Consider the following 287,693-nt stretch of genomic DNA (forward strand, 5'->3'; position numbering starts at 1 on the left):
TGTTCACAGAGGAAAAATCTTAACACCATCAAACTTCATGGGGACAGAAAGAAAACTCAGTCACGATGGTACCGATGTTTTCCTCGCAGTGATGAATTTAATCCTAGAAGGGTATCCTCTTTCCTAAGAAATAACTTTTTTGCATATTATGCAAATGTGAATTAATTAATTGTCAAAAGGCTGGCACTTATCGGCTGTTCTAGTCAGGGTTACTATTGCTGTGGTGAAGCACACCAACAGAGAGAAGACTCTCTTCACAGTGCCAAGCCTCAACTTCTCCCCTTGACCTCTTCAAACCTGGGCCTTCAACTGTGCTGAGTCTGCACTTTCTCCAGTGGCCTCTCTCTGTGCCAAGCCTCAGCTGCTTTTTATGAGCCCTTCGCGCCTTCAAACCAGTACTGTCAAGTCCAGCTGCCAGCATGAGGTCCAAGCTTGACCACCTCTGGAACACAGCTTCTGACTGTGGACTTTGAGAAAACACTTTCCAGATGTCACCTCAGCGATCTGCTCTTTGCTTAGCTCCGGCTGACCAGTTATCCATTGTCCCAGTAAGCAAAGGTCTCATTTGATTGGTTCCAGTCTCTTGTTAATCACAGCGGATTCTTCAGCCCCAGCTGACTAGAATCACAGAGTCTCAACACAAAATACGCGGAACAGCTGTGATAGAGTCTTTACTACCCAAACTTCCCTTTGGATATTCACAAACTAGGCCTCTGTCGCCCACATTTCTCTCACCACTCTTAGTTTTCCAAGCTCCCATAGAGTGGCTCACTAAGCTTTGAACAGCCAATGGCTTTTCCAGCCCAAAGTTCCAAAAGTCCTTCCACGATCCTCTCCAAAACATGGTCAGGTCTGCCGCAGCAATACCCCACAATCCTGTCCCAGTCAGTGTTACTGTTGCTGTGATGAAAGACAATGACCAGAAGGAAGTTCAGGAGGAAAGGGTTTACTTGGCTCACACTTCCACACCATGGTGCATCTCTGAAGGAAGTCGGGATAGGAGCTCAAACAGAGCAGGAACTGAAGAAGGGCACTTACCTGCAGGTAGGAGCTTCACACAGAGGCCTTGAAGGGTTGATGCTGGCTAGCTCATCATGGCTTGCTCAACCTGCATTCTTATAGAACCCAGGACCACCAGCCCAGTGATAGCACTACCCACAATGGGCTGGACCTTCCCCCGATCAATCACTAATTAAGAAAATGTTCTACAGGTGGATCTCATAGGGGTATTTTTTTCAATTGAGGTACCCTCCTTTCGGATGACTCTAGCTTGTGTCAAGTTGACCAAAACCAAACCAAACCAAACAAACCAAACCAAACTAGCCAGCACATTGGCCAAGCATTGGGCTCCGTTACATACATAATAGGCAACAGATTTCCCCAGAGAAAGTTGTTATTCTGGTGAAGGAAAATAGCTTATTAATAACAAGACATAATTGCAACTTCTAAGGGAACAGTGGACGTGAAAGGAGCTTTCCTAGGAAAGCTGAGAAAGGCCTGGAGTGGAGAGTGCACAGGGTCACGCAGAACACTCGCGTGGATCTACGGAAAGGTTGTGGCTAGGATAGAGGAGCGTTTTCTGCCTGTGACTTAGCACATTCAAAGATGTCAGTTCTGGTGAGGAGGGATCTCAGTGCCATCGCCCTTAGCAGCCCGAGGAGTTCTCTTCATCTTTTAGGGACCTCGACTCAAACCAGATCCTTGAATTTGATATAGAAGGGAATTTCAGGACCAGCCAGGATGAAGCAAAGTTAGAGTTTATGGGATGATTTTTTTTTGTATAGATTTTGGGAGGTTTTATTTTTATTTCATGTCTATGGGTGTTAGGCTTTCATTTATATCTATGTACCACATGTGTGTTGGGACATGAGAACACCAACTGGGGGCATCAGATCCCCTGGGATTGGTTGTGAGTCATCGTGTGAGGGCTTGGACTACAACCTACAACCTCTGATAGAGCAGAAAGTGCTCTTGAACAATGTTCTCCAGCCTAATATAGATTTTTAAAATATGAGGGTTAAGAAAGACATACCCTAGTACATGAGTATGGGCATCTCAAAAAGCAAGCCCTACTTTATTGTCTTAAAATTGCCTTAGAAGCAATTTCCATTGGGTTTTAAAGCTATTATCCTTAAAGGCTTACTAAGGAAACTTACATGAAATTACAGTGTGGGTCCCAAGGGCACCAAACGGGATTACAACGGATAAGGTTAATGTCTGGATGCCAAGGATGCAGGCATTAGGATGTCCTTACTGTAAACAAAGCTAACAGTCTTGCCTGAGGTTCCCAGAAATTATCTTGAAGAGGAATAAGGTCATATGTATTCAGGCCTAAAGCTCGGTCCAGGGCTATTCTAATAGAAAACATCTCTGAATGAAAGAGATATTATCAGCGTTTTGGCAACCCTTAGAGCAAATGATGTTAACTGTGCTGGATGTGTGAACACCCATGTCCACATCTGAAGGATCTAGGGCTAGACAGGGAGAGGATTCAAGTACATGTATTCTCATGAACCTCAGAGACAGCACTCAATTTTCACCCAAGTTCTTGTGGTGACAATTTCCTTTCGTTTGATTCAGCCCACAAACAAGAGCCTTGGGCAGAGTTTCTAGGTGTATTTAATAACCCGTCTGTTCTCTGAACTGGATGGAATGTGCTGGAGGCATTAAATACCGCACAGTCAGAAGGACTTCAGTGAAACACTACGTAGCCAGAAAGGTCAGTAGCTGATGGGGGATTTGAATGCTGTATGATGTGGTAGATTAATCCCTAATAGCTATGGAGCTGTTAGTGGGCGCCTACTCCTTCCCAGCCTCAAGCCTAATGTTCTCTTACAGACTTAGCCATTCATGTGCCGCGGCACATGCAACCTGCTGGCTCCAACCACAGTCTTAGCCCCAGGAGCTCCCCTTGCCTTTGAAGGGCAGGACTTCCCCACTTGGAGAGCCAGACTCCTCCCAGACCTGAATTCCATCTGTGAGGTTAGGGTTCCAAATCCAGAGGCATTTTCTGTAAGTGTCTGAAGAGACTCTGGACTAGCCTGAGCATGGTCAGTCTGGCTCCAACGGGCTTCACCCTTCCCCATTCCCTTGCTAAACACTGTTAGATTATATTCCTAAGGCTAGCCATCTGGGTCTAGTCCCTTATTGGACCACTTCCTCCTCCTGAGGGTGACTGCTGAGGTCCAGCTATAGAAGTATTGAAGTCTAGCAATCAAAAGACCCCTTTGGCTCACCTAATTAACATGCCCAATTAAAATTAAACACCTCATCCTAACATGGAATTTCCTCTTTACCTATATAAACCTCCATTTGCCTGTGTGCCATGTCTGTCTCCTCTTTATCCAGAGGTAGTCCTTTGTCCCTCTGGGGCAAATATCTTTCCCGCTTCCCCTTTGCCCCCTTCCCTTTCTTCCTCATCCCCCATCTCCTGTCTTTCTCTCTTATTCCCTGCCTTCTGTCCTTTTGGAGCAAATAAATCTCCTTCATGCTGAGAACTTGGTCTTGGGGGTCCTGATCCCATACCGTTCCTTACATCTTTTCCGCCAACATCTTCACTATAACTTCAGAGAATGATCTGAGTCAGAAACGCCTAAAGTGGTTCTAAAGTTTAGTCGGCTCTAAAGTTCCCGACTCAAAGAACATGGGAAGAAATGTGTGCTGGATAAATCTTAACTATTATAAACATAAGTTCCCAGGAAAAAGGAGAGGCTGAACATTTGTTGAAGAGTCTACAAGGCCAGGGGTCTAAACTCTGTGCTTCCAAAGAGTCAAATGTCATAGATCAGAGACACGTTATCATGGGCTATCTTTAGCCTCCTTGAAAGCCATCTCTTGCCCACTTCCATGTCCAGCCAATTATTAACTATCATGGTGTCATTTCTTTATTTACAGCTGAGAATTTATGGTGCAATGCCCAGGGGTATTCCAAGACATCATGTTAATCCTCTAAGCATGTGTTCCATGAGATAAGCATGCCCCAAAATGTCTGCAGTCTTTTAAACGAACCTTAAACTAAGCATACTCAGAAACAGGATGAAAGCTGTTTGAACAGCTATAGCCTCCCTTGAGGGATCTCTCCAACCTGCCTTTGTTCCAGAAAGGCAGAACTTAGATATACCCTCTGTGTTTCTTGCCTGCTGCTGGTAACAAACCTTTCTCCACTCTGTGATGTCTTGGCTGGGCTTGGTTTGGCTTTGCACTCACTGAAATGTGACCAATTGAGTCCAGGTCTGGGAGGACGTCTTTAAAAGGAAGAACTAAGAACTAAGAACCCTGAGGAAGAGTTATGGAGACTAATCCTTCACCATGAGCCCCAGTCCATTTCTAACATTCCCCGATTGGACTGCAAAGCTGTAACGCTTGCCAGTTGGAACTCAACGTTGCTAAGGACCAGCTTCTTGTTTTCCTGCTTTGGGAACAGAAACAACTAATTTGGCTAGCCCATGCCTGTCTCGCTGTGTGTGTTGGGGGAGGGAAGAAGACAGCTTTTACTCTAGTTGATGGATGTTTAAGTAGATGTGTATTTAAGGAGCTACCACAAAATACCCCATGGTCACCTGGTCTTCATGCAGATGGCCATTTTGTAAGATAAGATGACATGTCATAGGGTGTCCCTTGCAGGAACCTGGAGAAAGGGGATTGCATACATTTATATATTTATTACATATTCAAATGGTAAGGGATGGGTTGTTTGTGTGTGGTAATTTTTTTGGTGTTTTGTTTGTTTGTTTTTGTAGCATGCGATGGCTTAGACATATCTACTTTTTATTTTTATTTTTTATTGTATAACTCTTTTAGTTTTGTTGGGCTTTATGAGGTAGAAACAGAATCACCTTGCCTTGAATGTGGGTTGACCTAGTACCTTACTTCTAGTAAACAGAAAGAAGAAAGAACAGGGGTGGGTACTGTAAAACACTACGGCTATCCCCATGTTTCTACAAAGCAGAGCTTTCTTTCTGAGCAGTGGGAACTGACACACTCTCTAAAGACCGCGTATCAGTCTCTGATGCAGCTGAGTCAGCAGAGGGCTGTTCTTGAATGCATGAAGCTCTGGGTCTAATCCCAGCCCTGCATCAGACTGGGCATTTTAGTGGGAGCCTGTGATCCCAGCACTTTGGAAATAGGGGCAGGAGGATCAGACTTTCAGTATAGAAAATAATTTGTTCCTCAAATCCCATAGAGCTTTAAACACCCCTTAGGGGAGACATTGATTTCTTTTTTGTTGTTGTTGTTTGGTTGTATTTTGTTTTTGTTTTTTTGAGACAGGGTTTCTCTGTATAGCCTTGGTTGTCCTAGAACTCGCTCTGTAGACCAGGCTGGCCTCAGACTCATAGATCCACTTGCCTCTGCCTTCTGAGTGCTGAGATTAAAGTTGTGCACAGTCACCTGCCCAGCTAGTGCAATTGACATCTATTATAAAATCTATCTTACCTTCCCCAAGGCCATATACTCATAACCCTGGACAGAGTACTTCCTATTTCCCCCTAGAGACTATTACTTTACGTTGTAGGTCCTGTCTCCTTTCTGTGATAGGTACTGGAATAAATGTTCCAGATGTAAGATAATCCCCATCTTGTAGAACAGACTCTTCTGCCTGCACAAGATCAACCTGTCTTGGCCCATGTCCTTCCTAGGCATCAATGAGACACAAGGAACAGCTACTGAAATAGTCTCTAACCAAATAATCATTGTGGCTCTGGTCCAGAGACCGTATACTTACTATAAACTAAATATAAAAAGTAAGGTATATGTTAATTCAATGGTAGAGTACCTTCTTAACATTCATGAGACTATGAGTTCAATCCTCAACACTGGAAAAAGAAATAATGAAAGTGTGTGTGTGTGTGTGTGTGTGTGTGTGTGTGTGTGTGAGAGAGAGAGAGAGAGAGAGAGAGAGAGAGAGAGAGAGAGGGAGGGAGAGAGGGAGAAAGCCTTATTACCGAGTTCAGAGATTAAGTCATACAAGGACTGCCTTGCCTGTCCTTCTTATAGCCTGTACCAGGCCAGTTGCTGTGTTGGAGATATACCAAAGTGAAAAAGAAGGATGGCTCTGGCCAATGGCTGAAAAGACAATGAGACCTACTGCCATTAGTGATGGTAGAGAGCTCAGAAGGGGAGCCACACTCTCAGTCAATGCTTCAGATGACTGTAGCAGGACATTTTTGGCTGAAACCTTATGAGACACCCTGGCCCAGAATCACCTAGTAAGTTGCTTCTGGATTTCTGGCCCAGACCATCTGTGAGGCAATGAGCATTTCTTTGAGGCACCAAGTTTTGGAGTAGTTCTTATTTGGACAAAGAAAGCTGAGATAGTTAGCCAGAGTTGCTTCCTATTACTTACAACTACAAGAACCCCGACTAAGTATAAGTCAGTCAGTAGAGACCCCAACATACAAGAGCAGTTAGTATGGTCTTCTAAGAAATCAACCCTTAACTTGTATTGCTCCCAACAGCACACCTAGAACTAATGGGAAGAAAGCAGAGTTCAATTGAATAACTCTAGCAATTAGAACTTGAAACAAGAGAACAGTTGGCTCAGCCAACTAATGATCTCTGCTTGGAAGGATTCTAGCAGAGGAGAGGGACTGTGAATATTCAAGAACAAATTCTTGTGTGGGGAGGGATCTAGGACTAACCAATATCCAGGTACCCACCCAGCCTTGAGATTCGGTTACTTTAGAACTCGCCATGCCTTAAGGATGCTTGCTTAGTGCTGTCATACCCAATCTCTCCCGTTTCTCAAGGCAACCAGCCCAAAGGTGATGTCAGCTGAGAAGGTCATTGAGACAAAGGGAAATAGATCAGGGGGATTTATGAGGGAAAGACTACAGTACCAAGCCTGAAACTTCTCTATCAAATGAGAAGCCCTAAAAGCTTCCAGTAAGACACAGCTTTAGAAACGACCATCATCGGGTTAAAGAGGGTCAATGAGATGGACCACATAATAGATTAACAATAAGCTTAGAGAAATTGAAAAAAGAATCCCTAAAATGCCACAGAGTTTTGGCAGTCAATCTTTATAGATGAATGGGAAGGGCAGCCAGGGGTCTCCAAAGGGGACAGTCAGAGAGTAACTAAAGTGAAAGCCAGAACCTTGGCTGTGGCTAGAGTTGAACAATATCTGAATTCTGCAGAAGTTAAATAAACTCTTATGGCAATTCCAGCTGAGTACAGAACAACCCATATTTGAGGAGCACTAAATGATCACACTTGACTTCCATTGGAAAAATATGAACATACTGACTGCCAGCATATCTCTATCAAAAAATCAAAAGATTACAGCAAAAAAGCAGTGCCAACAGCCAGAACAAGGAAGGACTCTATTCCCCATTCAAGTAGCTGAGATAGGATGTGTCTATTATGTAATCCACTAGTAAGAGTAACTGCAAAATGTTTTGTAGTCTCCAGCTGTGGTTGAGCTGTGATATCAAGAGGTCAGCCAGCATGGTTCAGGTTTATATAATTTGGGGGATGGGTTGATAGTGAAGACCAAACGTCCTTGAAGCCAAGAAAGACATCTGGAGCCTCAGGATGCACCACCCAAGAGGCTGGGGAAACTCAGAAAGGTAAAATTACCTCGCCCTACCCCCGGAAACGGAGGCAGAAGTAGCATTTTGAGCATTCTTTAGGTCATCTACTGATGATGGATGCTCACTACGAGTTGTGAATTTTTAAGGTCCCAAATTGAGGGAGAAAACCATGAGAAGGTATGTAAGTGTAGACAGCAGGCTTAATCTATAAATGTATGAGTTTATGTCTTCCAGTTTATGACATCATGTAGTCTACAGTAATGTGGGTCTTAAGTTCTGCATCCTACCCAAATCCCACAATTTGCAAGGCCTCCAGTAAAACTATTATGCAGACTCACTCTTCTCAATTTCATGGCAGAAGGACCGTGTTTCAAAAGGGAGAAAGCCCTTAGTGGTATTAATAAAAATATGCATGATTAAAGTCATCAAGCCTAAACAAGATATTAATACTGCTCCCCTCTCCATGAGGCTCAGGGATCATTGAGGAAGGGTTGGGTGGAGAGACTGTAAGAGCCAGAGACAGTTGGTGACTGCAGTGAAACAGAATTTGGGAAACAGGAGAGGTCAGTTATGCACATGGGCTCCCAGCAGCTATGACAGCATGCATGCATGAGACCCATTCAAATCAAGCCAGACAAGATCACAGTACAAATGGTGGAGAAAGTCACCAAATTCCACCCTTAGGTGAGGAGCTATGGGAATCCATGACTGCTGGAGGCAGGAGAGTCAGTTTGCTTCAGAGATGTGGCCTCTGAGCAACTATCCATGCTCCAGTAGATGGCCCCACACTCATGCTCATAAAACACAGAAGACATAAAACACAGTAGATTTGGTGGTTGAAAAAAAAAAAGCAAATTGAGAGGAAATATTGGGGGGATGGGGTGGATTTAATCATTTACTCTTAAGAATATGTTTTTATTATTTTAGATTGTGTGATGTATGTACATGTAGGCATATGGACATGAATTTGGATGCCTGAGGAGGACAGAGATGTCAGATCCTTTGGAGCTGGAGTCATAAGCAGTTGTGAGCTGCCCTGACTTGGGTGCTGGGAACCAGACTCAGATCTTCTAGAAAAGTAATAAGTGGTCTCAATTCATGAGCCATCTCTCCAACCCCCTATTTTTTTTCATTTTGTATAACATAAAAATTAAATAAAATTTAAAAGAAAGCAAAAAACTAAAGTTATCCAAGACATAGAGTACTTTCAAGAAATTTAAAATGAGAAGCAATTGCCTTATATGTCAGAAAAGAAATGCTCTCATGAGGCCCATGGGTTGAAGAGTCCCAGAGGAGAGGTTTAGGGTAGAGTCCTGCTTGAATCATGTTCAGTATGTGACTCATAAGCAAGTAACTTAACCCTGATCCCAGGTTTTCCATCCCATGAGAGAGAGGAATATCAGGGTACTTTAAAGGCTGCAGTGAGGAGTAAATGAATTGAAAGCCAAGAACTTACCATAGTACTTAGCAAACAGTGGAGGTCTTTTAAGCAACGGTGATTACTTTTGCAACATTACAGGTGCATACAAAGGCACAAACTCTGAAGGGCCAGCTTCCCTTTCTTATTCCCCACAAGAAGACAGACTCACTCCTGTGGGCCATTGACTTCTGGGAAGGCAGGGTTGAGAAGTAGATCTCAAACATTTGAAAGGTAATATTTGCATTAATTCCTTTGATTGTTGCTGGGCTAGAATGCCAGATGAAAGCCAACGACCAAAGGAAGAAAAAGTTGATTCTGGCTCACTGTTTAAGTAGGAGCTTTGTGTCAGCTGGTCACACTGCATCTAAAATCAGAGAGTAGAAACTTTAGTCTCTCCTCTTTTTAAAAAGGATTTTACTTTTAATTGAGAACCCCCCCCCCCACCGTGTTTATGTGTGTGTATGAGAGAGAGAGGGGAGGGGGAAGAAGGAGGGAGAGGGAGGGGGAGGGGGAGAGGGATCAGAGGATTTGGATTCCTTGCAGCTGGACTCACAGGTGGTTGTGAGCAGCCCAATTCTAATTTTAGGACCTACAAGAGCAGTATGTCTTCTTAGCCACCAAGCCAGGTCCACAGCCCAGTGGAGACACTCTCCCTTTCTTACTCAATTCAGGACCCTTAGCTCTGGAGTGGTGCCATCCAAGTTTAGGGTGGTTCTTCTTACTCCAATTAACTCCATCTAGATGCTTCCACACAGACAGACCTAGCAGCTATTCCTGCGGTTGTTGCACACAGGAATGTACACAGATGAGGCAGGTGTTCCTGTGGTTACTCCGCATCCCCTCAAGTTGACAGTCAACATCAGCCATTACGACATCAAAGGAAACTTTGCTCCTGCCCGCCATTCCTTTTCTGGAAATTTTTATAATGTGTAGCACCCCAGCCAGGAAGAAAGATAAATTAAATGCCATTTGGTTTATAATTACATGTAGAATAATAGTTTTCAATCTCTAGGAGATTCCATGTTTACGGTCTCTGGAAGGGAGCTATTACTTAAGGCCAACTTTGTGTATCCATTCTGCAGAATGCAAAACACAGTGGTTTTGACTTTAATTTCCTAATGTACAAAATCATTTAGCTTATTCATTCATTCATTCATTCATTCATGTATAAGAGATATTGATGAGCACTTTCTACAGTAGTATATATAGTAGTATATATACTATATATATATATATATGTCCATATATATATACACACATACACACACAGTAGTATATATACTACTCAACAACAACAACAATAATGAATTGTTGTTCAATAATGTAACAATAATGAATAATTAACATAGTTATGACAGGGTGCTAGATAAACGTTTGTATCTGGACGCAGGCACTGCTAACTCCTCACATTTAGTCCTATAGAATCTCTGCTCATTGCCATGCATTGAGGTTTTATTTGTTTGTTTTAGGTAAGATCTTTGTGTTCTGTCAGAACTGAAATGTTTCTAGACTCATGGTTCATCTCACTCCAGCAGTCACCACGTGAGATCTCTGGGCATCTTGCCCTAACATATGTATTTTAGGTCCCAGCCAGTTACTCAAGGAGACCTCAACTCATAATTTGGCGTCTTCTTCCTTTCAGGGATCCAATCCTGAAGATTCCAGGCAACCTCAGCATTTTTGAATTGGGATCTTCTCTTTCCCTGCCTATAAAACCACTGCATTCTCTTATGTGTTGGTGTCTTTGTGCCTCTATTTGCTACGTGCCCAATGCAAATTTTCTTCAATAATGAAGCTGTCCATGGGGCTCACTGTGACACTCGTGTATCGTCTCCTTCCTTACTATTGCCTATTGATGAATGTCTGTGAGACTTTCTTTTACAGAGCTTGGGAACTGAATTTCCAATCCTCTTTGGATGCTCTCCTCCAAGCAAATAGTCAAGTGAGGCTTGTTTTGTCTTCTGCTGTGGCCATTTACCTTTGGGAGGCCGGCCATTTACCTACATAGCTCTGATCACCTTTAGACAGGTAAAGGAATCACTTTAACTACATTTGCCTAAGCAAAACTCCCTTGGTAGCGCTTGAAAACGACATTGGTGGGCTGGAGAGATGGCTTGGCAGTTAGGAGAATGGGCTGAATGCTCTTCCAGAGGTCCTGAGTTCAATTCCCAGCAACCACATGGTGGCTCACAACCATCTGTAATGGGATCTGATGCCCTCTTCTGGTGTGTTGAAAGACAGATACAGTGTACTCATAGAAATGAAATAAATACATTTTGAAAGAAAGAAAGAAAGAAAGAAAGAAAGAGAGAGAGAGAGAGAGAGAAAGAAAATGACATTGGTGATGATTAAGAGGAGAGGTCCTTTTCCCCATGTACAGTCCTGAAACATGATAAGCTCTAAAGGAATCCTGCTATGCCTAGCACTTAGAGCAATAAAGAGGCGAACCCTGAGAGTAACCGCCCTTTACTCCATAGTCACCCATCATCACGGCCATCCAGCTGATGATCTCAACAAGATACATTTCAAACATGATTAGCCAACTATCTTCATAATTTATAAAAAGGGAATGGATGGTTTTTCCCCCATCTTTAAAAAAAAGAACAGAATCCTGTTTGAAGCCCCTCACAGTCCTAATGCTGAGTCTTTGAAGACAAAGAAATCCACTCTGGCTCATTCTGCAATGAAAGGGCCATATTTAAAGAAGAACGAACCATGAAAGGGCTCTGAGGCAGGAAGAGATGAAGGCCGGAGGCAGGCAGGGAGGGACAATACCCCCCCATACACACACCGCACACACCCACATGCTGCCCAGCTGCCAGTGGAGAGATGCTAGCCCCCAGGGGGGACAAGCCATCAAGGCTGAGCACCATGGGCGAAAAAAGCTGAGGCCTAGACACACAGCAAAATAAATTCCTTAACTTTAAGTGGTTTTCCAGGCAAAGCCTTCAGGCCTTTTGCTAGTGGTGTGGATAGTTTGGGACCAGATGTTTTTTAGGAATAGATATGAGAAATCAGGTGGTGTGTGGTTAATGATTTTATATGTTCAAAAGTCCCAGGTGCAGAGCTCAGCTTCATACACCCTTCCAGAAAGGATAGGCTGCAAGCTTGTCATTCATCCAACAAGCATTGTTACCTCTTTTTACCTCTGGCAAATTTCACCCCCCACCCCCACACAGATTGTGGATGCAGATCTGAGTCTGCAGCCTGTTGCCAGCAGGCTGTAGAAATTAAACCTTTTCTTTTTGCAAAACCCCGGGCAGAGAACACCAGTTTCTATGCACAGCAGGCAGCAAGCCCTTCTCAGTGATGTCAGCCCTGTTCCAACTAGCTGAGCACCTCAATTATTGTTCTGCTGGGACAGACCCTATGCAGGGCTTGCCTCTGACCATGATTGGTGGAGTGTGTTAGCTCTCCATTCCTGTAGAGAAAGTTACACACACACACACACACACACACACTGCTAAAAGGACAGAGGGGTTCTTTTGAATGCTAAGCCAGATCTGTCAGTCAGTAGTTACCAAGTAGCTTTAGGCCTTCGGAAAGGCTTAATGAGCTTCAAGCTGAGTCATGTCATAGAGCAAATCCCCTCTCCTCTTAGCCGTAGGAATAGAAGAGAATGATATAAATGGCTTAGGTCCCTATTTCCAGCAAGGACATACTCCTGATGACCTAACTTTCCTCCCACCAGGCCACACCTCTACCATCTATTTCCCAGTAGTGGATGAGGAACAAGCCTTAAACTCATGGTCTTTGGGGGGACATTTAAGATCCAAACTACAAGAGAGTGGAGAAAAAGTAAAATTCTCTTACATTTTCTTCTTCCTAGAAGGGATAGGAATGCAAAATCCTGTAATAAAAAAGTTGTGTTAGCAAGAAAAAAAAAATGAATGAAGCACACCTCTTCCATAGGTGGGATGATAGGAAATAATGTTAAGACTCTGAGTAAATGTCAAAACAGCCGCTTTGACTTTAGACTTAAATGCCATGTTCCTTAAAACAAAGATAGGAGAGAGGCCCACTTAGGGGACTCTGAATAGGGAGAAGTTTTGTACAGGTTGGTTTTTGTTGTTGTTGTTGTTTTGTTTTATTTTGTTTTGATTTTGAGTGTCTATCTTAGGGTCACTATTGCTGTGATGAAAAACCCATGATCAAAAAGCAAGCAGGGGAGGAAAGGGTTTATTTGTCTTGCTCTTCCAAACGGTTGTTCATCATTGAAGAAGTCAGGACAGGGACTCAAACAGGGTAGGAACCTGGAGGCAGGAGCTGATGCAGAGGCCATGAAGAGGCGCTGCTTACTGGCTCGCTTCCTGTGGCTTGCTCAGCCTGAGTTCTTATAGCACTTTGGACCACCATCCCAGAGATGGTGCCATCCACAATGGACTGGCTCCACCTCCATTGATAATTAATTAAGAAAATTCCCTACAGCCTTGCCTACAGCCTGATCTCATGGAGGCATTTTCTCAGTTGAGGCTCTCTCCTCTCTGATGACTCTAGTTTGTGTTCACTTGACATAGAACTAACTAGTATGACTGACCCCTGGTTAACTTGATACACAAACACATAACTTTCACATAACTTTTTAATAAGAACCTTTCCTTCCTCATTTATTCCCCCAAATGGTACTTTAATATTCATATAACAATATAAAACAAACAAAATTGAAAAGACCCATGGTCCTTACAAATTAAACACATTAGAAGTTCAGTCTCTTTAAAACATCCAAAATCTTTTAAAAACTCAGTCTTTTAACTTTTCAGGCTCCTTTTAAAAAAATCAAAATTAAGTTAAATACTTTCTTCAAGAGGGAAGAATGGGGGCACAGTCACAATCTGAACAAAGCAAAACCAAACTTCAGCAGTGTAAATAACACAATGCCCAATGTCTGGGATTCACTCACCATCTCTGGGCTCCTCCAAAGGACTTGGAACACTTCTTCAGCTCTACCCTCTACAGACACACAGTTTGCCTTCTAGGCTTCACTCCATGGATGCTGCTCTTCATGATAGTCATCCATGGCACTGCCAACTCCCAAACTGCTAGAGTCTCTTGCTGCAACTGGGCTGCCCTTTCACCAACAGCCTCTCCTGGCCTCTCTTCAGGGACTCCAGCCCTGCCACCTAGTGCCAAACCTCAGCTTCTCTCCATGACTCCTTCATGTCTTCAAAACCAGTCCCATCTGGGGAGACTCCGACACAACCTTACCCTCCTCTGGAAGGCAGCTTCTGTGTGCTCTCAGGTAACACTTGCCAGAAGACTTCACCCCAGTGATGCTGGTCTCTTCTTTCGTAGTTCTGGCACTTTGTTGATCACGGATGACTCTTCAGCCTCAGCTAACCGGAACCATAGAATCTTAATTCAAAATAACACATGCCCCCCTCCCCCAGAAGAGTCTTTAAATTCCCACCTGAAACTTCAGGCGTTCATCTTCTGCGTTGTCTTCAGCATTCTTATCTTCTAAGCTCCTACAGAGCAGCTCACCAAGCATTGAACACTCAATGGCTTTCCTTGCACCAGGTTCCAAAGTCTTTCCACAATCCTCCCCCAAGCCACATGGTCAGTCTGTCACAGCCACACCCCACGACCCTGGTGCAGATTCCTGCCTTGGTCAGGGTTACTATGGCTGCAAAGAAACAACATGACCAAAAAGCAAAGTGGGGAGGAAAGGGTTTATTTAACTTATACTTCCTTATTGCTACTCATTATCAAAAAAAGTCAGGACAAGAACTCAAACAGGGCAGGAACCTGGAGGCAGGAACTGATGCAGAGGCTGTGGAGGAGTGCTGCTTCCTGGCTTGGTCCCCATGGCTTGCTCAGCCTGTTTTCTTATAGAACCCAGGACCACCAGCCCAGGGATGGCTCCACCCATATGGACTGAGCCCTCCCACATCAATCACTAATTAAGAAACCACTCTAAAGGCTTACCTACAGCCTGATCTTATGGGGGGAATTTTCTCAACTGAGGCTCCTTCCTCTTGGATAACTAGTTTGTGTTACTATCCAGTCCAGTCTCACACTGGATGTAGCCAGGCTGGCCTGGAACTGCTGGGTTTGCAAGTATGAACATTATTATGCCTGGTTCTGGTGCAGATTTAAGTTGTCTCCTTCTCCATTAATATGAGATTATGGAGAGTTAGAATCACGCTTCTGGGTTCAGTGAGGAGACAGACATCTTTACAAGCGCATGCGGGAAGCCGGTGCAGCCGCAGGTCCCATGAAACCCACTTGTTTCTTGGGTTGCCCGAGCATGCGCAGTGAGGCTGCATGCGTGGGCTGCCTGCCAGGCTGGACTGTTCCTCGTGATGGTGACCTGTCAGCCTGTCTGTGAACGACCTGAGTTCATGCCTGGAGCGCGCGCGCGCGCGCGTGTGTGTGTGTGTGTGTGTGTGTGTGAATTCTGATTGGATGAGGTGGGGTGGAGCTAGAAGGAGGTGAGTTGGCGCGAAGATAGTTTTAGCCCTTGCCGTAAGTAGAGGTAGTAGAAGAGAAGCTGTTGTAATAGGAGTTGTTTTAGCCCTTGCTGTGAGTAGAAGTAGAGTAAGAGAGCCCTTGCCCTAAGAAGAAGCTGCTGGGGAAGAGAGCTGTAAAAGAAAAAGCCCTAAGTAAAGTTGCTGCGTGAACCCGATTTGGTGTCCGTGTCGTTCGTGTCTCATCCGGCTCGAAGGACCTGCGGCAAGCGCAGATGTGTGTGTGTGTGCATGTATGTGTGTGTGTGTGTGCCAGAGATCATTCCTCAGTCACTCTCCACCTTGATTTTTGGGACAGTGTCTCTTACTTGGACCTGAGACTGGTGGATTAGGCTAGGCTTGTATCTTGACATTTTTAGTCTGGCTAGACATTATGCCTACAGATGTGATGTGAGCTGTGGTAATTCATTCATGCGTAACGTCTTCCAGTAAGCCACTAACATTTGCCTTCAGTGGGTATGTTGAATCATTGTTAAGAGTCTGGGTTTTTTCTTTTCCTTTCCTTTCCTTTCCTTTCCTTTCCTTTTTTTTTTTTTTAAAACACGGGACACAGATTGTCTCCCACTTTATGCTCTAACTCTGATCCTTACAGAAACTTGGTTGAAATCTATACAAAACCACCACTACACAGCAACCGTGCCAGTTAAACCCCAGTGAATCCACATACTTAACGATGAGCCTCTTCTTCAACAATAGTCTTGTGAGACAACTGCGCATGTACGGCGCAGTTACTGTCAGCCCTTGCTTTTAATCCAACCTCAATAGGAGTGAAGAGGAGCGAGAACGGTTCGAAGAAGGAAAAAAAAAAAGTATTCTACGTTAACTTTGAAGATTTCTGATTGCTGCACCCAGAATGGTCAGGTTCAGCCCCCAACAGCAGGAAAAGAAACAAACAAACAAACAAACAAAAAACAAAACAAAACAAGGAATTGTAGTAGACGCTCAAGACGGGATGAAAACATTCTAAGATGGGAAGAAGTCAGCATCTAGGTTGCCCTTCACCCTGAGCTGGTGATTTCACCAGATGTGGAGGGGGGGGGCAGGGAGGATTGACCTAGTCTTCCCCCAAAGACCAGGCTCCCGGCAGAGACATCCTGTTGACACTATGTAGCAAGTAGTTTCAACAATACACTCACGTGGGCACAGCTGGCTAAACTCCCTGCTCTAGGCAACTCTCTCAAAACCTGGTGAAGAAGCCAATCCCCGAGCGCTAGCAAGAGGCCGTTAGTGGCTCCTCCTACAAAGGTGTAGAGTGTCTACATCGTAATCTCTTACCAAGAGTCTTGAGGTGCTTTCCCATTCTCCTTAAGTAAGTTCTGACACAGCTTACGAGGCCTGTGTAACTCGACTGAGGAGTCCCTCTGGGTCCTTGGCATCTTGACAGTATGGCTCTGCATTCTGTACTCTAACTTCCTTGTAGTACCACTCCTGTCCTGTAGGGGTCGTACACACCGCTCCACTGCCCACCTCACCCACTAACACCTTGTCCCATGATGCTCATTCCCACAGGTCTTGCTGTATGTTGAGCCCAGGTCAGTGCCCCCTCGCTTAGTATCAATCCGTACAGATCAAGGGACTTTCCATAACTGCCTGACTTCCTTCCACGCGGTCTCCGGGAAGGCAGGGGCCTGGCCCACCCACTTCTGTGTCTGGAGTGTTTTAGCACACATCTGGAACAACATAAACGCACTTCTCTGAAGCACGAGTCTCATTAGAGAAGAAAAGGAAGATCACAGGCCTGTTCCACCTGCCCATTTCCTGGGAAAAATGTGGACAGGGCGCTGAGGACCTTGTTTCCCTAGAAATAAGGCACATTTTCATGGTAAATACATGGACTCCAAAGGTCTAATTTCTGGTGTTTAAAGTCACACCCCATAAGGCACAAGATAAAGATGTCCTTTGATCTCCTAGCGGCTTGCCTCTGGAAAGCTTTGATCCTAACTGTTCTTTGACAAAGGGTCTGAATCTGTATTAAGCACTCACCAGACTTGTTTGTCATTTTCTCGGCCTAGAACAACAACCCAGCAGATGCTTGGAAAGGCTATTAGAGGAAATGAAAAGTGATTTACAGGAACACAACAGAGTCGATGCCTCAGTGCCCTCCACAGCAATCATCTTTAAGTACTTAAAAACCATTGCTTCCTACTACAAAAGAACTTTAAATGCCGCCTTCTAAAACCCTGTAAGTGTTAGACACAGGAAGGAACGGATCTTCTCTCGTGGCCTCTCATACTCGGCCCGAGCTGTTCCGTTCAGTCCTCTAGCAACTCCTTTATAGCCCTGCAGACTCCAGGGCCTTACAGAGGGGCTCCTCAGCCCATGTTCTCTTCAGTAAGGAGTCCTTTCTTCAACTAATCTAGTCTTAAGACTCCGTTAAGTAAGCACTCTACAAATATTAGAGCATTTTTAGTTGCTACAACAAAATATCAGAAGCTCCTTGTTTGTTTTTTTTAAAGGGAGGTTTGTTTGGCGCCCCCCCCCCCACCTGAGTTAGTCCAAGATCAAGTGACCTTGGTCTAGCTCCTGTTGGGAGCTCTCTTGGCTACTTCACATCATGATGTTATGTCGGAAGATGGAGGGATAAGAGAGAAAAGTCAGGGACCAGGAGAACCATCAGGCTGACTTCTTTAGGACATGTCACCCTTGAAGGAAATAACCAAAGGCACACGAGGACTACTTTAATTTCTGCCCAACTTATTTTAAAACCAGTTTGGGTTGTATTTGAGCTCTCATCTCATCCAGGCTTGTATATCAGATGGGACATTAAAGGATACAGACACAGACTTGACCCCAGTGCCATCTCTAGGACATGGGTGTGACAAGGGAATAGGGATAATGACAGATCACTGAGGGAAACCTCCCGTTCTGGGTTACTTATGAATATGAGAGCAGTCGTTTACCAGGTATGGATCCATAACTGGAGGTGACCTTATAGTAACTGGGGGATACAGTTATATTGTCGTCAGAAATGTACCTAAGGTCCGTTATCAACTGCTACAGTATTAACTGAAAATGCGCTTTAAGCACAGGAAATGAGAAACCCCACCACCACCACCTCTGAGAGATCATTAAGCCCTCAAGATAAGGTAGCTAAAGGTCTAGTATGTGAAGAGATGTTCCATGCAGGAGCAAGGTTGCTTCTGGTGCCCATAGTTGAGACTAGAGTTCAAACCTCAGGGTACTCCGTCAAGGGCTACTTCCAGTGTATTATGTTTCCTCTTTGAAAGAAATGTAGGTCACTACCGTTAAAAATGAGAAGAATTCTTGTGCAAGCACAGATACTCACATATATTCTCACACATTCTCTCTCACACACAGACACACACACACTCACACAGACACACTCTCTCACACACACTCATACACTTACATATACACACTCACTCGTACACACAAACACACACATACATACTCACACTCTCTCACACACTCTCAATAGGCACATGATCAGATTCCCTTTTACCCCAAAAATGTGTCCCACTTGTATTGTGAACTAAGCTGAAACACTTTGGAGGTCCTCCTTCAAAAGCAATCAAATTAGTGAAGAATAAAATTCACCAGATATTTATGTGGAGAATAGGACATTTTGCACGGCTTAAGTGTGATTTGTACTTGCTTGCCCTTATTGCTGTAACTGCATGGTTCATAATAAGTCTGCATTAACAGGAGATCAGGATAATTTGGACTTATGTGGGACATGAATGAAGACCTAAAGAAACCCTCTAAGCTGGAGCATTGACCCCCCCAGAGGAATGGCAACATTTTATGGTTCCCTATTGACTGCAGGTGCCCGTCCTGCAGATGTGGGTATCCGAATGAGTTCATCCTAGGCTATCGGGAATCCAGGTGTAGGACAGTATCAGAGACAGTGGAACTGTGTGCCTGATTCTCAGTGATGATTTAATTCTCAGAGATTCCATAGCATGTCTCCAAGAAAAAGAACCAACATCCAAACCCAGGAAAGGCTCCAGAGAACATGTAGGCAGAAGTCAGGCACTTGAATAAGCAGTGTAGCTTTTTTTTTTTTTTAAAGGTCCAATTCTTGCAACATTGTTAGAAGATAAAATGTAGTTGTAATTCAAGGCCAGCATGGAGTGGCCAGGAGGTGCCAATGTGACTCTGTCCCAGTGGGCAGGCAAGCTGGGGCATATGTGGTTTACCTCCGTGTGTACAAGGAAAGTGTCTGCTGCACATGATGCCTGCTTAACATTTTTATTTGAAAGATAGATTGCTTATACTTTAGGATTTAAAAACCCATTCAGTATTTATATGTCCAAAGCATATATGGCTTTATCCAGCTTCCCGGTTAAGATGTATTTCAGGTGCCCATTTTCTGGGTACCTTTCTGTTCCCATTTATTATGTCTCTCCCCTCCCACTTCCCGGCCCTGCACCTCACCCTTCGGTCTGCTACAGTAAATGAGTTTGGGTCCCAGTGGCTTCATGTCTCCCACCTTTTTACATCCTTCCTTCTACCCAACACTCGCTTGCCTGTTGTTGTCCGGAAGACCTAATGGATCCTCCTCTAACAGTTTCACGCTGCCTTGAAGCAGAGCTGACTCCTCCCTTCATCCACTTGCGACTGGGACTCATCTCCAGCCTTCAGCCATCTTGTGTCAGGGCTGCCTTGATTCATGGGTTGATAAAAAGCTACGTTCTCAAGGCCTCACCTGCTTTCTCCCTGCTGTCCCAGACTTCTGCAGGGGGGCAAGGACTTAACCCAGTGGTTCTCAGCCTTCCTAATGTTGTGACTTTCACGACTGTTCCTCATGTTGTGGTGACCCCCCAGCCATGAAATTATTTTCTTCTGCTATTCCATAACTGTAATTTTGCTACTGTTGTGAATCTTAATGTAAATATCTGTGTTTTCCAGTTGTCACAGGTGACTTCTGTGAAAAGGTCATTCAACTCCCCAAGGGGTCTCAAGGCACTGGTTGAGAACCGGCGACTTAGAGGCTACCTTTGCTAAGAGCATTGACGCTTCTTCCCTGCCTGGCCTCAAACGCCCGATGGATAAGTAAAGGTAGGAAACCTTGCCATCTAGGGACCCATTTTGCATAGGCCACCTTTACTTTGACTCCTTCTCTTCGGCAGTCACCTCACATTTAATTAAGTAGTCCTTGTGACCAGAGTCAAATCTACCAGTCAGGAATCAATGCTTTTCTTCTTGCAACAAGGCCCTGTCTAACCAATGCTGAGATTCATAATCAGCGGGACCACGATTTTTCTTTAAAGATTTATTTATTTATGTGTATGAGTACAGTGTATCTATCTTCAGACACACCAGAAGAGGGCATCGGATCCCATCACAGATGGTTGTGAGCTACCATGTGGTCTGGGAATTGAACTCAGGACCTCTGGAAGAGCAGCTGGGGCTCTTAACCACTGAGCCATCTCTCCAGCCCTGGAACCACCATTTGACTAAGACATATTATGTGTAATTATTTGCACCACCCTTTGTCCCTTTCTGCTATAACCTGAGAGGTTAAATCAGCATTCCTAGGAACAGAGATAAGGGTGCAGGTCTCCTTTGTCTCACTGTCATAGATATGCTGATTAAATGTCTTTGCTGTTTTTCACCATTTCCTTTGCCATTTGTCAGGAGCTATTTGTTGGAATTCCCTCCCCCTAGAGGAGGATCTCTATTGCAGGATTCCATCAATACTGGAGCCCAGTAGCTGAAGGGTTAATGCTGGGAGCAACAGGACTCTCCAACCGTGTTGGTCATGACCTCACCTTCACCTGTTCTTAGGAACTCCCAAGTGTTGATAAGAGTACCCAAGTTCAAGTCTGTCTGATTCATACTTCCCATGAACTTCTTGGTGCAACTGAACTTCCCACGAATTTCTTGATTCCTCGGAGTCTTAGCTTTCTTGTCTCCAAGACAGACGTGAGAGCCACATTGCAGGGTTTGCAGTAAGATCACAGAGTTTATGGGCATTTGCATTTTAGATTGTAATTACCAGTGTATGCCAGTTTTGAAGAAGGTTAGTAAGCGTGCCAGAATTCTGAGAACATTCCAGGGGGAGGCAGTGCTAATCTTGGCCCCTTATGCTGACATTGTTGCTGACCAACCTTGCCATACCTGGCAGCCAAAAGTGGGGAGAACAGGATGAGGCTCACTTCTCAAAGCCAGTACACTGTCCTAATTGGCAGCAAGCTTTTTCTTCAAACACTTAACTCATCTAAGTCTCTCAGGGTGTATGAGAAGGCCTGGTTTTCTTTGCTTTTGTTTTTCCATATACTTCTTGATTGGTCCAGTGAGCTTGAAGGTCGAAAGGGCTTCTGAGAATCCTGTTTTCTTGGAAGCCTTTAAGAGTCCAGGCACTAGTCCCTGGAAAATATGAGGTTCTTGGGGATTTTTAGAAGCTTAAACTTTTCCATCAAAGTTAAAATATCTAGAAACCCGTTCCTGGGAAGCGTCGTCAACACCTTCTTAATTGGCCCAGTTGGCATCGTCTCAAGGCTGTGGTTTCCAATTCAGATCCTGGCATAATACCAAGCTCTCCTCTGATCAGAGTCTCCTTCTGGGATGGAAGATAAGCAGTAACCTCTAGCCTGTGTTTCAGAGTTGGAGAGAAATGAAAGAAGCCTGGCAGTGGGCTGTTGCATAAATCATGCTGACGTTGCTTTTCGGAAGTGTATTTCTCTCCAGGAACTCATCACCCTCAAGGGAAAGTCCTCTTCATCCATCCCCAACCTGAGTGTGAGAGCAGATATAAGACAACGGGATTCTTCTTTGGTCTGGGTTCAGGCCAAGTCTGGAGGCTTGGAAGCTTCAGGGTTTGCATCCAGATGGGCAAAAGTCTGGGCTGCAAAACTGAGGAAGAAGGAAGAAACTCTCTCACACACACACTCACACACATGCTCACACATGCTCACACATCTACACACTCACACACATGCTCACACATGCTCACACATACACACACATCTACACACTCACACACAGATTTATACATCTATACACACACTCACACACATACACACACTCACATATATGCCCACATACACACAAACACACACTCACACATGCATACTCACACACAGACACACAAACACACACTCACACACATACACACAAACATACATACTCACATATGCACACTCACACACATATACATACACACACATGCACACACTCTCACACATATACACAACACTTACACACACACACACACACACACACACACACACACACACGAGCCTCTTAGCACAGCTGCTCCTCTCCGTGGGGCTGCAAGCAGAGCAAGCCTGATGAAGGGCCTTGGAGTTTCCTTTGCTTCTCCCTCCTCTCCCGCTCTCATCTCCCTGTTTCTTCACATCCCCTTTCTTTTTCCAGAGCATTCTAAGTTCTGAGAAAAAGTTCCATGAAGATGAATAAGATGTTAACAGTTAAGTTTTTCTTCAGATTCATAGAAACATATTGTTTGGGTCTATGTCTTAAGTAACACAAAGCACAACAATTCAAAAGGAGAATTGCAAGAGCTGCCCCCTGGGGTTACACACTCAGTGCAGTGTTTCAGAGAAGAGGACTTAGATCCTAGCCCACACCTTCTTCTCTCCTTACATAACCCTTCAGGCTCCTGCGCCCCCATGTTGGAGTGTTAAGGCAGTAGCCCCTTTATATTCCCAAGTTCATGGGTCGTGAGTAAACACTAACCCTTTATGTCTAATTCTCATCTCCCTTAAGATGCAGCCCACCTTCAGAGCAGGAGGAGCCCAGACCTTTAACTCCGGAAAAGCTACGCTCTGCCTTTTGAACCCCCCTCCCCCCCACACACACACATCTGTAGATTTCACCACATTCACAAGGCGCTAGCGAGATCTCTAGGAGCAGAGCCAGGAGGGGCTACAGTTTTAAAAGCACAGATGCTCTGAACCCATAGCTGGAATCCTTTCCCTTCATCTCGTGGCCCTTCCACTGTTCACATGAGGTCATTGTAATGTTGTCTGGGCAGCAGGGTTGAACAGCTGAAAAGAGAAAGTAGCAGTGTAGCAGTGTCTACTGACTGCTTTCAAAGGTACCTTGAGACACACTAGTGACAGCATACGTTCACAGCTTGAACGATAGATTTGGAAAGCACCACCAGGAAGAAGAAAGCTCCTTCAATTTGTTTTTTGTTCTTTCTTTTTTTTTTCTGTGATGGGGGTATTATCCATCAGCTGAGGATATGGTGGGAGATTCATCCACCCCTGGGGGTCCTAATGATCTGCTAGACAAAAAAATGTGTGGCAGTCAAGTCAAGGGACTTCTTCCATGCTGGTAAGTGTGACCCCTGGGTACTGAGATACTCTGTGGTCAGCGTTCTAGCTTTGAGCTGTAAGTGCAGGTGGCTCTGACACCCAGCAGCCTGTACCAAGGCAAGAGAATGGGGTGGTGAGTAAGACTTCATACAAACAGTTGGCAGAGAAGAACTCAGATATGTATCATCATGTTTATATACTGTTGTGTATCAAACCCAGGGGTTTGTGCATGCCAGGCAAGCACTTTATCAACTGAGCCACATCCTCAGCATTCAAGGAAAATATCTGAACCGTACTTAAGCCTTAGCTGAATATCCTGGGGCATTCTGTACCATGTGATCTATGTAAAGTTGAGGGGTAAAATAAGGAAGGATATCGTGAGGAGCTGTGCGTTTGTAGGACTCAAGAAAGGGGAGACTACATTTCTCCTCCAGGATCTAGGGAGGCAGTAAGACTATTAATAATGTCTCAGAGAGGAGATATGTGTACAGGAAGGGCCTCGGGAAGTAGAGGGGTTAGTTTCTTTCCTATTCTTGTAATAAGGCATGATGAGTGCGCAACTTATGGAAGAAAAGATTTATTTAGCTCATGTTCCAGAGGGGAAAGAGTCTGTCATGGTGTGAGCCTTATGTGGCTGTAAGCTGCAAATACGGCATCCAGAACTGAAGCTAAGGGCTCACATCTTGAACCACAGGCACGAGGCAGAAATAAGGCTGGCTGGTGCCTTATTCTGTTTTAATAATTACAAGTTAATCTGTAATTATTAACCTGTGAATGTAATTATTGACCTGTGTAATTATTGACCTGTGAATGACACATGGCTTTTGAAACCTCAACCCCTACCCCAAGCCCTCCTCTCTCGTGACACACTTCCTCCAGCAAAGCCAAACACCCTAAACTTATCCAAATAGCTCCACCAACTGGGAATCAGATATTCAAACACCTGGACCTGTGGGGAACAGTTTCATTGAAGATACCCCAAGGAGCGTGTCCACCTGCCAGGCAGAGGCAGAGCGGTAGCAGTCAGCAGGGCGGTGGCTAAGCTCTCTGAGATTCTCGCAACTGAGTGGCAAAGATGGCTCATGAACGTGGCTGAAAAGTATCCTTGGGAAAATGTGTGCTTTTGGAAACTTAAATATCTTTCACATGATCATTCCCAAAGTATACTGTACATAATACATACATTTACATTTGACATTTTATTACACACATTATATACACACATATGTATATAATAACAACAATAATAGGAAATCTATAAACTTCATAATATAATGGTAACTTAGTATAAGTTCATAATATTTGATCACTAATTACTCTTGGACTGGTGAGATGGCTTAGTGGATAAAGACACTTGGCATGCAATCCAAATGACCTGAGTTTAATCTCCAGGACCCACAGGGTCAAAGGAGAGAACCAATTCTTATAAGCTGTCCTTTGACCTTGGAGTGTGCACCTTGGCATGCCCCCACCAATAAATAAATACAATAAAAAATTTTAAGGAGTAAATTAATCATTTTTTCTTTCATATTCAGCTATAATGCAAAATATTTCAGAGACTACAGAATCGCTATTTGCATGCCTGTCAGACCAATCAGAGAAAGTTCAAAACTTCCTTTAGTGGATGCCTACACATGAAGATAATTTTGTTACAGGACATTTGCTCGCTCATACTGTGACCCCTGAGATTGTATTATTACTGGAAAAAAAACCACAAAAAACCAAAAATCTCTTTCTAGCCATTTCATTGTGACCTTCATATCTAAATTACAGGTTACAACTTGGTGTGTGTGTGTTGTTTGTTTGTTTGTTTGTTTGTTTTTCTTCTTTGTGTGTATATTTTGTTTGACTTGTTTTTTGAGAGAGTCTCACTCTGTAACCGAGGCCACCCTGGAACGTGTTATGTAACCTAGTATGGCTTCTAGCCCTCATTCTGCAGCCTCGGCCTCACGAGCCATGGGATTATAGGTTTGTGGCAGCACATGCATCTCACCCTGCTCTCCCAACTCAATATTGAATTTTCATTGATAAGTTATCAAAATCTTGTTTCAGAAGATATTACATAGGAAGATTAATAGAAACGCCATGGTAGGTTTTAAATTATAAAAGCCCCCCATTGAAGCTAATGATAGATCCTGGGAAGTAGGGGGCCTCAGAGGAAAGAGTGAGTGAGAGTCACTTTAATAGTAGGCCAGTGTGTAGAGAATAAATATAGTAAACTACAAAAGTTTGTACAGCATTTTTTAAATCAATGAGAAGGTAACCATTATGGAATTTAAAACTTTATAATTTACAGAAATGGTTTCTAGAAAAAGGGAACCAGCTCAGACAGAAATAAGGCTGGCTGGTGCCTTATTCTGTTTTAATAATTACAAGTTAATCTTGATTTCTTATTTTTCCATGTATATGTATTAAGTTATAATTTTTTAATTGTGGGAAAATGATTTTGATTGGAAAGTTTTACTAGCAGGGAGAAAAGACAGTTGTGGGGCAGGGATCTGAGGGTGTGCTGCATCGAGAGATTATTTGTCTAGCTTGTACAGGGTTCTTAGTTTGGTCCCCCGTACTGAAAAGAAGATAGCTTGTCTGTTTCTGATGGAGATGATTCAAAATTTCCAGGCTTTGCTGATTACCAGAAATCACCCAGACAGAGGTAGATGTTCTATGGAGTTCTAGAAACCAGCAGGCTTCCACACGGCATGACTTCTCTGGCTGTGAATCCAGGAAGAAGTTGGAGCTGGAGGTTCACTATACAAAGGCCACTGCTCCTTCCGAGAGCCGTTCTGGAAACTCCCCACCTCTGGCTTCCTCCAGTCCGCCTGCTTCTATGACTTTTCCCTGCCGTATGTATAGAAGTTTGACTGCTCGTCTTCCTCACTCCTTGACCAAGCATCACCCGCTGCTGCCCTGGAAAATTAATAATTCATTTTATCTTTATTCTCAAAGCATGAAGAAAGCTACACCTCCAGGTTATGAGGACAGGGAGCCGAAGTTCCCGTAGCAGTTTTAGGGGATTTTTACTGATAAGATAAGGAGCGACCTTGACACCAAAGGTGTGCTGGCGGCAGTTTTCCCAGGACTGAATCAAACTTCGAGGTGAGTTTATTTTTCTCTGCCATGTGAAGCTTATGGTGACTAAACCAGGCCTGAACCAGGGTGGGCAGACCCTGTGAAATCCCACAGCTCCTTGGCTAATGGTCCAATCAATGCTCTCAGCTGGAGGTTAAAAAAAAAAATGGCCATGAGTGTGGTGCCCGCCCCCTCATCTACAACTGCATCCTTGGATGGAGACCCTCTCTTCTTTTCTGTGTTGTTCTGCCATGCTCAACCATAGGTCTGAAAAATGAACAGAAGGGGTTCAGAGCAGAGAAATACAAAGAACCACGATGTGAGAGAAGAGTGAGATCAGTTGGAATTTCATAATGGGGTCTACTGGGACCAGGGGAATAATTATCCTTATTCTGAAGGAGGGCTGCCCACACCCTCACTCAGCTTGCCTTGAGTCATACTGTGAGATTCCCAGCAAGTGTGTGTCATAGGCGCCTGTGGTGGATAGTTTCTTGTCAACTTGACACAAGCTGAAGTCATTTGAGAGGGAGGAATCTCAATGAAGAAAATGCTGCTACAACATTAGGCTGTCAACAAGCCTGTAGGGCATTTTCTTAATAAGTGATTAATGGGGGAGGGCCCAGTCTGTTGTGTCTGGGGCCATCCCTTGGTTGGTGGTCCTAGGTTTTATAAGATAGCAGGCTGAGCAAACCAGTAAGCAGCACTCCTCTATGGCTTCTATATGCTAGGTGGCTGCCCTGTTTGAGTTCCTATCCCGACTTCCTTCACTTATGGCTTATGGATGTGGAAGTGTAAGCCAAATACATCCTTTCCTCTCTAACTTGCTTTGCTTGTGGTGTCTCATCGAAGCAATAACTACTACTCAGAATCTATTACTCAGAGATTAAAATGTCATAAAGAGTATACGTCAGCTCCAGACCTTGCAAAATGTTTTTTTTCCATCAATATCACTTAAACTAAGACATTGTTCGTGCCCTGTTCTTCTACTCAAGTTCCTTTCCCCAGCTCAATTAAGTAAAATACCACCTAAACATACACAATGCAGTCTGTGAACATGTCAGGGGGTCCCATGCTCTGAAACACCAGGTTATGCTCATAATCACAGCATCGTGCCTTGAATAGTATTATAAAGTATTGCCACCAACACATCAATCTCAAAGTCATACCCAGCATATCACTGGGGCATATCACTGGGAGAAAATGTAAGGATAGAAGGGGGATTAAGGCCTCCTCAGCATCCTTTTAAGGAATATGGGGTGCCTTGGTGGGCCTTCAGGACCCCTTGCCTGTTTTAGACCTGGCTGGCATGGTGGTGAGCATTGTCCAGAAACAGTTCCTGGTGGCTGGAGGGAGAATGGAGTCAACAGGAGGTAGACTCCATGTCTGAGAGAGAAGAGGAAAAGTCAATAAATGGAAATGGCCTGGCTCCGTAGGCGATGGAATCTATTACTCAGAGATTAAAATGTCATAAAGAGTATACGTCAACTCCAGACCTTACAAAATGTTTTTTCCATCAATATCACTTCTGTCACCAGGAGAGGGAACTTTCCCATCCCAGGGATGGGGCTGACCTACTTCCTGTCTTTTTCTTTGGACCTCAAAAGCTGCCTCTTATATTTTTTCATAATGCTAACAATGGCCAACACTGATGAACACTCGCCTTGTATGAGCTCTTTACAACTTGTCAGGCTTTCAGTGACTCTGTGAATGGGCACACCATCTTATATGAGGGGAAACCGAGGCATTGAGATATTAGGTACCAGGTCCTAGATTTCTGAGAAGAGAATTGGGATTTGAACTCAGTGAAATTGAGGGCTGGGGCCACAGGTCAGTGTAGAGTCTTTTTCTTGCATGCATGATGCCCTAATTTCAGTCTCCAGTAGAGTCATCTACCGTCGAACAAATAGGAAGAAAGGAAGAAAGGAAGAAAAGAAAAGAATTTAGTTCATCAGTTCAAGAAGACGATATTTACTATTTCCCAAAACGTCCTCTGCTTAGCCCAATCTGTCCAAGGGCAAGTGGAAACGGTAAAAGGTGTACTGGAAATTATCTTACATGGTTTTCCATTTTTGCTTTCATAGTGAAGCTAATATATGCCAATTTCTAAAGGCTAGATGGCATAACAGGAATGTTAAACCAAACCATGGCTGGGGGTGGTTAAATAAATTAGTGTGATTCACAACCAATGGCTATTTATTAACTAACCTTTGGAATACTGTGTCACCGGGTATGGTACCACATCCTTTAGTAATTCCAACATGTGGGTGGCAGAGACAGGTGGGTCTTTGTTAGTTCAAGGCCAGTTTGGTCTACATAGACAAGTTCTACATAGTTCTAAGCCACTTAGGACTACACAATGAGACCCTGTTTCTAAAGGGGGGGGGGAATGTTCAGAAAATATTAAGTAGATAAGGTTATAAAGTGTACATATGATGTGATTACCATTTCTATACACAGGAGTATGTGCACACACTTATATTTCCTATCAAGGATCATGGATCCTTCTACTCTAGTAGTCAGATTAAATACAAACATTTATGTGATGCTCACACTTCTTCATCTCCCCTCTCCTCTTCTTTTCCCTTCTGCTCCCACCAGTTTCCACTCAGATCATACTAAGATTTGAACTATTGGGAAACTGTGTAAACGTCTAATTACACTTAGGGTAGTCTTGAAAATACTGTTTCTGATTCAAGCTCTCTGCTTCCTGGCTGACCAACAGGTATAAAACCTGTACCACCAAAACAGACATAGCCACCTCAATTTCTATGTCTTCTCTGCCATGATGGACTGCACTTCCTATGTACCAGAGTAAACCTCTCCCCGTAAGTTACTGCCAAAGATGTTTCTTCACAGTAATGTAAAAGTAACTGGATACATATTCCTACAGGAATCTTTAAAGAGGCTCCTCAAGTTCAAGAAGAACCCAAGGCTTGAAGCTAGGACCATCTGAATGAAGCTCATTGTGATAGTGCCTTCTTTCTATTCCTTTTATTCCATCCTTCCTTCCTCCTCTCCCTCTATCCCTACCTTCCTTCCTTATTAAAAAACAGAAAGCTCAGCCAACAGAATTTTTTCTTAAATTATTAGATATGAAGTTGCTGCTATGACATCCAGTCACCCCTGAACATTTCATTGTGTGAGTCCTACAGATGAGTGTGCCATCCTGCATATATCTCCACTGTCTACACTTTGGACCCCATATGAGGTATACCAGTTGTCCCGATAATGTCCATTCTTCATAGTTAAAAGAATCTGTAATGACATTGTTTATGATTGGTTTTCTGTCTTTTTCCTCTCTCATTTTCAAATTTTCTAGGTCTTTCTTTGTCTTTTATGATCCTGACTCCTTTGAAGGTCATTTATGTTGTAAAATGATCCTCCATTTGAGACTTTCTGTGTTTCATATAACTACAGTCAGGTCATTCATTGTCAGCAGGGCATGGCACCAGGATCATGCTGGGGTCCTCTTGCTGCATCCTGTCAGATGAACCATGAGTTCAGCTGGCCATGCTCTTTTAATCTCTTGCAGAAGGATGCATCTGTTAGAGTTGTGGTTGTTTTTTTGTAAATACTAAGTATATGGGGGAGGTAGTTTAAAGTATATAAATATCTTTTTATGTGAATTTCTACTTAGTCATTTAGCTATGTGGACTCATGACTTCCTGCTTTATATTCAGTGGGTTATATTGTGCTTCTGTTGTTATCTCTTTATTTATTTAAATTTTTTTGAGACAGTCTTGTGTATCCCAGGCTTTCCTTCAACTCACTACATAGCTAAAGATGATTTTGAACAACTGATCCTCCTACCTCTGCTTCCCAAATGCTAGGATTATAGACATGCACCACCACACCCAATTTATGTGGTAGTGGGCCTAGAACATGGAGATTTGTGTGTGATAGGTAAACACTCTTCAAGTAAGGTGCATCCCTAACCCAAGCCATCACTATTTATTTTGATGTCCATGTTTTCTCAGTTTCACTAGTAGATGAAGCACACTTTTTCAATGGATTGCTGAAAAGATGGCTTATTGGCAACCCATTCTGATCATGTTTTTTCCCAGTTCTGATCTCCCTGAGGATACATCAGATTTGTGGTATTAGATTCTCTGAATGCCAGGGCCCTCTCCTATCCTTGAGGGGATCCAGGGCAATGTAAGGAATGTGGGACATACCCAGTGTTAGAAGCCCTTTCACACAAAGGGGCAGGCTTGAGTGAGGCTCATCTTAGGCCTTCGGTTTCTCTCCAGGAACACATTCAAGGACCAGCAAATTGGAGGCAGCCATGAGAAAAGATGTTCCTATTTTTAATGGAAATTTCTTTGGCCACCACTGAAGAAGCACTTTCTTTTTGTGATAAAGAGTGGGCTCAGAGAAGAGGAAGGGCATGAGAAGAAAAGTCATTAAATGGGAAAAAAAAAACATACTTAGAGAATTCAGTCTTATCCTTGGAACTCAAGTTCTCAGTTGCCATTCCTGGCATGTGCTATAACTCTAGAAGGAAAAGGTGGACAGAGCTGGGTCAGTTTTCATCTAGAGGCACCAGCAACTGTATCAACAGAAAGCAAAGGTCAACAGGCCTCCTCTATCCCTGAGTCCTCCCTCCCTTCCCCATTCTCCTCTCCTCCTGCAAATCCTTTCCTTCCCTCCCCTGTTGACACATTATATATATAATTTTATATACTATTATATATAAAATTTATATATAAATATATAAGGGCATACATGTATTTAATATATGTATATACTAAAATTATTTTTATTAAGCTGTATCTTGCTTTGGAAAATTCTTTTTCTTCCTTAATTAATTTATTTACTTTATATCCTGGATAGAGCTTCCACTTCCTCCTCTCCTTTCACCTCCCCTCCCCCTATGCTCTTTTCTCCTCAGAGAAGTGGAGGCCTCCCATGGATAGCAGCCTGTCTTGGTATATCAAGTTGTAGTGGTACTGAGAGCATCTTCTTCTACTGAAGTTAGACAAGGCCATCCAGTTAGGGGAAAGGGATCCAAAGCCAGGCAACAGAGTCACAGACAGCCCCTACTCCTGCTGTTTGAGGTCCCACATGAGGACCAAGCTGTTCATATGTATAAGGGGACAAGGTCTGTCCCATGTGTGCTCTCTGCTTGGTGGTTCAGTTTCTGTGAGCCCCTGTGGGCCCAAGGTAGTTGATTCTGTAGGTTTTCTGGTGGTGCCCTTGACCTCTCTGACTCTTTAGATCCTTCTTTGTCCTCTTCCACAAGATTCCCTGAGCTCAGCATAATGTTTGGCTGTGTGTCTCTGCTTTGGAAATCAATTTGGTGGTTTCTCAGAAACATGGACTAGTTTTACCTCAAGACCCAGCTATACCACTCTTGAGCATATACCCGAAAGATGATCCACCATACCACAAGGACACTTGCTCAACTATGTTCACAACAACTTTATTTTTCATAGCCAGAATCTGGAAACAACCTAGATATCCCTCCACTGAAGAATGGATAAAGAAAATATGGAACATTTACACAATGGAATATTACTCAGTTTTAAAAACAATGACATCATGAAACTTGCAGGCAAATGGATGGAACTTGATAATATCATCCTGAGTGAGACAATCCAGACCCAGAAAGACAATTGTGATATGTACTTACTTATAAGTGGACATTAGCCATAAGGTACAGGATAACCATCGTACAATCCACAGATCCAAAGAAGCTAAGTAACAAGGAAGGTCCAAGGGAGGATGCTTGGATCTCACTGAAAATGAGAAATAAAACAGACATCTGGGATGAACAGAGGGAGGGAACTGGATGGGAAAGGGGGTAGAGAAGGGTAAGAGGGATCAAGTATGGGGAGGATGTAGGAGAAAGAACAGGAATGGGGGTTATCCCGGAGACAAGCTAGACCCTTAGGACAATAGAAACTCACAAGAATCTATGAGGGTGAACCTAGCTAAGACTCTTAGCAATAGGGGATATTGAACATGGGTAGCCAGGGAAGACTTCTGATGGAGGGATGGGGGTACCAACCCAGCCACAAAACCTTCAACTAACAATTTTTCCTGCCTACAAGAAATACAGGGGTAAGCTGGGCAGTGGTAACACATACCTTTAATCCTAGTACATGGAAGACAGATTTCTGAGTTCGAGGCCAGCCTGGTCTACAGAGTGAGTTCCAGGACAGCCAATGCTATACAGAGAAACCCTGTCTCAAAAAAAAAAAAACAAAAACAAAAACAAAAACAAAACAAAAAAACAACAACAAAAATAAACAAACAAACCAACAAAACAAAAGTACAGGGGTAAAGAGGGAACGGAAAATGAAGAAACGACCAACCAATGACTAGTGGAATTTGAGTCCTATGTTACGAGAGATAGCCTATTCCTGACACTATTAATAATATTCTACTACACCTGTAAACAGGACATTAGCATAACAGTCATCTGAGCGGCTTCACCCAGCAGCTAGTCAGCTTTCTACTGTCATAAGAAAATGCCCGAGTCAAACAATTTACAAGGAAGAAAGGTTTAGTTTGGATCTTCGTTTCAGAGCATTCGGGGGGCTTGCCTCATCCTATCACTGTGCAGGAGCGCATCATTACACGACCACAGGCTGGAGGAGGTACTCACTCCAGGGTGGGTAAGGAATGAGAGGAAGGGAAAGGCAGGGTCTCAAAATCCCCTTAAAGGACACACTCCCTACCCAGTGGCTTACCTCCTTCCTTCCACCCGGCCTCTCTTCCAAACCTGTCTGCCCCCTCCCACTGGTACCACAGACTGACAACCCAACTGTTTACACGTGGACCTTGAAGGACCTTCATTTACAGTCTAAATGATGACACCCCAAAGCAATTCACAAAAGTCTTAGCAAGGCTGAACTTCATGGAGAATAGAAATCTCTTAGAGATTTCTTTTTCCTTTAAAAATAACTTCAATTTTAATCTATTAACTCATCTTATAATATATGCAGGACATACAGCTTAGCATTTTAAACCACCTTTGAGTCAAGTTAAGTCTATTCACATTGCTGAGTAAACATCCCAACTGTCTCCAGAAACTTCTTCACAGTGCAAAGGAGGGGCTTCGCCACAACACTAGGATCTCCCACCCAAATAGCATCCCCAAACTCCCTCATTTTAGATTGTTTTAACTTTATGTGTTTGAGTGTTTTGCCTATATGAATGTAAGCATGCAACATGCATGCAGTGCCCAAGGAGGTCAGAAGAGGCCATTAGATCACCTAAAATTGGAGTTACAGATGGTCGTGAGCCACCACGTGGGTGCTAGGAGTCAAATGCAGGTCTTTGAGAGCAGCATGTGCTCCTAGCTGCTGTGCCATCTCTCAAACCTCCAGCTCCCTGATTTCAGTAATAAATAATCCTAACAGTTACAGCTGGCGCAGTGGATGCCAGGCACTGAGCTAGCCACTCCGGAGATGTTCTCATTTAATCTTTAAATAGATACTATTATTATCTTCATCTCTCAGATGAGAAAATGGAAGCCTATAAAATATAGGAAGCTTGCCAGATCACACAGATGCCAGGAGCTGGAGTCAGCATTCCAATCCAGTGGGTCTGCATGGGAGCCCAGGGTTGTCAGAAGACCATTACAGAGGCTAGAGAGATGAGTAAGTAGTTGAGAGCATTGACTGCTCTCCCAGAGGACCTGGGTTCAATTCTCAGCACCCACATGGCAGCTCACAACTGTCTGTAGCTCCAGATTCAGAGGATCTGATGCACTCACTCACACAGACATACACGTAGGCAAAGCACCATTGCATATAAAGTAAAACTAAATCATTTTTTAAAATGCACTTTATGTCATATGTGAAAACTGTCAGAGAACAGGATATGGGATACCTCTCTCATTTACTAAAGTCAACTTCATTACTTTTAATTTAAATACATATAAGAAAGAGACTCATTGAGTGTTGAGGCACTTCTTTAATGGTTAAATAAAGAAATATATAAACGTTCTCTCTTGGGTAGAGCAGCAGAGAGATGTCCTGTTTGTCCTCAGCAGAGACTTGAAGAGCAGTATCAGTGAGTCCCTTAGCCTTCTGCTCCATCAGAAGATGTTTCTAAGTATCAGCTTAAAAAACAACAACAACAACAAAAAACCCAAGAAAACAAAAAGCACAACAAGATCTCTCTCTCTCTCTCTCTCTCTCTCTCTCTCTCTCTCTCTCTCTCTCTCTTTCCCTCTCCCTCTCCCTCTCCCTCTCCCTCTCCCTCTCTCTCTCTCCCTCTCTCCCTCTCTCCCTCTCTCCCTCTCTCTCTCTCCCTCTCTCCCTCTCTCCCTCTCTCTCTCTTACACAAAGAGGATTCCACAACTGAGCTGTATCAACTCATCCCTGGAATATGTGTTGCAAGCTCCAGGCCCCTGCAAATCTACAACATGTGATGTCCATGGAAGGTTCTGGAAAGAGTCGCGTCATGGAGGGTTGGGATGTTGTTTGTTTTCCTCAGCAATAGAACTCTCAAGGCAGGCAAGAAACACCAACCTCACCACAAGCAACCCTCTTTCATGCCAATTGTTCCTCTACAGTTGTTCCTCTAAGAAATGAGTAAAGTCCCCATAAAAGACAGCAATAAAAAAATAACATCAGTGATTCTGTGAATTGGCTTTCCAGAGCTTGTTGAGAAAATTGGTCATAAATAATCTCTGGCTTCTTTGCCTTAAAAATCCTTGCAGATTGTTGATCTCATATAACAAATAAACTCACATGGAATGTATAAGATCTTCCCAAGGCTTCCTCAGCCTGAAGTCTTCATGTTTAGTTTCATGCCTAGCTCCCTGAAAACCCCATCTCTCAGTGACTTCACCAGACCAGCTATGAAACCTACTGGATGCTCAGCAACATCTAGAGATGGTGGCCTTACCACTCTGCCTCAGGTGTTGCTGTTGGTCCCACTGCACCAGCTATCCCACAAGGAATGCATCCAATATGACGGAAACCCAAGTCTGGTCCCTATTCAGGTGACCAGAATAGGGTTCCAGTTCACCATAAGACCTGACTATGTTACTGGTTGGAATGATTTTCTTGCCTACCTTTCTGAACGTATGCATTTTTGTGCTGAAAACCAGGCCCAGCCCCACCCAGCCTGTTCAAGTGTCCCGCTATCACACTTTTCCAAATTGGAGAGTTCCTAACACCATGGTCTACAGATGATTCGTAATCTCTCCCAAATCCGTTCTTTCCCAAGTGTTAAGTATTTGTGCCTTGGATCACACCATTGTTATTCTTTAATTCCTCCTAATCCTTTGCTAGCCTCTTAATCCATTCTTCAGGTCTTATCAGCTCTCCATAATAAAAATTCTGTAAAGCAGGGCTGATAACACCCCTTTTACAGAACACAAGCTTTCCAAGCCTCATCTTGGACTTGAGTCCAGACAGGGTCTGGGCTGAAGTCTTTTTCTCCCTCTATAGCCACGAAGAGTATGTCCAGGCTCTGAACACCCACAGCACTCCCTCCAGGACCATTCCCTTGCACTTGATACCTTTTCTCAGATAGTTCTGGATCTGTACTAGCAAACGTTACAGGCCCTGAGTCTGTTTCCCTGTGGCTTTCCATCCCTGTTTGTGCTGATGGGCTAGTCATGGTGGAACCATTGTTACCTTGTTCTTACCCCTGGCCCCAGTCTGCTCAGTAAATATTGAGTGGTGTGATTTTATGTGTTCAATGCCCACTCTTCAGACTGGTGCAGGGGCAATGTGCCAGAGGACTTGTGAAGCCAAAAGACAAACTCCTGCCACTTTCCTAGAGTCAGTTTCGCAGTAGATAGCATCCTTCTTATACAGACATTTTAAAGTGTAGTCAAACAGAAGGTTTATGTGACTCTTTTAAGAAAATAAATTACTTCAAAAATATTAGTGTGGTTACCACACTTAATGTTCCTTTTTTGTTTTTCTTCAACAAAGCTTGACTGAGCACACTCTACATGCCTTGTAGGCACTAGGCCTGGAGAAGAGAACACAAGTGTGGACTAGACAGATGTGATCCCCGCCTTTGTGGGGTTTATAGTCTAGTAGAGATGTCAGTGAACCTGTTATGTAAAGTCCCACACAGCAAGTGTTGTGAGCCAAACATTCCTCATTGCGCTGTTCAGCCCTACTGCTGTGACACACAGCAGCCCCAGACAGACAGTATGCAACAAGCGAACAATGATGTTTCAATAAAACTTTATTACAAAACAGGCAAGGGAGAAAACAAAGATAGTGAGGCAGGGGAACAGGGGAATAGGAGGATGAGGAGAGACTGGCCAATCTGTATGACACTGCACTGTTATGGGGTGAATGAGCCCTGTTTGGGGGTGAATGAGCCCGGTGAGCCAATGTGGAGACTGTAGTGGATGATATTGGAGTCTACCCTAGAAATCTGTTAAGAGAGCAGTCTAATGGATTCTTGTCACATACACATACAATGAGAGGTTGGTTACATTAACTTACTTTGACTGTAATAAACGCTGTTCTGTGGATACATATGCTAGAATATATTTACTCCTGGCACATGGTTCCACTATTACCTGCTGTCTGGTCCAAAGTAATGGTGGCAACCAGCCATGAGGAAGAAACTCCAAATCTCCTCTCTTGATAAATTAACCACCACAGACATCCTTTTATAGCAATGGAAAGCTACCATCCACAAGCAAGCTCAGCTTGTAAGTATACCAGTGGCCAGTGAGTGATAGCTGACTCATGACTTAGTACCCACATGTAAGCCCCAGCACTGGGGACCTGAAAGATTGACAAGGGGAGGCATGGGGCTGAGGTGATGTGTAGCAGCGAGAGGAGCAGTTGCAGGGTCAGCGGCAACAGCTGTGGGAGAGAGGAGGAGATTCTCCCAGAGCAGCCTGAGGCATGTGGTGGACACAGCTTGTCAGAACATCCCACGACTTTCCCTTTGGCGTCTGGACAAATGCTACCTCTCCAGTCAACACTAGGGCAGTGATAGCTGATGCTCAGGTAGAAAGTTGTTTAATAAATTATTAAACAACTTTAAGAGTGCACAGAAGAACATTCCAGTAATGGACATTAGGGGTGTTGTAATAATAACCCCAGGACTCGCTGAGCTGAGGCAGGAGGATCATAAGTCTACGAATAGTCAGAGCTGCGTCGTGAGATTACCTCAGCTATTTTCAACTGTTGAGAACCTCTGGTTTTGAAAACTGTGGCACAATACAAACCATATTTCTACCGGCTTAGAAATAGAATTCAAATGTGAAGGTAGTTCTGTTTGACAAAACGAAAATAACTCAATGTAGTGTTTCAAAGGAACTTGAAGTTATCAACTAAAATCACCTACAAGTTGATTTTCCTTATGCCTGAAGATATGGCCACTGAGTATATAAAAAGACACCCGAAGTTGTATGAAAACTACAAAGACCCCCCCCTCCAAGTCACACAGGTCTTAGAATCTATCAGAAAACCTGCTAATTCATACCAAAATATTTGAAGTTGAATTGTAAGAGGAAATAAATCTTTCAGAACATAGTTTCATCAGTGTCATCACCTCTAGATTTACTAAAAGTCATATTTCAAATAATTTTCCAAAAATCAACACCAACATCATCAACCTATGTGATCATAATACCTGTTCCAGCAACAACTGCGTTGGATTTTATTATCAAAGTTAAATGTATCTCAAAGTACGTGATTTTCCCTTTGCCAAAAGCAATTGGCATTGTTTTCAATAACATCACTTGAAAATTCATTTGCTAAAAGCACAAACGACCATTTGAATGAATAAGCAAGAAAACAAGCCCAAAAAACATCATATGACCTCTCACATCAACACAACAATGTAAAAGTATTGCTTATTACACAAAATTATGACCTCAGACTATTTCTTTTCCATTCAAAATATTTGTAGTGATCTAATATTTTATTCTTATTAACTTTTAATAGTAAAATATTTTGCAACGACAGTCTTTACAGTTTAGTAAATGCTCATTTCTGCTCTGAGTTTTGAGCAAGGACAGCTCAAATGCCAAGCCTGTGGTTTTGCTTTCGGCCTTGCAAATTATGTAGCTAGGATGCACAGGAATTAGAGCAGGTTCTTCTAGGGAAGGCGGAAGGCCTAAGATGAAGCAGGAACTGGAGGAGGACCTGAGAGGCATGGCACTTGCTTAGCACGTGCAAGGCCCTGGGGTTGAGACCCAGCATCTAAGACAAGAGAATCTCATTGAAAAGATGGAGCTTGTATCCCAGAGTAATGGGGTCCCCGAGTCAGTGTCACCTGATGTCTCTCTCCCTCTGTAACAGAACTCCCTCCCTTGGTGGGTTAAACACCAAACACTCACAGGTCTGAAGGCTGGAAAGGCCAAGGTCAAGGAAGAACCTATGTCTGGAGACTGCTCTCTTTCTAGCCATAGATGGTTGTTCCCTCTTCATCCTCACCTGGTAGAAGGGCCAATGTGCTCTCTGGAACCCACCCTCCCTCCCTCCCTCCCTCCCTCCCTCCCTCCCTTCCTTCCTTCCTTCCTTCCTTCCTTCCTCCCTTCCTCCCTTCCTTCTTTTCTTCCTTCCTTCCTCTGTTTCTCCCCCCCCCCTTTTTTAAAGATTTATTTTTCTTATTTTGAGTTGTGTCTATACCCCAGGAGGTCAGGGGTATCTGGGGTACTAGATGTCTGATGTGGATGCTGAACTCAGGTCCTCTACGAGAACAGTAAGTACTCTCAGCCACTGAACCGTCTCACCAACCTCTCTGGGATTTCTTCTATGGCACTGCTTCTGCTCAGAATGGCTCTACTCTTTGAGCTATCATGTCCCAAAGGACTTACCACATTCAATGAATATTTAGTGAAGACAAGTTGATGAGGACTCAGTCAGATATATACTGGCAGACTAGGATAGGTGTCGACATGTGACTTTGGAGGACACATAGGCATGTAGACTGCAGACCCCGGATCCTTCTAGAACTTCAGGTTTCCAGTCTCCTAAGAGTGAGACTAGGATGGGAAGGCAGAGGTTCTTACAGGGCCCCATCATCCTCCCAACTGTGGCCCTGACTACCTTGCTCTGAAGTCTCTCTAATGTCCTCAATATGGGAGATGCTATGCTGCCCCAGGACCTCCACACTCCTCACAGATGGTGTTTTTCCCAGCTCTGCTGTGTTCTTTGTATTCTTTGGGCCTTTATTCAATAATACTTTCCCAGAAAGGCCTGCTCTAGCCATCCTGTTTAAAACTGCTTCACACACACACACACACACACACACACACACACACACACACACATACTCATACATACACACACAACTCATATACACACACAATTCACACACAACTCACACACACACACACAGACTTACAGTTGCTTACACATTCACACACATTTAGATACATGTACCAACACACACATAAACATGCATTTACATACATATACTCACACACAAATACTTATGCAGTTCTATACACATTCACATTGACACTTACACACATACACTTGAATATTACACGCACATACAAATACACTTGTTACACATTCACATACTCTTACAAACATACACAAACTTATACAATAAACATGCATGCACACATTCACGCATACTTATACATTTTTACACTCATGAGTACACAGAGTAACACACACATACATGCACAGACATACATACTTTTACAGGCTTACACACTCTTATACAAATATTATATATACATACTTTTATATGCATATCAGACATACTTATACACACTTATACAGTCTTACACACTTGTGCACATACCACAGTAATACACACTTCCACATGCTTGCACAAACACTACACCTTGACACATTTACACAGTAATACTCCTTTTATTCACACTCACAACCGTTTGCACTCACATTTACACATTCACATATTCACTCACACAGATGCAAACATACAGTTACACACACAGACTCACATACATACTGATTCCCTTTCACTGTTTTATTTTCTACCATTTTACCTATCAGCTCACAATCCATCTTGTCCTTGTTTCTTTCTATGGTAATTATACTTCTTCCCTACTTGTTAACAGAATGCCACTCCATGAAGTGGTGGTGTTTTCCTGTTTTAGTCACTAATATCCCCGGGTTGGGGGGGGGGCGGGGCGGGGAGGAGGATGCCTGTGGGAGCAGAAACATTAGGAAAATATTTCCTGAATGAAGATAGATTAACCATGCCTTGATCAAATAGATAAATAGCCATAATTAACCAGAAAGGGGGTCTTTCACTGGGTTAACAACGTTTCTAACATTTGCTTTTTAACCTGGGGCTATGATTTGTTCCCTCATTTTCTTACCTGCTTTGGTTGGGGTCTCACCACTCTGCTGGTCAGTGGACTGAGGAAATTGAAGGTGTATATAACGTAGGCCAGGGAAGTTAGTAGGAGCATCCTCTCCACTTTGCTCATCTCATTTGACTGTAGCCATGGAAACGTGGTGATGAGGCACAAGGTGGAAACATCCAGGACCCCTGGGTACCTGGAAGGAAGTTCCCTGTGGTTTCTACTGGATGAAATCTTCACTGTGGTAGAACACTTAACTCTGGGGGTGTATCTGTTACTGCACCATGTTTATCTCACCTACAGACCCAGACTAGTATTCATTACCAATAAGCAGACATAGAGAATAAGCTTGGAGAAATTCAGTCTCCTGGATAATTCTTTCACAGAAAGTACTTGATACATTTAATGAGGTACTAGCACCTTGGTCATGAGTGGAAGTATATACGAATACTGCCCAGGCAATGACCCACACAGAAACCACAGAGATTGTGAAATGAACACAGAGTATCCAGCTAGAAGGCAGAATATACAAATATGAAGAGAGAATATCTTGTATGTTGTATGGATGCATCACCTGTCAATTAAAAAGCCTATGGCCCATGGCTTAAGCAGGAAATAGGAGGTGGGAGATCCGGGAGGCAGAGAGAATTTTGGGATAGAGCACAGGTAATAAGCAATGTGCAGAATATAGGTTAAAATAATTGGTTTATTTTAGTTATGGCCTTAGTCATCATAGAATCTGGCTATATGGCCAAGATATCTGTAAATATATTTTGAATCTGAGTCTTAGTTCTGGGAGCTTGGGCCTGGGAGGAAGAACTGGACCTAACTTCTACACAAACCCATGTTGTGACACTGTTGTGTTCTGAACTTCAGCAAAGCCACCTTTGGCCCTTGAACAAGTAAATTTGCGCCCCTGTGCCTGAGTTCCTTAGCTGTCTGTAAGGATGATTGCATTAGCTACCTCTTGAGATTGCTCGAGGATCAGATAAGCCAAAATATGGAAAGCACCAGAGCAGAGCTTGACCCAGGATGCCTTCCTTAGGAGATGCTATCAACTGTAGGTGTTGTTGTTATTATTATTGTAGGACACATTTCAGTGGGAGGAACCTCGATGGACACAAAGGAAGAACATATTCTCCCATGATCTGGGCTCCATATACAGCCCTGCTGATCTAGAGGTGACCGTCTTGGAGGGTCTACCTCAGAGCCAAATAACGACTTACTAGGGATAGGAAGGATGAAGAGAAGGGAAGACTCTTCGTCCTCTGTATCCTCCAGACAACGCTGACAGCTGCCATGCCCAGTCAGCTCCTTTGACATAGGTAAAATCATAACACTGGTAATGATGATAAGTCTCCCTAATAAAAACTCACTGATCCTATACGACTCTGATCGAGACACTGCTCCTACCCACTCTCTACACATGGTGAAAAGACACAGGGGAGTGAAGTCACTCTCCCAGGACCCTGTCCGTGGTGAGCAGTGCCGCTGGGCTTTGGGACCTGCACTGTGACACAAAGGGCACAGAAGGTGTCTGGAGGCAAGGAAGGCTGGAAATGAATCTCAACTGTCACATTCGCTTATCAACTGACTTAACAGGCAACGGCTTAATGTCTTAAATCATTACTCTGCGTCCCTGAAATTATGTGACGGTTAGTATCTCTAATAATACTAATGTTGCTATAATTCTTAATAGTGCTAGCAAATAGTGACACTATCCACCCTCTGTAGGAAGTGTTAAAGACTGATTGGGGAACTGTTTGTGCCCGGGCTAAGGGGTTTCTCAGTAAATGTTGGCTGTTTCCTAATAGTGTTGTATGTAACTGATCTGAGAGTCCTCAGTGTCTGAAGTAGGGTGTTTGCATAGTGAAATGTTTTATGTGTCTTCTTACACTCGCCCTGACTCGCCAGCAAGAACGATGCTGCAACAGGATCCTTCTGCACACATTTATTGGGAGAGCTTGATTGCAGAAGCAAAGAGACCCCAGCCCAGAACTGGTGCTATGCATGGGTTATGCTTACCACCTCATTTGCATGCCTACATCTGATTGGTAACTTCTCTCTCATCTGATTGGTTAACTTCTCTCTCATCCGATTGGTTAATTCTCAAAACCTCATCTTGGCAAAAAACTTTACTGCCTATGTATGCATGATGGCCAACGGTAGCCAGCACCACCCTGCAATGGCACATGTGGCTTCCCACAGTGTCTCTTCTGCTCTCCCCTGGGATTTGAGGAAGGGCCTGCTTCCTGGTCTAACATGACATAGTTCTGTCGATGTAACAAATGACTCATAAAATGAAGAGGTTTGGTATGGCTCATAGTTTCAACCCATTATCAGAGAGACCCATGGCTGTTAGGCCCCGGATCTGGTTTCTGGTTTGCCTTGGAGGTGTGTGGATAGCAGAGCAAACTATTCATCCCATGGCTAAGAAGCAAAGGAAGAAAAGGTGGGGATTAAACAGCCAGCTCAGATGACAAATTGCTTGCCTTGCAAGCATAAGAGACCAGAGTTTGATGTCAGAATCTACTTTTTAAAGAGCTGGACATGATGGCAAATAGTTGTAATCGCAGGGCTGGGGAGCAGAAACAAGCACTACCCTAGGCTTGTTAGCCAACTCGCTTAGCCTTCTTGTCCAGTTCCAGACCAGAAAAGATTCTGTCTCTAAACAAAAGAAAAGAGTGGATGGTACGAGAGAAATTATACTTAGTGAAAGTGTAGACTCTCTCTCCTCTCTCTCTCTCTCTCTCTCTCTCTCTCTCTCTCTCTCTCTCACACACACACACACACACACACACACACACACACACATGTGGGGGAGCATGGGATGGGGAGGGAGGGAGAGAAAGGGAGGGAGGAGGAGGGGAAAGGAAGGAGGGAGAAAGAGAGGAGGGAGGGAGGGAGAGACAGACAGAGAGAGAGAGAGAGAGAGAGAGAGAGAGAGAGAGAGAGAGAGACTGAAGGTCCTGCAATCTCCTTTAAAGGTGAGTCCTCAGGGACCTGGGAGGAGGACATTTGCCACCCAGATGGCAGGGGTTAAGCAAAAGCAGCCTCTTCCCAGGACACAGCAGCTGGCAGGCCCAGCCTGCACAGGCGTTTTTTTGTCAGAAGGCCCAGTTCTCATCTCCACCCTCAGAAAGCTGCCAAGCCTTCCTCGGGGTTAGGCCACCCTGACCTCCATCTGTGGGTAAAAGAGAAGGGCGCTCGCAACTCAAGAAGCCTCTGCTGTTGGATGCCAGGGCTTCTGCTCCTCAAGATGACAGCCCTGAAGCCAAAGCAGCTAGCAAAGTGATTCTGAACCATCGTCAACAACAAGAACGTTTCCACGAGATTGTGGCAACGGAGTCCATTTTACTGTTCCGATTCCAATCCTTTGAAAACCGAAGAGCTACTAATGACCACACCATGTGGGAATGGGGGGGGGGGAGTGGAGAGGGGTGCCTTGTTCTGCTATTGGATTGGGTCTAAAATATTTGGTCTCACCCTGTCAAAGAGTATTATTTGGCAAGAGGAATTTAAAGATCACACTGGCTTTTATCTGGATTTTTTTTATTTAATTTTTTTTTTTTTTTACTTATTCACTTTACATCCTACTCACTGCCCCTCCACAGCCTCCCACAATCCTTCCCTCCTCCCTCCTCCCTCCTCCCCTTCTTCTCTGAGCAGATGGTTATGCCCTGGGTTATCCCCTTACCCTGGCACTTCAAGTCTCTGCAAGGCTAGGCACTTCCTCTCTCACTGAAGCCAGAAAAGGCAGCCCAGCTAATAGAACATAACCTATGTATAGGCAACAGATTTTGGGATAGCACCCTCTCCAGTTGTTTGGACTCACATGAAGACCAAGCTGCACACCTGGTATATATGTGTGGGGAGGCCTACCTAGGTCCAGCCTGTTTATGTTCTTTGGTTGATGGCTCAGACTCTGACAGCCCCAAGGGTCCAGGTTGGTCTTCCTGTGGAATTCCTATCCCCTTCAGAGTCTGCAATCCTTGTTATTCTTCCATAAGAGTCCCCAAGCTCTGTCCACTGTTTGGCTGTGGGTATCTGTATAAAATAGTCATAAGATGAAGATGGAGGGAGTGAACTAGGAGGGAGGGATATAGGGAGGGGAATGGGGGATTCAGGATCAGGTGTGGGGAAAGACAGGAGAGATGGCCATGAAAATGAATGGAAATCTGCAACTGACCAGAGTGAGGAGGTGCAGGGCATCTCTAGGACAAGACAGAGACCTGGGATGAGGGATATGCCCAAGAAGCAGTGTAGGGTGACTTTAGCTGTGACTCACAACATTGGTGATATGGAACCGGAAAAGGCCACCTTCTGTAGCCAGACAGGAACCCCTTTGGAGAGATAGGGACATCAACCCACCCACAAAATTTTCAACCTAAAATGAATCCTGTTTACATGTAATACAGGCATGGGGAATGGAGGAGAGACTGAGGGAATGCCCAACCAATAACCAGCCCTACTTGAGACCTGTCCCAGGGGCAAGCACTAACTCCTAAGCCTATTAAGGATACTCTGTTATGCTTGCAGACAGGAGCAAGATGTCCTTTGAGAAGCTCCACCCAGCAGATGACTCAGACAAATATCTGGGAACTCTTAAATGGGGCCACCGTAGAAACGACTCCAGTGATTTAAGAATAGGCAGGCTTTAGTAGAGAAATACAGATCAGGGCTAAGAAGGGAACTGCCACTCAAAGTCCCTTTCCTTATGGGTAAAACAGAGACCAGCTCAGACAGAGAGAGGCTCTGCTTATGAGTCTCCGTGTGGTAGGGGAACTCACTTTTTATTGGGTTCGGGGGTGCCATTCAGGCCTGGTCTGATTTGTAGGACTCCATTTCAGGAGGTCAGTATCTTGAACAACCCAATCTGTGGTAATATGGATATAAATGGTGCAGTTGCAGCTTGGAGACTCATGTCTCTCTGGCAGCCACTGTGAGTTTTGCCAGACAAGTACATCAGAAGATGCAGGAGCAGGGGCTAGCCAACCCATGAGCACATCCCAGGGAGATGGCACCCTGTGCAGACATCATTTCCCAGATCCTTCATATCCTCCACAGAGACTCTCCTCCCCATCTCTCTCTCCTCAGTGCTCTATTTCTCTCACTCTGCCTGTCTCTGCTTCTTTCCAGTCTCTCTCTCTTTTTCCCTCTCTCTCAATACCCTTCTCCTTCCTCCTTGATTGCCTGAAATGTTTTTCTATTAACTTTTTTTCTTTATGTTTCCCATCATAACTTAATAAGTAGCCCACTCTTCCTCCCCAAATGGATGGCCAGATTTAACAAAACAAACAATGCCCAGTTCATCTGAGTTTGGACTAAATGGCAAATATTTGGGACATGCGTCAAAAAGCAATTTCTTGTTTATCTAAAACAAGTCTAATTTCAGTATCTGGCACTGTGATCCCCAGCTCATGGTGGCTCTGTGTAGGCATCAAATGTTTTCTTGTAGCCCTTCAAGATAAAATGCTCTATGATAAACTTTATAATTCTCTCACAATTCAAAAGATAGGATTGAAAAAAAAATAGGATTGAACAATATTTCCTGAATGTTCCAGAGAGTTTGGGGTCTCTTGTTCATGCAGGACACCCATGCCTGGGTCTGTAGGAGCTCTTTGAGTCCAACCACACCACATGTGCCCTTCCTGAACCAAAGGTCAAGGGAGGTTCCAGGTTAGCCAAATGCCAACAGACACATCAGGCCTCCCTGAAAGAAAAGGTTGATTTGCATATAGTAGGAGTGAGTCAATTAAATTGTAAGCTTTTTCTTTCATTTTTGCTATATATTTGATATATTCTCAGAATGACTGGAAGATGGGGGCTTTAAAGAAAGAACCCCCTTTCTGGAGCTCCTTTGGGTGTCCTTAGGGGTGAAATTTATAAGAGAAGGTGTGTAGGTGTTCACTGCCAGGCGATGTGAATTCTCACTGCTGACAAGAGCTTGTCATCTAACCTGTCACCTTCCTGCCTGTTGATATTTTTATGCGTGTGAAGGGCACCAAGCTGTCTGAAGGAAGCTGGACCTGGAGCCTCTGCAGGCCATCTCAACGTCCCTTTCCACCCTGAGTGACTCCAGCAACTGATGGAAGTTCCACAAGCAGCCCAAAAGAACAGATGCCCCATTCTCAAGGTCCTAAGGAAGGCTGCCTCCAGGAGCTGCCATTTCTGGTCCAGGCCAGGCTTTCTGCTCTGCCGGCTGGAGGACAGCCATCCTTATTGAGTGTATTTCCAAGAAAGCAGTTGACAGGCTCCTGGTGCTATTCCTGGAAATGTTCAATAGGCCATCCTCTGGCAGGGCCTGCTGCTGACGGATGGGTCTGAAGGGGTACCTCGTGCTCAGCCATCTATGTCGGGTCTATTTCCAGGTGCCTCTGAGCACTCCCATCTCCATATACCACGGGCTGTCAGCTGACTGGGGCTGTAGGCCTCTGCATAACTGCTTCCTCCCTGGCAGGACAGTTGCCAGGTGGCTTGCTGCTAAATGGAGACAGGCGCCCTGTGACTATAAATTATAAAACACCAGGTCCAGACGATGTGCTTGCTGTGTGTCCCCATAGTCAACTCCACGGGGGACCCTTGACCACAGCCAGAGGGCATTTCCTACAGCAGCTTTGACTCTCTCACAGCAGCCGTTGGAGAGAGGCCAAGCCTGCTGCAAGGCAGCCTGATTCTTAGCAATCCTCAAAGCTGAGAGTTTCCACTCGATTTCCTGGCATGGTGTGGACCGAGGTTTCTCAGGGTCAGCACTACATGCATTTTCAACAATCCATTTGTGTGTTGGGGGTCATATGTAAGCATCCCTAGTCTACTTCTACTAACATGCTGGCAGCATGTTCCTACTGGCAGAAAAACACAAAGAAAAAAAGACTAACCTGAACTACCTGGAAGGTGCAGGCTGAAGAGCAGGTCTCTGATGACAGGGCTGAGAGGATACTGGGGACTGTGCTTCAAGCACTGTCCTTCACTGCATAAGCTATGCTCCTTCTGACAATCCATGTTTGCTTTTGGAGACAGGACACAGACAGACAGACAGACAGACAGACAGACACACACACACACACACACACACACACCAGATGTTGCAGAATGTCCTCTTAGAAGGCAAAATTGCCCTTCATTGAAAAATCACTATCTAGAGTCAAGGAGCAGGGCCCCTGGGTGATGCCAGAGAGGGGGCTGCACTTCGGAGGGATGTTTAGTCTACAGACAAAGAAAGGAAAGCAGCTGAGGCTTCTGCAGAGCTTAAATTGAAGCGTGGGGCTCCCCTGAAAGAAAAAGCCAGGCTGGCTATTTATAAAGCTCCCTGACTCTTAAGTGAAAACAAAGATATACTTTAGACAGCTTTCTCCCCCTCTTCTCTGCTTTTATTGTGACTTTGAACAAGAATAATGGCTCTCTGTCCACCTGAAGAAAGAGAACAAAATCCCCACCCCCACCCCCGTCTTTCTTCAAAAAGGCTTTGGGAGGCTTTTGGTTGCTTTAGTAGTTGTTTTGGTCATCTTGTCATAACCACTTGCACCCACACTCCCCATCCCCATCCCGCCCTCCCCATACACGCCCCCCCAACCACCCCCCCCCACCATCATCTTAGGAATTATCTTTTCCTGACCAAAGTAGTGAGAGAGGACAGTAGGGGTGGGACCGTAGATAGAATCTCCTTGATTTTTCTTCACAAAATTCATAGGCTTTTCTTTATACTTAGAAACTGGCTGGGAAATACCCCTTGCCTATATAGGAAGCCACTGTTGCTTTAAAAAATGACCTTGCTGTTATATAATTCACAGCTGGCTTCTCCACTCCAGCTTTCAAGGAACTGTAAAGAAATCTTTAAAGATCTGGTTCTACTGGGCAGAAATCACAAAGGAAAAAAGGGAGTAACCTGAACTCCGCAGAGCGTACAGGATGAAGAAAACAAGGCTGCGTGGGTCCTGGGGACAGCTTCAAGCCCTCTCCTTCACAGCACAGCCTGTGCCTAGGAGGACGCAAGGCCACATTTGCTTTTGGAAACAGGGCACTGTGATTAATCAAAGAAAACAAAACCAGCTTCATTTCCCATAACAGGTCCACGGAGGGCTTTTCTAAGAAAAACCTTGATCAAAATGTTCCTTCTGTTTCCCTAAAGGCTGATGAGGGGGGATCCATGGAAGTTAGGTCCTGAAGAGTCCCCTTCCCAGAAAAGAGCTTCGTTATGCTAATTCACTCAAAGCAGTAGGGCAAGAGCCAGTCTACTGTAGCATCATTGACCCCTCTGGCAAAAAAGCAAGCAAGGGTGTCTTGTCCCTGTACCCACTTGGGTACTCACCTGTTCTCTCTGGGCCATTCTGATCAGTCAGGCTTCCTGGAAGACCTGGGGGAACAGAACAGTGAGCACAAGAGTCAGAGAAGGCAGGCAGCTGGGAGCACTGTGGCCAGCTTGCACAGGCTGGCCTCTCAGTAGTTTCTTGCTGTAGGGCCGGTAGAGTGAGACAAAGAGACAAAGGAGATACAGCCTGGGGTGCCAAATCAATTCAGGAATCAAATAATATTTTAATGTAAATCATTTAAGTAAAACTTAGTTTCTAAAATCCATGGTGAACAAAATCTCTAACATTCAAAGTATCAGCATGGGTACATTCACAGCCGTTGGCTTGTGCCATCAGAAAGTCCCCACAAGGCAGGTCAGTGAAATGGGTACACCAAAAAGGCCGTAGATTTTGAGACTGAAAAGTAGACTGCCCCATCAGCTTCTGCCTTATATTAGGATGAGTTGGTTAATTTTGATTGGGTCATACTCCGAAGCCCCAGAGCAGAGATACTTCAGGGAAACCAGCTTCTCCTCTGAGGCAGAGCTCCTTTGAATGGCTTCCCTGTGCCTTTTGCGGCAGAACAAAGAGGAAAGGCTGTCTGTGAACTGGGAGGGCTGCTACTGACAGACATCCCCTGGAAAGCAGCCTGTGCATTTCCTTAGCAAAGAAGAGGAGGCGGAAGTGCCAAGAACTTAAGAAAATAAATATTCTAGAAATAATTCCTGACCGTCTTTGGAATGTGTTCTTCCTCCCTTGGTAGATTGGTTTCTTAACAGTATCCCCTGGTAGATACTGTTCCCTTTGGCTATAGAAGCTGGTCTGCGTTCCGCAAGCACCCACCTGCTCTAGGGGGAGTGACTGCTGCCCCTCTGGCAGCTGGGAGAGGCGGCAGGGAGGGTGGACTGGTTTCCTGCTACAGGGTTAACCCCTTAGGCCAGAACTCGAGAACTGGGATCGAGGGCACAGACTTGACAGGATACCAAACCTCAGGAATCAGGATAACTGATGTTATTATAATCCAGAGCTTTAAAAAAGAGAAGTACCAGAGAGACCGGAGATGAACAGAATACGGGTTTTAAAATAAAGACAATATCTGTGCCAGAGATTCTTCTAGAACAGCTGGGAAGTGATACAATCAGAGGCCTTTGTGTTGTTCTGTTTCAATATTTTTTTTAACATTTATTTACTCTGTGTGTGTGTGTGTGTGTGAGAGAGAGAGAGAGAGAGACAGAGAGACAGAGAGACAGAGAGACAGAGACAGAGACAGAGAGATTTTAAGTACTTACAAACATTTTTAAAATTGGGAGATTCTGATAAAAAAAATAATCTACATTTAAACTAATCTTTAAAAACTCGAATATGAGTCTCACCGTGAGAAATGTGTTTAGTAATTGATTAGAGGGATTATCTATTTTCTCTCTCTATTTGTTGTATCTGGCAACTAAACCCAGCAGTAATAATCATTCCCACTTGCTGATAACGCATTCAATCTTAGCAAAGTTCAAGGCTTTCAGCATTTACGCCTTTAACTCCTCACAATTCTGTGCCTATTACTCCCATCTTCAGAGGGGAAAATCCGAAGCTCAGAAAACATAAATAATGTTTCCAAATCTCTTGACTAATAAATAACCTGGCTAACTTCCATCCTGGGAGGTGTGGACTAAATTACTGACTATCAAAGAGTTCCAGGAAGTTTCAATGGCCCTGGGTGTGCCCACAGGGGTGAGGGAGGGCCCCACCACCCAGAGAGGCTGGCTCAGCTCCCAGGCTCCTGTTTCTGTCAATGTTTCTGTTTCTGTTCCTCCCCCCACCCCGCCCGCTCTGTTGTTGTCTTGCTATCCTCATTTCTCTTTCTGATTTCTCTTTCCTGTCTTCGGCTTGCTTCTGTTTTGCTTGTTTTGCTCATCTCTGTGATGAAATACTTTTCATCCTGTCTTACATTTTGAGGGGCCAGTCCACCATGGTGGGGAAGACATGGCAGCCAAAGTACAGGGCAGATGGTGACAGTAGCCACAGATGTGAAGCAGAGAGGTGAATGGTGGCGTTCCCTTCTCTTTCTCCTGTTTCCTCAGACTGGGAACGCAGCCTGTGGAATGGTGTTGCCCACGTTCTCACCTCAACTACACCTCTCAGAAAATGCCCTCATAGACATGCTCAGAAGTTCGTCTGTCTCCTATATGATTCTAAATCCCATCAAGTTGACGATCAGAGGGGCCTCAGGTGAGCCAGCCCTGAGGGCAAGATCAAGGGAGAGCTGGCCCTCCCTTGCCTGGTGGTGTGGGTGCCAGCTGCAGCACTCTGGACAGCAGGTGGGGCACCTCATCTGGACAGCACAGTAGAGCTGCCTCTGGTGGGGGTCAGGGGGAGGACAGGTAAGCCAGCCCTGAGGTAAAGAGCACAGGATAGCTGCCTCTGTCATTTGTCTGCAGGAGCGTGACTTAGGTGCAGGGGTGATGCCCTCTCTGACCCTGACCCTGAACCTTTGCAGTAGCCAGGAGAGCGGGCTCCAAGGGCATAAGAGTGAGAGAGCTAGCCCTGACCTCTTGCTAGCTATAGCATTCAGGAGAGTGGGCCCTGCACCTCACCTGGGCAATGCAGTGGAGCTGGCCCTGATGGCAAAGGCTACGGTGAGCTGCCTGAAGGCATGAGACCAGGAGAGTTGACCCTGTCTCCTACTGATGGTTAGCCTAGCCAGAGCAGTGCTAGAGAGCTTGCCCTGGTGGTGCAGATAAGGGAAAGCCAGCTTGCTGACCAGCTCAGCTGCCACCCAGGCCCAGATCCAGGGCTCTAAGTTGGCCCACCCCAAAATCAATATCGTCTGCAAATGGTTGGGATTTGTGAAAGGACCAGACCTACTGTTCCAAAGCTGCAGGATCTTCATGATGCAGAGCAACAATGGGAGTCCTGGTGAGAATCCAATATTGATGGTGTCACAGAAGCTCAAACCAGACCAATGACTCCTTGCAGTGAATATTTGCGAGTGAAGCTGTGTGGACAGAGGAATACACTGTGAGACACATTGTGAGATACTACAGCTACCACGATGAGATGTTTTCTATGCTTTGTTTTGGTGTGTGTGTGTGTGTGTGTGTGTGTGTGTGTGTGTGTGTGTTTATTTTGAGGTGTTTTAGAGTCTCCATTGCTGTGAAGAAACACCATGACCAAGGTACCTCTTATGAAAAACATTTAATTGTGGCTGGCTTACAGGTTCAGAGGTTCAGTCAATTATCATCATGGCTGGAAGCATGGCAGCGTCCAGGCAGGCATGGTACTGGGGGAGCTGAGAGTTCTACACCTTGTTCCAAAGGCAAACAGAAGACTATGCCCCATGTAAATGGGAGGAGGGACTCAGAACCCACCTCCACAGTGACACACTTCCTCCAACAAGGCCACACCTACTTCAACAAGGCCACACTTCACTAATAGTGCTACCCCTGAGCCTAGTGTATTCAAACGACCACATTCCACTCCCTGGCCTCCAGAGGCTTATTCAAAGACATGATAATATCAGGGGCAATACATAAATACAGCAAAAATATATTTAGTCTAATTTCAAAAGTCCCCTTAGTCTATAGCAGTCTCAACAATGTTCAAAGTCCAAAGTTCAAAGTCTTTTTTGAGATTTATTCAATCACTTAGCTGTAATCTCCTATAAAGTCAAAATCAAAAAACAGATGACAAACCTCAAACATCACGGGATATACATTACCATACCAAAACATCACAGTGAAGAAATCCTGGACCAGCTGGGTAAACTCCAACTTCTTCATCTCCACATCTGATGTCAAAGTGCTCTTGAAATCTCCAACTCCTCTCATCTTTGTTGACTACAACAAACTTCTTCCTCCTGCACTGGTTTCACTCCCACTTAGCCGCTTTCCTCAGCAGAAATCCCATGGCTTTGACGTCTCTAACACCTTGGGGTCTCCAAGGCAACTTTGACTTCACAGCTTCTTGTTACAATGTCTGGGATCCACACATGATCTTTTGGGCTCCTCCAAAGGACTTGGCTCTCTTGCCTAGCTCTGCCCTCTGTAGCACTCTAGGCTCTGGTTGGCTCCATGTCGCTACTGCTGCTGTTCTTTGTAGTCATTCTATGGTACTGGCATCTCTAATACATGGGGTTTTTCACTGCATCTAAGCTTCACCCATCGCCTCTCATAGACTACCTTCATGGTGCCAAGCCTCAACTTCTTTGCATGATCCCTTCAGTCCTGGGCCTCTTCACCAGTGGCCTTCCTTGGCCTTTCACAATGACATGCCTCAGCTGCTCTCCACGACCCCTTTATGCCTTCAAAACCAGTATCACCTGGGTGACTCTTACCGACTCCAGCTGAAGCACAAGGCACCTTGGCTATCCCTGGAACACAGCTTCCTTAGGTCCCCCCAAAATGTTACTTCTCAGATCAATGATGTTGGTCTCTTCTTAATCACTGCTAATTTCTTAGCTCCAGCCAACAAGCATCAATTGTTCTAGTAGTCCTTTCTATTCTTGACTCTAAAGCCAGAGCTACATGGCCAAAGCTGCCAAGGTCTGTTGTTTGCTGGGGATGGAACCTGACCCCCTTGTTCTGTTACATTATCACCAGCTTTCTGTTTTCCAGCTCCTTTACTACCTAAGCTTGGCTATTTTGGAACTTGCTTTAGAGACTGATCTTGAACTCAGAGATCTGCTTGCCTCTGTCTCCTGGGATTCAAGGCCTGTACCCTAAGCTTTCCATGGTCACTATTCCCTCAAGGTGCAGATCAAAAGCCTGTCTCCTCCATTTCTGGATTGTAGTTCATTCCAGATTAAAAGTCCAAATGAAAACCATAATCAGGCAGTGCCCTTGTTCAACTGCAAACACATAAACAATAAGCTTAGCTGTGTGGAACCTTGCCAAGAGGTCGACACTCCCTTAATCTGTTTATCTCCTTGAATGCAGGATTCAGCTCCATTCTACTTCCTGCTGCCCCTTTATTCTTTGAACCATACATTTTGTTCTTTTCCATTTTGTACTTTTCCTTTTGAAGCTTGCTATGCTTGATCAAAATGCTCTTCATGAGGCTAAACCATAGAATAAGAGCAAAGTCTCTGCTGGGCTTCTTTGAGACTTCCTTTGTCAATGCAATTAATATAAATCTCTTTACCTTTGTCTCAGGTAGACCCCTCAAACAAAGGCAAAACAAAGCCACTTTCTTCACCAAGATACCACAAGAACACTCTTAGGACACATACTAAAATTCTTCTTCACTGAAACCTCTAGAGCCAGGTATGCACAGTTCAAAATACCCTTAGCACCAATGTCTTCCATATTCCTACTAGCATGGCCTATGGAGTGTCACAGTTTAGCAACACAGTTCACTGTAGAGCAGAGGTGCCTAATGACGTGACCTCTTAACACAGTTCCTCCTGTTCTGGTGATCCCCAAACATAAAATTATTTTCATTGCTACTTCATACCTGTAATTTTGCTACTGTTCGGAGTTCTAACGTAAATATCTGCATTTTCCAATGGTCTTAGGTAACCCCTGTGAAAGGGTTATTTGACTTCCCAAAGGGGCCACGACTCACAGGTGGAGAACCACTAGTGTGGAGCATGGGGCATCCCTCAGTTTGCCTGACTAGCAGTTGTGGGTCGTTGCCTCTGCATAGCATCAGCAGAGGATCATACCTCTCATCGCTGGTCCAGGATAAGATACACATTAAACATTCATTTTCAGTTTTTTTAAAAACTGCAATGTATTGCTTTCCATAATCATAATAAGGTAGAAAAATAGAATGCCAAGCTATCACTTAGTTGGGGATTTCTTGAGTTGGAATCTTATTTAAGATTTTTCTTAGAGTTTTCTGGCTGAGAAGCAAAAATAGATCAAGGTCTGAAGTCCCAGTGACCTCTGCTTTCCATAGGGCTGACTCCTTGTATCAGCAGGAGAAGGCTGTCACCCTCCTATCTAGATATCTCTAAACAGACCTCTCCCCATACTGCTACATTATTTCTGGTAGCACCTATGAGTATAATTGGGCCATGGTTTATATCACAACACATGAATGGCCAGAAGTTTGGGTCCATGGCCAATACAATCTTATGAAAAGAACTCCATCTGGTCACCCTACATGTTTCCAGCATCATTTGCCAAATTGGATTTGTGATGGTTAAGCTTCAATGCCACCTTGGCTGGAATCGCCATATAAGCATACCTCTGTGCTTATGTGTCGGAGAGTGTTTCCAGAAAGGTTTAGCTGGGCAAGAATGATGTCACTTGACTGTGAGTAGCACTGGGCTGGATGATTGCAAAAGAGGAAGCAAGCTAAGGAACAGAAACCAGCCCTTACTTCTTTACTGTGTACACAGTGTGACCATCTTGCTCTAGCTGGCATGCCTTCTCTGCCATTATGAACTCTACTCCTTAGAACTTTTCCTTAAGTTCCTTTCATTGCAATTTTTTTCTTTTACAGTAACAAGAGAACAGCTAATATACAACTCCCTAACACTTCTCAAAAATATCTGTTTCTTCTGCAGTGCTCAGTAACTAAGATACTGATCTCATCAACATCCCAGAAACCTGGGTACCGCGTGCATCCTGGACCACTTCCCTATATAACCCTCATACTGAATCCAACACAGAGTCTTGTTGATCTGATAAACTTCTTAAGGGAGCTCTTAGACCGCTTTCTTCTTTCTCATGTCTGGCAATATGACCTGGACTAGACCATGACCGTCTAGAGTATGAACCACAGCTACCACCTCATGCTTTTGTTCTTCTTCCCATCCTGTATCTCATGCTCCAAATCTGCAGGGTTTCTGGGATACACATGCCCAGAATCATGATCTTTCTAAAATGTAAGTTACCATCGTATCCTCGTTCTTAAATCTCTGATGATCCTTAAGTCTCTAACACAGTGTATAAGACAAGTCTCTACCTGAGTATTCAACCATCTCCACTAGCCACACAGAATCCCTTTCAACTTCCCAGACATACATATTCTCTTCTGGCCCTTCCCATACATTCTCTTCTCTGCAGGAAAGGAAAGCAAAACACCCTGTGATGGTTTGTATATGCTCCACCCAGGGAGTGGCACTATTAGAAGGTGTGGCCCTGTTGGAGTAAGTATAGCCTTGTTGGAGTGTGTGTGTCACTGTGGTTATGGGCATTAAGACCCTCATCCTAGCTGCCTGGAAGTCAGTCTTCTGCTAGCAGCCTCCAGATGAAGATGTAGAACTCTAAGCTCCTCCTACACCATGCCTGCCCGGATGCTGCCATGTTCCACCTTGATGATAATGGACTGAACTTCTAAGCCTGTAAGCCAGCCCCAATTAAATGTTGTTCTTTATAAGAGTTGCCTTGGTCATGGTGTGCATAGTAGTAAAACCCTAAGACATACCCCACTAGCTCCCCATCTTTGGGGCCTTGCTTTAGATAACACTTGAGCCAGGAACATTTTGCTGAACTTCCAACACTGGCTTGGATACCCTTTGTTGAACTCTCCCAGGTACCCTGGCCTACTTTTATTGTAGTTCTCACCCTAACAGAGAAGCCATAACTCTTAGATGGCTTGCCTGCTTTTCCCTATCAGAGCTGGTACGTGACTCTATGTGTAGCCTTTGTAACTTGGTCACAGCTGACTAGGCACTCAATAAAATCTATGTTCCCAACTAAAGTGCTCAGAGCACCATCAACCTTCCAGCAGAAACATTAAGAATCACTACCAGGAAAGCACGTGTTTGCTCAGGAGCAGCAGGCTCACAAGTCAGGTCATGCTCTGACGATGCTACGCACTGGCTGCGAGCAGCAGGGTAGTCGCTAACTGCCCGGCTTCCTAGAAGTACACAAGGTTTAGAATTTGTTTAGAGAAGTTGTGAAACAAAACCCTTTCTATGTATCTGAGAACATTCTGTGTTTCCTTTCATTTCTCCTTGCCAGACTGATACGGTTTCATAACTTTATTTTAGGGCCACTGTATCTCAGTGTGACCCTTGCCCTTTAACCATTAATAGGCCTGCATGGCTGGCACGGGCATTTCCTGCGGGCATGTTTGAAGAGGAAATGTTGTTTAAAAAGCACCTCTGTACCTCGTCTCAAGAGAAATGTAAGAATTTCATTTTTTTCATTTTAAATCAACAGCTTGACCCCACTTTTGCCTGAAGGCAAAACTACAGGGCCTTTGTGATCTCAGCCTCTGGTTAAGACAGTGTAATTATTCTGGCTCCCTGTGTATTTTCTCTCCTTTACAAAATAGAAGTGACTATATTTGATACCCCTTGGTATGAAGTGACAGAAACCCTCAAAGAATGCAGATTCAAATGTTAACTTACCCATGCCTAAGCTTGTGTGGCCTTAAGCGACCCAGTTGACCTTCCAGAGCTTTAGCCTTCTCTGCAAAGTCAGAGAGATAGCAGCCTCGCTCGTGCCTCACTCCCCACCTTGAGCCTGAAAAGCACTGGATAATGTTAACGTCCTTCCCAAACCTGCTGCTCGCCATGCCATAGCATATGACAGTCCCCATGGAAGCTCTCTGGACTGAGGTCATTTTCTGTGATAAATCTCCGCTGGGAGCTGTAGTTGCCAGGCAGCCTCAGTGTCCATATTCAACAGGTAAAGCTCCAGGAACTCCTAGTACGATGACTAGGGTTGTCAGCTTTCTGCTCTCAAAAGAGCACTCCTCCTTGTAATGACAGAGAGTGGCTCAAGCCCCACTGGGAATAAGGGGAAGCAAAGTCACATGAAGGAAGAGGAGGGAATGAAATATCCAAGGGCAGAGAGCTAATACACTCTTGAGACCAAGGTAAGAGGCAAGGGTCCTGGCCATCTTGGTGTCGACCTTGCTTATAGATTTATGTGTCCAAAGACTGCTTTCCTATCTTGCCTAACACCTTGATCCCACATATATGACTCACAGCTAGTATCTCCTTTTTCGTTTTGGAACCATGTGGAGAAGTCAGCAGCTGTTGTTATATACCTATTTTCCAGAAGGCACAGCCAAGGAGTGTATGCCTGAATCACACTAGCCCGTTTGAGATGGTGCTGGATTGAGCTTGAGGAAGTGCTCTATGCTCAAGGCTCTTCCTACCACACTCTCTCCCCTCTCACACAGTTGAAGAACAATATTCCAATCAACCTTAAAGAAAGCCTATGCGTGGGAGCCCTTGCTAATATCACAAAGGACAAAGTACCAAACTGGGATTAAAAGGAAGAAAGAGACAGAGAAAGAAAGAAAGAAAGAAAGAAAGAAAGAAAGAAGGAAGGGAGGAAGGAAGGAAGGAAGGAAGGAAGGAAGGAAGGAAGGAAGGAAGAAGCACCTATATTCTATTTCCAGCCATTAACCTTAGGAAAGAGTGCTTTCTCACCTCTGCAAAGAGCAGGCAAGTGACACATGTCACTTGGGCTTCTATTTCCCTGGGCTTCTGTTTTTTTTGAATGTGGACCCAAAGCTCCTTTACAACACAAATGCCCATGGCATGGAAAAAATGTCTAGAAGATACATCTGGAAGCTCATCACAAGTGCAGCAGTAATTACATCTCTAGCCTGTTCTGCCCACCATGCCTGGTAGCAAAGCCTAGCATGCTACCTCATGGCTTTTTAGAAACAGGTTACACTCAACTTCAGTAACTATTCCATAGCTCAGTTTCCTTGTAGGAAGAGCAAGGATGGTAACGGTTTCTGGACAGGACAAAAGAGTTTTGAACTCATTCTTGCCTCCTCGCCATTACAAGGAGATTAAGTTGGTGATCTGGTTGGCCAGAGACAGAGTCTTGTAGTCAGCAGGCAGGGATGCCCTACCTAAGAACAGTGCTTTGTTCTGTGTAGTTGGCTGGTAAGAATAGTCATTTCTTTCAGCATCTATATCTGTCAGGCAAAGGCCTAGGGAGGGAACTTCCCCTTACTTTGTCTTTCCCCAAGTTATCTCTTCTAGACACTATGTATCTCTTCTAGGCACAATGTGTCTCTTCTAGACACATCATATCTCTTCTAGATACAACGTATCTCTCTTCTAGATACAATGCATCTCTTCTAGATACAATGTATCTCTTCTAAAGAGTACAGTGACCTAAGATCCAGATTTAGGGATCTAGTAGTAAGAAATTCTGCATCTATTTGTTGTGTTGTCTCTCCTTGAACCTACAGTCCTTCTAAACAGCCTCTGAGTTGCTGGGGTCACAGATGTGTGGTTTTCTGTTAGTCCATGATTAAGACTTGGATGGATGCACTATTCATTAAAAGCAGTACTTTCTCTTTCGACTCACTTCTTCTGCCTGTCACTAGAGACCTATGATGGCCAACCTCTCAAGTGGGTTCCTGACATATCCCTATCCCTAGTAGTCATGCTCTTTGGAACAAAGTGAAGTTGTGTGGTCAATGGAACTTGGCACAGGAAATGACATGATGCCTTCAAAGTAAGCTATGCATGGTCCCAAAGTTCCTCCCACGGCTGATCTCTTCATTGGATCACCATGACTGGGAAAGTCAGTTCCTGCATCCGGACAGGTCTAATACAGAGAGATACAAGTGGCTGCCTTTCTAGAACTTTCTCTTCCTTGTCCTTATATGAATACTTTGCTCTTTGAAGCTGGGGATGAACTGTCTTCTCTTCAAACCCTCAGTGTCTAGCATCATACCCGGTACCTACTTACTTTGCAATTTAAAAAGAAAAAAAGCATAATGTTATGCATAGCCTCTAGTCATACTTCCTATTTTCAATGTTTTAAAAGTTTCTTTTTTTATTTTCAGTAGAAAGCTAAATGTAGCAATTCACATTAAATTCCATGGGCATTTTAGATGGCCAAATAAGTAAGTGTATGTAGAAATCAAAGACGAATGTGCTAGGTTTTACAGAGGCGTTTCCATATTTGTGTCTGAATTTGCCCTCACGGTTTAGTTCCCTGTGAACCATAAAGTGATTCCTTCTGCTTTTTCATAAGCTCAGTTAAGTTACCCTCAAGGCTAATAAAATTATACTCTATTGAGCTGACTATTTTGGCCCCATGGATACAGCCATTCCAACTCTCTCACTATTGCCATTTGGGTCTGTTTTCACTCATTTCTGAAGCCTCCTGAGACTGGGAGATATTGATTCCAAGGACCAAGAAGATCTCTAAGAACCAGGAGAATGAAAAAAAACAAAACAAAACAAACAAACAAAAAAACCCGCAGAGGACAGCCTGACATTGTTTGTCTCCTAAGTCTGGGTTCTCAGAAGTGAGCTAACGCTGGGCCTTGGGCCCAGGAAATCTGGTTTGATCTGGATCTGAGCATTCCCCTTTCTTCCCTCAAAGATAGAGCTCCGAGCCGGCATGGTGGCGCACGCCTTTAATCCCAGCACTCGGGAGGCAGAGGCAGGTGGATTTCTGAGTTCGAGGCCAGCCTGGTTGACAAAATGAATTCCAAGACAGCCAGGGCTACAAAGAGAAACCCTGCCTAAAAAAAAAAAAAAAAGATATAGCTTGAAAACTGATCCATGCATCCACTTACAGCGGCTTGAAAAGGCGACTCATAAAACTCGACAGTAGCTTACGAGCCTGGGGAGCAATACACATGACCTAGGGCTGGTGAGATGGCTCAGCAGTTAAGAGCACTTGCTGGTCTTCCTAAGAACCCACACCTACCTATGTGGTGGCTAACTACCAAGACACTCCGGTCCCAGGGGATGTGATGCCCTCTTCTGGCCTCTGAGGGCACTGCATACACATGGTGCACAGGTATGCAGAGGAAATACCCACACACATAAAAATTTAAATCAAAATATTCTCTAGGAGAGGGAGAGAGGGAGAGGGAGAGAGGGAGAGGGGGACGGGGAGAGGGGGACGAGGAGAGGGGGAGGGGGAGAGAGGGGGAGGGAGAGGGGGACGAGGAGAGGGGGAGGGGGAAAGAGGGAGGAGGAGAGAGGGAGAGGGAGAGGGAGGGGGAGAGAGGGAGAGGGAGAGGGAGGGAAGGAAAGAAGGACAGAAAGAAAGAAAGAAAGAAAGAAAGAAAGAAAGAAAGAAAGAAAGAAAGAAAGAAAGAAAGAAGGAAAGAAAGAAAGAAAGAAACTTACAATTCCCATGAGGGTCTTCCTGAGGTTGTATAAGCAGTAAATGATTGCTGGAGAAAAGACCACCTTTGTGGGCTGATATCCACCCACAAGTTGTGCAGGACGCTGCCATAAAGCAGCTTTCCAGAGTTGTTACTGGGCTTGAGAGGACTTTTCAGTGGCTCTGCTGACCACACCCCTAGAAGTAATGTCTCATCTCAATGCTTTGCAAGTAACCCTGGCAAACTCATTGATTCACTATGCTGGACTGGGCTGGGCTGGGCTAGAATTATTTCTTTGGTTCATCTTTGCTGTGGTGGTTGAATAAGAATGGCCCTTATAGGCTCATATATTTGAATTGAAGTGCAACTCTTGACAAGATGAAGGATTAGGGGGTGTGGCATCGAACACTCAACTGCTCCACCACCATGTAGACCTGCATGCTGCCTCACTCCCTGCCATGATGATAATAGACTAAGTCTTTGAAAAAAATGTAATCAAGTCCATAATTAAATGCTTTCTTTTGTAAGAGTTGACTTGGTCATGGTGTCTCTTCACAGCAAAAAGACTGAGACACCGTCTGGGTCTGAGATGAATAGAAATGGACTCCCCAGGAAACGTCCTGCCACCTCAGCCAGTGTGGAAACTCTACTCTCTGACCAGGCCACAGTGGACACAGTAGTTAAAGCAGCAGTACCCATGGCCTATGGCAGCTGAGACAGATTTTTCTGTAGTAGGGCATTGGTATGGCTTGATAGAAGAAGTGAGCCCTTGGTTCTGCCTACCTGAAATACAGCTCCTACCACACGGAGTGAGAAGGCTAGGCTGACTCCATGACAGGCTTCAAACTAGAAGTTAAGAACACCTAAATCCCTGTTTCCAAGAATTGGGCAAGTCCAGGCCTCAGCAGCTGCCCAGCCACCTGGCCCGAGGCAAGGACAACGGATCAGCAGCAGTTTCCAGACTTCCTCAGCAACAGTTCCCAGATCACCCCATCAATTTTCCAGCCCCCTACACACCCGTAATAGAGTGTCCATAGAGATGGACCTGACAGATTAACATAGAGGTCACCTACCCCGAAATTCCCTAATGTGCTTTAAATCGGGCTTGCAAACTCATTTGAGCGTCTCTCTCTATGCTGGTAATGGGAGACCCCAGAATGCCGACTTCTGCAGAATAAAACACTTTTTGCATTTACATGCTATTTGAGTCCAGAGTATCATCCTTTGGTGAATCACTGACACAAAATGTGCCAGCATTCTGTTCCTGAAAGGGTGACATTGTAGCCCCAAATTGGGAGTACAGGAGAGAGAAAATACCTCCCCTCAAATTTATAATTTTCCATGTCCAGGGTAGAGCTGACAGGGTCATGGTTCAGGCACCACAGGCTCATCCAGTGTTTACCAAGATATAAGTTTTTCTTGGGCACATATTTCTCCACTGGTTGTCTACTGTATGTCTTTAGTATAATTTCAGAGACTTGGAATAAATTTTTTTAAATGCTTATCTGGGAAGAAGAGTGGCTGACTATAATAATACTAGTATTTGGGATGCTGAGGCAGGAGGATCACAGGTTTTAGGTCCTCCTTGGCTACCTAGCAAGCATCCTTTAAAGGAGAGGATGCTGTGTTACTGGGAGGTTAGACTGAGAAGTCTTTTTGTTTGAGACTGTATCTCATGGAGTACAGGCTGGTCTTAACCTTGGTATGGAGCCAAAAATGACCTTGAGTGCCTGATTTTCTTGCTTTTACTTCTCTAACACTGAGATTACAGATGAGTGGCAATACCTTCAAGCCCAATCCTTGCCTGTCTATACCATTCGTTACTTCTGATGAACATTTTTTGGGCATCCTTCTCCTTTGACTCCTGTATATACATCTTTTTATCACTTGAGGAAGATATCTCCTCCTCCTCCTTCTTAGATTTAAAACTCATATTGCCTGGTGGTGGTGGCGGCACATGCCTTGAGTCCCAGTATTCGGGAGGCAGAGGCAGGCAGATTTCTGTGAGTTTGAGGCCAGCCTGGTCCATAGAGCTAGTTCTAGGACAGCCAGGGCTACACAAAGAAACCCTGTCTCAAAACCAAAATCATATTACTATTCAAATGTAGGAAGTTATTAAGTCAACCCTCTTTAAGTATCTTTGGTCTTATTAACTCTTCAGATAATGCATGTTCATGGGCATTTTCCTTTAGATAATTGATGTTCTGCTCATTTCTCTTCAAATATTTTCTCTCTTCAGCTTGATGGGTTTTGTTGCTGTTGCTGCTGCTGCTGCTACTGCTGTTATGTTGTTGATTACTTTGCAAATGCCTCATTCTTTTCTTCTGCTTCTTCCAAACTGCTGATAGTCTTAGCCAACATGTTTCCAATTATTTAGGTGTCTTTTTTTTCAACTTCAGATATCTTATTTTCTCAGTTGTGAGAATGTGTGTCAGTTCTAAAGTTTCCATTTTTTCCCCTTAAGAGTTTCTCTATTTTTTTTCTCTACAACCTCCACACCTTCATACAGTATATTAATCTGTCCCTGTGAAGTTTGATAGTCATCTTAAGTTCCATATATGCTGGGTCTAACCCACACTTGCTTTGTGGAGATCCCTTTATTTTCTGGCATTCGTTAGTTTTTCCTCTTTGTTCTGATCCATACCTTTCTACTTCTTTGCACGTCCCTGATCCTGGTTGTATGTGGGACGTTGCAGAGAGCAGAATTTATGCTCTCTTCCTCTGACAGGTATTTGGTTTTACACCACTGGAAGCTGAGCTTCTTGTGGATACCCCTTCTGTGGCGTAAGCTGTTTCCTAAGCCTTGTTAAGCTCGTCATGTTGAGTTTTGTCCTCAGTCCTATGCTACGGCTCACACTCTGGGAATGTGCTCCATAGAGCAGAGGCACGCTGCTCATGCCTTACAGACTGGATTCTAGAGATGTTTGTCCCGTTTTCCTGAGTCGATAGGATTTTAACTTCAAACCCTATCTTCCCAGTGCCAAGCAGCTGCTGAAATCTCTGCTCATCATTCTGAACTCCAGCTGCTGTTTTCTGCTGTGATCTTTGGAATTTTGCCTTGTATGTTTCCACTTAAGGATTCTGCCAAGATTCTGTACATACATCTGGGCTCTCCCTCTCCGCTGGACCAAACCTTCTGTTACTCCTTCCTTCAAGTTCCCTAGTTGACTAAGCCTGTTTCCTGCAGACGTGTGAACATGTAGGGAGGAAGTCAGTTAGGTGCGAGTATAACCCATCAGTTCATGCCTGATATTGAATCTGTTTTTAGCACTTTGCATATATGTGCTTTCTCATTATTAATGGGAAGTTTAGTCTGATGTGAACGACTGTGTAATTACTGGGAGCCTTTGTATATATTTAAACATAAGTGGTCATGATATATGTTCTATTTTATAATGATGGTTTTAATAAGCAGTATATCTCATACATCATTTTTCATTAATAGATATTAATTAAACTTGTGTCTTTCCCCTGGTTGGTGGTGCTTGAAATATTTAACAATAAGGCTTCAAAGCAAAAATACATCATTAAGTAGAGATAAGAGTTATGAAATTGAACTCTTTCAATGTTCTTTGAAAGGAAGTAAATTCATTTACTTTATAATAATTCACTCCTTTAGAAAGACTATACTACAGGAAACCAGTTATATTTGGATCTACAGTATCATAGATTCTCATAGCATGTATTTCTCTGTTTCCAGTTTGCCCTAGAAGCAATGATGTAATGGGTTTTGTCCATTCATTTTCAGTCTTCCCAAAAAAATCATTGTGGAATCGAATCAAACCCATATTTAAGATTTTAATTTTAATGTATACAGTCATCTGGTGTTATGCACAGGGAATTGGTTCTAGTGCCTTCCCTGCAGGTACCAGAATATGTGAACGCACAAGCTCCTTACAGGGATTGGATAGTATTTGCAAATAATGCACACACATGCTCCCTGGTATACTGTCACATCAAGACCACTGTTAGTAACCAATGCAATGTGAGCGTTATGTCGACAGCTATTTTACTATTGTGTGTTGGGGATAGTGGTAGGGATTACATCAGTCCTGAACAATCTCCAATACTTTCTGTTCTTGGTTATTTGAGTTCTTTAATGTGGAATCCATAGTTATGGGATGTCTATAACCACCAGTTGCTCTTCACTGAAGGCTATACAGTGATATATTCCTCAATAGTATATGAAATTGCCCATTTTAAAAAATGTTTTAACTGTACATATTATTACTCTCTTAAATCTTTACCATGAAACAGAAATGTGGATTATCGTAACTTCTTTTGTTCTTCTCAATTTTGATAACGAGCAACCCTAGACTGCAGCTGAACTCTGTGAAGGCATAATGGCCACTCCTTAGGAACTCGGCATATAGGCACATTGATGACTTAAGGAGTGTCCCCCCTTGAACCTGATGACACCTAACCTATTTTTGTCCTGCTTCAAAACTAAAGACACAAAGATGAGAGTGACCGAGGTGTCTTACCATCAGCCTTTCCCATGGTCTGGCTCTGTGCCCCACAAAACCCAGACACTGTCCCAAACCTACCTTGGGTTTTAGAAACAGACTTTTGAAGACAGATCAGCCGGTGATGAGATTACCCCCAAGCAGAAACAAACCCTTCGAGAAAAACAAGTGGTCCCTTATTATACAATAAGGACTTCTTCCAACCACCTTGCAGAAGCAAGCCTGAGACAGTGATTAACCATATCACACCCTGACCAAAAGTGCTTGATTAGGCACCTCTCTTTCCCAATGCCCTAATTCTTCCTCTGCTTGAACCTAAAATTCACATCAGTACTTGGGATAAACTCGGGGGTCAATGATTGAACTTCCTCTCTGCCCTTCAGCTGCCATACTGAACCCAGTCTGTGAGGACTTGGGGAACTGGGAATTTTATCGTAAAACACCAGTAACAGCAGCAGATGAATAAAGCAACCAACCGAGCCAGCAAGATGGAAGTCAGACCAAGATGAGAGATCCAGAGTCCAGACCCACAGCCTGTGACCCCCCTCACTGAGAAACTCTCCTTAATGTGTTCTCATAGCTTGCTTCCTTATAAAGATTCATTTATTTTTATTTTACATGTGTGGGTGTTTCACCTGCATGTATGTATATATGTCACGTGTATGCAGTACCCTAGAGACCAGAAGATGACAATTGGATCTCCTGAACCTGGAGCTACAGATAGTTTCTGATGCTGTGTGGGTGCTGGGAATTGAACCCAGGTCCTCTAGAAGAGCAACCAGTGCTCTTAACCACTGAGCCATCTCTCCTCTCTAGCCTACGTAGTTTGCTTCTTATCATTTACTATAGTTATGAATTTAAAGAAGATTAAAAGCTCTATGAGGGTAGGGCCTATTTTGTTTGTTTGTTTGTTCTCCAGCTATGGTAGCCTCCGTCTAAGTATACCTATCGTGGTGCACTGGAGACACTAGGAAAACTTGTTTGCTAAATAACTAAGTGAGCCAGCCAAGAGCAAGGAAGTCTGTGGTAACAGGTGAAGTATTTTTCAAAGCCATTTCAAGAGTTAAAAAGAAGAATCAGTGGGGGAAGGGGGGGGTATGAGATGCTTAGAGTTCAGAACCTGCTCCTACAAAATGTGACTGTCGGGCGCTGGTATATGTCACGCCCAACATGCCTCTACGGTGTAAGGAATATTTTGAACTGGTTATTGGTACAGGAGAAGCTGATGACAGAACGGAAGAAAGCCTTTTTATAGAGGAATCTCCATCTCAAAAGGAAATCTTCCTTTGCTAAGGTGTCTCCTCTCAGCGCCAAGAGGAATGGCTGACTCTACGCAACTAGAAACGCAGCCCAACAGGGAAGGCATGAAGCGGAAGCACACAGAAAATGTTAATCATGTTTGCTGAGCATTTCCTGAGTATCCTGCCAGGATTCCGCAGAGCCTTGCCCCTCACCCCCCTCTCTGTTCTAGGAACGGATGGGATTTCAGCCTGAACTTACTCTTTCTTACTCTCTGTTTCCTATTACCCAGGCACTCATGCTGTTAAACATTGGGTTCCTGATCTCTTGTTGGTCTCTTTTGCTATAAGGAACCATCCTGACTGAGAACGATGAAAGGGTGGGGAGACTGCAAAACATTCCATTCATCTTTCCTCCCCCACCATGCTGACAGTCTGGCCATGGGATTCCCTTCTATGTTCCAAGTCTCTCTTGTGCCTGGAAATCCCACCCATGCATGTTAGTGCCTGATGTGCTCACTGTAAGTTTACAGCTGTAAACTCCGGGTCTCTCACTGTGAGAAGGCTCATTCTACTGATTCCTGAGGAAGCTGGGGACTTGAGAAACAGCTTGACAGGAGAGAAAGGAGCTTTTACCAGCAGCAAGCCAGCAAGCTGAAGCTGATAGATTCCTTCCTGTCCAGAACAAACCATCCTCCCTAACAACTGTAAGTGAGGAACTTGCACATCAAATTTAACACAGCACTCTTTAGCTACAGATGGCTAGGTAAATGCCGGAGCAATCTTGACTCCTACAGTGGTCCACTTCTTTGATGCTCATTCTGGCGTTATCTGAAAAAAATCACTGATATTCTGGGTTCTGTGCAGGAAGATTGCTGATTGAAAGACTTGATGACCTGCTGGGTTTTTCTGTTCCTTGTTCCTGGTAGAGATGACTCTGGCATTTAACATCATAAGCATTTCTTTGGAATTTACAATGTCAGGAAAAAGAGGGGGGAAACAAAGAGGCCAGTCTGCATGCAACAACTTGCAAAGGGCAGCTTGACCTGTCCGGTGGCTTGGGAAACACTCGGGCCCTACAGCATCAGGAGCGGGCATCCCCATTGGAAAGTTGTTTACAGAGCTGGGAAGAGAATTGTCTGGCTTTTACTTGGGAACCCAAACTTTCTAGCCAAGAGCAACCTTAGATAATCTTTGCTGGAGTTAACAAATCCACATGACAGGCCATGTCCCAATCCTGTTGGTGGCTACATCAGATTAGCTGTGTGGAAAGCAGAGTGTGGTGACAGGAGGTAAAGGGCAGGAGGAGTATGTCTCCAAGAGTAGAGGACGCTAATGACATTTCATCTTGGGAATAGCTTTGACTTGGGCTTCACGGGCACCGAAGAGGGGATCTGGGGTGGAGATCGAGAGCGAGAAGGGTTCCTTACAGATTGCCACAAGGAGCTCATGTTCTGTGTGGCTGGCAAAAGTGAGGCAGCTGTGTCTTCCCTGTAATAGCAGGGAAAGGGAAAATTAAACCACATACACACACATATATATACATATACATATACATATACATATACATATACATATACATATACATATACATATATGTATATCAGTATCACCAGGAGTGGGATGTAAGATCCACCTGTTACAGAGCAAGTCTCTATCTCAGCCCCTTACTTTTTCCATCCCCTCTCGTGCAACTCCTCCTGGGCATCAGTTTCTCCAGCCTGCAAAATAAGTAAGGTAAACAAGGCTCACCCTGTGGTCCCTAAGAACATCAGATGATTAAACTATAGCTGAAGTCCTAGGCTGGAAACATTACAAGTCACATCCAGCTACCTGTCCCAAAGAAAAGCCGGCAGAGTTGATGGGAAAAGGTATAGGAGGTGGCTGGGGAGGTAGACTAGTGGATACAGTGCTTGCCATACAAGTATGAAGACCAGAGTTCAAATCTCCAGGGTTAATGGAAATGCTAGTCCGTTGTCATGGCTTGCCTACAACCCCAGTGCTTGGAAGGCATGAGGGATCCTCAGAGCAAGCTGCCCAGCTAGACTAGCCAACCAGTGAGCCCCAGGTTCAAGTGGGAGACCATATCTCAAAATAGAAGGTACAGAGTGGTCAAGAAAGACACCTGACATCAGCCTCTGGCCTACACACACACACACACACACACACACACACACACACACATCATATACATATACACATCCCCTACCCGCCAAAGAAAGACAAAGGAAAGGATGGAGGGATTTTTATCACCAAGGCCATGTCAAAGAAAGATGGAGACCAACTACTCCAGCCCGTTTTGGGGTGCAGATAGTAGTTTTTCCTCTAAGTAGAGAAAAACAGGGTTGAGGTAAGAAGAGGCTTATTTAAGCAGGCTTGCTCAAACTGGGACACAACTCACCATTATCTCAGTTCTGGTTCCAAAATGTAGCTTCAGAGATGTCCTTACGAAGTTGAGGGACAATCCAGTTCCCAAGGGGTGATTGCTCCCAACTGGGTGTGGAGGCAGATCCAGTTCCCAGCCACTGGTAATTCTTGCACTTAGGAGGACCTCCTTATCTGGGATGAGCAGCCTATGCCACTCCACTGTTTCTGGAATTCAGGGTGACTGTAGGACTGCAGAGTTTGGGTCACTCTGGAGGTGAGAGTGGAGTCTGGGACAGGATGTTGTAAAAATAGCAGAAAAATAACTTAGTTATTTTTGTCTTTGTACTTTAAGCTTTGACAAAGGGTGGGGTAGGTGAGGACATTGAAAGCTAATCAGTCTCCTGTCGCCAGGTTTTAGACAGATACCCTGTCTCAGTCAGGGTTTCTATCCCTGCACAAACATCAGGACCAAGAAGCAAGTTGGGGAGGAAAGGGTTTATTTAGCTTACACTTCCGCATTGCTGTTCATCACCAAAGGAAGTCAGGACTGGAACTCAAGCAGGTCAGGAAGCAGGAGCTGATGCAGAGGCCATGGAGGGATGTTCCTTACTGGCTTGCTTCCCCTGGCTTGCTCAGCTTGCTTTCTTATGGAATCCAAGACTACCAGCCCAGGGATGACACCACCCACAATGGGCCCTCCCCACTTGATCACTAATTGAGAAAATGCCTTACAGCTGTATTTCATGGAGGCATTTCCTTGAGGGAGGCTCCTTTCTCTGTGATAACTCCAGCTTGTGTCAAGTTGACACACAAAACCAGCCAGTACATAACCCTTAGTGATTAATACACCTATGTGGCAAATTCAGTAGAAATCTGACCCCAAGTCAAGGGAGACAGGCACAGGATAAAGGTAGAGCTGCCAACCCTTATACTACATTTAGTTGCCCATAAAGTGAAGCTGCTTTTTATCTGCTACAGTTTCTTGTTATGAAAGGGCATTCATGCTTGCTTAGAATCATTTCCAAAGGCCTGGTGTCTACCAGGAGTTCCATGATGATTCTTCTTTCCCCTGCACCCTGCCCCTCCATTGCTCACTGTACAGAAGTGATTTGTTCCTGCAGGATGAGTCAGGAGAGACAGAGCAGGAATTTAGCTAATTGGATAAGTTCTAGTGCCTGTCTACATTACTAATCCACGAGTCCTTGGAGTCGGGGAGGGTAGGCATTGCTCTGCATTCTGGGAAAGCTTTTTTTTTTCTATGTTGAGAACTGAACTGGGAGGACTACCTCACATGTGTTCATTCATGGTTTCATGCCTTTGTGGAGACTTTCATAATTATGACTGTATGTATGGTAGACTCTGAATTAGGTTAGATGGGATCTTGACATGATGTCAAGTAAGCCTCATTTCTTTATGCTTGACCTTGGAATCAGAAAAGAGATAGTTGGCCTGGGTCATGGCTGTTGTTTTTGCCAAGGGATAGGCATTTCTCTATAAAGCAGAGAGTGTTTCTGGGTCTTCAAACACATTCCCATTGATTGCATCATGCTCACACTGAGGAGCCCCCACGGTGTTTGCTGAGACGTTTGTGGTTCAGAAGAGAAAGCTTATATACGGCTAATGGCCCCGTCAAAGCCTAAAGGATATGTTATCATAAGATGTTCCCAGAAAAGAAGCAAGTGGACACCAGCATGGGTAGTGTTTTAGATACTGAATATTATCAAAGTGTACTGGTCTGGATCCACGGCAGTGGTTATAGATTGGCTAAGAATTGTTCTTCATAGATTCATGTATTGTAACACTTGGTCCTCACCTGGGGCACTGGTGAGAAAGTCATGGAACCTTTGTACATGGCCCTCCTGCAGACAATAAGTCACTGAGGACAGCTCTTGAGGGTTAGAATTGGGGTCTACTTTTGGTTCCATTTCTGCTCCTTGATCTGCCATGCTCTGAAGAGGTGTTGCTCCAGGCTCTGCTGCCACAGATGGCCACCAGCATGTATGTCCCTCCATGATGGGCTGTGTCTCCTGAAACTGTGAGCCAACATAAACTTTTCTTCTCTTAGATTACGTTGTCAAGTTGCACTGGTTAGAAAAGGCAGCCAACATGGTGGCTAACATTATAGTGTCACTGTCGCTTTGGGCAGATCATCTCTTTATCATCTACAGTTATCTGTAGTATGCCAGATATCCATAGATTCTGCCACCCCTATTCTTCCAATGCGATGCATGGTGACAACTCTCACTGCAAAAAAGAAGAGTCTCTAAATGTTTCTAAATGCCATGTAGTAGAATGTGTGTGTGTGTGTGTGTGTGTGTGTCTGTGCGTGTATCTGTGTGTGCATCTGTGTATGTATGTCTCTCTGTATGTGTTTATCTGTATGTGTGTTTATCTGTGTGTATGTACATCTGTGTGTATATATCTGTGTGTGTGTTTCTGTGTGTGTGGTACTATTCATAGTTAGGATGAATTGCTGAAATGGAGGCTTTAATAGACACTGCACTAGAAAGACAAACAGAAGATGAAAGTCAAGGTCAATTATGTCAGGGCTCAGTAGAGGAGGCTCCAGGTGAGCAAATGAGAATGCAAATAGGAAGACAGTAGTAAGAATGGGAGCAGACAGAAAATGCCTGGGCAGCAGACAGGTTTCCTGATACAGTTCCTTTTAGGGGAAAAACCTAGTTCCTGCCTGCTTGAGTATGGGTGCCACCTGGCATCTGGTGATAACTAGAGGGAGAGCCCACTGGCCACCAAAGTGCATGCAGCACATGCTATGGCTCAGGTTAAACTCACAAAAAGCCAAGGAGACACCTTTAATCCCAGCACTTGGGAGGCAGGGGCAGGTGAATTTCTGAGTTCGAGGCCAGCCTGGTCTACAAAGTGAGTTCCAGGACAGCCAGGGCTATACAGAGAAACCCTGTCTCAAAAAAAAAAAAAAAAAAAAAAAAAAAAAGCCAAGGAGAAAACTTGCAAGGATAGTGGAGTCATAGGAGTGAAAAATATGACAGATGTATCCATCATTAAAGGACGAAAGGAAGATTCAGAAAACCATATGTCTCTCTGCAAGTGTTCTGTAATGTGAGGTGTTACACTGGTGAAGATGGATTGCGGGTGGGAAGGAGAATAAATTACCCTTGTTTAAATATCACTTGAGATACTATCCGTGACCTTTAAAGAGTCTTGGCTATTTTTGGAACCCGTGAGCTACTAGTTTTCCCATTGCACTCCAAGGATGAATATTCTTGACCTCAGTATGTCTGTGAAACAAGTATTTCCAAAGATACATTCATAGGTGGTGTCATAGCAAGACGCCAATGTCAGATAAGTGTGGGAAGTAGTCCCCTCTTCCACCTTGGGTCGCAAGTGCATACTGGCACCTGAAGGTCTTGAGATTTCTCCTCTCACATTTTTAATCTAAAAGGTGTGATCCAAACTCTGCCTGGTTTTAAAACAAGCCTTACCACCAGCAGCACCTCCCCACCACACACACACACACACACACACACACACACACACACACACACATGCACGCAGGGGAAGAGAAAGTCAGCTCCATACAAATGTTCCTGGTGTCTTCTCAAGAGTATCTTCAAGGGTTTGATCTACCCTTGTCTGGGTGTGTAGGATTCTCTGGGTGTGGGGGGAATCCTCTGGGTGTAGGGGGATCCTCTGGGTTTGGGGGACCCTCTGGGTGTAGGGGACACATAGTCTCTAAACAGCTCCACTCCTTTCACCTCCATGTGGGAGCTACACTGCTCTATTCTATGTTTTCTAAATGTTTTGTAGAAAAATATAGCTTGATGAGTTTCCCAGTAAGTGAGTCAACGGCTAGCTAGCCTCAGCCCCCAGGGTGCTAGGACCACAGGCTAGCCTCAGCCCCCAGGGTGCTAGGACCACAGGCTAGCCTCAGCCCCCAGGGTGCTAGGACCACAGGCTAGCCTCAGCCCCCAGGGTGCTAGGACCACAGGCTAGCCACAGCCCTCAGTGTGCTAGGATCACAGGCGTAAGTCAGTCCACTGGCGTGCGGCCTTCTCATGAGGCTCTCTCTGATACATTGAATAGTTCTCCTTCCTCTGGCTCTAGCAGTTTCTTGGTTATGTTCTTTTTCTCGGCAATGGGGAGCTCCTCCAGGGAAGAAACTTGGCACTGTTGCATCGAGTACCTAAGCTCACGGCCCAAGTTCCTGCCTGGTGCACTGGAGGTGCTTAGTAAGCGGATGAATGTATGTGGAATGGATTTGTGGAAGTTATACGAAAAGCTTTCACGATTGACCCAAGCTGAAAATCATCCCATGGTTTTCTAGAACGGTAAGAAGAGTTGTTTCCTTTCATTTGATTTAGCATTAGTGATGAAGGCCATTTGTTTTTCTTTTCCCAAATTAAATACAGAGACAAGTGTCTGTTACGGAACAGGGCTCCTGAAATATGAGTCTGATTTGTCTCATACACAAATCTTACAACGCTGATTTTTCTTCTTTCAAGTGTGTTTCAGGCTCTTGTTTAGAATTAATACAATGGAATAGCTAAAGAAGGCTAGCTTTATAAAGAAAGAGGTTTGTTTAGATTACAGTTTTGGAGATGGAAAAGCCAAGATTGGATGGCTCCATTGATTTGTCCCTGGCAGAGTTGAGCCTAACGGCAGGGGAGCTTGCTACTAGGAAAGATCTATTGCCAAACAGGAAAGCAGAACTCCATACAAAGATGCATTCAGGGGTCACTCTTAATCCTGTAACCACCCACCCTCTGAAAAACCCAGGATTTCACTAGAAGGTTCTTAATTCCTTTTCATGAAGAGCTTTTAAAGACCTAAAGACTTCCACCAGACCTGACTCTTAAAGATCTCACTTCCCACATCACCACACCGACCATGCTACTAACAAATGAATCCTTAGGAACAAATGATATCTACATCATATCAGCCTGTAAAAATGTAAAAACAAACAACTGTGGGGGACGTGGAGGTCAACCTTGTGAAGGGAAAAGTAGGATGGAGAGCGAGGCACCACAGCTCCTGTGACTCCTCGAAGAATCCAGATCTGCTGTCCAGGGCATTAGATCTAAGATGGCTCTAGAACACCAGCAAGATAGTCATAGGAACCAAGGCCAGGGTGGTGACTGCTTCCCACATCTTCTCAGAAGTCCTAACAGGTGATGGGACTTTTATTGGGGCATGGTGACGGTGATGGCATGGCACGATATGATTGGCTCAAACACTGCATATAAGCTTATGCATTGGGCAATAAACTCAGATCTGCACCCCAATGCTGCTCTCCAGAGTCTGAGACCTGGGATCTATCATGTGACTTTTTCACCTCTCAACCACCATCCTTGGTCCTGTTCCCACAAACAAAAAACAGCAAAACAACAACAACAAAACTTACTTTTACCACTGTTCACTTTATCCAAGCCCTGTGCTCTCTAAGAACAGTAACAATTATAAAGTGAAAGGTGATGGGTTAAGATTAGCTAAATTCGGGCTGGAGAGATGGCTCAGCAGTTAAAAGCACTGACTGTTCTTCCAGAGGTCCTGAGTTCAATTCCCAGCACCCACATGGTGGCTCACAACCATCGGTAGTGGGATCTGATGCCCTCTTCTGGTGTGTCTGAAGACAGCTACAATGTATTCTGAATAAATAAATAAATAAATAAATAAATAAATAAATCTTTTTTTTTTTTAAAGAAAGAAAAACAAAACAAAAACAAAGTTAAATTGTCCACACTTAACAAGTATCCTGGACACTTCCCGAAGCAAAGGCCAGTATCACAAAATGAACAAAAATGGGGCCTGACAATGTTGAACCTACATCCTCTGCCCTGGGAAAGCAGGGATTCCTAAGGAATGCTTCATCCTTTTTAGTTGTAGGGATTGACTAACTGCAAAGGAACGCCAGTCTCTGTGTACTCTAAAACTAACCTCATCCTTCTTCCCGACTCCCATGAAATCCATGAGTGATGGATGTCTTTACTTATCTTCCTCCAAAACTCCAAAGACTCCATTCCTCCTCAATGAATGTTCTTACCCTGAGCCTGAGCGAGATCTTATCCTGACTGACCGGTGTGGTACGCTTTGTTATTCACACTTTCAGAAAGGGCGTGTTGGGGTTTATTTATAGCCATTAATACAAGATGTCCCCTGGGAAGCAGGAGATGACAATATTGAGTGACAGATGATGTCTTGACGACAGAAAACAGACAATCAAAGGGTCCACTCCCTCACCAGAAAGCCAGCATGGAGCTTAGTTTTCTGAGCAGAAAAATAACTGCTCCCAGAAGCTAAGAGAAACGAGATTCAAGCAGATGATTGCAAAAAAAGATGTTGTTAGGAACAATTTCCCAGTGTGTGAAGTAAATGGGACTCTGTTTTCTCTGATTTCCCCCAAGAAACCAACCATTCTTAGAGTGCTAAGCATAAAACACTCATTTCTTCCTCGCTGAGGAGTTCTGGTTCTAAAGAGACAAGGTGAAGGCAGGAAGTCCCTTGGAGGCAGAGACTGTCATACATTTCACAGCTGTAAACTCTTCTTTGCCAAGAGGTGGGTCCAGAGGACTGTCAGCCTAAGAGTGCCCCTCCCCAAAAGAAAAGATCTGTGGTCAGTTATATAAAAATCTGGATTCAGATAAATGATTCTATCTTTATCTCAACACCTTCACAGTGATTTATACCCTTGTGTAATCCAATACAAACAGCTCCACCCTACTGAACTCAAGGCTTCCCAATATTATTTAAAACAATAAAAAAAAATTATTCTTGGTGGACTAGTTTGGTGCAGGAAGACCAGGGTTCACATGAGTAGTTCTTGGGAAGAATGAATTGGATTCAGAAGTACTGAAAATTCCTTCAAAATTATATGTCAACATGTCTGTGTAGAACATTATACGTACATGTCTGCATCTGTGCACATCAGAGTGTGCAAGTGCTCAATGTGTTTTCTGAAGAAAGTCTCTATCATTTTCTAATATTTGTAAAGGAAGAAATCTGTGCCCTTCAATGGAGAAGAACCACTTCCTACGGCAGATGTTCTGGGCCTTCATAGACATCCCCTGCGCAGATGCCTCATCCTTGGTCAAAGTGTGTTCCAGAGGCGCGAGGTCATTGCCATCTATTTCCAGCTTAGCCATGAGGAGGCATCCAGCCTCATCCGGGGTCAGCACTGAGCTAAGTCACCTCGAAGTCATTGGCACTGGCAAGGTGCTCACAACACCAATTTGTCTCCCTAGAAACAGGGACGGTTAAGTGTCACCAAGAGCAAAAAGAATAATTATTTCATGACATCCAGCCCATTTTACATTTTCCGAAAATACTCTCCATCAAGAATGTAATGTGACACCCAAAACAGCACTGGCTAGAGATAAAATACGAAAATGAGATGGAAATACATGCTTATTGCCAAGATGTTGAATCTGCTTTTTCTTTCTGAGCATTCAAACCTGGATTTCATAGCTGATGCTTTGAATGAACAATAGCTATCAGAATCACTACCATATGTTTCTCGTGAGCTTAACAAAGCAGAGACAAGGTTTAATTGGCTCACTGAACTGTGTCTTTGAGAGACTTTAATTTTCCTATAAGAACAGTAAGTGCCAACAAGACAGACGTCCCTGTTCCTCTCAGATGTTTATAGTTCAGGGAAGTAAACAAGACATTATATTAAAAACATTCCCTGTATGCTGCAACATCTATTTTGAATTTGTACAAGTGTTGGGGTGGGGGAGAGAGGGGTGCTATAAAAAGCACCCTCAAATATGCCTGATACCTAAATCCTTGAAGCCTGATCCTGATTTTACTGTGGCTGAACACTCCACTGCTATAAAGAAGTATGGAACAGGATGGTATTTGTCAATGTGTTTAGTTTCTAATGGCTCCGAGATAGCATTTTGGAGGCATATGCATCTTGTAGACATTTGGAAGGAGTGCCATTTGTCAAGCTGGATGAAGAAGACATTAAATGGAATTCTGGTGTCTCCTAATATCCCCTAAGGGGGGGGCTATCACGCTAACTTGGGCAGGGCTTACAAGAGCTCAGCCGAAGTGTCATCTCCTCTGTGGCCAACTTAATTGCTCCCTTTTCTGTGAAGTGTCAGAGTTGCCTGGCTGTTATGGCTGCCTTCCTGGAGGGCCGAGATCCTGCTGGGCAGAGACTGTGTCTTATTTATCTTCGGATCTCCAGTAACTTGGGTGTTTTGTAACCAGCAAGAATTTGTGCCCCAACTGTAGGGATTCATTTAATGAGAGCTAAGTGTTAGATCAGAGTCCCACCCAGGTTCTGGACATGCTCTGCCGTGTGCTGCCAGTTCATTTTTCCTTACCCTGAGTCCCTAGGGATGCCCAGAAGAGCTGCACACTCTCAGCTGCTGTACAAGCCCCAGAAGGATGAGGGACCTCAGCCTAACATTTTGAGGGACCCTGGCTTGATAAAGAATATTAGGGAAAACAAAACAAAACAAAACAAAACAAAACTCAGTAGCCAAAATAATTCAGCTCAGACATTTCCTTGTCCAAACCCACTGTATGAACAATTTATCTTTTTTACCTCTGGCAGATCCTCTGCACTCATAGACCAGTTAGTGTGCATACGTGAATAAACCTGCCCAAGAAGGTGGAGTGATTTACCTGAGTGACGGAGCCTTCTTTTTCTTCAGGCCCCCCATCCCCTCAAAAGCAAACCAGAGGGGGTCCTTTTGCTCTGTTCCCACTGGCTCAGTACTCAGGAGTGGAATTGTCACATCATGTTGTGATTAGAGGTCTGTGGCTGTCTCATGTGGCAGTGAGCTCCAGAGAGTAGGGCTTGTGTCTTTGTTGGTCGGCTTTAATGTCCTCAATTAACAGAGATGAGATTAGCCTCTCAGCCGCATTAGCTTTTCCGGAAAGATCTGAGCAAATGTCTGTGTGCCTCAGAGAGGGCTTCTGAAGATGACAGACCAAAGAAACCACTCCACCCAAATCTGGACTGGTACAAGAATGAGTTTTACTAGGACTACTTGTGAGGACAATGGTGAGAAGTCACAGGGACACTTACAGGTGACAACTATACTGCCAGTCTCTCCCTCCGGCAACTGTCAATTGCGCATACACCCTCAGGAAGCAGAGGGGCTGTGTGCAACTTCTGTGTTGACTGTCCCTCCCCTAACATTCTCTTGAAGAAAAGAAACACAGCGGTAATTAGATGTAGTACAGTGGAGAGGACATCTTGGGGCAAGGGACAAAACTCAGAATGCAGACATGCTAAGCTTTGTGAGGATGCAAGGTGCACAGTGCAGGCAGTGAACAATAGTTTGCTCGGATTGGTTCTGGGTGGGGTGGGGTTATGGGTGTGTCAAGCAAGAACTGCAATGCCAGCGAACTTCTTGATGGGGAAAGCAGTTGGTAGACTTAGAAGCTGAGTGCCTTCAATCTCTTTAAAGGTGCTGCCAAAACGATAGCTCTTGCAAGTGTGCTCTAAGAGCAAAGGATGTTGTAAAGGCCTTTGGCATTGGAACAAGTGCTATGTGTTAAGGCAAGGAAGCCAAGTGTTAAAGAGCCTTACAGGGCAATCCTGCTCCAGCTGCAGAAGGGATGTGCGGGCGGGCTTAACTAAGAAACTGACGGCAGAGCAGAGCAAAGCTGACTGACTGCGGGGAGTACAAGGAGACTCTTGCTTCTCCTCATCTTATCTATTGTTAGGTTTTTGAAAGGACACAATGGACACGCACTTTATTTGCACTGAGAGAATTTAATAGAAGTTACACATTTTAAAATGTTGAAAGAAGCAGTCATGTACAGGTGATCCTCCTGCTTCAGTCTCTTAGATGGGATGACAAACACGTACACCTGTCTGGCTAACACTATGTGCAGTTAATGAAAGGCTGGACAACCCATGACGCCCCTCGGGAACTCACCGCCTTCAGCCATTCAGGCCTCAAGAGAAACACTGAGCCCTCTTGTCTCTGATCCAATGCCTTTAACAAATGGACAGAGACTCCTCATACAATTTGTTAAGATGAAGGTCTTCCGTTCTCTCCCTGGCCTCTGCAGGGAGCTTCGGTGTCTCATGCTTAATCTATACATCCTGCCTGAGTTATTTATCTCCGTCGTCACATGACTGCTATCAATCTTGCTCCACTCCCATATTTTTACACCCTCCGTCTATGCAACAGAAGAGTGGTGTGTGTGTGTGTATGTGTGTGTGTGTGTGTGTGTGTGTGTGTGATATAATACTCTCTCATTGAAAGAGGCACATTCTATATCACAATTTGCTTTTTTATTATCATCACCATTATGAAGAGCTAAATGCACAATCCAGTCTCCAGGCAACACAAGTGTAGCTGCCTTGTATGCAGGACACCTGCATTCGATGCTGTAGCATGATTTTTTGGGGGGTTGGGTAGGGTGGGTGTTGTGTTTTTTCTGGCCTCCTGTTAAAGGCCAGCCACAAAGTTCCAAACCATAGTTACAACAGCGCAGTCTTCAAGCAATTAAAGCCAATCGATGGTTGAGTGAGTGGTGGACGATCTCTTTCCGTAAACAGATCACTGAAAAGCCCAGAACAAAGCCACCTGCTGAGAAAAGTCCGGTTCAGCCAGTGTGACTTGGGAACCCACGCCCCACCACCCCCACAGCAAGTGGGGGGGGGGCGCGGGGGGGGGTCAGGTCACTCCAGCATGTGCTGGAGCAGGGAGGGATCAGCCTCCACTGCCTGGAGGCCCTTGTGTAAGCTTAGGAAGGTGGCCTGCTTCCCAAAACGCTGGCGCCAGCGGACAAAGGCCTCCACCACCTGCGAATGCACGTTGTGGGGATGGTTGGCCTTGCAGCGGTAGATGTCGGTCTGGGACAGTCCCAGAGACAGGACCACGGGCTCCCACTCCGGGCCTAGCCTCTGAGCCAGCTGGTTAATCTGCTGGTCTGATGGCGAGCTGCTGAGGATGTGTGAGGGGATTCCGGCCATCCAGTCACCTGAGGAGGAAAAGAACAGGAAATTGAATAAAGCAAGCACCTCATATAGGGAAGACTTGAGAATGGGGCGGGGCAGATAGGCGACTATTTCCGGTCTTTTTGTACTGCTCAGTTTCGTGGGCTGAACCGTGCGTGCCGCTGAAACCGCCCCCCCCTTCAGTTTTTTTTTTTTAATTAAATGTTTTCTTCATTTACATTTCAAATGCTATCCCCTTTCCTAGTTTCCTCTCCGAAAATCCCCTATCCCCTACTCCCTACCCCTGCTCCCCAACCCACCCACTCCTGCTTCCTGGCCCTGGCATTCCTCTATACTGGGGCATAGAATCTTCACAAGACCAAGGGCCTCTCCTCCCTTTGATGACCAACTAGGCCATCCGCTTAGCATCTCTTAAAAGTGTTCACTGCAGAAGATCTAAGAAGAAAAATCCATGGATAGTTGCTTAATTCTGCCTCCTTGTGTATATAGACAGACAAACATGTATCATGCTCACGGACACACTATTTTGTCACAAGGTTTTTTTTGTTTTTGTTTTTTAAACTCCTGTCTCTTTTTGTCAGAAATCTTATCAAGAGCTCTGGCTGAAAACCACTCCCCTCAATACCAGCCTGGGGGCCAGCAGTGTGCTGCTCCAAGCTGTGAGTGCTGCTCCCCTTGAAGGGTCGTGGGGAGGGGCTCGAGGCCAAACTGACAGCTTCTCTCTCCTGGCAGCCTCAATATAAAACATCGCCCAGAATAGAAGGTACAGAAGCAGGAAGCCAGAGCATCCCCTCTCCCTGAGGAAAAAAACAAGCCATAGAGGCAAGATGTGATGGGAGAAGAGACTAGAAGCCATTCGAGCTGTCTCACCATCCCAGCCAAGCCTACAGCGTAGGAGTAGGTGCTGGGGAGAGCTTGACCTTACACTTGCTAAACAGGATTCTGAAGAGTGCCAGTGTGTGTGTGGCTGTAACTGTGCCACTGTACAGACACTGACATTCTACGGGGGGCGGGGAGGGGGACCTCTAACTGGATGTGAGCCATGGAGCGAAGAAGCTAAAGCTAGCTCCTGAAAAGAGAATGCTGGGTAAAGAGGGTGGTCCAGCCCCTCCTAAGGGAACCGCATATGCAAAGGTGGAGGAACTGGAGTGTGCCAGAGACAGAGGCCAAGGGAAGTTTGAGAGGGACTCTAAGCATCCAAGATGACCGCAGCGGTGCTAAGGGTGAGGCGCGGTCATATGTGCCACAGCATCTGTATGACACTTGCTGGCCAGCTGCATCACAGTTTACTTAGCGTACTCCACAGTCACCAGCCCCTGCTTCATTTTCCGATTCAACGAGAAGATAAAAGACCCTGCAAGAAGAGCTGTGGGTCCCACAGCCCTTGTCTCCGACTCCAGAACCGTCAGCTGCCAAGACTCTAGAGCAGTGTCGAAGACCATTTCAGTATTTGTCAGTTCTGCAACTTAAAAAGGACCATGAGGCAATCTGAATAATGAAGATGTTACTGCTGTCCAATAAATCAACAGCAACGATTTTATGAAATCAAGTCGTCCACTGTTCCACCTGGACCCCTCCTTACACGCTGTGCAGGAAGGTGGCTAAATCTCAATGACATTCAAAGTGGCAGAAGAGCTTTCCTCCACCGCCTGCTTTTAGTTACATTGGAAGATGACCTGACTGCCCTCCCAACCTGCAGTTAAATATGTAATACAATACCAAGGAAAAATATTATAAACACTTGAAGGGAAACCCTCTGACTGTGACACTCTGGAACACACACTGTGCCCCTCTCCCCCTGCCCCTCACAATGCTTGATTTCTGTTGCTTTTGTAGGGTGCCTCATATCTTCCTGATTCTCAAGTGATAGTCTGCATCCCCTGCCCCACCCTTTTGTGTTCCTGCGTCTGTAGTTTTGATGTGTGACAAGTGGTCAGTTTTATCACATGTTGTAGGATTTTCCCTGTCCAATCACATTAGGGCAGTGGGAGGCCTGTGATTGTACAGGGAAAAGGGAGGCTGAGCTAAGAGTTGTAGAGACAGGGAGCATCTCAGAGTAGGAGAAGGAAGATGGCTGTGGACGTGAACCCGCATGGCGTTTTCCAGCCACAGGTAGCTATGATTTCACAATACTAGGATAAAGCTTTTATCATTATCAATTGGCTCTAAAATTATTGTATTGGCATCTTGTAAATTGTGATATTATTGATACATAAATCTGATTGGCTAATTAAGCATTAAGAGTCTTTTTTTTTCTTTTGGTTTTTCGAGACAGGGTTTCTCTGTATAGCCCTGGCTGTCCTGGAACTCACTTTGTAGACCAGGCTGGCCTCAAACTCAGAAATTTGCCTGCCTCTGCCTCCCGAGTACTGGGATTAAAGGCATGTGCCACCACACCCGGTTCAGCATTAAGAGTCTTGATTCTACCAGGGTACTGGATATTGTGATGTGATGGCTGACCATGTGGTAGTGAGAGGAACTGAGGGGGGAGGGGCCCGCCAGAGAGTGGCCCAGAGGGAGCCCTGTGGCAGTTTGGCAGGAGTGCAGGAGCATGGGCCAACCAGGTTTACTTTTTAATATTTCCCTGCAACAATCTCTAGGTAACTTCTTACAAGAGATGTTCACAGTTGCTGTAGTCTCTGAGGAGTTTCAGGTCAAGACTGCCTACTGTCTCATTAGAACAATGTCTTTATATTTAGAGAACTAGTTATACATTATTTCAAACTATTTAACATGATACTTTTGAACTATAAACATACCATTATGCTATATAAACAATTTTATTCCCCCTTGCATAATTTTCAAGTTTATAGACCTCACTCCTATTTTGTGGTTGGGAGTGTTGCTTTGGAGAACTCTGGTACCAACTTGGTTATCCAACATTTCGAGTAGAATATTATTTGGCTTTCAAAAGAAATAAAGTTCTGACATGTTACAACATGGGCTAGTTGTGAGGACACTGTGCTAGGTAAATGTGGCCTCTCCACAGAAGGCAAGCACCCTGCGGTTCCACTCAGAGGAAGGACCTGACATCATCGTGGTCACAGAGGCAGAGAACAGTGTGGCAGCTGGGACAGGAGGGAGGAAGGGGGTTGGTGGTTAGTAGGTAAGGGGTTTTAGGTCCTAAAAAGGGTTTCTAAAGACATTTCCGTACATGACACTTCTCCAAACTTTGTATGCTGCTGGTGATTTGGTGTCAGGGTTTATTTTTTGCTTTTGACTACTTTCCTTTCAGGTGAGTGGATGCTGAGGAGGGATCAGGTGAGTGGATGGTGGGGAGGGAGCCTCAGGTGAGTGGATGGTGGGGAGGGAGCCTCAGGTGAGTGGATGGTGGGGAGGGAGCCTCAGGTGAGTGGATGGTGGGGAGGGAGCCTCAGGTGAGTGGATGGTGGGGAGGGAGCCTCAGGTGAGTGGATGCTGGGGAGGGAGCCTCAGGTGAGTGGATGCTAGGGAGGGAGCCTCAGGTGAGTGGACGCTGGGGAGGGAGCCTTGGTGTCTATGCTGTGCTCTGGCATCTTTTTACCTCCAGCTCAGAAGGCAGCAGAGGCTGTAAGAAAAGCACCTGGAAAAGCAAGCCAACTAGAAACCTTCATTCTGATGGGCAACCACAAAGCACATCCAGTGTTCCCCAAAAGGCAGAGGAATCAACTATTTGATCTTCCTGCAACCAATTTCCAGTATACCCCAAAGATGAAGGCCATATTGCAAACACAAATAACATCCTACTCACTGTGATGGGAACTTGGATTTGACTGTCAAGTCTAGGAAACTCAATGAGACTGTTATCAACAATTGCGTTTTCACTAAATTAGTGTGGATATGCTCTGGGCCTTGGATTAGCAGGTCTGGTCAGTCTCTAAAGACAAGCCTGTCACCAAGCAGGTAACCAGGTAGCATGGGCTAAGTCACTTCACATTTCCCAGACCGATCATTTGTAAATGATAAAGCCAGATGGCACCCAAGGCTTCATCTAGCTGTAATGTGGTACTGTCTTTCAGAAGTGATTTTATTATTTTCTTCAGACTGTGATTTTTGAGTTCTCATTAAATCCTCCACTAATCATTTAGCACTGCATCCCCTTACACAGCTGTTAAAATAGAAGCAAGCCGTGCAGGCTCTTCAGAATAAATTTTGGTTAATCCATTATTTCTGTTTTGTAAAGACCACAAACCTTCTGAAGGAAAAAAAAACCAGTGAGATGAATATTTGCTACAGTTTTTTTTTTTTTCCAAACTGTATAAAACATTTGAGATGTTCTCGGGGAGCCACACCTTCCACAGCCTCACCAGGACCTGACATGGCTGTTTCTCCTTCCTTGAGCTCCGCCCTCAGACCACAGCTTTATCATAGCTCTCCCCTTTCTGTGGGACACTTCCTCGGTCACAAGTAGAACTTCTCATCAAGCTGTACCACCTTCACAGCTCTCAGATGCAGTTCCTACTTCCTCTGAGATCTCCCTTGTCCACCTATGACCTTGTAACCTCTTACCCACTGTCTGTGTGCTGCTGCGGTTTCCCGTCCCTGGCACCGCTCAATGTCCCTGGAGCTGTCAACTCCTGTTGAGCAAACGGAGCTTCGTCCATTTGCCCAGTGATGCACCCAGGTGCCCAGAACAATGCTTTGCATACAGCAGTCTCTCCCCTGACGCTTTGGGATAAGAGAGTGATTGTAAAGGATGCCTTAGCTCAACATTCATGTATGTAGCTGTGTGTGTGTGTGTGTGTGTGTGTGTGTGTGTGTGTGTGTATGTGTGTATGTGTAGTACTCCAGAGTGGGAGAGAACTGACCAGCAACACTAGCTCCACCACAGAAACAACTAGAAAATACAAAGCCCACTAGGAAAGTTCTTCACCCCTCTCCCAACTTTGTAAAGAGAAATAAATAGCATTTTTTTACAATGAAAAAATGTTTATTCAAAGGTCAGAATTCTTTCCCACTCAGTTCCCCCACCCCCCAACCCATTATCTTAGGGAGGAGAGGCTAGTTTTATGTCAACTTGACACAGGCTAGAGAGGAGGAAACCTCAATTAAGGAAATACCTCCCTGGGATCCAGCTGTAGGCAAGCCTGCAGGGTGTTTTCTTAGTTAGTAAGGGATGCAGGAGGGCCCAACCTTAATGCTGAACAGGGCGTGTAGAAGAGGAAGCCAAGCAACCCTTTCCCTCCCCACACTGCTCAGTCATGATGCTTCGTCACAGCCATAGTAACCCTAACTAAGACAGTGGGTGAGTTTGAGAAAATTAAGTAATCATTTTCAAACTTTCAAAATAGTACAATACATATCGGCTTTTCTAGACCATCTCCTAGTTTATAACTACATCTCTTGTTGGCTGTAGTTGAACTACAGTTCCCATAAAGCTCTGTAATAAAGCTGTTGACTGCTCTTCTATTAAAAACACCCCATCTCACTTTGCCTGTCTGTCTGTCCACCCACCCATCCATCCACCCACCCATCTGTCTGTCCATCCTTCTGTCCATCTGTCCTTCTGTCTGTCTGTCCATCTGCCTGCCCATCCATCCATCCATCCATCCATCCATCCATCTATCCATCCATCATCTCCATGCATGGACAGATGTTCCCTGAATGATGACAATACTTTGTGGGGATTCTTTTCCTTTCCCTTCTCAGTATAGCTTGGATTCCTCTATATTTACATGCAGGGTTTGTACGGGGAAGCCATGAGAAGCTGGATGAATGGGAAGTAGCAGCTGGTCTTGCAGCAACTTAGCATCGGGTGCTGGAGTAGATGTGCACGCCTTTATATCGCTCTAGACAAGGAGTGGGGGAGGATGGGGGGCTGTGGGGAGACAGTGAGTCGGGAGAACTGACGAGTCGTAATCACTACATGATGCTGGAAGCAGCGAGCAAGAAAATGCTGAGTCAGGCGTTTGTGCTTAGCCATTTGGCAAGAACTACAGCTGCTTGGGGCCAGGCAGGCAGACTGAACGGGGTAGGCAAATGACATTCATTTTTGGGTTGGTTTTTGTTGTTGTTGTTGCTGCTGTTGCTGTTTTGTTTTGTTTGCCAATGTAAAAAAATATATATTTCTTATTCAGAAAAATGAACTGCTATAGATCTGACAACCTGACTCATTCCCATCAAATGTGCAGCTGCTTCCTGGGTGAGCATAGCTGCTCTCTGGGGTAAGGAATTGGTTGTTTTTTGTTTGTTTGTTTGTTTGTTTTTATTAAAAACATGGACATTATAATTCATAAGTAAAATCTAAAAAAAAAAAAAACCTGTAAAAGGAAAAATAAAGACTTCTAATCAGAGTTGTCTTACCCATAGGCAGGACGGGACAGCACTGAGAGCTCATAATATTTTGGGGAGAATAAGAAAAAGTTATTTTTTATCTTCATAATTAGAGGGGGAAAAGTGGACATTAGGTGAATGAAATATTTGAATAAATAACATCTCCATGTTCACCTTCATTAACTATCATATACTTACTTTTTTATTGTCTTAGGGGGTAAGGTCTCATAAAGACAGAAATGGCTACAGCCCAAGGGGAGCAGGGCGAGCTTGCCTCTAATGTGAACACGTCACAGTCACAGTGGCAGAAATGTTAGGTTCATGGACCCATGTCCTTTAAAACCACATCTGAAACTTAAAGACATGGTGCAGTTGTTGAGAGACTAAGCTCCAAAGCACCTGCTGTTTCCCTGGAGGGCAGACTGTGACCAACAGACAGTTTTAATGCTAGCGCTCCCACTGCTGGCTGGCCTTCAGGCAATGGGTCACCTCAACCATTCATGAGACCCCCCGGGAGACCTGCAGAAGACATTAAGGATTCCTTATGTGGAAGTTACATCATCTGGACATACAGATCTGTGTTTTTCTCTTTTTCAAAATAGAGAAATTACATTATTTCACATAAGTGACTACTCTCTAAATTAAAAAAATGTTTAAATATTCCTTTAAGCCATACTTTAATCTTCTGAATAAAATATATAAACATGTAGACTGATGATATCCAGGCTAAAGAAAACAAGCAGGCCCCATAGCCCTGGATAAGATCTCTGCTGCTGATTTTCGGGCAAATGGCAATTACAGAGGTGGTTTGAGAAACCACAACATCACTATAAATTATGGAGCAACTCCAGTGGATTGATGCTTTCCCTATTAGTGTGCAGATTCCTAAAAGAAGGGCAGGACCATGAGCGATGCTGAGAACAGTGTTAACTTCAGGCATCAGTGCCCATTTCTCTGATGGAGCTCAGCTGGGCTGCGTGACTTGGCAGTAAGACTGTAGTAGGCAGGGTTTGAAGGCCAGGCAAATCGCCAGCTCCTTCCCCACTGGGATGCAACAGCAATCCTAAGAGCAAAACACTCAGTTCTTGTACCAGCAAAGCCCGAGAGAGAGGAAGAAGACAGTGCCCCACCCTTTTGTTCTTTCTGAGACAGGGCCTTACATAACACAGGCCATTCTTCAAGATCTCCCTGTCTCAGCCTCCTGGATGCTGGGTCATAGGCAATTCCCTACCCCATCTCTTAAGGTAGGCTTCTTAACCTGTTACCCTCTCAAAGCTAGAAGGGATGCTGATATTGTGATTGGCAATCAAGTGAACTGCAAAGATGGATGAAATGGTAATAGAAAGGTTTACCTTGCTTTGGGATAAATGTAATAGACTATCCTGAGATTTTGTCTAAACAAACAAACAAACAACAACAAAAAAAAGCATGGACGTACTGAATATTTTCAACATGGCTCAAGTGAAGACCAAAAAAAGGAAGAGTTTGGTGGTTTTGTTTGTTTGTTTGTCTGTTTTGTGTTTAAGACACACTTTATGTGTGGGGTTTGGACCTGTATGCATGCATGTGCACCATCTGCATTCAGATATATATATATATATTTTTTTTTTTTTTTGGTTTTTCGAGACAGGGTTTCTCTGTGTAGCCCTAGCCGGGCATGGTGGCGCACTCCTTTAATCCCAGCACTCGGGAGGCAGAGGCAGGTGGATTTCTGAGTTCGAGGCCAGCCTGGTCTACAGATTTATATGTTTTAACTGACTGCAAATGCAACAGGACTCTAGCCCTGAAACGAAAACAAAATTAAAAACAAAACAAAAACCAAAAACACACTTGAGAGCAATCTCAGCTCCATTAACACCTGTGTTTGGAATCAGGCGCCAGGAAGGCCAAAGTCTCAGAGCATCCATGTTAGCCAAACCGATGACACCTGCCCATTATACGGACGGACAGAAGGCGAGCAAAGCCGAAGTGCCAGGACACACGTCACCTTGGGCAGAGGTGTGTGGCATATGCTGCAGTTAGTTAAAAGGCTAACAGGGCCATGTCCCTCTTGTTCACAGCTCATTCCCTGCACAGTGTCTGGTCGTTAGCAGCTCCTACCGATATATTTTCAGTTTAGTTTTTTTTTTTTTTTAAACTACTTCTGGGGCAGTTGCCATGGATTCAGGAGTGGCAGTCCTCCAGTCTCCCTGATAAAGTGCAGACTATGCCTCGAGGCAGGGCCAAGCAGACTGGAAAGTTCTGCCTGGCTGTGCTGTTCTGCTGGTCTTGACAAGCTTGCCCTTCTCTAGGCTTCTCCATATCTCAATTTTGTGAGGAAAGTGACTTATAAGAGTTATTTTTCTCAGTAGTGGATATAGGCCTCGCTTCACGTAAAATGCAATGACAGCACACATAAATCCAGCAAATTCTCACAGGGGCCCATCGTACAAGCCTGTTTGAGGCTGCCGACAGAACGTGAGGCAAATCGGGCTGAGGATGGACATCATTTAGGGGCTGTCTCAAGCTTTGGAGGCTTGAGCACCACTGTTGAGCCTAACTCAGGTATCTCCGTGAAGCCGAAACAAGAGAAATAAAGTCATTTGCTTACGCCAGTCATTAGCTGATGACACAGCTCAGCTGGCCAGGTGGCTGTGTGCTGTTGTCTGTCCTAGGAGGCCTATGATGGCTGCAGAAAGCGGCCTAGGTCACAATCCTAATGCCCATTCTGCAGGACTTCAGAAATAATGCAGGCTCAACCCTGATTAGTGTTGCTAATTCCCTTAACAGCCATGAGCATTAGGTGCGATTTTTCTCTTGACCTTTTTCTATATTTCTATGTTTCTTTTGAAAGATACGGATGTATGAGAAGCATACATGTGAGAGACTGAAAGAAAAGTTTCACATAACAAAGGAACCACCTTCCCGACATGTCACCCTGCTTCATTTTAATCATGGCTTAGTAACCACAAAATTGACTTCATCTCCTAGTAACTGCATGCAGAGGTTTGCCTAGCATATATTCCAGGGGTAGGTTCGTATTCTCATTAGTTATTAACTGACTCCACCTCCTCAGAGAAGCCCCTTGGGACTCTTCAAAGCATATTAGCCAGATCCTTGTCCAGGGGACAGATTTGGGAGAGAAAGGGAAGGAAGGACAATTGAGATGCTTTCCTATGCCAAACCTGAAACCCATTGGAGCAGGAGCCCTAGGGCCCAGGAGAGGAAGGGCCTCCTTCCCCAAATGCTTCCTGGCATATGTTTAGTGCTCAATAAGCCATTGTCAAAATAAATCCTTTAGGGTGCTGATGAGAGAGCTGCCTCTGCAGGGGTATAAAAGGACCCATCCACCAGAGGCGTCCCTTCAGGAGGCAATGGATGGAATCCGGCTACATGCGTTCAGTTTGGCCTGTGTAGTTCAACTAAGCTTAGAACCTGGGATGAAGTTTCATGAAATCCCATTCATGACAGGCTTTGCCTGTCAGCTCCGTGACATCATCTGCATGCTGGTCGCCCTCTCCCCCCAGCCTATGGGGAACATACATGTGAAAGCTTAGCTTCTGGGATGCATCATCACCCAGGGAGAGAACAACTCACAGATGCTCTGGACTCAGCTGTCCAGTGTCTAGATAGTACGCACAAGACCTCTGTTCAATACCCAGCTCTACTATACATTATAACTTCAAAGGCTCAGCTGTCCACTGCCTATGTAGCACTCTGTTCAATACCCAGCTGTACTATACATTATAACTCCAAAGGCCCATTCTCACCCAAGGGGGCGCTGACATACACATCATGGTCTTGTCCTATCGAGAGAGGCTTGAATTGTTTTTACTTTGTCTCTGGGATGACATGGGAAAAGGGTGACATATAGGAAATAAGGTCTAGAATGAGACCTTATTCTCATTGGCCACAAATAATATCATTCTGCATACATGGGTTTCCAGTGAACTTGGGAGCAACACTGTGGGAAATGTTTCAAATGTTAGGCCAGCCTCAAGGGCCAGTTGTTGAAATAAAAATGTGTTGCCTTACCATGGACATATCTTCCTGAAAACCCAATTGCTCCCAATCAAAACCTCAACACATCTTAGAGAAGCTGATAAAAGCCAATTCTGAGACATACAAGGGAGAGGTGAAGAACCAGAGAGCCAAAAATTATTTTGAAAAAGAACAAAGTTGGACAAATTTCTCTACCTAGTTTCAAGTCTTTATACTAAAGCTATGAAATTAAGAAGCAGATAGTATTAAAAAGATAGACAATATCAGCAGGATAAACTGAAGCCCAGAAACAGATCCATGCAAAAGTACAAACTAAAGTCAGTGAAAGGAATGGGGTTTTCAACAAATGATGCAGAAATAACTGGTTGTCCATATTCACACACACACACACACACACACACAAACACACACACACACACATACACACACAGGTGAGAACTCCAACTTACTAAGAGAAAGCCTAGACAAAACATTTCAGTAAACTCAGCTCAGACAGTGTGGTGGTTTGGGTGAGAATGGCCCCCCAGGCTCTGAACATTTGGTCCCAATCAGTGGAAGTGTTTGGGAAGGATTTGGGAAGGAGGTGTGACCTTGTTGGAGACGGTGTGTCATTGAGAATCAGCTTTGAGAGTCCAAAAGCTCTGACTACTCTTCCATCCCTCACTAGCACTCTCCTGCACTCTCTGGCTCCCTCTCCTTCCTCCCCTCATCCACTCACACTTGTGGGCTGGAACCCAGTAACTCCCAGTTACTGACCCAGCACCTGCCTGTCAGCCTGACACCATACTCCCCACCATGACTGTCATGGATTCACCTTCTGAAACCACGGGCCCCTAACTGAATGCTTTCCTTTCCAAGTTGCCTTGGTCACAGTGTTCTATTATAGCAACAGAACAGTAACTAAGATGAGGAGACTGCACAGAAACAATATCAAGGCACTGTACATGAAAGAATCTGGTAAACTAAACATTAGTCTATGTTTAGAGTTCTGTGCTTTGAAAAATAAGACACAGCAGAAACTCCAGATGCAGCTCAGCAATAGAATGCTCACTAGCACACAGGGCCAGGACCTATCCCAATCACCAGATAAGGCAAGCCACAGACTGGGAACAAGTATTATAATCTCTTTCTATATATACATCTTACAAAGGACTTGCATGCAACATGTAATTCTTAGAGCTTAATAGAAAAACAACCCCATTTTTATTTGTCTACCTTATCTCTTTATTATTTATTTATTATTAATTTTATTATTTTTTTTAAACAGGGTTTCTCTGTGTTGCCCTGGCTGTCCTAGAACTCACTCTGTAGACCAGGATGGACTTCAATTCAGAGATCTACCTGCCTCTGCCTCCCACATGCTGGGATTAAAAGCATGTGCCAGGACCACCAAGCTTTTTTTTTTTTTTTAATTTTTAAAATTGAAATAGAAGTACATCATTTCCTCCTTGTGGGTCAAACGTTAGGCCAGCCTCAAGGGCCAGTTGTTGAGATAAAAATGTGTTTCCTTACCACTGACATATCTTCGTGAAAACCCAATTGCTTCTAATCAAAACCTCAACACATCTTAGAGACAGAAGCTGACAAAAGCCAATTCTGAAACATGCAAGGGAGAGGTGAAGAACCAGAGAGCCACAGTTACCTTCCCTTGAACTCTTCTCACATCTCATGCTCATTAATTGCCTCTTTTTCTTTAATTATAGTTGTTACATGTGTGTATATATGCTTGCACAGATTATAAGTACATATATGTATACATATATATTCTGCTGAGACTAGTTTTGTTTTTTGTATGTGTTACACTATGTTATGTTATGTTATGTTATGTTATGTTATGTTATGATGCTTGCTTGTATATGGTTTCAGGGCTGACCACTGGGCACTGGATAACAAGAAGAGGGCTCATCCCTGGGAGAAGCTAACTCCCCTCTCCCCTCTCACAGGACTCATTAGTTGCTGGAATTCTTTGTCTAGGGGTGGGATCCTGTGAAATTCTCCCTGTTGTGGGGAAATATTAAAAGTAGAACCGCCATGTTCCCGCGCTTCATTCAGCTACTCTCTGCCCACCAACTCTCTGGTGGGGCCAGAGCACCCAAGTTCCCTTCGCTGCCAAGCCAGCCCCACACAATGACCATCTGCCCCACAGTCAGCCGCCACAACACCTAGCAACCCAGTAGAAACAAAACTCTAGAAGCTTATAATTAACAAGTCAGACATTCTCAATTCACAAGATGCCAATACAATAATTTCAGAACCAACTGATAATGATAAAAGCTGCCCACCTAGATTAGACAAACTATCCCAATTAGTCAATCCTGTATGATATCATAACTACCTGTGGCTATTTAAAACCACATGGGATCAGGATCTTCTTCCTGTCCATCTGCCTCCATCTTGACTTCTCCTCCTCCCTCCTCTGAGTCGCTCTCTGTCCCTGCAACTCTTCGCTCCACCTCCCTTTTCCCTGTCCAATCACAGGCCTCCTGCTGCACTAATATTTTAATGTAATTGGACAGGGAAAATCCTGCCACACTCCCTCTCCCGAATTTCATGTCTAATGATACCACCATTGGTCCAGTCTTGTTTGTGCAGCTTTCTCTAGGAGAGACTGCTTCACAGAGGATTTCCTGGCATTCCAGCTCTTACAGTCTTTCTACCTCCCCTTCCTTGAAGTTCCCTGAGGCACAGATGCATCTGCTGGGGCTGAGCTCTCCATATCCTATGTTGTCTCCAGCTGTATGTTTCTCTGACGGCCTCCATTTGCTGTAAAGACAAGCATCTCTGGTGAGGGATGGAAGCTACTCTTATCTGTGGGTAAAAGGATAAGATTTAGAGTACGGTGGATAAGTATTCTGGTAAGCAAGGTGGCAGTAGTAGATTCCTTTCTGAGGTCCAGGACCTTTACCATCTCCGAGAATTTGGGTATGTTTCCAATGCCAGCCGTAATCGCTCTCTTGCTGAGTGGGCCTGAAGTCCAATTAGAGTTGTTGGTTTCCACTGGCATGTGAGTGCCATTATTGCACCTTCTATGCATGACTCGCCATGTTGGTCACTATAGTGGTTGAATGGTGTTGGAGCTAGACAGGGCTGCTCAGTTGTTCCCCTTCCTTGACAGCTTGCATAGTGTTTTCTGAAACCATGGAAGACAGACACTTTCAGGACAGATCCAACTTAAGTCATCTGAGTTGTTTGTCCTCAGTATAAGGTGTAAAGCAAGCCCATTTAAATAAAATGGCCAGAAATGTGGACAGTGAAGATGATACAGGCATGGTGAACAGATACATAAAAAGGCACTGCGCATCAGTTATTAGGGGAATGCAAATTAAAACCACAGTTGAGTACCACTCAACTCAGATGAATATGGCTGCCAGGCACAGAAGGGAAAACACTGCTTCTGTGAGGATCCAATACTGTCACATCCACAGAGCTGGAATCGTGCTTGCCTGGAGCAGGGCACGGGAAATGGGCTGCCTTTGTCAGGAACAATCTCAGCTATATAAGATGAATAGGTCCTTCACACCTGTCAGACTGCACTGTGTCTAGTTAATGATGACATATTGTGTAGGTTGCGCGTTGTGTTCACAGTACAATGGGAAAAAAGTTGAAATTAAAGAGGACTATATACCAAGTTGGCAGGGTCGTGGAGTGGCTGAACTCTTGCCCGCTGCTGGGGGATCATCAAATGGGAAAGTTACTCTAAAGACAGCCTGACGGGTTTCTTTAACAAGTTAAATATATGCCAGGCCTTTGTTCCTCCAACTGCACTTCTAAGCATTTACCACAGAGAAAAGTCATCTTTGCTCAGGCAGTCACATGCATGCGGGTGCTTCTCGGCAGCTCCATCCATAACTGCCACAACATAATTTACGATTCTCTCAACGTGCAAGCGGGTAAACAGCGTGTGGGATATCGGTACGGTGGAATATTGCTGTCTAGTCAAATGAATGAAATACTATACATACTTCAACCTGAATGAGTCTCACAATAATTACGCTGAATGAAAGAAGCCAGAAAGGAGGAGGGGAGGAGGGGAAGTACAGAACGCATTTAGGTGAATGCCGGAAATGAAAATCACCAATGACAACAGAGAGCAAACCCATGTTTTCCCGGGCCCAGGGAAATGGGAAGGAATTATAAAGGGCCATGAGAAAAGTTTCAAGATGGTAGCTCTATCATTATCCTGACTGTGGAGATGGTGTACGTGTGTGGCAAAGCCTGCCAATCCACTCTCGTGTTTCGAGACAGGGCCTCATAGAGTCTCAGCTGACCTCGGCCCTGCTTTGTAGCTGAGGCCAACTCTGAACTCTGGCTCCTCTTGTGATGAGTTATAGGTATGTGCACCGTCTCCAGCATCGCGTATCAAACTTTACATGGTGTGTTTCGTGCCAAGTCCTCTTCAAAGAAGCTGGCCTTGTTTCCTTGAAAGCGTTCAGACACTTATCGCTTCCGCCTTGTCCCCAACCCTGTATTGTGTTGGAGCCTCTTTCCCAGACTCTCCCATGATGCTCCACCCTGGCTCCATCACAGTCTTCATTGCTGAGTGTAATTCCCATCCAGCTGATTTTGTAGATTGTGCTAGCACAACTTCCAATGCCCTTCTGTTTCTGATTTGATGGGCTGGGAATCTGCCCTGGCTTAATCTTGGCCTTCCCTGCCAGCCACACCTAACAGAGAGAGCTGTGAGGGCTGAGGAGCCTCAGAGCCAGCACTGTGGCCGATAGAAGGGGCTGACACATTAAAACTATTCTGTCCAGTGACCACCTCTGCTGGGTTCTCGCAAGTGGCTGGGTAAAGGCTGTGTGCCCTGCCGTACAGTCTCAACCCTTTCATCCATGGGATTGCTCAAAATCAAATACTATAGAACCTTCGTTTTTGCACAGTTCTAAAATATCCCTCTTGAATGGGTAAATAAGGTATGGGATTCAAAGCAGCAGAAACATAGCCAGAGGCTTCTGGAAGCAAAGGGTATAGTTGTGAAAATATAAAAGGTATTAAACCTTTAGAACAACCATAAATCAAGTGAGAACCCTGATTCTGGATACCCCTCGGAGGAGCATTTCCAGAGGCTGCAGCACTTTCAAATAATATCATGTGCTCTGGCTTCAGCCTTGGCCACTTTTCCCTTAGAACAACAAAAAGAACCATGCCAGCTATTAAAGGCGGTCTTGTTACATAACGCAGTTAATCACACATACGCTTCCCTGTGGGATCTAACCCAAGTTTCACAGTGGTCTATTTTATTTAGCATTGATAGTTTTATTCGTTTCCTATTACAGAGATCTTTCCACCAAATTGACTGTTGCCTCATCCTTGGCGTAAGGAAGACGACTCTGAATTAAGGACGGGAGGCACAGGTGGTCCTTGGGTACAAAGTATGTAGCTGAAACGCTTCATGGGAGGCAGGTGTCCTGCAAGCCTCTAAGTACAACAGGTCCTGCTGATGAAGGTTGTGCCTTTAACCTGGGCATCTTGCAGGCAGAAATAAGATGAAAGGAGAGTTCTGTAACTTCTTGTCAGGTTCCAAGGCTGCTTGGCATGCTTACTCATTCCCAACAGCCCAGGCTCTTATTAATTGGAAACAAACAAACAAACAAACAAACAAGACCATGAAGGAGGCGGGCAGGAGAAAGCAGAGGGAACTTAGTACTGATATGCCCAACTCGGTACTGATAAGCCACCGCTTCCTCCTCCTCCTCTTCTTCTCCTCCTCCTTTCCTCCTCTTCCTCCTCCTCCTCTGTGGTTGGGATCCCTGGCATCCTAGCACTGGTCATTCTGTCTGGTACTGTGGCCTTTTCTGCTCCCAGGATGGGGTTGAGAAAGAGCTGTGTGAAACAGGTCCTTATGGCCCAGCACTGTCTCCTCTTATCCTAGGCTAGCCAGCCCCACATGTCCCTCCTAGCTACTGGGTAGATAACGGAAGGAAAGCAAGATGAAGTAATTTCCTTCATGCCTGTATGACTAATAAAGCAACTGCTGTGCTCCAGGCTTAGGAACATTTCCTAGTACAGTGCCTTCGGGTTCCAGAGAGGTCTGACACAAGCGTGTTCTCTGTTTGTATCATTTGAAAACAAGGATTGGAGGAGACAAGGAAATACTTGTGCCTTCCGAGTCACTACCACAAGATGGGTAGCATCGACTCAAAAAAAGGAGGTTGTAGTATTAGGGGACACTGAATGACATGTCCCAAACACTAACTAGTAAGTGTCTGAGACTGAGACTGATTTAAATCCAGTTCTGTCTGGCTGAAGGTCTGGGTTCTTTCAGATAGCCTGCTAAGATGCTGATGAGGTGAATGTAGTCAACAAATCCCAAGAGAGAGAGAGAGAGGGAAGGGGAGAGAGAGGGAGAAAGAGGGAGGGGGAGGGAGGGAGAAAGAGGGAGAGGGAGAGGGGGGGAGAGGGGGAGAGGGAGAGGGGGGAGAGGGGGAGAGGGAGAGGGGGGAGAGGGGGAGAGGGAGGGAGAGTGAGAGAGAGTGAGAGAATGAGAATATGACCAGGAAGTCATTTCAGACTAGTCTGACTGCAATTCTCTAATTGTGAAGCTTCTCGGACACTCCCACTGAGCCATCAACCTGAATCCTCTGGGCAGAACATTATGTGACCTGGAGGGACAAGATGATCCTTATATACTTCCTTAATTCATGCAGCTATAGATTCCTCCAGAGAAACAGGATTCTATAGGTCCTGTGAGACTGGGCAGGGGTAGCTACACTTTCACAGATGACAACAGAAACCTGAATTTTTTTTTTTCAGGATTGATTTAGGATAAGCCCCTTGTGAAGGCATGCCTGGTAATATCTGTTTGGAGAGGCAATGTGACCAGTGACTGACCAAGAGAGGAGTGGGTCTAAAGAGACACTATAATGCTCCATACCCTCTTCCCAGCATGCTCCACTCGTTCCATAGCATCTTCTATCCTCTACCGGTCAGTGGCATTCCCCGTCTGCATAAGATGTGGACCCAGCCAACACAACCTCTGTTTGGTAAACAAATACTCTACTTCTAGAGTGACTGCTTTTAGGAAGACCATTCGCCAGGGGCTGGATCTTGGATTTAGCTATTACATCATCCAAACCATCATCCTTCGGTGTTGATGTCACACCGATGGCCCCTGGCTTCTGAGGTTCCCTCACCTGATAATGAAGCAGAATGAGATCTATTCAGTAGAAAGTATATTTCAGATTTAGGGTTTGGACCTTTTCTTGGTATCTGTCGTATGTTTTTCTCTTGAGAGGCTGGGCAGCGGCTGTAGGCTGCAGCTCCTGGCCAGCTAGCTACCGGCCATACTACCCAACCCCAGAGATACCCAACCCTCTTATTGTGCTTCTGAGCTACAGTGCTCAATAGGGTAGGTACATTGAAATGCATTTGTGACCTAGGATATTTTCAGGTTAGATTGGCTTTGCCAAGATGTAACCCCACTGTGAGTTGGGAAGCATGGTCAGATCCACAGAGATCAGTTAACAGAAACTCTGAAAAGTACAAACTTCAAAGTAGTGCATTTAATTTCCTGCTCCAACAGCATGGTACTTGAAGAAGGTAAAAAGGAAGAGGAGGAGGAGGATGAAGAGGAGGAGAAGGGAGAAACAAAATGGAAAATCCCGTCATATTCTTTTAGTGTGTTTCCTGGCAATATTTCTGTGTAGACGTCCCAAGGAGCACAGAAGCAGCTTGTATGGTTAGGAGATTAACACGCTATCAGACTTAGGAAATTACAGAGATGGAGAACAACAGCCGATCTACATTTGTCCCATCTGCTTTTGGTTTCATGTTCTGCACAATCAATCGCTGGAAGCATGAGAAAGGGGCGTGTCCTGACTGCAGCCCAGAGGTGAAGTGGGGGTGAGCGTGGGGGGAGGAAGGGCTGGGGGCTGGGGGACGAGAGTGAATATGGCCATGGACTCCAGGGAGGGTTTCCAGGAAACAGCGATGCCGAGTATCACAAACACAACCAAGCACGCACACAATTGAGCCAGTGTTTTGGAACACGGTGAAAAGCAACTTTCCACTCAGTGGGGGAAATGCCACCTATTTCATGACTGTGTCAGCTTGGGTCACAGTGTCCTCCACAGTTTTGCTGTGACTACAGTCGTTCTCAAGCTGCTCTGACTGTGGGCGCTCCAGTGCGGTGCTTGACAACGGCCCCGAGCCTGCTGCTGCCTTTTTCCAACGTGAGCTCTTGGAGTGAGTCTATTCTGAAAGCTCTTCTTCTCCGACCTCCAACTACTCCCTACTGCCCACCCCACCTCCATGAGCCCCTTGGAGTCTTCCTCTACTCTTGGCTCAGTCATTATGGCCACTTCTGCATGAGCCATAGCCTTACAAGGGAAGAGCCCTCATTTCTAAAAGGATAGGGAGAGCCCAGAGCAGCAATGGATTCACACTCCAAACAAACAAACAAAGCCTGAGCTGCAGAGGGATTAATAGGAGCCAACACTCTTTGGCTGAAATAATTCAGTGGCAGATAATTCTTTGAAGAAGAAGAAGAAAAAAAAGTGGTTTGTATCTCCACTGATCCAAGCAATTAAATGCATTAGCAGAAGCAATTAAAAAAGTTATTATTGTCTGTCTGTGGGTAAGGAGTGCGAGAGGATGGCATGAGTTACTGGCTGACTGCATACTTTTTTGGTATCCTTTTTAAAGTGGAAAACAGATAAAGGTCCCCAGGATCCCAGAAATTCATAGCAACAATGTGAGCCTAGTCATACAAGTCCCTTTCGTAGCATAAATCACCACCCTCATTAGTTGACTGTCAGCAGGAGATGACATCCCTGCATCATAAATCGGACTGTCATTTCTGAGCAATGACTCACAAGTTTGAAAGAGGATTTGATTCTACATCCATGCCTGCTCCTGAACAACATATTTCTCTCCTTCTTCTTGCTCCCCTCTCCTTCCTTGTCCCATATGCTTGTGTGCCTGTATGTGTGTGCATGCAAGTGTGTGTATGCATGCATGCATGAGTGCGCGGATGTATATGTGTGCACACAAGTGCATGTGTGTGTACATGCATGAGTTTATGCAGGCCACAGGACAACTTCATGCATTGTTCCTCAGGTCCTGTCCACCTTGGTTTTGAGACAGGGTCTCTCATTAGCCTGGGATTCACCAATTAGGTAAGGCTGGGTAGCCGGTAAGCCCTAGGAATCTGCCTGCCTGCACCCGCCCTGTGTAAGGACTGACTATGAGCACACACCATCACAGCCAGCTCTTTAATCTGGGTTCTAGGCGTGACGCTCAGGTGCTCATGGCTGCAATGGGAAGTGCTTTGCCCACTCACCTACCTTGCTCCCTGATCCCACAATTCTCTCGTTGATACAATAGTCTAGTCACATTTACTTAATCGCTAGAGAGACTATGACTCAGGAGGTCTTGGATACCCTTAAATACCAAGAAAGGAGGTGCCATTTAGCATCACCAGGCATTTCAGGTTTCCAATGGTCAAGGAAGAGGAGAACGGTCTAATAAAACAGACCCCAGAGGGCGAATGCCTGTCATGTATCCATCCACCCATTGTTTTTCTTTTGTAACCTGTCCTATCATGCCTTTCTTCCTCACAGATGTCCCGCCTCCCTGCAGCTTATACAGAAGCTTATGGTTGCCAGGGCAGATAAAGTCTAGAGTCAATCATGACATGGGGTAAGCTTGTATGGTGGCTTCACTGAGAGAGATATCTCACATAGGCACATGGGTTAACGGTTGGTCACCAGTCGGTGACACTGTTTGGGGGAGGTTATAGAGCATTTAGGAGGTGGAACCTTGCCAGAGGAAGTGGGTCACTGGGGGAGGGCCCTGAGGGTATACCCCACTTAAGTCACTCTCTACTTCCTGTGTATGTGTACGCCTGTGACTTTCTGGCTTCCTGTTTCTGTTGTATAACCTGGCATGATGGGCTCTAACCCTCTGAAACTACAAACCAAAATTAACCCGTTCCTTCTAAAGTTGCTTTTGATCAGTGTGTTTCATCCCAGCGGCAGGAAAATAATCAATGCATCTGTACTTTAGAGGCATAGTGATGATTCCATGGGACACAAAATGACTCAGTAGCTAGGAGGGTCCCGTAGTCATTGAGGTTAGCTTCCTCAAGGGTGAATGTAGTCTCCTTCACTAAAGGACCCAGGAGGAAGTTTTCATAAGATTCTAGGGTCTGCGACACAGGTCTCTCAACTCCTTTTGATTGGCCAGGGCCATTGTTCATTAACGAAAATTTCAAGTTTTCCTTTTGCTTAGCAATGGCACAGTCCACAGTAATTGTACTGGGGAAAGGGATAACAATATTGGTACAGATGCCAAAACTTCACCCTTCTTTCACTGACTCCTAGCTGTCTATATATTCAAGTGCATGTCAATAGGATGAGAACAACCAAGCTCTCTCCCCTACCTTCCTCCAGTACCACAGGAGGAGTCTGGAGTCCAGATTTACCTTGTCTGTCCCATTTAATCCTCCCGTTTTGTCACCCTGTGTACTTGGGCGATAGTCTTCTACAAAGTAAGGGTAGTGCATTCTTAGAATGTCATCTTGACCTTCCAGAGCATAGGGTCTAGGTTCCATGGGGCTACAAATACAAACAAGAACAACTGGAGGGCATGTTAGCTGGCAGGTGCAGTGGGGAGACTATCAAACCAAGCTGCATATTGTGTTCAATACAGAGATAAGAGACTCAGGAGTTAGGAGACATGACCGAGGGATGGGCGTGACACCTTCCGGGCTCACCTTTCACGTCTGTAAAATGTAAGAGTTGAACGAGCTCCAAAAACTGCAAGTGCAAATATCTCCAATGGAGTAGTAAAGAGTATAAACTAGTGTAAATGTGGATCCACATGGACTGAGGGGAACCCGTAAGGACATGTCTCACTTAGGGTCAGTTGCTGCTTGCGAGGAGCTAACTGTAGCCCCTCGAGAGACTTCCAATATCTCCACATTGCATCTTTGAGAAGAAAGCCACAGATTTGTACTTTAGGAAAAAAAAAATCTCTCTGGATTTTGTGTGTGTTTGGTTATGCTTAGGGTTTTGTTTGTTTGGGTTGTTTGATTTGTTTTGTTTTGTTTGAGATAGAGCTTCACATAACTGGCCTTGGCCTTCCTATATACCAAAGCTGGTTACGATCACATCTTCCTGCCTCTACCTCCCAAGTGCCAGGATAATGGGCATGCACTTCCATCATTGGCTAAAATCTCTTAGTTTTACATAATGTCAATGAATTAAAAAAAAAAACAAACAAACTCACACACATTTAAGTATGCTATGTAAGCCAAGCAAAATGTTGTGTACAGACTCGCTGCAGCCCAAGGGTTCAATCTGTGGCCTCGGCACTAAGCCATGTCTCTGAGCTTTCTTTGGGAGCTTACATTCTGTGATCTGCTCCAGAGCATGTTTTCAAAGCAAAACTGCTGCCCTGATTAATGTCGATTTGATAATGAACGGAGCCAGAAAAGACACGGCACGGAACTGCAGACAGGATGAGGCTGGGATCTGCTTTGGAGCTCAAGGGCACAGAAAACTTCAGAAGACCAGCGATGAGGGTCAGACTGGAACAAGAGGCATGGCCCAGTTTCTAGGTGGCAAACACGATTCTGTCTGTAACTGGGAGAGTAAGCTGGAAAGGGGATGCCAGTGCATGCGGCTGAACCAGCAAAGCCCAAGGATGCCTGCACAGAGCATTGCACTTGGACCCGGGGCTGAGAACCTCTTTAGGGATGGATGTTGGTTTCCTACTCCGTGGCTCCTTGCAGGCTTTCTGGCCTTGAGTCAGGCAAGAATAGAGCCAGAGGGACAGTTAGAAAGTCACTTCAGGGGAAAATTGACTGTTGACCCAAGATGGGGGCAGGAGCTATACAGAAAAGTAGATTGGGTGTGAAGATACCGAGAGGAAATGGACATAGGCTGATGGGTTAAATGCTGGCCAAGACAAGAGGAGTCTCGGGCTGCCCAGCTTCTAGTTTGAGTAACTGGGTAACTGCTATTCCCACTGCTGGAACTGAAATGGAGAAGGCTGGGCCAATGGGATGGCTCAGCAAGTAAAAAAGTGCTATCTGGGCAAATTGGATGATCTGTGTTCAATCCCACCCACAATAGAAGGACTGAAGCTGTTCCCTGACTTTCATATGCGCAGAGTGGCACACACACACACACACACACACACACACACACACACACACACACACATGCACCATACACATGTGTACTCAAACACATGTGGTAATAACCCAGAGAAGGCTGCATGCAGGAGCGGCACGTAGGAGTGACACTGAGAGGTATGTTTGAATGTGTCAGGTGGGAGATGCCCAGGGGATGCAAAAGTCAAAGTGTGAACCACACGGCTAGAAAGGCAGAGCCCACGGGGGTCTGGGCTACAAATAATCCAGCTAATTCCGCCGTTTTCTTGGCCCGTTACTTTTCAAAAGTACTTTTCGGGGAAACCAATTACAAAAGGCGTTATGCTGTGTGCTGAGATCGGTTTTTCAGCAGCGGCTCTTCTTTGGTTGCCTGGGATAGCCCACATCTACCTCCCTATACACAGGAAGAAAGGCATTGCTTTCCTTGCCAGACATCTCTCTGTCTCGGCTTCACTTGCTTATCCGACTTTCAATTCTGCTGTGCGGTAAGATATCCCGGCTAAAAGAACCGCGCGAGAGGAAGGGTTTGCTTTTGTTCTCCATCCATGATAACCCATCACTGCAGGGAAGTTACTGGTCAGAACTTGAAGAGACTCATCCATCGTATCACATCAACAGCCAAGCGCGGAGAGAGAGAACGCCATGCGTGTCTGGTGCTCTGCTAGCTTTCTCTGCTCTTACACAGCCTAGGTAGGTCTAAGCCAGGCAAGTGTGCTTCTCGCTATCAGGCTGGGTCTTCCTACATTAATAAGCACAATTGAGATAACCCGTCATAGACATTTCCCACGGGCCGACCTGCTCAAAATGATTCCTCATTGGGACTCTCTTCCCAGGTGATTTTAGGGTCCCGGGCTGGCATTTACAGCTAACCATCACTGCTCAATTCTCATAGAAGATCTAAAGGAAGGCACCAAGGTATCGTCACTCTGCTAAGCAAAAAACTAAAGCACAGTGGGCAGGAACTCGCCAAGGTCAGACTGCCTGAAGTGAACCAGCCAGAAGTGGAACCCAGGCAACCTGGCCCCTTAGATGTGCTTTGAAATGTCACACACTGCCTCCTGCTGCCTCTCCGAGCATCTCAGGTGATGTCTGTGGAGCCTTTTAGCCTCCTGCTTTCATTCTGAATATCCCTGCTCCTCATTTGAACTGGTATCCAGAGTTCTTGTTAAGGTTTTCCTCATGTGAACTGTGGTTTTTAAATGACCCCTCTCCCATTCCCTCTATTTTCCTCCACTCTTGATCCAGCAAGGTTTGCCGGCTCTCCGTCTGTATGTGAATGAGTCTTCTCTTCTGGCTGAAGAACAGGAAGCAGGCCCTGTGTTGACTCCGTTTGAATCCTTTACAGAGATGCCAAGAGTGGTACACAGAACAAGCCCTCTTACACAGACAGGGCAGGCCAAGTGGGGATAATAGGGCCTGGCCACATGGACACCGTGAGTCAGATGGGAACACACGTTTATCTGTCACAACCCCAATTAAGGGAAAGGGCCCTATTTTGTAAAGTACTGACCTTGTGGCCAGAAATGTCAACGTAATGAATTGGCTAATTGTTCCTTCTTGTTGCAGCTCTTTGCCGGTGCCGTCTCTACATCACAGCATCAAAACTGGAAGGCGCCTTATTTGGTGTGCCCTATGACCTTGTGAGGCTGTTCAGAAGTCAGCCACCTCTCACATCAATTTTTGGGTCCCACTGCATTTGGGGGTACTGTGTAGCAGGGCTCCCCTCTGTATCTGCTCCTGTCTTCTCTTCAGTTCCCCAGGGGCTGGGAGGCTGCTCTCTGCCAGATGCCCGGGAACACTGCTGTCAGCGGGTGGCTTCTGGTCCTCATCCCATCCTCTGTATGCACTCCTTCCTAGCAGATCTTTCTTCACACTCCTCCCTGCTAATGTTCCTCCTCACATCCCTGTCTTGTAGGATCAGGATCCTGGGAGTCCTGAGGACACAGGGAAGTATGCTCAGATTATCCCAAACAAGTTATATTACAGTCACAATGGACCCATTTGACCCCTCTGTATTTCAGGGGCATCAGAGAATCTAGTCATCACTCTTCCCCCAATATTGTTCGCTTCAGACTGCGAGGTCGGGTCAACTCCACGGAGGCCTTGGCCCTTAGCAGAGTCTGCATCCTTAGCAGGAACAATTTGCTCAAGCAGAGAAATTGGATCCCGTCTAAATGACAGGGAGAACAATATGTCTACAGCCAGGACTGAAGCCTGGCTTGCACTTCATGCCTGGCACAGCCCCAACATGGACTCAGCCAGCCGCAGAGAAACCTCTTCAGGCCACCAGGCTATGACAACCAATTCCGCTGCCCTCACTTGCCCTTCACTGTCTCCTTACCCCTCAATTTGTGTTTTGTTGGAGAGCAACCTCCTCTGGTTCCAGTAGGCTCCTCTCCTGGGATAACAGCATCTGGAGAAAAGGAAGGTTCTGGCTGGCCTGGCCACCCATCTGTCCCAGACTCTTAACACCTTCTCTACTTTGCCTGGGCCACTCTAAGCTCGTCTTGTCCCCCTACACTGCTCAGATACACATCCTCCTCAGGCCAATGATTCCTTAACATCCGAGGACCCCAGTTCAATGCCATCTTGGGATGGGAGCCTCTCTGCTGGCACTTGGACCACTGAGGGTTTCTTGGATTTGGGATCTTCATGCATCACACTGTGGATGAGCCAGAAAACTCAACTCAGAATAGTGACAGAGGTCAGACATTAAAATAAAGCAAGAAAGCAAGAAAGCAAGAAAGAGAGAGAGAGAGAGAGAGAGAGAGAGAGAGAGAGAGAGAGAGAAGGGGGAAGGGGGAAGGAAGGGGGAAGGGGGAAGGGGGAAGGGGGAAGGGGGAAGGGGGAAGGAAGGAAGGAAGGAAGGGGGAAGGGGGAAGGGGGAAGGAAGGGGGAAGGGGGAAGGGGGAAGGGGGGGAAGGGGGGAAGGGGGAAGGGGGAAGGGGGGGAAGGGGGAAGAAGGGGGAAGGGGGAAGGGGAAGGGGGAAGGGGAAGGGGAAGGGGAAGGGAAGGGGAAGGGAAGGGAGAGAGAGAAGGAAGGAAGGGAGAGAGAGAAGGAAGGAAGGAAGAGAGAGAGAGAGAGAGAGAGAAAGAAAGAAAGAAAGAAAGAAAGAAAGAAAGAAAGAAAGAAAGAAAGAAAGAAAGAAAGAAAGAAAGAGAAAGAAAAGAAAGAGAAGCAGGCATTAGAATTCCCAGAGGCATGCACGATGTGGATGGGTGAGAACGTACAGGCACTAATGTATAAAGGAGGTTCTTAGTGGGTAAAGGCGCCTGCCACCCAGCCAGGCGATCTGAGTTCAATACCTAGGACCCCCATGTTGTTAGGAGAGAGCCAACTTCTAAGGTGTCCCCTGACCTACACACATGCACACATCCACACACAGACAGTGTGTATACCATAGAAGAAAGAGGAAGTGTCTGGCCCAGTGTCTTCTGATTGCTTATAATCCCGTTTCTGAAATGAGCTAAGAGAAGCTACCAAGCAAGAAGGTGGAGAATGTAACATTTGCATTACTTTACGTATATAGTAAGTGCGCTGTAAATTCAAAGTCTACTTATTGTAGGCTCTTGACACCTTCCACAGTGCTGCAGCAGATGCGAGGTTTTGTTGATGGGGTCACTTTGGGAAGTTTCTTAGCTTTTCAGGGAGAAGGGAACTTTGGCGCAGAAGGGTTGCAGTTATAAAATAGGTTGCTTTTTATGTAACTATTTAACCCTTTCCATCCATTAGGTGCTGGCGAGGTTTTCTGTGTACCATTTTAAGGCTTTAGAACTCTCCCATAATTTAGCATTTCATTCACATTCATAATACCTATCTTTTCTTCCCAAATTAATTTAAGCCATGCCAAAATAAAAATACCAATAACAAACGCACACACACACACACACACACACACACACACACACACAAACCAAAAAACAAAACAAAACAAAACCAGGCATCATTCACAAAGGCCCTCTAAAACAAAAGAGGAGAAACTTCAAGCAGACAAATAAGGATACTGTATTGGACCCGTTTCTTGATTAAAGTGAGTTTTTTACATAACAGTACTGGATCTGGGAAAGATCAACTCAAGATGCAGTCTTTTGCAAGTGCACGGTGACTAACCAAGTCCAGACCCAGACTTCACACCAGCTACAAATCACAGTGTCTACAAATCCAAAATTCCTGCACAAGCTAGTTTGCTTTCCTTGGTTTGGGCCACAGATTATCATTAACTTGGCCAGTGAGAGAACATTACGCCCCTTTGAGCCCATCTCTGGCCGTAAAGGGTGGTTATCTCTCATTGTGCAGTGGTGCCATTTTTGGTAACACAAATAGAAACTATGCTCATAGATGGTCCCACCACCACTGTGTGCTAGGGAGTTAGGTCTGTCCTATCTATGCTTAGCCTATTTAATCTTTCAGAAAGCAGGCTTGTTTATTAAGATCCGCAGATCATGTAAAGGCATGTTCTCTGTGCTGTGCAATGTAGGTTCGGACACAAACAGTGCCCTGGATCTATTACAGTGTCACACGGAATGGCTTCTCTGCTCTACATATCCAGGGTTTCACCTAGGCACCCTCTATCCCCCTTCCTGAACACTGGGCAAACGTTAGCCTTTTAATTATTTCTATTGTTTTGCTTTTCCCAGAATGCCACAGTTCTGTCTGCATGTAAGGGTGAGCCTCCAGGGGGCTCACATGTTGAGCATCTCACTGTTCACTTCACATAGCAGAGATCAGAAATAGGGAGTTCGGGGGAAGTGATTGGGTTCTCTGAGCTCTGACTTCATGGCTCAGTGCACTGACGGGAGGAAATAAGGATGTGTCTGTCCCTTCCTAGATACCATGAAGTAAGCAACCTCTGCCCCACGCTCACACCGCCCACCACAATGCTTCAGCCTTGCCTTAGACTCAAAGCAATGGTGACAACCAACCATGGGAAGTTGGGATCCAGGGAACCCGCTTCCCTGAACTTTCACCCTGCTTTCTGGTATCGTCACAGCAATGAAGAGTCAGCTCAAGAGTCGATCAGTTGGGGGTCACCGCAGGTAGCCCTTTCAGGCTGGCTTCTTGTACCAATCATGTGCTTTCATCAATATCCTCCATGTCCTTTCATGGATTGCCAGCTCGTTTCTGTTATTGCCGAATAAACAGTCTACCATAATATAGACGTACAATGGTTTCTTCCACGCAGTTACTGAAGTGTCTCAGCTGCTTCCAAGTCTGGGCAACTGTGAATAAAGCTACTATAGGCATTCTCGTGTCAGTGTTTGTGTGGCCATATGCTTTTAGCATTTGAGTAAAGGGTAGGGAGCACTTTGGGGTCACAAAGTATAAGCTATGTCTAGCTCAGTAGGAAACTGCTAAACTCCCCAGGTGGCTCCCATGCCTCCTCCTTTTGCTGAATCTTATGGCAGTCCTCGGTGTGTGTCATTTTATGCTTGCCTCTTGGGTGAAAAAAAAAAATCTGAGGGTCTAAGGTGTCAGGAAACTAGCCTCAGGCCACACAGTACTGTAAAAACTAAGACGGTGCTCCACCCTCTGGGGGACCGGCTGTAAGGCTGGAGGTTGTCCAGCTGCACTACCCAGCCCCTCTAAACCACTCCAACCTTGGCTGCATGGATTAACAACAAAAGTAGCAAGGAAATGTCTTTTATTTTGAATCCCATTACTTTTCTTCCTTCCCTAAGTCACCCTTCTCCTCTCCCCGGGCTAGAAGCCCAGAGTAAGGTTTGCAAGGCACCGTGGGTCTGGAAGGTATCTGGGATCAGAGGCAGCCACACCTCGATATAACTACAGCTGTAGGCAAAGGCAGCCTACTAACAACTAAACTTTGCCTCATCACTCCATAAGCTACATTTATTGATTTACATATGGGCCTGCATTACTGGAGCTATATCCTGATAAATACATCCTAACTTAAAGCCACTGTCAGCAAAGAAGGCACTGAATAGCACTAACACACGGAACGTGCCAGCTCAGCAACCTGCTACTCACAGAGGGTCAGTCAGTTTCCTCCTGTGACTGTGGCTAGCTGTGAGCTGCGCTTGCTGCTGCCATCGCCAGAAACTGCCAGAGACCATTTGAACAATATCGCTGGACCAGGGAAAGAGCTGAGTTCAAAATATGAACAGTCTCTACTCAACAGGTATTGCATTTTGCACCATCAGAAAGTCCAGAAATCTTAAGTCGAACCAGGATTGTCTCTCTAAATAAAAGTCTATGGAACAGGCTTATGAATCTAGGGCTTCCTTAAAACTATGTCAGCAGATGGGAGGTCAAAGAAGAGAGCCACTGGCATCTTTATTCTGGCATCAGTAACAGAGGAGCCCTTGTTCACTGGGCTGGGGCTTTAACTCAGTGCCTAGAAGGCAGAATTGGACTCTATTCTTGGCCTTGGACTATTTATTTATTCACTTTACATCCCAATATCATCTCCCCCTATCCTCCTGGAACCCCCTCATGCAAAACCTCCCCCTCTCTATACCTCCCTCCCCTTCTCCTCTGAGAAGGGGGAGTCCCCGTCTAGGTATCACCCTTCTCCCAACCCCCCAGCTCTGGCCCATCAGTTCACTGCAGGTCTACTGGCCTTGGATTCTACTCCTAGCACTGAGAAAAATAAAATAAAAAAGAAAAGAAAGAAAAAAATGGAGCCAAAAATTCAAACCTATATAGCACGTAGTCACTTAGAAAAATATTCTAGTTGGAGACAACAAAGTTCGACATTATCCCTTTGAGGTATGGTCTCAGACTGTCTTTATTCTGAACCCCGCACAGCTGTTCCTTGCTTAACAAACCTTCACAACACAGTTCAGGAGTTGGGCAGGACACAAAGGCAGCCATTGGATTGGGTGAGGATGGCCAATTTAGGCCCATTACTGTATAAGGCTACCCCTAACACTTCGTATGGCTTCGAGCATACTATGGACTCTCTGCCATCCTAAGGCAGAGTAAATCTGCCCTGTCATGATTCATGGGTCAGCAATATTGTGTTCATTGAAGGTCCCCCTCGCAATTCTGCATCTCTAAAGCACATTGGTTCGCTCCCATCCTCTCTTCTCGCAGTGTTTCTGCTATGTTAGTCACACCAGCTTTCAAAGAAGCACAGAGCGTCCCTATTTCAAGAGGTGGCTTACGAAGCTTACCCGAAAGCAATGTTCAGCATCGTGGCAAGTTGGGTGAGGGTAATTTAGAAGGCTTACGTTACATAGCAATTTGGACAGCCTAGAAGCAAAGCCCTTTGCTGACAGCCATTGCTTTAAGGGGCTTGGACAGCTTTCATTCCACTGTTGGCCCAGGAGGTTATAGGATAGGATGTGTATCTTTGGCTGCCACAAGAAGATGTGGTCTTTGCCCTCACTACTGTCACATAATTACAGCAAGGATTTTTTTTTTTTTGAATCATTGATGTTGTTTGATTTCAGATAGAATCTCATTATGTAGCCCTAGCTAGCCAAGAAACCACTATGCAACCCAGGCTGGCTTTGAACTTGTGGCAATACTCTTCCATCAGTTTCCAGAGTATTGGGTGTAAACCACTATACTGGGCTAAGATTGAACCCAGGACCTTTTGCGTGCTAGGCAAGTGCTCGCCCACTGATTTATTACTCAGTAGAGAATGGGTGGCATGTTTGGATTGGTATTGTCTTTGTATCTTTCTTCCTCTTTTCAGTGAAGGTGAAAATGAACTACACACAGCCCTTCATTGGCAGGTAGGCACGTGGGCATTCAACCTCAATGCACCCCGTTCCTTATTCGCCAATCTTGTCCCTTCCTCTCAACTTGTCTCCATGCCGATGGAAACGTAACGACTCCTTTATCTGTATTCTTGATAGATAACCCAGACTATGAAAGTCCTCAGGTCCTGCCCTGATTCTACCACTAAGACTGAGCTGTCTAGGGAAAGTGACTTAGATGGAAGAGGAATAAACAACCTATAGTGCACTCTAGCTAGCACACGCATCAGAAGCTCAAGACAGTAAAGGCAGCAGTAGTGTGGCCCTCAAGCAATGCCCGTGGCCTCTCTGTCCCTGGCATAGGATCTGCTGATGACCGGGACCCAGCTAGGAGGCAGCACCTTATCCTTAGACAGTTCTGACTCCCCCTCCCCATACCCTCCCAGAGACTCTGGCTGTGTTCACCATGTGGCTCTTAGGAGTCTGGGCTGCTACAGAGGGTTGCACCACTGGATCTTGGGCCTTAATTTACAATGATGCTCTGGCATCTCTGAAGGAAGAATGGAGGCCGTAGCTATTACACGTATCCCATACGGCCACAAAGCAAAAAGCTTCACTACATAAATTTTATCTTGGTCAGTGACTATATACTTTTAGAAGATAAAAAATATCACATTCATGCCAAAGGGGTCATAGTGAAGCTTGAAGTTGAAAGACCCAATTTTATTGATTCCAACTCAAATATTTCAGAGAAACATTAAAGTTTCTAACATTCTAAACACTGGGGAAACAGTATCCCTACAGGTTTCAATCAATAACTTCCTGTACAACACCAAATAAGAAAAGCAAGCGTGATCACTGTAATGTAAATATCTGCTTTTCCGAAGGCATTTCTCAAGCCATCTATCTGTTATACCGTGATTTATACTCATGGTTCTCTGGATCTCCAGGAATTGATTTTTTCTGTTTTAAAACAATTTTTCATTTTATGTGAATGAACTTTTTACCTGTATGAATACATACATACATGCATGCATGCATACATACATACATACATACATATAAAATTTCACAGACACATGGTACCTGTGGCGTTCAGAAGAGGGCATGGGATTCCCTGGAACTGGAGCTATGGGTGGTTGTGAGCCACCAAAGGAGTGCTGAGAATTGAACACCAGTCCTTGGCAATAGATACAAGGGCTAAGCCCTGAGTCCTCTCTCCAAGCCCCAAGCATTCTCTTTCCCTTTCCTTCTTTCCTTCCTTCCTTCCTTCCTTCCTTCCTTCCTTCCTTCCTTCCTTCCTTTTCTTTGTATTTCAACATAATATTGAAACTGTGTGGTGACTAACACTTTTGCTGGGGAAACTCTATTCCATTTGAGAACAGTGTGTAGCTCTCTGCTGTGTCATTATCAGAGATGCAGAGAGTAGCAGCCTAAGGTAAGATTTCAGAGACCTCAGAACCTCAGACATTTCCGCAACCAACATCAAATCTGGGTTGGCTCTGCTAATTTATCCTCTATAATAAGAACACAGACATAGATATTTTTACCAGAGACGTTTATTGCTCCGTTCATTGCACAGGCTGTATTTCCCACAGTGCCATGCTTCCTGGCTTCTCTCCCATCATTATCAGCCAGCCCATCAACTGTCATAGAGAGCACGGCAGTTGTGGTTGATAAGGCAGGGTATCATGGACACTGGAGTATGGTGCCTGAGTTGTCCCTAGAACAATGCTGGAAAAATAAAGGCTGCGTGAAAGACATAGGGCTGAGGGAAGTGAAGGCAGAGCGTGGGCTGTGGAGAGTACACAGGGAGAGGCCATTTCTTCTCAGCGCCTCGCTCATCTCACACCTGGGTCGCTCCGTCTTTGACTCGAGTCCCTGACAGCTGCTCTCCACAGGGCAGCCCAGTGAGCCTATTAATACTCAAGCTGCATCATGTCACCCCTTGCCTCAGAACCCCATAGGAGTTCCCCCAACACATACTCATTGTATTTAGAGAGAAAATACAGAATGCTCCCAGTGGCTTATGAGACCCAGGAGATCTGACCTTCAGTGATGTTTTTGGCTTCTTGTCTAAACACGGGTCACATTCTTGTTCTTTAGACACATGTCAGTCATGTTCCAACTGAGGGACTTTGTGCTGGCTCCCTTTCACAGCTGATGCATACAGGTAACTCCTCCAAGTGTCTGCTCAGAGGTTATCTGACACCCCTCTAACTGAAACCACACTCCTGCTATACACTTTCTCTTTCTTTACATGACACTTTACATTCCTCTGAACATATTACATAACGTACTATCTCATAATTCCTGTGTCATCATCACCACGAGCACACACACACACACACACACTCTTTGAGCATCATCACCTTCTACCAATTAGGCAGTCAATAGCCATGCAAAGATCTTTCTCTGCTTTCCCGGAGTCGATCAAGGACCTCAGCAGTGCCTATCACATAACGGCCATACAATAAACACTTGTATCTGACAAATGTGCCAATTCTTCTTTATTTGTTTTTAGTGTGACTTTTTAGTCTCAGCTTAAATGCTACTTCCTCTAAGAAGCCGTGTCTGACCTGCTGGAGCAGCATCTCGGTGCCAGCACTCTGGTGGTCTTTACCATAGCCTTGGTTTCTACCCTGTGTTTAGATCACATGTATAGAGGTCCTTTAGCACCTAGAACAGTGCCTAGCGTGTAGTAGACGTACCACATGTGTCTTGCATCATAACCTTGGTTCCTTGTTTCATGATCCAGCATCTTAAGGAATCTGGGGGTGGGGGGGTGGGGGGGGTGGAGTAAAGCCATGAGTGCTCTGACCCGGCTGCAGTGGAGCAGGTACCCACACCTCTTCCGTTGCAGATAAGCACCACATCCAATCGGAGTGTCCCTGTTCCCTCTCTAGGTGGGGTCCAGTGGGACGTTCTTGGTTCCATGAGGAGGTGACCTTACAAAGTTCAAGGGACAGAGCTTTGGCCCACCCAGTGCCTTCTCTCCTTGTGGCTAGAGGTGTAACCTCTTGGTCCTAGTACGCATGCCTATTATTGCTATTCTTCCTGTGCCGTGAATGTCAGCTGGGGGCAGGAGAGCAGCTCTTATTCCATTCGAACTTGAACCCGTAAAGCTGTGAAGTCGCGATTTTTAAAGATTTATCTTTGTTATTTTTATTTGTGTGTATGTGTGCCGATGCCTACAGAGACTGAAAGAGGGAGTCGGATCCCCTGCAGCTCAGTTTATCAGCAGTTATGGGCGCCCTGGAAGTGGGTGCTGGAAAAGGCAGCAAGTGCCCTTCACTGCTGGGCCACCTGTCCACACCCAGACCAGACAGCGCCCTTCTGTGATTTGGTGCCCTCATTAGCATCGCACAAAGCTGATCCATACATCAGGTCTGTGACCGATCACAGTTGTCTTCAGATGGACTTTCCAAAGAGACAGGATCAGGAGGGCAATATAAAAATGGCCGCTACATCCTCAGCTGGGTATGCACTTCTTTCCAAAACAGGTTGAGTATTTTAGGCATGAACACTCTCTCATTCCACAGAAGCAAAGTCCTTCCTCAAGTATTTCAAACTCTTCTATGGCGAGGTACGCTAGTAGGTTTAGGGGAAGCCACAGGTCCTTCTGTCTGTTTTAATCCCACCTGCAAAGTCGCTCAAGAGAGGAGCGGGCCAGAACTGGGAAGCCCTGGGTCATAACAAAATGTGGCATGGTTACTTTTAAGGCAGCTGCCATGTTTTCTGGAGCCACCAGACTTTTTTATTCTTTTGGTAGGGGCAGGGATGAGTTTTATAAATACTACAGGTAAGTTTTTATTGTTTTGTTTTAGATTTAACACGATACTGAGTAAGGTTATCAATACTTATTTTATCAAATCATGTCATGGAAAATTTATTCCACATACAAATTTCAGCCTATTTCCGTTTGTGAAGTGTGTCATGTTTTCTCTTACTGTTTCGATACCAAATTTAAAAGGCCAGGAGGTGCCTATTTTTAAAGCATCCTTTCAGAAGCATCTAGAGCAGACATTTGTGAAGAGCATTACACTCCAGAGAGGCAGAGAGGAGAAAAGCAACTCGCTTGCTGAGCAGCAGATACTTGGAACACACAGTGACCACATGGAAGTCTGCTGTTTGTCTCTACAAAGGCAAGCTACACCTGTCTGCTGGGAACTGACATATTCAGCCCCTGGAAATAAAAAAATGTGTACTAGGAAACTTCTTTAAGCAGGAAAATTCCATTGACCTAGTCAGCTCATGACCAGCAGTTGCCACAGCCAACATTAAAGGAAAGTCACTTACGAATTGCTCTTTCCTTAGCAGGCTGTGGTGTCATACATCCCTATGGGACCTGCTGTGCTTTGCCCTGACTGTCTCTGCAAGATCTGTGATGCAGCGCTGACGTCATGATCCATGCCCCACTTTCCCTCTGACAGACGTATCACCAAGGCACTCACTACACAGTTTCATGGCCAGGAAGCAGGCTGTGGCCCCTGGGGTACAAGTTATGAATAGCAAACACTGGGACATAGTTGCACTTTCCAGTTTCATGCAACAACTGTGCTTTTTTTTTTTTTTTACATTAGCTAGTTTTTGCTTTGTTTCTATTTACATATTTATTTTTATATAAAGTCCTATCTTTTTTTTTCCCACTGACTCAATAAACTGGGTGGGAGAAATGTTCAAGTAACAGGCTCTGAGAAGTAGCTAAAGAAATCAGAAACAACAACAAAAAATGATTATGAAATAAGGTAAAGTCCAATAAATAAGTGACCTTAAGTAAAAATAAGTAACAATATATATGCTCCCTTTGGAGTAATTTCTATAGTGATTATTATACTTTATTTCTTGTTACAGTAAGAACTTCCTCCCCTCTATTTAAACAAATGACTCAGCAATATTTCTTGGTGCCTGACTCAGCATAAGGCTGATCTCTACTCTAGGATTCCTGTGCGCAAGAAGGGAAGAAACGTCAACAATTATAGAAAGACATGCGCATTTGATCTTTCCAATTGTACTATAACCACAGCAAGGAAAATGCTATTAATTTACTCTGAGAATAGTGAATACTCAGAGACATCTGGCTCTCCACTCATAAATAACCTATGAATTCATCAGAGTCCTAAGCCATTCGTTCTGTGAACCCTTGAGAGCAGGGGCTTACCACCACCATACAGCACACAGAGAGCATCCTGTGATAAGGAAAGACCAAGCACACCCCATGGGCAAGCTGGGGGAGAGCTGCGCCTAGGGCCCTCTCCTTCAGCCCAGTGGGTTCCTAACTGTTGGATCTCTCCCATCTCCTCCTTCCCCTGACTGGGCCATGCGGTTATATTTTCCAACTGTTTTGTTTGGTGTGAATTAGAGGAATGACACTCTAATTGCGAGATGAAGCAGCTAGCCACATTTCAACAGTAGAGGAGGAGGAGGATTTAGAAGGAAACGAAATCTTAACTGTGCTGCTTGCCCAAGGGCCTGACCACAGTATTAGTGGCTAGTCCTGATGAGGTGGCCACCCAGGGCTAAACAGCGTTGTCCTCCAGAGACGTGGGGGATGCTTTAGTTCCTCTGGAACTCACATCATCTGTGTGCACATGCCAGAGCGCTGAGGGGGGGACTTAAAGCTCTGAGATGGGCCTGGCAGTGTGATTCCGACCTCCAGATATCTGGAATCAACCAGTAAGGCTTGCTGTTGTCTCTACATCACAGATAAACTTCAAACATCTCCGCATCACAGATAAACTTCAAACATTTTTTTAAAAGTATCTTATGTGAGTGGAATACCATTTTCTATTGCTGCCATAACTATCAGCCACAGACAGCCCCAAAGAATACGATTTTATTATTTGACAGTCCTGTGGGTCAAAAACCTGACATGAGACTCGCTGAGTCAGCTAAGTCATCAGCTGATGGTGTTCCTTTTAGGCTCTATGGAGATTCCCTGGGCTTGTTCTTTTCTGGCCTCTGGAGACTGCCTGTGTCCCTGGGTTCAGGGCCCCTTCCAAGTGGGCGATACCGAGTTGAATTTTCCTATCACATCTCTGTGACTCGCCTTCTGCTTCCCTCTCCGGCTTTTCCTTGTGATGCGTTCGAGTACATCCGGATGACCCGGGACAATCTTCCATAGCAACAGCAATGCCCTCAACTATATCTGCGTGTTATGCTAATACGGTATGGGTTTAACGGCTCTGCTGATTAAGGGACAGACATCTTTAAGGCGAGGCCTACTCTGCCCGACACAGATGCGTTTCTGTTTTGCTCTGCTTGTTTTCCATTTCAGCTGGAAGTAATTTGGGGCTTCTGCTTCTCAGAATGCCAGGGAGACAGAGCTCCTTAATGAAGACTTACTATTTATTGGCAAGATGGGGTACGTGGGGGCTTTTTGGATGATTTTAGATATTTAGCTAAAAGAAGTGTGGAATGACTCTTAAAGAGAACTGTTCTTGCCAAGGCACATGCTGCACATGGAACATATCTCTTTCCTTACTCTTGAGCAGTTAGTTCTATGTAGGTAGGCAGGCTGGAACACAGGGCCTCCTGCAGGTAACCAGATACCCCTGCTGATGGAGACTGCCAACTCTCAGAGTGGTCCTGAGTGCCGTTGCCTCCAGCCCAGCCAGTCCACAGGAAGAACATGAAAGGGAGAAGGCACGCAAGAGATTCTTGTGGGATGGACCTCAAGGAGTTTCCTCTATTCCTGTCCCACGGAGGCAACCTCCATTTCTCTGAACTGCAGCGATGGCCGGGTACTGTAGTCTGCATGTGAGGAAGAGGACAAGACAAAATGATCTTGTCTGTGCACCTGTGTGTGCAAGGAGGGCATAACTCGAGCCTCTCCTCGGAACTTAATGCTCGGATCAACCTCCACAAGTGATCAATCTCAACAATGACCATCGAAGGATCTGAGGAACGCCATGGTATCTGTAAAATAAAAACCAGTACTTGCAGCTAACCGATACAGCTTCGACACCTCAGCCTCTCTCTCCCTTAAGTGCTAATGCAGGAGAGTTCCAGACTGACACCAGACTTGCTATCTCCGTGCCTCCCCCAGGAACCTTTCTAACAGGAAAAGAGGCTGGCTGTTGAAAGCTTCAAGAGTTCTCTCTCAGAAGCCCTCAGGACACGGAACAAAGGCTGTGGCTAAACAGGCCTGTGATACCATCACCATTCCCTGAAGCGCCCACTCCTACCAGAAGGAGGTGGTCAGTCCTGGTGCTAAAGGGTCTGGGAAAGGATGTGTGCAATAGGGATGACGGAATCTTTGCTTGGCAAGTCTCAGCAAACAAAAGTTCCCTTTGAGAAACGGCTGAGTCATGTTGTCTCTCACCTTCTCAGGAAGACCAAGGGGCATGACAAAGACACATCTACCCCTGGTATAGTCAAATACCTTTCTTTGTACCCTTTGCATGTCTCTTGCAGCTTGTCACAAAGCGTGCCTTTTCCAGATAGGGTGGGGAATGCCCACGGCCAGGCGAGCCACGAGACCAACAGCTCAGCGGCCTGACTCAACAGCTTCCTAGCTGCTAAGCATCGTTGGTTAAGGTATGATTCTGTCAACCACTAACTCCTGGCCTGCTTTACACGGGTCACGCTGTCTAAGGTACATGCAGTCACTTCCTGGCTGCCACCAAGAGCTCAGCCCTTTCCCCATCCAGCAAGAGATTCCCAGGGTGGGGCTCTAATTCCTTGGGGGACATTTGTCCCCATACTCTGATAGCTGAAGGGAGGGAGGGGTACTAATGTTTCTTTTGGCATCTTTTTGCTCCTGCCAGAATGGTTACAACATGAATATCATCTGTCCCTTGTACCTTACCAATCAAGTTGCTAACACACACAGTTTTTAAATTTACCCCACCCACGAGTTTCTCCATGGCAGCGTGTACCAGCACAGGACACTTCAGAGACACTTGGAGACCTCTGCGTTCAGCTGTGTCATGGCTCTTCCTGTCCAGGGATGCTCTCTCTGTCCCACCTCCTCCCTTCCCTATTATTAAAGCACGAGTTCCCCTCACTCTCTGAACAACCGATAGCTGTTTCCCCTTGACTCAAACAGAGCAGCTCTGCCAAGGGCCGGGCCTTTGGGGCCTCATCATCTTCCCTCATCAAGATGTTCCTTCTAAAGTCATTTCCTTTATAACTCAGAGTCAGATGCCAGATGTTCCAACAGCAGCCACTACGCCTCTCCTGATTCCTGATGCTTCTATGTACGTGGAGGGCTCACCGGGTGGAAGCAGCCAGGGTAAAGTAGCACAGGGAGATATCAGGTGATCTCAGGTCTGAGTGTGAGCTCTGTGAGATGTGGCCAAGTCTACAAAAGAGATTTGTGAGGGGCGAGGCTCTAATAGAGCAGAAACCACAGGAACCATAAATCTGAAGAGTAGGACCCTGAAAGAGACCCTCTTGTCCCAGGCCTTAGGAAATAAGGACATCTGATAAAGACAAACAAACAAATGAAGATAACCTTGACAAGGAAAGTGATTTTACTGATCTGAAAGTAAAGACATGAATTGTGTACGCAGTAGTTTGACACAGACGATGCTGCCCAAGAACACAAATCTAGGCCGGGCGTGGTGGTGCACGCCTTTAATCCCAGCACTTGGGAGGCAGAGGCAGGCGGATTTCTGAGCTCAAGACCAGCCTGATCTACAAAGTGAGTACCAGGACAGCCAGGGTTATATAGAGAAACAGTCTCGAAAAAACAAAAACAAAAGCCACAATTCTGTTTATGCCCTGCAAAAGAATACTACTTACAGAAACTTTACTATGACAGAAAAAGAGAGCAAACGAAACAAAGACAACCAAACCAAACCAAACAAACAATCAAATCCTCCCAGTGGCTTGGCTTAGCTTTCAATAAGAGTTTTTAAGGTATAATTCTTTAATTCTTTGGCGACAAAAGTCCTAGAAAGCAAAGCAAAGAAAAATCTCCCCCCGCCCCCAATCTATTAAGTAGACTAGAACTGCTGTGATCACATACACTGGACCCAGAGATGTGGCTGCTTTTTCCACTTTACCCCTCATCTACACAGAAAATTCTTGAAGTAGGACCTGTCCTGGGATGTGGCCAAGGGTTAGGAACGCCTGTCCCCACTAAGATCGTACTAGGATTTGTTTCACAGCAGTGAGGCATCTCGCACCTATTTCCAGCTAGAGGTCAGGTTTAAATCATTGCTCTGATTGTAGCTATCCCACAGGAAGCTGCTCAATGATTAGACTCGAGTCCACGCTTGAGCATAGCTTTTGGTTTTCTATGCAAGCTTGGGAAATCGGTTTTCTAAGAACTGATCGTACTGAACTAGAAATATATAGGCTGCTTTAGACAAACAAACAAAACAAACAAACAAACAAACCAGAAAGAGAAACATAGAAGGGAAGGGAAAAGAAGGAGCAGGCTGACCGCGGCAGGGGAAGGTGAGAAGAAACCGTTCTGTCTTAGCTCAAGGACAAGCGGAGCTGGTGTGTTCTGGGCAGAGGGATGAGCACTGGGAGTTGGAAAGCAATTGGAGAGGCATGCTAGCTAGTGGCTGCGGAGTGTTGCTGCCCTTCAAAGAAGCTGAATGAGAAGCCTCTGGCTGGTGTCCGGGATGAAATGTGACTGTTGAACATGAGGGAAATAAACGACGACAAAATGCCAACGTAGGGCGCGTCTTCTCTCTATGTAAAAGCGCAGAATGACCTTCGCACTGCACACAGAGTCAAACATACAGATGAGTGCGGGCTTCGGGAAGAAAAACTCAGGCTTGGGTAAAACTGCTCAGATGCGCCCACAGGTGCAGCCTTCCAGACCTTCAACCATAAACAGAACTCATTCATTTGTTCATGCATGTAATAAATATTCGTCTCCTGAGTGTGCTATATTCTAGGCACCACAGACAATGGCACGGAACAAGACCCACCCTTCTGGGTTTATAGGCAAGGAGCAGAAACCTAGATACCTAATAATGAAGCATCCGCTTTAATGACTTAAACAAACAACTGCCCCATAACTGGATAGGCATCTCACATATATTAACTTCTAACCGTTTTATAGAAAATATTGCTACTGGAGTCACTAAAACAGCAATTGCTACAACTACTAACCTTGGAATTCTTAGTGGACATTGTAAAAATTGCTAGTGTGTAACTTTAAACTCCCCTAAGAGACAATATCAATGGTGGGCAACTTTTTACTACTTAACTCATTTCTACTATTTAACTCTTCAAACTAGTCATTGCAGGTGTTAGCTGGAATTCTCGGGTGTAAATGATTTAACACAGAAAGCAGTGAGATGTGAATCCTTCCCATAGAGAGGTCCAGCCAAGGCCATGGTATGAAATAGGGAGGAGCCTCCAGCATCCTCTCGCCTCCTTTCTGCAAGTTTCTCTTTCCTTTTCTCCCCATGATTTCTAAGGCCCAGGTCCCTGAATTCTGTATTTTATCTTGAGTGACACCAGGCTACCCCCCTTGAGTCTTTCACTGTGACACCAGGCTACCCCTCCGGCAGTCCGTTCTTCAAATAGGAACTATTCTCTAAGCTTTTCCAGGGAAGCATAGAGTGAGAAATGTTTTGAAAAACTGTGCCAACTTACATGTGGTTAGCAGCATCTTAGGATTCTCATGAGTATTTCTAATCTAAAATTAAACTTCTTATCAGAATCTCAAACTATTACAAATTAACGCAGAGAAACAAAGATAAGTGAAGAAATTCAACCAGTCTGAGTGAAAGTCTCATTTGTTTCTGAAGTTAGCCTTGAGACAGAAAAAACTACCAGCATTACTTTCCTCTCTCTTTCTATTTTGAAATAACATAATATTAATTTTTATTATTAATATAAAATAACAATAGAATTACAAGAAAATACTATAGTCTAATAAATGTATTCATTGAATATCACCTCACATACTTATAGTTTTGTGGTGTTAACATTTGAAGTCTGTTCTCTGAAGTTTTAAAATAAATGTTGCATTGTTAACTATTAAACACCATGCTGTGTCCTCTTGTCTCTCAGAAACTTTGTATCGTTGGACCAGTATCTTCCCAGCATAGCCCTCTTCCTGGCCCCCAGTATCCACCATTCTACTCTGGCTTCTATGATCTCTATTTCACATATTAGCGGAATCATGAGACAGTCATCTTTCTGTGCCTGGCTTACATCTCTTAACAATGTGTGTATGTGCATCCTTTATCCATTCATCTGACAGTCTCTAAAGTCAGTTTCATCTCTTGGCTATTCAGAATGACACTGTGAATGCAGACATCTGCTCAACCCACCTATTTCATTTCCCAATAGTGGGGCCACATTGTTTTAGTTTTCGGAGGATTTCCATATTAGTTTCCATAACGACGAAAATCTATTCATATAACATTGTATTTTATAAGTCCTCTCCAAAAAGTTCCTATGGTAGCTGGGATCCCCATGTTTGAATAAAGACAGAGATGGGGGAGGAGGAGGAGGAGGAGGAGGAGGAGGAGGAAGTGGCGGAAGAGGAAAGCTATGATCAGTTATTTGTAGGACTAGTGAGGGTGTGTGCATGAATGTACATAGAATGTATTCAATGCTTTTTATTTGAGGAGCTGCTGATAATAATTACTGTTAATTGACCTCTTTCCATTCAGGATATCATTCTTATCATAAGAAATTCACTTCTAGCCAAAATTTGGAACCTAAGAGCCAATATGGTCAGGGTAAAGTTAAAGATAGTGACTAAGCCTGACAAACCACATTGCTTTTTCAAACTTCAAGTACTTTGATTTTTTTCTGGCACAAGTATCTCTTGACTAAAAGACAGTTGGTGAACTAAACCACAGATTTCATTTTTCTGAATAACTAGAAAAAGAATGGGTGAAGCCCTCACTATTTCCAAAGAAGCAGAGACTCGAAGTCAGGATATGGTAGCATGAAATTCCAGATGAGCCAAAGTGAACCCCCACACAGTATTTAGGCCACGCCTGGCGGAGCTGTACTTCGAGCTGACCTCTTTGCTTCTGGGAGATGAGGAGGAGACAGGAGTGCCATTGGTTCCTGGGAGGGATCCTGCGCACTGTCTAACCAGAGGAGCTCTACAGGAGCCGCAGTCGTAAAGTGTTCCTCAAATGGGCTACAACTCTGTGGCCTTGGGTCAGCTTCCACAACATCCTTCGCTCGGGCAGCATCCATCTCCAGCTGCTTATGACTCTTCAAAGAAAACTCCAGTAGAGGGCAGAGCCACAGAGCGGTGGGGGAGACAGGAAGCGGCGCAGGCTCAGGCTCAGGGTGTTCCTTCCAAACAGTTCCGACTACTTTTATTTACTGTAAGATCTCTACTTAGAAAGCCCCACACGGGATTTGTGAAAGAGATAACAATAACAACAACAACGACGACGACAACGACAATATAATAACTTGGACTATCTTGGCTTTGTCTTTCTACAGTATTATTTTCTATAAACATCTCTCCTACAAAATTCCTTCCTGTCTAGAATGCTGAAGATACAGAGTTTTAGCCAAGTTCACCGAGGCATCTGACATAATGTGGGCAATCCAATGCTGTTTTCCAGCTGGGAGCTAGCAAGGACACGAGGTAATCCACGGAGCTCCTCTGACCAGCTCAGGCTGGCCTCTCAGTCTCCCTCCTCCCTCCCACCGACCTCCATCCTTATCCCTAGGAACTGGTGGTATACTTTAAAGTTTAAAACCTTTTTTTTTTAAAGTAAAATGTGTACTTGATATTTTAATTTTGGCTGTGTGCCTTAGTCATTTTCTATAATTTCCCAAGCCAATCAGTTCTTTCTGTCTCAAATTACCAACAAGTAACCGGCCTCACCCATTTTCCAATTCTTTCTGACTAGCGTAGGGCCTGCTGTATCGAGGCTGCGCACACTCAGTGAGTCTGGGGAAAGCAGTGCTGGCCTTGGCCTGAGCAGGCACCTCGCACTTTCTAGCTGACTCTAGTGACAAGCCAGCGACTCTGAAAACAAATGACCACGCCAGGCATTGCTCAGCTTCGGCTTGGAGGGAACACGCAGCTTCCTGGAAAAGTACTGAGGCACTTCTGGGAAGAAAGGACACTCTCTGTTGACACAGGGATTGGACAACAGGGGCTGGGTAGAAAAATAAAAAGGAATGGCCACCGTGGTCTCTGACATACAAGGAAGCCACAGAAGGAAGGAGTGGAGAGCCGTGGCCTCCGCTGTGAAGGGAGGCTGCAGGAAAGCGAGTCTTCAGTCTCATGGGGTCAATGACAAGGCCCAGTTCCCATGGTTCTCAGTGTCCTCACATGTCCTGCCTCCTCTGACTCCACACACGATGCTGAGAGTAAAACAATGTCCTTATTTTCTCAGGTTGCCGTCAGTGTGACGAGACACAGTGAGGAGGAAAGGCCCGTTTCACCTTTCGGTTCTCAGGATACTTTCATCACTGAGGGAAGCCAGGGCAGGGACTCTAGGTAGGAACCTAGAGGCAGGAACTGAAGCAGAGGTCAGAAAGGAATCCGGCTTACTGGCTTGCCCAGGACCACCTGCCCAGGGGTGTCACCACCCATAGTCACCTGGGCCCTCCCACATCAACCATTAATCAAGAAAATGACCCACGGACTTTCCCACAGGTTAATCTGATAGAGGCATTTTCTCTTTCTTTCTTTCTTTCTTTCTTTCTTTCTTTCTTCTTCTTCTTTTTTTTTTTTTTTTTTTTTTGGGTTTCTCGAGACAGGGTTTCTCGAGACAGGGTTTCTCTGTATAGCCCTGGCTGTCCTGGAACTCACTTTGTAGACCAGGCTGGCCTTAAACTCAGAAATCCTCCTGCCTTTGCCTCCCGAGTGCTGGGATTAAAGGTGTGCGCCACCATGCGCGGCTGGAGGCATTTTCTTAATCTGGGTTTCCCTTCCCAGATAACTCTGGCTTGCAATGAGTGACCAATATAAATCAAAACAAAACAACAACAACAACAACAAGTCCACCGTGGACGGTGAGAACTCTGGTTTCAGACAAGTCATGTGACTGCAGTGAGCAACTTGAGCCCAGAAAGCCTTATCTCTTTGAGATCTAGCCCGCCAGTCAAGGAACCAATAAGCTGAGGAAAATAGAGATCACATAGTGGGCCATTTATAGCTAGGGGCGACTCACATTCAGGACCTGCTGGAGTGGACACAGTTTTTATTTTCAATTTGATGTTAAAGAAAATGAAAATCAGATAACAGAGTCATCTTAGTTACTTGCAGGACTAGCAGAGCACATCCCACTTATACTTGTGAGATGTAGCCTCATTACTCCTAACAACGCTAAGCTTAACAAATACACATTTTAAAACTCCTTCTCATGGAGAAAGCACCCAGAATAATTTGCCAATTGAAAATAACTTTCAAAGGTGTCTGGGCATGTATATTTTCAATAGAGGACTCATCTTTCTTTTTTTTTTTTTTTCTTTTAAAGATTTATTTATTTTATGTATGCGAGTATACTGTTGATCTCTTCAGACACACCGAAACAGGGCATCGGATCCCTCCCATTACAGATGATTGTGAGCCACCATGTGGTTGCTGGGAATTGAACTCAGGACCTCTGGAAGAACAGTCAGTGTTCTTAACCACTGAGCCATCTCTCCAGCCCGAGGTCTCATCTTTCTAAAAATAGAAGCAGAGTAGTGTACTATGCTCCTTCCAGTGTTTCTGCATGTGACTGAAGAATATGTGAGGACAAATATGGTAGGCTGGATGGTAAGTGCACTGTCATACACTGTATTTACATGATTGTTATGGTTGTGCTCAATCTAGATCTGAACAAAGGAAGCCTTTGTATTGAACAAAAAGGGGGAAGGTTGTGGGTTGCACTGTTGCTGTTTGTATTATGATGTTAATTCTGCTTCCTCGGGAGGGGCTGCCCTCGAGGAGATCAGGTGATCTCACGTGAACCTTCTCCCCATTCTAACTGGTCAAATAAGGCTAGAGCCTGTGATTGGGCAGTGGAAGGCAAAGGTGAGATGGGAGGTCTTAGAGAGGAAGGAGGAGGAAGAGGGGGAGGAGGAAGAAGAGGAGGAGGAGGAGGAAGAAGAGGAGGAAGAGCAGGAGGAGGAGGAAGAAGAGGAGGAGGAGCAGGAGGAGGAGGAAGAAGAGGAGGAGGAGCAGGAGGAGCAGGAGGAGGAGGAGGAGCAGGAGGAGGAGGAGCAGGAGGAGGAGGAGCAGGAGGAGGAAGAGGAGGAGGAGGAAGAGGAGGAGGAGGAAGAGGAGGAAGAGGAGGAGCAGGAGGAGGAGCAGGAGGAGGAGGAGCAGGAGGAGGAGGAGGAGGAGGAAGAAGAGGAGGAGGAGGAAGAAGAGGAGGAGGAGGAGCAGGAGGAGGAGGAGCAGGAGGAGGAGGAGGAGCAGGAGGAGGAGGAGGAGGAAGAGGAGGAGAAGGAGGAAGAGGAGGAGGAGGAGGAGGAGGAGGAGGAGGAGGAGGAGGAAGCCAATATGGAGCAGAACCACATGGCAAGTAGCAAGGAGTCTGATAGCTGGGAACAAGTTAGTATACTGATAGATCTGCCCATTCTAGGCATATAACTTATAGTAACTGGGTTGTGTGGTCTGTTTGCTTGTTTTAATTTGGGCTTATTGGGGTAAGAAATTACCAGAACAAGAGACTATAGTTGTCAAAGTATCACTCCTTTGAGGAAAGACTGTCATGCCGTTGTGCCTGAGGAAGGCTGGGACCTTGAAGTACACAGTCTCTGTGCTTTTCTGGTGAGTTGGTAAAGGATACATCCTTATTGAGTGAAGATAGAGTTTATCTTGGTATTGATGATTACGTGGCATTTCTTTGCCATTCGATTAAGTCTGATGTGCCTTCTTCCTCATAGCTGCAGTGAGTATCCACTCAGATGGCCTTTACCTGCCTTGCCTGGTAGCCAGGCCATGTGGCTTTCACCCTAGACATCGAGTCAGCCAACACTCGGTGTTCTATGCTGGTTCTGCAGAGCTGCCATGTATGCGCCTTCGGTCCCTTCTACCCTGTATTCACCTCCGGGTAGCTATAAATGTGAAAAATAACCGGAGATCCTCACACAGAACAGAGGTGGTGAGAGACCAAATCGGCACCGGATGGATTACACATCTGTTACCTTCTGTTGACCCTGACACTGCACGGGGGATAGAAAGCAGAGGCCCTGGCGTCAGATAAAGGGCTCCCAGAACTCAGCTCTGCCTCTTCCTAACTGTAAATCCCTGTGCAAGTCACTGGACAGCTCAGCTATAAAGTGGGATTACTGGAGGGGCTTACTGGCGATTATGTCGTTACAAGGCTCAGCTGCATCTGGTGTGCTATAAGACTTGATGCTCAGCGGTGATATTTATTCTTCCATTTTTTATGTGTGTGTGTGTATATATATATATGTATATATATACACACACATATATATACACACACACATAAAAACATATATACACATATATATGTATGTATGTGTATATATATATACATATATACATATATATATATATGTTCTCGCTGGTCCCTGAATATGAATAAAACTTTGTCATTCATCTTGACTATATCTAGAGCCTTGATTTCTGAAGGACACAACAATGTTAGGAACATCTGTACAGTTTCCACAGACCCGGTCAGACACCCGAAGGGCACAGATCTTTCTGTGAGCTTCGGTGTTTTCCCGCTTCTCACTAAATCTTGTGGAGCAGAAGGCAGCCTGCAGCAAGAACCCAGCAAGGGAGCTACTCCTCTACCCTGATGGATGACTGCTGCTCCCCACGTCTAGCGTGTGACACATGACAGATGACAGTGAGATCTGTACATGCCCTCGGGCGCCCCCCAGGTTTTACAAAAGACGAAATAATTTTGCCAGGAAGCAAAGCAAATTCCAGCCTAGGGGAAGCCGGGGACTTTGTATGTTTGTTTTAACATTTGTAGAGGTGTATCATCATCACCATCATTACCACCACCACCACCATCATCATCATTATCACCACCACCACTACCACCACAATGGTCCTAAAAAGTGTTTTAAGCACATAAGAAACTGAAGTCATCTGTTCTCCCTCGGGCCTTATTCAAGTACAAAGGTTACTGAATACACTCCACAGAGGAGCGAGTACAAATGGATGTTATTGTTGGTTTGCAGGGTTTTATTATTTTATGAATGTGAGGCAGGGGTTGCCATGGATTTCCCTGTCATCACAGCCTGCCTCCAACTAGGTCTTCACAACTCTACAGTTAGAGGGACACCTACAAGAGACACAGACGCTGTCCTACTTGGTTGGCCCTTATTTGGCTGTTCAAAGTTTATCCACAGACAAAGTTAAAAAAAACAATCAAGCGGATGAAATCTCTATGCTTCTGGAAACCAGTGTAAAATAAGGCACGTGGGCACGTGGGAAGGTGGATATACGGCTTGAGCTTCAGTATCTGGCAGGTGTGGAGAGCCTGGTCCCCCCGCCTGCCGCACTGTAGGGAGAGGTGGAACCTTCCTGAGGGAGCACAGAGCATTGGAAGAGAGTCAAGCCACTGTGCGGAAGGCCCCTCCCCACCCCTTCGCAATCATCAGCAGCCCAGGAAACCTCTCTGGCAGCAGACTCTGGGCACATGGTACCGCGTCGCCACGGTTTCAGGATGAGAGTCAAGTGCTTCTGCCACGGTGGTTCCACGGTGGGCGGAAACTGGACCTTTAAGCTTTCTTCTTTCCCTCTGGGAAGTGCGAGAAATGGTCACAAGTGGGGCTCAGCAATGGCTTCTGAAGAAACGGCGAGGGTGTGAAGAGAGAGGAGACGGAGTGGGAAGAACAGCAGAGAGTCTTTCCAGTTAAATCCTGGCCTCCTGACAGGACTCCTGCCTCTCGGGCAGCAAAAGATAATTGTGTTTATCATGTACAATTCTCGTCAGTGGTAAGGTGGAGAAGAGCCGTAAAGAACTTCACGACCTCCTCACCAAACACCAGGACCACATTCAAGCACTCTGATTTTTCTCTGTGGCCTTATGTGGACCTCTTCACCTTTAATGGAGTGTTTTCCAACCTTTATCTGTTTATTGGTTGACAATTTCATGCATATACAAATGTGTCTTGGACCTCATAACGGACTAATTCTAAAGAACACCTTGAGCAGCCCTTGGATTCATTTGTAAGACAGCTAGTAGATAGGAACTGTTAGGGATCGTTCCAGTATTGTCAACACTCAAAGAAATTATCAAGGATCCCTTAATAACTCACAGACTGTATTCCGTTTTCTCCTATTGTTTTAAAAGAAGGATATCTTACAGCTAGACTGTATGATTTAAGTTCCAAACAGGGCTGGTACTTGCAACTAGTTAATAAATCTCCTTAGGCCTGGCTTAGTCCCTTCTCTACCTTCTTCTGTAACATTTACTTGTGGACGTGATGAACCCAGTGTTTTCACAGAACTTCTATATTCAGGAATGGACTGCTTTACATCTTATGGTGTTAAACATCATCTCCTGTCCCCCGTATTTCCTATAAACTACCACAGTGGACCCCTCTTATCAGGAGCAGTTGTCCACAGCTAACCAAAGTTTGAAAATATTACATGGAAAATCCAGACACAAACAATTTGTATGTTTTAAACTGCATTCGACTGTGAATAGCAAGATAAAGTTTTCTCATGTACTGCTCAGTCCCCTGGGGACAAGTCACAAATGTGCTACTGGCCCATCAGTCTGGAGCCATATTGGTCACCTGATTCACTGTCATGGTTTGTAGTCCTGTAACTTTTATTTTATAATTTAGTAATGGCCCCAAATGCAAGATTAGGGAAGCTAAAGAATCAAAATGCAAAAGTGAAGCCATGCATGCATCCTTCAGGGGGAAGTTAAGTTTTCAACTTACTTTTTTATGTGTATAGAGGATGGTACGATTTATGATAACCATGAAGCTTCTGTTTCTGAGAGTGTGAAGGAAGAAAAGAAAATTAGTGATAGAGGTGACCCCATGATCCAATGCTTGTCTACTGTGCATGGGGCCTTGGATTTGATCTCCAGGAACACAGAAGAGGAAAGAAAAATGTCACAGGAGAAGAGAGAGGACGAACTACAGGACACTGTGCAAGGTAGACATAATTACATAAGTTTTATTATGGTGTATTATTGTCAACTGCTCTCCTTCACTGTTAGTTGTTACTGGATATCTAATCACCGTCTTTAATTTAAATTTTTAACACTATCACATGTATATACTGAAAAAAAAATCAGCATGTGTGCCAGATTGGTACTTTGAACAGTTCACAGCCGATGTGTGTGTGTGGTGGGAGAAGAGGCCCTTGGAATGTATGCTGTGGCTGAGCAGAGCTCACTGTAATTAGACACAGATGTTTATGACATTAAGTTCAGCCTTGTTAGGAAACAGGAGTGTGGGTAAGAACATGTCACAGGTGCCGCTATTCCTGTGTGTGACTAGCTTGTGTTTGACAACATGGACCTGGACCTGTAGGTTCAAGTACTGTCGATGGATCTCTGGGTTCAAGTACTATCAATTAACTAGTGGGTCAAGTACTGCCAGTGTACCTGTGCATTCAAGTACTGTCAATGGCCCAGTGCTTTCAAGTATTATCAATGCATCTGTGGGTTTAAGAACTGTCAACTGATCTGTGGGTTCAAGTATTCTTAGTACATATGTGGGTTCAAGTACTGTCAATGGACCTGTGCTTTCAATTAGTGTCGATGGATCTGTCGGTTCAAGAATTGTCAGCGGTTATGTGGGTTCAAATATGGTCAATGGATTTGAGGGATCAAGTACTGTCAATGGATCTATGGGCTCAAGAACTGTCAACTGATCTGTGGGTCCAAGTACTGGCGATGAATCTGTGAGTATAAATACTGTCAATGGATCTGTTGGTTCAAGCACTGTCAATGGACCTGTTGCTTCGAGAATTGTCAAAGGGCCTATGGATTCAGGCACTCTCGATGGACCTGTGCGTTCATGTACTGTAGATATATCTGTGGGTTCAGATACTGTCAATAGACCCAGGGGTTCAAGTACTGTCACTGTACCTGTGGGTCCCAGCACTGTCACGCCATCTTCTACTATAAAGCCCCACTGTCACTCAATGTCTTCAGTGTGGTTCAGGTTGTCACCTACCTCTTTGATCTCATTGGTGTTACCAATCCATGTCTTTTATGCCTAGCATCTCCTTTCACTTATTAACCTCGAGCCTGTATGGGGGACTTGCCCTAAAGTACAGGATCCCAAGGAAAGTGGGGATGGAGGCCAGATTTCCTTGTTCCTCCTTAACTCACAATCAGAACTATAACAGGCCACCTCATGACTTTAAATGCAATAGATAAGCGTGGTTTATGCCATGTCTTGTTTACCACACATAATCATAAACTTATTTTTATGTATTTCAATTCTGTTAATGTTCACTATTCCATTTTTGTCCCCAGGAACCCTCCAGGCTGGCTCCTGGGTGCCTCTGGCTGGGCCATCTCAGCTTCCTCTTCGCTGATTTTCAGTTTTGAGATGCCCCAAGGCTATTCCCACATGGTCCTCATTCCAGACCCAGAATGAGCCATTTCTTCAAGGAGCCCTAAAGCCTCCTAGTGAGAAGTGCCATTTAGAAGCCCTAATCTCTGTGCCTCGGGTACTAAATGCTACTGGTTACCATGCCCTCTGAGTTTCCTGCTTTTTTATGGTGGACGTGTCTAACAATATAAATCATGCATTTATACTGATATCTCCTATTTAGATGAAAGATAACTGGACTGTTACTCTTTTGAATTCATACCTGAGCCTTTTTTCTAACTTAGAATTTAGTGCCTAGTCGTATTAACTTAATTGCTTATTTCTAATTAACAATAAATTAATAATAAGAGTTCTGATTATAGTTTAAGTATTCCCTGTGATCATTTTCAGTTTGCCTTAAGCTGATCTCCACAAGGGATGCAGCATCAACATATTTCAAATTCTCTGTGATACACAGTTATATTCAATTCTCACAGATTTCTAAGGAACTTGCTTTCCTTCTTACCTTTTTACTCAATGATATGAATCCTCTCCATAGGCTCAAGACCCAAACTACAAAACAACAGACAGAGATATTCAACTTCCTCTCCACCATTCACTCCCTGTCTGACAGATAATGCCCGACACCTAACTTCCCCTAAAGAGGAAAATCTATACAGTGAAGTTCAAACTAAAGCAGAGGCGTTCCCATCAATGGTTTTCACGTTTGACAAGCAGAAGACACTCAACACGCCCAGGGGAAAATATTACAAGAGAAACCTTTTGATGTCAGCTGCAGTGTGTTCAATTACCAATAAAGCAAATGGCAGCTCACTGTTTAATTTCTCAGCTCTTCAATATTCAGGGAAACAAGACCTATGAAATTCCTATACTCCTTTCTGAAGGAAATGTCAGAAATGCTGCTGAATACTCTCATACTACAAAACCAATTTTGAAAATTCATAATGTGTGTGTGTGTTTACTAGAATATAAGATGAGTTTGGGAATTTTTGAATCTCTACCAGTGTATACCAACCAAACACCCCAGCTTAACAGCAGCTCCCCAGGAGGTAGAGTTAGCTTTCGCAATGGGGCTGAAGCCCCCACTGGGCACTGAGAGACCCACATTTGGTGCTGAGACCCAGCCACTTAACTGCTCTGAAACTGGTCATACCTGACACAAGATTTCTGTGAAGTTCAAACGAGATTAAAATGTCAGTATGTGACAACAGAAAGGGCAACATGCTCAAGTAAAAGCTGTCTCCTCCATCACAAACATCTGCTTCCTACATCTGAACTCAAAGGAAAGAATGAGGGGCTGGGGAGATGCCTGAGTGAATAAAGCCAGCTGTAAAGTAAGATCCTAACCTGACGGCCTGGAGTCTGTCCCCAGAGCCCACCCACAAAGCTGTCCTCTGCTCTGACCTCCACACATGCACCATGGCATATAAACCCAGTCTTAGATATCACACACACTTACACTCACCCACACACACACTGAACCACTCACACACAAACTCACACACACATTGACAACACACACACTCACACATACTCACACACTGACAAAAAGCTCACACACACAAACTCACTCACACACTGACACACTCACACACACACACACAGTCATATATACATACACACTGACAACACTCACACTCTCAGTCACACACACACACACACACACACACTAATGATGCCAACTCACACCAAACCAAATCCCTGCATTTATTGATTCTCTGATTCCTTTGATGGCTTTCATAAAAGAACCTAGTTATCTGTCAAAAGGAATTCTTGACAACACACCGACAGCTTTTCCGTGAACTGCATCTTTGTGTAGAAGTCAGAGTAGCCATGACAAGGATCCGATCCAACATGGAAAACAGCTCAAGGCCACTAAGAGACTGCCTTTGATTAACTTTATGCAAAGGTGGAAAAAGCCTGATGCTTCAGAAATCACTGCCAGTAATGAGACACACACAGACAGCAGGGAAGAAAAGAAACGAAAAGCCTGGCCTGTCATAAATGTCCTTAAGGAGGATCTGTTCTGCCATCATCTGGTGCATGGCGTACTTTCAGTCTGCCTCTCTTAAGCCAATGAATCCAGACGGGCTTGGAGTGTGTTCATTTTTCAAACGACAGTCGGAACTATTATAAATTTTTTTTGTAATTTTTCCAAAGTAGAGGAAATATGTACTGTTCAGTGTACTTTGTTATTTTATTTATTTATTTACTTACTTATTTATATGTATGTATGTATGTATCTATCTATCCATCTACTTATTTATTTTGGCTGTAAAACTGCCTCTATCCTCTGATTGAGAAAGTCAGTCCTTCAATACAGCACTTTCAGCACAAGGTCTCATTACATAATATGTGGAGGTAAAGATGGAACCTTCCAGTAAGCAGAGGGGCTGACTGGATAGGTGAGAAAGGGAGGGATTTTTCAGAATCTATGCTGGGAAAAAAATAATCCTTAACCACAATTTATTGAAGAGAGAGAAATTAAAATACCCCCGACACAGGAAGAGAACATTTTACCTGACTTTGTCCTAGGTCAGCTTTAAGAGTCTACTTTGGCAAGCACGTTAGGGGCCAGTTTTTCCCCTGGATAATTAAATGCACAAAGCTTCCCTGAGTCATAAAAAATGATTTACTGCTCATAAACAGGCAGATGCCCCTGAGCTAGGCAGGTGTGAAGCCCCAGCCCCCCCCCCACCAACCCCCCCCCACCCCCGTTCTGTAGGAGCGATGGGTGAGAACAGAAACAGACAGGCGAGATAGCCCTTTTCTAAGGGAATGTTATGTTACAATTAATCCTACGGAACATATAATGACATTGGTCTCGTGTACACACACACACACACACACACACACACACACACACACACACACACACGCCAGTGCAATGCACGGTGTTTTGGTGACATGAGGTGGTATGCTCTGAAAAATGTGCGCAGGAAGAGAGTCTCAAAATCTCCCCCACAGAATTCCCCACAGAAAGAAAAGGTTCATGAAAGGGAAAGTACTATTTAAAACTATTTTTCTGTTTCTGTATTATTTTTGAAGGTTCTTTGAAAGGTATTTTTGAAACTCTACAAGGGAAGTTCACCTGAACAGAGAAGTCCAATCCAGGCTATAAAAGAAGGTGGGTGGAGGTCTAAAATAATGTCCGGGCTATGTATGAAGAGTTTGCTGACATAGACTAGACTAGCGGACAGAAGGCTGGGGAGGAGGAACGGGAAACAGAAGCAGGAAGGAGGAAGAGGAAGGGGGAAAGGGAGTAGCTTAGGGTTTTAGTGCTGTGAACAGACCATGTCCAAGGCAACTCTTATAAAGGACAACATGTTCAGAGATTCAGTCCGTTATCATCAAGATGGGAACATGGGAGCATCTAGGGATGCACAGGGCAGGCAGCGCTGAGAGTGCTATGTCTTCATCTGAAGGCTGCTAGTGGGAGACTGACTTCCAGGCAACTAGGATGAGGGTCTTAAAGCCCACACCCACAGTGGTGAACCTACTCCAACAAGGCCACACCTACTCCAACAGAACCACACCTTCTAATAGTGCCACTCCCGGGGCCAAGCATATACAAACCATCACAGAGAGGAAGGAGACAGGTAGGGGGAGGGGAGATAAATGAAGAAAGTGAGAGATTGGCAGGGGCTGGGGGTAGAGTGGGGGATAACAGGTTACTACTAATTAGAATGAACTGGAAATAATATCAAAGACCTGACAAGGTCAGGTAAAATAGACCAAGTTGGTAATATCAATATTAAAACAGCCAGTGCTTTATATGGCACACACAGCTGGATCCCAGTGTCTGTGAGTCAGCGGCCAAGGCCTGACTGCCACATCTGCACACACACACATCCCGTCTTAATCAGTGTTCTGCTGCTGTCAAGGGACACCATGACCACAGCAACTCTCAGAAAAGTGTCTGATTGCAGATGGCTTACGGTTCCCCAGGTTTAGTTTATGGTTATCCTAGCAGGAAGCATGGCAACATCTAGGCAGATGTGATGCTGGAGAAGTAGCTAAGAGTTCTACACCTGGGACCGCGGCCAGCAGGAAGAGCAAGAAGACACTGAGCTGACTTGGGGTTTAGAAATCCCAAAGCCCACCCCTAGTGACTTTCTCCAACAGGGCCACACTCATTCAAATGAGGACACATGTCCTAATCCCTCTCAATTAGTGCCATTCCCTGATGTCTAAGCATTCAAACATATAAGCCTATGGGGGGCCATGCTTGCTTTAAACCACCACATAGCCAGATACCAATGTCGGTGTTGGCCAGGTCCCTCTTTCACAGAGTTTATAAGTACAGAGTGTAGGGGCTCAGAGGGGAGTTTGTAGTCAGGTATAGTGATGCACACCTTTAATCCTAGCACTTAAGAGGCAGAGGCAGAGAGCCAGGAGGATCTCTGTGAGTTCAAGTTCAATGCCAGCCTAGTCTACATAGTGAGTTCCAGGACAGCCACAGCTTTATAATGAGACTCTGTCTCAAAACAACAACAAAAAGAAAAACAAAAAAGAAAAAGGTTTGTTGTTTGTTTTTTCCATCAACAAGCATTTTTTGCACACAGTCTCCACTGCACAGACCACAAAGCTAAGATGTGGGGAAGAAGGGCCACCATGATGCAAGGCCCCCAGAACTTTGCGATCGTGTGATCCTGCATCGGCGGTCCAGATCAGGATCATGCAATGGAGTCGGTTCGTGGCTGCCTTCAAAAACTTCAGGTCTATAAAGAAAGCCGGGCACCTGACCACACATTTACAATACAACTGGACCACAGCTCAGGAAGAGGGACAAGACTGGACCTGACATCAGAGATTGCCTGCTGTGGTCACTGCCCTGTGAGAGCCACCCCAGCACGATCCTCCACATTCACTCAGCAGCAGGAGCCTCTCAGGCCTTGGGCTCACTTCATACTGCTAGCCTCTCACCATCCCCAGCGCTCTACAAACTGTTCCCTGTGGGTTTCAGCTGAAGACACAACTGTGCCGTTCATCCCACTTTGGTCCTGACCACCAGTTCTAACTCCTGGCAGTGTGCAGTTTTGCCAATAATCCTGCAAATCCCATCACTCCAGGTAACTTAGGCATTGCTATGAGAAAATGTGCTGTTTTCAAAGAGGCGCTACTTGTTTTGAGAAACTAAACATGTGTTACAGTACTGCTTCCAGCCTGACTATGGGCAGGTTAAACTTCATTTTAATTCAAACTGCTGCCAAGTTTAGGCCTCAGCACAGTCGTGTATGCAAACGGGTCCTTCGCTAAACCTTTACTTCTCTTCTTCAGTGGTCAATAATAAGACAACCACTTAGAATAAAGGGAGTGGTGACGGCCAACCATCTTACGCCCGAGCCACAGATACCCTCATAGCATCTGTAAAAAACTGGAGGGCTGCTAACATAGACCCATTTCCAAACCACCATCCGTTCCCTGTGAGTCATCAAATCAGCAATGACTTTTGGGAACTTGGAATGACACAGTCTTCTTGGGTAACAATGGCGCCATAATGCAATGGTTTTCCACTTGCAAGGTTTTTCAATTATTTATTTAGAGTGTGCGCAGGAACACGCATGCCTTCATATATGCATGCCACAGCACACATGTGCTGATCATGAGGGCTGCTGAAATGCACATTCCAAAAGAGCTGGCCTGTGGCTTCAGATCCATTCTCCTGCCTCACCTCCCATCTCACCTCAGGGGTGATGGGGTCACAGATCACCATGTCTTGTGCAGCTTTTTTACCCACCCTACCATCTACCTGACCCTGAATTTGATTTGGACAGTACCCAAGTGTGTATGTATGAAACGGAACTGTTCATAATCATAGAGTCTTAAAAGGCAGAGGTATTCTATATCCTATCCAGGGCATGCACACTATCTTCATAACACTAACAGATACACTATACTCTCGTCTCAAATCTCCAAAACTGTAAGGAGGTCTTTCCTACTTCACTTTAAGCTACTGGCCATGCCATGCCAAATTCTTCCTACTTCAAAAGATAAAACACAAACAGGGTTTAAAGCCCCCCCCACCCCAGATAGGCATCAGCCTAACCAGTTTATATGCACTGAAGTTACCAAGCCAAGGTGAGCTATCTTCTAAGATGCTGGGAGAACCGACAGCTGCGCAGAAAGATGGGAGACTCTGAGGAGCCAGACAGAAGGCAACCAAATCACTCTGGATCTTGAAAAATGGAAGAGTGGGAGTCCCTAAATGACAGACCACTGGGTTTGCTATGGTAAGGAACAGACTATCCCTAGCAGAGTTTATGAACGGATGTGATGTGTCATCCAGAGGTCACCATTGCCCACACTGCTGCTCTCAGGAGGTGACACTGACTTGTTCTTCCTCCTTCCTCTGAATATAAGCACAAGGAATGCTGACACAGAAGATTCACAGGCATGTGGGAGCCAATAAATACCAGGAAATGCCAAACAATCCAGGCCAGAAACGTATTTCCTTTTTAGACAAGAGTTGCTATTTTGATGGTCCAGAGGGATGACATAACCACAATATTATTGCAGCAAAACCTGTTTAAAATCAATACTCCGCAAAAGAAGCTAAATCAAACATGAATCTGCCTTACTGAGCCCAGATGAATTCCCTTGCTCGCAATCCCCTATGAAATCCTCCAACAATAGGATCGCCATTTAAATAGCTAGGAAGGAACAGAGGAGGGCAGGAGCACAGGTTGGGAGAATCGAAGTTGGCACACCTTGTGAACGCATAGGCTGTCTCCTACGCATCTCTTCCGTCACTTACAGCTTTACAGAGCAGCTCCCTGACACCAAGTCTGGTTTGCCAGGGATCACTATCAAAATTCTTGGCTCCAAACAGTCTCAAGTGGACCTATAAGAAGAAATCCAGATGGTCCGTTTCCAGTGCTGCAGATTACGCTCAGGGCTCTGCCCAGTGTAGGAGAGCACTGAGCAAGTGAGCCAGCCGGCAGCTACGTACGTTTCTTAGGATCATGGTATTCCATTTCCTTGTTTCAGCTATGACTCCACGCTGTGGCTCTTCAATGCCATCTATTGGGTTTATCTTGGTTTATGTGCCTGACACTATAGTAATTTAAACGGAAACATGCAATCTGTTTCAAAGCTTGGTGCTAGTAGGCATAAGAGTTGGGATGCTTACTCAAAAGAGGCAGTCATTCATTTCCTTCAGTGGTGTAGCCCCGGTATGTTGCCTAGGCTCCAATAAATAACTCCTATCCAATGCCAACATAAGCAACTCTAATAAAATCCAGTGAGTCCAAAAAATAAAAGGAAAGTAGGAGAGGGTTAATTGGGGAGATGGGGTCAGCAAGAGAGGGGAAGGGGGTTCTAAGGAACCAACATGATCACAATACATTGTATACAGACGCATACAAATGCATATATTGTAAATACGCCATACATGTATGAAACTGTCCCCTGCCAAGAGCCAGACACTAAAACAGGTCAGACCCGAATATGAATGTTGTCCTCTCATTTACAAACTTCAGGCTTGTTATGAAATCTCCCGTGGCCTGGTATTCTCTCTGTAAAACGGGGTTGATAACAGTAATCTCTACCATGCACAGCTGTCACGGGTACTAGAAAAAAATAATTAAATCCTCTTTTATTGTGTCCAGCCCTGAATAGAAAGTCAATAGATTGTAATAACTGTTATTATCATTACCTATCACATACACTGGGTTCACTCTCAATCACTGTTATATGTTAACGTTATTCCACCTGCCTTGAGCCATGAGCCTGGTTAGTCTCCACCTCCCCTCACTCTGGACTCAGTCATAAAGGTGCTCTTCTGGTGGGTTCCATAGTCTCTAGACACAGTTAGGTCTGGCCTTAAGCTCTGTGGCTATTTGGCTGCTGGTTTACATCACTCTTCTGATTCTTGCCTCATTATTTGTTTCCCCCTTTAGTCTAACGTGTGTTCTCCTGGGATCCAAGTCCAACAAGAGTTTCTTGCTCTTAAAACAGCTCCCTCTCCCCACCCCCACCCCCACCCCCACCCCTCTTTTTTTCTATCTAAAATACTGTGATTTTTGCTGTATGGACTTGCCCTTTTTTATTTTCCTCCTTTGAAAGTATGTGAACATTGAAAATATCCCTCTTTCTCTGAAGCACACATTCCTGAAATCACTGTTAATAAAGTTGATTATACCCAACTTTCTTCTTTTGCAGTCATAACCAGGACCATGCTTACAATCAGTCACCCAAGGATTTAGTCAATAAACAGCTCTCTGAGTTGGTCAGAAACACATTAATAGAACAGTTGTGTCCAGACTGTGGCTTAGGAAGATGGCATGGCAAGAAACATTTTGTTTCTATGAACTAAATAAAACAATCCATCAGACACTGAAAGAACTCGGAGTCTCCGTCAATGACTGTACATTGGCATGTGGCAATTGTGATAATTGGGTGAGCTTAAGCTTATACAATGTCACACAAAACAGCAATATAAACCAACAAAGGAAAGTTCTTACTCACTTGTCTATCCTAATAATAGCTGTCCAAGCATAATTAAGATGCTGTGGTGCCAATGGCAAAGGGACAAGCTGTGCTTTGAAGTTAAGTCAGGGCTGCTCACAGCCAGTCTCTAAGGAGCCTGGCAAAGGATGAAAGTTATCCTCAACTCAGAAGATGGTGGAGACACCTTGCTCTTGCATTCACGAGTCTAGTGAGTTCTACTTTCAATAAACTAACACAGGAGCCAAAAGGAATTCTACTGCAGGCCATGGCTAGCTATCTTTCAAAATACACTTAGCAAACAAAGCCCTGCATGGTTCTGTGTAATGATTCATGTTCGACTAATAATCAGAAAGAATAATCCACATGATCTTGTGTGATATACTTGGGAGAAAATGCTATTTTTCATTTATTGTATGTGAGGAAGTTATATCAGAGAGGGGGGTGCTTTGGCAATCAGGGAGGTGTAGTGTGGTTTTCCCAACGACTGGGACTTCACAGATTCAAGGGAAAGGTTCTAATTGTCATGAACATAACCGAGCGTAGTTACTCCCTAGCCCGCCACGGGGCTTCAGCTAAAAATAGCAACCAAAACAAAAATACCCACCAGACCCCACTCAAGCCACGCGTCCAGCCCAGCAAGGCTCTCTCTGCCTCCTCACAGTAAATCACTTATCAAATTTCCTCATTGGTGCCATTTCTTTAGCAATTTACAATAAAACCAGAAACAAAGAAACAAAGAAATCGGGGGAAAAATTATTGAGCAGTTTTTATAGTAGCTGAGGTTTCTGTGTGATTAGGGGGTCCTAATCAAGTACAAAGTCTAATTTTTATTGTCCGGGGGTTTCGTTTGTTTGTTTGCTTGCTTGCTTGCTTGCTTTTAGGTAGTGTAGGGGATTGGACCTAGGGTACTGCATATGCAAAGCAAGGGCTCTACCACTGAGTTATGGCCTCGGCTCTCAAAAGAATAGTCTTCAGTGAAGTTAGTAAGATAAAAACAGAAACAAAACAAAACACAGGGGGGGAAAAATCAAGAATGACAAAGGAAAAGACTTCTTTCTGCCTGTTCCCAAGCCACTTGGCTTTTGGGTCAACACTGACCCCACACATGTGCTGCCCCAGGCTTCTGAAGTAAACAGTTGGTAGACCAGCAGCAGCTACCTAAAATTAATTAACTTTCATATGGACCACGGGGACCCCAGTTCTTTCTGAGTTCAAAACCTCGGACTTGAGCATAATTAAACGGAGGGTGTGGGGGGTTGTGGTTTAATCCAATCTGTGCACAGGTCAGGGAAGAGATGCAGACAGTGTTGAAAGACCGGACACAAGGACATGTGGGCTTGGAGAAGAGGGCTGTTGCTTCTCCATTAACTGCTGGTGTGCAGTGCTAAGTTAATCCTATTTCCTTGAGCTAAATGTTGCCCATCAACACAACAGAGAACCACTTAAAAGGCTGACTTCCCTCTGAACATTCTTAGGACACTGTTCGGGAGTAAACGCTTCCAGAGAAACAGTCACTCCCACTGTCGTAGGAAGAGCTTAATTGCTAAATCTCAAACTGACGGTACTTGTTCCCTAAGATGAGCCGGGCTCAGTCTGTGACCTTAGGTCTTCCTCTCCCTGTCCTTGACTCAGCAGCTGAGCTCAACTTCCCCTCTCTGACCCGACTTTTCCAGATACTGGAGCACAGTGGGCATTTCTTTCTAGGTCAGCAGAGGAACCAGTTACGGCCTTCTGGAAGAACAGGAAGAGTGCCTCCTGTGTCTGCGAAGGCCTGACCACATACAGAGCATTAATCTGGGGCGCTGCCCCCTTTTCTGACCCTGAGGAACATAGCCTTGACGGCCTTGAGGCCACACAATGCTCCCCTGCAGCTGGCTGTCATTAGCCCAAATGAATGCATGTCCCCAACGCACTGCTGGCCATGCTGGCTATGACTGCTCTTCTGCCTGGCCCACAAGCTCAGGGTGAAGTGTGCATCCTCACTCTTTTGTCCCTAACCATGCATGGGAAGCCACTTACTTTAATCATTTCAATGGTTGGAAGTTCACACATCATAAAATTTCCCATTTAGAATATGCCGTTCAGTGGGTTTTTATATATTCAGAGTTGGGCAACTGTCGCCACAGTCTAATTTTAGGACATTTCCATCACCCCAAAGGAAACACTGTGCCAATTGTGCCAATAGCAGCCAATTCCCAAGTCCCTATCTTTGCCTCCTCTGCTCTAAGCAGCCACAAACCTTCTCTCTGTTTCTCAGAGCTGTCCATTCTGGACACTGCAGAAAAACATACGTGCTCACTTCTGACTGGCTCTTCAGATGTAGCATCATGCTTTCAATCCACATTGTAGCTCTACTGCTGAATAACATCCGTCCATATATGTGATTGCTACTGTATTTCTGTACCGTGTTGTGCATCCACCCAACAGCTGATGAACCTGAGGTTTGCCCCCACATTTTGGCGACTATGAATAATGCCACCATGCACAGATTTTTGTGTCAAGTTAGATTTTCATACATCTTGGCCACCACATATTTTTAGCCACTCCTCTCCTCTTTGTTTCTTCAAGCCTTGAGTTTGGGATTCTATTTTCAGAGGAATCCATGGTAAGCCGCCATTCACAGCACTGTGCATAGGCTGAAAAATGGCTGAAACTGGGTTTTCCTAGAGGAAATCCACATATACTCAAGACTACAGAGTTCACTCAAAATCCTCAACAAATGACCGCTTTACACATCTGCAGATGGTCTCAAGAATGTTCTCTTCAGCACAGTCTGTGGTAACCAGCGTTCAGTACAAAGATAGACTACAATAGTGGTTAGGAAGTAACATGAAGGAGGAACCAAGAAAGCTCTCCTACAGAATCTAACGAAGGCGGGTTACAGAAAAGGCAAATATTAAATCTGCTTCCATTAAATAACTGTGCTTTTGATTATCCATAGCTAAAAAGATTAATTTTCTTAAAAAGAAGATCAGAATTGTGATGGAAATGGACAATTGCTTTTAATTTCCTACTCCCCCTTTATATATATATATATATATATATATATATATATATATATATGTAACTTGGATTACTGCCATAAGAATGTGTTTAGAATCTAAAATGTGTGTTTTATAATAATGCAAACACCCCCTCAAACACTCCATGGTACCCTACTGTAGATAACTGATAGGAAGGTTTGAGACGATGAATGTCAAGAACAGAAGGGATGGACCAAAGAGGACCTGGGGTGCTGAAGCAGGCATTCCTGGGACTTCACTGATCTCTAGCAACCTTGATCCTAAACCCCAAGTCCTGAATCTAGCCTACACTCTCAGAAGGCACTATGTCATCATGGGAGAAGCCCAAGCATCCGAGAAGCCTGCTCTATGACAGGCTGCCACTAACTGCAGAACTCTCATCCAACACTTTGGTCCCCAAAGCCCTGTTTGCTAATCTACAGGCAGCACATACTCTTTTGTTATTATTTAACAACTCCTAATGGCTGGTTTTGTGTGTCAACTTGACACAAGCTAGAGTCATCAGAGAGGAAAAGGAGTCCTTGAGACCCAGGTGGAAGGCATTTTCTCCATTAGTGATCAATGTGGGAGGGCCCAGCCATCCCTGGGCTGCTGGTCCTGGGTCCTGAGTCCCATGAGCAAGCCAAGAGAAGCAAGCCGGTAAGCAGCTGCCCTCCATGGCCTCTGCATCAGCTCCTGGCTCCAGGTTCCAGGCCTGCTCGAGTTCCTATCCTGACTTCCTCTAGTAATGGACTGTGATCTGGAAGTGTAAGCCAAATAAACCCTTTCCTTCCCAACTTGCTTGTTGCTCATGGTGTTTGACCACAGTACTAGAAACCCTAAGAAAACCCTCACTGCACTGGAGATGTCAGTCAAATACTGCCATTGACCTTGCAAAACTAAGCTCAACATAGCAACACACAGAAACCTTTCGGGAGAGGGAGCCCAAATCCAGTGTATGCACACACTGCTGTTCAGCTCAGTGCACTGTGCACTTATTTATTCCCTGGCATGGTTCTTAGCTCACTGGCATTCCATGCTTCTTAATTCTGCCTCTTCAGCTTCTTTAAAGGGGCTGTACCCATGACTACTGAGCCTAGATGGATGGATCCTGTCCAATAAATAAATAAATAAATAAAATCTACTGGCTCAATAAAATACTTGACGATGACTGAGCTGTATGCAAAGGTCATCTTATGTAATTATTTACTGGCCACAGCTTGACAACATGATAGATGAATAGCAATTTGTGAAGGCTAAACGTTAATTTGCCATGGGAGGTTTGATTTCAAAACATACCGCTAAGGTCGGTTTGATTTTTTGTTTTGCTTTGTTCCTTTTTTTTTTTTTTTCTCAATGCACACCCACGGTAAATCGCAGCACCCATGTGTGTCTGTGTCCATGTTTCAAAGCACATCAGTTTCCAACGGCAACGTCCGATCCAAAGACGCCCTTTTGAGGCCAGGTAAGGTGCTACACACCTGGAATCCCAGCCCTCAGGAGGAGGCAGAGAACCCTGCATTACAGCATCAAATCCCATCCAACCCTGGTTCAGTTAGTCTCTGATTGTGCAAACTTAAAGAGCCCACTGGTGCCAGTCACCAGACACATCAATAACAGCATTCACGAGGAAAAAGCAGTTTAATTTTCCCTTAAAAGAGACAATCTACCACCATTAAGAGTGACATTTAAAAGCTAATTGAAAAAGCAGTGTTCCTGTGTCTCTCGACAAGTATTTGCATGTTAATTAATTCTAGGGATAAGAAGAGTGGCTTCCAATGTGAACTGTCAGAGGAGAGAAAGTTCCTCTGCAGAAGATAAAAGGCTATGGCAGAGACATAATTAAATTACTTGGCTTCGAGTGTTGCAGAAGGAAATAAGCTACCCTTTGCAATGCAAATCCACACTGCCTCCTTTGTGAAGGGGTGCATTTTAATGAAAGGCCCAAAATACAGATTTCCAACTCAATATTCTTTTAATGCCATGCTGTGCCTTCCTCACAGATCAAGATGACTTTTATTAGAACAGTGGCTAACAAGCTCATAAGGACTGTCAATACCGCAGATGGAGCCCACGGCCCCGAGCGCTAATAAGCCACAAACACCCTCTGAATGGCAGCAAAGAACATCAGCTTGGACTTTTTTTTTTTAAAGGCAATAAACCATTTCTTTCAAAAACAGTCATGCAAAGAGATGTAAACCCAAAGCCACAGAACAAGAAACATGTTTGCTAAGGCTGTTTCATAAATGAGGATAGCTGAAAGATAATTTTAGTAAAATATACATTCACTTATGACATATTTATTAGCACTCTCTATATATTATGTAACAGTTACTGTTTGCAATCTTTTTTTTTTATTCTTTGTTTTTTGAGGCAGGGTCTCATATAGCCCAGACTGGCCTCAGTGTATAGCCAAGGATGACCTTGAAGTCCCAACTCTCCTGCCTTTACTTCCCAAGTGCTGGGATTACCACCACAGCTGGTTTTATGCAGTGCTGAGGATTGAACCCTGGACCTAATAAATGCCAGGTAAGCACTTTACCAATTAAGGCATGTCTTAGTCAGGGTTTCTATTCCTGCACAAGCATCATGACCAAGAAGCAAGTTGGGGAGGAAAGGGTTTATTCAGCTTACACTTCCACCCTGCTGTTCATCACCAAAGGAAGTCAGGACTGGAACTCAAGCAGGTCAGGAAGCAGGAGCTGATGCAGAGGCCATGGAGGGATGTTCCTTACTGGCTTGCTTCCCCTGACTTGCTCAGCTTGCTTTCTTATGGAACCCAAGACTACCAGCCCAGGGATGGCACCACCCACCATTGGCTGGGTCCTCCCCGGTTGATAACTAGTTGAGAAAATGCCTTACAGCTGGATCTCGTGGAAGCATTTCCTCAAGGGAGGCTCCTTTCTCTGTGATAACTCCAGGTTGTATCAAGTTGACACATAAAACTAGTCAGTACAAGGTACATCCCCAAACCCTAACAATATTTTAAAAGATGACCTCACATAGCCCCTAGAGGCTGGGCTAAAGTCTAGGTAACTGTAGAGATGAGGAAATTAGGCTCAAAGAGAATATTCAGTACCACGGTGGTAAAAGTGATGGAGTCATGTCTAGAACCGTCTTCTGGATCTATGGCCAATGATCTTCCCACTCAAGATCATCCTTTTAGCTTATCTAGTTATGAACATACTAGGTATGCTATTGATATGATACTATTAAATGATCCAAAGGCATGAATTAGGAAGTGTTCATTCTCTCTCTTGCTCTCTCTCTCCCCACTCTCTCTCTCTCCCATGCCCCCTCCTTCCATCTCCCATAAAAAATAAGCCTATTCTAATAATGAAAAAATACTGGCTAATGAATCTGATATACAGATCTATGCTCTGTAAAAATATGATACATTATTAACTATGATATATAAAAACACACTGTTAATAAGAAAAGGGAATAAATATACTGATCCCATGAAAATTATTGACCAAATGAAAACTTGTTCAATAAAAAAATTCAAAATTCAAGCATTGTAGCACACACCTGTAATTCCAGCACTGGGGAGGCAGAGGCAAGAGGACCACGAGCTCAGGATGGGTCCTGGTGACACAGGCAACACAAGGTCCTGTCTCAAGAAAGAAAGAAAAACAAAGCAAAACAAAGCAAAACCAAACGATGCAGGATGAAACTAAGATGAGTTATATTTTTTCTAATCATATTGGAAAGTCACACGAATATGATTTCCATTCTAGAGACTCACAAGAGTGGACCCTATTTTAACTATAAGGAAGCAGAGGAAGGATGGAGTTCACAGAGGAGGAGGAGGAAGAGAAGGAGGAGGCGGAGGACGATGAGGACAATGACGACGACAGCGTGTGGTGTGGGACTGATTTCCAAGTCCAAGGCCATGTGTGTTTTCCAAAAAGACAGATGCTACTTAAATGTGAATGTTCATGACCACACACTTCACATTAGTGAAATAAAACAAAGGGCATTGATCAAATAAAGTCACATGCTACTCATAAAATATTCTGGACCCATTGAAAAGAATTACATTAAAACTACAGGACTAACATACACTAGGTAAATGAAGGAAGACTGAAATAATAGGAAGTTATTCCTTGAGCTTGAACTACAGAGTTCAGTGTTGCAAAGATGCCAATTCTCCTACAGATTTGACCTCAAAGCAATGGATGCAAGTTTGAAACAAACTTATCCGAATCTCTGCATGGATCTGTGTGTGTATTAACTTCATGGAGAGACTCGAAAGGTTAAGAGCAAACAAGATTCACCTGGGGCTGGAGAGTCAGCTCAGCTGTTAGGGGCACTCGCTGCTCTTCCAGAAGACCTAATTAGATAATTAGTGTCAACAATAGACAAGCAGGACCACCTACAGCTCCAGCTCCAGGGGATCCAATGCCCTCTTCCGGCCTCTGTGGACACCTGTAGTTAAGTACCTCAGCATGAAAACACACATATATATATCACTGGGTGAAGTCAGAGCAGGAACACAAACTGGATAGGAACCTGAAGGTAGAAAGCAGTGCAGAGGCCATAGGGGCAGTGCTGCTTACTGGCTTGATCCTAAGTGTACCTGCTCAGCCTGCTTTCTTATACAGCCCATGACCCTGGAGCCCAGGGGTGGCACTGCCCACTGTTGAATGGGCACTTCCACAGTAATTATCAATCAAGAAAATGCACACAGGCTTGCCCCCAGGCTAATCTGATGGAGGCAGTTTTCTTTTTCTATTGTTTGTTTGTTTGTCTGTTTGTTTTGTTTTTCGAGATAGGGTTTCTCTGTGTAGCCTTGACTGTCCGGGAACTCACTCTGTAGAGCAGGCTGGTCTTGACCTCAGAGAGCCACCTCCCTCTGCCTCCATACTGCTGGGATTAAGGGTGTTTGTCACCACAAGGTTCCTTTTCCAAAATGGTTCTAGCTGGCTCAAGTTGGCATAAAACTTCCAGTACAGACTAAAAAAGAAAAAAAATTCATCCACATTTATTGGCTTTAAACATGTCCATGAAAGACTGAGCAAAAAAATAGATATTAAGTTACATAATATTTTTAATCTATACATAGAACAAGCAGTTTTATTTAAAACATTTAGGCCCAGAAACTGCTTAATTTCAAAAGCTAGTAAAGTGGGGGATTCATTTTGAGAAAGATAATTTAAAAACACCTGTTGCCTTGGACATTTTATTTTGACGCAGCACTGGAGACCTTAGAATTCTATAATATCTGCATAAAGCATATCCATATTCCATCTTCTGCTCGACTTTCTGGCTCAGTTCTTCTAACGTGGGATGAAAATTTAAACATGTGAAGCGACATGAATGCTGAATCCTTCATGACTTTTAATATTTCTTCTCAAATCTCTGACAATTATCCCACCCACTCCTATTTCCAGAGTGACTGTGTTGGAGCCTCGCCCTTATCCCATTTTCCTGAAGCATCTGACTTTATTTTAGCAGAACTAAGGACTCTACTTTTCTAGTCATAGTCCATCAATTTATGTACTGTTTAATTTTAGCTCGTAACTATAATAATAAGCTAATTGGAATAAACGAGAAGGGAGAACTGACTCCTAAGAAGGGCACAACTTTGGATATGTGAAGGAGGATTTGCTAGCAGAATTCATTTAGCCTTGGGGTTCTTCTAGTGTAAAGGCTTGATTCTTTGTATTACCAAAAGGTGGAGGCGGGGTTGAAGTAGAAACTTCTGGTTTGTTTGGAAAGTCATTTATGTCAAATGATGTTTTGCTGGGGCACACGGGTGAAAGGCTGTTTGGCTACAGCAGACACATGAAAGGATGTGTGGCATTTAGAAGGGATATAAATATGACCTTACAGACAACGGGAGCTCCAGCCTCGGTCCAGTCCGCTTTGCTCTGCCTCGCTAGTCTTCCCTGTTGACACTCATGTATCGGTTCACCTTACATTGGGTTGCTGAGCTTCATACATTTGTGGTGACTTCACAGGGAGAAACTCGACAAAGAACTTCTCGTGTGAGGTTCCCGCGGCTTCTTGACACTTCACTGGACTCCGGCCCATTAGCAGAGCCTCAAGGTTTCTGGATTTAACTGCCACTGCTGAATCTTAAAAGATGACTGCTGAATGGATTGGACTGTCACTGCTGATTCCTGTCACTGTCACTGCTGATTCCTGGTGGTGCTTTGCTATAGGGCTGGGCTACTGATGACAGAGACTGGAATCAATCATCCAAAGAACAGTTTCTAAACAGGTTCACGACCCCTGATTCCCATTAATGTTCCTTTTCCAATGGCTCTGGTGGGTGGTGGGCTAGGGGGGAGGTTGAACCCTTATTAAATATGTATGCTTACAGAGAGCAGCAACATGGCGGAAAGGGTAGAGGCACTTGTCACCAACCCTGACAACCTAAGTTCCATCCTCAGGACCTACACCGTAGAAGGAACGAATGGACTCCTGCAAGTTGACCTCTGACCTCAACATACATGCCACACCACTCATGTACTCTCACACATATAAATATTCCAAAGACACATAGAAAAACGAATGTGATAACAGTTGTCTAGACTAGAAGTGTTAATACATGTTTATTTTGATTGAAAAGGTTTTGGGTGAGGTTAAATTTGATTTGCTTGTGTGTATGTTTCTCCAGGGGACTTGTATTATAAAAATGCATCATTTCAAGCTAGCTAATCCTAGCACTGGGGAGGCAGCGACAGGCAGGTCTCTGAATTTGAGGCTAGCTAGGATCAGGTGGTGAAATCCTGTCTAAAAATAACAAACAAAACAAAACAAAACAAAACAAAATGCCACTTCAAGTCCATCAAAGCCTGTTACAAGATCTCTCTATGGCCTTCTGTTCATAACCCCTCTTGTCAAGGCCTCATTGTGTAGCCATGTCTGGCTTGGAACTTTCTATGTAGGCTACATTGTCCTCAAACTCAGATTAACCTGCCTCTGCCTTGTGTGTTGGCACTAATAGCGTGTGCCACAATGCCTGGCTCTCTATGGTGGACTCCTAAGGAATGGTGGTGACTGCTGGAAGCAGAAAGTGTGAACTATGATGATCTATTTAAACAAATGCCTTAGTTCATGTTCTATTGCTATGAAAAGACAACGTGGCTGTAGCAAGTCTTACAAAAAGAAAGCATTGAACTGAGGCTTGCTGACAGTGTCAGATTATTCTCATGGCGTGGGGCACGGAGGCATGCAGGCAAATGTGGTAGCTAACCCCAGGTATAGGGAAAAGAGAAAGACACTGGGCCTGGCTTGGGGCCTTGAAAACTCAAAGCCCATCCCCAGTTAAACATTTCCTCCAATAAGGCCACGCCTATTCCCAAAGGCCTCGCCTACTCGAACAAGGCCACGCCCCTAATCCCACTCAGCACCATTCCCTGGTGACCAATGGAGCATTCAAATATATGAGCCTACGGGCGCCATTCCTATCCAAATCCCCACAACTAACTAGGTCAGTGTTCAAACTCCAAGCTAAGCAGGTAGTGCGTGCCTGTGATCCCAGCACTCACGGGGCTGACCCAGGAGGGTCGTGAGCTTGACAGCAGCCTGGGATCCAGAATGAGACCCTGGTCCCCGTCCCCGTCCCCGTCCCCGTCCCCGTCCCCGTCCCCCCCCCCCCCCCCCGGGCAAAAGATCCAACCCCTGGCTCTGCTAGTTACCAGCCACACGTGCTTAAGCATGGGCCCTCTCTAAAACTGGCTTTTAACCTATATACCTATCACAAACAACAGCTTGGAGAATTAGCATGAAACCTCTCGGCTCTAAAGCACAGCTGGGGGGGGGGGGGCGGGCGGGGTGTGTGTGTGTGTGTGCTAACACAGACTCAGCTTCAATAAGTATCAGCTTGAAAAAACGGCAGAACAGCAAGAGAAAGAGAACAAATGTATACATGATGTACAAATAAATACAAGAAATACAAGGCATCACAGCACAGCCTGCTGGCAACATGCTGAGGAGACACAAAGCAAGGAGGGAGGATGCAGGATAAATGAGACCCTGATGGCAGGGAAGGACTCCACATACAGGGAGCCTCTTGGACTGAGGCTTATCAGAAAGAAAGACAGGGATCAATAGCTAACACTTCACCAAAGCTCTGGAAGGGAAAGCGTATGAGGAGATCACAGATAAGCTTGTTTGGGATCGTTTACATATATGACACTTTGGAAGGCATAGGCGATAAGCTTTCTGCCTGGGTCGGGTGCAGAAGATAATTGTGGAAATAAGCCCAGAAGCATTCTAAGATGAGTTAGATGCAACCACTGATCCTTGACACACACATCTCCAACGTCCCCACGGGGAGGTTCAATTCCTTAAGCTCCAGGCAGGGCATCAAACACAAGGACTTGGGAATGAATCCCACAAGTTTCCTGTCTTTATGGCACTTTCCTAACCAGGGACAGCTAAGCTATTAACACTGAAAACTTCGGTCTTCTGGTGGTGGCCGAGGCTGGGGGGGTGGGGTGGGGGGGTTAATTAGAAAAGAAGGAGCCTGGGCATCCTTGTCAGAGCAAGCTTCACCCTGAACTTATTTTTAACCCTAGCCAATGGGGAAGTAAGAACTAAAGGGAACGAGGAGCTTTGCCAAGTCAATAGAGACAACAAAGCAGCAGCCAGAGAAATGGCCACATCAAACAACAGCACGGCACAGTTACAGGTGATGGACTGAGACGGTTGTAGCTTCTGTTTCAGTCAGAATGGCAGTTGTATACATACCAAACTGCCAGGGGCCTTCCCTAGATGCTGACCCGCAAAGAAGTTGGCGAGGGGAGGAAGTCAGGTGCAGATGGACCAAAGAATCTCAGAGCTCTGACTAACCAGCAATCAGATTGCTTGTTTATTTCACAGAACAAAGGCAGACTAATGGTAATCCAAGAAGTACAAATTATGTGTTTGATTTTTTTTTATTACATATTCAGGTTTATAAGTTCACAATAAGGTTCACAATAAGGAAATACAAACAAAACAGATTTTATTTTTATTATCAGCCCTATAACTCCAATGTAAAGAATCTAAAGAATGTCTCCTCCAAACCAAACACATTTATTGGAGGACAGCCTGCTTTTTGGCTGGCAGCGTTTGCAGTTTGAAAGCGCTCCAGACAAACAGAAACTATCTTTTTATGACTAGCAAATACTAATAGCTAATTCCTTTTACATTATGTTTCATCATCTATGCTATAAAGCAGGGGAAAAATTTAGTCAATCCATCTTAATTACTGAGTTCTATTCCTCCAGGGGTATGTACTCTATTTGACACCCCCCTCCATCTTTAAAGCACATTTCCAGGGTGTTCTAAATATTGTTATTGTAAAGGGAAGCCTTGAATCTGTAACCTCTTCCCCTGACCAGTCAGAGGGTGTTAATTGTCTCTGTTTACCTGTACCATCTATACTGTTTGAGTTAGCTCAGGAGCAGATACCCCAAGACGATTCCTGGAGGAAGAGCCTCATCTAGCTCTGTGCTTATCTGTCCTCAATGATCTCCAGGGCATAAGGAAGACTTCCAAATAGTGGCCAGATAAAGTTAACTTTAGAATTTGCCTAAAAAGAATCAGACACAATTTTCTCAGGAAAAGACATAAAATGAATCATAATGCAGAAAGTCCCCCAAAATGAAAGACACAGAGACCAAACCCCAAGAGAGAGAGAGAGAGAGAGAGAGAGAGAGAGAGAGAGAGAGAGAGAGAGAGAGAGAGAATGAATGACGGCTACTACAGCATTCGGCTCAGCCTTGCTGGAGCTGCGTCAAGCACCTGCGCTGGCTTCCCAACTCTCCAAGTTTCTAGTGGCCACCAGATAGTTCACTGGGTCCCCATGACGACAAAGTTGTGCATGGCATGGACAAAAGACTTTGTCATCAGTCTCAGGTGGGGCGCGGGGAACAGAAGACACAGCCCAGCACCACGGAGCTGTCAGATGCATTTAAGGAAGGCTTGGGGGGAAAGGTCTCAGAATGAACCTGAGACTCGGTGGGTGAAAGACGGCGAGCAGAAGCAGAGCAGAAGCAGAAGCAGAGGAGAGCAGAGAGCAGAGCAGAGAGGTGTTGGGGCTTCCAGATCTATCAGCCATATCTCGTATACCACGTTTCTAGTTAACTCTTCCCTTCAAAGTGAATCAAGAACGATTCAAACGCTCATCAGAAAGCAGCAGGCACCTTTTAGCCGTCTTAATCTCAATCACTTTCAGAGATCTCTGTCGGTGGCTCTTACTGTGTCTCCAAGGACTGCTTGGTTCCCAACCTAACCCAGGGTTTCTGTCAAAATCATACACGGCAGGGAAAAAAAAAAAGTCGATAAATAGTCAATGAGAAGCATTTTCTCCATACGTTTTTTTGAACCGGTCTCTGTTAATTTTTTTCAAGGAATGTGAACAGACGATAAGAACATAAGCAAATTTTACTGGTTAAAAACGATGACAACGTTTAGTGTCATTCCAGGGACTATTAAGAGGTGGCAGAGCCTTGATGAGGTGGAATTTAGTGGGAGGAAAGCTGTACTGAGCACTTAGTGGGGCAGTCTGCCCATGATAACCATGGGGATAGGAGGCTTCCTCACCCTGTGCTACTGTGACACCATGAGAGTAGAGCAACAGGCCAAGCAAGTGCTGGAATCTCTGAAGACACCCCCCCCCCCGCCATGCAAATAGCCCCGCCCTCCCTACAACTAGCTCAGGATAGCCCCACCCTCCCTACAACTGGATCAGGATAGCCCCGCCCTCCCTACGGCTGGATCAGGATAGCCCCGCCCTCCCTATGACTGGCTCTGGTATTCTGTCACAGACACAGCTGATAAACACTGACCAGCCTCCTTCTGGTGTAAGTGAAGTTGTGCTTTTAATTTTGGAACTGAAATCTAGGCAGCACACCCAGAGCCTGCTGACTCCCTCTCTCCTGCCGTGAGGCTTTCCCCAAGCCCCCCAACCAGTTCCCCCTCCCTGGGCTGCAGAGCAGACAGACATCACTGAGGCACCCAGCAAATCTGTGTTTACTGGAGAAAGCGATTTTGTGGTCTGTAAAATAGATCAGCAACTTTGGTTCTGCCTGCTTCAGAGGGTGGCTTAGGCAGGGGTTCTATTCCTGCACACAACATCAGGCCCAAGAAGCAAGTTGGGGAGGAAAGTGTTTATTCAGCTTACACTTCCACACTGCAGTTATCACCAAAGGAGGTCAGGACTGGAACTCAAGCAGGTCAGGAAGCAGGAGCTGATGCAGAGGTCATGGAGGGATGTTCTTCACTGGCTTGCTTCCCCTGGCTTGCTCAGCTTGCTTTCTTACAGAACCCAAGACCAGAGATCCACAATGAGCCCTCCCCCCTTGATCACTAATTGAAAAAATGCCTTACAGCTGGATCTCATGGAGGCACTTCCCCAACTGAAGCTCCTTTCTCTGTGATAACTCCAGCCTGTGTCAAGTTGACACACAAAATCAGCCAGTCCAGAGGGCTAAATGAATCGCACACTTGCAGAAAAAATATATGCCGTAAAGTACTGTGCAAACCTAATGGGAGGCTGCTATTTACTAAAATCTCTATGACTGGGAGACAAAACCAGCTGTTTTCTAGTGACCTCTCTAAATAACTGGTCCAATTCTTTTACTTCCTGAGCTGTGGGCAATTTGTGCTAAAACAATGTTTGTCTTCAGGTACAACAAGAACATAAATCAATCATCAGTAATTTCAAAAAATAACCAGCTCTGGACCTGGTGTGGGGGCAGACACCTTTGATCCCAGCACTGGGGAGGCAGAGGCAGGCAGACCTCTGTGAGTCTGAGGTCACCCTGGTCTACACAGTGAGTTCCAGGTCAGCCACACAGTGAGACTGTCTCAGACCAAAAAAAAAAAAAAAAAAAAAAGGCAGAAATTTTCTGTCTTTCCCTTGTAAGTTCAGGTAGAACTAAATACACATATTAACTTCTGAATTCTGAAAATTTTCTGAATTCAAGACAACTTTTTAATAGCTCTATTAAAGGACTATTTCTCAAATAATCAAAGATTAAATGGATGGCTTTTATCTATGTATTTAACCTTCCTAACGACTCACAGAAAGTCTTAGGTTCCACCGGATGAATTTCTCTGACATAAAAATATTAGGAGATAAAGGTAGTTGTTATATATATATATTGTTTTTTTTGAGAAAGGGTTTCTCTGTGTAGCCCTGGCTGTCCTGGAACTCACTTTGTAGACCAGGCTGGCCTCGAACTCAGAAATTCGCCTGCTTCTGCCTCCCAAGTGCTGGGAATAAAGGCGTGTGCCACCATGCCCAGCTGTTAAATATTTTAATGACAGACATTTCCTGACAACCAAAAAGGACACACACAAACTTATATAAAAAGTTCCATAATCAGCAAGAAAACTTATATTCCCTCCTTCCATGAAAAAATTCAAAAGAAAAGACAGAGAGGGAAAAGAGAAATACTGAAAGAACATAAAGAGGCACTCCAAGGGGTCAGGAGATAGCGTGAGGCATGGCTGGCTTCTGTCCTGTCCATGTGTGTAGGACACACACCCAGTCCATTGTCCCCCTCCCCTATAAGGAGCAGGATCCACAGGGAACATCTCGCTCATTCCAGAGCTGTCCAGACTCTTCTCAGCCTCTCCTTCAAGGTCCCAAGAGAGAAGCCACAGTATTGACAGTCTAGGCTGGAAGGAAGAAGGAGGAGGGCTATAAACCGGTGTGAGGCTGAGACAGATCACAGGGACCAGTGTGTTGACTCTGGACTAGCCATGGCTCTAAGTGCTCTGTGCCCATTTGGTTCACTTAGAACTCAGAGGCAAATGTGCTAGTACGGTCCTAGCAGTCATAACCCACCCAAGGTCCCATGACCAGTAAGTGGGGAAAGCTGCCATTCAGAAGTCAGCTCCGCCTCCTCCTCCATGCTGGGGGGCGTAGAGGAGAGATGGCTATGGGTATGTGTGTTTGCCTGAGTCTGAGTCTCAGCTTCTTCAGCGGTAAAGAAGAAAGACCACCCAGTTGCTATGGAGATTTAACAACTGAAGTTAGCAGTCTTCTGCACCGGTCTTGATGTGCTGTTGGCTGTGTAGCCACTTGTGTTCCAGCCCGAGTGTGAGCATAACTCCTCAGGAGCAAACAGCACTCGGGGCGCTTGCCCAAGAAGACAGACCAGGAAGGTTGGCCTTGTCCTGTTTATAGGAAGTGAACCAGCACAGCCTCTGGGAAGGGAAACCAAGGGTCTGGGAACAGAAGGGAGAAGCCCTATTCGTAGTGTGGCACGTGCACACATATGTTAGCAGTTCTAAATAAGTAAATAAGTCTAAATACTAACACCTAGCACTACACAAACGCCTGTAAGTCACTTAGAGTCCAGCTCAGCTTCCAAATATGTGAGAGCCAATCTATGGCTCATGGGCCTCACCACCAAGAGAGGCAAGGACCAAGCTTTCTGGATTCAGTGCTACCCACTGAGCCATCCTAGAAATGAAGGCGATGAACTTTGGGTGAAGCGCATGCACTGGGCAATGGCTAAGATCACACACCAACCTCCAGGTACCTTATCCAGCCTGGATCAAGATGCTGAAGAGACCGCTGTTGCTTAAAAGACAGTGAGTTTTCCTGCGGCTTAAAAATGTTCCCAAGTAATGAACCTTCCTAAGGCACTTTGAGCGTGTTGGTTTTGACTCTGCTGAGCTGGGTTTCTGTTTCAGGTCTCACTGGCCGGGTGGTGTCTCCTTCTAGTTAGGAAGACACAAAGCACAGAACACGGCAGAGAAGCAAAAGCTCGTCCTCAGAAAGACAGCAATTTTCTGAATTTGCAGTATTCATCTGCTCCTTTAGATTAAAGCCCGGACAGCATTTTTTTTCCCCTTAAAGTCAGCAAGGAATCAGTCAGGACCCAGAAGCATACTGAAAAGCCGGGAATTAGAATGAGAAAAATTACCGAGAATTTTCTCTTTATTCCCATTTGTCACAGAATGTAGTTACCACTCGTAATGCCCTTGGACACAATGAGCTCTGCTGGGAAGAAGATGGGGGAGCTTGAGGGGTGGTGCATCCTGACCAGGCTTTAGAGCGAGGGAGTTAGAGAGGTGCATCCTGGGACAGCAGAGGGGCGTGGCGGTGGAGACCCATCTCCCTCGCCGCGACCTCCCTTCCTGTAGTTGTCCCTAACGCAGGAGAGGACCTCTGCACTTGCACCACTGTGAGGTCGCCACACTGGAAACTCATCTTTATGGTGCGCCTCTGAGCTGCACTCCCTGCTACCCCAGCGCCACCGCTCCTCAGGGTGCCCTCGGCGTTCCCTTTCTCTCATCAACTTTGAGGTTCCTGTGTCCCTGAAGACACCCTTCCTTCTCTCTGGCTGCGTTTCACACTGCACTCGGGCTCCACGTGTTCTTCGAGAATAAAGCTCTGTCTCTCACTCTCCTCTGGAAAGCTTCTCGGTGTAATCAGAATAAACCCAAAGCCACTTGAGAGTCACCTGGAGACATTTAAAGCGCCTGTGCCTCAACTCTTCTGTTGAGAGGTGGACAAGAGGCAGGATGGATGGCTCAGCCGGTCACCTCTTACCTGCCGCTGTTCTTGACTGGCTTGTTGGGCCCAGATCTCTGCGGCCCTCTCCCCAAGTCACTCAAACCTGTATCCCACAGGCCGTCACTGCAGGTCTAGATATCTGCTTCAACAGGCCTTTCCCTTGATCATTATTTACTGTCACTTCCTAACCTGGGCTAACGCCAAGAATCACACCAAACCCTCACTACTGGTAAGGGGCTCACAGGGAGCGTAGGAGCCCTTCACTCACCCAGAGTAAGTACTTACAACAGTGCTGGTGCTCAGTTAACACACAGTGGGTGAATGAATGAATGACAAATTAACCAAGATATAAACCTTCAAGTTTAAGTTCCTGGCGCAGAAGCCCCATTGCATCCATGTCCTGGCTTGGCCTGTTTTTCTTCTGCTGTTGCTGAGTTTGTTTGTTTGTTTGTTTGTGACAGGATTTTCTACTATAGCACAGCCAGCCTTGAACTCATAGCCATTCTCCTGCCTCAGATGCCACCATGACCGACTTGGCTCAGCACATTATGACAGTAGATGTGAAATTCTATAGACCACAGAGTGGGGCAAATTATATGAAGATCCTGATGCCGAGGCGTCTTGTTGAAAGTCACAATTTCACTATGGATCTAGATGGTTTTAAATCGGCACAAACACACACACCGGAACTCTCTCGTGGTAACTGAGATGTGCCGAGATAAATTTTTAAAGCAGTCCCTCGGATTTAATTTTACATTAAAAATTTAAAGCAGCCCCTGTAGGTGTGGCCTGGCCTTTAAGAGCACTCATAGCTGGGCAGGGACCAGCATCTTCCTTGCTCACAGCTGCTGTCCCCACTGCTGCTTCATGCTGGCCCACGTGCAAACTTGCCTCCTGTCGCTCAGCCCCACACTTGGTCACCCTGCACCCTCTCTAGAGATCTTATTTTCTCCAAATCTGCTTGTCAGAATTCCAATCATTTCTAAAAGATCAGATACATCATCACTTTGTTCATAACACCTTCTCCATTTTATATATAGATATAGAGATGATGATGATATGATCTCCATACTTCTATTCTAATATGTATTTGACAGAGATCCAGCAGACTGAACTTTTGAAAGCAATAATTCAGCACTACTGTCCCTTTCAGTGACACTCAGTAGAGCTAGGGTAGAACCCAGCATGTTGAAGGTTCTAGGCTCCTTGCATACTCATTCCCTGACTGGTGTAGTGCCATGGCGCAGCCCACTGCCCCTCAGAGCTTGGACCCGTGCTGCTGCCTCTGGCTGGAGCTCTCTTGCTCTTCTTCTCATCCCTCAGGTAATTCCTCAACTGTTTGTGTTCAGGGAGTCTTCCTGAGGCATGGGTAGGTGACTCGCTCGTTTACTGCCAGCTGTTTCCTTCGCAGCGCTCTTCTTGGGCTGTAGCTCTCTGTAGCATGGAAGCTCCCCAGAGGTGGTGGGCATGTCTACACTGTTGGCCATTTTATTCCCAGTTCCCCACAGAATGGCTGGAGTCACCACAGCATGAGAAACTGTATTATTCAAGGGCCGCAGTATCAGGAAGGCTGAGAACCACTGGGTTAGACCTGTTTATCAAGCTAGGAGCTTCGGATTGCTGTGACAGACACCTGAGACAGTAACATTATGGTTTTATTTGGGTCACCATTTGAAGGGAGGTTTCACGCATGATTAGTTGGCCCGGTCGCTTTGCGCCTATGTCAAGGCGGCACACCATGGAAAAGAAGTGTGGCCAAGGGAACCTCTTACCTCCTGGCAGCCAAGAAACAAAGAGAAAGGGGCTAGGGATCCGGTATCCTCTCCCAGGGCCTACCCCCATGCATTCAACTTCCTCCACTAGGCCACTCCTCTTAAAGGTTCTATTGCCTCCCAATAGAGCCTCTCAATAGAACCTCCCAACAGAACTGCAAGCTGCTGACCAAATGTGGGGTGGGGGTTGGGAGAGGCTTTGGGAGATGGTTACCCAGCCATAGCACCAGGGCAATGGTTTCTCTTGACTCTCACTCCATTTGGCCTACGTTTTTGCACTTCTATTCCTTCCTTTTCCTCTTCCTACTTGATTGAACAATGCTACCAATACTTTCCTGCACTGCTTATGCTGGGGCCCCGAATGACAAACGACTGGTATTCACCACTTCTCTGGAAGAGAGCTATTTGTCCACTGTATCTACAATTAGCCGGGCTGACCTTGACAAGCCAAACAATACCCTGTTTGCCACACTCCCGCAGCAGAAGGAAGGGACTGCGAGGGTGCTCGGCTCCCAATCACAGTTTATTTTGTAAAGAGCAGACTTCCAATAATTCCCGTTCCTGGAAATCCACGGACTGCCTTTGTTGCTTCCCACTTTGGCAGCATCTGCTGATCCCGGTTGGATTGAGCTGCCTGCTTTCCTGCTGCTTGCCTTTCTGGGAGCTGACGGAGGGGGGCACCTTGAAGGAGCCACAGCTTCCTAAGGCAGAGAACCATGGTTATCAGGTTCTTTCCTTGGGTGCAGGATAGGGGTTGGGGGCACCGAGGGCAGGAAGGCATGCGAATGGAAGACGACAGGCAGGCTTTTGGCTGGCAGTGTTCAACCAAGCCCAGAACTGGAACCGTTTCAAATTAGCCAAATGGTATTCTGTAAGGACCGGACTGAAGAGGTTCACAAAGCAAAATAATCCACTCTTCAAGCAAATCGTGCAGGAAGAATTCTCCCTCATCAAGTACCTAAGGAAAACGAGCGGTTCCCTTTTGATTGAGTTAGCAGAGCATCCTATTCTTATTCATATGTACAACTTCTTTTTAACTATGTAGTAACTTTGCTGTAATTGGTAACAGATATTTTTCTCTCTTGTGCTGTTCCCTTGCCCCCCGTGTTCCCCCTACCTTCAAGCCAAGATTATATCAACGATTATTACTGCTGTGGTTTTTTTCCACTCTGGTTACATCATGTGCAATAAAAGCAAACATTTGTAACTAGCACACTATGTAACACAATACCCTTCTCTATTTTGCTGGTCCTCAAAACTTAAAGAGTCATAAAACACTCTACACTCACACAAAATTAAATGCCGAGATATTTTCAAATTCTCGGTAAGATATTTCTTAGCCCCTGAGTTCCTGGAAACCTCTGAGGATCTCTCAGAAGAACAGAGCCCAACAGAATCACAACAGACAACAGCACCTATCTGAATTTGGATGACTGATCCACTCCCAAGGTCCCATGCTTTTCCTTTCCTGCAGGAAAAAAAAGAAAAAGGATCAAAGCTGTCTAGGGCACCGCTGGCTTGAGGTCTTTGCGTATGAGTCCATCTAACTGGCAGATCAAGCTGCAGAAAATCTAAAATAAATGGCCAAATACTCCTATAAATTAGGCTTGCAGCAAATCAGAGCATGTGCAAAATGCCATCTGTGAAAACACCCACTGCATTTACTACTCTTGACTACAGAGACAAGCTCATTTTACCCAAAGCTGTAGTGGCCTATAAGGAGCCACTAATAATTTAAATAACAGAAATGAGTTAATTTCTATTTCTTGATGTCCTATGAGAAATATTTAGTTATTGATTTGGAGATATGTGGTGGGGTTTTTTGTTGTTGTTGTTGTTGTTGTTGTTGTTGTTGTTGTTTTTCTTCCCATAAAATCGATAAGTTTCTAAAACCACCCCCAGGGTTATCTGTTTGAGAAATACAGTAATGATGGGGATCTCATCCCAGTAATGATGGGATATCTCAGCTCACTGCTAAGCACATGTAGACTTTAATCTCAAAATATCTTGGTTTTCTGCCTGGTGGGGTGGTGACTAGTTTTAATTGTAATAACAGTCAATGCACCTTTTGAAGTGAGTCTGCCACAGTCACACCAGTAGCCAGGAGAGAACTAATAAACTTCAGTCCTTAGCAAAAACGGGTGGGGTATGAACTCCAATCATTAATGTACCGTGAAGTCTCCGGTCTAACGCCTGCCCTGTGATTGTCTCCAATGCAGGCTAAGTCCGGCTGCTTCCCTACCCACACTTCCTCTTCTTTCCTCCTACAGGCCCATCACTGTCCCATACATAGGACGACAATAGCCACCTCAATTGCTCCATGGCCCTCTGACAGCCAGAGGAATCGTCCAGCACCCCTCCCAGACACTGATGTTCCCTGGCATCTCCCCCCCCCTTTTCTCCTCCTCCTCCTCCTCGCCATTCTTTTACAGAGGCAGCTGGGCAGACAGCGCCCCAACACTGCTGGAGCTTTCTGAGAACTGGGCTAAAACGAGCACGCTTTAATCAGGTGTGCCTAACTACTTTCAAAATCAACAAAGGAAAAGTTACACTAAGCTCACTTATCCAGAAACCTGTATCTGAGGAGCCTGACTTTCCAGAAAAAAAAAGAAGCAGAGCTGGACGAGCTGGGAGAGGAGGCTCATGGGTATCACAAAACCTATATACTAAGCCCTGTGTATTTATTGCTTTTTATTTATTTTCCTATTTTTCTTTATTAAGCAAACCTGATAAAGTAAGCCATTTACTTTTTTTCCCCCCCAAATGATCAGAGAAACTGTATTTTGGGAGTCTGGGATCTCTTTCAGTAGCCATGAAGGCAGCACAGAAAAAAACAATAGCCTGTCTGGCTAGGGCAGGCCGGGGGCAAACAATGAAAACCAGACAGGAAGAGCTTAAAAACACAAATTGCTGTTTTCAGCATAATGAGAAAACTCTGTCGTGAGTGTGCTCTGAGTATTTGCTGGAGCACAATACTTCCAACAAGACCCTGAAATCGTGGGAAATACCAGATAAAGCTCCCATACTTTAAGTAAATAGTTTTAAGGAAAATGGATTTCAGTAAATTTTCCAACAAAATGGATGGGACAGCTTAAGAGATGGGTCTGAAATGGTAACTATTCCTTAGACAAAAATTTCTGTCATGATCTATACACAAATACACAGTGAGTGCACGTCAACATGTATATAATTCATTATTGACAGCAAGGTGGCAAAGAACACAATACATAGAATCAGTTAAAAGGGAAATTCTGGGAAATCTGGGGAGATGGCCCAGAGGGTAAGAATATCGACTGCTCTTACAGAGGACCTGAGTTCAGCTCCCAGCACCCACATCAGGTGGCTCACAATGGCCTGGAACTCCAGGGCTAAGGTATCGGATGCCCTCTTGGTGTGTGTAAACACACACTCACACACATACACCAAAACACATTCAAAATTAAAAATAAAAAAAAATTAAAAGAGAGACTGTAAGAATACAGGTCTAAATTGTTTCTAGGCCTAATTAGTATTCTGTAAGGCAAAACCAAATCCATAACCATCAATATTACCTTTTCTATCTGCCAAAACTTACTCATCTTGTATAAGTAGATCAAAGCTACCCTCTGTAGAGGCTCACACGACCCCTCCCTCAGCTGACTTGGAAGGGTTATCCTCCACCTTGCCCTTAGTACCAAGTTTCAGATCATTTCTGTTCATGAGACTGAACCCTGACTTGGTTGTCCACAACACTGACTTTGCTTCTGTTTCCTGGAAGAATTCATCAGTAAATGGCCGGCACAGGGGCTGGATCTTGGGTCCAGAAGTCACATGTATACCCAGTCCTCCTTCTGCAGTATGTTTCCTGCTTTATTAAGGTTCTAAGGTACGTGTTCACTCTGGAGGCTAAAGTACCTCCCTAGACAGTAAGCTGTTTAGAAAAGATACGATGTTAGTCGAGTTTGTCACAGATGCCCAGCTGTCTGTGCTCCAACAGCTTTGTCCACTCGTGCAACAAGAACTGAGTACCGCAAAGGCACAGAGGGCATTCTGTGTTTGTCATAGTGAACCAAGTCTTATAAAGCAAAGCGATGCATCCAAGAAAGAATGCCCCCAGAGGCCATGCAATAGATGTACATCAGAGAGTATCATGGTCCCAAGAGTGGGAGGAGCAACGCAACGTAAAGGCGTGAAGGGGAATGCTCACTGAAGTGGGCAGCAGGTGTTAGAAGGCAGAAGTCTGTAACAGCAAAGGAAAGCAGAAAGTAGAAAGCCCAAACAAAGAGAACAGGAAAGCTGATGGGTGCTACAGAGATGACTGCTCGCGCGTCCTTTGACCGGTAAGGGACACTAACAATGACAGTAAATAGTATTTGAAGTGAAAATCTAAAAAATAAAAAGAGGAACAGTGACTTCAAATTGTTTGTATTTGAGTTAAAAGCAAATGTGTCACTGGACTAACCTTGCACCCTGCAAGGTTAAAACAAAACAAAACACTGCAGGAATCCGCTGGAGAGGCAAAGTAGACTCATGCAAATTGCCTTTCTCCCCAGATGAAAAAAACCTTAGGAGCTTCATGTTCCGGGAATAAAACCCACACTCCTGTCCAGGGCTGGCAAAGCTTAGAATGTCTGTCCTGGCCTTCTCCCGCCTACTCACGAAGTTCCAGCAACATGACTAACAGGTCCCAGGACGCACCAGGTTGCTCCTAATCCTTTGGCCTTGCTGGCCTTTCATGGCTAACCCCTGCTCTTCTTTAGATAGAGCCAGCCTCGTTGTCACCTCCTCAGACACATTTCCAACCACCCATATCAAGGAGCCCTCACCCACCCACCCTTCCTGATCTTGTTATTTTTCGAACAAACTACTCTCCAATGTTTCCATGACAACAGGATCTTGTCTATGCCATTAACCATCATATCCCCAGATGGTCGACTAGCACGTATTAAGCACTTAATGTTATTGAGAGAATTTGTGGAGTTCATATAAATATCCAGCATGCCTCCAACAAACAGGACCCATGATAAAATTGGGAAATCTCTTTGCAACTTTTAGTGGTTTCTCGTAGACTTATTCTTACCAGACCCTACATCAGCCTTCATGGTGACAACCATTTCAGGTTAAGTCCCCAAAACATCTTGTTTCATCCAAATGCAGAAGAGATCGGAGATGATTATTTCTTTTAGAAACGTCTTAGTAACATAGTTTATGGAAGGCAGAAGGCCAGGGCCCGTAATAAGGTGAGATACGACAACCTCCACTTCCATTCCCCCACAGCACAGCTGTCGCTCTCCTCACTGTCTGAGGACCTTCTCCTTCGGACAAACCTATCAACGACCTATCAACCTCCGCTACACTGCAGCTCTGCTCTGGCCCTAATCCCTGACTCTCTCACAGTACCAGGAGGCTGAGAAAAGAGCTGTGGGTGGGCTCAATGAGGAAGAGCACTGCTGTGGACTAAATAGTTCCTCCACACTGATGCTCACTGAAACACATTCAGTCTTCTCAAGTATCCCGGGAAGTACACACAAGTGCATTTGTGCACATGAGTGTGCATGCTCTCTCTCTCTCTCTCTCTCTCTGTCTCTCTCTGTCTCTCTCTGTCTCTCTCTCTCTCTCTCTCTCTCTCTCACACACACACACACACACACCCCTCTTTCCAGTCTCCAACTTCAGCAAACCGCCTGACATCCCACAAATAGAGAATGGAGAGGAGAAGCAGGGAAGAAATAAAGGGAGACGGAAAGTCAATCCCTGATCCTGCCCTGTGCTCTCCCATGTTCCCTCAACACTCCCCAGACCATGGCTCCCGTACCCACACTCCAACCAGCACCAGCCTAGTGGTTACTGGAAGGCCTTTCACTCCCACTGAACTACTGCAAAAGAGCAATGGTTTCCTGGGTGGGAATCATGGGCTTTTAATAATTTGTTTATTCTTTTTTGAGCTTATTAAAAGTTACATGATTCCCTCCATTCCCTCTCCTCCCCCCAAACCTTGTCTTATGTATCCCCCTACCTTGCTCACTTTCAAATTCATGGCTTCTTTTTCCTTAATTGTTGCTGTTGGTGGTGGTGGTAGTGGTGTGTGTTTGTGTATGTGTACACATATGCCCCTAAATATATAAATACAAGAGGTTGCTGTACATGGTGGAGCACACCTTTAATATAAGTACTCAGGACCTGAGGCAAAGGGATCTCTGAGTTCGAGGCCAGCCTGGTCTACAGAACAAGTTCCAGGACAGCCAGGACTGCACAGAGAAACCCTGTCTCAAAAAATAAATAAAATAAATAAATAAATAAATAAATAAAACCTGTTTAGTTTATATAATGTTACTTGTACATGTCTGTTTTGAAGGCTGAATCTTTGGTATTAAATATATTTTATCACAAAGTGATATTATACTATGGCCAGAACTTTTCACACTAGTGCAGTTTTTCCTACTAAAAAAGAAAAGCTGAGTTCAGTAGAGATGTGCTGATCTGAACTCCCAGCGCTCTGAGGCCGAGCATTTCTTCATAACTCATTTGGCAGCAAGGCGTGACCTGAACTGAACTCCCCAGGCCTAGGTTTGCTTGCTGACAAAACCTGACCTGAGCTCACAGGAGACTATTTATAGTTTGTATGTCTGCCACTGTGTGTGTGAATATTCATCAGTTGCTGCAGAAATATGAATGTGTTGGATTATAGAGGCCTTCTCCAGACCACATCTCAAGGCCATGTAACAACTGCTGTACACACATATTATCCTTTAAAAAAGATCTGAATGCAGCAGAATCTGTTTTGTTTGCTGTTTTAAAACCTACCACCGTAGCCCAGGCTGGCCTTGAACTCAGCAATCCTCCTTCCTTAACCTCCCAAGAGCCAACATCACCTGCCCACATCACAGACAGGTCTCACATCACAGACAGGTCCCACAAGGGTCTGGGTGCAAAATTGAAGTCCTGTGTTTATTTAGATTTAACTTCTTTGAATTTTGGGTTTATTGAAAATCCAAAATACTTTATAGACAACATTATTTCCTTGAGAAAAACATATCCTTAATATCAAGTATGTAACTTGAAAATAAACTCTGGAATACCATAAGTTCTTGGGCTGAAAAGTTCTTATTGTTTTGTTTTGTTTTGTTTTGTTTAAGTATACAGTTGAGAAAACTTCTTTTTTTTTTTCCTTGCTAAAGTTTTTCATTCTACAAAACAGAAAGCCAAAAGCAAAAAAACAAAAAAAACAAAACAAAACAAAAATCAAGTCTTGCTTCCTGTTCTCAGAGAATCGTCAGAGAAACCTCCAACAGAACCACCACGAGAGAGAGAGAGAGAGAGAGAGAGAGAGAGAGATCCTGTCAGATGCCTCCAGTCTGTCAGACTGTCCATTTAAGCTTCTGCCAAAACTATGTTTTTATGACTTTTGTTGCAATTTATAGTTAACCTTTTCAGCAGAAGGAAAGAACCAAATGTCTTTCTTTCAAAACAAGACAAGTTCAAGAGAAACCCAATTTTCCTGTTTTCAAGTGACTATGAAGCTAATTACTTTTTGACTCAGCAGTAAAATGCTTGCCTAAAATACACACACACACACACACACACACACACACACACACACCATTTTCTGAAAGAAAAAAATAGAATTTATAAAGCAATAGTAATCCAATTTTATAAACAGTAAATTAAAATATAAAAGCAAGCCTAGTAAGATGTGAGAGGCACTCAGACCTCTAAGAAATGAAGAAAGCATTTACATTTGCCTTACAAACAAGAAGCTGCAAGCTCATTAATGACAGGGAAGTCAGGAGACCCGGTTTTCTCACTGAAAATTGAAATCTAGAGTAGTTATGTTTAGTACATTCAAAATTCTCCAAGGCTGAAATCAGAGTTTACATGAAAAGCACTCACAAGTATTATTATGTGTGTGTTTAGGTACTGTAAACGTCCATTATAATATCAAAAACCAAAGACTGGAGAAGATTTTACAAAGCAGAGGTTGAGTTTTAAGAAACACTAAGCTAGGTATGGTGACACTCAGGGAGCATTCTGGAAGGCTCTGGAATTCCAGGACAGCCTGTGCTACATGGTAAGGCCCTGTCTCATGGGGGTAGGGGAAGGAGGCAACAATTATGGAAAATATTTATTGTTACATAAACTCAAAAAGATGACTAATGGGTAATATCTGATGTCACCAGGGTTTTAAATTTTATCTTACAAAAAAAAAAAAAAAGTTAATTCTTAAGATGTTTAAAAGTCACTTTAAAGGATGAATTAATTCTGTCTGTTGCCACCATCGAAAAACTGTGTCTAGAGGGGTTTGATACCCAAACTTCAAACCATTTCTACTTCAAAAGCCCTGTCACTCAAGCCTTTAACTCTTAGGGACAATACTTGCTACCACTCAGGTGTAATTAAGGTTACTGTAAGTCAGCTGACTAAAGACACCGGTGAGCTCTGCGGGAAGGGAAGCCGGAAAGAGAGGCCAGGATCCGGGCTCCTCCCGAGTGCTATTGCTGGCTGTGCAGATGAAAGGAAGCAGACCTCAGAAGAACCCCACCGCAGCTAAAGACAACATGGGGTGCCCCACCCCCACCCCAACATCCTCCTGGAACTAAGTTCAACCAACAAACTGGATTAAGTCCTAGTGATAAAAGAGTCCAGGCCTGCCGCTGCCTCTGCCTTCTGAGGCCCTGGGCAGAGACAGCGTAGGAGCCATCCTCGCGCCCCAGCCCTGGGCAGAGACAGCGTAGGAGCCATCCTCCCGCCCCAGCCCTGGGCAGAGACAGCGTAGGAGCCATCCTCCTGCCCCAGCCCTGGGTAGAGACAGCGTAGGAGCCATCCTCCCGCCCCAGCCCTGGGCAGAGACAGCGTAGGAGCCATCCTCCCGCCCCAATTTCTACCTCACAGCAAGAGGTGGAAGAGAGTGTGTATTGCTAAAAGCCAGTAAGTAACCTGGGAGGGAACTTGTTATGCAAGATAGAAAACTAATACAGAGGGTAAAGAAAACAGTTTAAGACTTTCTTAAACTCACTTATCTTTACTTAGTGATTCCAACTTAACTCAGTTACACAGAAAAATAATTTTTTTTTGGATACTATAAAGATCAAGATATGACCAGGAAGATTGCTCTCTCAATAGAGAGCTTGCCTTATAAACAGTGGCTCGCAACCTCCCTAATGCTGCGACCCTTTCAGACAGTTCCTCATGCTGTGGTGACCTCCCCCCAACTGTAAGATTATTTCATTGCTACTTCATAGCTGTAGTTTTGCAGCTGCTATGAATTGTAATATAAATATGCAACATTCAGGGTATCTGACCTGTGACCCCTGTGAAAGGCCCTTTCGGCTCCCAAAGAGATCTGGACCCACACGTTGGGAACTGCTGCTTATAAGCATGAAGCCCTGAAACAGATCTTCAGAACCACACAAAATGTCAGGACAGTGGCCTAGGCTTGGAATGCCGTTCCTGGGAGACAGAGACAAGGTATCCTGGCGCTTGCTAGCCTAATCCATGAGCACCAGGCCAATGAGAGACCCTGTATCAAAGAAGGTAGCAACTGTTCAGAAGTTGTCCTCTGGAGCACACATTAGTAATAGTAATAATAATAATAATAATAATAATAATAGGAGGAGGAGAGCTGGAGAGATGGCTCCATTGTTAAAAGCACTGGCTGTTTTTTCAGAGGAAACAGGTTCAATTCCCAGCATCCATATAGCAGTTAACAAGTATCTATAACTCCAATTCCAGGGGATCTGACACCTTCACACAGACATACATGCAGGTCAAATACCAAAGCACATAAAAAAAAATAATAAATATTAAGTGTCAAATCATTTAAAATGTTAAAATATTACAATATAACATTTCATTACATAACCTCAAAGCACTACCTAGAAACCAAAGATTGTTCCCAATAATTCATAGCACACACAGCCTGGACTGGAACCTAAATGTGAACACAATAGAAAGCTCATTTTTATCATGATTTTCAAATACATCCACACCAATTAAAAATATGCGGAAAAGAGTAATTTTAGCCTTTCATTGTTTAAAGAACAGTTTCTCAGAGAATTCCAGTTAGTGTTCGAAACAACAGTGCAATCATTAGAGTTTTCCAGCGATGGAATTGTGTGCAATCACAACCACAGCAATCAGAAACAGCCAGATTGCTAGAATGTCATAGGGGGGGGGGGGATGACAAGAGGACAACACTCTGGTCCACCTCTAGGATTCTGTAGAATAGTTCTGTAACTCAGTAACAGAATGCTGGGTTTATCGGAGTTCCGGTTCTGTTTCTACTATTAAAGGGCCACGTGAACTCACTCCATCTTAGTTCTCAACCCTATTTTCAGGGCAGCATGGATTATCCCCATTGCGTGAGTCTAAACAGGAATAGCATACAGTCTTTAAAATTTTTAAGGGCAGGCTTTTGTCTACAGGACGCCTTTGCAGAAGCGAGGTTTGAGTGAGGCTTCAGGTCCATGGCGGGAGAGGAGACGCTGGAGAGGCCAGGCCGGCTGTTGGTCATAGGGCTGATAGGGCCCAACACACACCAGTGCTAACACCTGGCTGCAAGCACGGAACCAAAACTCATCTCACACACTAAAACCCCCAGCAAGCTAGTACTGCTGTCTGGGCAAAGCTCTGCGGAGGCCGCTGGAAGAAAGGCGAGTTTCCCGGTATTCCCGAAGCAGTGCCAGTGTTTGTGCAAAGCTCACGTTTCACTCCGGCTTGGGATGGAATGGAGTTTGTTTCCTCAACAGAGTCGAGTTGCCCTGGTTTTGATGGGGTGAGGGCATGTCGATCGCTTCACGGGGTTGCCTTTCCTAATTGCACACAGGCAAACACTCACTCTTCGAAGGGTGCTGTCACCCTCGCGGTGGCAGTGGCGGTGGCGGTGGCGGCGGGGAAAGTCTGCACCCTGGAGCGGGGACGCTGCCTCCGGCTGCAGCCCCCTTAGTCTTAGCCTTATCGCGGCACACACCAGTTCCTAGAGAAGAGATTCCGAGAAAAAACCCCGGGTTCCCTAGAAACATTAAATTAACACAAGGGATCTGGAAACGAAACAGCAGATGCCTGAAAGCCTTCCCCCTTGCTGGTTTCCTGCCTTCTCGGAAAATCTTTGCGTTAAAATAGATTGGATTACCCGACTCGGCCAGATGCAGCTCTAGACCTGCTGAAAGTGCACAGGAAAGCAAGCCGTGTGCCATCTTTTAGAAAGATTTTTTTTTCTTTCCCAGGTGGTAGAAAACTGCCTTCGGGTTGTTGGTATTAGCAAGGACTGGAGGCTGAGTTGCTTGAGTCCCGATAGAAACTTTCCCCAACTCCGACTTGCAAATCTGATAACCCGAGAATGCAACAGAGTAGGGTAAGCGCAAGACTTGCCTTAGTTCCGAGCCTAGGAATAGGATGCCTCGTCCCCTTTTTACTAAGAAGAAAATGTCTGTTTTATTCTGGAATCTACCTTGACCAAAACTATGAAACCAGAATAAAGCTAACAGCATTTCCTGGGAGTCACAGAGGTTGAAGGCATTCTGTCAGGCTTCTCATCAGAATCTCAGAAAATAACTATCTCAGAAAGTAACAAACTAACCCCCCAGGAACCCTGTCTGCATCATCTCGTACTCTCTAAATTCAAGCTACAACTGATAACCACACATCTGAAAAGCAGTCAGCCGTGGGCGCCTAAGTATATTCCATTTCTGAGGCATCTTCCACACACAAATTATTTTTGGTAGCTGAGAATCAGATGCAAAGCTTCCTATGAGCCTTAAGAATTTTAAAGAAGAAATACAGTTTTGACTGTAGCTTCCTTCCTTGATACATTTCACTGGTTTCTTTTGGTAATCCTTACAGAGGGGCTCAAGATCCTTAGGCTCTGTTTTTAACACCGGCCCTTGTTTCTAGTGAATCAGATCATAACCTGTAGTTATAAAAGGATTCTGTGCTTAGCCTGGGCTTGGGTGCTCTGGGTGGAGGAACACATTTCAAAATCCTCTAAACAAAAAGACATGTCTTTGCCTACGCATAAGAACAACAGAACCTATTGTAAAACCCTCAGGCGGACAAAATTACCTCCCCAGAAGCCGCTCTGGGTACTCCTGCATAGAGTATGGAGGAAAAGACAAAGGACAGTTTCATATGGACTTCCCCTCTTCCAACTTTACCGCAGGCCTCAAGAAAGGCAAGGAGGACTCTAAACTGTTTATAAGAAAGCAAAGAAAAATGTTGTAAGGATTACTTGGCTAGCAGGCCACAGGCAAAGCTGGAAGCAGCAGACAGCAGCCGGCAGGCAGAGAGCCGCTTAAAACCGAAAGTCCAACTGCTTTGAGCAGGTAGACTCTCATACAACAAAATTATCAGAGGAACATCCCTCCGAGCAAAGATGCTGCTTGCTTTGTATCTCGCTGTTAGGAAAGGGAGCCCAGTCACACAAAACTGCTACAGTAATCATAAATAGCCCAGCAATGCTAGTCTGTGGCTGCTTTTTTGTATTCTTTAATGACAAGTGAATTTCCAAATGATTATGAGTGACCACATGTGACATTTTTCCAGTTGGGTCTTTCACCACAAAAGCATGCCTGTCACTAAGACACAGTCTTATATGCTAAGAACAAACTGTATATTGCTCTCATGTGTCACAGGAACAAAACTGATGGCAAAAGGTCACCCGGACTCTTTTAAAAATATTTCATAATTTGAAAGTAAACCACAATATGGAATCCTATGGGAAAGCAACACATCTAATAAGCTCCTTCAAAATTAAAAAAAGAAAAGAATATTAACATCAAAGAAAAGTGCCAGCAGCTTAAAAGCCACAATGTCTTTCCTGTGGCTGGATGGGGCCTCATTCCTGGGCGTTTATCACACTTAACTGAATTTTTTTTCAAGGAAGAAAACACTTAGATATTGAAAAGCAGTTATTTCCCCTTGACCATCTAATTCCAACTCATCAAATTAAATATCTAGAAATCACCTGGTCTCCTTCAGCAGATGTTGGGGTTTTTTGTTTTTGTTTTTGTTTTTTCTACTTTAAAAGTCAGTTCTATGCAGCTGAGGATGCCAGAAGCCGGCACTCCAGTCCTGGTGCATACAGCTGGTTGCTGTAAATGCACACAGAACTGGCTCAGGACAAGCTCTCTTCTACGAGCTGCCAGTCTCTTTGGCCAGACCCCACCCCCACCCCCACCCCCACCCCCACCTCCACCCCAGCCCCAGCGAAGTCTTAGTTTATGCTTTGTTCCTTAAACTAGAAAATGTTTAGATTTTCTATGTAATAAGAAACAGTGAGCATCTTCTGAAGTCGAGTGTTCCAAAATAAATGAGTTGAATGTTTTAACGAAAGCCTCTTATGATTAATGAGATGGCGTGAGGCAGGAAGGCCTGGTGAAAATGAGTAGCCTCTACAGTGGTTTCTAGTCTTCTCCCTATAAAACCCTGCATTCCGCTCTAAGACAATGGGACAGCATGGGAAATTTTTTCCTTAACAGATAAAAAAATAATTCCTTTATTTCTAAGATGAGGACAATACTTTTAACCTCAGCCATCTTTCTTTTTTGCCCATTTCAAGGATTTGGGTTTTCCTTTTGTGATGGTGGTGGAGGTGGTGGTCTTTTGTGTTGTTAAAATTCGGTGGTTCAGGGGAGCATGCCAACAGGAACTGACAACAGCCTTGCCACTTCTGACTGTATTGTGCTGACTGTATGCTTGATATTTAATCTTAGGAGTCTTTTTAAAAAAGAAATCCTCGGGTGTCAATACAGAGATCTGTGGCTCAGGCAAATCTGGCTCCTTGGCTTACACTACAACCAGAATGGTGTTATAAAACCAAATTAACACGTTTTAAAAATAACGGATTATATCGTTCGATACATCTGGTTAGGATGAATAAGTATCAACATCAAATTCATACTGTAAATAAGCAGGGTGTATACCTTTTAAAAGAGGCTACAGTGTTTGGCCCACAGCGTTCTCTAATTTCTACAAGACTCTGACAACTGCCAACTTCAGTCTGTCAAGTTCAGCTCAAATGTCAGTCAGACACCTACGTAGTTGCCATGAAACGGGGTGGGCGGGGCTGGGAGTGAGGATGGACAGGCAGGACACAACCCAACCCGGGTCAGGTTGGAACTGGAACAGGGGATGGACCACACCGTATCTCGGCTCCAGATTCCCTATATCATTTCAAAGTCCCACTTTAAGAATGGAAACTAGATCAGAGAAAGCAGCTGCAGCAAACTAATGATGGGTTCGCCTCGTGACAGTTTCCGAAGCCAACCAGGCGTGCCTCTCTTCTTTCTCCTTTGTACCTGAACATCCTCCTCTGCTCTCTAGCTTTAAATGTTCTGACTTTCTGTCTTATTCCTCTTGACTCTGGCCCGTTATCTTCTGGGATTTTCCACAGAGAAGGGGTTTTACTGTTTGTGGCTTTATGCACAGAACGGGATAGGCCACCTTTATTTGGGCTGAAGCTGGCATTGGGCAGGCTGAAGAGTTTGGCATCCTGGCATGATCCTGGCGGGCTTGTCCTAGGACTGGCTTGCCCAGCTTGCTGAGTTGGGCCACCTCGGCACCTTGCTGCTGTAAGGAGCCTGAGGCTGGCAAGGGCATCTCAAGGAGGGAAGCTAGGATGGGCTGGTGACAGCCTCCCATGGCAGAGTGGCAGGGGTGCCTGTGACCTGCCTCAGGTCCTCTGCACCTCTTTTCGCCTCCCCACCCCACCCCCAGCCCCTCTTCAGCCAGCCCTTTTTCCTCTAACCTTGCATGTATATGTATATGTATATGTACATGTACATGTACATGTACATGTACATGTACATGTACATGTACATATACACACACACATATATGACTAGTAAAGAGCAAAATGTGGATTCTTTCTTTTAAATTAGCTAATATAATCTCAATATGTACCCTGTTTAAATTAGCTAATATAATCTCGTGTGTGTGTGTGTGTGTGTGTGTGTGTGTGTAGCTGTTGTTTTGTGCCAATTAACAAAACAACTCAGAGGCAGCAACAGAAGAGTGCCGCCCTTTTCAAAGCAAGCCACTGTGATCCCAAAGGCAGCTCTCACAAAAAGGATCAGGGGGGGTGGGGGGAGGCAGTCAGGTCACTCCCCCTTGCCTTTGGAATACTGGTCCTCTGCCCTCCAAGCTGTGTGAGCACCAGCATAGCTTTATATAATGAGCTGTATTTTCTCACCCCCAAAGTTCTTCCTCGGACCAAACTGCTAGGGCTGCAGGTTCCAGCTGCCTAGATTCCCTCAACACCATTCCCTGGCCCATAAAAGGCACACAAGTGCTAACACAGCAGTCTCGCTCGGTTCCTAGAACTATAAACTGACTACCCAGATCCCTGGCCTGGAAAGGCCACCAAGGCGTACAACAGGTGTGATTTTAAAGGTACACAGTATCCGAGGTGCATGGCCAGCCACGGTGGGCAAGGTGGGGGCCGCCCCCATTCTTCTCCTCACTACTCTATCAAGTCCCTGGGAACTGCCTACAGTATAGACCATCCTTCTGTGAGGTAATGCTTTTGTGGTGGTGTCTGCCCCTAAGAGGGCACAAAAGATGACCTCAGGTGGTTCAAAACCCCACACCTAATCGGCACTAGAGGCTGACTAGTAAAGAGCAAAATGTGGATTCTTTCTTTTAAATTAGCTAATATAATCTCAATATGCACACTGTTTAAATTAGCTAATATAATCTCAATATGCACAGTTTAAATTAGCTAATATAATTTCCAATATGTACACTGTTTAAATTAGCTAATATAATCTCAATATGTACAATGTTTAGGAAAAATATCACCCATGCTATCCTAGACAGATGGGAAGGCTTCATTTTTATTTGGGGAACCAAGTAAAGAAAAAGAGATCCCATAGCCTCGCACCGTGACACTTCACACCTGACAGTACAGAAACAGCCACACAGACAGAAATCCCTGAACACGCCACGCTGTCCCCTCACCCTGTTTACGTGGCAAGCTCTGCCTTATTCCTTCACAGCCCCACCACTGCCTCCTCTGTCCCTCCCTCATGCATGTGCCTATGCTATGTGCTCAGATGGCACCAAGCCTGCTCTCATGTCCATCTCCCCTGACTGGGCTCCAAACTCCTTGGAGACCTAGTTGTCTGTGTAGTGCCTCACAAGAACTAACACAAGGTGGCTGCTGTATTTCTGGTTTCTAACCCATAAGGTTGCAGATTCAGCGGCTGTCCTTCCGCACCTCATCACGCTACAATCAAAGGAGAAAGAACACTCTTCATACTTCCGTGGCCTCTGTATCCTAGTGGGGGTGGGGGGGGCGGCTGGGCAACCAGAGAACTCACCAACTCCAGACACATTCCAAAAGAAATCAGGATGGAACTTGGTGGCTACCATCAACATTTGACACATCCGACATCCACTCATCTTTTAAAAGAAATGAACAGATACATAAATACAAGGATTGTGCATTTATTGATTTCTGTATTGAGGACTAAACTTGGAACCTTATACATGGTAGGCATGTGCTCTACCATCACCCCATATTCTTACCCTCTCCCCATCTTAACTGTGTGTGTGGGGGGGTGATAGGTGGTAAAGAACAGAAAGAGATGGGGGAATGGATACTAAAGAACAGATGAAATTAGCAACGCAAGGAACTGCTGTAGGAAGTGAGCATGGGGGGTGCCTGTAAGACTGGAAAGACAGAACTTACTACAGTGGACAAACAGCTTTGAACCCTAGGATGTTAGAAAAACCGTTTGGTCCATATTTTTAGTTACAGTCTGACTGTGGACAAGAATGGACAGCTCCCCAGCTCCTACACACTGTCTTGGGTTGCAGGTGAAGCATCCCATAATTGTCTGGGTAAACAAGGTATAACTCTATTGCTATGATTCAAAGACCCTGAGGTTACCTGCTTCTGTTTAATGATCTATTTACTATATATTTCTGGGACTAGGCTAAAGAGAAAGGCAAAAAGGATGCACATACCCCTGCTGAGATACACCTGGTTACACACTACACCTGCTGAGATACACCTGGTTACACACTACACCTGCTGAGATTCACCTGGTTACACACTACACCTGCTGAGATATACCTGGTTACACACTACACCTGCTGAGATACACCTGGTTACACACTACACCTGCTGAGATATACCTGGTTACACACTACGCCTGCACAGCACACTCTACTTGATAGGCACAATTAACCTTCACTTAATTATAGTTTTAAACCCAGGTTTTAAACTTAATTGTAATTTTAAACCTAGGTTAGAGAAGTTGAATGAAAATGGCACCCCACAGGTTCATATACTTGAATGCTTGCCCTCCCACCCCCATTGGTGGAACTGTTTGGGACAGATTAGGAGGTGTGGCCTTGTTGGAAGAGGTGTCTCACTGGGGCAGTACTTTGAGGTTTCAAAAGCCCACGCCATTCCCAGTTAGATCCTCTGCCTGGTACTTGTGTCTTACTGTGTAAGCTCTCGGCTACTGCTCCAACACAATGCCTCTTTGTCAGCTGCTATGCTCCCTGCCATCATTCGCATGGACTCTAACCCTCTGAAACCCTAAGGCCCCAATAAACTCTTCTATAAACTGTCTTGCTCATGGTGGCTTATTACAACAATAGCAAAGTAACTAAGATACTAGAGCTCTCTGATTCTGTATACAGTATTCTTTGCATAAATTATACTGCTTCTGTGTGTAATATCAGCATTAAGAACATGTGAAGTTGGCTCCAAAGGTCTACGACTTATTCAAGTTTGCTCAAGAGTTGATTTGTACAGAGGAATATATTCTTCCTAAAGATATAAACATAAGTTTTGGTGGCTGGCATCAAGCCATTCACAGTCTAAGGGGAAAGAGACGTTTTAAAAAGACAATAAACTAATTTATTCTCTTCTCCCCAACCCCTGTCTCCACCAGGTCTGTATCCCTTCGTGTTACATTTTGCAGCCTGTTTATTTATTTTCCAAATCTTAGTAGATGTTATCCTGCTTTTTTATTTAAACATTAGCAAAACATGAGAAACCTGCACTACTTTATAAGCTGCGTTCATTGCTAAAGTCATGTCCCAGGAGGACACACCATATGCACTTAAACTTTATCATGATGTTCTGAGTTCCTTCATCCATTCATTTAGTTTGCAGTGTCAACAGGAAGCCACTTAGGGAAACAGTGATAGGGAGAACATAGGTAGAAGCCACACCCTCGTATGCTCTAGCCATTCAAGAATGAGAGCAGGCAGTCATCATAGCCATGTACTGTGCTGGGTGTGCTATAAAATACAAGTGCAGGGACTGGAGAGATGGCTCTGTGGTCACAAGCACTTGCTGCTCTTGCAGAGGACCTGGGTTTGGTTCACAGCACCCACATAGCTTGCAACCATCCATAACTCCAGTTCCAGGGGATCTAGCACCTTCTGCCGAATGCCACTGATATTGGCACATTCGTGGCATAAATGCACATGTGCTGACAAAAGGCTCACATGCATAAATCTGTAGAAGAAAAAGGACATGGGAATATGGCACATGGGGATATGAGCTGAGCTCTGTGCATGAAGCAAGGCTGGCCTAATGTGTGGAGGAGACAGGAAGAAGGAACATGCTGAGCCAGAGGAAGGGCAGCGGTCTGAAGCCGGAAGGAGCACAGTAGCCAGAAGAAGACGGGGACTACAGGGCTAGGTCTGCATGCAGAGCTCAGAAATGGCATGAGCCAGATCTGGTAAGGCACTACGGGGGATGTTCTGGATTTTAAATCCCACTTTAAGGGCAATGAGAATAAATGCATCAAGGAATGAACGGAACTCACATAATCGCCCTTCAAGTTCCCTACACCATCTATGATTGAAGAATAAAGAAAAACTCAAGGTGGGGATCTGTTAATGCCTGAAAATATATTCAGAAAAGAAATGCAGCACTACAGGTAAAAGAACGGTGCTGAGATGAGGGTGGGAAATGCAGGCTCTGTATACAACACTGCGATCTGGGCTGATTATTTAATTGCGCTTTCCTCACCGACCAAAGGAAAGCATTTCTGATTTCAGAATTTCCATACTTGCTCCAAACAGCAAGTGTTGTAACACTTAAAAAAGATGCTTCTGTCCTCTAAAACGTAAGCTCCTTGAGGTCCGAGACCATTTGTCCACGTTCACTGCCATATGCAAATCACTAAGGGCTAGAGACCTAGACAACGACAGGATCGTAGATGGTCAGGAGATTGTAGATGACAGACATATGGAAATTCACATTAGGCATCATTCCGTGGTCTAGTGGAACATGACGGGGTGTGTGGAAGAAGTTTGTCCAGGGGGCAGTCGCCACAGGAAGGGTTTCATCAATGTGCGTGCCAGCTGGCATGCCAGGTACCTCCAGAGCGATGATGGGACTGGCTGCTCAGCTGGGTTGCACGGTCAAAGGTCAGTGACATCCCATTCATCAGTGACGTCAGTGAGCGGGACAGCACATGTTCCACTTGACACTTCTTCCCAAGAGACCAAAGGCCGAGGGCAGATACCCTTCCCTACTACAGCCCACCAGTCGTGGTGCTTCTGCGTGTCTCTCTCAAGTATAGCGTCACATGTGTCTCTGTGCACGCTGCATGACTGGTACCCACAAGAGCCAGAAAAGGCCATCAGATCCCCTGGAACTCGAGTTACAGATGGTTGTGAGCTGCCATAGGTACTGGGAACTGATCTGAGTCTTCCACGAGAGCGGCCATCTCTCCAGCCTCCTCTTGTAATACACATTTGAGTATTACATCTTAACCTGGCCCTGGGCTGTAGTCTTAATTGTGCACATCCAAATTCTTAAAGACTACAGCTGGAGGTAAAAAGCAAAGGCAGGAGGGGAAATATGACAAGACCTAAGACGCTCTTCAGGGCTTATTCGCTTTGTGACAATAACCACTCACCGAGCACTAACTCTGTCCCAGGCAGAGACTCTGGCGAGCACAGACTGGGTTGCCTCTGACCTCACAAGTTCTGACAAGATAAAGAGTACTGATAACCATTCTGTGGGCAAAGACCTGGAGCTCGGATGTGCTTGAGATTATGTGTTATCAAACAGTGGAGGCAGGTGTGAACCTAGGACTGTCAACTTATCGTGTAGCACGATAAACTCTTCTAAAATAAACAAATGTGCACAGCAAAATAAGCCACTTACCGGGCACTTTACTGGCATTTAGTGTGGTACTGTTAGGTTATTTATAACAATATCTCATTTAATCTTGGCACCTTCCGGAGGTTTCCATTTGGGGATGAGAACACTGAAGCTTAGGAAAGCTTGAACTTGCTCAAGTTTTTAAAAACTACTCCAAATGAAGGAGCCTGGATTTTAATTTTAACCTAGGTCGGTCTGACCCCCCCCCCAAAAAAAAACAAAAAAACAAAAAAACACATTTACTGAGAATATCAAAATGAAAGGACTGTGTCAATGCAACAACTTAGGGATGAACTCAGAATTCCTACTGCATTAAAAGGCTCCTCTAAAGGCCTTCCTTGAGCATTTTCTCTGCAACGGTCTCCTTGCTCTGCTTGCTCCCTGAAGGTATCTAGAGTTTTCTAAAGTCAGCGTCTTCACTACCTGTGCCTCTCTTTTTCCTTCTGGTGAGAAATGAAGCACTCTTTCTAAATCCACCTGTTTCTTTAAGCAGAATGCACACATCTGTGTCCAGATACTGGGAGGCGCTATGTCGACTAGTCCTTACTGTTATCACTGGCCGGTGCTCTTTGAGTATGCAGGATGATGGTTAGCCACTGTGCAAACCGCTCACTGCTCCTTAGTTATCTGGGTCGGAATGTTGCTATGCAGCCCTGGCTGCCCTGGGACTCACTACACTGGCCAGGCTGGCCTCAAATGTGCAGAGACCTTCCTGCCGCTGCCTCCTGAGTGCTGAGATGAAAGGTTCACCCCCAAGCCCATCTCGTTTCATAATTGGTTTTGGCTCTATCAGGTCCTTCAAGATGTTCCTAACATGACTGACTATCAGAAAAAGGAGTCTTCTCTAGACCTGGAGCTCAGATGTGCTTAAGATTATGTGTTATCAAAAAATTATCAAGACTCCTCGGGCAGGTCCCCTCAGCCACTTGGTTAGATCCTACTGGGACATTTCGTTTTGGAGTTAAGAGGGTACGCGAGTCCAATGAGGAAAGCTAACATTGCAAACCTACTGGTTTAGGGACCATCAGTAGGACTTCCTCACTTCTACCACGAAATTTACTCAGCACAGCTTTCACACTGAGTGGAATTGAAAACCAGACAGCTGGACAACTATTAAAATTCTTGGGAAAACCTGAGAATTCGTGTGCATATATAATCTGATACTTGCATCAACTGCTCTCAAGGAAATGGAAGTTTTAAAAGTACCCCCAAACTCATGAATGAACGCAAAGTTAACGAGCTTTTGTAGAACACTTTCCTAGTCACCAACCCGTGAGCTCAGTCTTCAAGGTGAGATGCGCCACCATTTTGAAGAAAAAAAAAATTACCAACTAGAGTAAATACCTCGGCAAATGTAATAGTAAAACTGTATCCGCAGATACTGTAGGAAGGCATACGGGAGAAAAGACATCGGCTCTACATGCCAGGCTCCCCAGCCTCTGACTGGCAGGCACACTTCAGCACATAACACCGGAGCTGTCCAGCTCCGCTGAGCCGCATGTCCTGTTACGTAACTGCTTTGTTCTGCCTTCTTGTTCCAGCCAGTTGGAAATTAGGAGCAATATTTAAAACTTAGTAACTAGATATGCCACTTTAGTTCTCCCACTCCTGAGTTGAGCAATGGCTCAATGACAGATACTGATTTGGGCCTTTTACTTATATAAACAATACTGGTAGGAATATGCTTTTATATACAAGTACTTGCCCGATTAGTCCTTATAGAGCCAGGGGGTGGTAAGCACCTTTTATTCCAGCACTTGGGACAGAGGCAGGTGGATCTCTATGAGTTCACAGCCAGGCTACTCTATAAAGCAAGATCTTGTCTCAAATAAATACTAATTAATTAGTTAATCAATTTTTAATTGCTCCTTTCAGAAAGAGTCTTAGAAGTAGAAACGCTATGCTGAAGGGCGCAGCCTGTGATAAATACTGTCAAAATGAAGAGCATGCCCGTTCATACATGCTCCCACAATCTATTATCGCAAACTTCGTGCACTGACGTTCCCCAGCTGTGAGAGTACTGTCCTCGTTAGGAATTCCACCGCTATGATAAGCACCATGACCAAAACCAACGTGGCAGGAAAGGGCTCACCTCAACTTTCATGGCCCAGCCACAGTCCCACATGAAGGGAAGTCAAGGCTGGAACTGGAAGCACTAACTGAAGGAGAGGCCAGGGAGGAGAACTGCTTGCTGACTGGCTCCCCCGGCTTTTTAACTCCATCCAGGACCACCTGCCCAGGGGTGGACCCATCCACAGTGAAGTGGGTGCTCCCACGTCAAGCATCAATAAATAAAATGTCCTACAGACTGCTTCCAGGGCAATCCTAATGATCCCAGCTTGTGTCAATTTGACATAAAAAAATTCTGTAACACATGTACTATTTTCCAATAATTACTGATCTGCTACAAAACCAGTAACTTCTGGTTGCGTCCACTGCATTTTTCTCTTCAAGTACAGAAGCAGCCTGTGCTGTTGCGCTAGAGAACAGGAAACTTAAGAGGGAGGAACTGAAGAGCGAAGAGGGAGATCAAGAGGACCAAGAGAGAAGAACCAAGGACCGTGTTATGGTTTAGACATGCTCGGTCTAGGGAGTGGCACTATTAGAAGGTGTGACCTTGTTGGAGTAGGTGTGGCCTTGGAGTAGGTGTGGCCTTGGAGTGGGTGTGGCCTTGGAGTAGGTGTGTCACTGAGTGTGGGATTTAAGACCCTCATCCTAGCTGCCTGGAAGTCAGTATTCTGCTAGCAGAGTGAAGATGAAGAACTCTCAGCTCTTCCTGCACCATGCCTGCCTGGATGCTGCCATGCTCCCATCTTAATGACAATGCACTGAACCTCTGAACCTGTAAGTCAGCCCCAATTAAATGTTGTCCTTATAAGAGTTGCCTTGGTCATGGTGTCTGTTCACAGCAGTAGAACCCTGACTAAGACAGAGCATGTGGCCTAACAGCTGGCTTACATAAGAATCAGAAGCTGGGGGGCAAGGGAAGCAAAGCCCCCAAGCTAGAGGTTTAGAGTGGGACATGGGGTGAGAGAGCTGAGAGGAGCCAGGATCAGGAGCATGGATTCTGTAACAGGTACTTGCCGAGAGAGCCTGAGAGCAACATGCGCTTCGTAAGCTACAGGCACCACAGTTAGCCATTTGTCCTGAGTTTCTCTGGGAGCTGATGCACCTTGCCTGGTGCTTTATTGAGTGTTGAGGTGAAGCTCTTAGCCCAAGGCCAACTTGGCAAATGATGGGCAGTGATGGGTATAGTCAGGGGGGAAGGGATGTGCTGGCGGCCATCGGTGCCTATACTGTGCCTGTATATTGGTATTCCACTTTTAGCTGAACAGTCCATCTTCTGCTTATTAATCTATAAGTTCTGCATAATAACTCTTTGCTACATATGTGGCCAACACTTTCCCATATTGATGTTAGTTTTTAGCCTTCTCTGCAGAGCTCTTACTATAAAGAGGGAACTCTCATAGAGATGTATCTGCTTTCTCTTTTTGAGTTTTCTCTAGTTCTGCTAATGGTGTCACGCCTACAAAGACCTACTCCTGCTCCCCACCCCCCACCCCTCAGACACCGGACAATACATCTGAAACGGGTATTATTTTGTGATGCTACTTTAACAGAGACCTTACTGACTTTTATTAAAACGTCTATGTTGATGTTAACATTTAACTTTATTCTTTCTACCTCTGAATGGCTTGTATGCCATCCCAACACTTTTTATAACTTTTTCAAACTCAAAATTGATTTTTAAAATGCCACTTAGGAATGAGAAGTCAATCATTCTTGGCCTAAGATGGTGAAATCGATAAGCTCTAAAATGAAATGGGGCTTGTGGCATACACTCCCATTCCCAAAGGGAGGACTGGAGGTGTGGGCAAGAAAGGCTAGACCGTAGCATGGCTGGAAGCCAGCAGGGCATACGCCACGTACTGTAACTGCGTGCCCAACTTTAGGCATCAGTTTCAATGGGCTTGGTGGTTCCGCCCCTCGAGCGTTGCTATAGGCTTGAAGGCCCCGCCCCTCAAGCATTGCTATGTGCTACACAGATCTCTCTCTTGGGCAGTTCTGCTTCTCTAGCTCGGCCAGCAGCAGCACCTGTAGCTTATGTCATTGCCTCAGGCCAGCTCCACTGCACACCTGCCGCTTCATTGGCAGCTGTCCAATATGAGGACTCATCTCCAGCCAGTGCCCTGGGTCTCCCCTGCAAAGGATGCTGCACCTTTACCACAGGAATCCTTTGGCCGCCAACAATGTCATGGGGTGTTGGTCCTCGGTCCCTCAACCTTGCAAGCTTTCACATCTTCAAAACCAATATCACATGAGAGACTCTTACATGTTGCCAAGTTCAGCTTTAGATGCAGCCTTGGCCTGCTTGGATCTTCTGTGTGCTGGCCCTATTGTCCGGGCAAAGCATGGACAGTTCCACGTCTGTGGTGCTGGTCCCTTGGTAGTCGAAGCTGATTCTTCAGCCCCAGCTGACCACTAATTGCAGATCCTTAATCCAAATTATCACATAAATGACTGCTAGGGTCTTTGCTGCCCTCTGAACTTTATATTCCAATCCTCCCTTGTCTGCGTTTCCTTCCACCCTCCTATTCGCTAAGTTCCCACTATCCTCCCACTAACCACCCACTAACCTCCCACTATCCTCCCAGCACTCAGTGGCTTTTCCAGCTCAAAATTCTATAATGTGTTTCCATAATACTGTCCCCCAAAAAACACAGTCTGCAATCACCCTGTTCTTGACACCAATTTCTGTTCTAGTTTTCTTTCATTTGTTATGACAAAACACTCCTACCAACCGCAGAGAGGAACGACTTGACTTAGCTTACACTTACAGGTTTCAAGCCATCACTAGAGAAGTCAAGACAGAAACTCAGGAAAGGAATCGAGCAGAAACCAAAAAAAAAAAAGCTGCTTACTGGCTCACACTACAGATTTCATAATGCCTCATATTGTCTCAAGTAAGGAGGCCTAACAAAGTTGAGAAAGCCATTAAGCACTTGCTCTTTGCACTAAAGCAATGCATGCCGAGGGGCTGCACACAAGCAGGTGAATTCAGTGGAATCCCAGGTCCAGAATCAGGGCTGAGTTTAAGTAAAATCATCTGATTTGAGACCCTGGAAACATTTACTTCTCTGAGCTTCCTTGTCTGTAACAAGGTCTCTCTAACCTACTTACTTGCTTGCTTGCTTACTTACTTACTTGAAACAAAGTCTCTCTACATAGCCCTAGCTGACCTGGAACTCACTTAGACCAAGCTCTCATCTTGAACTCACAGAGAGATCTGCTTGCCTCAGTATCCCAAGTGCTGTGACTGGTGTGCCACCAAGCTAGACAGGAAGAGGCTTTTGAAGCTTAAAAGCAATCAGTAAATATAACAACAGCTGGGTCAGAAGGTCATCCACTCCCAGTTAGTTCCCTATTCAAATTCTCCACACACTAAATGGTCAAGGCAAATGTTAGAGTCTCTCACCCCACAGTGGACACTTCTGCTTAATATATGGAAGTCTGTCCACTGCTCAGTGCAGACATCTTATTTCACAACATTCCCCAGACAAAGTCCCTTCAACACAATTAGAGTCACTTGCAGCTACCAGTTACATGTCCCTTCCAGTGACGGCATTCCCAACATCACTCACAAAGGATATAGATGGGAATCATGAGTCATGGCTTCACTCAGTGGGGTCTTGAAACTCTCTCTCCTTCTCCCTCTCCCTCTCTCTGTTTCTTCTTCTTCTTCCTCCTCCTCCTCCTCCTCCTCCTCCTCCTCCTCCTCCTCCTCTTCTTCTTCTTCTTCTTCTTCTTCTTCTTCTTCTCATCCTCCTCTTCCTCCTCCTCCTCTTCTTCTTCTTCTTTTCTTCTTCTTCTTCTTCTTCTTCACAGTTTGAGATGTAAAGCTATGAGGAGCGTGGCAGGTTCTGCTGGAGGAAACTCACCTGAGCACTGTTGTTACCACATTTCATGTTGCTTTACACTGGGGGGGGGGGGGGTTGGTTGCGTACTGTGCACTTGAGATGCTGAGTTCTCTGCCCAGAGACCAGGTTGCAGTCAGACGTTGGCATCGCCGTGATTATTGGAGCATCTCTAGTCTCAATGATGTGTAAAGATAGTTTCCCATCATCACCACCACTTGGTTAATAAAAAGAACTAATCAGCTTGTAGGTGGGCAGGAGAAGAGTTAAGGGGAGACTTCTGATCCCAGTCAGGGGCTCCCAAGGAGAGAAAGAGGGGAAGAGGAGAGGAGAGGGATCAGGAGGATGCACCATGAGCAGGTTGCCAAGGGAGTCACCGTAATGCTTCATGTGGAGCAGAAGGAGCCAGGGCAAGGCTCAGATGGCAGGGAATGCCAAGTGGCTGGGAAGTAAGCCAGGCCAAGCATACTCTAGTTAGAATAGATAAACCCAGGCCAGCTATAGTACAAGAAACTCACTAATAGAAAGTACCTAGTTTCTGTCTCATTTCAGAGCAGGAGCGGGCATAGAAGAGCCACGTACTGTTGAGGTTTGGTCTGTTGCTATGTATTATATGCTAAATTTTGTATATTCAAGATGAGTGAATTCTCATGTATACCAGCTTATGTTGGGCAAACATTACTCTGTAATTTAAAACTGTTGGTTGAATAAAATTGGCGACAGTCAATTACTGGAGGAAATAGAGGTAGGTGGGTTTTCAGTTACATGGCTGGGGGTCACAGGAAGAGAAGAGGGAGAAAGGGCACGGAGGAGGAAGCCACCATGAGGGGAGATGGCCAAGAGAAACAGCAGGTATCTGGGGTACACTGCTGGGGAGGGTAGCCAGCATAGCAGTTAGAAAAGTAGATTATGGGTCACTCCCCAGTCAAATATTGGTCAAAGCCAAATAAAATAACCACAGTCCGAGTCTCATTCGTTTGTAAGCTAGACAGGGATAAGTTTAAATTAACTACACCGTACATTACAGATTTGCTCTTAGATACATCATCTCTCTAATAGACACGGTGCACTACTGGATAAAAACAAAAGCAGGCAGCACGGATGGCACAATGCACCAAGCGCACAGGGAGGAGGGCCCAGAAACAAGTGCGTTCCTTGCAGATACTCATGGCAGCCAACTGCTGGACCCCTTTGCTGTGAAGCAAACCGACAACTATGCTCAAATGATACAGGCGGTAATGATCATAGGACCTTATCATTTACAGGGAACAGGGGTTGGTCTATATTGTGTTAGTTGGATAAGGGAAGTTTCAAACAGTATCCCCCCTTTTTCAGATTTATTTATTTGATGTGTGTGTTTTGCCTGCAAGTATATTTGTGCACCACATGTGTGCCTGGTGCCCTCAGAGGTCGGAAAAGTCGACCAGGTTCCTTGGAACTGGAGTTACATGGGCTTGGGAGCTGCCATGCAGGTTTCTGGGAAACCTTCGTATTCTGCCTTTGTCAGATCCCGAAGAATCACAGGACAAAGGGCTAACTGTGGTACTTATTAATATATCACAAAGGGCTAACTGTGGTACTTATTAATCTATCACAAAGGGCTAACTGTGGTACTTATTAATATAGCAGAGCTGGCTGCCTGGCTCTTTTGGCTCTGCGAGCACCTGTAACAGAGCCCAAGCTCCTCTCAACCCTCTCACCCCTGCCCCACCCTAACCTCTCACACCCCTGAGCTTCCCCTCTGTATTAGTCAGGGCTCTCTAGAGTTACAAAGCTTATGGAATGCCTCTCTATATTAAGGGAAGTTACTGTGATGACTTACAGTCTGCAGTCCAACTAGCCCAACAATGGGCAGCTGTGGATGGGAATCCACGAATCTAGTAGTTGCTCAGTCCCATGAGGCTAGGTGATTCACCTGGTCTTTTGTATAAGCTGGAATCCTGCAGGAGTAGATTTCAACAGATGTGCTGGCAAGTCATTGCAAGTAGAGCAAATCTTCCTTCTTCCAATGTCCTTAAGGTAGGGTGTGACCCAGATTAAAGGTGTGTATCACCACTCCTGGATCTGGGATTTGCTTTGTCCCAGGCTGACCTTTGAACTCCCTGCCTCAGCCTCCTGGAATTAAGTCTCATGTACTACCTTGCCTGGGCCTAAGCTTTTCATGACCACAACACCTCAAGATCTATGTCAGACACTTGTGCCTTCCAGCCTCAAGATCTGGATCACAGGCGTGCCCTCCAGTTCTGGATTGGAGTTCATTTCAGATGTCGTCAAGCTGACGACCAGGAAAAGCTACCACATCTTCCATTCCCCGAGCTTCTGATTCCTATATAACCCAGCCATTGTGGCCACCCTCGTTTGTCCCCTTTGGCCTCTTGGTTCCTCTCTTGGCCTCCTCTCTTCCCCCTCCCCCTTATTCTCTCCATGCTCACCCCCTCCCTTCTCATGGCCCAGTTCAGTCTGCTAGTTTCTCCCCCTGATCTGGACTCTTCTGGCTGCCTCTGGCTGCGCGCTCTCTCCCATCAACAATAAAAGCCTCCTCCTCCAGCACACCTGGGCGTGATTACATCCTCGTCTTCATTCCTTCTGCAAGAGCGGCCAGGGCCAGTATCTCGACCGGAGGGTGGGGGGGGTATTTACACTTCATCTTCTTTTGTTGTTATTGTTTTGGGGTTGTAGTTGTTATTGTTTTTGTTTTTAAGACACTGTCTTACTATGTAGCACTCGCTGCCCTAGAATTCACTTTGTAAACCAGACTGGCCTGAAATTCACAGAGATCCACCTGCCTCAGTGCTGGGCTTAAAGGCCTGTGCTGCTACACCAGCCTTACATTTTCTTTTCAAAGACAAAAAAAAAAAAAGTAAAAGGGGGCTTGGTGGGTAAAGGTGCTTGCTCACCAACTTCATGACCTGAGTTCAATACCCAGAACTCACATGGTGGAAAATCCTCTGATCTGCACACATGCCAACATGGGATGCACATGGAAGCACACGTGCACGCGCGCGCGCACGCCACACACACACACACAGACACACACAGATAAATGTTTAAAAACAAAAAGTAGGTCAAAAATTGTTTTCTTATTCCAAGATGCTCAGAAAGTCACCCCTCTGCCTATCGAGCAGAGAGTTGAAAACAGTGACCATTCAGCAGCAAGTCTCCCGACCACTGGAGAGACAACCACCAGACACAGAGAAGGAACCTAGTGGATTGGGACAGAAATGTCCACAGGAAAACCCCTGCATGCTTCCAGCGGGTGGGGACGAAGAAAGGGATCCAGTGTGAAAGACACAGGCAGGTCTGCACAGGGGAAACTAACCACAGATAACCTGCCGGGCCAATATAAGATCATAACTGACCCCCACTTCATCCCAACCTCGCTACCCTCTCACCTAAGAAACACTTGTGAGGTTCAGAGAGCAGCTACGCAGGCTCACCAAACCACGGAGACCTCACCAGAGGACCCACAAGAGGCTTCACTCCCACGCCTTATCACATCTGCTAGAGGCCCAGTCACAGCTGTGCCCTCTACGCAGCCCTCATGTCCGATTATAAGTAGAAATCACTAATCAGGAACTTAACGCGACTGTGGTTATAAGGGAACGGTTCTAACACGTAGTCAGCATGTTAAGAATGGATAGGCCGGGGAGCCACAGAGAAAGAACCCATAAGGAAGAGCTTTTGGTGAGCTCTGTGTTCAGGAAACAGTATCTATCACATCAACAGAATCCCACCAACTGAAAGGCAGGAAGAACCGAGACAAGAAAACATGCCAGAGCTGTGCGATACCTACAGGCCTGTATCAGGGGAGCGCTGGAGAGGAAAGAAGAGCGACGACTGGGACAGAAGTGCTTGAGGTAATGCTGAGAATCTCCCCCCAAAGGTCGGACACAAAACCACAGGTGCACCAAGCTCAAAGAATATTATGCAGGATAAATATACACATGTATACACATACTATACACATAGACATGCACATGCATACGCGGTTATATCTTCATATGCACATATATGTACATACATACGTATACACACACACATATGCACGTGCATACCCCTGCACACACGTATCACAGAAACACACACAAAGCCAATGCAGTTAGGCTTACTGTGTCCAAGCTTCAGTTAGTGAAAAATTATTAATGAAAATTCCTGAAGTAAACTATCGGGAAAAAGCAAGCTGGCTTTTGAGAAGCAAAGAGAACACTGTTGCTAATGCTCAGAAATCGCCCAAGCGTGAAGAGACCTAAAAGTGTAGGAAAGAAACAAACATTAGCCTCGAGTCTAGTGAATTCATCCTTCCAAGCTGAAGGGATTTCTAAATCAAAGCTGGAGAGAATCTCTGGAAATATATCTGCATTGGAAGGTGTGATGGTTTGTCTATGCTCTGCCCAGGGAGTGGCATAATTAGAAGGCATGGCCCTGTTGAAGTAGGTGTGTCACTGTGGGCATGGGCTATAAGACCCTTGTCCTAGCTACCTGGAAGCCAGTATTCTGCTGGCAGCCTTCAGATGAAGATGTAGAATTCTCACCTCCTCCTGCACCATGCCTGCCTAGATGCTGCCATGCTCCTGCCTTGATGCTAATGGACTGAACCTCTGAACCTATAAATCAGCCCCAATTAAATGCCCTTATAAGAGCTGCCTTGGTTATGGTGTCTGTTCACAGCAGTCAAACCCAAACTAAGGAATGTTAAAGGAAGTCCTTTAGAGAAAAAGAAAAGAGTAGGTAAGAAAAAGGAGGTGGGGGGGGGAGTACACCAGGCGGTAAGAGAAAGTGAAATAAAATTATTTTATATCCCTTTTAATTGTGGTACTCTTTATTATTTAAAACAATTCTTTAAATTCAAATATATTCTGATCATATTCTTCCCCTCCCCCAAGTCCTTCTAGGTCTTCTACCTCTCCCTACCCACCTAATGTGAAGTTCTTTCTCAAACACAGTCAAAAGCCCAATGCAACAGGAAAACCCCCAAAAGGAAACAAAATAAACCACCACCAAAAACAAAAACAAAAAACAAACAAACAAAAATCCTGTAACCAAGTAAGCACACACACACACACACACACGCACACACACACACACACACCTGTGGAGTCCATTATATACTGGCCAACTACTCCTGAGCATGAGGGCTGCTCTGGAGTGGATGAGGTACCCAGTGTCACTTCCTTGGAGAACACTGATTTCCCCTCCCCCAGCAGGTATAAGGACAGATCAGTCGGTAACCTTTACCCTAGTGGCTAGGTTTTTATTCATTTGTTAATTTGCTTTTTAAATATAACAAGATAAAATACAATAAGATAAATAAAAAAACTACCACACTGAAGTTGGACAAGACAAACCAACAGAAGGAAAAGAGCCCAACAGAAGGCACAAGAGTCATATTCTTCATTGCTCCAACAAAGTTTCCTCAAAATACTAACAAAAACAATGCATTTTATTATGCAGGGGTGTGTGTGTGTCTACTGAATGCAAGGGGTGAGAAAAAAAATGAAAATTACCACTTCAAGGGTGGAGAAGTAAAAGTTTATTCCAAACTGCCAAGGGGATGGGGTACGGGGTACAGAGAAAGGGGGAGGAAAACTTGAGGGGATACAAGGGCTGGGCACCTGGGAGGAAGGGAGCCTCCGAGCTGGGTGGGAAGCTTTGAAGCGTATAACAAGTATCTGTGAGTAGGGGCTGAGAGAGGCTGAAGGCTAGCATGGACCTTCCTATGCTGAGAGGAAGGCAGAGGTTAATGGAATAGCAATGCATCCCTTCTGCTATGGCTAAAAAGAAAACTACTTTTGGCAAGTGGGAAATAGCTTCCCAAGTTCCTGGGAGAATGCTTCTTATAGACAAGTGGGTGTTTGACTCTTGTGCCTTCTCTTGGGCTCTTTTTCTTATATATGCTTCTATTTTACAGTTGTATATGCTGCTGTGTGACAGCTGTATATGCTTCTGTGTGACAGCTGTATATGCTCCTGTGTGACAGTTGTATATGCTGCTGTGTGACAGTTGTATATGCTGCTGTGTGGCAGTTGTATATGCTGCATGTGACAGTTGTATATGCTGCTGTATGACAGTTATATATGCTTCTGTGTGACAGCTGTATACGCTTCTGTATGACAGTTGAATATGCTTCTGTATGACAGTTGAATATGCTTCTGTATGACAGTTGAATATGCTTCTGTATGACAGTTGTATATGCTTCTGTGTGACAGCTGTATATGCTCCTGTGTGACAGTTATATATTCTTCTGTATGACAGTTGAATATGCTTCTGTGTGGCAGCTGTATATGCTTCTGTATGACAGTTGAATATGCTTCTGTATGACAGTTGTATATGCTTCTGTGTGATAGTTATATATGCTCCTGTGTGGCAGCTGTATATGCTTCTGTATGACAGTTGTATATGCTGCTGTGTGATAGTTATATATGCTTCTGTACGACAGCTGTATATGCTTATATGTGCATCAAGTGAATGGTGGCAATGATACAAGAGGTAAGGCAAAGGAATTAGACACTGTACTGCCCATAGATCCATATAGAGTTATTTGAGAGTGCACTCGGGTAGTTGTAAAAATAGCCTATAAAATCTAAAACAGGAGAGATAGTTCAGCAGTTAAGAGCACTGGCTGCTCTTCTAGAGGTCCTGAGTCCAATTCCTAGCAACCACATGGCGGCTCACACTGTCTGCAACTCCAGCTCCAGGGAATCTGACACCCTCACACTCCAATGCGCATGCATGGAAAGTAAAAAATAAATTAAAAAAAAAAACCTAAGACAAAGACACACAGTTGGGGTTTTTGTTACTGTTGTGGTTTGTTTGTTTGTTTATTTGTTTGTTTTAAGGGGCTGGAGAAATGGCTTAGCAGATAAAAGCTGTTCTTATAGAAAATCCTTGGGCTTCTATTCCCAGCATCTATGTGATAGCTCGCAGCACTCAGCAACAACTTCCAGGGATCTGACTCCCACCCCTTCTGGCCTCTGTGTTAAGTACACAGATAGAAATGTAGCAAAAGCATCCATACACATAAAATAAAGTAAGACTTTGGTTTAACAGTATAACTGAGCCAGATGTAGTGGCGGGGTGAACACCTTTGCATCCCAGCACCTGGGACAGAAGCAATCGAATCTCTCTGAGTCTGAGGCCAGCATGTTCTACATGGTGAGATCCAGCCTAGCCAAGCCCGAACGAATGGCACGACCTTGTCTCAAAGCGAGACGATGAGCCTGCCATGCTGCTGCACGTGTGTAACTTGGCACTAAGGCTGAGGCAGGAAGAACATGAGTCAGACCAACTCGGGCCACGCAGCTAGGTCTTGCCTAAAAGAACCAAACAACAACCAGAAAGGGATGCTGGGGAGGTGGCTCATAAGCTCTGGCGGCTCCTGCACAGAACCTAGTTCCCAGAACCCACATAGGGTAAAAACCACCTGGAACTCCAGCCACAGGGCATCCAGCGACCTCTTCTGGCAGTACCATGCGCCTCTCAACCAATGGTGCTGGAAGAACTGGACATGCTAAAGAACAAACAGAATCTAGACACCGCCATTACAAATCTCGGTGTGAAGCAGGAAACTATAAGACTCTGTCCGAGTAAGGCAGTGCATGCCTGTGATCCCAGACTTGGAAGACAGAGGAAGGAGGACTGCAGGTTAGAGGTCAGCCTGGGATGCACAGCAAGACCCTGTCAAAATGTGGGAGGAGGGAGGTTGAGAGAGTATGGAAGAAAGCTAGGACGTCTCTCAGTGGTGAGGCACTTGACTAGTGCGTGTGAGGCCCTAGATTCAGTTCCTCGTCTCGTGAGAAATGATACATAAAAGGAGAGATAATCTAGGTGGCCGTAGGTATGGTGATGATTTGGGGGTACATCTGACGGGGACCCATAAAAGAAAACTCTCCTCTGCAGTAAAAATTTCAAGAGAACAGGAGAGAAGCCAGAGGATAAAGGAAATATTTGTGAAAGACATACCTGACCAAAGACTGTTATTCAAAGTATACAAAGAACTCAGCAATGATGGGGGGGTGGGGGAGAAGGAGAGGGAGGGGGGAAAGGAGGAAGGGAGAGAGAGGGGGAGGGAGGGAGGGAGGGAGAGAGGGAGGGAGGGAGGGAGGGAGGGAGGGGGAGAGAGAGAGAGAGAGAGAGAGAGAGAGAGAGAGAGAGAGAGAGAGAGAGAGAGAGATCATTAAAGAAAATACACAGATGGCAGGTGGGCAGGTGAAATGTGACAAGCATTTTAAATCACGAGGGAGCTGCAGATTAAATCACAGTGAGATCCCACTCTGTACCTATCACACTGGCCAAAACCCAAAATCCTGACAACGCCAACTTCTGGCAAGAACTCAGAGCAACGAGAGCCCTTATTCACTGCAGATGGGAACGCAAATCTGCAAAGCCACTTTAGAAGACAGTGTGACAGTTCCTTACAAAATGAAACTTTTTTTTTTTTGAGACAGGGTTTCTCTGTATAGCCCTGGCTGTCCTGGAACTCACTTTGTAGACCAGGCTGGCCTTGAACTCAGAAATACGCCTGCCTCTGCCTCCTGAGTACTGGGATTAAAGGTGTGCGCCACCACGAGCACTTCTTGGTATTCATCCACTTACTATACTGAAGTTGTATATCACGCAAGAAAGCATGCCATGAGTGCTTACAGAAGCTCTATTTAAAACTGCTGAAATCTGAAAACAACCAAGATATCCCTCCATAAGTCCATGGATAAGTAAACACAGCCTAGCCAGAGAACGGAATATTACTCAGCACCCAAAAGAATCTAGTCGCTCATGAAAAGAGGAAAGGAGGCACAGTAAATGACCATTGCTACATGGAAGAAGGCATCTAAAGGGCTGCCTACCACATGATCCCAATGATGCTGCGTTCTGCAAAGATAAAACCACGGAAACAGAAAAGCAAGATTCACGGCTAGAACCGAGGACGCCGCTCAGCTGATAGGATCCGTGCATAGCATGCATGAAGCCCTGGATTTGATTCCCCAATGCTGCATTGTGCTGTGCTGAGTGTGCTGTGTTGGGAATTTATTCTAATACTGTGTCTTAAAGCTGCCCTTCCAGACCTGCCCCAGGCTGGCTTCAATTGATACTAAAGAATTGCCATACATCCCATGGCTAGTCAGGGAGACAGAGACAGAACTTTTAGACTGATCTGGCAAGGGACCAAGGGACCACGGGAGAGAGGAGGAGGAGGAGAATCGTCATGACTCAGAGGCAGAGGGATGAGACTGAAGAGCTGCAGAAGAGAAACCAAGAAACCATCCAACAATGTAGGTAGAAAGGGAAAGCAGAACTATGTGTGTGTGGTGTATGTGTGTGTGTGGGGGGGGGGGGTCGAGAAGGTAAGAGGACAGCAAAGATAAAACATTTGAGCCAGGAAGGTGTTAAGCCAGGAATACTGAAGGGCAGAAGTTTAGAAGTGTCCAGCCATTGAGCTAGTCAAGACATAAAAATCAACTGGTGTGTGTGTGTGTGTATTTCATTTGCAAATCCAGGCTCTTGATCGGGTACAGACCTTTTAATGAGCTAATGTAGACAGTTGTCTCTTAGTGAAATTACCTCTTTACCATAGACCAAAGCAAATGAAGGATCCAAGAAATGCCCACAGGGCTGCAAGAATCCATTACTGCGACAGAGCTCCCACAGGCAAAGTCAGAAGATCTCTGTGTGTGTTAGTTTTCCTGAGCTTCCATTGCCTGCATCTTGAGGTGCTGGCTATCCTCGATAAAGGTTCTTTGATAACAAGAATTCCTAAGACTAAACTTCACTCGATTCTCGCCTCTTATGTGATAACGGCTGATCCTTTTACTTTTTCCCCCCACACATCTTGTCACATATGGTCTCCTCTGCAACAAATGTCTGCTGACAACTGATAACATTTGTGTTTGTTTAGCAACATTCTCGCGAAGTTGCTCTCATGACAGATAATAACTGTTATGATCATGACATTTTCAGATAGCTGAAAATAAAACCAATATGCTCATCTTTGCTGATAAGCTAGAAAGGTAAAAGGCTGAAGCAAGGAACACACATACACACACACAGTGTGAGGAATTGACGTAGGGAGCAAAAGCATGAATGGCTCCCGCCCCATTTTCTCATTTTAAAGTTAATAAAACTGGACCAGGCAACATTCTGCAGTTCAGTTAAGACTCGTGGGTGGCAGACAGAGCTCTGTGTGTTTGAGCCACTGACTCAATGGATGGTCCACACAAAAAGTCCAAAGTTCTAGACTTCCTCAGAACTTGATCTGCATAAAAGTCCCAGAGTTTCGGGCCTGCCAGGGATATAAAGTGAGCTCCTGTCTCAAACACACAACAAACAACAGCAACGACAGGTAAATAAGCAATGGGTTAGAGAGCTGGCTCAGTGGTTACGAGCAACTGATGCTTTGTAGAAGCCTGGAGTTCATCCTGATTCTGCTACAAAAAAATCAGTGATGACTGGAACATTTCCAATTGAATTCTCCAGAGCTCCTTTCTCTTGGGGTGTCACACTTTCCCCTAAACAACATTTAGTTATCTTAAGCTGCTCCTCCTCCTCTTCTTCTTCTTCCTCCTCTTCTTCTTCCTCCTCTTCTTCCTCCTCCTCCTCCTCCTCCTCCTCCTCCTCCTCTTCTTCTTCTTCTTCTTCTTCTTCTTTTCTCCTCTTCCTCCTCCTATTCCTCTTCCTCCTCCTTCCCCTCACCCTTCTCTCACCCTCCTTTTTTTTTTTTTTTTTTTTTTTTGATACAGGCTCACTCCATTGATCAGGCTCACAGCAACCCTCCCATCTTTTGCAATGCTGGTATTACAGTCTGGCCCCACTTCTGGCCACAAACAACTGTTTTAAAAAGACACTCTAAACTACATACACAGAAAAATCACAATGCAGGACTATTGGTTTGGCTTCATTTTAGTGAACAACAACAACAAAAAATAGGTCACTACATAGCTTGCAATCCTCCTGCCTCACCCTCCCAAATGTTGGGATTAGCCACCTAAATTTAAAACTCATATTCTTCACTCTCAAAAAGCCAGACTTGAACTTGTCTGTCCACATAATCCTGTTTGCTACATTTCAAAATCTCATAAGAGAAATTAACAGTAAATTACCCCAAATTCTTTCAGTGTCCTGGGACAGAACACTCACTTAAAATCCCAAACCCAGTGCACTCAAGTCAACCCTCTCATACAGTCCAGCCAGCTTTCCCAGCCTCAGCCTTCACGGGTCTCTGGCCTATCCACTGTGACCGCTGAGTTTCAGTTCCTGATTCTACAAGGTTTTCAGGGTGCGCTGGATATGACAATATGCTGGCGGTACAGGCAGAATGAAAAGGACTTTCAAAAAGCAGACACTTCACTTACAAATGAGGGACAATAAAGTGGATATAATCAAGGGACATTTGGGTAGCAAAAAGTGACATCTTGACAAAGTTACCATGGAGAGCACACCAGGTTCCAGCTGTTCTTTTTTAACGGCACCTAATGTATCCTCTGGTAACAAGTCTGACCGTGTACCGCCAATGCCTTACGTAAGAGAAAACTGAGGGCTTCGTTGATAAGAACAAGAGGGGCTGGAGAGGCGCAGTGGCAATTACAACACACTGGCTAGTCCTGCAGAGGACCTGGGTTCTGCCTCCAGCACCTACAAGGTACCTCCCAACCGTCAGTAACTCCACAGAAGTAGATGGGTGGTGGAGTGAGGCGGAGACAGTCATCCTGCTGTGGTTATCTGGCCCGAGGCCTGGAGGAAGAGGCAGCTGCACAGAGTTGCAGGTCCAGAGTGGTCCAGGGAGCGAACTGCAGTGCAAGGGCCTGGAGATGCAGGGAGGCTGGTGAGGTGAACCTGGCAAGCTCCAGGAACAGAAAGGAGAAGAAGGTGGCTCCATCACAGAGAGGAGAAAGAGTAGAAGGAGACGCTGGAGGCAGTGTGGATGCTAACATAATGGAGAGCCTGTGTTTATTGCAAACACAGCAAAAACCCGTTGTTGTATTTTGGACAGGAGAATAGTACAGCCCGACCTACGTGGTTTTATATACATAATACTTCTGTTGATTATTGGGGAATTTCACATTATGAACCCCAATCACACTCACTTCCCAGTCTTCCCAGGTCCAACTCTCTCCTTGTGACCCTCCCCACAAAACAAACAAACAAACAAACAAAGTAAATCAGTAAGTAAATAAATAAATACAAACAAGTCCAACTTGTATTGCCATATGCTCTCTGGAGTATGGAGCATGGTCAAACTTCCAGTAGCTAGCCCCTTAAAAATATCTAAGTTCTTTTCTACCGGCACCCCCACCAGAAGCCATCAATTCTTAAAAGCTACACTTCAGCATCCTTATCTCACATTGAAGAGTTCTCTTCATGGCTTCCTGTTTAGGCTGTTACTGGGGGAGGGGAGCTGTCCTAGAAGCCTTCTATGTCAGTCTTTCTCAACTGTGAATTTGCAGTCATTGGTAACCTGTGCCCTTTACAATCAGCGGGAACACAGATCGTGGACTTCCACGTGGTAGTGCAGACCACAGACATGATCACAACGTCCAGTAGCAGCATGGCCTGTGGATAACAACATGGCTGCAGGTAGCTGCACCGACCATGGGCATCCACATGGCCTTCAGGATTAACACGGGCCATAGACACCATCACAGCTCCTGGCTATAGCAGGATCATAGACCCAGACATTGCCCTCACTGGCAGCACGGCCCACAGACAACAGCATGGTCCATACTCACTATCGTAGTCCTCCGTGGCGGTGTTTCTTAAAGGTCCCGCTGGCTGCTATGTGAGAGACGGAATACAGAGACAAGCATGGAATCAAAGAAGCTAGTCCTGACACAGATGGTGAAACTGCACACTTCCAGCTTCCCTCCACTGTCTGTCAGCATTATGTGATCACCACGACAACAACCTTGCTCCTCTGACTCTTGGCCCTCTGTGTGTACCTTTCTTTTAAAGATTTGTATTATATTATTATTTGCTGTTGTTATTGTTGGTGGTGGTGGTGTGTGTGTGTGTTTGTGTATGTGTAACATGCGTAGACATGCAAGAGTCTCCACAGGCCAGTAAGTGCCACCTATGAACAGGGCATGGCCTGCACCAGATGTCCAGTCTGGTATGCAAGGACTTCCTGGCTTCTAGAATGGTGATAAATAAGCCACTGTTGGCAAACTATCCGGTTTATGGTTTTCTTTTCTACCATTTTAAGGTTCTGCCACACGGTTAACCAATACTTTTAAATATTAAGTATTCATTTATTTATTTACTTCGTTTGTTTGAGGGTCTGAGCATGTCATGCGGAGAGAAAGGAACAACTTGTGGAGTCGACTCTTTCCATCCACCACAAGCCTTGGACTAAGGCCATCAGGCCTGAGACACTTGGCTGCGACTTGGTTATGACCTGCCTCAACCCCCGCCATGTTAGTGTACCAGAAACCTGGTCTCCAGTGAGAAACTACTGGAGTGTGGAATCTCTAAAATCCAAGGCTATGGGTAGGCAGAAAGGCCCTGGGAGAAGAGCCCTTGAAAAGAATGACACAAGTCTTATAAGACCGGAAGAGTTCTCACAAGGATGCGTTGTTACAAGAAATCCCTCAGTAACTCTTTTTAGAAGGTGAATCCCAATCTGTCGCATGCACTCCTGACATAAGTCATGGGGCCCTCATCAAAGCTGATAAGGTCCCAGTACGGTCCGCCTATGCCTACAGAACCATAAGCTAAGCAGACCCTTCTGGCTTTATAAAGTATCTGACCTAAAGTATTTTGTTATAGCAACACCGGATTTAAGTCAGGAAGCAACGGGATTAGAGGGGAGTCAAGGAATCATATTTCAGAGGAACTTGTAGGCAATGACTAGCCCTTTGGAATTTATTTTCAATGAGATAAACAACCACCTGCTAACTGCCTCTCCCTGCTGTCATTCATGATTGTGTGATACCGGCATCCATGAAGACCCCTCACTCTGGCGTTTGCCCGTCAGCTGAAATCCCCTGGCCTCCTAGTCATCTCTTATACATTTCCTCTATTTCTGCAACCCTGTCTCAAGGGCGAGAGTCTGGCACGTTCTTCTCTGTGTACACGGGGTCTGGCACCTAAAAGATACTCAATAAATCTTTCTGGAAGGTGATCATTGTGACGGTGTGATCTCTTAGTGCCCCTTCCAGCTGGAGGATATATGGTTTGTTCTCTCATGACAAACTAGTTGGTACCAGGACTCAGAGAAGACTGACAGCTTTCTAGATATGTTGACATTAGTCAGGCTCTTCATCATGTGACAAGGATGTGCTGCAGCAGATTATTTTTGTGTGAGTGAGCACTCCAGCACTTGGAAGGGTCCTGGTACACAGACTGGCCACTGGATCACCACACCATTAGCCTGCTGTGCTTCAGGAGCAGGGGTGGGGGTACTTATAAATTGTTACTTGGTAAATACTTTTCTGATGGGGTTGATGGTGGCCTGAAATCCTTTCTTTGTTCTCCTTTGAAAGATGGAGATACCTCCATCTCTGCCCTCACTTGGCCCTGAACCTTGGCTGATCTTAGTGACATCCTTGACCATAACATGCCAGAGGACTCGTGTTCTGAGGGTTGTACAGAGGTGATGCTTGCACACTATGCCTGGTAGTACTTTCAAAGAAACCTGGGACCCTGAAATTCTTCCCTCAACTTCTGAGGAAGTCAGTTTCCACGCTGTGAGGAAGTGTAGCATTGATAGAGACCCAGGCAAGCGCCCAGCCAGGAGGACCCCAGCTGTCAGCTATTGCAGGCACTGAGAAAGAAGCCATCTTAGAAGTGCATCTTTCAGGCCTGTTGCTTCAACTAATACACAGTGACGTGTGCTAACTTCTCCTGAATTTCTAATCTGTGACATAGGAGCTATATTTAATAGTGGCTTTAATAACCAAATTGGGGGACAAAGTGCTGCCCAGTATACTGAAACAAGACAAGGGAGCAGAAATATTCACCATGCCACATTGCTACTGGCTGTAATCCGCAAAAGTGCCTCCTCCTGATCATTCATAAAAATGGCAGATTCAGTCAGGTCTAATATCCAGTGATGGTTCCACACAGATTTAACTCACAGGACATGAAACACTCTGGTTACGTGACCCAGGAGTTCTCTGAGTCAATCATTCTGACAGGATTTCAGGTCAACAAAAGTCACCTGAAATGTACCCAAGGCAAAACTACAACATCAATGTGAATTGGACGTGTCATAAAATTCAGCGACTGGGCAAACTATATGTACACTCTTTCTCAGTCCATCCACAGACAAGAAAATAATTTACTATACTACTTAAAAGGCACAGGTAAGACCTAACACAGAAATGAAATGTGCAATCACATCATACTTATAAATATTCTAACTCCTAAATAATGATTGCATTTAACAGTGGGGAGTTCTAAAATTATCCTCAGATGCTACAAGAATAGGAAAACACTTGATTGCAAACGGTCCTTTCCTTTACAGCATCCTTTGGTGTATACAAAGCAGCTCTATCTTGGAGCCAAAAGGCCCTTAAAAGGTGAGCCTCTTTTACCTGTTGGTTTCACACACACACACACACACACACACACACACACACACACACACACACACGGCCACAGCAGCCATTTTCAGCTCTGCCAATGAGAAGCTTTGGGAAAAACAGCCCTTTCATCCTTTGCCCTTCTCCCAAGTCACCTTCTTCAAGTTAGATTTATCTCTCCACAAAACCATAGAGAAGATAAGGTTGGACCTGAGGAAGGGAATGGATGATTTTAAGCTAGGCACAGTGCACACTTATAATCGCAGCACTTGGGATCAAAGACAGGTGGATCAGGAATTTACAGTCATCCTATATGGGGAGTTTGAGCTACATGAGATCTTGTCTCAAAACAAACAAACAAAAATTCACGGAAATTACTATTTTGAGCTGGGGCATATATGGTAGTATATGCCAGCAATTGGGAGATGAAGGCAAGAGGTTGGCAGGCTAGAGTCCACCCCTGGTGTAGAGAAAGAACATGAACAAGAAAGCAAGATCAAGAGGCCAGGAAGGGATCTTGAAGTGTATCTCATTCTTTCTGTCACTCCCATTTCATAACTGGACTCACACTCAGATTGACACATGACTCTTTAAAAATCAACAAAAGGAAAGAACTCAAGAAAACACCCTAGAAGCTAATAGCATAACAATGAAAAAAATAGTACGATGCTTTTAAAAGAAAATGCCACTTTATAATTTTGTAAAGTGCACTTGTGCTTGATTGAAAATTATTTCATTAGCAGCAATAACAAAAAAAACATAACAAAAGAAGCCAGAATGTCAACACTTGGGCCGCTGGAGGTTGCTTTCTATTGCATTTTTAAAAGGGTAAATAAATAAATCTTCCCGAATTGAGAGAAAAGAAAATTACCCTTTGATGAGGATGGTTAATGAAATGTGAAGTATTTCCTCCCCATAAAACCACGCTGGACGCAGGGATGCATATTCCATCTCCCATCACACTTCCAAAACAGGCAGCAAGCAAGGGATACTGCAGGGCATCACCAGAGAAGACGACTCAGACATGGATTTGAGCCAATAGGAAGTCTTTATTAGCCGGCTGGCGACTACATTGGGTGTTTGGGATCCCACAAAGCCCCAAGCCTTTCTCAGGGCAAGATTATAAGCACAAAAAACATATGCTAGGTTGACATACTTCAGTTAACAATAACAGTTAGCCAGAAGAGGAACTACAGGAGCCAAAAAGCCAGGTTAGTGCATTTAGAGACTTTCCCAGAACTGTGGACTTTGATGGATTAGGTCTTTGTTTTCACTTTGGCTGATGGTGCTGTCTTCTATGCACTGAGTTTCAAGGCCTAAATGGTACTTCTATCATAGAGTCAGCTGTGCTGAGGTCTGGGAGCCTGTTTACAGTGGCAGTTTCACTGTGTGGTTCTGACCATCAATAAATGGGAATTAAACAAGAATTTAAGAAGAGAGGCAAGGACGTAAACCTCGTCTTTCGGTTTATACGAGAGAATCAGCAGCTCCCAGCTCGAGCCCTTATTGACATCTTAAATTCAAAAGGAAAGGAAGGCATTCAGGCTGACAGCAAAAGCACATCTGGCTCAATGTCAAACCACATGATCCTGAGTTTCCTGCGCTTCCGAAAGGCCAAGAAAGTCAAACCCTGATTTTTCTAAAGCAAAACCACAGCTGAGGCTGGGATGTGGCTCAGTATGGTGTGTTAGCTGAGGCTCGGATGCGGCTCAGTATGGTGTGTTAGCTGCCTCGGTGATGGTATGTGTTTGCCTAGCATGTTCAAGGCCCTTGGTTCTTATCAGGGCACAGAAACCTTATCGTCATCACCTCAAAAGGTTCTGCCTCAGAAAAGACCCTTTGTCAATACACACACATAAAAGAAATCTATATAGGAATCTGTTAAGAATGTTCCCAGAAGAATCCAAAACATACCAAAAAATTAATCATTTTACCATAAAATTATTTAATTTAATTACTTTTTCAATTTCAAGAACTATTATGACTATCTGGTCCATTACTGCACATGTTCAACAATTATTGATGGCTTCTTTGGCCAGGGAATTATCCTAATGCAGCATGAACCAGGCAGCTGAGGCAAACCTTTCTGGGGAGCCTGCAGTCTGGGGAGGGTTAGCTCGCCAGTCTAGTCACAGCCAAGGATAGCCAAGTCATATGGTATTACACGCTGTGGCAGCAGCAGCAGCCTGAGGTGGCATAAGGGAAAGTGACTTGGGGGAGGGAGCTGATACAGTAGCCTCACTGGAGAGGTGTCGCAGCAAGATACAAGATGGGGCTAATTAGCAGAGGAGAACATGAGATAGTGTGAGCAAGCAGGTAGGCAAGACCACAGGGAGGCACAGACTCGGCAACTGGAACAGCACGGAGCCTACGTGGCTGGTGGCCAGGCAGAGGAAGGGAAACTGATAGCTGACACTCAGATTAGCAGCAGGAGCTGGGGCGAACTGTTCCTCCAGTGTCACGAGGGGCCACCGAAGTGGATCTGCTTTGTAAATTCTGCTTGCTATGTAGACAATTGTTGGTAGAAAGCACATATGCAACCTATTCCACGAACCCAGATGAGTAATGAGACAGGGCAGACTTCAGAAGGATCCCTGGGGGCATAGACACGCCACTTAGGACAGAGAGGGCTCCCTGGGGCAGTGGGCACTGCCACTGAGGACAGAGAAGGCTCCCCGGGACAGTGAAGACTGCCACTGAGGACAGAGAGGGCTCCCTGGGGCAGCAGGCACTGCTACTGAGGACAGGTGTAGCAATGGAAGAAGACGGGATGTGTCCATCTGAGGTTTGGGGCGACAACAATTCAGTGACTGGCAGGGCATGCTCTGCTGAAAAGCAGCAGCTATGAGGGATTTAGGGAAGGGAAAAGGGGAATCAAGAGTCTTGCTTGGCTTAGCGCCTCCATTCAGAGATGAGGGAGGGATGCTCTGAGCATGTTTGTGATGTGATCGAAACAGCACAGCTGGATGGCTAGAGAAATGGAATTAGAACCTGACTCTCTACTTCCTGATCCAGAAACCTTCACTAAAAAAAAAAAAAAAAAAAAAAAAAAAAAACGTTAAAGCAAGACTTCCCTTCCAGTGACGTCACTTCCAGTGTGGTCTCCTTATTCACATGAGCAATTCCAACTAATTTCATGACAAACGACCATGTTACAAATCAAGGGGACTTGAAAGATGAAGGTGCACAGAATGACACACAGAGATGCACACACACACACATATACGTACACTGGATCCTAGTGACATCTCTTGCCATGCTGCACCAAATCAGTTTCCAGCTTAGTGAACAATGCACCGTGGTCACTGATGGTGTTACCCTTGGGAAGCTGAGCAGAGTACTGGGAACTCTGCATTACTGCTTCCTGTCTTAATCACTTAAGAGTAACAACAGGGGGCGCGGAGAGATGGCTCAGTGGTTGCAAGCACTTGTTGCTCTCTCAGGGGACCTGGGCTCTGTTCCCAGCACTCAGATGGTGGCCCATAACCGTCCCTCACTCCAGGTCCAGGAGATGTGACACCCTCTTCTAAATTCCTCGGGCACGGGGCAGACACGTGGTGCGCATACATAACGTCAGGGAAAACACTCATATACTGGAAATAAAAGCAACTCTAAAAACAACAAAGCACCACCAGCATCAAGACACCCTGCCGTGGATAGTTACCGCTCCCCGAAACCCCTGTGTGGCCCACACAGACCTGCAGAACCAACAGAAATCAGTCAAAACTGGAGCCTAGAGCAACTACTTCTATTACACCGCAAGTTTTATTCAAATGATCTCTACAAGAAGCATTTGTAAAAAGGGAACCTACTTGGCACCTGTTTTCTTTAATGAACAAATGAGAAACAGCCTTCTGGCCCTTTTTGAAGGTAATCCCCATCTTTGGCTAGACCCTGTCTCTCCCACCCTCAAGATCACAGCATACAGACAGCCATCTGAGAGCCAAGTCCTGTATTTGGCTGGTTCTGAGAGTCAGTCTGAGGTGTGAAATGCGGTTCAGGATGATGAAGAAAGAGGTCTACCCTCTCGATCCCTGAGTGAGTAAAACAAAAACGACATAAATGACTTAAGCCACTTGTGAAATGGATCAGAGCGTGACTGTCACAAAAGGTGGGCTCTGTGTAATGGAATGAGGACCGCTGCTCTCAACAGTCTGCAGAGCAGATGGTACTAAAAAGCAGGCGGCTGTGCCCCCTTGGAAGGTCACCACAGGTCAGAAAGGTGCGCTTACTTAGAGAGCTGTTTCCACTAGCAAGGGAGGCAACAGAAAGCCCGGGGGAGCAGGCGAGGGTGGAGAGACCTGGTGAGCACTGCTCTATGAAACCCAATTCCCAGAAGACTAGCCAGAAGAGTCAAAGAAGAACAGGGGGAGTGGAGTGAGGGAGATGGCTCTGTGGTTGCAAGCACTCTTCGCAGGAAACCTCTACAAAGAGCACTGCGGAACTTGAGCCAAGCGCTCACAGCCTGGGATACAGAACCTGCAGTTTCCAGAGCCTGTCGATCAGTGCCAGGCCCAGCAGCAGCAGCCTAGAACCCACACTTTGCTTGTCCTTTCTCTGTTAAGGTGGGGAACAAAACAGAAGTCTCCATGCCACCCTAGATCTGAAGCAATCCAGTAGATGTGGGGCGGCTGACAAAGATGGGAATTGGGGGTGATGCTGCCCTCACAGTCTAAGCCAGAGTCCTTAACTTCAGCCCTCACCCTAGCCCTACAGAGTCCATGTAAAAAAATCTCCCTACTGACTCATGTGTCTGATCATGTGGTTCCCAGTTAGTGTTGGCATTTGGGGAAATTGTAAGACCTTTATTTAGGTGGAATTTCACTAGAGGAAGTGAAGTTCTGGGGGTTGTATCATGAACCTTTTCTGGACCAGTCTGGACCAGTGTCTTCTACTTACTGACTACTGGTGGTCAATCTAAGCCCCATGAGACTCTCTGATACTACTGCCGTGAGCCATTTCTGTGGCTTGCCTTTCCCGCCATTGTTGACCATGTTCCCTCCCTCAGACTGTGAGTCATAAAACTTCTTCAAGTTTAAGTTCCCATACACGGTTCTGTGACGGCTGTGACTTCCGCAGAGGGCCTGGCAACCGATGGTGAGGAGTTATTAGGGGGGTTACAGACGATTACAGGTAACTATGACAAAAGATGGTTAAAATAGTACTACAAAAATCTAGGGAGAATCAAGGGAGGGAAAACCCACTCCAAATTCAATAGAATATTAAAAGGCTTTGAGAAAAGATTATATTGGGACCTGAAAATGAAGGTGCTTCTTGTTGTTGTTGTTGTTGTTGTTGGAGTTTGGGGATTTTGTTTCATTTTGTTTCTTTGGTTGATTTTTGTTTGTTTGTTTTTGAGAGACAGAGACTGGAAACTAAAGAGAAAAGGAAAAGGAAACAGAAAAGGGAGGGATGAAAGGAAGGAGGGAGGGAGAGAGGGAGGGAAAGAGGGAGGGAGGGAGGGAGGGAGGGAGGGAGGGAGGGAGGGAGGGAGGGAGGTAGTAACTGCACGTGAAAAGACATGGTGTTGTTACATCAGAAAGAAAAAGCTGATAAATGTCTCTCTTCCAAAACAGCCCTGCTGGGCTCGACTGGGGAACTGGATCATCAACACGGGAAGCTAGGGCCTTCAAAGCCACTAGAAAGTGTGGTTACCATTCCCAAAAGACCAAGGCACTGGGGTTTGATTAAACAGCTGCTCTCCTTGGGGTACAGGGAGTATCACTCCCCCTTTCTGCTGTCTTCTCTCTTGTCTCCTCTCTCTTCTAGAATGACTCCAGAGGCAACATAGGACCATGAGAACAGAAGTCATGTCGTAAAGACGGCAAAGTCCATGAACAGGAGCCTGGGGACAACAGACTCTGTGTGTGTATGTGTGTGTGTGTGTGCGTGTGTGTGTGTGTGTGTGTGTGTGTGTGTGTGTGTGTACTGTGTGTAGAACTCACTAGCGCTTTGTTTTCCTTTGCCTCTTGTTTTGTTTTCTCTCCCAGACAGAGTCTCATTATCTCACTCTGCCTGACCTAGAACTTGCTATGTAGACCAGGCTGGCCTTGAACTCACAGGGATTCTATCTGCCTTTGCCTCTGGAGTCATAGGGCTAAAGGTAGAAGCCGTGACACCTGTCTCACTGTTATTTCTTTGTAGCCCTCTCTGTAAGCTGTTTGGAAATTTACATCCAGGGGCTAGAGATGTGGCTCAGTGCTATGGCATCTGTGAGACTCTGGGTTCAATCCCCAGCACCATAAAAAAAAAAAAAAAAAGGAAAGGAAAGACACTAATCCACAAATTCCCAGGCCTCTTTCCACATAGCAACCTCTTGAAGGAGAAAGGCTCTCGCTCCATTCAGTTTCTGATGTCATCTTTTTGATGCCTTTTAGAGCCCACAGCACTGTCCATGTTAACCAGTCCATAGGAAGCAGAGAACCCAACTCAGGTGCACCTCAAAATAAAAGGCAAAACCCGCACAATGACCAGCTCGGGTTGCAGAAGAGATGCTCAACTTTGCTTAGGATCACTTGTTAGGACTTCTTGAGATTTGGTAATTAATGGTTTCCTTCCAAAGAGATGAGAACAAAGCCAAGATGGACGGTTGGGTGGGAATGTATAAAGTACCCGATGGACAGGAACAAAAAGCAAGGCTTCATGGGGCAGACCTTGCATAACTCTTTGTGTGGTTAGTACTTAAACCCCAATGTTACCTCACAGCCCAGTACTTCAAGACCTGGAGACTAAACTGGGTGCACCCTGAAACCAGATCCTCGTGTGAGTGAGCAGAGCACAAAGGCACTATCAGTTAGCGTTACCCAATGCTCTCTCTCCTCTTCTGCACGCAAGAGAAAAGAAAGAAAAGGCTCAATGGGTCTGGTATGACAAATCTCCTCTGGCGAAACCCAGTTCAAAAGAAGTGGCAGAGATAATGACGGGCTCCACAGGGACTGTTTACCTCAGGAAAGTCCCTCTAGGCTTTCCTCCCAAACAATTAACTCTGAGCACCTGCTCTAACCCAGCACTGAGACTCCAGCAGAGGAGTCACAGGCTTCCTGGCTTTTCTCACTGGAGCATTTGGAATTGTGTGGCCCCAAGAGCTCTGTTGCAGCTGCTTAACTCCACTGCTGTGGTGTGAGGGCAGCCAGAGACAGCATGTTAACAAATAGAGCATTGCATGTTCCAGTAAAACTTTACTTCTGCACGCTGGGTTTGAACTGCCATGACAAACTGTTTTCCGTCTTTTTGGCCACTTAAAATTGGACTTGGAGGTGCAGCTCGGTCGCAGAGATTTTGGCTAGCGTGTGCAAAGCCTGGGTTTGTTCCTCTGCACCTTCACGAAAGAAAAAAAAAAAAGGAAGTATAAACCATTCTTAGAAGTCAGGTTACAAGTACACAGCTGTAACCTCAGCACTCAGGAGGCTGAAACAGGCAGATCATGAATGGGAAGCCAGCCTCTGCCACAGAGTGAAAGTATCAGACACACACATATATACATGGACACACACACATATACACATACATATACACACATACATATACACACTTACAACATACATAACACACACATATACAACACACACATATACAACACATACAACACACATATATATACATATACACTTATACAACACACAAACATACACAATACACATATATACTCACATATACACATACATATATACATATACACACATACACACTTACACAACACACAAACACCCACAACACAACACAACACACACATACATACATACACATACATACATATACATATATACACACACACATTTGTATATAAATGTACACGTACACAATCTATTCTTACGTCATAGGTCACACAAGACAGGATAACTGAAGCCACAAGTTCCCAACTTCTACACTCTATATTCCATGGCAAGGCAGCAACAATACAAAAGAAATCAGGCGGCAGGCAATAGTTTTGTTACCACCTGGCCCTCTGCCTCCTACAGTGCACTAAATAAGCGTTTCTTTCTATTGAAGACTTGATTTCATTTTAAAACTGTGCGCCTCCTAAAAGAGGCAGAGATAGAAAACTGCAGACTGTCCAAATGGAAGGCTGAGAGAGTGGTGCAGAGCAGAAGGCAGCAGCAAGAACCCCCACCATCTCTGTATATCTCCATGAACCAAACGAAGGGTCAAGAGAGAACTAAGCTAACAACCAGCCCAGCAGGTGGGCTAGAGATTAACCTAGAAGAGAGATGTGGACCAGGGCAGAGGCACAGAATTTAGTAAATATATTAGTTTCTTCTGCACACCTGGACCAAGGACTTGATAGGAACCACTTACAGGAGGTTACAGGATTTCTTTTAGCTCATGGTTTGGAGGATTCGGTCACAAGTCAGTTGGCTTCGTGAGATTAAGCCAAATGGAAACAGAGCATGGGACAGAAAAGGCTGGTCGCATCATGGTGGACAGGAAAGTGAGCAGAAGTAACTTCAAGGCATGCATGCCCTCCCAGGAACCAACCCTACCTACCTTATCTCGTAAAGGTCCCCAAACCCCCCAAATAGTGTGGCGTGCCTGGGAGCCAGTGTTGACCACACTGACGTGTGGGGAACTCGCCATCTTCTTAATCTGGTTTCTGTTACTGTAATAAACACCACGACCAAAAGTCTCGGGGAGGGGAAAGGGTTTATTTGGCTTACATTTCTACACCAGGGTTCATGGACAGAAGCCAAGGCAGGAGCTCAAGCAGGGCAGGAACCCGGTGGCAGGAGTGAGAGCAGAGGCCATGGGGGAGGGCTGCTTCCTGGCTTGTTCCCCAGGGCTTGCTCAGCCTGCTTTCTCGTAGAACCCAGGACCATGTGCCCTGGAATGGCCCCACACACAGTATACTGAGACCTCCCACATCAATCACTAATCTAGACATGCCCACAGGCCAGTCTGAGGGAGACAAGCCCTTGGCTGGGGTCCTTTCTTCCTCAGGTGACTCTAAACTGACAAAAACTGACTTGCGCAAACCTGTACCAAAGTTCAAGCCACTATGTACAGAATATTATTTTGTTCAGCCAGAAAAGATGGCTCTTGGATTAGAGAGCCGCTGGGCTCTGTGGGAGAGGTGGCTTTCATTTTGTCTGCTTGGACACTGAGCCTGGGAACATCAGTGCAGAGGGGACCAATCCTGAAGGCTTCAGACTTTCACTCTTCAAGTTTCCCTCATTTGAATAAAGATTTGGCCCTAGACAAAGATGGGTTCCAAAGGGTCTAATCACAGGTCTATTCCTGTATTTAATGGGGACATGCAAGACTGGAATTTCCAGTCATTGAGAGAGAGAGAGAGAGAGAGGGAGAGAGAGAGAGAGAGAGAGAAAGGAAGGAAGGAAGGAAGGAAGGAAGGAAGGAAGGGCGTGTGCTCCCACATGAAATTTGCTATTATAATAGTTACTAACGGCAACAATAAAATGCACCCGAAACCAGACAAGTTAGATGCTACCTGGCTAGTGACCAGAACAAACTGCCTTCAGTCTGGTGAAATGACTAGCTAACTGCTTGTATTCAGCAAACAGGACACAGAAAGCACTAGAAAGTTCCTAGGAGTCATTGTCACTGAAGGTCAGGCAGAGACTTATCTGCTAGTTTTCCAAGGAAATCTAAAAGTAAGAAAAACTATAGACAGTAATGGGTTTCTTAGTCTGCCTTCTATAGCCTTAACAAAAGATCAGGTGCACTCCTTAATCTTTCCCTGTGTGACAGATACCTCAACAAAAAGCAACTTCAGGGAAGACACAGTGTATCTGGCTTGTACTTCCAGGACACCTATGGGTGAGAGGAGTCAGGGCAGGAACTAAACCAGGGACTTGAAGCAGAGGCCGTGGAGAAACACTGCTTGCTGACTCCATCCATCACAGGTTCCTGCCTAGGAGCCTTTGTGCAGAGCACAGGACCACCTGCCAGGGAACAGTGGTGAACACAGTATACTGGGGACTTCTACACCAACAGACAATCCCCATATACTCATATGGGCCAAATCCGCCCCGGGCAACCCCTTAGTGGAGAATATCTCTCAGGTGCCTCGAGGCTATACCAAGCTGACAGTTAAGCTAACTATGAGACCAGATCCTCTGTAAGGAATTAAAAGTTGTCTCTCTGTCTGGGGCTCCGGAATCTGGGCAGCATAAGAGCATACTCCTAATATCTATTTGACATCTGGTGTGGGCCTTCTTACTGCTTCTTGACGTGATAAAACATATTAATTAAGCCGGGCATGGTGGCGCACGGCTTTAATCCCAGCACTCGGGAGGCAGAGGCAGGCGGATTTCTGAGTTCGAGGCCAGCCTGGTCTACAAAGTGAGTTCCAGGACAGCCAAAAAAAAAAAAAAAAAAAAAAAAATTAATTACATTATGAGGTAGCAAACTAGGCAGCATAAGTCTTTGTCTCTCTTCTTATAAAACCATCATCAGTGACGTCACGGGAGCCCTGTTTCCCTGGCCTCAGCTCAGCCTACCTGCTTCAAAGCCCTCACATGTAGATTTAGGGATTCAGTCCCCAACAGGACCCCTGCAGACAAGCACCTTCAGACCACAGTCTGGGGGTCAGGGATCCAACACCTGGCCTCCATGCCAACAGAACAAGGGCATACATGCAGGTAAACATTCATATGCATAAGAGAAAATGAGGAAAATATAACACTGCCCGCAATGTAGCACTTTAGGTTTTAACACTTCAGTCACTTGTCTTGACGGCCACTGGAGTAGAGGGATGAAGCACTCTAGTTTGGAGGCAGAGAAAACCAGCAACCCGGCAGAGAAGGTAGAAACCAGACTTTACCCGGCTTTGACCCCACTGAGATGTTTCAGAGTATCTGTAGAGTGAGATGCTATGTTGGCTGGTCAGAGTCTCGGCTTCCTCACATGAGAAGTTGAAATAATGGCATCAGCCTCAGACGTGAGACACTGAATGGGGTTAGGAGGCAAATTCTCTGGAAAAGGAAGTGACAAGCACACCCCACCCACAGGCATCTCCCTCTTGTGTATCCAGTGCTGCTGAATGAATCTGCACAGCTCAGTTCTTCAGCCCCATCTAATGATGATGACAACATCCAATGAGGACAACTGATCCACCAGGCTCCATGGGAAGCCCTCAGTTTGTATGAGAGACCAGATCGTTTGTAATCTCACCAGCCCTGGAAAACCTTCTGGGATGAAGCAGTTAGAGCTTATACTTGACTAATCCGGACTGACTTAACTCCTGGCACATAGTATGGCCTCAATAAATGCTGACTGACTGAAGAAAAAAAAAAGATGATTTGGCTGTGCTGTGATTTTTTTTTCCCACTTGCTAATAGAGCCTTCTGTGTCCTATAGTCTTGTGTGGTGTGGAACCGGCTAGGCAACAGTGAGGAGGGGGGGATGTGGTTGTTCTGCCAAAGCTTTTAGTAGTCTCTTTGAAACACGCTCTACAGTTAAGTGAGAGAGTCGTCAGGAATGCCTTAGCAAGCACAAGGAGAGAAAAGCCAAGTGTCAGGACAAAGACGGCCTATCTGGAGAATATTTTAATACAGCACTGGCAAAAACAGAACCATCTATAATCTAACAGATTGTGGGAAAACAAAGGAAAGATTTTGGAACTTAATGTCAGAAGGCACATGAATAGAAGACGCTCAAAAGGGGAAAAAAAACGGTTATATAATAATCTAGTAAAAGACTTTGAAATAGAATACTCACCGAAAGATAAACAAACAAAAAGATTATTTAAACAGTGGAGTGAAACTATCCTCCCAGGTTCCTTGAGAGGCACTTAGGGGAGGGCATTTGAGTCCACCACCCCACCCCCAGCCTCTGCTAACTGAAGCAGCAACAGGCCAGCCGCAGTAATAATTTGAAAAGACTCTCTCCAGTTGACTCGGGGATTGAAAAGATTGTAATGTATTCACACGCACACAATCCAACTTCTCTTCCTTGTTCGGCTTCTTGCAAGAAACCCTGGATTCCAGCATTGGTGGCAGCAAGAAAATTGTGACTTTCTGGAAATGAGTGAGGAGAGCGGCCAGTGCTTCTCCACCAGAGAAATGAATTTCCTGTGGTGGTGACGGGCCTTCAGGTGCCCCGTTCCAGAGTCTGGGGGTGTAGCAGAGGCAGGCTGCTCACCGCACCTCTCCCTGCCCCTTCCTTGAAGTGGATTGTAAGAGCCTCCTGTGAGACACCCCTGCCTATGGCGGAAGAAAAAGTGGCTCCTGTCTCTGAAGAGGTGGTCACAGAGGAGACCTGTGCAGACCCTGTCAGTTCCCACTCCTACCACTGGATTACACTATCTCTCAACAACTGTCTTCATTTCCTCAGACCTAAATAAACAGGCAGAAGTCCAACTGCTTCCCTGGGTCTGAATTTCCTTAGAACGACATCCATGTCATAAACCTTATATTAAGTTTGGAAGTTGGAGAGGTGGTTCGGTAGTTGAAATCACTAGCTGCTCTTCCAGGGGACTGAGGTTCAATTCCCAGGACCCACGTGACAGCTCACAACTCTCTGAAACTCCAGTTCCATGGAAGCTGACGCCCCCTGTTGGTCTCTGTGGGAGCCAGGAACACACATGGTACACAGACACAAATGCAAGCAAAACATTCACAGGAATAAAAAAATAATAAATTACGTTTGAAAGAATAATGAGATGGAGAATGTTAGCTTCCATGTATCTATATAGCTTTCTCTATATGTGTGTGCATGGGTACTGCACAGTACACACTATAACACACACACCAAAAATAACTTATTTTAAGTTGTATATTTTCTTCATTTGTCTTTTAATGTGAGACTGGGCCATAAACCTAGGATGTCTGAGAAGAACTATTACACTTTCCCTATATATAGGCTAAAATGTTGAGATTATTTAAAAATAGCTCAAATTTTTCATCTTATACTTTATAACTAGCTTATTACAAACCATACTGATCTCTTAAATTGTACTACACTAACAAATCAAGATTATATATAATTACTATGCACAACATGATGGCTTGTATTTATAATGCTATAACAAGATACCACAGCCTGGGTAACTTATTTTTTTTTTTTGCAGTGATTTCTTTTTTTTTGTTTGTTTGTTTATTTATTTATTTATTTATTTATTATATGTAAGTACACTGTAGCTGTCCTCAGATACTCCAGAAGAGAGCATCAGATTTTGTTATGGATGGTTGTGAGCCACCATGTGGTTGCTGGGATTTGAACTCGGGACCTTCGGAAGAGCAGTCGGCGCTCTTAACCACTGAGCCATCTTGCCAGCCCAGCCTGGGTAACTTATAAATGAATGGAAACTTATTTCTCAGTTCTGGATACTAGAAATTCTAGGTCAAGGGCTGCCACTCGGTATCTGGTGAGGGAGGGCCGACTGTCCACATCTTCGCAAGGCACTGGGAAGAGCACCGGCTCATTATGAGGAAGAGCCTTGATGGAGAAAGAATGCCACTGAGGATGAGCCATGAGATTTTAGGGCCAGGGCCCACTCCCTGTTCTCTTGTTCTCTCTGCTTCCAGACTGCTGATGTAAAGGGACCAGCACCCACTTGTTCTGGCAGCTCCACCTTCCCCATCACGATGGACTGTGTCCCTTTAGGACTATGACCCAAATTAAATCGTGCACAGCGACAGGGAGGATCACCAGGCTCTTCTACTGCACGGGTCTGCTCCTGACTCCCGCTAGTCACAATCTGAACTCTAAGAAAGTACGACTCGGGTTTTACAGTAATTCTTCTGCACGTCCCACGAACTCACGGTGGCTGATACGCACCTTGTGCTACGCTATGGCTTCTAAGCTTGAATTTTTAAAAATTGTTGATGATGTCTGCCTTAAAGAACACTGCAGTCTAGTTACACAGACATGAAAATAAAATAACAACCGTAATTTCAGAGGATAGCCAGCGATGGTAAGTGTTCACAAGCTGTTTTCTCGGAACCCTGTGAATTGCCTATCACTTCTCGGCTCTCTGCCTTCTCTGCTCTGCATCCTGAGCTGAATCCCGGTGACATCGCTGTTCTGTATGCAAAGCTAGTTCCGCCTTACAGGGCAGGGAGGAGGAGGAAAAGACACTGGCGTGGGGGCGGGGAGGGGCTTTTCCTGAGTTTGGGATGTTTTGACCCCCTGAGATATCCTGTTACTTTCCAAGCAGCCTCTTTGCCCCTCTATCTTGGACAGCTTTCTGGTCCATCCACATACCCTGTCAGGAAGCCACTTCATCTCCAGAGGGGCCTGACTCTAGGCCTTGAAAGGAATGGGGTGGGGGAGGGGAGAGAGCTTCTTACAAACTCTTAAGAGGTTGTGGATTGTGTCTTGTACTCTCCTTCTGCTCCAGAAAAAGAAAAAGAAAGAAAAGAAAGAAAAAGAAAGAAAGAAAGAAAGAAAGAAAGAAAGAAAGAAAGAAAGAAAGAAAGAAAGAGGTTCTTCTAATGTGATTCTTGTGTTTCCTGGAAGTCACCGTCAGTCCTTTAGAAGCTGATCAGAAGTAACTTTCTACTAGCTAAAGATTCTTCACTGTTCTGAGCGGTGGCCACTGGCAGGCTGCCCAGCCATGCCCCTCTGTAAAGACTCAACACTTTTTAAACTTTTGGTTTTTAATTTAAAAGAGGACATGAATTTGTAGGGAAGAGGACGAGTTTGAAGGAGGGACTGAGGGACCGGTATGTATGATTAAGATATACATGAAGAGAGAGATATAGATACATATACACATAAACACATATATGTGTGTTTGTATACACAGTATATATGCATATGCATGAAACTTTGAAGCATGTACTGGCTGGTGTTGTGTGTCAACTTGACACAGGCTGGAGTTATCACAGAGAAAGGAGCTTCAGTTGGGGAAGTGCCTCCATGAGATCCAGCTGTAAGGCATTTTCTTGATAGAGGGGGCAGGGCCCACTGTGGGCGGTGCCATCCCTGGGCTGGTAGTCTTGGGTTCCATAAGAAAGCAGGCTGAGCAAGCCAGGGGAAGCAAGCCAGTAAGGAACATCCCTCCATGGCCTCTGCATCAGCTCCTGCTTCCTGACCTGCTTGAGTTCCAGTCCTGACTTCCTTTGGTGATGAACAGCAGGGTGGAAGTGTAAGCTGAGTAAACCCTTTCCTCCCCAACTTGCTTCTTGGTCATGATGTTTGTGCAGGAATAGAAACCTTGACTAAGACAAAACAATACATTTTCTTAAAAAGAATTCTTCACAATAAATTTCCCAAGTCCCCTGGTCGCCTTGTGACAACTGTGCAAAGGATGAGCCTACTCCAGCTCCCGGAGGGCTTTGTTGTCGTAGCCTCTATGAACTCTGTAACCCTAGAACAGTTTCCAGCACGGGTAGAAAGGCAGCGCTCCCCCAGGGGTCTAGCAGAGGGGCGGCTGTGATTTATTTATCTAAGACAATGCCACCATTGGCATAAAATCCAAGAGAATGGACTGGTGCTAAGGGGCAAGACTGTGATTGGTACAAGCACAAGCCTCGGTAACCATGACAGGTGTTGAGGGGCAAGAGAGTGATTGGCCCGAACGCCTCTTCTGGCTGTCTGAGCAGGCTCCGTGAGTGGACTGAGAGACACTCTCTTCTGCTGCCTCCCTTGGTGCTGCGGTAATAAGCCTAATAAAAGGCTTCTCGTGCAAATGGTCTTTTCTCTGCTGAGCTGTTAACACAAAAGAGACAGCAAAACTGAAGTGGCAGACACAGCCGAGCAGTCAAGTCAAGCTGTGAAGGCTGCGAGGCAGAGGATGTGGAGACAGCCAGCGAGGCAGTGGGCTGCTTGCCGGCTCCGGCAGCTGCGGAGGGCGGCCAGAGCTGAGAGAGGAAAGGCAGTGGAAAGGCCACCAGGTAGAAAGGGGGAGCCAAGCCGGGCAGCGGTGGCACACGCCGTTAATCCTAGAAACTGGGAGACAGAAGGAAGCGGATTTCTGAGTTCGAGGCCAGCCTGGTCTACAAAGTGAGTTCCAGGACAACCAGGGCGACAAGAAACCCTGTCTCGAGAAAAAAAAGGGGGGGGGGGGAGCCAAGACCACAGAGGGATAAAGGGCTGTGGGGAAGCAGAGAAGAGGAACTGGAGACTCCAGAAGACTTCCCGAGAGCCATCAAGTTTTCAGATGACCTTCACCACTCCGGGTGATTCCCACACCTAACAGCAGCACTTAGGACCCAGGCTTGGCCTACAATGTGCATCCCGAAGCAGGTCCAATGGAGGACTTCCGGGATACACCATCCCGTACCTTAGACTCACTCACTGCCTTATCTGGCCCCCTGTTAAATAGTCCTTCCATGTTAGCCAGTTTTTTCAAAGGTGTGAATTTATGCAATATGCTACTTTTGTTTATCTTAGTACAAAGTCCTACTGCTTGAACCAAAGAACCCATCTGATGCATTTTATAGGTTTGGGAACAGTCCTATTGCTGTGGTCTGGATGAGAAATGTCCACCATGGGCTCCGGCTGGTATCTGAATTCGTGATGCCTCAGCTACTGGCACTGGATAGAAAGAGAACTTTGAATGGCCCTGGTGGAGAGTCACTGGGGGCTGGCTTTGAAGCTGCATAACCTGTCCCTAGCTCCTGCTCTCTGGCTCTTCTGGACTGCTGGTACAATGGGGCAGGCCAGCCTCTTCGTCCTATCACCGAGCATTTCCTGCCAGGATGGACAGTGTCCCCTTTGGAACTCAAAGCCCAAAACAGCCTTTTCTCCCTTCAGTTGCTTTGGTCAAGGTATTTTGTCATTGCAACAAGAAACCAAGTTAACATACCTTCCCGTCTCTAAAATGGAGGCCTCTAAGATCCTCTACAGCTACGGCAGCAGGACAAGTCCTGGCAGGCATGCCCCATCCACCCATGATAGTACTGTGACCTGCTCTTAAGGACTTACACGCAGGCTTCACGACCACAGGCCTTATTTGCCACTAAGATATCACAAAATAAGTAACGTCTGGTTCTTGTCCTGTTGCCTGACATACACTTTCCACATCCTGGTGGTCTTCAAAGAAGCCATGTCTTTTTACTTGCTACTAAGCTGATCCGTGTTACAGCAAATCTCCAACTCAGATATGCCCAGCAATGAAAACACAACTCAGTTAATATGAATACATGCTGTGCACCTAGACTGGGCAGATCTACCGCTACACTACCATCTTCCACATCCATGAGACCCCTTAGGACTTTCGGTTTCTCCAGGCCATGTGCTTCTGCTCCGCTCTTCTCCTTCTCCTCCTCCTCCTCCTCCTCCTCCTCCTCCTCCTCCTCCTCCTCCTCTTCCTCCTCCTCCTCCTCTTCTTCTTCTTCTTCTTCTTCTTCTTCTTCTTCTTTCCCTCTCTGCGTTCCCTCTTCATCTTCTATTCACCTTCCCTTAGCTGCCCAATCATCAGCTCGCCTTTATTTTACAAATTAAGGTGGGAAGCAGGTTTACAGGAAATCACCTGAGTGCTGACTCATTCCTCATCCAAAACCTCTCACAGAATTAACATCAAATTTTATTAGCCCCAGGGCTATCCACAACAGACCAGTGACCAACAGTCTCGATAATTTTTGGGATGGGCACAGTCGTTCAGAATCCAAGACAGGGTGGGGAGTTGAGACTCAACTTCTGATCCTCCTGTCTCTGTCTCCCAAGTGCTGGGACAGTGAGTGTTCACATCTTGTCCCTCTGGAGAGAAGAGAGCACCTGAAGTTTAAGTTGTCTGGTTATTTCATCAGGTGTGCCAATGTGATGAAGCTATTAAAAACTCCAAGGGCAGGGCTTAGAGGGCTTCCAGACAGCCCAAGGTTACAGCTGGAGGTTCCGGGATGTGGTCTACGTGGGAAAGACTCTCCTTCTATCCCTTGCCCTGTGTATCTCTTATCAGTATCCTTCATAAACATGCTTTATAATAAACTGGTAAATGTGCTTCTCTTGGTTTGGTAAGTAGCTTTTAAAAATTAATTGAACAAGAGGAAAAACGCCATAGGGAATCCACCTTGAAACTAAAGGACAGACACTTGTGACTGGCCTTGGAACTGGGAGGTGGTATGAGAAACTGGGGCCTCAGCTGTGGGGTCACATGCTAGCTTCAGGATGACGCTGTCAGACTTGAGGAGAACCAACAGACACCCAGGTGGTGTCCGCTACAGCAATGCTGTTGCTTCCTGGGTGGGGAAAAGATCCCACGCATCTATCTAGTCACAGCCGCTGTCCTTGTTGAGGGCTGACTGAGAGGCCCTGGGTGTGTTTACCCCTGTGTCCTCTCAACCACTTCAGACATCTCCACGGTGTTATTTTGGTAACCGTGTCGCCACCATCTCTGCCATGGTGCCGAATATAAATAGAACTTGAACACTTCCAGGAACTCTCAGCCTGGCGCTTCCTACAAAGGGGCAAATCTTTCATATCATTAGCAAAAATAAAGCCTACGTCTAAAACCTGACCCAAAACATCCAGAAGTCATACTGCCTTTTAAATTCAGGTTGACTATTTGGAAAAAAAAAATCACATTTTAAAAGGGGGAGCAGGGTGGGTAAACCCTCCCAAGAATCATATACATCTATGCTCCTTACTGGCCAAACTGAAGGACCCGTGTAAACACAGCTGCCTATTACATTTAGGTAGAGCAAACATTCCTGCAGCTGGCTGCAACCACAGCCTTCGTGTCTGAGCCTCCCCCCCTCCCTCCCAAGCCGGAGTGCTACCTTGATAGGCAGCCTGGAGCTACACCAGCAGAACTTGTTCCTGGTACCCACCAGCTGTAGAGAGCATGATTTATGAGCTGCAAAGTGGGACCTGACTGCAGCATCAGCAGAGCTACCACGATGTCCCCAAACACGACCAAGCTTTAGTCTTTTTTTTTTTTTTCCCCTGAAACAGGGTTTCTCTGTATATAGCCTTGGCTGTCCTGGAACTCACTCTGTAGACCAAAGCTTTAGTCTTTAGGACTCTCAAGATAACAGAGGACCTGAGAGGAGAGAAATGCAGGGCCCTGCTTCAGAGGACCTGAGAGGAGAGAAACGCAGGGCCCTGCTTCAGATCCCACCTCCTCTGCAAAGGATCAAAGGAGACCAGGAAAGGGGAGACACAGGGAGTAAGTGACTCCTGAGACAACAGGAAAGAGAAGGACTTTCCAAGAGCCCCTGGGCTTGTGTCTGACAGGAGCAAGGGAGAATGAGTGGGGACGGAGCACTGGAACACACCTGAGCTATCCTAATTAGGCGAAGGGAAAAGTCTATTTTGATAAGGTGCTTTCATGGGGTAGATGTTAGCAGGCTGTAAAGTCAAAGCACTGAAGTTAATAATTTGGCTCCATGCACCTGAGTGACCTTAAGGGAGTTATTAAACAGCCCTATGTTCACTGTGCCTCATCTATATAATAAAGGGTTCTACAGGGCTCAGGCCTACACCTCCCTAGGCTGCTGAAGATGATCTTTAACTCGGGATCTTTGTGTCTCTCCAGTACATACATACATACACACACACACACACACACACACACACACACGCACACACGCACGCGCATGCGCCAGGTCCCCCGGAAGCTGGAGTTACTAGGGGTTGTGAGCCACCATACATTGGGTGCTAGGAACAAACCCAGGCCTTCTGGAAAAGCAGCAAAGACCCTTGAGCCCTGCACAATCTCTCCAGGCCCCACACTCATTTTTAAGGACAAAAAAAAATCAGAGGCACCCAGCCTGCTACCTGAGAGGTGAGCAGGATGAGCCAGAGCTACCTGCCTAGGTCCTCTCTCTTCCACCCAGAAGCCATGTTCAGGGAATATATATATATATATATATACCCTGAATTCAACTCCTTCTGCTCCACCCCTGCTGACACACACACACACACACACACACACCTGTTGCCCTGGAACTTACTCCTTAGGCCAGGCTGGCCTCAAACTCAAGAGATCCACCTGCCTCTGTCTCTGGAGTGCTGAGATTAAAGGCGTGCGCTACCACCACCAGGGCCTAAATTCAACTTCTCCAGCTAATGCAAACTCTCTCCAACTCCGTCTCGGCGTGCATTTCGCCTGTATGCGCCCAACATTCTAAAGTCCGTACCGGAGTCGCACTTGCTCTGGGGTCTGGTACTCTGGAAAATCCTTCAGAAAGTGTTCAAGAAATTCAAGGATTAACAACACCTGTGAAGTAATGTCTTTCTGTGTGTCCGTGTTCTACCACCTTACTGCGTCTCCCCCCACTGAAAACACAAGCAGTTCATCCGGCCGTGTGTAGTTCTGGGCCGCCCACATTTGTGGAGCGATGGCACGCAAGGAGCCGTCACCGAACCACCTGCCCGATCGCAAGGTTCTCTCCCTGCTACGATTTAGAATGCCCCGGTAAGCCATGCGTGCCCGGGATTGTTTGTACTCAAATCAGTGGGCGTGTGTCTAATGTCACTGCCTAGAGGACACTCCCAGAAACTCTGTGATGGATTGGTCTGGTTAGGAACAACACCAGGACATCAGCAGCCTCTCAGTCCCCCGGGGAATCCCAGCACACGGCCACGGTTAAGGACCTGAAGGCGATCGGGTGACTGATGCAGCCCAAAGTCCCTGTGGCCATGGGAGGGAGGAAAAAAGACACAGTCAGACTTTCTCAAAAAAAACCCCAAAAAGTATTAAATGCATTTGAGAGTGAAATGGAGCCATCCCTGCTGGGACAGGCCCTGTCACATGGCTTGCCGTTCCTAGAAAGAGTGGCAATTAGCTGCCAGCAGATGCATTATTTCATCAGGCCCATAAATACTCATAAAAGTCTTCTGCCTCGCCTTACATCAGCCTTGCAGAAGCTGGGGGAAGCCTCTGATAAGATGCAGCCCTGGATTATCACGACTCCCAGGTAGATGATTAAAATTAGCGTTAATAAAAATAAAATACTTTAAGACAATCTCAAACCACTATACTAAAAAATCTTGAAGTTTTTACTCTTAAACATAAAAAAAAAAACTATATTAGTGCAAATGTTTAAAAGCCTCCTCTGGCTATTAACACCACAGAATAATACAATTCCATTTCAGACCCAGTGGGGAGCCAAAAAAACTGTGAGGCAGGAAAGACCCTAAATCAAGAGCTGGTAGGCTAGGATTCCAGTCTCAGCAATAAATTACATCAACAAGCTATGTGATGATGAGCAAGCTGACTTAATCTCCCAGGCCTCCGTTTTCACAGAGAAAAAGAATATGATGTGTGGGTCCCACCCAGCTCCCAAACACCAGGATCTGGCGGCATCTTGCTGAGGGTCGCCATAACTGCAAACGTGGTGTTTAGATAAAAAGTTACAAACTCCATAATGCTACTGATAAACTTAACCAGTTCCTGTCCTTCCATAAATGCCTGGAGACACCACCAGCTTGGAAAGCAACACTCACTCCAACAGAGCATGCTCAGCCGGGTGGTAGAAACGCAGGAGCTTGTGAGAAGAATCCCAAGCCTGTGACAATGTTCAAGGTAAAGCTACACGGCCCTGGTAGTGAATCCTCCCTTGTTTCTGCCTCCTTCTGTAGGTAGGAAAGCACACGGCGGCTGGGGTGGGGGGGGCAGCAACCCAGCTAAACACTGCTGGGATCCCACTGCCTGCAAGGGTTGAAGCCTGGTGCCTCTATCCTTATCTGGACTACTTCGGAAGAGAAGGGGAGGTGCCTTCTCGTCGTGGGCATCACTACTCTTTCATTCCGAGTCCCAGATGATCTACATTCATCTGAAGGACCACACAAGGTCTCAGATGCGCGATGGAAAGCACGACGGACGGGTCGTAACCCAGTCACTGAGTACACACGGGTACAGCAGGTAACTTAGCCCTTCGAGGGAAGTCTCTTTCCTAACTCGGGCTACTCTGTCCCAGGAGTGAGGCCAACACATCAGAGAGGCTTTCTAAGGCTTACCTGCCCACTCTCACCACCACACACATGCAATGGTAATTAATTCATCAGCTGTCTGCCGGTCTCACCCTTGATCCTCCTCCTCCAGGAGACACAGTGAACCCCATGGCCATGGTTCTGTTTACCGTTATAGCCCCAGTACCAGACCCGACCGCTAACACACGGGCAACACCCACTACACATCTGAAAGAAGGAAGGAAGGAATCCCTTCTGGTATCTGAGGCCCTTCAGGTTTGACTTAATCCCCGGGAAGTATATGATAATCAAGCTGGGGATATCAGAGGGAACAATCTCCTTGGATCTAGAACCCAGGCTGGCTAAACTGAGTTCAGCGCAACGGTTATCTCACGGGGCAGGCTTTGGTGAATGGCCTGATTAGAGGAGACTTTAAGAAGAATCCTAAGTCAGAAAACCGATGGCGATATGTAATGCGGCTGTCACGAGAGCTCAGTAACTTCAAATACGCCCAAGCGTTTACCTCAGAGCCAAAATGTACCTCTGAGGAGCGAGACCAGCTGATGTGGCTCAGCGGGGTCACTCAAGGCCAGCTCAGAAGGGACAGGCTGGGCCTGGAGCTTCTGAGCAGAGAAGGAACGGGCAAGCCAGCCCTGTGTGTATTGCACCCATGAGGACGGCAAGGCAATCAAGGACATCCTGTCCATCAGGATGACCCACTGAAACTCAGGCAAGGCTGAAACAAGGGCTAGCCTCAGGGCGGCCACTGCACGGGCCAAGGAAGGAAGTATCTGATGCTAGCTAGGGCGGGAGGCTTGTGGCTGAGCATAGACACAACTCCTGTTGGTAAAAGAGAGACAAACAAAGCCCCAGCCAAAGGGAAGGCAAGGTGAAAGGCAAGGCTACCCGGAGACTGTTAAGAAAGGATCGTGGCAGAGCTGCAGCCGGACAGCCAGGCCAGAGCAAACAGGCTGGAACAGAGAGTCCTGGGGCCTGTGAGCCACTCTACTGTGCCTGACGCGGAGTCCCATCAGATACTGAGGCCAGGGCTTCAGCCAGATGAACTTGGGCACCACAGAGAGCCCCGGCTCAGACAGACCCACCAGGCTGGGAAGGCAGGCCACCGGTCACAGGCTGCCTTCCCCACACCCAGTGCTGTCCTGTCTCCTAAAGTGACCCAGCAGGAACCCAGAGAGGACTTCCAGCTGATCTAATGTCTGGTGTGTGACCTTGGTCGCAGCGAAGCGCTGCCAAGTGTCCCTTCCGCTGTGCCAAGGTGGATTAAGTCATTTTATCAGCAGAATTCTTCCTTTAAAAGGTAAGAGTCCTTGTGGGGTGAGGAAGACGCAAACCAAATATCTGCTCAACATCCCGGACTTTTATACTTGGATTTTTAAAACAGACATTAGGAGACCTAAGAAAATTCTGAGATATAATCAGAAAATTCAGGTAGTTTTTGTTCTTTTCTGTCTGAGGATTGGTTGAGACTTGAAGTTAGAAGAATAGAGACTGAGACACAACTCAGTTTTACTCTATATCACTTACATTCAGTGTATATACAAAAAGCAAATAACTAGTACAACACAGAAATATCCTCGGCAGCTCCAAGTATAGAAATGAAACACCAAAGTTAATACACAAACAAGGGGGAAACCAAGAGCCTGCCAGAGGAGCCAAGCAGAAAACTGTAATAAAAATAAAGTTAGTTTGTTCTTGAGGAAGGATGGGCCGCGTGGCTAAGCGAAGGGCACTCCTCGCTTCTTCTCAAGGCTTCCTGACCGCAGGGCACCAAACCAGTCCAGGGACAACCACAACCAACATAAGCAGAAATCTAGAAAAGGTTACTGTGTGCGCGCCTCGCAAACGCCCGGTTTTCCCTGAGCCTGGGTTGCAAAGCCTTTTCAGAAGCACAAGTGTGCCTACCCAGTTCTGACACCGTGCTAGAGAGACACGGAGGTCCCAGGAAACAGGACTCTGGGTTTGTTTGCTTTTTTTCCAGAGACGTTAAGTTGGAAGGCATTTCAGCTCTGATGCTGGTCCATGGTTCTAAGCCTCCGCTCATCCCCCTACTCCCTAAAAAAAGAACCCAACACTCACACAGCTTCCAATTCACTAAACCTCAACCTAATTTCAAAATCATATTTTCATGAAACTAGACACTTATAAATATTTAAGGCCTTAAGTGACAGAAAGCAGTTAGGCATCTACTTCTTTAAAATATATAACTTCTACCCTAACCCTAAAACACTATATATATAATTATTATATATAATATAATAACACATAATATATAATACATGATATATAATATATGGTATACGGCATATGATGTAATAAAATATATACAATGTATAGATATACACATTTACCACTAGACCCTAAGGCATAATAGATTTTCAATAATCAATAATAACTTTTAAAGAGACTCCTGTGAGCTAGAAAACTACCAATGAAGAAGAGAGAAGAGAATGACTGACAAACCTCGAATCCAGGGCTTATTAGTAAGACTTAGAAATAATGTCGCCTTTTTGTTTTTCCTTATAAAGAATTAGTTTCTTGAGGGCTGGCTTACAGTTCTAGAAGGTTAGAATCCATCACCATCATGGCGAGGAACCTGGCAGCAGACAGGCAGGCATGGCACTGCCGCAGTAGCCGAGAACACGCATATCTCCAAACACCAGCCAAAGGGAGCACTAGCCCGAGAACACCCATATCTGTAAGCACCGGCCAAAGGGAGCACTAACCCAAAAACACCCATATCTGTAAGCACCAGCCAAAGGGAGCACTACCCCTGCGTGGAGCATTGCTCTTCTTAAAGTGAGCATGAGAAAGGTGTTGACTCTATCACTCATCTCTACCTTACTTGTATTTTCAGTATTAGTTTAAATAGTCAAGATTTAACTACAGTCATACTTGAAAATGGGTTGATGTCACCAAGAAATCAATAAATCTAAGCCCCAGGTCAGAATTTTTTCACTAGTAGAGTTAATTATAAAATAAACAAACAAACAATTCACAACACTCACTTGTGTTGTGAGGCAAGCCAGGTTTCCATTTAACCCTTCAACAGAGTTAACAAGTCTTGGGGAAAACCTGGTTTCCTAAGCATATATACAGATATGTTCAATCTTTTTTGGTTTTTGCTTCCATTATAAAGCTGCTCTTTGAGGCTGGGGAGTGGGCTCGGCATTAGGAGCACTGGCTGGGCTTGCAGAGTACTGGGTTTCTTTGCCTTTCACATGGCATCTCACGACCATCTACAGCTCTGCTGCCAAGGCTCCTGCCCTCTCTTCCCACCTCCATGTGCACCAGGCACACGCAGTGCCCATACTGACACACAGGATGCAGCACTCATACATAGAAGATAAACAGCTAGATATAAAAGCGCCTTTCCCCTCCGTTTCTCCTTAACTTTTTAATGTCTTCAGGATATCTTAGTTCTCTCTTGCTCTCTGAATAAACCTGAAGAAGTGAGAATGAGGGTCTCATGTCTATGACAATTCATGACAACGTTTATATAACCCAAAATAATCACCTGGTTAAACTCAACATTTTGGGAGTGAAAAGCATTCGGGTCTTTTGTCATTTCCAACTGCGTGCGGCCAGGAGAGCCTTCGATGTGAATACCAGAAAGGCACAACTCATTGATGTTCCCTCCGCAACTCCATGTTATATATTCTGCTTGTAATAATGTGGTAGAAATGTCAGGGATACTTGGTCCTGGTTTTGTTCAGACACATGGAATATGTAATTTTCTAAGGACAACCCAAGCTGAAAATTCTAGAGGTCCTCAAAGGCCGGCATTCTCATGGTTTCAAAAAGACATGTAATTTGGACAAGCTCCTAGGAATAAAGATATTTTTAGATTTTCCACTGAGTGTTCACCAGGTCTTTCTAAATTAACTGGCTATCCCATTCTGGTCAAATATTCAGATATATGTCATTAATTTTAAAAAAATAATTATCATATGTGCTCTCAGAACCATTCAAAATATAAGACCCATAGTTTTACATTTAAATTATAAAAGTAATTTACTGGTAGTATTTGATTTTTTTTGTTGTTGTTGTTGTTACCAATTACAGTTATTTGAAAATTGGGAGTGTAGAAAGGGATTCAATATGTAGCTCTGGCTATCCCAGAACTTGCTATGTAGACCAGGCTGGGCTCACAAAGAACCACCTGCCTCTGCCTCCATAAAGGCAGGACACCAATGTCGCTGCTGACACACACTCACACACACACACACACACACCAGCTCTGTTACAGTCATTTTTAAAAACCATTAACAATAAATTCTGGAGACCACTGACTTGGTCCATATCTATACTGAAAACCAGAAAACGTTGAATTCTTAACTCTGGAAATCTACTGATTTGGTTTGGCTTGGTTAACTTTCCATTTTATTATTTAAAAAAAAAAATTAATCTTTCTAGGTCAGTCCCTCATCTTTGTGAAAGAGCAGTATATCTGGGAGGAGTTGAAGAAAACAGTGATTTATACCGCAGCACCTTCCTCTCACAAGCACCAAGCTGTTTCTTTTCAGATCACTGCTTCCAGGGATTTTTTTTCCTGGAAAAAAATCAAAATAAGATCCGCCCCCCCCTCGCACCCCCAAATTACTGCCCTTGCAAAATAAAATTCCCCAGGTGTCTGCACAGAGCTGAATTTTAAAGGGCCACTTTACACCAACAGCCTTTAAAAACAAACTAAAGGCAGGCTTCAAAATAATCCCCTTGGCCTTGGAGGCTGGCTGTGGGGACAGGTGCAGGACATGCCTTCCTAGAGGCTGTCTCCCATGATCTGACCTCCTCCAGCTGGCAGCTTGGCACCCCACAAATCAGTTATCAGTAGGCCAAAGCCTGCATTCCCATCTGCGCTTTCCAAACGGTTCCTGTTGCCAAAGGGCTCAGATTGACCTGGCTCTCCGATGAGAACAAGCCTCCCATGTGACTTGCCAAGTTCCCCTGGAAGCATGTCTAAATTGTACTCTCAGTTCCCTCCTTAACCCCTCAGCCTCAGGGTTCATGTTCCCTTCCTTCCTCGAGTTTCCTAACACCGCCTCCTCGTCTTGACCCTCCGACGCCATGCCCTCTGCATCCAAACCGTTGCCCATGCTCGTGGCCCTGGTCCCTCCTAAAAGACCAAATTCCAATCCACTGGGCATGGTTGCAACACTTCCAGAGCTGTTTTGAGGGGATCTCTTTGGGGCCTACCTGTAGGCAGCTCGGCTGTGACTTCCTCTCTCGCCTTCTCCAGCTTCTCTCTTACCCAGGGAAATTCCTGGAGGGAATCGAGGAAGGTGTCAAAAGCTTTGGGGCCCCTGGAAGGCAGGATGTCCAGCAACAGCATTGTCTTCCGGAGGCCTGTGGTTTGAGCTTTGATTTCTTGAATGTGGTTTTCTGTCAAAATTCCTTCCTGGTAAAGGTACTGAAGAACCAGTCCTTCCACCAGTACCTCGGCACCCAGCTCCAGACGCAGGGAGCGGAGTACCTGCTTGTCTCTGGCTTCCATTTCTTCCTGGAAAGAGCCAAAATGAGCACCTAGGTTTCAGGAATGCTGATGGACACCCCCCCCCCCAAAGTCAGTGTATTGCTGCAAACTCATTAATGAGCACCTCAAAAATCAGTCAGGTCTTTATATCTTAAGAGGCTGCTGAGCCACGGTGTTTCCTAAGCGGCTGTTAAGCCAAACCACGGATATTTCAAACACTTCCCGGCATAATGAACGACACTCATTATGGATGTTTCTACCTCTGCTTCTCACGATAATGGGGCCCTATTTCAATTCCTTGTGCAGTAAGAGAGCCAACAGAAAACAGATCTGATCCCTTACTTAAAATGCAATCCCTAAGGATTACAGATTTATTAATCTATTTATATTATTATATAAAATTAAATGCTAGAAAATAGTGGATTTCAATATTGCTTTGCCAGAGTTAGTCCAGCACCCACGCTTTAGAAACTGCTAAAAAGCACCAGGGACATTTATTTATAGACCCTGACCAGCAATAGAAGACAGTCCGGAGGAAAGAAGTTTATAGAGCATTCAAAGAAAGGACAAGCACCCTCAAGAAAATGAGTGTTTGTGTGCCTTTACCGATAAGCCTCACAAGAATTCGGAATGTGGGTCGCAGTAGGGCCGTGAGCACGCATGCATGGGACACTGAATGAGCTCAGGTCGCTAGTGTGCTGCGGGGTGGCTTGCGGTGGCAATGAAGGCAAGGGGAGCAAGGGTGGCGGGCGGGGCTTCTGCCACCCTCAGCCCACACAAGCGGGACGTCGGATCCCAGCCTTGCTCGCGATCTTCCGCCAAATCGGGAGGTGGCAGGTGAGGAGGGCGTGGGTGACCGTTTTGTTTTGTTTTGTTTTGGCAGCGTGTTTCCATTTGGAACTTGTAAAAAGTTCCCTGTCTCGGCAGCTGAAAGCCGTGGTTGTGGCACAGTTAGAGCTACCGACGATTTTCACGGTAAATGAAGCCGCAGACTGTCCTCTCGGAGGAAACCGACCCCCGGCACCGCCACCCGAACCCCGGTCCAGCCCCCGGGAGAGCCGCGCAGGGGCGATGTCGCCACGGCGCGGGGACAGCGAGAGAAGATGGAGTCATCTTACTTACGTCTGCGACCACGTACCGTTTAAAAAAAAAAAAAAAAAGAATAACTAAAACTACAACCGGAATCCAGACTGCTAGGGAACCTGTACCATAAAGACCATCTTTGTTGAGGGCAAAAGTCCTAGACAGGAAGTATTGCGACCATCTTTGTTAAAGGCAAGAGCAGGAAGTGCTGTAGCCATCTTTGTTGAGGGCGCAAGACGTCAGGTTGAAGTTTGTTCCGCCATGTTTGCTGTGGGAAAAGAGGCACACTCTCCTACATTAAAAAAGAGAGAGAGTGGTTTAAAAACTCTAAGGCAGTAGTTCTCAATCTTCCTAATGCTTTGACCTTGTAATATGGTGTCCCCCAACCATAAAATTATTTTTGTTGCTACTTCATAACTAATTTTGCTATGTTATAAATCCTAGTGTAAACATCTGTGTTTTCTGATAAGTCTTACACTGCCACTGTGAAAGGGTTGTTACAGAGCCACAGGTTGAGAACAGGTGATCTACGTTATCTAAGTGAAAGAGTAAATGAATTGTTGAATCTTAACAGAAAAAACTCCATGAGAGCCTGACTATAATAAGCTAGTCAAAAGTTAATCTAGCAGTTAAGCCCTGAGTTCAACTCCCAGTAATATACACCTACATGCACAAATTACTTCATAAAATAAAACAATTAATAAACTCATTAATTAGTTGGGTGACATGTAACAAAAAGGATGTGTGTGCTAAAAAAATTTTTTGACAATAGAAAAAGAATATTTCTACCAGTACCTCCAGTTGAAAATAAAATATCTATAAACATATCAGTAGACACTTATAAATCTCCTTCCTCAACACCTTTCAACTGTATGTGCAAACTTACAATGCTAATATACTCCAGGGTTTCTATGCAGGCACTAGCTGTCTTACTGACAGTGTTTTTATGTAAGTGGTAGGAATTCTTTTTAGCATTTCAAATCATTGCAGTCTAGAGAAGCAGGAAAGTCAATTGTATCATCCAAAATCTCACAGCCAATACAGAGTAAAACCTAAATTCTAACCAAGTCCCTCTGATCTCCTGCTCTTTCCAGTACACCACACAACCATGTATGATTGACTCTATTCTTCTAATGGCAGTCAAAATATTGCTAGTGAATCACCCAACTGTCACCTCCTTGCACAAGCTTGAGCTACACAGAGGGTCCTTCATTATCTTTAGCTCTAGAATCATTGGTCTTTAAAAAAAGGAAAACAATAAAAGGTGAATAACTGTCAACAACAGCTTCGGTGATCATCCAAATGAGTATAGAGATAAATCTCTTGTGCACTGTATAAAAACATTGACCTGTCAATAAAAAGCTGATTGGCCAATGAGCTTAGGCATGAAGTTAAAAGGTGGGACATCCAGCAGAGAGAGAGAGAGAGAGAGAGAGAGAGAGAGAATATGTTGGGACAGAGACAGGTGAGAGAATGACCCCAGAATGCTGATGGAGACCAAAGCAAAAACCTGAGGACCAGGTAACCAGTCATATGGCAGGATTTAGAATAGAATAATGGGGTAATTAATTTATGAGCTAATGTTTCTTGTGAGTCAAGGAACAGGCAAAGTTAATGAACTAGGTATTTGTAAATAGGTTTGAATCTCAGAATTTTTATTTCAGTAGCAGGGGCCAGGAGAAAAAACAAAAACATACTGAAATACACAACTATAGGAAGAGGAGAGTTAAACCTTTAGCTCAGAGGAGGGAATCTTCCTACTTTGCCGGATACTTGATCACACTATGAACCCCAAGATTTTCTTATTTATTGAAAAAAAAAATCTGTTTCTAGTTGTGGTGTGGCTCAGCCCTTAGCACACAGCTTCAGTCCCTCTTGCTGGAATACAAACAGGTCCTTAATCCCAAACAGTGGAGGTAAAGTTACTTTGTAAAAATGAAGCACCCATGTTTGAAAGTGATATCTAGTTGAGTGGCAAAGTGACGAATCAGAGAAAGACTGGACAGAATTGGATATGCCCAACTCTCACAAGAGGAGAGAGGAAAGGAAGCCGTGAAGAAGGAAAGAGGACAATTTTACCCGGACAGTTTGCAGAGAGAGGACAAGCTAGACACAGGTAAATACAGAATGAGCCAGAGAAGGAGGAGACAGAAGATTAAAACAGATTTGCTGTGGATAGCCCTGGGGCTAATTATATTTGATGTTCACTCTGTTCTCCTGTGAGGGGTTGTGAACAAGGAATGAGTCAGCACTCAGGTGATTTCCTGTAAACCTGCTTCCCACCTTAAAGTGTAAAATAAAGGAGAGCTGATGATTGGGCAGATAAAAGGGAAGGTAGAGTGAAAGGAGCAGAAAAAGAAAGAGAAAAATGGAAGAGGGAGAGGACACAGGGGAGAAGGATAAGGAAGAAAAGCAGAGCAGAAGCACATGGCCTGGGGAAATCACAAGTTCTAAGGGGTCTCATAGATGTGGAAGATGGTAAAGTAGCAGTAGATCTGCCCAGTCTAGGTTCACAGCATGTATTCATATTAATTGAGTTGTGTTTTCATTGCCAGGGCATATTGGGTTAGAGATTTACCGCAACACAGATTGCCAGAGTTAGTTTGAGGCCAAGCACAGCAACAAGTCAGACTGAGAGAGAAGCCAATTTGAATCATCTTGGAGAGGAGTTTGAGCCAGAACAGCAGAGTTGAACCAGCCAATCAGAGTTCAGAAAGAGCTAGAAAGGATGAGCCTATTCTATGTCTCAGGCTAAAACATTCTAGGCCTAGAGAAGATTTTATGGAGCCTAGAAGCTTCCAGGACAAGGCCCGGGTTAGCACACTGAGGCAGTAGACCTCCAAGATGACAATTACATCAGCCGAATAAAAGATACTTTTAAACTTTGCTGTATTCAGTACTAGGAATTGAACCTATATCCTCACAAATACCAGGAAAGCACCCTACCACTGAGCTATAGTCCCAGGCCTCCTTTTTTAAATTCCATTTTCCTGTTTGCTTGGTTTTTTATTTGTTTGTTTGGTTTGGTTTGTTTTTTGAGAAAGGAGCTCACCAAGTTGTTTACACTGACCTAGAACTTGTGATTATCCTGCTTTAGCCTCGCTGGTAGTCAAACTTGTAGGTGAGTGCTACCATTCCTGGCCCTTCTAAGTTCTTGAATAATAAGAGAAAAAAAAAATCACACACATTTAACAGAAAAAAAGACGTGTAAAAATGTAAGAAAAGGGGTGCAGAGCAAACTCAACAAGATGGCAAGTTACATCCTTAAGCAAGTAATGACGGTTAAAGATCACCAGTGAAAGTCTGGAAGAAGCACACTGTAGTCTCTAAAGCCTGCTATAAGCTTGGCACCCTGAGAAATAACAACAGGAGAATCGTGAATTCCAGGGGCCATCCTGGGCTACACAGAGAGACTTTGTCTCAAAATAACAACAAAAAGTTCTATAATTATCACCTGCTTTCATGTGATAAGAAGGGTGTCTCCCCTCCAAAATATTGCTGCCAAAATTTGTAACCTCAATCATTACAGCAGAAAACATCATGCGAATTCAAATTGAGAAAAAAAAAATCTGCTGAGCACCTGACAAAATTTTTTAAGACTGTCAAGGTCGAGAGGCAGCAAGAACTAGATAGAAACTGTCACAGACTGAAGAAGACTAAAAATGTAATAGTGTGCCCTTCTCCCCAGTCTTAGGTGGGCTGAATCAGACTTTGTTTCTGCCACAGTAGGCTATCCCACCTAGGGTGGAGTCTTCTGACCTAGGTAACATCTTTTGTCTGCCAGTTTCCTACAAAAACCTACCCGCTGAGCAGCTGAGCTAGCTTTCCTGATGAGATCCGAAGTGACATCAAGATCCTGGCATAGTGGGGGATGGGTGTCCCCCCCTTTAAAAATCAGACCCTACAATTAAAGATTGAGCCTTGCTCTGAGAACTTTGTCTTGGCTCTTTGTCTCTTGGTGTCCTCCCCATCCAATCCTGGCTTTCCTTTCAGGAACCCAGTGACCCGTGTCCACTGGCAGCTACATAACAGTTTAGGAAGGGAAGGAGAAAGAAGCGGGGAGATTGGGAAATGGAGAAGTGCAAAGTGTGTGAAGGACCAGCGTGTAAAGGGATTGTCAACAGTCACTAAAGACGGAAAACTTCTGTGTCTGAGTCACAACACTTGAGGTTTTGTCTTTTACTATCTGCTATAATGCTAAGCGCTGGCCCCCAAGACCTGGTGTCTGCCGATAGCCCCTGGGACCTTGCCCCGGCCCTGCCCCACCCCACGTTAATTCTAATTGGTGAATAAAGATGCCAACACCGAATAACTGGACAGAAGAGACATAGATAGGGTGGGCTTGGTAGAAAGAGGACCTCGAGGTGGGAAAGAAGAGGAAGGGAAGCCGCCATGGAAGAAGAAGAAGAACGTGCAGGAGGGAGAAAGTGAGCTGTCACGGGCTAAGGGCCAGGACAAAGTGGCCCAGAGGGCTGGCTACCCAACTGAGTTAAGAGCAGCCCAGATGGAATGTAGTAAATACTGAGTGATAACTTGGGGTTATCAATAGGAAAGCAGATTCTAATAGCATGGCGGGTAGGCAGCTGCCCAGCTACTGTGCTGCCTAAGGCCATTTAACAATCTAAGGCTGTCTCTCATCTGAGAATATAAATAGCCTAAGGCAAGAAGGAAAATTAATATTTCCTACTATATAATCCACCACCACCCCTTATTTTCTTGACATATTGCATAGAATCCCATACAGTCTCTGCTTCCACGTGCAGCCCAGTTTCAGGGGATCTGACACCCTCTCCTGGCCTCTGTGTACACCAAGCATGAATCTGGTACATAGACACACACACAGGCAAAACACTCATACATATCAAAATAATTAATTAGTTTTGTAAAAGAAAAATAGCATTTGTGGTTTAGTGATAGATCTCATCTCTCAAATGATATAGACATATGTGGTGTACTGGCTAGTTTTGAGTCAACTTGACACAGCTGGAGTTATCACAGAGAAAGGAGCTTCAGTTGAGGAAATACCTCCATGAGATCCAACTGTAAGGCATTTTCTCAATTAGTGATCAAGGGGGAAAGGCCCCTTGTGGGTGGGACCATCTCTGGGCTGGTAGTCTTGGTTCTATAAGAGAGCAGGCTGAGCAAGCCAGTAAAGAACATCCCTCCATGGCTTCTGCATCAGCTCCTGTCCACTGCCCTGCTTAAGTTCCAGTCCTGACTTCCTTGGTGATAAAAAGCAATGTGGAAGTGTAAGCTGAATAAACCCTTTCCTCCCCAACTTGCTTCTTGGTCATGGTGTTTGTGCAGGAATAGAAACCCTGACTAAGACATGTGGGTATATATTGTGTTGGCTAATTTTAGGTCAACTTGACAGCGGTTAGAGTCATCTGAAAGGAGGGAACCCCAACTGAGAAAACGCCTTCATAAGTTTGGGCTGTGGGCAAAGCCTGCATTTTGTAGAACATTTTCCTAATTAGTGATTGATGTGTGAGGGCCCAGCCCATTGTGGGTGGGGCCACCCCTGGACTGGTGGTCCTGGGCTCTCTATGAAAGCAGGCTGAGCAACCCATGAGGAGCAACCCAGTAAGTAGCACCCCTCCATAAACTGCATCCGCTCCTGCCTCCAGGTTTCTTCCCTCTTTGAGTTCTTATCCTGGCTGAGTTCCTGTCCCGACTTCCTTCAATGATGGACTGCAATTTGGAAGTGGAAGCCAAATAAACCCTTTTCTCTTCAAATTACTTTTGCTCATGGTATTTGTGGTAGTTTGAATATACTTGGCCCAGGGAGTGGCACTTTTTGGAGGAGTGGCCTTGTTGGAAGAAGTGTGTCACTGTGCAGGTGGACAGTGAGACCCTCCACCTAACCATGTGGGAGACAGAGAAAAAATAATGTAGCAGCCAAACCTTAGATTCTTATTCAAGAGAAGTGAAATGGAAGCAGCCTGTGCTAGAACAGGGTAATGAGCCAAAATGTTCTGATGTTTTCCAACACTCACTGCGGTGGTTTGAATAAAATGGCCCCCATAGGTCCATAGGGAGAGCCACTATTAGGAGGAATGACCTTGTTGGAGTAGGTGAGGCCTTGTTGGAGGAAATATGTCACTGTCTTTTCCTATTGCCTGAGGATCTGGATATAGAACTCTCAGCTCCTTCTCTGCCTGCATGTCAACATGTTTCCTGCCATGAAGATAATGGACTAAACCTCAGAAACTATAAAGCCAGCCCCAGTGAAATGTTTTCCCCTATAAGGGTTGCAGTGGTCATGGTGTCTTTTCACAGCAATAAAAAACCAAACTAAGATACACAGTCAACTCAATGGTTGCAGAGTATTATTCTTTTGTATTAGTAGCTACCAGGGCTTAAACCCTGGACCTTACCTATGCTGGTAAAACACTCTTATCACTGAGCTACAACTCCCAATGGAAAGATGTTTTTCAGTGAACAATAAATAACGTATAAACCTGTTTGGAATATGGCTACCTATTTGAAAAGCATAGAATTTGATATCATATAAATATATGGAGAGAAATTTTACATGCCCACAAGAGTCCCGGAACATTCCTTCTATCCATTGCTCATACTGACCACAAAAGAACTTCACTATGAATTCTATTGAGAATTTCTCTCCAAGCACAATTGCGTCATCGGGCTTCTGCCAGGATGAGTTACCAGCAAATGCACCAAGTAGTTGAATAAACTAAGTTTTTATCTTGGGTTATTTAATAAAGTCCTTTTAAAACCTAGACAATGACTGCTAAATATAATGATTTTTGTCTTAGCATAATTGATGCTAAGCTGTTCTTTCTGATAACAATCTGCCAAAAGGCTGGGCTACATCTTAATTTAAAAAAGTAAATACAGCCATTAGCCCAGAAAAGGAGGGTTCCCTTCCTGTCCTTTATGCTGATGAGTGGGCATGCGTCCAACCAGCATGACAGCTAAACAGGAAGTATACAGTTCTGAACAGAGAGAGGATACGAAAGTTAAGACAAAAATTGTGTTTGATTTAATAAGGATAAGATGCAAGCCATTAAAAGTGATAAATGTTTCTGTGTTTCTCCTTTCTTCTACATAATGGTAATATAGATGCTTGGAAGCGTGGCATATGGATTGATATTGTCTCTGCCCAAACAGGCCCCCACCTTACCCACCCACACAACTAGAAGCAGAAATGATTCAGCTTGTTTGAAAGAAGCAAAGGCAGGAAGGCATTGTGGTGTATGACCCTCCTTGATTGTTCTTAATGACCTCAAGACGCAGACTGCACAAACAGAAAAAGGAAGGTTCTATCCACGCAACAATTAGGAGGGGTGCTCTCCCTTTCTAGTTTAGCCATCAGTTGAGCCAGGGAATTAATTATGCAATTGTTGTTAGGGCTATTTGGTAGCATTCATCCAGTGGTTTTGTTCCTACCCTTGCTTCTTAACAGGATCAGCTAACAGGCTACATTCAGCGGGACTTTCCTCTTCTCCGGCATTCCACCTGCTCCCTACAACAGGTTACTAAAATGTCTGCCAGAGAACTTCAAAGCTTCAAGAGCCTCAGGTGCAAGCTACCTGTTTCCTCCCGAGGCTTCCTGTAGCGTGAAATATTAAAGAAAACCAATCCACGCTATCACCGGCAAGGCAAGGCACTGGCCTGTTCTCATCTTGTGGAGACTCTCTGACCTGAAGTTCCAAAATCTCTCCACCCAGCTCGCTAAGTTCCCACGGGGAGAGCTTGGAGGACAGAATGTAGCTAACAAGAGGCCCCCAGTTTAGATGGCGGATCTGCCAGGATTTGCTGCGCCCGGCAATTGAGTTACCTGTTGATTCGGAACTTTGTGTGGTGTTTTCCTTCACGAGCCGCCTCAACTGGGTTCCAGGGCTAAAGGTACAATGGCAAAGTGTAGGTTTGCAAGAAGTGCACCCCAAAAGGCCATGGAAATTTGAAAGCATGGGATAGCATGGTAATGGCCCGCCAGTGGGAACTTAGTGAGCTGAATGGAGAGATTTCGGAGCTCTGGGTCAGAGTTTCCATGAGATGAAAGCAGGCCAGTGCCTTGCCGGCGATAGCATGGATTGATTTTTTTTATATTTCATGCTACAACCTCCCAATCCCTTCAGCCACAGTCTCCTGGTTAAAGTTGTCACAGCCCAGATCCAAGGAGGAGAGAAACAGGTCCTACTTCTCAGTGAGAAGAATGTCAAAGGATGCATAGCCATCATTAATCTACCAAAGCCACAGATGCATCCTCAGACATACAGTCAACTTCACCTAGTCATGTTCCTATTGGTAATTTCTCTTACTTATATTTCACGAAAGAAATATATATATAAACCCGCCAACTCTCCTGCCCTGCCGGGCCACATTCCTGCTCTAGTACTGTCTCTGGTAGGCCACAGCCCTTTGTCTCAGTGAGGTACCACTCCATCTGTTCTCGCAGCCGAGCTACTCTCTCCAGCTAGCCCCTGCAACATCTTGGTTCGTTTGTCCTGGGAGCCACTAGTTCCCTCTCCGCTATAATACCCTGTCATCAGGTGTCCCACATTCCAGTAATCAAATTGAACCACCAACCTTGTGGTTAGAAATCACAATACCCACTCACCTGGTAAAATCAAATCTCTTAAGCTTATAGTTAACCAATCAGATTTATATATCAATAAAATCACAATTTATAAGATGCCAATACAATAATTTAAGAGACAATTGATGATAAAGCTTTATCCCAATTAGTCTAACCTTATGGTTTAACAACCTGTGGCTGGTCATAGCCACACAGATTAATGTCTACCACCATCTTCCTTTCTCCCTCCTCCTCTCAGATTCCTCTCTCTGCAACTCTTAGCACTGCCTCCCTTTTCTCTGTCCAATCACGGGCCTCCCACTGCCCTAACGTGATTGGACAGGGAAAATCCTGCGACAGACTTATATGACAACCAACTTCAAGGAATCTCTCAGGCAGACAAGGTACTTGTAATCCAATATTAGGAGGCTGAAGCAGGAGGATCATGGCTTCTAAGGGCAGCCTGGGCTACATAATGAGTTCCAGAGCAGTGTGGGTTATACAGAGAGGAAGAAAGAGAAGGCAGTAGAGAAGGAGGAGAAAAGGAATGAAGATAGAAGGAAGGAAAAAAGAACGGAAAGTGGGAAGGGAGGGAAGGAAAGTAATAGAGGGAGGGAAGGAGAAAGGGAGGGAAAGGAAAAGGAAAAGGAAGGAGGGAAAATCCTCTCCATTTCCTCCGTGTTTCCGACTCACAACCACAGATTGGTTTACCAGTTCAAAATGGCAGCTGAAGAACAGTTCACATGGGCAGCTAGTGTCCAGCTAGACTTAACCCTGTCCTGTCTGTTGTTATGAGTCTCACACGGTGGGTGTGTCTGTGTCTGCCTTTCCTCCGTGTCACAAATGGTCCATCGGTTGTGTCAAACCCAGGGCTTCCTTCTTTTTAAGGTGGAATAATAATCCATTGTGTGTGCGCACACTTTCTTGATCCATTTGTCCATGGATGGACTCATGGGTGGTTTCCTCACCTTGGCTGCTCTGAGTAGCACAATGGACAGTGGCGGGCAGGCTTCTTTATTAAGTAGTGATTTCCCCTCCCTTACACATATACACAGGTTTCTCAACCCTTTTGTCTCCTTCCTGCTTCCACTTAAGGAACAAAACACACAACCATGACATTGCTTTTACGTGTGTCTTTAAGTTAGTAAACACTTATCTCTGAGAAACAGAAGAGTAAAATGCCTTGCCCTTTCTATGTGCTCTTTAGGACAACTAGTAATAACTAGGTCAATGAATATGGGTGATGGTTAGAATAAAGAGAAAACGAGGAAGAAAAACTCTCAATTTGTCCCCACAGGTTACCCAGAGTCTTAGTCAGGGTTTCATTGCTGTAAAGAACAACATGACCAAGGCAACTCTTATAAAGAAAAACATGTAGTTGAAGCTGGCTTATTTAGTCCATTATCATCATAGCAGGAAACATGGCAGAGCACAGGCAGACAAGGTGCTAGAGGATACGAGAGTTCTACATCTTGATCTGCAAGCAGTGGAGGGGGGGCTGCCTTCCTCAGGCAGCCAGGAGGAGGCTCTCATCCACAGTGGACAGAGCCTGAGCGTAGGAGATCTCAAAGCCCACTTACACAGTGATGCGCTTCATCCAATAAAGCTATATACCTCCTCCCTAGTGTCGTTCCCTATGGTCAAGCATCAAACACATGAATCTATGGGGCCAAACCCATTTAAACCACCACACCTAGAAAGTCTCACAAACTTTATATAAGATGGACTTTCTGTCCTTTTTCAGGCAATATGAGAAACAGATCTGAGCTCATGACTAGCCTCCTGCAGAGAAATACGTGAACCTATTCTTACTGCATAGCTCCTGTTATCTCACTGCTGTACACACACACACACACACACACACACACACACACACACACACTTTCAGCCGTGAAGAGTCAAGTGAACTAAGGGCTTTGGGATACTGACATGGCTAATGCCTATTGACGGCTTCATATTTAACAGCCACAATACTCTCAGTCTTCACAACTACTATTAGAAATATTCTGCTAACCACTCGTTTTACAGCTAAGGCAGACTAGACAGGTTTTAGGTGGTAAAGACAAAAGAGCAGGTGATGTCACTCCTAGAGCAGCCGGAAGGCTTACGAACCAGCAGCTTTGATATCTGTGGGCTGAAAAGATGGATGGTCCAGCTAGGAAGGGTGAATTTCCCCTCCCTCCATCTTTATCTTGTGGTCCTACTCTCTGAGGGTTGAATGATGCTTGCCCTATGACCGACAACTATCTTATGTATTTAATCTACTGATTTTTAATGCTAATCTCTGCCAGAACTGCCCTCGAAGACACACCTTGAAATAACACTTGTCCAGCTAACTAAGGATCCCTGAGCTATAGCCAAGCTGACATCATCACTGTCCAGGCAACCACTTCAGTGCTTCCTGACAATTTTTCTTAAACAGAACAGCTGTAGCAGCCAGGAGGTAGCCCTTACATTATTCATGGGGCCCAATGCAAAGGGAAATCCAGGTCCTTGTTAGGTCTCAAACCTGGGACGAGTGGCTAACTAAGGCACCTGTTTAATACATCAAGGAGGTCACCAAATTCTCCCAGCATCCCTCAGTCCCTATCTGTTACAGAGAATGGTTGCCATACCCTACCTGCTACCCTAAACTTCTCCAGCCCTGGAGCTGGGTGGATCTTCCCCTCAGCTGCCTCTTTCTGGTATAATCCAGCCATTTTGGTTACATTTCATCTTTTGCCTACCCTTTATTCTCCTCACTCTCCTCCCCCCCCTCTCCCCACCACATGGCCTGGATGTACGGAGCATCTTCACTCTGGAGTCTCCCAGATGTCTCTGCCTCTGACTATGTTCTCCTGTTAATCTACAATAAACCTCCTTCTCTCCCATACCTAGGAGTGGCCATGTCCTTTTATTTTTATTCCTTTTTTTTTATTCAGTACTTCTGAATAAGTATTTAAAAAGCAAGATAACAGCACAAATGAGCATGTTAAAATAGAAAGTCCTTTCCTTTAAATTATGCTAGGGGTATAGTCCAGTAGTAGAATTTAGCGTACATAAGGCATGAGGTTTAATCCCAAACCCTTTAAAAATATTAGCATAAATATTTCCATTCTTCCTTATATTCTATAGTACTTTTGTTTAAAAAAATAATACCAATATAAAAATATTTAACTGATATATGGAATCACAGAAATTTCAGTTAGTAATTTGTGGCTTGTGTTTGTGTATACCACAGGTTCTTGTAACAGGTGAAATGCTGCACTAAACTAAACAGGGGTTAGGGAGAGGGCTCAGTGGGTAAAAGCACTTGCCATACAAGTGGGAGGATCCAAGTTCGAATCCCAAGAACCAAAGGGAAAGCTAGACTTGTAGGGTCAGCTGTAATCCCAACACTCCCATGGAGGGATGGCAGGCAGAGATTGGAGAACCCCTGGTATGCTCATGAGCCAATTGGCCTAATAAAACAGGAAAACAAGAGACCTTGTCTCAAACAAAATGGAAGTTTTGAGTATGTGGTATGACCCCCACATGCTACACACACACACATACACACACACAAAACTACACCTTGGAAATAGTGTGACATTGTAATGGTGGCATTCTATGCCTCTGTCTCCAGAATCTGGGAAAAAAAACCAACTCTGTTTAGCCCCCTTTCGGTCTCCTGTTGTGGTTGTCCCAGACTGACCACCTTATGAAAGAACACAGGACACTCCCTGTAGTGGCTATTCCTGGTTGTCAACTTGACTATATTTGGAATGAACTACAATCCAGAATTGGAAGGCTCACCAGTGACCCTTATCTGGAGGCTTGGAGATAGAAGTTTCTGATCTGGATCTTGGTATGGAGATCTTGAGCCATAGTGGCTATGGATTCCAGAAGATTAAATCTCCGAGTTTAAGGAACACACCTTTAATCTGGGCTACACCTTCTGCTGGAGACAATATAAGGACATTGGAAGAAGGGAGTCTAGCTCTTGCTCCTTTGCCTGCTTACTGTGTGAGACTGAGTAACTGCTAGATCCTTGGACTTCCATTCACAGCTGCGACTGAACCATTGTTGGGAATTGGGCTGCCGACTGTAAGTCATCAATAAATTCCTTTACTATCTAGAGACTATCCGTAAGTTCTGTGACTCTAGAGAACCCTGACTAATACACTCCCTAACCTTGTTAGATTTGGTGAAGGGCCATTCCCCTCTCAAGTCTTATCTCTTTTCTCTGAACATGAAAAATACTTATGTTTTCCCAAGTGAGACTAGACCTTGGGGCATTGTGTCAGGGTGTATGGATGATATTGCAAACTGTTACCCTGGAAAGTCTTTATGACGACAGGATAGGTGATAAAATTCAAGGAAACATTTCATCAGAAGAGCCCCAGGGTGTTCCAAATGCAATCAAGGAGAAAGATAGCTGGGGAAGAAATGTAAACAGGCACAAAACGGGAGGGTGGAAGTGATTCAGCTGCTGTAAAAACAGGGCTGTGTTTCATGGGTCAGTCTATTTCTGTACAAACCATGCATTACCCCACAGGACTCATTGTTCAAAGACAATATGAAAAGAAATCCTGCTTCCTTTACCTGTGTCCCAGGGGACTTCCTGTTGGCTGAAAGGACAGGTATTCACAAAGGTTCCTAAGCCTGAATTGAAAGTTAGCTGTGTTCCCTAAGGACCATGCTTTCTGGAATCCAGCCCTGAGTTTATAAATAATGCAAACAGAGGCTGGGAAAAGGGGCAGCTCCCAGTGGGAGGATTTCTCCCTAGTTACACTCTACAATGCTCTCATTCATTTTGCTCAGACCTGGATTTGTTACGAGCAAGCTAGTTAACCTTTCTACTTTCTGTCCTCTCCTGAAACTGAAGAGAATGACAGTGGTGACTTCAAGGTCCTGTTATGGCTATTGGAAGAGAGTGTGCCTTTTCAGTGCCTGCTGCACAGGGGAGGGGGGGAAGGTAGGAGGGGGGGGGGGGGGTAGGCAGGGGGCGTGGCACATGATAAGCATGGTGTCTTTTCCTTAACCCTCTCAGAAATTCTTAAAAGGTTCTTCCTTGAATCTTCATCATTTAACAGCTAATTGCAATACTGTCCTGTAACCTGTAACATTCGTTTCTTTTTCTCCCAAGTTAGTCTTTCCCGTGCATTATAGAGTTCACAGGGGACACACTGTATTTTAAAGCTGTGGCTTTGCCGGGCAGTAGTGGCACATGCCTTTAATCCCAGAACTTGGGAGGCAGAGACAGGTGGATTTCTGGGTTCGAGGCCAGCCTGGTCTACAGAGTTAGTTCCAGGACAGCCAAGGCTACACAGAGAAGCCCTGTCTCGAAACCAAAAAGAAAAAAAAAAAAAAAAAGCTGTGGCTTTACAGCATACAAAGCATGTCTGCAGACCCTCAGTTAATGTCTTTTGCATCTTCCACTTGCCCAGCCCACAACTGGATGTGGAAGTAGTACTCAGCGGCTTGTATGAGGTGATGGGTGTTTTTATGTTTTGTTTGTTTGTTTGTTTTATCACAAGGTGAATCCCTTACCTGGATGAGTAAGAGCACAAGTTTTCATTTTGAAGAAAGAGGACAGTATATTTGCAGTTATCTACAACGAACACTTGTCATCTTGAAGATTTTTACCCTGTTAGGTTGAACAGAACAGAGTGATTATCAGGCCTTCCTTCTGGGAGTATTGTGGTGGAGTTTGTGGTATGGTGGTCCTTTGGAAAGCTAAAGGCAAAACCTGAGATGAGATTGGGATGGTGGAGCCCATTGCTAAGCAACTGAATCGGGTCTAGACTACACAGGAACAAAACTTCTTTGTTCAGTACGCTGAAGAGTCACTCAATGGAAGCTGCTGAGTAGAATCTTACCTGCAACATGAATCGTGTTATCCAAAGTGCCGATCAGTGATCGTTAACTAATCTTTATGGCAGTCTGACAGTAGCTCATAGCTCTGTTTTCTTAGCCTTTTGTTATTTCGCTCTTTTTCATTTTTGGGGTGTGTGTGTGTGTGTGTGTGTGTGTGTGTGTGTGTGTGTGTGGTGTGTGTGTGTGTGGTGTGTGTGTGTGTGTGTGTATGTGTGTGTGTGTGTGGTGTGTGTGTGTGTGTGTGTGTGTGTGTGGTCTATGTGCAGGCAGGCACAGAAAGGTAGAAGGTACAAATACCTACCACCCTCTATCTATCCCTCTATAGCTACCATCCTCTATCCCTCTATAGCTACCATCCTCTATCCCTCTATAGCTACCATCCTCTATCCCTCTATAGCTACCATCCTCTATCCCTCTATAGCTACCATCCTCTATCTCTCTATAGCTACCATCCTCTATCCCTCTATAGCTACCATCCTCTATCTCTCTATAGCTACCATCCTCTATCTCTCTATAGCTACCATCCTCTATCTATCCCTCTATAGCTACCATCCTCTATCCCTCTATAGCTACCGTCCTCTATCTCTCTCCATTCTTTGATGAAATACAATGATTCTCTGAAAAGCTTCCCAGACTATAAAATGTCATGCACATAAATTGAATTCCATCACCGTGTCTCTCATATCTGAAATGTGTTCAACATATCAAAAGATTTTTACATGTAAGCATCACACAGTAGCATCTTAGTGGTTTTTTAGTTTTATGTTACTGCCTTATTTTTTTTCTCATTTTCACCTTTTATTTTCATTTCTGGTAGGTTGAGAGACCGTCATTGAGTGCAGAACTTCTTATTGAGGTTTTGAGGGATCAGTGTCCTCACCAGATTAGCCAGGCTTGTGTGAATATTTTGGCTGGAAAATGACTCTGTGTAATTTTGAACATTATTATTGGGCTTGGCTTGCCTGATACCACCATTTCAGATTATGCATTTTTTCAGGTTTATTTGATTTATATTTATGTGTCTGTGTGTGTGAATGCCACACACACGTAGATACCCAAGGGATCTAGAAGTTTCATGCTGTGGTCTCATCCCTGAAGCTTATCCAGGTCAGATTTCTGGAGCTGAAGTTACAGGCAGTTGTGGGCCCCTTAGCATGAGTGTCAGAACAGACCTCAGGGCCTCTGGAAGAACAGCAAGTGCTCCTAACTGTTGAGCCATCTCTCAAGTCCCCAGTCTTGCATTCTTAGTTATTCTACTTATATATCAAATGGAGATCACAATCTTTCCTTTTCCTTGTCACTCTTTCTTTGTTTCTCAGACTCCCTCACCATAACATGGGTACTTTTAATGTATGTGCTGCTGACGTCACTATGGAGCTCTTACTGGCTCCCAAAAGAAAGATACTTAGCTGGAGAGAGGGTGGTCTTTGATGTTGTGGTCTTCATCATCTACCAGACTGGATTTAAAATCACCATGGAAACACACGTGTAGGTCTGTTTATGAGGGTGTTTCTAGAAAAGTGTGTGACCTAGAAGGGAAATGCACATATCCTGATGGTGGTTGGTCACACTGCATGGGCTGGCGTCTCAAACTGGATAGAAAGGAGAAAGTTAACTGAGTGTAAGTATTTATCTCTCTCTTCTCTTTGACTATGGATGTATCATGACAGGAGGCATCAGTCTCTTGCCACCATGCTTTCTCTGTCATGATGGACCATACTCATGCAACCCTTTGGTTGGCGTACGCTGTGTAAAGTTGTCCTTCCTCACCTACCTAAGGCATTCTCTAATTGGCTTTCATAAAAAAAATGTATGGCCAGTTAGCAGGGCAGGAAGTGGAAGGTGGGACTTCCTGGGAGGGAGAAAGGAACTCTGGGAAGAAGAAAGAGGAAGGCCTTTTCTCCAGAAGACTTGAGGGTAGAAGGAACTGACTATGGGCCTGGGAGGTATAGCTAGCCACGTGACTGGGTGGGACTAGGTGATCGGGTTAATAACTAGGATGAGCTATTTGAGAGTCTGCCCAGCTAAGGCCTAAGCTTTGAAATACTAAAAGCTCTCTGTGTGGTTATTTGGGAAACTAGCCGGTTAGGGAATATTTGCTGCCATATTAGCTTCCAGCATTAATTAATATGTACAGAATATTAGTAGTAATCACCCTTTCTTCTTTAAGTTGCTTTTGTCAGGTAATTTATTACAGAAATGAGAATGTGCCTAACGCAGTGTGTTTGGATATGTTGGATATTCTGTGTCTTTCCCTTTTCTATGCAAATACAGCTGGCACGACTGCACTGGCACGACGGCAGTGCCCTGTAGGCTTAGACTTTTCTGTAAACCTACTTTATTTAGGGTTCTTAATCACTTCAGCCTCCCTTTTAGCCCACTGACCAGAGGTAAGGGAAAAACAAGGTTGATAGGAAAAGGGGTTTGTGGGCCTGTTTAGAAATAGTTCTTTAGGGTGATTTCCCTCTTTGTTGACAGGATACCAGTAGTCCTGTTCAATAGCAAACACCAAACATAAATCAGTAGTGGTGACAAGGTCCAACAGAGACCTCAAAGCTCTGCCAAAAAAGCATGAGTCTGCAGAAGTGGCCAGAGTCAGCCGGAGTACCATGAGAAGTTCTTCAGTGTGTTTCTCTCTATGAGGTGAAGACCAACGAAGACCAGCAAAGCATTGCACAGCCAGCGAAGGCCAGTGAGATGCTGCACAGCTGGTGATGCAAGAGCATCCTTTCACTATCCGTGGGGTTCCATTTATACTCTTTCCAGACATCAGGGTCTCTCTCAAGAGTCCACTCCAGCAAAACAACATGAGTCTGTTTTAGCAAAACATCCTCTTACAGACAGCTTCCAGAAAAATATCATGTGACACAACTGAGTTTCCAAAGAAACCAAAAATTTCCACTTTATAGCCCTGCAAACAGCAACAACAAAAATCTGTGATCCCAGAAATTATCAAAGAATAGGTATTGACAAGGAAGAATTACTTGGAATAGGCTCAAAATAGCCGAGTATCTTTGGGTTCATATCTGTGGATGAATTTCATCTGCTAGAAGCTATGACCTTTGGAAGACTGTGGGAGAAAGTACACTCTGGTCAAAAGGCAAATAATGAACCATTGAATGCTTGAGTCTATGTTCCTGTTTAAATAACACTATAGTAAGTTGAACTTGCAGTAAGTGGAAGCTCAACTTCCTTCCAGAAAACTGTCAGTAACAATAAGAAATTTATGTGTTTATGTAGGATGCTAATTTCATATTTCCATTACAGTTACTTAGAATGCAATAGCTCTGAGAGCAGAAAATTTAGTAAAAAGGAAAGACATTTAAAACAAACAAAAAACAAACAAATTTTTGTTGGCATGCTAGCACATGTCTTAAGTCCCAGAACTTGGGAGATGGAAGTTGGAGGATCATGATTCTGGTGCTAGCCTAGGCTACAGGGACCTCATATTTGTCATAATTATTACATAATTATGGGCGAGTCTGGGCTATAAGAGGCTTCATGTTTGTCATAATGATTATATAATTATGGACAAGTCATTTCCATTCTCTGTTCTTCAGGTATTTTTTTCCTTTTCCCACTAATTCATAAGTTTATTAAATGTATAGCCATGAGAAAGACTTACACTGGCATCTCAATCATCTTAAATATATGTGAAGAAACTTCTGTTTATATGATGATTTATAAAATACCATTTGAAAAATAAATATTTTATTTAACATTCATACATGCATATAATATAGGTGGTTAGCCAGGCATAGTGGCACATGCTTTTAATCCCAACATGCAGGAGGCAGAAGCAGGTAGATCTCTGTGAGTTTTAGGCCAGCCAGGGCCACATAGGGAGACCCTATCAATAGGAGTAAGAATAAGAATGTTATGATGGTTTAAATGAGAATTATCCCCATAGTCTTATATATTTGAGTACTTGGTTTAAAGTTGGTGGAACAGTTTGAGGAAGATTAGGAGGAGTGGCCTTGTCAGAGGAGGTGTGTCACTGGGGGTACGCTTGGAGGCTTCAAATGCTCTTGTCATTACCAGTTTCCCCTCTGCCTCCAACTTGCAGATCAGGATGAAAGCTCTTAGCTGTTCCAGTACCATTCCACCCTGTTTGCTGCCATGCTTCATGCCATGGTGTACACTGACTTAACCTCTAACCTGTAAGCCCTTGATTGATTGGTTGATTGATTGATTGATTGATTTTATAAGTTGTGTTGGTCACAATGGCTCTTCATGGCAATAGAAAATTAACTAGGACAGTGTGTTTGGATCCAATCCACCAGACTTCCCTCCTATCTAATTCTTCCCTTTCTACTCCCAAATCATCCTTTCAACTGCTCGTGCTCTCTCTCTCTCTCTCTCTCTCTCTCTCTCTCTCTCTCTCTCTCTCTCTCTCCCTCTCTCTCTCTCTTTGAGTGTGTGTGTGTCTGTCTGTCTCTGTCTCTCTGTCTCTCTCCCTTTTTCTCTTTCTCATTTAATACTGAGTCCCACAAGTGCCGCCTATATGTGCCTGGGTGTAGGATCATCAACTGAGGGTCGTTAGCCTCTCAGGATCAGCACCTCAATTCCCCCCTCTCAGTAGCCATCAGATCCTCAGAGGTGGGATTTCACGAGCCCCTCTCCCATCCGTGCCCAGAATTTTGCTGACTTGATCTTGTATAAGTCTTCTGCATGAAGCACCTGTTGTTGTGAGCTCATGTGTGCAGCTGTGCTGTCATGTCTGGCTTTTCACTACAGACACCTACTCCTTTCGCCTCCTAACGTCTCTCCACTCCTATTCTATGGTTTTCTACACCTATAAAAATCAAGAAAGAATTTGAAATACTGTTATTTCTCAGCCTTGGTTCTCTACATCTGTGTATGGTAAACACCCCTGAGATTTTTTTTTTTAAATAAATCTTTACTTTTTAATGTTTACTAGAGTTATTTGTTTCCTTTTATGTGTGTTTTGCCTGCATATATGTCTGCATAGCATGCGCACTGCATATATGTCTGCGTAGCATGTGCACTGCATATATGTCTGCGTAGCATGTGCATTCTTGGTGTCAACAGAAGTCATAAGAGGGTATCAGATGCCTGGGCGCTGGAGTTTCCATGTGGTTGCTGGGAACCAAACCCAGGTCTCTGTGAGAACAGCAAGTACTCTTAACCATTGAGCCATCTCTCCACCTTTGTCCCTAAAATTCTCCTGGCCACGTAGACATCTAGCTAAAGATGCATTTTCCAGCTTCCTTTTAGTTAGTTGTGGTCATTTAACTTTGACCAATAACATGGAAGCATAAATGTCACTCATTGGTCTCTTCCTGTCCAGTCCAGTGAAATTAGAGAGCATGGTATATGAAATGTGCATTTTACAAATATTAAATTAGTGAATTCACATAAAACACTTCGGTGCCAGGCACATAGGAAATCACCAGTAATGAGTGTATTGTTTTATTATTGTTAACAAGGTTTTTATTGAATTATGTTCAGGTGGTGAAACAATTCCCCAGATAGCAACAACACTGCTTGAGATGATTAAAATGTAACCCAAGAAAACTTGGTTAATAGAGTGTTTAAAAACTCCATCTCCAGCTGTGTGTGGTGGTGTACACCTTTAACCCCAGCACTGGGGTGCAGCAGCAGGCCGGTCTCTAAGACTTTTCGGCCAGGCTGCTCTACATAAAGAAACCTTCCAAAACAAATGAACGCCCTCCATCTCTAGGCATGGAAACTGGAGAATATTCTTTCATGCTCACAAGATACATTGTGATTTAAGTAAAAATGGCCCCCATAGCCTCGTATGTTCGAATGCTTGGATCCCAGTTGGTGGAACTGTTTGGGAAGGATTAGGGGCATGTGCTTGTGGGAGGAGTTGTGTCACAGGACATGGGTTTCAAAAGCCCACACCATTTGCAGTTAGCTCTCTTTCTGCCTCTTACTGATGGATCAGATGTGATCTCTCAGCTACTGATCCAATGTCATGCCTGCCTGTCTGCTGACATGCTCCCAACCATGATGGTCACGGACTCTAAAACTGGAGGTCTCCAATACACCCTTTCTTCTGTAAGTCACCTTGGTCACAGTGTATCATCACAGCAATAGAAAGGTAACTAAGGGATGTGTGTGTGTGTGTGTGTGCGTGTGTGTGTGTATACACATCCCTTAGTAACCTTTATATACCTTTATACCATATATAGATATAAATATAGATATATAGATATATACCCATATGCATGAATGTGCACTGACTCCTTGCCCCTCCAAAAATGGAGAAATAGCTTATTTACATGTAAATGATATCTGGTTATATTAACATAAAACAGTGTGTTTTAGAAGAATAGCCTTATGCATATTCTAAAAATATATTTAATAACACTATACATATATACTTACCAATATGTAAGCTTTCTAAAACATAGACAGCTGTGCTCAGCAGTTCCAGAACAGACACTATCTCTGAGGAAGAAAAGTAAAGCAAGGGAAGATGAGATCAAAGTTATGACTATTTTATTCTAAACCTTAGAAACAATGAAGCGGGTAGATCTCCAAGTTCAAATCCAGCCTGGTCTACAGAGTGAGTTCCAGGACAGCCAGGGCTACACAGAGAAACTTTGTCTCAAATACACAAAAACAAAGACAAATGAACAACTCAAAACCAGTGAGGAGAGACACCTAACTCTCGTTTAATTTAGGTGGTAGATACACAGAAGGCAGTTATAGCATTTTTTCTGTGTTTAATTTTCTGACCCATAGCATTAGGCTGTTAACATTCATTCACATGTGCTTCTTAATTGCTTAGTAAAATTCAGATGACTTCTAATCTAGATGCCTCACTGGAATCTTCTGGAACTATCAGACTTTGGGTTCCAATTGTAGCTTGTACAGTTAGGCCCCTTTTTGTGGCCCTCATTCTTACAATTTGGGAATAAACTGCTAGATTCTCCATTACAGTGACTGGTGCTAAAATTGCTGTTAGGATGTGTGGAATAAAACCCTATAAATAGTGGCGCTAACTCTTGTACTTCCCATTAAATGCTGATGATCTGTGATAGTGGTTGCCGAATTTTTAAAAAGAGGAAAGATTATGAAGAAAGGTTCAGTCATGAGAGACTATACCTGAAATATCCTACTTCTAAGTCTGCAGGGCTGCCATAGACGATGCTTACTGTGGACTGGATAACTTGATTGACAGCCTGTTGCAGTTTGGAGGTCGTTGAGTCTAAGCTTAAGGTATTTGTCAGTAAAGTTCTTGGGAAGTACTTTCTGGATTGCTGAGGAGTGGCTTCTCATTGCAGCTTTGCATGGCTCAAAGGGAGGAGGTATGATGTGTTCTCTCTCTCTCTCTCTCTCTCTCTCTCTCTCTCTCCACTAAGTTCATTTATGTGAACAGACACCATGACCACAGCAACTTTTACAAAGGACATCATTTAATTGGGGCTGGCTTACAGGTTCAGAGGTTCATTCCATTATCATTATGGGAGGAGCATGGCAGCATCCAGGCAGGTACAACACTGGAAAAGTTGACAATTCTACCTCTCGTTCCAAAGGCAGCTAAGAGAAGACTACTTCCAGGAAGCTAGGAAAAAACCCACCTCCACAGTGACACACTTCCTCCAACAAGGCCACACCTACTCCAACAAGGCCACACCTACTCCAACAAGGCCACACCTACTCCAACAAGGCCACACCTTCTAGTAACGCCACTCCCTGAGCCTAGCGTATTCAAACTACCACGCTAATCCATTGGAAAGACCTGATCCATGACTTAGTCTAGCAGAAATTACTTCCCAAAGGTCCTGCCTCCAAATACTATTGCAGTGGGAACTAGGACTTCAACACACGAATTTGGGATCCAAAGGACATAAACATACAGTCTATAACATCAGTTGAAGCTTAATGCTTAACTTTCAAGATTTTTATTAAATGAACAAGCAAGATTGTAGCAACGGAGATTACTACTTGCAGTCAGAAACATCATAGGATGTAGGAGACTGGGGGGTGCAAAAATCAATAGTTCCTTGAATTGACATATTTCTATAATCTCTTCATATACATGCATGCCAGAAGAAATGAATGATTTTTAACCCTAGGTACATCATAACTCTCATCAGCTTGCCATTGGTGGTTCTCCTGTTAAGATGGCTCGGGGTTAATTAATAACTGCAGTTGATTAGTTAAGGTAGTGATCTATCTACAGTCCTGTAATAATTCACATATCTTTATGCAGAAGCCATGCCAAGGTTTTAATTATTGGGGGTTGGAGGGTCCTATGATGCACGTACTTCCTAAGGTTAAAAGAGGAGGATGGGGCTTGCTTGAGCTACCTATTCACAAGCATGACCTGTGAAGAATGTGACTCGGATAAATTACTGTGAAGGTCAATTTAATCACACCATCAGTTCTTCCAAATCTGTATAACTGTGCACACGAAGGTTGGTTATATTAACACAGTCAAGTAATTAGTTATTGACAGAGCAAAGAGTGCATAATCAGTTATTACCTGAACGTGATCTAGATGTCTGTCTGTGCTGATGAAGATCATCAATCAGATAAAAAAGGAGAGCAGATTCACTTATTTCAGGCTTCATGGAAGACTGTGGTTGATTTCCATCCCTAAACCAACCAACCAACCAACCAACCAACCAACCAACCAAACATGGAACAGTTTTAAACATTGTTATCGTGAGGTAAAAATGTGTCTACTTTCCCCATTCAGAACTTGAAGCGCTTGGGTCTGGAAGATGAACTCCTGAGCCTCACAAAGAAAACTTGAGAAGCTTTTCTGGCTCACTGAGAGCCAACCAAATGCTAGATTCCAGCCAGTGACTCCCCATATTAGTTCTCTAACAACAAACTGACATTTCTTGCCTGTGTTCTCTAGCGTTCTATAATTTTATTCTTAGGGAGACCACGGCAATTTCTCCTAACTGAGACCTCACACTTGGTGAAAACTGGGCGATGATTATACAAGGGCTCATTAACAAAAGCCCAAGCGGACAACTCTCTAATTAATGTCTGGGTTCTGGTTTATGCAGTGATGGGTTTCATTCTTCCTCTTCAGTTTCAAAAAAGATGGGATTGCAAAGGTTATGACAAAACTGGCCAATAAAAAATGCTCTGAAGCACAGAGAGGAAGGCTGGGTTTGGGCAACGCATGGCGAACCCTTAAAAAGTTTTAATTTCTGTTTCTGGGCTACCCTGTCAGTTCTCCAGAACCTTTTAGTCCCTTGAGGCTGGCTCTGTTTGGAACTGCTATTCCATTTATTCTTATTACTAGAAAACACACTCTGAGTTATGTGTGGTCGTATGAAAACACAAACATCCACTCATGTAAAGAGTCCTTCCTTGGGGCTGGTGAGATGGCTCAGTGGGTAAGAGCACCCAACTGCTCTTCCTAAGGTCCAGAGTTCAAATCCCAGCAACCACATGGTGGCTCACAACCATCTGTAATGAGATCTGATGCCCTCTTCTGGTGTCTGAAGACAGCTACAGTGTACTTAATTATAATCAATAAATAAATTATAAAAAAAAAAAAAAGAGTCCTTCCTTTGGGCTGCCTGGATGATGCAGTTTGAAGTTTCATAGGCTTAAAAAAAATAAATACTTTTGAAAGTCATGATGCATCATATTTGAGTCATAACTCAACAAACCATAGAAGAAATGCAACGGCCCGTGGAGACTTGGGGAGGAAATGTTTGTGTCCATCAGTAATCCCAGACTGTAAACAAGAGTGGCTGAGGAAGTATTTGTCTCCCATCAAGCTAAAAATTTCAATTACATTTTTTAAGGGGAAGGGCATGCGTGTATCACAGCACTTAAATGGAAGTGGAGGGACAACTTTGAGGAGTCAGTTCTGTGTTTCCACCACGGGGCTGTGTTGGGAACAAGCAAAAGAAGAAACTTTAAGTACTACCATTAAGTTTTCAGACTCCATTAAATCATGGGGAGAAATTAAATTCAAGGTCCCGGTCCTAGAGGAGCTGGGCACTTCCCAATAGCTGAACAGCTTCTGCTGTAAACTGTTATCTGAGTCCAGACATCTCAGGGACAACTTGTAAGGGGACAGTTGTCTGAGTCCAGACATTTCAAGGACACCTTGTCCATCTTGCTGGCAGGGTTAAACAAGTTCATGTTGCCAGGCCTAGGAATGAGCACCTATCCCACCTCTTAGTTGTCTGTTAACCGGTAGAGAGTAGAGAAATTGCTGTTATCTAAACAAAGGTGCATAAGTTATAAAAATACATAACCTATTGCCTGTTATGTGATAGTTAACTACATGCAGCTGACCTGCTCCATTGTCCCCTTATCACTTTGAGCACCAGACACTGTCTAGGAGAATGAATTAAGGACCTTGAAGGTGCCCTGGATACAGCTCGGTCTCTAAGGGGTACCCCCATAACGTCAAAACACAGTTGGATAACACCACAGCTGTTCCCCCACCTGCCACTTTGTGTTCCCAGCCTTTGAAAATGTACAATCTCCCTATGGGGACACAGTTCAGAACCCAAACTAACTGCTTTCCTGAGAGTTCAGAATATAAAGTTTTCATTTTTAAGCTTCTGTCTCTGAAATGAGTTTTCTCAGCTTCCATCCCAAAGCCAACAGGGACAGGGATCAAACTTTGTCATCAAGTTTGGTGGCAAGGACCTTTACCCACTGAGCCTTCTCAGGAACTGACTCGCCTAAATTAGAGAAGTTTTTCATAAAAGAAACTGGAGGAGGGGAAACATTTATCAATGTATATTGTATTTTTTAAAAAAAGATGTTTTTTTTTCAGTTTAAAAAAGAAAGAAAGGTGTCTCAACTGTGAATTGCAAGCTGAGTGTGTGTAGTCTCTCTACTTTAGCCACATCCTGGATTCTATAATGTACACGATGTAATTCTGTCCAGGAGGCATTAGGGAGAAGAGTTGGGTGCGACCAGGCAGTTCCTTCCTGGAGAGGTTTGGTTCTCCATCCTCCTTCCTCACCTCGGATCCATTTGCATATCCCTTGACTCTGGAATTTTCCTTGTAAGGATTCCTCTTAAAGGAAATAAAGGAGCTGGGGAGATGGTTCAGAAGTTAAGTGATGCTCTTGCTGAGGACCTGAGTTTGGTACCCAGCTCTCCTGTTCTCGAGCTCACGGCTACCTGGAACTCTAGCACCAAGAGGATCTGACACCTCTGGCCTCCAAGGGCACCACACTCATACACAAACTCACAGTCAGACACACGTGCGTGTGCATGATCAAAAACAAAACAAGAAAATCTTCCAAATATAAATAATCAGAGATGTGGGCAAAGATTTGCATTCACAGATGTTCATCTCAGAATCACACCACAAGGAAGGTTTCATTATAGTTTTACTATAATCATAGTAATAATCATAATAAGAATGCTTAATGATTGGATATGCTTAGCGATGGCGTATCTTTCAAGCTCTTACATACTTCATTTTACAGTCTCCTGGAGGTAACTGGGAAATCCTTCATGATGTCTAAGGCAAGAGCAAATACAAAATGAAAATTTGGAAAGCTAAATTATGCGTATGAAAATATGTGTTCCCCTTGGATGATGGAATAATGGGAGATTGTGGGGGTGGTTTTTTTGAACTTTCCAAACTTTGTAGCAATGTGTTAGTCAACTGTAGCAAGCAATTAAGCAATAGTTACTACAACAAAATACTTGAGGCCAAATAACTTTGTAAAATGTATTTACACTATTTATTTTTACTTATTTACATTTCTTTATTTTGTCTAGTGGGAGGTATGGGGTTTCACATGCACAGCACAGGATGCTTATGCAGGGGTTAGAGGAAAACTTTGGGAGTAAGTTCTCTCCTCCTACCGTGTAGGTTCCAGAGATAGATCTCAGATTGTTAGGCTTAGAGACAGGACAAACTCCGTAACGCACTGAGCCGCTTCATAGGTCCACCCCTTCCCCTTTTCTCTGTTTGATACAGGGCCTCACTATACAGCCCCAGCTGGCACTTAACTCACTATGCAGACCCAGCTGGTGCACCACCCTGAGGGCGATCCTCCTGTTTCTGCTTCCCCAGCGCTGGGATTACAAGTGTGGAGCACCATAGCCAGTTCTACCTTTCTTGGAGCAGGGTCTCACTGAATAAATAGCCTAGGCAGGCCTTAAGCTGGAGACCTTCCTGCCTCTGCCTGCTACATGCTGGGATTATACAGATGCTGTCACGTCCTGTCTCGAGTCACACTGGAACCGTGACAGAGGCCAAAGATGCACCGTGTGGATGACCTGCCAGAATGTGGGAAGGAGTTAGGAAGGAAGGGATCGGGTTGTATCAACACCGTGACCATCAAAGGTGGCATTTTACTCAGTTTACCTATTTTAGCAGTCTGGCAAGAAGGGCTCGCCAGATGCGTGCGTCCTTGCCTCCTGTCTTCCTGACTGAGACTCACACCCGCTGCTCTGCAGCCTTCCTCTGTGCTTGTAATCATCTCTGCAGCCGCGCCCTCCACTGCCAGGGGTGGGGGAATAGCCCCAGAAGACAGGGCTAACGTTCATGGCCAAGTTTACTCTTCTTGCCAGGACAGAAAACTCTGTAAAATCTTGGGAGCTGGGGAAGTGTAAATGTTACCAAGGGAAACACTTGGTGGCAGTCCTCCCAAAATCGTCCTCTATCCCTGTGGGGCTGTGGCCCATGCCTGAGGTCCTAGCACTCAGGAGACTGAGGCAAAGGATGAAAAGTTCTAGGCCAGTCGGTGACACATAATTGATACTGTTTCCAAAGCATGCAGAGGTCACAGCGTCATGAAGCCTGGTTTATGGGGTGCTGGGGGTAGAACCCAGAGATTTGTGTGTTGGAGGCATGCGTTCTATCAACTGAGCTACAGCCTGAGCTCTGCTGCGGGTCTGTGGTTTCTTGGCTTTACACAAGGCCCCTGGGCGGCATTCTGTATCCTTTTAAAGACAGCCTTGCTATGTAGTCCATCACAATGCCCCAGCCACAGCCCCGCTGGATTACAGGCCTACATTTCATCTGTACCTTGACCAGTGAGCCTCCTGCTTCATCTAGGCCCAAATTACTCACACAGTCCAACAGCCTCGTTGGAAGGATTTGACTTGCGGTGCTCGTGATCAACACTGCGGATGCACGGACCACACTCGGGAACTCAACCTCCAAGTCTTGTCACTGCACTCTTAGCAATGCAAGTGGCTGGTGAATGAAAAGACCAAGGACAGGAACTCGGTCCCAAGATGAACCGGGCCTCAGTAATATCACTCTATGCCACCACTGGAGTAGAATCTGAGTAATGGGGACAGACCTTAGGAGGACAAATCACCTCCTGCTGTTAGGCTCACACAGCACCTTTCCCCAAGGCCACTCCCTGGGTAAATTTTGACACAGGAATGTATTCGTCATCCTTAAGGGCTTTGTTTTCTCAAACCCACGTGACAGAAATGACATGGAACAGACCAGAGGGGGGAAATTGGCAATCTCTCGCTAACTTATTTTCTTAGTGGGGAAGCGGGACACAAAGACAAAAAAGCTGGGTTTCAAACCCAGTGCCTTTTGCAGGTTAGCCTTCCTTCACTGAGGCACTGGGAACAGGGCCTTAGCATCAGAACCACCCCCTGCAAGCTGCATCCCCGTTACCTATTGGATCATTGATCGAGTCTTACCTGTGGCTTGTGATAAGACAGAAAAACAAATTCCATGCAAGCCCTTAAGAATGAAATCTTATTGGCTTCGGACAACCAAATCTAGTCTCACGGCTCAGAGGTTACAGAGGTACCCATTACACAGACTTGTTCCGGGGACAGGGCGAATCTTGCTCAGGACTTCTGGATAAGACCCCAGCAAGTATTTCGGGGATTGGCATCTGGAAGGGAACTTTTAGAAATGAACAGCCACTCAGGGACTCTGGAAAGCACTTAAATTTCTGGTTTTCAGGAATCTTTATCCTGGGGCCTCGTTCTTGGCCGCTGATAAGAGTCTTTTCTGGACCATACAAGAGAGACATGTTGATCACCTGCCAGGCTAGAGGGTATTAGGAGGGTCAAGAGAACCCCACCAGAGGTAGTCAATTCAATCTTAGACCAATAGTTCAAAGGCCAAGAAAAGTTGGGTTTCTTGGGCCAGATCCGTTTCCCTCCTTTTCTCCGACTAAATACGAAAGCAGACAAAGAGGAAGAAAAGGAAAGGATGACTTTTTGCTGGTCTGGTTCTCCTGCTTTTCGTGAAGGCCTTCCCCCAAGGCTGACAGACGCACATCTCTAGGTAGCTGGTGTCCGTGGTGCGCCTGGTAGAAGGCATCAAAGTCGAACAGAATGCCATGGTCTCAAGGAGAGCCACCCTGAGCCTGAGGCATATAAGGAGGAGGGCAGGGGCAGATTAGGATAGACCACAGGCATCTTAGAGAGCCTGACACCGGGTCCGCGCAGACCTCGGTCATACTTGCTACGGACGGAGGATGGTTCTGCCCAGAATTGATAAGCGTCGGGTATGAGAGTGGAGGGGACACCCCAGCAGCTCATAGAGGGCGGTGCGGGAGTAAGTTCTCACTCGCCAGGACAAGCTCGCGGCCGAACTTTGAGGTAACCCCCAACCTGCCACAATTTCCTTAGCGGTGACAGCGGTCACCAGGTTGTGCGAGGCCAAATTACTTAAGGAAGGAAAAAAAAAAAAAAAAAGAAGGGTATAACACTAGAATTACCTCAGCCCTCAAGAGGCCCTCAGGCAAACGTCATCACAGTGATGGCACAAGGTGAAGAAAAAAAAATCACACGGCAAGACAGAAAGCCAGAGGAAGGGGCTTCTGCTTAGGAGGATCTTCTCTGGTTACCGCTCCCAGCCTACATCCTCTTGGGGAACACACTGCAACCATATCCAAACCTTAGGAGTCATTTTGAACATCTATGATCTTTGCAGGTGAAAAACTGTTGCTTTTCAAAGGAAGCATATTTAGATTGTGTTAAGAGTATGGCACAAAGATTTAACCCTAAGTATGAGCCGCCGTTCTCTGAAGGTGTACAGAGCTGAGTCCTGAAATCAGCCAGGAATACTTCACCGCTGAGGGGAAGGTACCACTTCCGGCAGGCAGAAAGGGATACATACACAAAACAAGCACACTTGGGGGGGGGGGGGGACAGGCTTCTGTTTTGTTTGTCATACATGGTACTTTCCTGCACCACCATGCAAACAACCAAAGGGTATTGCAAATCGCTCCACCATGGCTCAACTTCATGGTGGGATAAAAGGGACACATTCAATGGGAAGTGTGCTACCTTTTTCAAAATTTGTTCTTTTTTTCAAAATTTGTTCTTTTCCTTGGCCAGCAATGTGGGGTATAAAAGCATCCTGGGGTCTCTTGGTGACAGGAAAGCATGCTATCACAGAAGTCAGCAACCAGTACTCCAGAATTTTGTGTTACCAAACTATGATGTTCCGTAGTAGGTTTGGGGGTATTAATTTATCCAGACCCATTAAGAGATATATACTACCTACTTCCACGATCCATTTGCCTTACTTCAGTCACATAGCTCTTCATCGATGCAAAAAACGACTAGGAGGGGCTGGTGAGGTGGCTCAGTGGTTAAGAGTATGGACTGATCTTGCAGAAGACCCGAGTTCAATTCCCAGCACCCGCACCAGATGGCTCCCAACCATCTGGGTCTCCAGCTCTAGGGAGATACTCTATCTCTGGCCTCAGAAGGCACCTGCACTCACGTGCACGTGGAGACACACTTAATATAAAAATAAGATCTCTTTTTTTTAAATGACTAGAAAATCATTTTAAAAGTACTTCTCTTAGCTTTCGAGATCACAAGATAATTACATCATATACCAATAGTCCTCCTTCCCAAATGCATGCATTTGTCTGATGGTTTCAGGGCTGGTCCTGGACAAGCAGTCAGCGCGCTCCTCCCTGGAGAAGGCTCTCTCTCTGCCTCTCGGCTCTCTCTGCTCTCCTCCCTTGTCTGTAGCTCTTTGTGTAGCGATGAGGCTTTCCCTGTCTACATTAGCATTTCCATTGCTGTCCTTGTTTCAGTTCTGGTTAAAATCCCGTAGGTGAGTCTCTGTGGGTGTAGTGTCTACCTAAGGCCAGGAAACCTTAGCTTCCTTGTGTGCACACATGAGTAAGAACTAAAGCCTGAACTCCAGAAGGAACTGTTGTTAGGAGAAGAAATTCATGAGACTTGGTTAGTGGGATCCGGTGGCTTTGCTATCTCGTGGACATTTCTAGTCTTTAGAACCCCTAAAAGAGACTAGGAAGTGAATTTTTTAAAAAAGGTTTCATAGCATTTTCATAATCTCATTTAATTCTTACATTACTCCCATGAGGCTTCTCTTAATACTTTTATTCTCATTTGTCCAAGTCCCCAGGCAGCAAGAGGAGTCACGGCTGGAATGGTACCTTCCAGATTCCAAAACTGGCTTCTCTTTCCACACCATTATATTCAGTAACCTCTGTGAGGGAGATTAAAGTCCTGACCCCTGGTGTGTGTGGTTTGATTTGATTGATTGCTTTCTGGAATAAGAGAGAAGAACACTGTGAAACCAGCAGTTCTTAGAAAGAACTCCAGAGGAGGGGGAGGGGAGAGGAGGGGAGGGCTGAGAGGGAGGAGAAAGGAGGGGATGGGGAGGGGAATGAGGGAAGGGAGGGGAGAGAAAGGTAAGGAAGGGAGAGGAAGACAGGAGGGAAGGGAAGGGGAGGGAGGGAAGGGAAGGGAGGGGAAGAGAAAGGGGAGGGATGAAAGGGAGGGAAGGGTGGGAAATAGGAGGGAGGGGAGGGAGGGAAGGGAGAAGAAGGGATGAAAGGGGGGAGGGGAGGAAAGGGAAGGGAAGGGAGGGAGGGGAAGGAGAGGGGAGGGGAGGGAAGGAAAGGGGAGGGGAGGGAGGGGAAGGATAGGGGAGGGGAGGGGAGGGGAGGGGAGGGGAGGGGAGGGGAGGAGGAGCGAAGGAACATCCAAGTACACCTAACATTTCTTCTTCCTTTGGCTTTTGCTGACCTTGTAGTTGGGATTAAGAAAATCTGGGCCCGGCATGGTCACTCAGCTCCTGTAATCCCAGGGTTTGGGAAGAGAAAGTAGGACTAGCATCTCAAGGACAACCTGGGCTACATAGGGAGTTTGAGACTAGCTTGAGCTATATGAGATCCTGCCTCAAAACAGCAACAAAAAGCTGGGGTGGTGGTACACACCTGTAATCCTGGAATTTGGGGAGTAGAGGTAGGTTAATCAGGAATTTGAGGGCAACCTTGACTACTTAGAGTTGCAGGTTATCTTAGTTATGAAAACTCAGCAGAGAGAGAGAAAGAGAGAGAGAGAGAGAGAGAGAGAGAGAGAGAGAGAGAGAGAGAGAGAGCCAAGGAAAGCCAGAGTGGGAACCCCTCTGTGTGGACCTGCATTTTGTGTGTGACATTGGGCCACGTCTGATACAAAGACCTGACAAAGCATCCCTGGAGAGAATAAGACAAATGGCACAGAGATGAAAGGTGCTGGGTCCCCTCCACCTGCGTCAGGAGCAGGACAGGGATGAGGCAGGGAGGGCATCAAGGCTCCCCTTTGCCTGATAAATGATGAGCCAGCCCTGGAATGACAGTGAGCAGCTGGCTGTTCTTTCGGAGCTCCCAGCTGCTGCTGCGGTTGCCCTTGCCACCACCAGCTCCTGTGACACGCAGGCTAACAGAATTGATGGCCCAGGCTCTCTCAAGTGGCACTGTTGCCTTTGCCAGGAGAAAGATCTGTAAACATAGCTGAAATGACAGGGGAGAGTACTGGATAGAGACAACCTTGACCCAATAAAGACAGCATCAGAAAGGACAGCTCACAGTAAACTGGGAGGAGGATGTAGAGCGAGCTCTTCACTCAGAGGGAGGCTTGTTAGAGCTTTTCAGTAGTCTTGGATACAGCCAGGAAGAAACACCAAACAGCTAGTTCCTATTCTAAATGCCTTCTGCTTGAAGCATGTTCCTTTCTTCTAGGATTATCTCCTTCTCAGTTTTGATGTGAACTGCTCTCCTCCGACACTGTACCAATCAAAGATGATACCCGGCCCTCATCTTTTACTCAGAGCAAAATGGAATGTTACTAAGAGTATGTCACTTCTCCAACTTTTTTGCTGTTGATGTCATTTTGAGGTTTTTTTTGTCAGTGATATTTTTTCAAAAGTCTGGAACTCCTTAAGAATTATTCACACACACACACACACACACACACACACACACACACACACACACACAAATAAAAACAGAAGATAACTTAGAAAACAACTGCACACTGTTCATCTAGCTAGGCTAGCCTCAAACTCCCTACTCTGGTACAGAGTAAACCCCATGGATTTAAGACACATCAAGGCCCAGAGATGGAGTAGCAGAAGGGAACTAAGTGATTTCTGTCTTAGGAGTTTGAACTCTCTGTCCCTTTTTAAAGGCACGATTAAAAGGGAGGGGCTGACTCACAGAGCCTTGAGCATGCCCCAGGACTGTCTCTAATGCAGACAGCACAGCTGATGTGAAAAACCAGAGACTGTAAAACTTTTCAGTTTTGGGAAAGGAAAAAAAAAAAAAAAAAAAAAAAAAAAAAAAAGCCAGGAGCCAGCTGGGAAGACTTTGGCCATTCCCAGTGTTCACAAGAATAATCCTGGGAGCAGCCAACAATAGCAGCTGTTTGTGGGGGCGGCAGGGAGTGGCGTGGGGAGGTAGAGCAAAGGAAAGGTAAAGGAGTAAGTGGTACAAGCCAATAATAATGAAAACGCACCAGCAACCGGGCCAGGCTGGAAGCTAGGGATGCTATGAACGTTCCTACAGAGAGGGTGAACGCTATGGATGCTACTACAGAGCGGGTGCTTCCTTCACCTTCTGCCTGGACTCTAGGACACAGGCAGGAGATGACGTGAGACCATTTAGCAAAACAGAAAGCTTGGACGTGCACGTAGAGGAACTGGGTGAAAGAAAAGCTGAATCTCAGCTATGCATGAATTTCAGACTTGGAAAACTAACACATGAAGTGTAAAGTTTATTCGAGTTCCTGGGAAATTGGTACTATTCATTCCTCTTTCGAATATGAATGATTTCCTGGGGAAATAAAACTGATTGAGAAATAGGGGAATTAACTATAGTTTATTAAACGCCAACTATGGAGGCCGGGTGTGGAGAGTTCAGGAGGCAGAGGCAGGCAGATTTCTGTGAGTTTGAGCCAAATCTGGTCTACATAGAGAGTTCCAGGACATCCAGAGTTAACTGGTGAGACCCTGCCTAAGGGGGAAAAAACTCCAACTGTGGGCCAGATAGCATGCTTGACACTGTCTATATATTATCTCCCGGTGTTTCAAACAACTGCGATCTGAGGCTTGGTCCCATTTTCCAGATGATAGGACTGAAGCCCAGGGACAGTAAGATCTGATGCAGTTCTGGTCTCGAATGCTCTCCAGATGCTCATACGTTAGATCTTTACCCTTCTGGGCAACACTAGGAATATGGTGGAGACTTTTATGGTTGGCCTATCTAGGGCACAACATGAAGTCTTTAGATCATCGGGGGGGGGGGGGGGTGCCCTCAAAGGGGACTGCGGGCCCCAGGCCCCTCCTCTTCCTGTTTTTAGCTTCTGTGCCCTCAAAGGGGACTGCAGGTCCCAGGCCCCTCCTCTTCCTGTTTTTAGCTTCTGTGCCCTCAAAGGGGGACTGCAGGTCCCAGGCCCCTCCTCTTCCTGTTTTTAGCTTCCTATCACACTGCTGACTACACTACTGCCTCACCACAGGCTCCAAAACAAGAGCCAAACAACCATGGACCGGCAGCTCCAAAACTGCAAGCCAAAATAATTTAGCTTTGATAAATTAACTGGGTATTTTGTTAGACAGGTATCTAATTAGTACATGATATTTTACCCTAGATATTCCAGATATTGTAACTATTGTCAAGAAATAAGTATGGGAGCTGGGGAGTTGGCTCAACGGATGAAACACTTTCCTCGCAAGTGTGAGAACTGGTGTTTTTCAATTTGCAGTACCCGTGTAAAGCTTCAACTGCGATCCCGGTATGAGGGATGAAGGAAGCAGAGACAGGAGACTCCCCGGCTCATTGGAGTATCTAAAATCTGTGAGTTCTGCCTTGATAATTATAGCAGAGAGTGCTTAAAGCAGGCACCCAGCATCAGTGTTGGACTTCCATATACATGCACACAGGTACATACACACACATAGGTACACACAAACATGGGAACATACATACACACATGCACACCACACACACATAGACACACAGGTGCCCCTACACGCGCACAAGAATTAAGTGTGCATTTAACCACTATTTTCACCAACTGGTCACCCTCGGCCCAGAGGCACAAGGAATGGCTGTAAACCTGGAGTGAGAAGAACCAGGTCTCTCAAAACTCCTCCCAGGGGTGCCTGTTCCATCCCTGGAGTCAGTGATGCCAAACTCCCCGATCTGTCCTTCCTTGTTCTCTCAAGCAATCTTACAAAGTTGTTTCTGTGTTAAGCTACCTGGGAATTTATCTGATCAAAAAAAAAAAAAAAAAAAAAGTACATGGCTAGGTGGATCTCTATTGAGTCTGAGGCCAGCCTGGTCTACAGAATGAGTTCCAGGATAACCCTCCACAGTGAAATCCTATCTTGAAAAAAAAATGAGAGAGAGAGGGAGAGAGAGAGAGATTGATTTTGGGTGTTTTTTATTAACATGACACTTTGTTATATGTTTTAATAAGATTTATTTATTTATTTTATGTATATGAGTACACAATTGCTCTCTTCAGACACACCAGCCAAGGGCATCAGATCCCATTACAGATGGCTGTGAGCCACCATGTGGTTGCTGGGATTTGAACTCAGGACCTCTAGAAGAGCATTTGGTGCTCTTAACCACTGAACCATCTCTGCAGCTCCATGTGAAAAAAGTCTATCAAAATCCGTGTACAAAAATTAAATGCTCAGGGGCTCGAGAGATGGATCAGCAGTTAAGAGAACGGTCTGCTAGGTTTGATTCTCAGAACCCACGTGGCAGCTTACAACTGTCTGCAGCTCCAGTCTTAGGAGCTCCGACACTCTTTCTGGTGTCTGCAGACAGAAAAATTAAAAATTAAATGCATGAAGGAAATACGAAAGAATATTTTTAATTGAAACTATGAAAGGAAAATAGACATGACATATTATTCATGCAAATAAGTGTGGCAACACAAAAGTAGAACTTATTGGAAAGCCAGCAAAAGGCCAACCATGTCATAATCCAGGAAGAAAACACAATTGTCTAGTAAATGTGGCATTAGTCAGGGTTCTGTACAGAGACAGAAGAAAAACTGCCGAGTCTCAAAGTAATATAAAAATGCAAATTAGAACTAACACGCTCCACATACTGTGTTATTAGGCATTCTTACGCATGCCTCCTGGGAAAGTAGACTGGCCCCACTTCTTAGAAAGCAGTTTCATGTCAAGAGCATTTTAACTCCGTAACTCCTCTTAAAAGCTTGGGGTGGCAGTCTACATGTTCGTCAAAATAGGATGGTAAAATTTGTCCGTCATTATTGATCCTCACTGATGTAAGGTTGCAACCAAGTCTGCCTCCTCCCTGTCTCTGTCTCTGTCTCTGTCTCTGTCTCTGTCTCTGTCTCTCTCTCTCTCTCTCTCTCTCTCTCTCTCTCTCTCTCTCTCTGTGTGTGTGTGTGTGTGTGTGTGTGTAAATTCATAGGCAAACACATGGAAAGGCCAATACACAGAGAGCCAATACAATTGGCGTGATGGCGTTTGAGGAAGAGGCGGGAACGTGCAGGGAGAGCCCTTTGGAGTGAAATTGTGAGATTGTATGACTTGCCTCAGATAGGAATCTATTTTAAAGTTACTCATGCGCTAGGAAGAGAAGAGGGTTGCCAAGATGGTTCAGTAGACAGAGGTACTCGCAGTCAAGCCTGCGGACCTGAGTTTCATGTTGGGAACCCACATGATGGAAGGAGACAGCTGAGGTCATCTGAACTGTGAGTGTGTGACGTGCCATGCATGCACACACACACACACACACACATCATAATAAAATCATTTTAAAGAAGAGGAGGGGAGGAGGTAGAGGGGAAGACAGTGTTGACTGCTCCAAGTAACACATATGCATCCCTCAGAGACTACACTAAAGCCTCGTGCCCCTGTTTTCCCCTTGACCCCTTTAGTCCCTGCCTGCCTTGATATTTCCCCTTGTGGCCTTTGATGTTTCCCCACCGTTTGGTCCTCTTGGGAGCCATAAGTAACAAACTGTCCTCTCACTGGACTTATTTCTTAATGTGTTGGCCTTACAATAGTTGAATGACAGTAATCTCTATTTACAATCAATAATTTTAGAATTATCTACAGATTTTTTTAAAAAGGTCCTAACAGTTTGCACAGATGTTTAAAATAATAATAATTAATATTAGTTCCTCAGAAACTCACAAAAGGTATAAAAGCAGGGACTGCCTCTCGACTTGTTCTAGGAGGATAGTTGCTGAGATCCAAAGAAGACGTAGATAACCCATAAAAGAAAACTTCTTTATGGAACTGCAAAATCCTCAACAAGTATAAACAACACTAAACTGACATATAAATGGAATTACTAGCTAGATACAGTGTCACCCACCTGTGTAAGGCAGGAGGAACACAAAAGGCTAGATGTTGAATACTTCCACTTATATGAAATGTTCAGAGTAGGCAGGTCTAGACAGGCAGAACATAGGTGATGGGCTAGAAGTAGAGTATACCCCTAGAGAACTTGTCAAAGGGTATGAGAGATTAATGTTTACAAATTAACTGTGTGTATAAACAACTCTATAGTAGAAATCACCAAATTTATTATATAAATGGTTGGTTGTATGATATGTAAGCTGTATACCATGTACATACATACAGCTGATATTTTAAACTATAGAAGAATATCAATGGAGAGTTTAAAACAACAACTATTTATTATGTTACTCAGAGCAGACTTGGACACTTGACAGACACTCCTGATTCAGCTAGCAGCACAGGTGTGTGGCAACATTCACCTCAGCTCAGAAACAAAATGGCAACAGTGACAGGCTGCTGCGATTCCACATAGTCCCCGAGTTGGTTTCTTCATAGGCATCCTACGTTTTCTATTACCACATCACGCCATATCGTGAAAAATATATAAATATTGCGAAATAAATTCTTACAAATGGAGAGCACTCCACTGACCCGAGGTCAAGAGAGTTGTGTAACTGAATTGTACATTAGGTACAGGGCGGGTCAGAAGATCTGAGGCTATTTGGATACAGGGGGAAAAAATGCTTGAGTCGGGCCATGAAGGATAAGTAGGAGTTCTCCGGGGAGAGGAGGTAGAAGAACAGGCTGGGAGAGAACAGCCTGTTCAGAATCTCTGACGTGAGAGCATCCTGGCTTACTTGGCAACTATGATTATGATGTGTTCCTGGACTGTACAGTCTATTAGGAGGGTGCAGTGGGGTGGGGAAAAAGCCAGCGAGATAGGGCTGGGTAAGCTGGCAGCCTGGGGTTCTCATACCAACCAACAGCAGAGACCAAAATAATTGCCTTAAGAACTTCCCAAGTTAGCCCCTGCTCACCCAAATGGCTGCCACAGGATTCAAAAAGGCGACAGGCTCCGGGCAATGAGCTCAAGTTGGCAAGAGATGAGCCTTTAGCAGATGCTGGAAGTCAGGTACTTACTGTTTTCAGTGGCCCACCCAGCATTATCACTGGAACACTAGTTTTGGAACTCTCTAAGTCATAAGTCATGGTTGTGCCTCTGTTTCTGCTACTCTCATCATTGCAGAATCTCAGATGCTGGAGCCACCAACGGAAGCAAAGCAAAGTGAGTGGCCCGTCATACCAAGCAGCTGGCCTTTTTCTTTCTATAAAATTCTCATACTGATCCTTTCTCATCAGGAAAAACTCAAGTTCTGGGGGAGTGGGGTGGGGTCGGTTAATGAAGAAATAATTAGACCCTCATTTCTATTGTATAAAATGAAACTAAAATTCAAATAAGGGCATGCACAGGGGAAAATTTGGTAGTCTAGGACTTGCTCAGTGGTGTGTGTGTGTGTGTGTGTGTGTGTGTGTGTGTGTGTGTAAGTGTAAAACATCAACAACAAAATATACAGAAGAATTAGTGAAGCTACATGAGTCACTGAGAATGTTTGAAACTATTTGTCTCCCCCAGGAGATGGTCAGATAATCAGAGAATGATTCAGGCTGGGAAATGACCCGCAGGAGCAAAGACATCAATAATGAAGAGATCTGAAGATCTCAGCAGTGGGGGAGGGGGAAACAGGGCCTTCCCTTGCAGCTGGGAGGCTTTTTTTTTTTTTTTTTTTAAAGAGATGACCTCAGGGGATAGTGAAGGGCTGGGCTCCAACCTGCTTGTCCCGAAAGCAACCCAGAAAGAGGTTGGTCAGGACAACAGGCAAACCAGCAAACTCTTCTTGAGGCTTGATTTGCTGGAAGTCAGGTACTTACTGTTTTCAGTGGTCCACCCAGCATTATCACTGGAACACTAGTTTTGGAACTCATAAGTCATAAGTCATGGTTGTGCCTCTGTTTCTGTTATTCTCATCATTGCAGAAATCTCAGATGCTGGAGCCACCAACGGAAGCAAAGCAAAGCGAGTGGCCCGGCATACCAAGCAGCTGGCCTTTTCTTTCTATAAAATTCTCATACTGATCCTTTCTCATCAGGAAAAACTGTACCCTTCACGGTGCCTGTCAGCGTTGGGCAAAAGGCTGAGAAGGAAGGGCTGGCTGTACGTCTTGGGATGGGGGTCCAAACCCCTTTCAGCCACTGTCTGCAGTGTCCGCAGCCTCCACCCCTGGTCTGCTTCCTCCGAACCACTCCGGGGTGGTTTGGCAAGAATATCGTCTGAGAATACTGACCTGGTGTATTTGTTCTGTTATAACTAAATACCTGAGACTGAATAATCTATAATAAAAAGTAATTTTTCAAAGTTCTGGAGGTTGGGAAGTCAAGATGAAGGCCCGTTCTTTATCTTCCTGCTGAATCGTTACTCATCACATGGCGGACCTGCCAGGGGTACAAAAAGAGAATCAGTTCCCTGCATCCCTCATCTGAGAGCCCCACTCTCTTGGCTGACTTGATACCTGCTGGTGGCCCCATCTCTGGATAAGGTCAGACTAGCAATTAAGTTCCAGCATATGAATTTGGGGAAACGTGATCTGACCACAGTGAGGACCTAAAGGATCTTCGTACACCCTCTAAACAGCATCTTCTGTGAGCTCCTGCAGCCACTGTAAAAAGCTATCAGGGCAGGTGTAACAGCTCAGCAGATAAAAGCGTTTGCTGTAGCTCAAGCCTAGTGACTGGATTCTATCCCTGGGACCCACATGGTGGAAGGAGAGAACAATCTCCAAAAAGTTGCCTTTTGACCTTCGTGTGGGTCCTGTGGTACACACGCACTCATGCCCACAAACACGAATGGCAGGTTCAAATTAATTTCAAACTCTATAAATTGTGAGGTCCCATGGCACTTCAAGCCTCTCTAAAGAGCACAACGTGATTTTGGAAAAGAAATTATGCCTTAAATTGCCCATAAAACAGAGAACTGGGAGCTGACATTTGTCAAAGGATTACTATGTGGCAAACTGGCCTTTGTTGGTTTGAATAAATTATGCATTTTCTATGGCTTTTAGTCTAGTTTAAAAATAGAGAGGACAACTTCTTTCTTATAAGCTGAATGAGTCCCAAATAGCTAAGTAGCAGGAGCCAGTGTGTTCCCAAGAGCTGAGAAGTGCATGTCAGCCTGGAAGCCTATCCACCTGCCTCTCTCCTTGTTCATGGCTGGAGCTTGTTGCTATCACATGAGGGTTTTTTGCCTTTTTTGTTCGTTTTTCAAGAAAAAGCAGAAATCTAGGTCTTCTATATACAACTTTAGGATTCCATGCATTGGTTCTAACTGAAGGAATATCTACAGGCTGAGATGAACGTATCCACTGGCCATTTTTCAACACCTGATCTGCTTCATCGACTTGTTTCAGGGAAAGGGTAAAAGCTTTGAAGATAAGGAGAGTGCTGGGTTGGTGTTTTGTGTCAACTTGACACAAGCTAGAGTCCTTTAGTAAAAGTGACTCTCAACTGAGGAAAAAGAAAAAAGGCTTCCAGAAGATTGACCTGTAGGCAACTCTGTGAGGCCTTTTCTTGATTAATGGCTGATGGGGGGAGCCTATAATGACTGCTGTCATCCCTAAGCTTATGACCCTGGGGTTCTATAAGAAGTAAAGCTGAGCAGGCCATGGGGAGTGTTAAAGTATCTTTTATTTGCCTGTCATCTTGGAGGCTTACTGCCTCAGTCTGCTAACCTAGACCTAGTCCTGGAAGCTTCTAGCCTCTGTACAGTCTAATCTAGCACTAGACTGTTTCTAGCCTCTGAGACTTGCTGCTGAATAAACTCACCTTTTCTAATTCTTTCTGAACTCTTACAGGTTGGTTCAACTCAGCTGTTCTGGCTCAAATGCCTCTCCAAGCTGACAGATTCAATCTAGCTTCTCTTTTGGCCTCTGACTTGTTTGCTCTGCTTGGCCTCAAACTACCCTTGGCAATATGTTCTAATCGTCTGTCTCAGTACAACTATCTCAATAAAAAAAAAAAAACCCTCCTCTCTCTGCCTGCACTGCCCCTCAAGTGGCTTCCCTTTCCTCTCTCCACTTGTGAGAGTTGGGCATATCTAATTCTGTCAAATCTTTCTCTGATTCATCACTTTGTCTGCCACTCAATTAGACATCACTTTCAAACATGGGTGCTTCTTTCTACAAATTAACTTTACCTTCATTGTTTGGGATTAAATGTGTGCACTAAAGGCCTGTCTGTATTGCAGTCAAAGGGATTTTAGATGTGTGCTAAGGGTGAGCCACACCACAACTAGAAACAGGTTTTTCCAGTAAACGAAACAATCTCAGGGTTCCGAAGTATGATCAACTGTCTTGCAAGAGCAAGCCAGTAAGCAGCACCCATACATGCATGCCCTCTGCATTAGCTTCTGCCTCCAGGTTCCTGCCCTGTCCTGATGTTCTTCAATGGTGGACTATTATGTGGAAGTGTGAGCCAAATGAACCCTTCCCTCCTCAAACAGCTTTTGACCATAGGTTTTACCACAGCACTAGAAACGCTAAGACATACTGCAAATGTTCACTCTGTTTAACACACCCTTGAACTGAGTCTTCGTATACAAATGTAATTAGGCCTCTGAGGCTATAAAGGAGATGAAACTTTTACCTTATTTGATAATGAAAGTAAGGAAGAGAAACTGAGAGTTTTGCTATGCCACATAGTAAGAAGAAGTGGAGTGGACTCTGAAGCAGAGCAGGGCCACCAGCTACAGACTTCACCACTCTCAGCCAGAGCATTGTGCTTGCAAGACTAATGGTTCGGTTTCCAGCCAGATGTGCACGGATGCTCAGCCAATACAGAATCCTTCTCACATCCCTTTCTATGCTTTAAGGCATTTTAAGGGGATTTTTCTGACACTAATAGGGGCTGTTTGGTAGTTTCAATACAATGGAAGTTGACATTTCAATTTGATACCTCAAAAAATTCTACAATGTTCAACATAATGATGGAATTTATGTGGTCTTGACTGGGACTTTGAGCAGTCATAATGGCATCTGGACTTAGCTCTTGCTCACCAATAGACAAAGCTATACTAAAGATGGTGAAATGGTACACCTTTGGAGAAGACCACAGCCCCAGAGAGATGCCACTCTTTTTTTTTTTGGTTGTTTCTCTGTATAGTAGTTCTGGCTGTCCTGGAACTCTGGAACTCACTCTGTAGACCAGGTTGGCCTCGAACTCAGAAATCCACTTGCCTCTGCCTCCCAAAGTGCTGAGATTAAAGGCGTTGCACCACCACTGCCCAGCGAAATGCCACTCTTAAAAGATACATTGTCACATGTGTGACACACACTTGTACCCTTCCCCTGCCTCCATTTAATATTAGCTCATGAGTAGTTATATTATCCAAGTTGTATAAACAGTATTTTCAAAATTATTAGCATATACTAATTGTACATGGTAATAAGAACATGTCTATAATGTACTTGGATCTTTTTTTTCACCCATTATTAATCTCTCTTCTATTCCCTTTCCCCTCACCTAGTGTCCTAGGGTGATTGTGGGTGGGTGGGCAGGTGGATGGTTGTGGGGGTGGGGATAGATGGACGAATGGGTTTTATAAAGGTATTCTTCCACCGGTGTATACCAGAAGACACTTTCAACTCTTCCACAACAAGATGGATTAGCTTACAAAACAAATTAGATTCACAAGCTGAGTCTATTGGATGTAATTACAGCTGTGGAGTGTAACCATCCTTTCTAGGCATTCCCTGAAGACAGCAGCTCTCCTCAAAGCAATTCCACCGAAAGAAATCCGCCTCCAAAATGTTGCTCCTGACAACCTTGATACTGAGTAGATATTGAATGGAATGAGGATGCCGCATAGTCAAACGTCCAGCAACAGAAAAATCCCTTGAAGTAACTTACACCCCTAGAGTTACTATGAGAGAGCCAATGACATGTGCCATGGCAGTGTTCACAGCAGCCAGGTGAAGCAATCTGCCTGGGTTCCCATTAATGGGTGATACAGAAAGTGTGCTGCCAGTACCTGATTATTTAGTCATAAAGAACAAAATACCATTCGCAGGATAATGGATGAAACTGGAGCTCATCAGATTATGTGAAGTAGACCAGGCTCAGAACCACAATCATCACACACGTTCCCTCACATATGGAGTCTGGTTTTCTTTCTTGAGGCATAAAAGTAAAAGAAATGTTATTTGGGAAGAATAAGCACACCTAGGGTGGGGGAAAAGGAAAGATAAAAAAGAAAGTTCTGATGGGGTGAAAATGAGCCAAGTACATTGTAGACATGAACTCATGACTATACACAATTGATATATGCTAATTGTTTTGAAAGTGCTATTTATATAGCTTGGATAATAAATACTCATTGTCCAATATTCAATGGGAGAAAAAAGGGTACAAGTTTGTGGCGCATGTGTAACAATGTACCGTCTAAGTGAGTTTTTCTTAAACATTAAAAGACACCAAATAACTGACTGTACTGACCCGTGCCTGCCCAAGTGCTTCAGACGAAGTGACAGGAGACAAACAAAACCCAGATTCTCCAAAGCCTTAAAGAGCTGGGGTGCTCTTAAATAATTACATTATAAAGAAACAGATGGCTGCAAATTAAAATACACTGCGTTCTGTCTCCAGCCAGTCAGAATGGCAGGCATCAAGAAAACAAACAGCAAACACTGGCCACATTCGGACAAAGGGAGCTCTTCTATACCCCTGGTAGGAAGGTAAACTGGTCCAGTCACTGAGGCAATCAGTATCGAGGTCTCTCAAACAACTAACTAGGGCATGAGCCACTTCTAGGTGTTTCCCTGAGGGACTTGGGAAACCATCACAGAGGTACCTGCACGTCTGTGGTTATCGGCAGCTCTAGTCTACAGTAGCTGATTACGAAGTCAGCACAGAGGCATGAATAAAGAGAGTGTGGTCTATCTACACAACGGGAACATGAAGTTACGCTGCTCGTGTGGAAGTAGATATGACTGGAGACGATCCAATTAAACGAATTCAGCCAGCTTCAGAAAGAAAAAAAAAATAGAACATGTTTTCTTTCATTTGTGGTTCCTGGATTTTTTTTTTTTTTTATAGATACATGAAATCATGTATGAATATCTGACCTACAGGCAGAAGTGAAACTGTCTTGGGGAAGAAATGAAACTAACAGGAGGCGGGAAAGGAGGGGGTAGGGGCTTTAGGGGAATATGCTCAACATATAATATATATTATATCAATTTTTATTTAAAAAATTTAAAAAAATTAAAATTAAGAGTTAGAGAAATTTCTCCATGGTTAAATCTGTGTCCTGCTCTTGTAGAGGACATGAGGTGGGTTCCCTGTACACTCGTTGGGCGGCTTATGTTGGTTATAGCTCCAGTTCCCGGTTGAATCCAATACCTCTGATCACTGTAAGCATTTGCATTCACATACACATACCCACACGGGAGATGCATGACTACAAACAATAGAAATAAATCTAGACACCCTACACAATAGCGATGAAGGAGAGCAACAGTTGGTGATTGGAGTATGAATGGCGTTAGATTGTCACTATAATATTCAGCCGGCGGAAGCTGCCTTCCTCTGTGGACCCTATGTAGGCTAAAAGCCACCGAGGCCGAAACAGACTCTGCTCAGGGATTCGGCAAGCAGACAGACATTTCCGGGAATGACCAGAGCGGGGGGAGGGGGGGCTACGGGGTGTGTGTGTGTGTGTGTGTGTGTGTGTGTGTGTGTGTGTCTATGTTTAACTTGTTCATATAAACATGTTTAGCTTGGTCCAATGAAAAAAATCTGGGGCCTCATTTGTAGTCTTGGCTCCACAATTCCACGTTACTGGGGTCCGTTACTCTCAAAGGTCTCAGGATCTTTAACCAAACACACACGGGGTCGATGTTATATCTTGTAAAATTTCTGTGAGGTTTAAAGATTATTGCTTTCCCCTTGTTGTTTTTGAGATAGAGCCTCACATCTGTAGCCCAGGCAGGTCTAAAATGCACTGTAGACCAGGCTAGTTTCACGTTCATGGCACGCCTCCTGTCTTATTATCCTGAGCACTGAAGTTACGGTTGTGAGCCACACATCTGACTGCAGGTTTGTAGAGGGTACTTTCGTTCACCTTACTGAGGCTTGTGAAACTTTTTTTGTTTGTTTGTTGTTGTTGTTGTTGTTTTTGAGACAGGGTTTCTCTGTGTAGCCCTGACTGTCCTGGAACTCTGTAGATCAGGCTGTCCTCGAACTCAGAGAGCCGCCTGCCTCTACGTCCTGAGTGCCCAGACTAAAGGTGTGCGCCACCACCTCGGGGCTTGTGAAACACCTATTGGTATATCTGCTTTTGCTTCAGCTTTCTTTGTCTTCTCACTTAGTTATCACCTTCTCTTTGGCATATGCTGAAGCAGGAACTGGCTGGTTCTGCTGGCTTGCCTCCATCCAGTCCATTGGTTGTTCTTTCCTGCTCTGCTGTGCCCCAGGATGCTGGAGAAGATTGGCATTTATGAGCCACATTCCCCCTGCACCCTTATCCTCTGGCTTCCAGTTGCATTCAGTCAGGAAAACACTGACAGGAGGGTGAATCATGGGCAAGTTAGCCATTCTGCACTTGCTCCCTGCCACAACCCCTCTCCCCCAGTTCCAGAGTTCCTCATCTCTAGACATTGTCTTGTTATGACTTAATATGATTTGGGTCACACACACACACACACACACACACACACACAGGGGGGGGGTTCATGTGCTGAAATTTGATCCCTATTGTGATAGTGTGAGATATTAAGAAAACTTAGTCCCACAAGACTGCTTATGCCTGGGATCTTTTCTTATGATCCCAGAGGCCCTGGACTCTCTCAGCAAGGCAATCAACAGCCTCTCAGCCTTGGACTTCTTTTCTTTATAATCTCACCCAGCCTCGGGTATTTTATTATAGTAATGGAATGCAGAGTAATATGGCTGCTTTATTCCTCACCATGCCTTACCGGTTCCCTTAAGCCTAAGCCTGCCTACGTGCCTGTATGCAGTTCTTTTGTTAATTTCCTTTTTCAGTTAAGGTATTTTAAGAATGCTGTCTGCTGCTTTTTGGGGTTCTGATACAACCACATACAAGGTAGCCAAGAACCATGTTTCCTGGTGCTCTCCATATTAAGTGTTCTCTCTCTCTCTCTCTCTCTCTCTCTCTCTCTCTCTCACACACACACACACACACACACACACACACACACACACACACACATACACACCCCATACATTGAAAAATAAAGTCAGAGTATGGAACCAATAATGGCTGGGAGACGATACTTAAGGAACTAACATTTGAGCTGGGTATCAAAAGGATAAACCGCAGCCGACAGTGCAGAGATCTGGGAGACCCATTGTTCATGTGCGCAAACGCATGGGAAAAAAGGAAGAGACTGGGTGTGGGCCATGCAGGTTGGAAAGCAGTGAGACCAAGAGAGTGTGATGGGAACTGGTCAGAGAGGCAGTAGGGGTTGAAGAATGGTGGCCTGCAGGGGCCTATGGAACAGATCTTGGAATTTAACTTGGAGTGCTAGGGAAAAAACTGAAGAGCTTCAGGTTGGGGAGTAATTGGAACCAGGTTTTTGTTTGCTCGGTCTTGTTTGGGTTTTGGTTTTTCAAGAGAGGGTTTCTCTGTGTAGCCCTGACTGTCCTCAAACTGGCTATCCTCTAACTCAGAGACCAGCCTGCCTCTGCCTCCCAAGTGTTGGGATCAAAGGTGTGTACCACCACCCCCAGCCTCTGTGTTTTAAATATATAATTTTTGCTGAGTTGACAATGGATTATACATAGCGCAGAGTGGAGGGCGTTGCTACAGTTCAAACCGGGATTACTGGCATTTAAACTACACAAGTACCCGTGAAATGGGGGAGATGTGAGTTGACAAAATTTCCTTATATTGAGTATTAAGTTTCTGATGCTGTAATAGGATATCCTGACGAAAAGTGACTTAGAATTCCGAGGAAAAGCTTATTGTTCTAGAGGGGGCACAACTTATTGGAGCAGGAGGCATGGTGACAGGAGCATGAGGCTGGCCAATCCCATTTCATCTATATTCAGTAAACAAAATACCCAGAACCGGAAGTAGGACCACACCATAAAACCCAAACCCCGCCTACCCACGACGACGCTCTTCCTTCAAGCAAGGCTCCACCTCCTAAAGTTTCCATAACCTTCCTGAACAGCATCAGCAACTGGGGCACCAAATGTTCGAATCCGTGAACTAATGGGGAACATTAAGATTCAAATCGCCGGGCGTGGTGGCGCTCGCCTTTAATCCGAGCACTCCGGAGGCAGAGGCAGGCGGATTTCTGAGTTCGAGGCCAGCCTGATCTACAGAGTGAGTTCCAGGACAGCCAGGGCTACACAGAGAAACCCTGTCTCGAAAAAACAAACAAACAAACAAACAAACAAAAAAAAAAAAAAAAAAAGATTCAAATCACCACCATGGGCTAGCACAGGACTTCAGAAGGGCAGGGGCGGGTGTCTTCCCCTCCCCGGCCCTCTTGCTTGCACACGTCTGTGCACCATGTGTATGCCTAGTGAGGTGATTGGAACTGGACTCATAGAATGGTTGTGAGCCACCACGTGAGTACTGGCACTTGAACCCAGGTCCTCTGAAAGATCAGGAAGTGCTCTGGACCACTGAGCCGTCTCTTCGGCCCCTACTTCCCACTTTAGGTTTGTTTTTGTTTTTTTAACCAGTGTTTGAAACTCCTGGAGAGTTGTGAACACACTACTATATGTTTAAACTTTTATATATTCATTTCAATCGTTATTTTCTTAAATATAACTTCGCTTCATTTTGTTTCTAAGACCACCACAGGAACAAATGGTTGCCTACAATAACAGCATTTAACATAATGTGATGTTTTTATTGAGCCACACCTAGAGCAAGTAAGCCACTCACAGATATGCAACTCAACCGGTCCTCTCAAACTAAGCACTTCTATGTAACCTGCACAGCATTGGAGAATTCAGCATTACCAAGAATTCGTGAGCCCTCTCTTACCCTCCCCAAGTCCCTATTACACCCACAAAGTTAGCCAGTCTCCTGACTTCCACCACCATAGTTTGGTCTTGCTTGATTCTGAGCTTTCCAGGCATATGGAGGAAGGAGGACCCCAGGCTCCAGCAGGACTATAAAATCCCTGTCTTCATGAGTCCTCAGAATGGGATTGCCAGCAGGGAAAGCCCCTCAGTTTCATTTCATGTTTTCTGAGTATCGCAATGGAGAACTGAAGTTGTAAGGCAGTCATACTCAAAGCATGAGCAAGCCATGCTGATGGCACTGCCTGCCCAGATCCCCAGAACTGGCCCTGGCCCCTTTCATCAGGGTTTACTGATGCCTGCGGTTGATCAGCATGCCTTAGGTGAGTCATAAGGTGTCAAGAAGGCAACGTTAGCTCTGCTTTTGGCTTGTTTTGTTCTAATCTGCCTTACAACATTTTCCCCCATGCAGGCAAAAATGTGTTGTTAATCTAGAAAAAACAAAACCAAAAATCTCCAGCTTCTAGTTGCATACACATACCTCCAAACACACATACACACACATACACACATACGCACAATACACATATACACAAATACATATACAACCACACACACATATATACGCACACTCACACACATATACATATACACACTCACACATATACCACACACACACACACACACAACCACATTCACATACATACACACACATACATACACACAATCATACTCACATACATACACACATATGTACATACATAGTCACATACATATACATACTTACATATACACACATACATTACACACTCACACACATACATACACACACATAACACACATACACACACTCACATATATACATATACATACACAGTCTCTTGCACACACATATAGTCACACATATACACACATAAACACACATACATCACACTATCACTCACTCATACACATATACATACACACATACACACAAACACACTCATATATACATATATTCACACACACATATATACACACATACATACACCTACAGGCACACACACACAAACACACTCGCATACGCACATATATGAGCATATACTCATATATACATACAAGCACTCACATACACACAGTCACAAACACACACACACACATACCTGCATACACACATACGTACACATACATGCTCACATACTCTCTTACAGATACATACATACATACATATATATACACACACATACATGCACATACACTCTCTCAAAGACACACACATACACACACACATACAGACGTACTACACCAATACTCATTAGGCAGCTAGGGTCACACAGGAAGCAGGAAAATTTTGCTCTGGATAATGTCATCTTCTTCACATCAACTCTAACCCTTCACCCTACTCCTCTCCTTGAGACCTCAAAGCTGGTCCCCAGAACATACACACATCCTTACCCATCATTCCAGTTCTATGTTCTGTTAGGGGACAAAGTATGGCATTGGGCTAATCAGAGGACTCTCCAGAAGGCTTCGGTGGGCAACTGTGAGGAAAGAGGCTGGCTTTCAAGCTAACTCTTACAGTCAGTCAGTCGAAGGTGGCAGACACTTAGTTTGGGAATGCATCCAGAAAATGCAATGTGATGGTTAAGCTTGATTGGCACCTTAATTGGATATGGAGTCAACTAAGAGACATGTCTCTAGGCCCATCTGACAGGATATTTTCTAGGTTTAACTGTTAGGGACAGACTCTCCCACTTTTGAGTGGCAGCGCCATAAAGAAATCCCAGGGGGAAGTGGGGCTGCTTTTGAGGACCCGCCTTCACTTCTAACTGGTGACTGCATCTGCTATGTCACTTGAGCTATCTGCCACTTCAGCTGCCATTCGCTGACATCCAACTCCGGGTTCTTCAGACTTCTAACACAGAACGAAGGCCAGCAGCCCTCCAGGAATCTTCCAGCCTTCAGGACCAGATTGCAACTACGGAGGCATCCAGTCTCATAGACAGAGCATCTGTGAGGTTCTTAGCTATTCCAGAGTACAGAGAACCATTGTTAGACAACGGATACCATACCATGTAGCTCACCCTAATAAATTCCCTTTGTAACATATATTCACTCTATTGGTCTTGTTCTAGAATGCCCTGACTAAGTCCACCTAGTGATGAATGAGTTCTTGTAGGAATCAGGGGTCAGCCATGACTGTATGATGTCACTGAGAGTGACTGCTTACCCTTCTTTAGTATAGCTTTGCTTGTCATCACTTGGGGTGACAAGGTGGTGGTGAGGCCTGAGTTTGCATCCTGCCTCTCTGTGGGGAGCCGCCCTCACATTCGCCGTTACAAGATGGCGCTGACATCCTGTGTTCTAAGTGGTAAACAAATAATCTGCGCATGTGCCAAGGGTAGTTCTCCACCCCATGTGCTCTGCCTTCCCCGTGACGACAACTCGGCCGATGGGCTGCAGCCAATCAGGGAGTAATACGTCCTAGGCGGAGGATAATTCTCCTTAAAAGGGTCGGGGTTTTGCCATTCTCTCTCTTGCTCTCTTGCGCTCTGGCTCCTAAAGATGTAAGCAATAGAGCTCTTGCTCTCTTGCTCTCTTGCGCTCTGGCTCCTAAAGATGTAAGCAATAATGCTCTTGCACTCTTGCTCCTGAAGATGTAAGCAATAAAGTTTTGCCGCAGAAGATTCTGGTTTGCTGTGTTCTTCCTGGCCGGTCGTGAATGCGTGTAAGACCTCTCAGCAACCCTCATGGTAGTTATGAGCTTGTCTTTCCCAGTGCTCTGGAATCAAACTATGCCTGATCATGCGAGTCAAATTCATATGTTTATTCTAGGAGTGAAATTGGCACAACCCAAAATACCCGGGCTGACTCAGTTCATGGCCAAACAAGGAGGCTGCTGTCCTATGTTCATTTCTGTTGCTGTGGTTAAAATATATATGTATGCATATATACATGTATACATATATACACATATACATTATACATATATACATGCAAACACACACAAATATCCTGATGAAGATCAACTTAGGGGAGAGAGGTTGATTTTACTTTACAATGCTGGTGATGGCAGCAGGACCTTGAAGCAGCTCGTTACAACACATGAGAAATGAACATGGTAAGCTTGGTGCTCAGTCAGCTTTCTCTTATAGAGTCTGGGACCCCAATTCAAGGAATGTTGCTACCTATTTTCAGGCTCCTATGTTGTTGGTTCTCTGCCAGCAGGTCCAGGGGAGAGGAGAGAACCCGGTCCAGCCCAGTCCCTCTGGGGTTGAGTGGGATGCTGCGTGTCAAAGGCCCGTGTCAAAGCGGGAACTTATTTTATTAAACTAGGCACTCGCTTATATAGAGAAGACAAGGAGGTGGGGGTAGGGGTGTGGGGTGAGATGACGTATTGGGTGGTGTGAGATGACGAGGGGTGTGGGGTGATCTCACGGGGCCTGTAAGAAATTGATACATCAGCGGTAAATAGGCAGAGGCAGGCTCAGTCAGGTCGGTAGGTCATGCTGAGTCATTCTCAAGCGAATGACAGGTCTTGAAAATCGAGCCAGGCTCAAGTTTGTCCTCAAGGCCCAAACCAAGGCCAAATAGGGCCCAACACTGCATCAGTTAAGGAAATCAAGATGACCCTCCACAGACATACCCATGGACCAAACTGGTCTAAACTACCCCTCATGGAGGCTCTCCCAAGAGATGTGTCAAGCTGACTATTTAAGCAACCATGTCAGCTTCGTTTTATGCAGGAGCCATGGAAGAGTTTTGAGTGGGATAATAACATCATTTCACATTTTAAAAAGCATCAATTGGAAGTACAGAGGGTCAGAAAAAAACTAAGACTAGAGTTAGGCATAGGGAGATGGCCTCAGTAGATAAAGTGCTGTCCTGTAACCTTGAAGACTGAGTTCTGATCCCTAGCACCCGTATAAAACCCAAGTGGGCATTTTACCTCGAGTGTAATCCAAGCTTCTGGGGGGAGACAGGGGATCCACTATGCAGGAAGGTTAGATAGACTAACCAGAATCAGTGCGCTCAAGGTTCAGTGAGAGAGACCTTGCCCCAAGTAAATAAAGCGGAGGGCAGTCAAAGGAGACATCCAGTGTCAACATGCAGGTATGTCACAGACACACAGAGACACACAGAGAGATGCACACACAAAGTGTCAAGCTTATGGTCTTACCATCTTCATGGTAGAAGCATCATGTCAGACATCATGTCAGACACAGTATCTGTCTCCTTGTTTTTGTGATGTTGGTTGTGTGTGTGTGTGTGTGTGTGTGTGTGTGTGTGTGTATGTGTGTGTGTGTGTGTGTATGTGTGCACTCGCACATGTGTTAGCACATGTCACAGCTCACTGTTTCACACAGGATATAAAGCTTATCCTGAGAGAAAATGGCTATACCTGAGCCTTAAAGCTTTTGAAAAGCTCATTCCTGTTCCAAAACTCTTTACCACGATCCATGCATCTCTAATGAGAGGTTGGTTATATTCTTGAGTGCTCACATCTGATCATAAAGCAATTCTAAGACTTTGGCATACCCTAACTATTATAAGGATTTTATAATCTATTCTCATTAAAAAGGCAGCCATTTGGAGCCTCTTTTTGGCCCCTCACCCATCTGCCTTCTACAGAAAAGAGAAAGGCCAATTTGCTGTGGAAAACTGCCCTGTGCTGAGAACATGTTGCTTTCTCTATGTTCAGATGAGTGAATGAAAGACTTTCCCCAATAGTGTCCATTCTCAGAGCATCACTTGTTTGGAGAAAATAGGGATGCATGTGAGCCATGGATGCCTCAGACTAAAGAGTAGCAGAAGAAGAACCAGCTTCCACAGCATCTCAAGGCTGTGGTTCACAGAGCAGGCGTCTCCCCAGGTCTGCCTTGTATCAGTGAATGAATGAAAAGGATAGGCTGTTTTACACAGAAGCCATGACAAGGACTTTTTATTCTTAGTTGTGTAGCTACCAGGGACCACTGGGGCTCATGCTAAGGTCCTGCTCCCCAATTGGTTCTTGATCAATCAATAAAGATAACAGCGACCAATTACTGAGCACTGGGCGGGACACTTAGAGTTGCTCAGGGGGGTGCAGAGAGAATCAGTTAAACTGGGGAAGAAAAGGAGATGATGCCAGTGGGCCATGTGAGTTTTTGGTTGGAGTGGCTAATGGCCACTCTATCCGATTATGCCTGAGGTAGCAGGGAAGGTTTAGGAGTGCCCAGTCATTGGGTTAGCACAGGCATTTTAAGATTAACTGGCACATGTGTGTGTGTGTGTGTGTTGTTGTTGTTGTTGTTGTTGTTGTTGTTGTTGTTGTTATCTGTGGATCCAAAGGAATCTAGGTGGGGTCTACTAGCGCTTTCTAGAGAAAAAACAACATGCTACAGACAATGGCCAAACATCCAAAATGAAAAATAATACTTTCTAAAACTTTATATTGGCCTTGAAGTCTATTTCCTTCTTACTTTTTATTTGTTTTATATCAACCTTATCTTTCAAGCCCTGTTTAACTGAGGATCGAGTGACAATTTCTTTTCAGCATTCTTTGAAGTATTCAAAGTGTGCTCACATGCATGGAGTGCCATATAGACTGCATGGGATGATTAGCGGTGCCTGCCGGGCAGATGAGTCTGGAGATACTACACAGCCTCACAGGCACTCAGGTCCAGGTCTCAAATTCTTCTGGAATTCCGAATTGAGCCTGGTGCTTTCTCTGAAACAGGTAGAAGGAGCTTTTTGAAAAAGACCCTCAACGCTAGGCTGGCAGCAGGATGGCAGTTCTGAGGATGAAAATTTAACAACAAAGAGGCCATTTTTCACAAGGATTTAAAATGAGGGTTCTCTCTTCCCTCTGTTTATACAGGAGAGTTGTTGCTTTAAAGGGTTCTTTCTTCTCATTCAGAATGAGAAAACACCCTCTGAGGCCACCATGCAATTAGCAAGCAGCACCTTGGGATATTGATTTCCTCAGAGCAGCACGGTTTTTAAAAGGTCCACACCAGCTTCAAAGGGAAGATGCTGGGGTTAAGGACACCTCAGCTCACTGAGCTGTTCCCAACTCAGCCAGTTTTATCAGACTTTCTCCTCAGCTGCCAGGATCAGAGCCACAAAAAGGGAGGAAAGGGAAGAGCAGGAGGAGCAGGAGGAGGAGGAAGATGGGAGGGAAGGGGGACAAGGACGGAGGAAAGGGGACTGAGAAAGTGAATGTGGACATGAGTGAAGAGGAGGAAATAAATTCCCGGTGTGGTGGTTTGAATATGCTTGCCCCATGGAATGTGGCACTTTTAGGATGTGTGGTCTTGTTAGAGGAGGTGTGGCCTTGTTAGAGGAGGTGTGGCCTTGTTAGAGGAGGTGTGGCCTTGTTAGAGGAGGTGTGGCCTTGTTAGAGGAGGTGTGGCCTTGTTAGAGGAGGTGTGGCCTTGTTAGAGGAGGTGTGGCCTTCTTTGGGGAAGTGTATCACTGTGCAGGTGGGCTTTGAAGCTCCGTGCAGTGTGGAAGAGACCCTCCTCCTGGCTATCTGCAGAAGAGTCTCTCCTGGCTGCAGTCCTATCAAGATGCAGAACTCACAGCTCCTTAAGGTGCCATGCCTCCCCGGATGCTGCCATGCTTCCTGCCGCCATGACAATGGACTGACCCTGTAAGCCAGCCCCAATTAAATGTTGTCCTTCATAAGAGTTGCCTTGGTCATGGAATCTCTTCACAGCAGTGGAAACCCTAAGACTCCAGGATAGAAGCTCAGAGAGTTCCTGTGCAGAAGGAGGTGGGTCAGGACAGAAGCAGAAATTCCCCAAGGTTCAGCTGCTCTTGATTCATCAGCTCAATTCTCACCCACTGCCAGCGACTCTGAGAGACCCTGGACAACGTGCACAACGGCCAAACACAGTCATGTCCAAGGGCATGGTGGCACATGCTGGTTCCCAGAAAGCCAGTGCAAACACTGCATCAGGGAATACTCCTAGGGAATACTCTTAGGGAATAGTCCTAGGGTTACCTCCATAGAAGAAAGAGAAGGAAGCAAGATTGAGCACAGGGCAGTGCAGAATATGAAATAATCATAAAGAACACTTAGGCTGGGTGTGGTGGTGCACCTGGGAGTCAGAGGCAGGTGGTTGTCTGTGAGTTCATGACCAGCCTTGTTTGCATAGCATGTTCCAGGACAGTCAAGGTTATGATGTGAGAATCTGTCCAAAAACAAACAAGCATACATATATGTATGCATGTATATGTGTCTATAGACATATATGATGTATGATGGCTGGTCTTTCAGAGCCATGATTCAGCCATTGAAAGAACTGTGGTACTGAGCAAGGCAGCTCTCTTCAGCACTGGAGGCAGGCAGGCAGCCTAAGGCTACACTGCAGCAACTGAGGCAAAAGCAAGCACTTAATGTGAGGGTAGGTCTGATCAGCTACTGACATGCACTCAGGTAGAGGAGGGAAATTGATATAAAATAAACAGAAATGTGATTGGTGTTCCAAAGAAGAGGTAAATGGGGCTGGAAAACAAATAGAAACCAATATGGAGCCTGGAGGGAAGGGTTGGGTTTCACATAGGGAACGGGCTCTGCTTCACTTAAGATGGGCAGGTCTTGATTGACCGACTACCCATGAGCACATACCAGACACATGCTCAGGACTTGAGCCACTCACGTTCATTGGTATCACAGCCCCACCAGGCAGGCATTACCCCAGGTTCTCACAGCATCTCCAGCATATCATAGATTCAAGGAGTAGCATCCCCCAGGACTGTGTGGAAAAGCCAGCGTCCCTGACCAGGCATTGAGTTGAAACTGTAACTAGTTGATGACCAAACTAAGCAGTTCTCTGAGCAGAGGGATGGTTTTAAAGGAAGATGGAGCAACTGTCTTACCTAGGCCTTCAAATAATCGCTATAAATGCCATATCAAGGCAAATTCCAAACTTACACACACACACACAAATAGTATAAGTCTTTGGAACAAATTGAATAAACCATTATGATGTGTTTACTTCTGTATTTACTCAGCAATGCTGCCTTTGGTGTACTACAAAACAAGTAAAATTGTACATAACAGGATCATAATAAATTAGGACTCTTTGGGCAGTTAACAATCACACAGTAATAAAATAGGACTCTAAATGCAAACATCACTTTTATTTCCTCAGATGGAGTGGTGAGATGAGAGCAATATACAAGCTGTGTGAATACACAATTTGGGCTGAGCCCAGAGCCTTTCCTTCTCTGTACTAACTATCCCTAGGCCTGGAAGCTTCTAGCCTCCATACAACCTAATCTTCTGCCAGCTGAGACCTTGAAGGCTCCATCTGCTAACCTGTGGGGAGCCGCCCTCACATTCGCTGGTACAAGATGGCGCTGACATCCTGTGTTCTAAGTAGTAAACAAATAATCTGCGCATGTGCTGGGGTAGTTCTCCACTCCATGTGCTCTGCCTTCCCCGTGAAGACAACTCGGCCAATGGGCTGCAGCCAATCAGGGAGCGACACGTCCTAGACGGAGGATAATTCTCCTTAAAAGGGACGGGGTTTTGCCATTCTCTCTCTGGCCCCTGAAGAAGTAAACAATAAAGCTTTTGCCGCAGAAGATTCCGGTTGTCCTGAGCATGTTCTTTCCGGTGGGAACAAAAGCTCGGGATACTAATCTAGGCCTAGAATAGTTCAGCTTCGGAGATTGCTGATTAAACTCACTATTTCTTGCTCTTTCTGAACTCTGGCTGGCTCATTCAGCTCAGTTTTTCTGGCTCAAACTTCTCTCCAAGCTGACTGATCCAAACTGGCTTCTCTCGGCTTCTTACTGAATTGATCTACTGGAAAGATGGCTCCTTCCCTTCACAAACTGAACTCACTCTGTGATGCCTTAAGTAGTCTCTCTTTCTTGTGCTGTTCTCATGAGAGTTGGGCATATCTATCTCTGACTCATTCTGTCAACTCTTTCTCTGAGGGTCACATTGTCTGACCCTCAGTTAGATGTCACTCTCAAACATGGCTTTCTTCAACAAACTAACTTTGCCTTTATTGTTTGTGATTAAAGGTGTGTTCTAAGACCTAGAAGGTCTCTGGATGTGATCCCTTGCCAGAGCAGTCATGTTGCTGGATTAAAATTCCTCTACAAGGAAATATTTTTAATAGACAATTAGGTGGCTTGTGTTTGTATATTTGATTGTACAAAAAAAATGCTGGAATAACACACTCTGCAAAGCAAAAATAACATCTTGACATTTTCTTGGTTTTTAATTTCTAAAGTTACTTGTAAGAAGATCTGCCAAGAAATCCTACCCCACCCTAACCTCACCCAGGGACCCTGCTGTATCCACTGTAGATCTGCTTAGAACTGGCCTGAAGCCTGTCTCCCTGGGGAACTCGTTCACCTCCAAACTGGGAAGAGATTCATCCAAAAACTACCTCCTTTGTGAGTTAACAATGGGGAGTGGGGAGGGGAGTGAGGAACTGTGTGGTGTCAGACCTGGGTTTGAAACTCTTCTTAGAAACACTTCAAGGAAATTACTAATCCATCCTGAGTCTTAGTTTTGTTGTTTGTAAAATGGGGACTATAATGCCAGCTTCACAATGTGATGAGAAACTCTGGAGCTGACAGTTGAATATCCCTTGACCTTCAGAAATGGAACCTGTCTTAGTTAGGGTTGCTATTGCTGTTAGGAAACACCATGATCAAAGCAAGTAGGGGGAGAAAAGAGTTTATTTGGCTTACACTTCCATATCACTGTTAGTCTTAAGGTTTGTATTGCTATGAAGAGACACCCGACCACAGAAACTCTTATAAAGGAAAACATTTCATTGTGCTTTGCTTACAGCTCAGAGGTTTAGTCCGTTGTCATGTTGGGAAGCATGGCAGATGCAAGCAGACATGGTGCTGGGGCAACAGCAAATTATACATCTTGATCCATAGGCATCAGGAAGAGACTATTAGCCACTGGCCTGGCTTGAGTATCTGAGACCTCAAAACCCACCCACAATGATACACTTCCTTCGACAAAGCCAAACCTACTCCAGAAAGGCCACACCTCCTAATAGTGCCACTTCCTGTGAGCCTAGGAGACCATTTTCTTTCAAACCACCACACTGTTCAGCAATGGAGGAAGTCAGGACAGGAACTCAAAAAGGACAGAAACCTGGAGGCAGGAGCTAATACAGAGGCCATGGAGGGATGTTGTTACTAGCTTGCCCAGCATTCTTTCTTATAGAACCCAAAACTACCAGCCTAGGGTTTGCCCTACCCACTATGAGCTGGGCTCTCCTTCCTCAATCACTAATCAAGAAAACGTTCTCTTGAGGCTTGTTTGGTCTGCTGTTTTGTATTATAATTCTGAGTTCTGTACCTGAAGGTCTAGTTGCCTAAGAGTGAATTCTCACTTTCACTGGCTTTTGCTGTACAAATATTTATTTATTTATTTAAATTTTTTTATTAGATATTTTCTTCATTTACATTTCAAATGCTATCCCAAAAATCCCCTATACCCTCCCCACTCCCGCTTCTTGGCCCTGGTGTTCCCCTGTACTGGGGCATATAAAATTTGCAAAACCAAGGGACCTCTCTTCCCAATGATGGCTGACTAGGCCATCTTCTGCTACATTTGCAGCTAGAGACACGAGCTTTGGGGGTACTGGTGAGTTCATATTGTTGTTCCACCTATAGGGCTGCAGACCCCTTCAGCTCCTTGGGTGCTTTCTCTAGCTCCTCCATTGGGGGCCCTTTGTTCCATCCAATAGATGACTGTGGCTGTACAAATCTTGTTCCTTAATTTAAAATGACAGTTTAAATAAAAACAGCTACAGCCAATTACTGGAGGGATTAGAGGTAGACAGGGTTTGGAGTTACCTGGTAAGGGATTGCAGAGAGGGGAGGGGAGCTGCCATGAGTGGAGATGGACCATGAGCACAGGGCCAGGAGAACCAGCAAGTACCTGGGGTACACTGCTGGGGAGGTAGTCAGCACAACAGTTAGAAAAGTAGATTGTAGATTAGGGGTTACTCCCCAGTAATGGTCAAAGCCAAATAAAATAACCACAGTCTGAGTCTCATTCATTTGTAAGCTAGACAGGGATAAGTTTAAATTAATTATTTCGTTCAGCTACAATGCTCTATTACAGAATCGCCTACAACCCATCTTATGGAGGCATTTTCTCAACTGAGGCTCCTTCCTCTCTCGTGGCTTTACCCTTATGTCAGGTTGATATAAAGTTAGCTAGCACACACCTCAGGTATGGACATCCATAGGACATCACCAATCTGTTCCACCTGGATGCCTCGTGTCATCCTGCTGCTGATACCAAACTCCTCAGTCTGGATAGTTATAAACAACAAAATGTTGTGGTGGGGGAGTACTCACGAGGCTTTGTCCCTCCCTGAATTGCAGGTTCAGGTTGCTCTGGAGAGGGAAGGGTTGGGCATTTTAGTTCTGTGGCTGCTGGGAAGGAGCCTGTGAGCACCCCTGGTTAAACTCAGCAAGTCTCATACACTCAGCAGAAGACAGGAAAGTAGAAGAGGGAGCTGGCTGGGAAGTTCAACAAAAATGGAAGGGAGACAGAGGCAAAGTAAGACTCAGCCCTGGTATCAGAGAGCAGGGGTACTCAGAGAGTAAGAT

General features: G+C 45.0%; 1 protein-coding gene and 2 long non-coding RNA genes across 11 annotated transcripts; 1 reads left to right on the top strand and 2 right to left on the bottom strand.

Moving 5' to 3' along the window:
* Nucleotides 1-24,852: 24,852 nt before the first annotated feature.
* Nucleotides 24,853-50,096, bottom strand: Gm29684 (predicted gene, 29684). The gene is made up of 4 exons (NR_131146.1): nt 49,986-50,096; nt 49,276-49,320; nt 32,367-32,472; nt 24,853-26,572 (listed from the first exon to the last, which is right to left on the bottom strand). It is a non-coding gene; the product is annotated as a predicted gene, 29684 (long non-coding RNA).
* Nucleotides 50,097-79,009: 28,913 nt separating this feature from the next.
* Nucleotides 79,010-228,409, bottom strand: Cradd (CASP2 and RIPK1 domain containing adaptor with death domain). Of its 9 annotated transcripts, none has more exons than NM_001330141.1 (3): nt 228,272-228,408; nt 226,857-227,156; nt 79,010-80,249 (listed from the first exon to the last, which is right to left on the bottom strand). In NM_001330141.1, the coding sequence occupies exons 2-3, from the start codon at nt 227,152-227,154 to the stop codon at nt 79,948-79,950; spliced, it is 600 nt and encodes a 199-aa protein (NP_001317070.1). In that variant the 5' UTR covers nt 227,155-227,156; nt 228,272-228,408; the 3' UTR covers nt 79,010-79,947. The 9 variants fall into 9 exon arrangements, with proteins under 9 accessions (NP_001317070.1, NP_001317104.1, NP_034080.1 ...); NM_001330175.1 differs by having other exon boundaries at nt 226,857-227,160; NM_009950.3 differs by having other exon boundaries at nt 226,857-227,160; nt 228,256-228,408.
* A 12,137-nt stretch (nt 228,410-240,546) lies between these two features.
* On the top strand, nt 240,547-267,487 carry 2310039L15Rik (RIKEN cDNA 2310039L15 gene). The gene is made up of 3 exons (NR_045337.1): nt 240,547-240,826; nt 262,538-262,629; nt 267,218-267,487. It is a non-coding gene; the product is annotated as an RIKEN cDNA 2310039L15 gene (long non-coding RNA).
* Nucleotides 267,488-287,693: the final 20,206 nt, after the last annotated feature.

This window comes from Mus musculus, chromosome 10 (assembly GCF_000001635.26).
Source record: "Mus musculus strain C57BL/6J chromosome 10, GRCm38.p6 C57BL/6J".
NCBI lineage: Eukaryota > Metazoa > Chordata > Mammalia > Rodentia > Muridae > Mus > Mus musculus.

What these genes read in the sequence shown, in the direction of transcription:
- Cradd (NM_001330141.1), bottom strand. Translation starts at nt 227,154, where the DNA reads ATGGAAGCCAGAGACAAGCAGGTACTCCGCTCCCTGCGTCTGGAGCTG. An exon ending in CACAGCCGAGCTGCCTACAG is followed by an intron (nt 80,250 to 226,856) that starts GTAGGCCCCAAA and finishes TTTCCTCCTCAG; the next exon opens with GTGACTGGATGGCCGGAATC.